Raw genomic sequence first — 259,234 nt, forward strand, 5'->3', positions numbered from 1 at the left:
TGCTGTTTGGCACCAGCCACAATTTAAAGGTAGGTTGTCTAATTGCCCCCTTTCCACACCACATTGCTCTTGTATTTAATTATTAATTGCTCCCAAATTTGTGTCATCCACCAAAAGGCATCTTTTCTCCTCAAGCTGGGAGGATTTTACTGCTTCCCCCTTGCTTCCCACTGCAGTGAGATAGAGTTTTTGTGGGCTGCATCTGATTTCCTTGAAACACTCCAGGCACCCATGGTGCACCCAGCACCTATTCCTCTTTTTCTGGGAAACCGAAGTGTGTGGTTTGTTGTGTGGACAGAGCCAGGTTTTCCATGCTCTTTGGGCTGATGTAGGTTCCCCTGGGGAAGGAGGTCCCTGTTTCCTGCACTGAGACAGTGCTGTGTGCTTGTTATGTGACATGCTGCCGTGCTCAGGCTCCCCTCTCAGCTCCCAGCTGCAGTGGGCAGACTTAAATTATTAGAGCAGCAGAAGAGTAGTTACAGATGCCTTAGCATGAATGCAATAGCACAGCCAAGGGAATTCTGGGGACAAAGAATTAGCCTCTCACCTTCAGCTCTATTGCCCGTACACCATTGCACTCTTCTTTCTTTCTACCTTTGAGCTCCATTGTTTCACACACTGCTGAGCATACTCCTATACTACCTGGAGACTCTTTTTTTAAAAATAAAACTAGTCTGGAGAAGGAAAAAAGCTACAATGCTGATGTTTGTGAATAGCTTCAGCCCAAAGTGTTCTGAAAAGTATCTAATTTGTAGTAAGCAAAGTGTATGATGAATCAAAGCTCCTAAGGAGTCTCAAGCTGGCTCTTTCTACGATTGGTTTACCCCCTTGTGTTCAACAAATGCTTGAGGCCAACAGAAATGACTGTGTTACCAAATATAATAAATAAAACAACCCACTGACAGTAAGCTTTTGAACAAGAATAAAATATCCCCTGGAATGTGTACAAGACAAGTACTCTAGCCGTGGGCTAGGGCAAACATGTAATGAAAATGGCTGGCAATGAGAACAAGATTTCAGTGCTCTAGGTACTCTCACAAGAAGGTGTGTTTGTGTGTATGAAACTGATAATTAAATTGGAAGTGCCCTGTATTGACACAATATATGACAATGTTCAGAGTCTAGAGGCCTCTACAAAGCTGTTGTTAGTTGTTGCATGTGATTATTTTTGTCTACACTTGGAAAGTTTTAGTAGCATAACTGTGTTTTATGTATTTTTTCAATTTGCTATATTAGCATCAAGATGTTTCACACTTGAATAGCTAGCACTGAATCAGAAAAAAACCATTAGCATGCTTAGGACTTTTATGCCGGTGTAAATGCATCTAGCCAAAGGGATTTTACTATTTTGTGCTTGTGTTATGAACAGCAGTGAAACCTTCCAAAGGGCAGACACCACCAATTCCCTCATCAAAAATTGCTCACAGGCAAGAAACAAGTGATGATTGGTTTTGGTGTCCAAGCTTGAAAGAAGTACAGAAAAGGGAAACTGATTATTAATGTGCTTTTGTCTAAACCTTGTGAACACCCTTGACATGGAAAAGATCATGTTCTCTGTGTATATTGAACCCAATTGCTACTGCAATACAAGAAGGAAGGAAAGATGCCTCTGTCTTGCAGCTTCATCTCTTGTCTGGCAGTGAGAGTATTGTCAGACCTCACCATTTAATTTGGAGTCTTGAGGAAGGTCGACTCCTTTTCCCTAAAGTCTAGCTTGTTAATGAGGGGAGCATGGGGTGCTGGGGCTGAGTTGTACATTGTTCTCCTGGGGCAGAGCACAAGGATGGGAAGGAACCAGCCAGGCAGGAAGATGGACTTGGGACTGGGGCCACTGTGGCTTTTGGCCCACACTACATCTGCCCTTTCCCTGCAGCTGCCAGTCCTTGTACTGGGTCTCCTTCCCATTCACCCATGTGCTGAGAGTGTGGGATGTGTTCTCCAAATCTTAACTGGGCAGGAAATTCCTTCTTGAGCTGCAGAGGATGTAACAGGAAGAGAAAAAACCTCTTAGTCAGCATCAGCTTAGTTTTTGATGGATGCATCAATTTCCTGAGTCATGAGAAAACTCTCCACCCAAAGAATTCCACAAGTGTGGAAAGCTGTTGTGTCTCTGGATCCCCTGGGTGTACAACTGCATCCTATGTTTCTTGTCTTCTCTGTCAACTTGGAGCTAATGGGATGCATCTTCAGAGCAGAGGGTACTTCAGTACTGCAGAGAAGTCAGGCACGAACTCACAAGGAGCTGCTCGAACCAAGGAGGGTAGGTGAGGGGGGTGGGTGAGGTCTGTTTGTACTACAATTCCTATGTTAGGCTCCTGGAAAGCAAGAGAGATACATTTAGTGGTGACTCCTAAAACTACTGTGTTATTTGGACCATTGTGTTTCTCCCTTATGCTCCAGTTACTACTGTGCAATCCCAGATCTTCCATAAAATGACTGTTACATGCTCTGCAGTTGCAAAGGCCTGTCAAATGTGAGTCTTGTTTCAAAAAACTCCCCAGGAACCAAAATATGCAATAGCAGGACAGATCCCTGAGCAGGTGCAGCTCTGCATAGGTGAGCTCTCTCAGCTGGGAGAGGTGCTCCTCTGCTGTTTGGCTTTAGGCATGTACCACATGCAAATAACTTCATCTCCTTCTGCCACAGCTTGTCTGGGAGAACAGGATTTTTGCAAGTAGTTTCAGAGCCCGTCTTCTTTAATTTGTGCAGCCCCCAAAGCACAGGATTTCTCATGCATGTAAAAGGTCTCTCCACCTGGCGTGAAGTATTCATGGTGACGAAAAACACATTCCAGAATCGTCATCGTGGTTTTTCACACTGAAGCACACAATGAAATAACTATCAACCTTTCATCATACTTACATATTAGACCTTGTTTTCCATCCCATTCCCTGACCCCTTAGTTAAAGGTTGGATCTGGGCAGATTGCTTGATTACCTCCTGGTTTGTTCTATACACCTGCGGCATGGCACAAAAGGACCCTGTGCAATGCAATCACCTTCTTGACTTAAATATGTTTTCTTTCACTCTGGTACAAAAAGCAAGTTTTGGGATGTAGCATGCAGAGGGACACTGGATATCTGTGTGAAAGTGTGGGGAAAGGGGTGGATTTAATGTTGTGTTACAGGGGTTCTCCCCAGCAGCTGAGAAAGGGCAGGGAAGATATGTTCTGCATCATCAGGGTTGGCTTGGCCCTGTGCCTCATGGGTGACTGTACAGGGTTTTTTTCAGGTTCTAGCAACCTTTGCCCAATCAGCCATGCCAGCAGTGCAGTATTAATGTCATTTAAGTGAGAACTTACAACATCTTCTGCATGAGGGTGTCAGTGCCAGCCTGGGGGTATCGTGGGGCTGTTGCCTTCCTGAGCCCAGTGCCAGGCAGGGTGTTGGTGGGCATGGCTCAGGGGAGCCCATGCTGCCTCAGCCAGCAGCCCCTTACTGGAAGGACAGGTCAAAGGAAAAAAAAAAAAAAGAGGTGTGGAGAGGAATTGAATGATATTTGCATTCCATGTAGATGGAAGTTTCCAGATGACTCCAGCTTCCTGTGAAATAGTTCTCTCACTAACTTGGCAGTGGCCTGCATGTGTACAGCTTGTCCAGGTGAAGGTTTGGGGTCACATAAGAGGAAATTGTTTCACTGCAGTGCACTTATGGTGCAAAAAATAGCTTCTTGGGATAGTGAGCAGCTCTCGACTCTCTTAGAGGTAATGAGTTAAATCTTGCAAATCTTGTGTCTTGCTCCAAACACTTGTCATAGTCTAAATACATTTCAGTCTTTGCTCTTCCTTTACTTAATCAACATTTATTGACACTTAATACTCAAAATAAGCAAACCCTGCCACCACCTCTTCGTCTTTTCTGCCTCTCTTAAGGATGGTGCTCCCCCAAGCAATTCCCCAAACACAGAGCAGGAGAAAAAGTTGCCACTTAGGTCAGCACCAGTTCTGCTTGTTGGTGTGTCCATCAGCCTTTTAAGAGCAGAGAAGGCTCAAATGCCTGGTGTGTTTGGATCCCGGAGCAGGTATGTGGTGCACACTCCACCCTGCTGTGAAAGGAGCCCTGGTGAACCACATGGGAAGCAGCTGCCCAGAACTCTGCCCTGGGAAGTCAGGGCTAGTGGCTTGCCAGGCACATTACTTCCTCTGGTGTACAATGGAAGCACCTTTGTGCTCACTGAGTTGGGTTGAAGGTCTGACTTCAAAAGATGTTAAAACAAATACTTAAACTCAGTCACTGCTCTTTAGAGCCAGGACAGTTCCTCTTGCTTTCCTGTGGACCCCCTGCCCTCAGGGTCCACACTTTTCTCAGCCAAGGGACAAGCTGGCACACTTCATCAACACCTTCCAAATGCAGGCTGAGCTGCATTGTACTGTGCTGTGTTGGCTGCTTTCTGGGTTATGGCACAACTCAAACCCTCTGTTTTCCTTCTGTGATGATTCTGGCTGAATGGTGGCAATGCAGGCACAGAGGGGTTCCCCATCAGCAGTTCCTCACCCCATGTGTGCACCCCTCTCCACCAGTGGTTTTAGGTCAGATGCCTGAGACAGTGTGCATCAGGTCTCAGCCAAGAAAGGATGGTGCCTGGGATGGGATGGGATGGACAGCAGAGCAGTGGTGAGCACTTTGTGGTCCTGGGGCCATACACTGGTGAGGCAGTAAAGTGTGAGTGGAGGAAGAGAGAGGAGTGATGTTGGAGAGCTGGTGAGTAGAAGGAAAAGTAGTAGAAGTGCTTGAGGACCGGTGGCAACAAGGAAGGAAGGAAGCAAGCTGAGCTGGGTGTGTGGTGAAGTGCCTTACTCTTCTGCTGGGACCTCGGTGTCCTGGAGGTGCCAGGGGGACTGCTTCTGTGGCCCTAACAAAGGAAAAGTCATGATCAGGGGCACTCTGGAAGGGCAGGATACTTTAACGTTCTGCTTTCTCACGAGGAGACTTGTAAAACTAAATCCAGGGAGCATGACAAAAAAGATAGAAGATATGAGGAAAGGGTCAAGGAGTTTTCCACCATGAAATTGTGTGAAAAGGTGATGAGGAGGAACTCAAAAGAGTGGTGGTGTTGATCTGGGCCTCACTTTTCATTCTCTGAGGTATTAGCAGGCCTGAAAAACTCCAGCCAGGCCTGAGCTTGACCTGATTTTCTATCCCCATCATGACTGCCCAATGCAGAAAAATGGGTACTCCCTACCCTTGCTTGATCTGTTGCTGGGAAGAAGCCAGGCTGGGCAGGGTCTGCCAGGCATGTGCCAGCACTGTATCCTGGCCCAGATATGGGGTGTGAGAGTATCCAGAGCATCCCTCAGCCTCTTTGCTTTTAATGCCTGGAGAATCCCAGCAGCTGTGAAAAGGCTGCATAAACCTTGCAATGAACAGGGCTGAGGGTTTGGCAATCCCTGCTTCGTTTACCTTGTTGCAAACTCTGCATCTTTGTAAATGCTGCAGTTACTTTACTTTGGAAATACTCACTGTGATTTTAGGACAATCCATTTCAGTGGAGTAGAACAGAAGAGTTAGATGTGACTTGCTAGAACATCACCAGAGTTTAAGAAGTACAAATAGCACTTAATGAGATCCTGGACAATTTGCATTACTTTCACCCTGAATATATGTGCACTCACCAGTAGACTAGATCTTTTTCCTGTATAACAATTTAATTAGAACTGATTAAAGTAAACATGTCCTGAATGTTTGAATATGGTAGTAATACTGCATTATAAATGTTATTTTGATTAAATAATGGCTTCTTTGCTTGAACAGGATAACTATCCACCTGAAACACAGGAGTGAAACTTTAGTTAATAACAAAACTCCCACCAACTTCAATAGAGCTATATTTCACCTTAATTGCGCTCATAATTGCACCTCCACAGTTTGAATACAGAATTTATTGTTTCCTGCTTGGAGGGGGTATACATTGTTGTACACCTAAAAAATGTGGGAACAGAGGATTGTTGACATGCAGCATGGATTTTCCCCATTCAGTGAAATGATAGTGCTCACTTGTCCCAGGATTCAACAGAAGCACTAAGACTTGCCGCATGGGATCTCACTAAAAAAAGATACTGTAAGCTTGGCCTTGAGCAGTGGTTGTCAGTTCCTGTGGATATCGCTGCTCCCGTGCTGGGGAGGAATACCTGAGGAAAGCAGGCTGACTGTTAGCAAATTTAAATAATACCACATGAGACCTGACCTCCACTGGTAAAGTATAGAGGGGCTTCCCAGGCTGAAAAATGTTGAAAACAACTGTCCTTGATGAGCAGATAGGTTCAGTAGCCAAGGACCTGTCTGGGTGACCTCAGGATATACTTTACAAATAGCATGTGTTTCTGAAAACCTGTTTAAAAAATCTCTTGCTGAAGCCAAATCAATGCTCTTTCATTTGTGTACAACTCTGATATCCAGTTCTTGGGTGTGTATTTCCTCTGGACATCCCGGAGGATATCTGTGGCTCCACTGTTTGTGAACTGAGGTTGGTAACATGACTGGATCTTACATCACAGTCTGTGTATGACTGTGCAGCACCAGGTGACTGCTGCTGCGTGTCCTCACCATCTGGCACCTTTTAATGTGACAGAATGGCACAGGAGCTCAGATATGGCACCAGCACTGAGGTGCTCTCCCTCCTCAGCACATTGGTTCAGTGTTCTTTGCTTTTCATCTCCCTAGCTGGGAAAAGGGGATAAAAACCCGTTTGCCTTTTGTAAAGCTGCCTGAACATTAAAGTTGTGAGTCTGTATTAAACTGTTTCAATGAGCAGTAAGTGACCATGGCTTCCCAGAGTAACTAAAGCAAGTTTGTAATGAAGAGACATTTCTTCTCTTAAAACCAACCTTAAAGCAGGGCTCTTCTAGGTCCAGATGGGAAATGCCAGTGATATATTGATATTCCCTCTGTTCAGATCTGATCTAAGCTTGCTGTAAAAAATTAAATATTACCGGGGACTTCCAGAGGTTGGGACTTTTGTGACTTTTATCTTAGCAGTGCTATTTGTGCTTTTATCTAGAAAATTCTACTTCTGTTTGTATGCTTGTTTAGTGTGGGATGGCTGGAGACAGTCTGCTGTTTTACTGCAGACTTCCCTACACTTACTAATTTAAGACTGCTGCTCAGACTGAAATTTCCAGGTTGGCTCACGATGAATCCGTAGTCTATATACAGCACTTGGGAGATATTTCCGTATCCTGAAATAACAGGAGGTTTGTGACAGATCATTTCATGACTTTGTGGTGTTCTGCACTCATGGGATGGAGGACAGATGTCACCAGACTGTTGTACACCAGAACAGTCACTGCACAACTATTCTTTTTGAAAGCCAATACAATTGAACTGACACCCAAGTTTCCGTGCCAAGTAAAAATAATGGGCATATGTATTTTTTGTGGTTTTGTATAAAGAGAGCTTTCATTGGTACCTTCCCCAGAGTTCTTGGTAGTGCTCTTAAAAAACAAAACAAAAAAACCCCTGACCTCCAGATGACCCAGCTTTGAGACTTGATGAATCAAAGTCTGGTAGCACAATTTGCTTGCTCCCAAGATAGTTTCAATGTAAAGCAACATGCAAAGACACAACAAAGTATTGTCCCAAGTTTGCAAACTGAATCAATCAAGTTCCAGTCTGTCAAAATCCGCAGGGGCCAGCCTTACCTTTGCCCTGATAACCTGTGTTGTGCAGGCTGAGGAGGCAGCAGGAAATCGGGGAAGGGCTCATAAGAGCTGCAGAGCAGCTTTCAGGTGCGCTTGGCTGCCAGGGAGACACCAACTTAGAGTCAGACTTTCCAGCAAAGGCTCCACATCTAACTCTTTCAGGGATATTTAAAGTAATATTTTCAAAGCACACCATTAGAAAGAGCCCACTTGGAAGAGCTGGCTTGTCATTTTAGTGCCCAAAAATGCAGGCTAAGCTGTTCTGAAGACCTAGCTCTGTTTGTGGCTGCTGAACTGTTTTAAAAGCCAAACCCTTTTTCATATAAACACCAAACTGCCTGATGTCAAGTCAGGTTTGCAAGATAAGATAAGAGTGCTTCAGCGAGGAATAAGTGGAGGAGATTTTATGGAAACTGAGTTATTGTAAATAGATAGCATCAAGGAGAAGGGGGGTTTGTGTGGTGCTGTCGAGAGCAGAGGTGGATAGGGAATGAATACATATCTTTTAGAGCTGTGGCAGAAGACAGTGAGTGGGAGGTGAGGGTCCCCCCACCCCTCTCACTGCAGTGGCCAGGAACCCCATGGCACAGGTCTGAGCAAGGGGATCTGGAAGCTGGTGGACAGCAGCACAGGCTCAGTGTTTCAGAGGGTGATGAGAGGAATGGAGGGAATGTGATAAGGCTGGGGGAGGATTCGGTAAGGGAATGAGCAGGGAAAAGGAGGGGGTGTGGGAAGCCAGGAGTGCCCCTTTGCGCTGTCTCCCTGTTTGCCCGTGCTGAAGGCAGGTTTGGGACCTTCAGCTGAAACAACAGGGAACTGATGTACTGAGGGATGTCCCTGTTACTCTTATGGATGAAGCAGATACCCTGACTAGTATCCTTTCCCTATCCCTGATGGCAGGAAAGGGGGACAGTGTGCTGCCAGCAGCTACTCCTCCTGGCCACCACTTGGTTCATTCTGGACCCTCAGAAATAGCAAGGCTTTGTTGTCATCGTCCTTGTATTTGTGGATGACTTGGCCCAAGCAAAGATGAAAGTCTGTGGAAATCCCAAAGCTGCTGTGGATATTCCTGTGGAGACAGAGCAGATCTGCAGGATCATGCCGTGGTGGATTTTTTTTTTTTAACAGAGAACTCTCGCTTTCTGAAAAGGTAGAACAGTGCAATTCCACAATACAGAAAAAAGCTCAGTGGTTATGCTGGGAAGCTGCTGAGCTGTGCTGGGTGGCCAGGGTGTCCTGAGTGCTGAGGGCAGAGCAGCCACAGCAGTGCACCCTCACTCTGCATCAGATTTGGTGTAACGTTCCCGGCTCCAGCACTAACCCGAGTGTCTGCACATTCTTATCAACAAGACTTGCAGGTAGCATTACTTGTTTGTCTACTTGGAATAGAAATATTCCTTAACTCTGAACATCCCTGGCCCTTCTCTTCATACACTAATCTCTATTGGTGGACAATAGATTGATATATTTAACCTTTCTGGCTATATAAATTCCCACCTTGCAATGACTCATAACCATCAGAATTCAGAAAAAGACAATTAGAGAAAATCATGGCACATGTAGGCGGAGTTTGTAACTCACCTGCTATACTAACACGTGAGAGCTAATGACCTGGCAATTTTGATATATGAACGTAACCCAAGTCCTATGCCTGAACATTTTCAGAGATTTAATACAGATTTGGATTGTGTAGCTCATTAACATTTTGAGAAAGCTCTAGGAGAAAGAGAGATAATTTTTAAAGCCATGGGTGGAGAAAGAGGGATGTTAGACAGGCAAAGCTAGACAAGGTAGACAAGCTGACCGTGGGGTTTTTTAGGATATTCTTTGTCATAGATATAAACTTTTATGTTTAATAGGTCAGTTTTAACTTCTGGTTTCTTGCAAGCCATCAGACTTGTAGCTGAAAGCTCTGGAAGGATGATGCTGACCTCCCAGAGCAGATCAGACTTCTCTGCTGGCACAGAAAATATTATGTGGAAAGAATTGTGGTCAGCAAAAGATTTTGCAATGTCAGTAGTACCCAGAGGGAGGAGGAGGTGGAGCTCTCCATGAGTAATATGAGGTTTTGTACCAGCAGATTCAAGTATCTCAGATAAAATTTGTGATTTCATCCTGGTATTTTGGTAAAGACTTGGAAACCCTGTTTTTTTCTCACAAAAAGAAAGGAATGGTATTCCTTGCTCTGTTATCAAGATGCTGGCCTCCTGCAAGGGAGAGCTTTACATCCCTGTTCTTGGTCCATCCCACAAGCCACCCAGCAGACCAGCCTCCTGATTCTTACAGTGGTGCTTCCCAGACATCCCTTCCTGTGTTGAGGAGACACATCTTGGCCCACCTCTACCTTTTCAAAACCACCCTTTTCCTCAGAACAGATGCTGACTTCCCACCACTTAAAAATTAGCCATTCTCTCTGACACAAAACACACTAAAAGGCATTTGAGTCAATGTCAGGTGGGTCCTGAAATGTCACACCTGTCTGAGAAGCTGAATTCTGTTTGTGCTGCAGCAAAGGGCCATGCAGATGGATCTCAGTGGCATATTTTGATTCAGTCAGATGATGTGCTACTGAAAAATATATATGGTTGGTGTGCTGTTGGTTTTGAGTTGGAGAAAAAAATGGCAAGGAGCCTGAATTAATTAGTATTAAACCACACTTGGCAGACACTAACTCCTCCACAAAGTATCTGTTGCTAGAGGGTATGAAAATATACCTGTTGAGTTGGATGGGTGAGATGCAGAGATAGTGCCAGGAAGCAAGACTTAGACAGTGCAGAAAGTGGCATAATGTTCTTGGGTGAAAAATTATTTAAAAACAGGTAGTGATGTCCATGACTTACAGGCCCCTTTTCACCTGGGCACTGAAGTCAGGCAGTATTGAAGAGAGAATAGTTGGCCTGTTCTAGACAGCAAAATACAGCTGTGATGCTGTATGTCTGACAGCTCTGGGAACAAATATCCCAGTACATGGAAGCGACAATATTTTTCTACTGCTGTTTCACCAGTAGATCTCAATGTGTTTTGAAGCAGTTTTTAAGAAGTCTCCAACGTTATTTCCACTTTTCTGTGGGGAATACAAAGCTCAGGTACCTGAGGCACAGGGAAGGGAGGATAGTCAGGCATTGCAGTAAAACTGCATAAACTGTTACCTTCTTTGGGAACATGATAATTAAAGCAAACATACAGAGAGCCTTTGCTGGCATGGGATCTCGATAAACTACAACCAAGGTACCTGCAATTTATTGCCTTGATTATGAGACAGTCATTTGAGTGTGAGTCTTGTACAAGAATGGATATTTTTTTTCCTGTTTACCTCTTTCCACCATGTGAATACTAGTTGCTTCTAATTTAAGAAAAAAGAAAAGAAAAAAAAAAAGTACTAGCATATCTGGCAATGGCAATAATTCCCTGGGCTTTCAGGTTAATCTTCATCTTTTTGGAACCTCTTCCCTACTTAACCGTGTGGGTGTAATCAGTGTTCATATTCACATTCTCATGAGTTTCAGGGGAAATGAAGCATCACTTCAGCTTTTTTCCCCACAAACCTTTGGTTTTCCCACCACTACCCTAACAAACACTGAAATTTGAACATTAAACTTAAATTGATGTGTTCAGTATTACTGCAATACAAGTAAACAAAATTTCAACACAGCATTAAAAATATGTCACTGACATGACTTCTTATTTTGTTTGCCCATGGAAGGGAACTGTCATTTTCTTTGTTAAAGTATTTTTTCATTGGATGGAAATAATTACAAGTGGAACAAAACAAAATGTTTGGATTAAATACAGGGCTGGTCTTGTTTTTTCCAGTAAATGGTTCATGTTTTCAATTATTTTCCCCTTCTCCCAGGGATAATGTAATGGATAGTCAGAGATCACCTTCCATCTCAGAAGATTCTAGATTCCAGAAGGATCCCTTCCTTTGCCACTGGAATTTTGGTACCCATGAAGCAAACACCAGTAAGTAATTTACTCCCATGGGGTACCACAGTGAAGGTGAGTCATCTGCTGCAGAGCAAGGGAATTTTCAGGAGACAAGACTCCAGTTCATAATTCATGCCAAAACCAAGGGTTAACACTGAAGTGTCAGATCTGGCTAGCCCATGGATCAGGAATGAGAACCAGCAGCTGTCTGAATTCCAGGGATGGTGCTGGGAATAGCTGCGATGAAACAAAGTCCCACCAACTTTGATCTTGGATCTCCTGCACAGGATTAAAGGAATAACTGAGTTTGGGCCTGAGGCACAGACATTTGGGGAAGCAGCAGGGGGAATTTGCTACATTTTCATGGGAGTTTACCAAGCATATGAGGGTAAAGCAAAGATAATTCTCTTTTATCATCACAATCCATTTCTTTAAACTGTGAGTGCGCTTCGAAGCCCCAGTGAGATCACAGCAAGGATATCAGCAGACTTGCAGCACTCTCTGCATGGTGCTGCTTTGTTTGGGTTGAAGAGGTGATGTTTTGTCCTAGATCAACCTTGTAAATAAGGAATGGAGCAAAGCAAGATTTGTTTGTGCAAATCCAAGTATTTTCCTCATTCCCCACTTTTTCCAAAGTTTGATGAGATCAGTTCATATAGCTGCCATTTCTCTGGGATATGAGCAGCTGCCAGAAACCCCTCTGGCTGCTGTCAGTCTGGCTTAGCACATCTTTGCAGGAGTGGCTCCAAGACAAGAGAGGGCAGTCCATCCAGATACAGCATTCGATCTCCACTATTGTCAGAGCAAGGAATCACATTTCCCTCACCCCTGCCCTCTAGGTAAAAAAGGCAAATATTTCATAAAGGTACCATAATAAGTCTGTTAGAGTTGTCTTCACAGCCTCTTTCTCCTCCCCAAACTGGAATGTGCCTAAGCTCCTTCTGGTCTGTTTATTCCTTTTTTGTAGCAGCCCTTGGGGAAGGTATCTAATACCTTTTTGTAAACATTATTTATGGACTCAGAACGCCAGAAACATGTCTCTACAAATAGTCTGCACAACATGTCCTGAACCTTCCTACTGGCATCTCCTTATGTCAGTCCCCAGTGCTCAGATTTCTTTGTCTCTTTGCTTCAAGACAGATTTACTGATGTGGGGCTGTTTCCACATGAGCACTACTGTAGTGACTGAGAAGCTGCACTCATATGGCTTCCCCAGAAGTGTCCCAGTTGTTCGTGGTTCCTGGTTATTCCTGCTGAGGTCCTAGGGCCAATGTGTAGTGTTTCTGGAAGAAAGAAAGTGCTAGTCCTGCAGTGCCTGTGTTGTATTGCACAGCTCCCTTGATCTATAGTGGACCACCTCTTACCCAGCACCACTCCCTTCTGCAATGTCTATATTAATTATCTGTACGTGGGTGTTCTCCACATGTACCCAGCACTAAGGTTAAAGAACAGCTTTGTACCAGAGAATCAGCTGTATGTACACTTTTCATCAAAACCACTTAAAAACTTTCCTTTGGAGGAAAATCATTGGCTTTGTTAGTATTTCTGCCCATTCAGGATCAAAACTACAGCATAAAATCTTCTGAAAGAAGCTTAGTGGGTCCTCTTCTCTTACCAAAAGAAAGAGAAAAAGGCTGCTCTTTCATACTTTTATAGTGTTTCCTATTCCCTGTGAATCTGGAATTCTTTATAAATGACATAGATCTTGGTCTTGATATAGCAGTATTAAAGGAAGTACCTCACTTCCAGTCAAGAGTTTAAGACAAAATGGAAAACAGTATGTTCAACTGAAACCATAGGACAGGAACTGATCTGAGCAAGATTTTGCCTGGGTGCAAATATTAACTACTCTACTATTCAGTGATAACTCTTTTTGACTGTAGTTGCATAAAAACTTCAGTTTTACATTTAAGTCCCAGTGCAGTATCTCACCAGCACAGGTCTTGTAGTTTGTCCTGTGTTGTTTCCATATGTGGTCTGTACTGTAATACTTTCTGTGACTTGGGGGTTAAAAAAGCACAGCATCACTAGGCCACCACTTACCATGGCTTCTGCTCATCCCTTACGTGCAGTCATTCATTCTTGCACTGTACAGCCTGAGTGGATCACAGCAGAAGATTTCATCAACAGGAGACTCTAGAGGTGCAAAAAATACCTGGTGAAATCCTGAGAATGTTGACAGAAATTTGGTGAGGAGAAAATACTCTGATGGAGCAAAATACTCAGTGGGTTCATTGAGGCTGGGATTCCATTCACTTACCCTTAACAGACCATCTCAGTCCCTTTCCAAGGCTTCACCTACAGCTAGACCTGAAACACTCTACTTCTTGGTTTGTCTTTGAGGTAGGTCCTGTTTTCTAGTTCTAGTGTTTTCTGAATGCTGGCAGAAAGGATCTGACTTGCTGACTTCAGACAAGATGCCAAAGCATGCAGAGGGGACTCTACTGTAAACAAGCTCTTAGAATTCATTTTAAAAGGAGAAAGAGATATGGGGAGGAAAAACAAAATACCTAGAGATGCTGACTTGCCATCTACAGTCATCCTCCCTTGCTGGTGATTAATCATCTCCCCCTTTGAGCCCAATGGACCAGATACACACATTCCTCATTTTCTCTGTTGATGGAAAAATTTGATTTTTGGCATGCCTTTTGTAGGATTCAAAATACCTTTGTGCTATGGTGAGTGTGAGGGAAGGGAGTTTCACTTCTCAGCAGATATGCTAAAAGCATGTATTAAGGGCTGGGCTCTCTACCCCACCAAGGTTGCAGGGAGGCATTTGTGGCTGACTGATCCCACATCTCTGACACATGCTAGATTTACCAGGCTGGAGACTCTGTGTCTGTGTATGCTGTTGCCTGTTGCTGAAGATCAACAAACTCTTGCATAGTGGAAGTTGCTTATGAGTCAGCAAAAACTAAGCATGGAGGAATAGGATTTAAAGTGAGATAGTAACTTTACTGTCTGTATGCTGTGAACTAAGTGAATTTTGGGTCCTATATTGCAAAACACAAATAAATTACATAAGTTAATACAATTGCAGACAACTCTTGTACCAAGTAGATTCCCCTAGAGACAATCTAAGCTTACTGATGGTGTTGACTATCCCTGGGAAAAAAATAATCTTAATGCTACTGACAGATCCCTCATCACCATGGCTGTGGTTCTAGAAACCTTTGAGAAGACAATGTGAATGTGAAAATTGGCCCTGCTGTTTGCTGGGGTTAAACCATGGGTTTCTTGCTTGTACAGCATTTCCTGATATTTGTAATGACGATGAAATGAGCAAAAAACTTTAGCTGGTGATAAATACTGTAGCTAGCCCAGTCCTGAAGGAGTTACTAAAGACAAGGCTGATTGTCTCATGCAAATCATCTGTCATCAGATCCAGCTGAATCCCTGCAATCAAAACCCACAAAGCTGATTTATTACCCATGGACAGTTTAGTGAACATTGTGGTGCTCTGATCACTCTGGTGTCATCAGTGCTGTATTTGCCTCTGCATATATGTCTCCCCATTCTGTGCTCTCAACCTGTAGTAAGATTTCAACATGCATGTTTGGTATACGCTGAGCTCACAGATGTTTGTGCTCTTCCTTTGCCTGCCAGCAAAAATTTCACAAGGGGTGTTTTTTTCCAGTATGACTTAGAGTTTCTTGTCTCATGTGACATTCAAAAATGCAATCATTCCTGGTTAGAGCTGACTCTGGCTGTGGGGAGAAGCAGGGAGTTGGCATGTTCAAACTGAGGTGAGGACTCCCTGAGCTCACACCTCTGTGGGTTGCTCTGCAGCACATGCAAAGCTGCATCCTCTGATCAGCTTTTCCAGATCCCTTAGTCTGTGAATTCCCAACATCCAGTGGGTCACAGGCTGCAGTTGGTGAGATGTTAGGATCTACAGGCTGCACTGGCAAATTGGCAAGAGTGATTGGCAGGTAGCAAATTAAAGCACAGAAGAATTTCTGTGCTCTTCCTCTCTGCCTGAGCTGTAACATTTTAATTTTTTGCAGTCACAAGCACGTACCAGGCAGGAGCTTTGTGCAAGATGGTTAGAACCAGCCTTCCAGTGTTTGGTTCTACCTTGCTTTCCTGGATGTCTTGAAATGAAGTTGTAAGCTCTGATCCTAGTATGCATACATGTCAAGGGAGAGCAGAATTTAATTTTGAATTAATTTAACTGTGCATGAATTTGGTGCCTGCATGGCTGCATAGCCACAAACAGTAGCAAAGAGCCAAATAATTATGGGCAGAGAAACTAGAAGGGGATTTTGTGACAGTTAACCAAATGTAAGCCAGGGAACACATTGCTGACAGAAATTATGCTTAAAAGATTTGGACTAGGTGATGACCTGGATAAAACTGTCATTTCTTAGCAGATGTTGTATTGTCAGTTAGAAGCAGGGATACTGAAACATCCAGACCTGGTCATGGGGAGAAAACACAAGCAATCTTTCACATTATATATGAACAAAAGTTGTGTATTCAAACACCAGTAAGAGCTCACTGAAACTGTCAGACTTACATGGTAATTATTTTGTCACTTTCACAGCACTTTTTAAGTAAGGATCCTGCCCCTAAAGAGAACTGATTATCTGCTGAAGCATAACATCCCTCCATCAAACCTTTTCCCTGACAACTCTAATCCTGCTCTGTCTGGTCCAGGCTGCATGCTGCAGCAGGAGCTAGAAAGCTGAGAGCTGTATGCTGGAAATCTTTGGGATGTTGATGAACAGAATGGTGGGTGGTATTATTTAGATGTCCTTGTAAACAAACAAATATTGCTGATTAAAGCTGGATGGCCACAGAGGCTTCTGCCTCTCTCTGAGTATTCCACCCTTGCCTGGCAGTTATGGGGATATCAGGTTTCTCAAAAGGCCAGGCTGGAAATTAGTGTCCCAGGAGATGCTTCACATGTGATTTAGTCCTGGTGACAGGGACATAGCAAACCTGGAGGAAGGCTGCCCCACCACATTGTGATATTCATGTCATTTAGAGGGATGCTTAAGTCCAGCTGTCAGCAAATGCCCATCCTGCAGCTCTGCCTGCCAGCTCAGAGAACTGGATTGCCTACCGACACAAAGGGGCTGGCACACAAACACACTCCACCGATCCACACATCTCACCGTGCGTATCTCAGGTGCACAAGCTGCAGAATCAAACTTGCAGGCAACAGCAGTTTCTTGGAGACTGTGCAGTCTTCTAGTGTTATTGTATATACAGCATGCTGGTTACTTGCTGGGACCCCAGACACTTCCCTACTTTTTTCCTACACGTCTCCCAGCTTGATGTATAACTCTTAGTTACAGGAGTTTTAGTTAAACTTACCAGTCCACTGGACTTGGTGTCTGAAATTTCTTACCACCTTAAGATTGTGCTTGTGGATGATGAATAAATCCTGCTATAGTATTTCTTTTACTCATAACAATGTTTGTTACTATGAAGAAGAGCAACCAGTCTCTCACCTTCTACTACTATGTTTTAACAGTCTTTAATTCTTAAGGAAACCAACAACAACAACAACAACAGAAAAAGAAAAGAGAGAAAAAAACCCCTAACATCTGAATTTGAATATCAGTGAGCAAATGTCAGGGATCTACTGCTATCTGCTGGAGTACTTTAGAGACTTTCTCATTTTACCAGGAGTAGGAAAGCTTTGTACGTATATTGTTAGGGAGTAAGACAAGGACAAAATAGCCTGAATTTGTATGTCTCACTTTTCTCATCTAAAGAAAACCATCTTGTTTCCAAGTGCCTGTTTCCTCTTTGCTCATCCAGCAGACAAGGCAATTAGTACAAGGAACTACTTTTATAGTTTGTAGTAAATTAATTAGGTAACTTGTGCAAGCAAGGAGCATGATGAAATGACACACATTCTTGTATTGCATACCAGAATGACAAGTAAAACTCAAAGGTGACAACCCAGGGTTACTATGACTTAGCAGCAGCCACTTGGCCAGCCTGAGAACAGAAACGTCTTTGTTTACAATCTGCATTTTTCTAACTATTATCTGTTCTCTTGCACTGTAATTTCCCCCAGCCCCCTCTGTGCCACAAGGTTCATCTTTCTCTGCACCTTGCATTAGACCCTAGAAGTGTCCAGGTGTGTTATGAGGGACTTCCATTTTTTGAAACAAAAGCTGCTGGACCAGTAACTGCACTGCAGTAAGAAGTCACTGAATAATGAGGTAAATAAATTGTTTCTGCATAGAAGTTACATGTTGCAACTTCTTTGCTTGGTCTAAGCCATGAATGAAGAGTTATGCCATGGGGACATATAAATTTTTGGATCCTTCTACACTTGTGGAAGGTGCTCTCAGCTCTGTCCTTTTAATATATTTTGCTGGAGAAATAGCCCTATTCCAAATTTCTAAGAATCTATTCCACAAACAATTTCCATAAGGACTACCTTATTCCCCTTGGTACCTCAGGCTTTTCGTATTAAATACTGATGTCTCAGTCTTGAGAGCAGTTGGAGAGGAGCAGTGACAAGCAGCACATACTCATTCCACAGTAGTGGAATCTGGTGGATCTGGAGGAGGATGTTTGTTGACACCACCTTACTCACGTGTGCTAAGCCAGGCTAATTGCCCTTGTCTGCATGACTGGACATGAATCTTCTGCACACTCCCCTTCTGTCTGTGGGATGTTAAAAGCAGAGAATGGTATGTGTCCAACAGGTTTCAACCACAACTGATTGATCTGGTAGCATTTATTTGAAATTTTTTTTAAAAGGCATGTTTAACAAAGCTTTCTCTGCATCATGTTTTGCAGGCGTTGGATATAAGAATGTCACCAAAGAGATGGCTAATTACCTTTCAATCATTTTTTTTCTGATGACTTTTACCAATAAACAGGGAAAATAATATTCAAGACCTAAATTACAACTAGTTGAACGCAGAAACACACTGCACACAGGGGCAAATAAGAGCTCACAGAGCCCCTCTCCTGCTGCAGTGGAGGCTCCATGGAACCTGGTTGTGGATGCAGCCACAGCAGCTGTGATGGGAGGGAGGATGAGAGTACCTGCACAGTAGCACAGCCTCTCGCTGCAAAATTGAATGGCAATTGAGATGCTGAGCCACCCACAGGGAGCCACAATGCCACCACCCACAGGCAAATCCCTTCCCATCCCAAATTGCTTGCAGACAATGTGTTGGGCAGAGCAGGAAATGGCTGAAACAAAGCCATCGTATTTAAGTGATAATCTGAGGTAAGGTGGAGTATGTGTGTCTCACAATTCTAAAAATTGTTTAAATGATGTTACAAGATAACAAGTATGGACACAGGAGTGAGATGAAACATTTGTATTCTATTACGTATTTTACTTAGAGGTTTATTCTCTTCTGATAAGACCAATTTCTGGGAACGAAATGGTGGTTTTTCGTTAAAGTAGTAAAGGTGTTATCGTTCATATCTCAGACAAAATCTTTGCAATTTTCCAAAGTGCTCCTTAAGTTCTAGTGGCATCTTCATCCCTGCTTCCTGCCTGCAACGGCGTTGAGAACCACTGCAGCCACCACCATATTCCAGCTTGGATGCCTTTCAGTGGTCATTTAGTTGATTTTTCTACTTCAGTGTTATAGTTTTGAAAGACTTAGGTTTTACAGAATGAAAGGTGCCATAAAAAATAAAGGTTTGTTGCTTTTTTTCTTAAATTCCCTGTGTCTTGAGAATATTTGCAAGTGAAACAGAGGCTTGAAAAAGGTGCATTTAATTGCCATCATGCCCGTAAAATAACTTTATTTGAGATTAATAACATTACTCCTTGCTAACATTCCCTCAAAGAGATGCAGAACCATCTCCTGTTAACCTCTGAACTACGCTTTGGAGAACAGAATCACTTTTCCATAAACCACATTTTCCAGAATCGGCCTGTCAGGCTTTGGGAATGAGAAGAATGCCATCCACCTCAGTTATTACTAGACTTGTTTGCCTTTCTTTGCTTCTTTTTTCCTCCCCCTTTCCAGGTCTCTTGGCGCAGGTCGCCATGTGAGTGGAGCAAGTTTAAAATAATGGTTCGTTTGACAAATAGGCGTAGACAATTACCAGCACAGCATCTGAAGCGATAAGCCCTGTTATTTTGACAGCTTGTGTGTCACATACGTGGAGTTAAAGTGTTTGTGCTCTGAACACTGGAAATATTTACTTTAGCGCGGTGCCTGGTTTTGGGAGGGCTGGGGTACGTGCGCTGCCGGGCGGGTTTCCAGCGCTCCGCTGCCCTCTGGTGGCACAGGCAGCCGTGCCCAGGACAGCCCGTGCTGGAGCCGAGCTCCGTGTCCAGGGCAGCCCGTGCTGGAGCCGAGCTCCCTGTCCCGCTGCCCAGCCCGTGCTGGAGCCGAGCTCCCTGTCCCGCTGCCCGGCCCGTGCTGGAGCCGAGCTCCGTGTCCCGCTGCCCAGGGGCCGACGCAGCGCCGGGCACGGGCGGAGGGAGCGGGACAGAGCCACGGAGCCCATCAGGCTGGAGGAGTCCTCTGGGGTCATCGAGCCCCACCGGTGACCGAACACCATCCTGTTAGCTAGAGCATGGACCAAGTGCTACACCCAGTCTTTCCACGCACACCTGCAGGGACAGTTACTCCGCCAGCTCCCTTGGTAGCCCGTTCCAACGCGCCCGGGGCGCCTCCTCCGGCCATGCCCCGCCTGTGCCCGGAGTTTGCCAGGAGCCAAGATGGCCGCGCGCGGGCCCGGGCGGAGCGGGCGGTCTCGCGAGAACGGGCCCACGTCTCGCGCGGCTTGGGGAACGCGCGGTTTTTGTTCTCGCGAGGCGGGCGGTGAGGCGGCGCGCGCGGGAGCGGTGCAATGCCCGCCTGCATCTCGGGTCAGCGGCTGCGGTGAGGGGCGGCCGCGAGTGACCGAGGGTGACCGTGCGCTCGTTGCAGAACCGCTGGGAGCCGACATGGAGGAGCAGGCAGAGGCGGCGGTGATCACGCCGGCCATGCTGGAGGAAGAGGAGCAGCTGGAGGCGGCGGGGCTGGAGCAGGAGCGGCAGATGCTGGAGAAGGTGAGGGGCGGCCCACAGCGGGGTTTGTCAGAGTGCCTGGGGGCCGGGGCCGTGCGGCTCCTTGGGCTTCAAAACAAACAAACGTGGTAAAGGCCGTGCTGTGGTGTATAAGCACCTTTTGATCATCCACCGGGGGCCTTCACTTTTCTTTCTGTTTTTAAAGGCTAGCGGTAAACTCTTGCCCTTAGGGAGAAGCCTGCTGCATTTTATACGCATTGAAATTTGCGGTGAGAACATTACATCCTTGCTTTTGTCGTTCGGAGCCTAATAATGTGAGGTATAATGCCTATAAAGTGAGCTGATTTCAAAAAGGGTAGTAAGTTCACATCCTTTTGAATTTCTGGTTTTGTTTCTCAAAGTGTACATAACACTTCTTTCCCTCCTTGGTTAAAAATCTCACCAGCCACATGGCCTGGGTAGAGTTCTGCAGATCCTTTCCAGAAGTAAGCCTGGTTATGTGTGTCTTTCAGCAGCAGGTGTCGTTTGTGCAGAACTGATGGAGCAGTCTAGCCGAGAAAGCCCAGCTAGCCAGGCTCGGGTTAATGCCAGTCACTGCCTTGGTCTGCACTGCTGCTCTTCCCCGCACGCAGGTGTGCGGGAGCTGCCCTGCCCTGGCACTGCTGCCGGGAGAAGCGCACATGTGGTCGAACTGGGGGGCGATGTTTGGTTTGCCTGTGCCACAGGAAATGAAGACTACTTCGGGGAAATGGTACCTCCCCACCAAGTGATGTAATCCTTACTATGCTTCAGTTCCCTCTTGCTGTGAATGTTTTCAGACGCTGATGTGGAGCCCTGGTTCATACTAACCAGTCTGATAGGGAGTGATAACATGACTCATGACAGCATAAGAGCATGATGCTTCTAGACCTAACATGAAAATTTGTGTTGTGTTTCAGACATGAGGGAATACAAGCTTGAAAGAACTGTTCCCTTAAATGCTTTTTGGGGAATTGTATTCTAAGGAATAACAGAATGGTTTGGGTTGGAAGGGACCTTAAAGATCTCATTCAAGGAACTAATGCTATTGCTCAGTATAATAGAAAAATTAGGTGAGGGGTTTTTTTCCCGCTTAGCTTAAGAATTGACACATTATTCTAAGGGCCTGAAAAATACCAACCTCCAAGGCCTGGAACTAATTTTGATTATTCTTTTTTCTTTTTCTAAGACAAGTTAGGGTTTATAAAGGTATGTTTTGATGATGCATTATTTTGTGATACTGTAGTTAGAAAGGAATATTGATTCTCCCAGAAGTCTCATAATATTCTTTGTTGCAAACAGTAATGATGTAGCCTGTTGGAACTTCGGGCATTCCTTGATTAGACTAGGAACTAAAAATTTGGAGGTAATACTTCTGGAAGGTAAGGAGGAAACCCTTGTAGAGCAAATTTTCTCATTGCACAGGAACTATTGAGAAAAAGACTTAATTTCTTCCACAATGACCACTTTTGTAACAACGCTGCAATGTGGGTTTTTTTGTATTCTCAATTTCTTGAGAATCCACAGGACTTAGCTCTAGCAAGGATATAGCTCCATTGTCCTGTGTGCTTTATCACCTTTTCCCTGTGCAGTCGGGGCCCAGTCAGGCCAAGGGGATTTACTCCTGTAGTTACCACAGACCTACTGGGGGGCACCTTCTGTGTTTCTTGTGCTTGTCGCTTCGGCAAACCCCTGCCAGGTGATTTGTACAACAGTTCAGCAAAGGAGTTGCCAGTTCTTTTTGAGGACTAACGGTGAAATACCACTGTGCAAATATGTGTGAATGTAGAATGGTGACAAAAAGTGGCAAGTTTTTGACCTTTTCAGTCAAAAAGAGAAAAGAACCCACTGTCATTGTGCTTGAAGACTTGAGTCAAAAGGTGTAGTGAGATGTCATTAGAGTGCTGTTCATATTTGAGTGATCTTTTTTCTGCTTGAAATTTTTGAAGTTGGTCAAGGAAATAGTCCCTCAGTTTGACCAAATAAAAGTGCTATGTTCACTCCAATAAAAAGCGAACAATAGCAGTTTGCTGAAAAAGTAGGTTAGTTTTAATTGTGTTTTCTCTTGGTATGGCCATCAAGAATTGATCTTTCTGAGCTCAGGTACTTGTCATCTGAAGGTAAAAACTTGTATTGGGGAGAGCAGAAGCAAAGAAAATCACGACAATGTAATCTCCTCCCCTAGGGGACAGATCTACTTCTCTTAAAAGAGCAAGGCAATTGCTGCCTGATTGGAATTACTTGGAGAAAATCAAGTGGACATTGTCCACCTTTTCAGAGTCTCACAGTTTGTCCCATGATTCAGGAAATATCCCATTTCCCTGCCTATTAGTGTGTTTAGTTTCAGAAGAGTCCCTTGTTTTTCTGTGTCTTGTCCTGCCCTGCCCTCCTGTGTTTCTTGGAAGGCAATGACATAGATAAGCATCTTGTAAAGCTCTGCAGCTTGTCTTTCTGAGTTTCTCTTGGAGATGCTAATTTAAAACTTTTCACTCTCTACAGCTGCTATAGACAGGTGGTGGGGGGTCAGTCTCTTCTTCCATGTAGAGCAATGAGACAGAGGAAATGTCCTCAGGTTGAGCCAGGGGCAGTTTAGATGGGACATTCTTGGAAAATTGCCTTCGATGAAGGGGTGATCAAGCACTGATGCACTCTGCTTGGGGAAGCAGCAGAAGCAGCACTGGTGGCAGCAGCACTCAAAAAGCACATACCTGTCCCACTTCCGAGGCAATCTTAGTTTAGTGGTTTAGTGGTAATTTGGCAGTGCTGGTTAATGCTTGGACTCGATGATCTTGGGTCTTTTCTAAAGGAAATGATTCTGTGTCTTGTTTGGTATCTCGGTTTTGCAGGCAATGTTAGATGAATGCAGAAGGGTGAAAGGTTTTTACTTTTTGGGAGTATCTTGACCGAATTTTAAAGAGTAATTTCCAAACTTCTAAATGCACAACCCTGACTAATTCAACAGCAGTTGCTTTGAAAAGCATGCGTGGATTTTGTAAGCAAAGTGAGCAGAGGTTACTGTTTTCATATCGGGGATCGACTTGAGCTCTCTGTAACCGTGATAGTTTTGTAGCTATCTGTGTATCTGGTTCTTCATGAGAAACTAACTTGGTGTAAATGTACATGAAGGGATGTAAAAATACTAAGGAAACTGTGCTGAAATTTGCCAGGTAGGGTTTTTTCCCGTCACAGATTTTGCAGAATACAAAAAACTGAGATGTCATTTTACTCTAGATCTATGAATTGGAGTTGAGGCATCTTTGAGCGCTTGAATGCCATGTGCTGCTGTACTGGGGGTGTGCAGGGTGCATATGTGAGTGAATGCAACCCTCAGTTACTTTGATCTTACAGCACTTCATAGCTATGTGTGGGTCCGTACAGTCACAAATCATAGCTGTACGATGGCTGGAAGGAAGAGGATCTGTGTCTGAGACACTTCAGAGTTAATGCTTTTAACACAAGGAATGATTTTTCAGTATATTGACAATTGTATTTGTTAATGCTTGACATCTCTCTTTGTTGGCCAGGCTCGCACTTCTTGGGACAGGGAATCAACCGAAATGCGCTATAAGAGGCTTCAACATTTGCTTGAAAAAAGCAACATCTATTCCAAATTCTTGCTAACCAAAATGGAACAACAGCAGCTAGAGGTAGGTGTGTTCTTGTCTGCAGTGGGATTCTTAAGGGGCTGTCTGTCTGTGTTTTTTCTTCCATCCAGCTGTTTGAAGTAAAAATGTTCTAAAGATTGCATTAGTAACATTAACATCTACTGGAATCTACTGCACAGGAATGATATGATGCTTTACATATTGTTCAAAATTTGTTCTGTAAATTAAAAGATGACTCAAACATGGAAGAACATGAATTATAATTGAAAGTCAGTGTAAAGGTGGCACTGATGGCTTTACAGTTCTTTTGGTCTGAGTGCAAAGAAAGAGTATTTCAAATAAGAACTGAAGTTTTTTTTAATCCATGGGTTGCTGAGTTCTTGCCTAGCTTTGTCTTGACTTTCTTAACTGTACCTTTATGGGCCAACTTGCAAGACTTTATGCTTGAGAGAGAGGGAAAAGATTAAGAAAAACAACATTTTCCAGAAAGGGACACTGATAGACTGCAGGAACCTCCTCTCCAGAATACTTGTCTGGTTGAACTGTCAGCTCGAATTCATGGTTATTGTATTGCTAGAAAGTGTATTTCAGTACTAAATCTTGCTCCATCTGATAAATACCAAGGACTTTTACTCTTTCTTCAGGATCCTTTTGCTTCCAGAAAGTAAAAGTAATAGATGGAATGAAAATCTTAAGTTTTTCAAGACATGAAAGAACTTCTTTGTTAAAGGCATTCTAGGCTACTTACCTTGCTGTCTATTCTGCAATAAATATGTAATATGTAGGAGTTGAATAAATTGAAAACTTACTGCAGTGGATGTAAACTTCAGGAGTTTGCAATTGGCAATATTTTTGTTCAGATCTTTCTAAATTACTGTATTTAAGTGTTTAAAGTATTTACTGACAAGCAATTAAGAGCAGTGTCACTTTCTTGTCCAAATTTTGCTTTATTGTTTTAAACTACTTCAGAACAAATTTAGTGGGGCTGCAAAAGCAAAGTCTATAGAGGACATGGAACTCGGTATTAGCACTGTAATCTATCACTTCTGGATAGATTTCTTGTGGGTGTTATGGAAAGATAAGAATTGCATGTGTGGTTTTTATTTTGTTTAGGAACAGAGGAAGAAAGAGAAGTTAGAAAGAAAGAGAGAGATGATGTTAAAATCTGCCAAGGTAAGATTAAGTAGCTACCTTATGCTGCTGTCTGAATAGAAGTCTAAGAAATTACAATGTTAGTTTTGATAAAGATTGTCCAGTATTTGACTTGAAGGATCTATCTAATATACCATATTTATTTTAACTGTAGTAAGACTGTTTGAAAGTGCTTAAAAATTGTATACCATGACAGTGATTTTAGGGGATGTTTTTGACAGATTATTAGAGAAAATGGTTTCCATTTGTCTTGAGGAGCTTTTTGTTTTAGCAGTGGTTGCTTTGTTCAGCCAAAATAGTGAATAAGAAAAAATAAGCAAAAATTTTTTTTTGCTGTGCTTTTGAAAACTGTTTAATAGTAGAAATGTTTCAAGAAGCTTTCAAAGGTAGTGGTTGGAGTCTGATTACATCTTTATATCCCGTGTCATGATAGTTAGAGATGCATAAGATGATGAACCTCTTCCTATGGTTTTTTCCTAGGGTCAAAACTCAGTTGATGGCAAAGAAGAGAAATCAGGTAATGTATTAGGTATTGCCCTTTTTCAGTACTGGTGGATTTGATTTCCTTAATGTTTGATGCATTGTATAAACTCAAATATTATCTTATAGGTGCAAAAAAGAAGAGAGGAAGAGAAGATGGGACATACAACATATCAGAAATTATGTCCAAAGAGGTATGACTTAACTCTAAATAGGTTGTCTGGATTTTTGTAGCACAGCTTTTAATGGATGAACCAATTTCTGTGATATCTATTTCAGAGCACGCCATTTGTCACAGCTGTAGAGGCTGGATACTTTGTTTTTTCAAGTCTTTAGGGGGCAAGCTGTGAAGAGTCTAAGTTGCCAATTGAATTTTCAGCTACCCTTTGTAATTGAGATGTGTTACCTGGTGTGTGGTCTTATTTTAGAGTCTCGTGCATAATTAATGATGTATGGAATGCTTTTTGAAGTATATCCAGATTGAAAGATGAATGAAGAGATTACATGAAATACAAATTGCAGTACCATTTAAGGTTGAAAAGTACATAAGCATGTTTTTTTTTCCCTGTTTGTTTCCAGGAAATATTATCAGTGGCAAAAAAAAGTAAAGTGGAAAATCAGGTATGTTGACACATATTCTTGCAGTTTAAGAGTGCTAAGCCCAAAAGGAGGGGAGGGCTTTTTATACTTTGTAGTGTATCTCTAAACTTTACCTGTAAATAAACATCTTTGCTAGTTATTGAAGTCCTGAATTAAAGTTTAGAAAGGTGATATAAATGAATGCACTTAAATGCTTATTTCAGAAATCTAAGGTGAAAACTTCCAATTTATTTCTTTAAAAACTGAGTTTGAAGGTATTTACACTTCGGATTGCTAGTAGCTGCAGAAATAAGGGAAAGAGGAATTTATTGGAAGATATTTGTGTTGATGTTTAAGACCTTAAGACAGTAATTTTTAAGCAGTCCAGTGTGGAGATAGCAGGTGAGGTCTCTTTTTTGCTTCTGTAGTTCAAGAACTGCATGCACAGTGTGAATTGCTTCCTTACATTAGAACAGCTTACAGAAAGGAAAGCCCTTCTGCTTAGAGAAGGGAAATAGCTGCATTCAATGCCAGCCTCTGTGAGGAAGGCTTTAAGTCTGTTTACTTTTATGGGTAGAAATTTATAAGCCAAATAGCTTCAGTTGCTGTCACTGCCTTTGAATTCAAAAGGAGAAAAGAATCAATAAAGTCTACCCTTGAGTTGACAGTTAACTCAGAAGTCTTTGTGTCAGAGACTGAATTACTTCACTACACATTAAGGCTGGTGTAAATTGGGAAGAAGTATGTCTTAGCAGGCTTTGATGTACATTCCACTTGTCACATGTTCCTTCACCTTCCTTCTACAGGAGGAAAGCTCTGCTGACAACCTGCATCCAGAAGACCTGCAGAAAAATGGAGACTCAAATAGTGTCATTAAGGACAGATTGTGTCAAGCTGTACGACACAGTGCCAAGCAATTTCTTGATCCTGTGCGAAAATTTAATGGACAACCAGTGCCTTTTCAGCAGCCAAAGATTTTTACCGGTGGTGTAATGAGATGGTACCAAGTGGAAGGCATGGAGTGGCTAAGGGTATGGATGCAATTGAATTTGATCAGAATTGCTGCTGATTGGAAACAGGTGTGGAGGGGAAGAGATATTAGAAATCCCTGATCATAACTGGTACAGGGAAGGTGAAGAGGAGAGAGTTATTTATGATCTTTCACGGTACAAGAATCTGATGTTATGAAAACGTTGTCAAACAGCAAATAAAATGTTTCAGTGTGGGAAGGATATTGGTGTTTCTAAGCCTTTAGACTTCCTGGCTGGTGTTCTCCATCTTCCCATTTTCCTTCTATTTTGTTGTTCAACTCAACCTCTCCTTACAAGGAGTTTCTGAAAGCAGAAGGACTGTACATGCTACTGAGGGACAGTATTTTTCTCTCAAGGGCTTCAATGCCTGGCCCAAAGGTATTCAAAGACCTGTTACCTTTTCAGGCTTCACAGATAAGTTTTCATGCTCTGTATCTTGGAGTCTTAACTAGTACTATTTAACACAGTGCATTAAAAATGTTATGTCTTTAGCCTCTGAAATAAAAAACTATAGGAGCTTGCCATCCAAGTTGCCGTGTACATTTTTAACTTTTACCTGTTTGGCATGCTAGCCAAATTAAAAAATTAGTAACAATCAGTTTTAATTCTGCTACTGATCTCATATTTCTCTTAGATTTTTTCTTTGTTTGTCCTCTCTACAAGCATACACATTCTGTTTCAACATGCTTGGTTAGACTCACCCCTTAAATGAGCGCCACTGACCTTGCTCACTGACTTCTGTTACTGGAAAGTGAAGACAGGCCTCTGGAGGGAAAACCAGCTGCCTTAGTTGGGCCCTCATTATAATAACCTTTTCGTGTATCTTTGTTGAATAGTAGAGAGGGGCCAAAGACCACTTCTGTGTCTTTCTGTTCTTTAGTGAGAGGTTACTTTGTTATTTGTCAGAGTGGGCTGGACCAAAGAACCTTGGCTGGAGTAGGTAGCTTTGGTGGCCAGGAAGTGCACCTTTTTCTTGTGGTGAGGTAGCTACGGGAGCTCCAAGCCTACAGAAGCTCCTTGAATAGATATCACTGAAATGTCAGCACAGTCATTTGGTCTTTTGGAGAGCAGAGCTAAGTGAAGTTTTGGAGCTGGGATGAGTAAAACCTTGGGTAATGCAAGCAGAACTTGCAGTTAAGAGTGCCTTCTGATACAACACTAAAGTTACTAAAGTAACATACTTTCCTTTGATACTGTTCTTTGTGCCCTAGTGAGGCACTTAGTTGGCTAGGAGTGCGTGCATCTACATGAGAATATCTGGCATTTACAAGATGCTTGTCTTTTTATAATCGAGAGAATCATCTTCATAATATAAAATGGACCTAGTAGAGAGTGTTCACAAGTATTACATTCCTAAAGATCTTTGTTTTTCCAAATGTGTGTTGATTATTTTGCATTTACTTTTTTTTTTCTTTTTTATTTGCAGATGCTTTGGGAAAATGGCATTAATGGCATATTAGCTGATGAAATGGGGCTGGGGAAGACAATCCAGTGTATTGCAACAATAGCACTGATGGTGGAGCGAGGGGTCCCTGGTCCATTTTTAGTATGTGGTCCTTTGTCTACTCTTCCAAACTGGATGTCTGAATTCAAGAGATTTACTCCAGAGGTAAGAGGAATTAAGACTTTTCTTCTTCTTCTTCCTTAGGTTTAAAAGCACAAATTGTTTAATTTCTATTCTAATTCTTTGCCTTGAAACTTTCTCTATGTAGAACATAATTTTAATTGTAGTTGTTTATGTGGTTATTGCAAACTGTGACTTGCTATGTATTTACAGCCTTCTTGTAAGAGATATCAGTATTTCTACTGTCTTCCCATTAGCTTAAAATGAGTATTGTAGTCCTGACTTGTAACCTCTTTTTCACAGATTCCACTAATGCTCTATCACGGAGCTCAGCAGGAGCGTCGTAAACTGGTTCGTAAAATTCACACAAGACAAGGATCACTGCAAATCTATCCTGTGGTCATTACATCCTTTGAAATAGCAATGCGAGACAGAAATGCCCTGCAGGTATCCAAGTTCTCTTAGCCCTAGGATTGACTTGTGCCTCAGTACTGTTAGCAGTGCTTTTGAGCACAGTAAAAAATCCCACATGCTGTCTGTACAATAAGTTTCATATTGTAGCATGTATATTGGCATTCACTTCTGTTTCCTTGTAGTAGTAGTAGTAGTAACTCTCAATTTATTGTTTAAGTTCTTCAAACAGAACATTATTCTAAAAGCAGATAGTTACAGCATAGCTGCTCTTTTTACCTTTCTGTAGCTGATGGCTAAGGATGTTTAGAGTAAAAACTATACTTAGCATATAAATATTGTGGTTATCGTCACAGTGGTTGTTTCAGCTAGATGAGCTTCTTGTGGAAGTTCTGTTTTAACCACCTAAGTTTTCTAAAAGGCAGTCACCATGAAGCAGATGTGTGGCATTAACTGTTTGGGCTCAGCTCTGTTAGTCTGGCAAAGTGAAAAACACTGAATAGAACCTTTATAGAACACTTATTAGTGCTTCTTAATTAATTTGACACCTGTTCTGATGGAATAAAACTGAAATTTACTGGAATACCCTTTATTTTCACAGAGCTGCTACTGGAAATACCTGATAGTAGATGAAGGTCACAGGATTAAAAATATGAACTGCCGCCTTATCAGAGAATTAAAACGATTTAATGCAGACAATAAACTCCTGTTGACTGGCACACCCCTGCAAAACAACTTGGCAGAGCTTTGGTCATTGCTTAACTTCCTGTTGCCAGATGTGTTTGATGATTTGAAAAGGTAGGTTGCAATCTGATGGTGGAAACTATTTCTTTTGGTTCTGTTTGAGCATTATTATGACTCTTTAATAATTAAACTTATCAGTATGTGAAGAGCAGTTTTATGGCATGGTTGTAATTCAGTATGATTATTTGGTGACAAAGGCTTTGAAATGTGTCTTGCCCCACACTTAGTTTCAGAAGGAAATTCATTGTGGTCTCCCTGGATTAGGGAAGCTCAGCTGTGAGCTAAGACATGAACATTCGTGGTGAGAGATGTTCGTTTTATCACAAATGCCTGGTGCTGCTTTGAGATTGTCAAAGGTGCTGGATGAAGCTGTGTGAGGCTGGCAGGCACAGGACCCACAGATCCTTTTCTGCAGCAGTAAGGGGTCTGGTGGAAGAGCATTACCTAAATAGTATTTAGACTAATTTTTGGAAAAAGCTATAACCTACATGGAATATAATAGATGATAATGAATATTCCAATTAGTACAAGTGTTTTTGCAAGTCACCTAAAACATCAAACTTCTGAATTGACAGGTATATTTGAGAAATTCCTCTTGTACACCTTTTATGATGGATGTGAGTGCTTTATTTTTTTAAAATCACTGGGTAAGAGAAGAATAGATAGTAAAATTATGAAGAACAATAGCTATGAAGTAAGCTATTTTTTTCCTTGCTTTGTTTTATAGCTTTGAATCCTGGTTTGATATTACCAGCATTACAGAAACTGCAGAAGATATTATTGCTAAAGAAAGGGAACAAAACATCTTGCATATGCTTCATCAGGTTTTCATTTATCCTTCATTTTGTAATTTTTATGATATAATTGTAACATTGACCAGTCATGTCATGAAGTGTCAAAAGTGTCAAAATCTTGTTTATGATGCTGAGTTCTACTCTAAGGTTTTTATTTTGTCACTTCTGGGACTTCCTTAGACTCGTGGGGATGTATTTTTCAATCTTTACAGCACTTAAAAATGCTAAAAGAACAATATATCTCTTTGATAGCCACTCATTTTTAGTCTTGAAACTGAATTGAATTTAGGCAAACTTAATTGCAGTTACAGACTTCCATTCACCAAGAGATTTAATCAGTGTATGTATTTTTTTAAAAGATAACTTTGAGAGAACTTATGTAACTTTTAGGTGTTGAGCAGAATATCTTTTGAAAACTACTTACACAGTATGGCTGTCTTCAAATATACACTTAAAGCTCTTTTTTTTAAGAGAGTGTGTGTAAGTAAATGCTTACAGACCTATCATTTTTCCACTACAAGCTTACTGGTGAGGGATCTAAACTGTATCTTCTGTGTATAATTGTTGATGACAATTTATTTATTTTGGTTAAAATTTTGGGGCATTTTCAGAAAAACTTGATTTAAGAAATATAACAAAATCAGCAGTTTTATAATAAGATTACATTCAGTTACTGGAATTTGTAAAAAAGGTCTGTAATGTAGTTACTACTGCACCCCTACTAAGCACTTCAGAATTTTTACAATGTCCATGGGTGTATTGTTGCAACACATGTTAGTACCAGCATGTGCATGAAAATGTTGAGTAGGCGTGCATATTAAAAAACTAAATATTTGCAAATTAATTTTTACTTTAAATTGGCAAAATAGCGTTACATCAGTAGGCATTCTTCTGTGTTGCTGTCTTGTTTTCTTTTTTTCAAACTGGCTGTTTTGACAGCTTTGAGTAACTGTAGCATCTGCTCACCTTTCAGATTCTGACACCTTTCTTACTGAGAAGGCTGAAATCGGATGTGGCTCTGGAGGTTCCTCCTAAACGAGAAGTTGTGGTGTATGCACCGCTGGCAAAGAAGCAGGAGACCTTCTATACTGCCATTGTCAATCGCACCATTAGGAAACTGCTTGGGAATAATGAGGTATCTGCTGATAAGGATGTTAAAAGTGGACTTGCTTTTAATAGTTTGTATGCAAAACCGTATTGCTACTCCTTCATTACTGTTGTAACTAAACCTGCATTTTTCTTAAATTTTTAGTCTGATCTGTTATCTATTTCAGTGGCAGTTACTGTGATAGGCCTGTGGCACAGAATTAAGACAATATAAGTGTAAATATGTTCTTGATTACTTGCAGCTTGGGAGGGAATATTGTTTTTATAGAGCTGACAGTTTCAGCTTAGAATTGGTAGGGTATGAATGTAGCTTTTTAGAATCAAACAGAAACTTTCAAAATCTACATTTGCAGACTCTTACAATTTGGCTGCATATTCGGCATAGCCAAAATTTAAGCTGCTGAGTCTAAATAAGTGTTGCATGATGCACATTACTGGGCTTCTTTTCAGTTTTGAGACTTCTTGGATCAGCACAGGCCTTTGATTCTGAAGCTGGCTGCTGTTGATGGCAATGTTCTCATTTCCCACAGGAGGAAGTAGTTGAGTTGAGCTCTACAGGCCGACCAAAACGCCGTAGTCGGAAAGTGGTTGATTATTGTGAAGAACATAATGGTTCACCTGATGACTTGGAAAAATTAATCAGCAAAATGCAAGATGAAGTAGAAAAAGAGAGGTGCCTGTCTTGAAAGATTTTTTTGTTGTTGTGCTGTCTATCTCCCTCTTGGTTTGCTTCCAGAGCTTTGCTGACTGGTATTTATCAGGAAGAATGGCATTTAGTTATTCACCATAGTTGTAGTTTTATGGTTTGTTTCTTTGATTTTACTGGTATTCACTGAGTCATGATAGCAATGATTATTGTCCCATCACTCACTGGCTTATTAGAGTTGGAGTGAACTTAGTAAACTGTTGTGGTTTAACCCCAGGCAGCAGCCAAGCACCACACAGTTTGTTCATAACTCCATCCATGGGGTTGGGAAGAGAATCAGAAAGGTAAAAGCTGGAAAACCTGTGGTTTGAGATAAAGACAGTTCAATAGGAAAGGCAAAAGCTGCACATGCAAGCAAGGGAAAACAAAGAATTAATTCATTGCTTCCCATGGTCAGGCAGGTGTTCAGCCATCCATAGGAGAGAAAGGCCCCATCATGCTTAACAGTTACTTGGAAAGACAAACACCAGCACTCCAAACCTCCTCCACTTCTTTCTTCTGTTGGTGGCTCTAAACTGGTTTGAAGTCCCTTGGGTATAAGGAAAATCTTCGGATTGAGAAGTGCTTATTTTGCTAGATTTTTATTCTAGTCCAGTGTAGCCTGTGAGAACAGATAATTTATGGTATGCATGGGTCCCTTTGGTTGGAGGCAGTACTCACATGTAGAAGAGCTAAATAGCTGTATTCATTGTGATTCCTGCAATGTGGCCAAATTGGGATAGGCAGAGAGCTGGACATCTTAGGTATGGGCTCCCCAGGAAATCTGACCATGTGGTCTGGTGACGGCTTGATTCTGTTCCCTTTGCACAAGTCAAATTCTGCTTCTAATTACTACTGACTGCTCTTTTATATTTTTAATCAATAATATCAAACAGTTATGCCTTTGTTGCCAAGTGTGGCACTCAAGTTTTGTCTGGTAATAGCTTTACAAAATATAAGGGACTTGGAGGACGTTGTAGCATGTGACTGCATTGCTTGATTTTGTTGTAGGGTTTTTTTTTCTCTCAAGTATTTGTAGCATAATAAAGGGACACTTTCAGTGCTAATAAGATACTGTATCTTTTCAAGGCCAGTAGTAGAAGTCGGCATGCCCATGGATTCTGAGGTGAACCTTAAACTGCAGAACATTATGATGTTATTGAGAAAGTGTTGTAATCACCCCTATCTCATTGAGTATCCTTTGGATCCTGCGACACAACAGTTCAAGGTATGCATTTTAAAAGCATCAGAGAAAATTTATTCCAGGCATTAAAAAGCAATAGATTGAGAAATCATGGCAGTAAAGAATGACCTTCTCAATGTATTTGGTATGTGCCTCCTATTGAATTCCACCAGTATGCTGAATCATTATTTGAAGCTTCCTGCAGCAGCAGTTGCAGGGACTTGTTCAGCTGCTGTGCCCATTAAGGCTTTGCACAGTGATGCTGTGGTGTTATTCATTTTGACAATGCTCTTCTGCTGGTTGAGAGTTACTCATTCAGAGTCACTGGCATCCATTGACTCCAGGTGCTTTAGGGGCTGCCTCCAGGTCTCCTCACCAGGGTTATTTTTCAAAACAAATGCAAACCTTGGCAAACCGTTCATGAAGTAAATTGTACACACTGCAGGAGGTACAGTGGTAGCATTGACTTGTTTAAGAACTGAACCAAGTACAACAGTTATCTGCTCAGAGAATACAGCATCCTTCCTTAAAAGGGAAAAAATCCAAGTTCCTTCACAAAGACCAGCTGACACTTTAATCTACACAAAGCAGATGGAAATATAGGAAACTATGAAATAATTTGAATTGAAAGAATCTTGAAGAACTGGGAATTGCTTTTACATTCTAAGTGTAGATGTAGGTTTGTAGGTATGGGTAGTCATGTTTCTTGTTTGGTGAGTGATAAAAGTATGCTGTTGAAGTGTATCAATGTAACGTCAGTGCATAAAAAACAGATTCCTCAGTCAGGGAGGTGAGGGAAAATTAGTGTGTAGAAAATGGAGACTGTTTGATAGCTGACACCACCCACAGGAGTTAGTACTTACTCAGGAAAATGTGTTTATATTTACCATGGTGGCTGCTGTATGTATGTTTCAGACCTTAGAAGTTTCTATATCCCTGCCCTTAGCTCGAAGAGGGGCTTAAGGCAGCAGTGTGAAAACTTGCTGTGAACTTTTACTGCTTGGCTGATGTGATAATTAATAACTTGTTCAGTGGTGCCTCTCTGTGTCCAGTAGGTGGAAGCCTTGTGCCTTAATTACAAACTGGGAAAGAAACAGCAGCACTATTTCCATGAGGAAAAATTAACAACATGAGGGTTTCTCCTTCCAGAAATGGGGTGAAAACTAATTAGTTTTAAGAAATAATTATTTGGGCATATGAAATGATGGAGTTGGATTTAGTTTCATTATGATTTAAGTGGTTCAATGTTGTTTGCTAAAATTAACATTGCTTCAAATATTATGGCTTTTAGTTAAAAAAATGGTGCACACTTGTTTCAGTGAGATTTCAGACAGCTTTTGTTGATGCTTCTGAGTTGGGAAAGCCATTGGTCTCCTTCCTTCCTAACATATGATCCCCTCTTTCCTCTTCCAAGGTTGATGAAGATCTAGTAAAGAATTCAGGCAAGTTTCTACTCTTGGACCGAATGCTTCCAGAACTTAAAAAGAGAGGACATAAGGTAAAGCTGAAGATTATTGGAGGGATGAGATACAGTCATCTCCCTATGAACAAAAAATGTCATTAAGGAGTGTTTCTGGTTTTGTAGGTTTTGTTGTTCTCACAAATGACAATGATGCTTGACATTTTGATGGATTACTGTTACCTGAGAGACTACAAATTCAGTCGATTGGATGGCTCTATGTCCTACTCAGAGAGAGAAGAAAATGTGAGTAGATGAACATGCCCTGTGAGCACATTAGCAAATTCTGCTTTTGCTGTGACACTGGGATATGATTTTGCACAGCACTTTGCCTTTAATAGGCAAAACAACTCCATGCTGAAAATTGTCTTCTGCCTTAGTATCTGCAGCTCAGAAATACTGACGCAGTAAAGTGGGCTGCTAACCATTACCTTGAGATATGCCTAAAATGCAGTGCTTCTTAAAACCCCTTACAGCTTCTGTTGTATTTTCTGTGTTCATCTTTTTAAACAGGTCTCTCAAAATAAAGCATTAACCATGTTATGTTTGGTCCATCTACTTTTTTTAATAGATTAAATCTCTTCCAGATTAACCAATTTAATACTGACCCTGAAGTCTTCCTGTTCTTAGTGAGCACAAGAGCTGGAGGCCTGGGCATTAACTTAACTACAGCAGACACAGTTATCATCTATGACAGTGACTGGGTACGTTGACAGATTGTTTACCTAGTGATATGTGTCAAAAATGCTTTCTCTTGCTGCTTTTGATAATCATTTACAAACCCATTATGGTATAGACCATTTCTATAACTTTAGTCAAGTGTTACATGAAGGTAGTAGTAGCATGTGCAGCCATTTTGTTTTGTGAAATAATACAGCCTCATTTGAAAAGTCCTGGGTTACCAAATACAACATTAGAGTTGGTTTCTGAGTTTGCCCTGAGTTACTGAAAGCAGAAGGTATTTTTGTGTTGTCAATACATTTCCTTCTTTTTATTACTTAAATTTGAGTGTAGGTGATCTTTAACGGGTTCCCTGTTTACAACAGCTGCTGCGTTAGTCCCAGCTCCCTGAATTTCCTCTGTGACTTGCCGCGTGTTTTAGCTAGCTATGATTCTGCTACTCCTGTAAGTCTGGAAGCTGGGAAGGAGAGGTAGGAAGGAAATGACTGAGGACCTCTGCATCTTCACTGTATTTTAGTAGACAGTGCTGCTGTTTTCAGCTTTAGAAATGGCTGAAAACTTTTAGAATACTTTTTCTTATCTTTCAACAAAGAAACTCAACACAAACCTACAACTAAAATTATCATCTAAATCTGTCATATTAACCATGTCCATCTGTAGAAAACTGCAGCACATGGTGCAGAAATAGTGGTTGAGTTTCTCTGCCTGTGCAGCTATAGCAGCAGAGCTTGTTATGGGTAAACTTAAGAATCAAGAGAGGTAGAGTTCTGCTATACCATGTCTCTTCTGCTTCTGCACTAACTCTGAACTCCCCAGTAAAATACTGCATGTGGTATGTCCTTTAAAAAAAGGATAATGGCCTAACTAAATTGTTACTGCTTTATTTCTTTATCTGCTCAGAACCCGCAGTCAGACTTGCAGGCCCAAGACAGGTGTCACAGAATTGGTCAGACAAAGCCAGTAGTTGTTTATCGTCTTGTGACAGCAAATACTATTGACCAGAAGATTGTGGAGAGAGCTGCTGCCAAGAGGAAGCTGGAGAAGCTGATTATCCATAAAAGTTAGTGTCTTTCTCTTAGGACTTCATGTCAACATGTGTTGCTTCTTTAAATCTCAAGCTGTAACAAATTTCAGTATCCTGTTTACCTCTGTCCAGTGTGTTATAACCACAGAAATCCAGTCCTGTTTGAACAACTGGCCAGTGCTAAATAGAACAATCCGTGGATTTATGTACAGAACAACAGTGATTCTTGTGGTATTCTTGATTATATGGCTTGTCATGCTTAAAGGTCTTTAGAATGTGATTGCTCTGAAGTGTCCCTTTTGGGGGATGAGTTTTTATTGTACAGATCCTATAGGAATCCTGCTTTGCTTCTGTAGGTTATTCTGTTTGTGACATTTGGACTGAAGCTCTTTATATATAGCAATTTCCAAACATTAAGCTCACTTGAATTGCAATTCTCATAACTTGGCTTCTGAACAATAACTAGTTTGATATAAAACTTCAGCGAAGGTTAAAAACTTCTCATCATTCTTGTATTCTCATATTGAGGGGGAAAAAGGCCTTTTCATGGGGGCATAAAGGTGCAAAAAGGCCATACCTCTGTCTACTGCACAGTCAAGCCTAAGCTGTGGTTTGCCTCTGGTTCTGGATGATGTTAGCTATTCTTTGATAATTACTTTATCCTAGCATTAGCCTTTTTCATTGTAAACTTTTTGTACTTCTGTCTTGGTGTGACTGCCTGACTGCCTCTTTATAGGCATGTTATTGACCAGTATACTTTCTGGGTTTGGTTTTTTTAATGATCTGATAATGGCTCAAACTGAAGTTAAAATCCAAGCAGCAAGATGAGCACAGAATGGGCTCTAATAGATGACTGCCGTGTACTAAGGCAGCGACTGGGACTACTTGTACTGGAAGGAAACTAAGTGTCAGTGCCTTCAGTTTTGCAGTAAATTCAGTATTTATCTTGGCATCTATTGGTGTATCACATGTAAGCCTTGCTGCTTAGGTGGGGTCACTTCAGGACCTTTGGATTCATTGTGTAAATGTAAAGCTAATGTTATGGATCCTGTTACTGTGAATATGTAAAAAGTGTTTAAACTTTGGAGAAGTAAATGAGGAAGGAATATCACAAAACTAACCATGTAGAGTATATACAGTACAAATACTGGAGCTTAAGAACTGGAATTTGTTACAGTGATTTTTTTCTTTTTGGACTATCTATCTTGTGTTTCTGTTACATTGAAGAAAGTTGCTTAGGAAATCTTATTTTTCTCATATCACTATTATGGCAACTTGAGACCACTGATTTAATATCATATGGTTTGTGAAACTCTGAAACCTAAAAGGGAGAGACAGCATCACTAATAAATACATCAAAGGACCTGGAGCATGTGTGTCACTGCTGTAGATGTTAATGTCATACAGCTCAGACTGCTCTGGAACTTGAATCTGATTTGCACTTCACAAGTAAACTCAGAATTCTTGAAGGGAGATGGGAAAAGATGTAGGGAGGATTTCTGAAACCAAGATACAGGAAGGAAGATCAGTGTGATGAAAGGAATCAGTGAAGACATGAATAAAATGGGTACATATGTTGATAAAAACAGAGGAAACTTGGCACAGAACAGCAAGTCTTGCCAGTCTCCTTGTAATGTGTAAAACTGAGCTTGACTTCATCCATGCTGAGCTTTGGTTAGGTAATAATCTTGTGTAATGTTTTTTACAGTTGGACTGACACCCAGATTTGCTGTAAATAGGTGCTAGCATAGTCTCAGAAAAGCAGCCTGGGTCAGGGGTATTACTTTGTCATGTCTGTTTCATTAAACTGAGGCTGCTCTCTCTGCAAACCACATCTTTCACATATTTCCTGTCTCGTGGTTAATACTGCTTACTTTATTTTAACCAGCTTACAATACAAAGGGAACAAACTTCAGCATCCACCATCTAACTTTATATACAATGTTTTTCCTGTAAGTAGAACTAAAGGCTTTTCTGCTCTGTTGTGTGCATGTGGGCATGTTAAATGGGTGCTTCAATCAGTTCTACATACTACATATATATCTACATACATGCACATTATAGAAAGGCCTGCATGCAAACCTACTGTGTACCTCTGAGTTTGTCTCTATTAGTGTAAGATGTGTTTATCTGAGGGCTAAAGCAATGAAACTAGCATTAGTTTTGATATTCAACAGTAATTTGTTCCAGTCTCTGTGTGCTTTCTTAAATTTTATTCTTTCTACAGATCAGTTTAAAGGTGGCAAATCTGGTCTAGCACAGTCAAAAAGCTGCCTGGACCCTCAGGAATTAATAGAATTACTGAAATCCAGAGACTATGAGAGGTATGCAGATTTTGTATTTTCTTGGACCATGACTTTGTAACTTTCAAGAAGCTTTCAAGAGCTCTTTTGTCTCATGAAGTGGTATGTGGATATTCATAGAGGAAAGAATGTCCTAGGGATTCTGCTACATGTGAAAACTGACTTCTATGCAATACTAACATGCTTTTATCTGTATTGAAAAATTATTTCTTCTTTAACAGGGAGGTTAAAGGATCTAAAGAAAAAGTAATCAGTGATAAAGATCTAGAATTACTTTTGGATAGAAGTGATCTTATTGGTAAGTCTGAGTTTTTGTGAGGTTTTTTTTCTGTTCAACAATAAATTCATATTTTGTAAGAGTCTTTGTATGTAAAAGCTGCCATAGCTTCATTTCTGTACAGCTGTGTTGTCCATTTGACCCTTTGATGCTTTTGTTGACATTTTCAAAATAGTTTGCTGGAGAAAAAATAATAGAATTTAGACAAAAGTATTCCAGAAAACTGCATTCCGGCATGCTGTGAATGACAAGCATAGATTAGGAGGTGTTCTGCAAAGCAGCTTTCAAGGAGAGCTGCTGTAAGTGATCAAAATAGAAATTATTCTCAGAAAATATTTATTCCAGCAAACTTATGAAAGTATCAAAGTATGTTTTTAATTCAAAGTACAATTATCTAACATTGTCTAACATTTTTGGGGAAAGAAGTCAAGTCTGACATTTGGAGGAAAGAAATCAAGCTTTCAGAGTTCCCATGGCTTGTCTCAGTGGATCAGCTATTTAGCAAAAAAACCCAACCAAACCACAACTCTTTTTTGAGGTTGTCTGCAAATTCTAGTGCTTGATCAGGCCAAGATATTATTGAAAAAAACCCTTAACTTTGCTGAGCGGTAGAATTCTTATCCAGTTCATAGATCTAGAATGCTTTTGTATGATGAGTAGATTTAGTATGCCTTGTTTCCCTCAGCATCTTTGGCAGAATAACACTCCAAGCATAGGTACAGGAAAGAAAAAAAACCTCAGTCATTACAGAATTTAGAACTAAAAATTTTTGCCTTGAATAATATTTTGTGTGTAGTTTGTGTAAAATGAATTTACCTTAGGAAAGTTTTGCTATAATTTAGATAATTTAGGAAAATAACCCAAGGCATTGTGTAAAACTGCTTAACTGACTGATAATATAGAAAATTATTCTTGATGAATGGATAATAAGGTCTGTATCTTTACAAGTTCAGACTGTGAAACAATCAGATTTCTCTTTCCAAGTTGAAGAAGGTGCTGTTTATCTTGTGTTGTTAGTGTGCAACATATTTATCGTGGTTGCTTGTTTTTCTTCTTTGCTATGCTAATCACAATTAATATAATAAAGTTATCAAAAATGTTAATACAAAGATATTAGTCTGGTATCATATACTGAATATATGCTACAGCTAACTGCAGTTAGTGCTTTAGATAGCTAAATGCCAGCTCCCACCCTGGTAAGCTATAATTATTGAATTTATTATATAAATGTAATACTTTTTCATTAACTCAATACACTGGAAGGGCAATAAAGTGATTGCAGTGCCAGGAAAATAAGTTTTCAGGTCTTTGAATTTTTTGAAAGAATATTACTTAGCAGAGCTGTAACTATGTTCCTCCTGGTAATTTCACTAAATAGGTTTTCTTGGTATTTTTTTAGGAAAATGAGACTGGTTCAGGCAACTTTTAGAATGGCTTTTCTCCATTCACATTTAGCCATAGATATTGGATTTTTTTTCTAAAAGTATGCAGCTGAAAAATATTTTCAGACACAAACTTCTAGTAGCCAGCTGTTGATGAAGGAGCAAAATGGTTTTGTCAACTTATTCTCCAATGCTGCAAAATGGTTTTGTCAACTTGTTTTCAAATCTGTTTTCTACTACACCTGTTATTGTTGACCTTTGATTTGTTTTAATCTTAGATCAAATGAAGACCTCTGAAAAAATGAAAAAGGAAAAAATGGGTGTCTTCAAAGTCCTAGAAGAGTCATCAGAGTCCAATGCAGAGTGCGTGTTTTAATAGGCAAATATTAAAAATTTCAGATCTTCCAGACATGTCACTGGTCCTTGATGCTGACTTTTCTTAAGGCCTTGTTCAAATCCCTTGTGTTCTTCCAGTGAATTTTAACATGTTCTAGAGTGTAACGCAGGTGCTAGTTGTAGCTTTAGTAGGCTTTCGTGAAAAGTAAGAAAATGAGCATGTTTCACATTTGCAGCTAGTTCTTGTGCTCAGTGGTATAAACTGCCAAATTTGTTTTAAAAAAATCTTCCTGTGGAAGTCCTAAACCCCTGTTTTTGGTTGGTTGTTTAAAATGTGTCAATTGTAGTTTTCTTTGGAAGGGAGAGAACGCGCGCCTTTGTTAAAGCCATTTGTGTAGCTTCTGTTTTTAACTTGTGCAAATTATTTTGGTTAAATAAATACCTGGTTTGTTCTAAAGTCTGTGAATTTTGGCTTCTTAAACAAGTGAAGCTGATCTTGTGTCTGTTAATTCTCACTTTTCTACTGATTTAGCACATTAGCCAATGTGCTAATCATACATTTAAAGAAAAACAAACTAACCCCACACAACAGCAGAAAAACACTCTCAAACAAAAAAACCCAGAAATTAAAAAGCAATGAGCCTGAATTAGCCTAAATCTTTCCGGTGCAGACATCACTTCTGTATTGACTGCTGCTCAGCCTGTGCAGCTGAGTTGCCCATTTGAAGCAGGTGGAGGGAGCTACAAAGCTGTTGAAGAGGCTGGAGCAGAAGTCTTAGGAGTGGCTGAGGGGGCTGAGGGTGTTCAGCCTGGAGAAGGGAGACCTTATCACTCTACTACTATATGAAAGGAGGTTGTATCCAGGTTTTGGTCCCTTCCCCTGGTTACAAGCAATAGGACAAGAGGAAATAACCTCAGGTTGCACTGGGAAAGGTTGAGATTGTATATTAGGAAGTTTCTTCACCAAAAAAGTCAAGCACTGGAACTGCTTGCCTAGGGAAGCAGTGAAGTTGCCATCCCTGAAGTATTTAAAAGATGTGGATGTGGCACCTGGGGACATGATTTAGTGGTGGATCCAGCAGTGCCATGCTAATGGTTGGACTCTGTTTCAAAAGTTTTTCCCAATGAAATAATTTTATGGTTTTAAGTTGAAAACCCTTGCTGACAGCTAACTCCTATAAATTAAATATACATTCAGTATCCTTCACCTCTTGACTGCCCTTCTCTTTCTCCTTGGCATTCACACACTCACCTGGACATGATGCAGTTTCCCCTTCCATAACACACTTGGTTACCTTACCTCTCTGGACACACTCCAGCACCTCTGTCCCTGTAGCAAGGGGCCCAGAACTGGACACAGCACTGGATGAATCAGGCAACTTTTAAACTTTCAGCTCTGGTTTGTGAAAATGTCTTTTAGGTGTCATTTAAAAGCTGCAGTCATGGAATTGCTGCTGGAGCTGCCACAGTTGCAGTTGTGCTCATTAACATGGCATAGATAACACAGACAAAAAAAACCCCTCTACCAACTCAGACTTCAGAAACCTGTTCTCATTTACTTTATGATCGTTATTACTCTTTTGTCCTGATAGAGAAAAGAGAATCTTCTGGTAGCAAGAGATGTTTATACTTACCTCTAAGGGAACAGATAAATCTGTTAATGAGTAAGCTGGCTTTGACCTTTGCCTGGTGAAAGCCCCAATTTCTTGGTAATTGCTGAAGACAAAAGTTTCTAGTTTTTCTGTTCAGTTACTTATTAGTCTGAGTAATATAAAGGCCAGCATGTGCTGTCTCCACATGCTATATTCACACACTGTGCTAGTCTCCTTCATCCTTTAATTCTACTGAATAGCTACTGCAAGATTTAAAATAAATGATTGTGCAGGTTTCAGCTGGGGTAGAGTTAGTTTTCTTCACAGCGGCTGGTAAGGGGCTGTGTTTTGGCTTTGTGCTGAGCACAGGGTTGATAATGCAGAGGTTTTGTTGTTATTGCTGAGCAGGGCTCACAGAGAGCCAAGGGTGTTTTGTTTCTCATACTTCCATGCCAGAGCAGAGTCTGGGAGTACATGGGAGGCTGGGAGGAGACACAGCCAGGACAGATGACCTGAACTGGCCAAAGGGATATTCCAGACCAGACAACATCATGGTCACTGTGTGAAGGGGGGAAGGAAGGAGGAAGGGGAGATGTTTGGAGTGCCACTGTTTGTCTTCCCAAGTAACCATTATGCATAATGGGGCTCTGCCCTCCTGGAGATGGCTGAACACCTGTCTGCCCATGGGAAGGAGTGAATTAATTCCTTGTTTTGCTTTGCTTTGTGTGTGGCTTTTGCTTTCCCTATTAAACTGTCTATCTCAACCTAATCTTGTTAAAGACTTAATAAGTGACAGCTGCTCACACACAGCATACTCAACTTTGGAAGACCAATCTATCCTGCTTAACCTCCAATCTGGTGCAAAATCAAAGCAATTGGTGTTGAGAATGACAGATTGTGCTTTGTGCTGCCCACCTTTGTGAGACAGTCCCTGTGGCAGGATGCTCACCCACTCAAACTGCCCAACACACTTCACATAGGAACCTTTTATGTGTTCTTACATTATTAATAACTTCTAAAGCAGGCAGCTCAGTGTGGCTGCAAGGCATTTCTGACCCTATTTAATTTATTTTGTTATTGTTGACAGACTGCAGATGCCAACTGTTTAACTTCTGAGGAATCTGCAAAGTCAGACTACAGTGAACACTGCAGTTGTCAAATATTTTGCCCTGCATCATAAAAGATAAATACGTAACTTTTCTCTGCCAGCCACAGCAGCGAGTGATCAAAGTCCTCAGGTAACAGATGTGAACTTCCTCATCTAACCCATTCCCACATAATAAATTGGATCAACTCTGGTATCCACATTAGAAACCTACACTTTCAGACTACTCCACAAATCTTTTGTAGCCCCCAACTCCTGCGTCAAGCCCCCTGCAGTCAGTTTTCCCAGCTGTGCTGCCAGCCTGGCTGCAGGAGCTTGGGCCCTGCACAAAGCAGGGCTTGTCACTGCAGCACAGCACTGGTGGGAGGGCAGGGAAATGCCAGGCATGGGCCAGACTCTAATGCCCTTGCCCCCAAAATGAGGTTTTCTGGAATGAGCGGTTTTGCTGACAAACATTTGTGTACAATGTAGTGACTTTGTAGGACCTGGGGGACTCAGCCCAACGCTCCAGATGGCCTCAGCAGGCAGCATTTTCCTGGGGGAGCCCTGAGCCCCCAGCCTGCTGAGAAGGCAGGTGGTGTGAGCAGCCACAGTCCCACTGGGGGCAGGAGACTTGGTCCACGATACAGCCAGAGCAGTTTGTGCCTACAGAGTCACTCCTTCACCCCTGCAGCTCTGTGCTTCCCACAACTGCACTGGTTTATTGTGCAGTCCCTGCTGCCAACACTGCAGCACAGAGAGCCCTTCCCTATGGAAGTGTGCTGTGGAGAGAATTAACCCCCATAAGCAGTAGTGAAGGGAAGGATCATCCCAGCAGGAAAAAAATCTCTCCACTCCACTCTCACCTCAAAAAAGAGCTGCTTGTGTTACTATATGGAGTGTACCAGGGGCCCACAGAAGCCAGGTTTTTTCCAGGGATGATCCAAACAGTGTTTGCTGGTTGAGCTATGGCAGCCTTGTTCACTTGCCTCATTGAAAGAGCCTGAGAGGATGAACTAAATTTAGCTGGGCTGGTGAATTAGTCCCCTGCCCAACCTGCTCAAAAGCTGCACAGTTTATCTGAACAGTGGGAGCCTTGGTGTCAGTCAGCTTTACCTCAGATGAAGATTGGGTTTGGGGTTGTGGTTTGAGCTTGATTGTTTTGGTTTAGTTATTTTGTTGGGTGGGGATTATTTTTGGTGGTTTTTTTTCTCCCCACAATGCAGCTGTGCTGTGGTGTGATTCATTGTGAAGGAGAGGAAACACAGGGTGCAGCAGTACAGCATTGCTGAACACAGACAGGACTTTCCAGGACAGGGACATGACCTTATGTGTAGCTGTTGCCGATGCAGCCATTAACTTCAGGGGCCCTGTGCTGGTCACAGAGGGCCTGTGTACAGCTACAAACCCACCCTGCTGATTTCAACCACCAGCAATTAGTTTCAAAGGAAAGATGACACATCTTAGAAACCATTTATTTTTACATGATTAAGAACAGCCAGAATCTCATTTAAAGGTGAGAGAAATAACCACTGCAGGGTTCCTCTGTACTCTACAGAGGTGTAAGTTCTGCTTCTCAGGCACCATCAGCCCTTTGCCCAGGGCACAATGGGCATGTGCACAGCAGCAGCACTAGGAATGTAGGAATGGGGTGATGCCTTGGGCAGCCACATGTGGTTGCCCCCAGGGGGAGCCAGAACAGGGACTGTGGCTACTCAAACCTTCCCCTCTTCTCTCTCAGATTCCCTGGTTTCCAGCAAGCATCACATGGTCATTTTTCTCATAGAGCTCAGTCTGTGACTGTGGGAACAAAGGGGCATGTGTGGTGATGCAGCAGCAGGAAACACAGATGTGCCCAGTCCCATCATCATGAAGCACTGCTGGCCACAGAGGAGGCAGCTCTTAGCTCCTTGCACTGGGCACAGGCCACCAGTCTGCTCTGAGGCTTGGCTGTGCCCCCCTGCCCCTTGCTGGGTGCCAGCAGGCAGCTGCTCACAGCTCAGCTGGCAGCTAAACCAGTATGACTCAACTTGTAAATCCCTCCCACTATTCTCCAGGATAAACACAGCCATGCACTGGACACCTCTTCTGCTGCCCAAGGAACCACAATCCAGCACACAAGGAAAACAGCAGAAAGCAGACACTTCTGCCTTGTGGATTCACCCCCTTTATTGAAGGCAAACAGATGGCAAATAACTAAAACACAGAAAAGTTGTAATCTGACTTTGGCCTCTGATTTTCCTGTGTGATTGACAGTACAATGAAGGGGAAAAAAAAATCTGTGTATTTAAGAAAAAAACAGTGGAAGAGAGGATGAAAAGAATATTGAACAATTAGTGACATCTCATGTGAACAGATGGAGGATTAATAACGACAAGGAAATTCAAAGCCATGCCTAGCATTCCTTATTGCAAAGAAGATTCTGCAGGGGGTAGGGATAATGCTCTCCAAGGAAAGTCAGCAGAGGATAAATCATCCACACTGGCTTTGTGAGCAGCACTGTTTACTTTGGGAAAACGGTGACCACCTCGTAGCCCTCAGGGGGAATCACTCGTTCCCGCGCGTGCTTCTCGCAGTAGATTTGGTCTTCCACAAAGAAGTGTCCCTTCTGCTTGAGATTGGTGCCACAGTCGCTGCACACGTAGCACTCAGGGTGACGCTGCTTGTCCCGGATCTTCACAAACATCCCTCTGGGGAGGAACCAGCACCCCTCAGTGCCCAGCACTGTCTCCTTCCTCCCCAGCCACCTCCCACCCAGCCCAGACCCAAACCACTCCCAAAGGTGAACAGTTTTCTTCTGCTCCTGACAAGTCAAAGTATAGGCCCTACCTCTGGTCAGGCAGATATTAACAGCACTTTTAGAAGCCCAGCATGTGCTGGCATGGCAACTCTCCTCCAGAAAGTGTTTCCCAGCATTGACCTGTGTATGTTACACAGGGACAGTCCTATCACCTGTGGTGGCAAGAATTACTGTGGTGGCACCTTTAGCTGGGGGCTGCAGACAGCCCAACAGCATTCAAATGTCCAAGATCAAATGGCAGGCAGTAGCTTGAACATCTGGGGAAGCAAAATCCAGGTACAAGCCAACTGGATGGCAAAACAAATGCAGAAATGCAGGGATGAAGGCTGCACAGCCTGTACTGCCCTTTTGCTAGTGACTGACATGTGGAAGAAGCACAGAGACCAGACACTGGTTTTCACCTCAGACACTGCTTGGGAGCTGCAGTGAACAGATCCAGCCAAATGTAGGCCAGCTCTTACTGGAAGACTTTGCAGCTTAACCTAACAGATGACAAGAAAAACTACAAAAACTACACAGCAATTTGTTAATTACCATCAGCCCCAACACAACAATTTTCCAGTATTATTTTGTTCCAGTAGCCATCTCTTTTCTGCAATTAATTTCTTTGAGTGCCTTGTGCTTTCTCTTCAGACCTACCCAGCTAGTTGAATAATTACAGGGTTTGTCTCTGATTCATATTTTACAAGGTATGGATTGCCTCTGTAATGAATCTGCTGGTCCAGATGCTCCAGACATGCCAGGACCATGCAATCACAGTGTAGTAGGTCTCAGCAACAATCTCATAGGCTGTGGCAGGCTGCATCTGAAAAATCAGAGTTCTTCCATGACAATGCAGGTTTGGCTACCAGTACTTGACTGCTGTGTAGTCAACTGCTAAGTTAGGGAGCTGCAGGGAAGAATCTGAGGTTGAAAAACTGCGCAACTTGAAGACATGGGTTTTCAATGCTGGATCCCCCCTGTGGTCACACTTAGGATACAGCAGCTCTGTATCAAACCCAAACCCCAGGTCTGCTGGAGCTGGATTTTACCCACATAAAGACAAAAAAAAATGTCTGCATATAAACAGTGGAGGTGTGAGGTCCTACAGGAGAGTGGGGAGCAGAACACAGCTCTGCAGTCCCCACTGCCTCTGACCACCAAGAGAAGTCTCCATGCCATGCCTGGGAGCACTGAGACAGTAAATACACTAAATACACAGGCCCTGAATGGAAATGCCACTTTGTTTCCAAATGCTGTAAACAGATTTCAGGTAAGCAAAACACTGCAGCAACAACTGCCTCAATGTTTGACTTGCTCTGGTTTCCACTGATACGGATCTGTAGATGGAAACCCAACTCCTGCCTCCCTGCAGGGAACTGCAAAGTTAGTGTTATTAAAGCTGGCGAGAATAATTGTGCCTTGAATTTCCTGGATGCACTGGATGTGGGTTAGTGAAGTTGTTTGGGTGTAGTACCTCAGCCCCTGGCACAGGCATGGGCTGCTCACCTGCAACCCCAGGGAGAGGCTTACTTACACAATGCCAGTTCCACACTTGTCGCACATGGGCAGCTTCTGGGCATTCCCAATCGATGAGGCCACCTTTGTGGTAGGGGCTTTGACGCTCCTAAATCCAGACGGTTTGGTAGGGTCTCCTGGGGGTGGAAGGAGAGTGCTTCAGAGCATGTGAGATGCGTGGCTTGAGGCTGTTCCTCCCAAGCAGGTGCTCTGCTGGGGGCCATGATATTCTTTAACCCCAGTTCTGAGGCAGGGATTCATGCACGGAAAGTGGGCAGGGATTTAGGGATGTGTGGGGAAGGAGAGGAGGGACACAGCTGAACCTCGCCCTGGAAATGTGAGGGCTTGAGATGGTGGGCAATCAGATGAGTATTTTCTCATCTTAAAAGCCCATCAGACTTCAGCTGATGTGTCTCACATGCACAGATGCACAAAGCAAAGCAAAGCCCCAGCCTTGGAAGCACTGGAGTCTGCCTGGTGTGTCCTGATCACACACTCAGGGTCAAGCTGATTCCCAGATTTGAGCTCAGAAAGAGGTGGGTGTTCTGCCAGAATTGGGAGGACTGTCAAAGCCCTTTTCCAATCTGCTGTCTGCTTTACAGTGAAGCTGGTTGCCCCAAGACTCCTGGAAGATTTGGTTAACAAACTCCTTCTTCCAGAGCCCTGGGACACTGTGGACATCCTTGCACTCCCCTGCTGTTGCATAGCATGCTCCAGGTATCTCCCTATTGCAACTTCTCTGGGGCAGGTAATTCCTGCAGGGCCTTTGCAGGAGACAGGTGCTGACCTGGATGCCTAAACCAGCAGTGGATCCTAGATGCGGGATACGAGGCAAGCCTTTAAATATCTGCAGGGAAAAAGGAGCCTTTTATAAAATGACACCAATGATGGGACTAATCTTACCTATATGACGTTTCCAAGGGGTTCTACACCAGTTAACAAGGGAAGGAGGCTGCTGAGACTCCCATGGTATTTCACCAGAAACACCTTGGACTGTGAGGGACACTGATGAAACCCTTCTGATCAATGTCAAACCAAGAGCACACTTACAATGGGCATTCCCAGTGCAAAGGGGCAGAAAAACCTTCCAAAGACACACCCTGGTGACCAGCAATGCCAGGGACTCATCACAGCCCAGGGCAGCATCACTGATGGAAGAGCTGAAGGAAAAAAGGGGGGAACTGCCTACCCTGTGGGGCAGGTGATGATGCCCTGGATTGCTTTCAGCTTGGAGGTCTGCACCCAGCTCTGTGCACATGCTGGTCCAGAGGTACAAGTTCTCTAACCCTCCAAACACAGCAAGAGCCACCTGCCCTCCAAGAGTTGCTGCAAGTAACCCTCAGTGGGAAGCAAGTAGCAGCAATCACATTTTCAGACTCTTCCCTATCACTTCTGTTCACTCCCTTTGCCTCAACCAGCACTTTGCTCTTATCAGCAACATTGACAACACGTTTTCAAATCTCTCCTAATCAAACACCCACAGGAAATGCAGCATGTTTCACCCAGTGGAACACTCTCCATTTCTGAGTACAGGGTCAGGCCTTAGAAGATGAGCCCTGGTGCTTCCAAACACCCACACTCGGGCACTGTGCCTGGCCCAGGCTCCCAGCTGGTGTAAGTCAGCGATGCTGTCGGCCCACACAGTCAGCCATGCCCCAAGGGCCCTGTCCCAGCTGGGGCGATGGCTCAAGCTGCCACTCACAAGCCACTGCCTGAGCCAGGCTGGGAGACTGGCCATCCAGTGTGCCATTTATCACACGGACCCATCTGACTCGCAGCACTGTGTGTTTGATGCTGGAGCTGCACGGCAGGCTGGGCCATGGGGCATTATCAGCTCACCGTGGAATAATGCCAGAGCCTATCCCGGCCCCCTATCGGGGCAGGCAAACCTTGTGCCAGAGAATCCCAACAATGCTGCAAATCTTCAAAGAAAGATAAAACAGAGAGGCTTTTGCTTCTTATCTTCTTCACCACTACTAAGCCCAGGGGAGGACCCTGGCTTCGTGAGAAGTCCAGGCTACTCCTTCCATGCAGGAGCTGAACCCTGAGGGCGAACACTCAATATTTAAAAGACTCTTTCAGGTAGGTATTTCAACAGCATATTAAAGACTCTGTTTCTTTCTTCCTATTGCTTCTTTATTTCATTCATTTTGCCGTTTCCCTACAGATTCCTCAGACCCACCAGCACTTAGCTGATCTGTTTCTCTTTGTGGTGAATATCTCAGCACCAGGCTTTTTTTGGCTTAAACTGAATGTACCACTGCCAAGCTAATAACACAAAGGACTGGCCTAAGGACAAAAAAAAGGTCATTCTTGGAATTCTTTTCCCATTCATTTGTTTATTTTATTTTATTTAAGGGGAGAAGAGAGCAGGGTTTAGCCCCCAAATAAGTTAACTGGCTTTTTTATCTTAAACTCCATAGCTCTGAATTGTGCAAGTCCAGATGTCAGATCAAGAATGCCAAGAACGACTTTTCAGAGGTTAAAAGCTATGAACTGCTCACTGTAACCCAGCCTCTATATTTTTACATTCAGCTGCAGAAGGCAATCCTTTTTCTTGTGTAGGGGGATGGAGAAGCACTAGGACTCACTGAAGAGCACTATCTTGTGATGCCATCCAAAATCTTGAATCTAAGATGGTATTTAATCAGTGAATACTATCTCAAAGGGGGCAAAACTTTAGAAACTGTAGGAGGCTTTGTAACCTTAAAAATTCCTTCTTGATAACTAAGTGTTACAAGAGTTTATTTCTGGAGCAGTCACTCAATGATTAAGCAATGATATGGGTCCACAGACACTGAAACTAATCAGTGAGAGAATATGAAGGAATCAAATTAGTGACAGGGTCTGTGTGCAGTAAGTACTCACCTTTCTCCTCTGACTCCAAGATCTCTTGCAACACAAGAAACGAAGCAGACTGCCTGGGTGGCTCATTCGACTCCTGATTCTCCTGCAGCATCTTGTAAACCTCAGATTGTCTGTCTATGGCAATGTTGCCTGGGGTCTGGTTATGCTGCTCTAAACTGAGGAAGGAACAGAGAATCCTCTTGTTAAACAGATGAAAACTAAAGCAAATCCCTCTAGCAAAACTTTCCCGATGCATCATGACTGAAGAATGAACGTGCAGAGCACAGGCACGACAGGAGGCCGCGACACGGAGGTGCTGGATGTGCTCTGGGTGGGACTGGCACGCTGGGCTGTCAGCAGCTGCTCACCATTGCCCCCGGCCAGGGCTCTCCCTGCTCCACAACTACCATACACTTCAACTAAAACTTTCTGCCCACAAAATCACAGCTCTGGTAATAGGAAAATAAAGAATTCATGTGCTGAGATGGGAATCCCACGTGGTAGCTATGCCATCCACACACGTTCCTTGCATGCATAAACTACCTCACACTGCTACTTTACACCACTGTGAATCTCAAACTAAGTACAAGAAATCTTTGCAGTACCCTATGAATTGCTTGGAAATGCCACCTTCACAAAGTAACAGCGGTAGAATCTAACTAGAAGATTCTCTGATTGGCAGTAATTTAGTCTGTTTTTCAAGTGAGTGTTACTATTTCCATTTTCTAGGTGGAGGCTCTGAGCCACAGCTCACTTACAGTATTTTACTAAGGTGAATGAGCAGGTCAAGGGCAGATATTTCTGCTGGCGAAGGCTAAGCCCTCAGTGCAGCTGCCCTGAGGTGCTGCTGCCACCCCTCACACCACGAGGGACTTGCATCCTCAACTTAGAGCCCAAGGTGCTTCAGGGGCAGCTTTTCACAGCGTGGGGTCTCAGAAAAGGTGGTCATTGTGCCACTAGAAGGGTCTGGGGATAAAAAAAGAGTCTGGAGGAAGTACATAGGCTTAAATTGCAGGAAGATATTTAGAATATCCCTTGGGAAAAGTTTTCTAATATGTCTATTGGCACTGAGATTGTTGTGGACAGGTGAGGAACCACCAAACTAAAGGATTTGAAAATAGTTTGGACAAATATACAGTGGGAATTGTTTAAAACAGTAGTTTAAATTGCCAAATGCTGAACTAAAGGACACAGGAAGTTCCTGCCTGCTTTGTGTTCTGTAGCTGCAGTAAAATGTATAATAAAATGAAATAGCTGACAAATCTCCTCTGATAGCTCAATTCTGTAATGCAGTCTTATAAATATAAATGGTCTATTTGGTTTCACCATTCTTGCACTCCATGATTGCATGAAAAGTACATAAACATCCTGAGGTTCCAACTAAACAGCAGAGGGAAATCTTTTTCTTGAGGAGGCAACTGCATACTTTCCATGCCAATGACCGATGGAGACATTTGGGAGTTACTCTACATAATAAACTCTTCAAGCATCAGAAGTAAAATCATCACATGAGTTATAAAATGCTATTTCCATAAAAAGAATTTCATAAAATGTTTCCATCTTTAGCAATTTGCAGTGGAGCAAGAACCGTATTAGACATGCAAACAGTTGAACCTTTAAAGCCTGAATCTCAGTTACTGAAGCTTCTTACCCAAAGTAATTATGTGCTCTCTATTAGACAGATGTCCCAGGCTCCACATTACATTCATCTCACGTAAACTCGTACACTCCCACTGCTCTATCCACCCATAAAAACATTATGCAAGAAGCCTTTCATTGCAGTTTGCATACTAAGAATGTTTCAATAACATGCATCCAAAAAGCAGAGGCTGAATCATCTTAAAAAGCATTAGAGTCAAACAAAGCCATCACATTTCAACCATGCATTGTGGCAGTGTGAAACATACAGATCAGCTCTCCCAGGTATGCACTACTTGCATATACAAGACATCCAAAAGGCTATAAAAAACACCAAACCCAGATCTGTACCAACAGAGTAAAATACCTCAAACTGTTAGGGTAGAAGGCTATGCTGCTTAAATTTAAAAAAATCTCCAAAAAGCATGAGTATCACTGAAAGGGCAAGGCCACAGGCATAGAAATTGTACCTGCAAGCTACTGAATCTCTGTATGCCAGCTGATTTTTGGCACCTCCTGTTACACAGGTACTTTACCTGCAGCAATCACCAGCAACTGCTGTCCTTTTCCATGCACACAAATTCCTTCATGCAGAAACTTTGTAGGGAACAACCCCAATAACATTTATCAGGCCTTAGACTTACACAACCATTACTGGATCTCATTGCTGCTACCATGGGCAACTTGCAACACTGACTGACTAATACTGATCACTTAAATATCGGCAAGAAGACAAGTAAAAACGATAATGATGCAGCCATGCACAGAATCTTCCAAGAGCACAGTTTATTTTTTACTAATGATATTTTACTATTTTATGCCAGCCTATTTTGCAAAGCTTATAAGGCTACAGGAAGACCCAATGCTTGGAGCACTTCCTTTTGCCATTAAACAACTGCTTGTGAGCACTGTCAGCTCTCCAGGCCAGCACAGAAAGCTGGCATGTGACCACTTCTGGTGTGCACACTACTGACTACAAGCAGAGCACTGACTTACAGCAACTAACCACACTGAGTAACAAGGCAGGAGTAAATCCTCAGCCTCTCACTACCTCGTGGCTCCTGGCACATGGCAAAGCTTGGCTGTGTACATCCAGGGGTGAGGACACCAGCTTTTCTGCTTTGAAGTACATGGTCCCCAGAAGGGAACTGTGAGCAGTCCAGGAGCCATGAGATCTGGCTGTGCCCTTTTCTGCCCCATGGAAGCCCTGGGATTGACCACTGTCCTGGGCCACATGTTACACAGCTGCAAACTGCTTGGTCACATGGTAGAACGTTCACAATTCATCCTTGACTTGCTCTTGCAAGACAGATAAATGTGCTTTCTGTTTCACCTGTCCTGACACTAAAGTCCTCCCTGTAAAACCCAGATGCTGTCAATTAGAGGCACAGGCCAGGCTGCTCCCAAGTACCACAAAAAGACATCAAACAGCACCCAGGCCTTGTGATGTTGAGGCTCACCACAAGTCCTGCAGACCTCCAAGCATGCTGAGCATCCTCCATTCCTTGGGCAGAGATAGCCTGTGCTGCATCAACCTCTGCAGACAAGTAGGCAGGGGTGGGAATACAGACTGTCCTGTCCTGTGTGCCTGGTGCCTGCCAGGCTGCTCCAAACTCCTGAGTCTTGTCAGCCAGAGATGGAAAGCATGGCTACCTGCTTCAGCCTGAAATAAAACATGCTCAGCACACACCCACAGCCAATGAAACAAAAGAACAAAGACTGCCAGCACCTGTCAGTCACAAACAACAAAAGTCACTTCAAGTGCAGGAAAAATACCAGTTTTCAGGATAAACCACTCTCCTACCCTCAGCAAACCCATCTGCTGCAGGTGGCTCCTCCAGAAAAACCAAGAGCTCTGTCAGGTCCTGCTGTGTGGGTGTGCAGGGGGCAATGGATATACTGACACAGTAAAGACATGTTTTGGTGTTTCCTATGGTCTTGGGTACAGCCACAAGGCAGAGAAAGCTCCTGTGAAGAGTCATGCACTAACATTGGAAGGGTGAAATGTAAATGCTCTTTTCTTGTGACCAGACAATGCCATGAGCCACAGACGAGGACGAGGGACTCATGGACACCAAAATGCAGATGAGCTGAGCTGGCTGCAGGTTACCTGGGGAAATCAGGGCTAACAGAAGAGATCTGCCCCTGCAGGGTGTCCATGATGTTGCTCTGCGAATAGAGCTGCAGGGGAGAATTGAACTGCACGTGCAGCACTTTGAGTCCCGGCACCTCCACTTCCACAGGGCTGTTGGGGCAGACCTGGGCTGCGTGCTTCAGCTGCTCGGGCCCCACTCGGAGCTGGCTGGGGCTGGAGGAGGTGCTGTGCCCACGCCGCAGCTCGGAGCTCTGCAGAGGGTCATACACGGAGGCCAGGGGAGCCTGCATCGCACCCACCGGCCACGGGCTGCCAGCCCGCGCGTCCACACGGGCAGTGGCAGGTGGGGGTGTTTGAGGTTCGTTTGGGGTTTGCATTGCCAAATTGAGGGGAAAATGCAGAGGAGGAAGAAAGGAAAGAAGAAAGAAATTAATGAAGGACAAAGCTAAATACTTCAAGCCATCAAGCAGCTGCAGAAGGTGTCTGAAGGACACACCACTGAATACACAGCTTTACGGGCTTCTGGCTAATGCTGGGCCTCTAGTCTCACACTCCAGCTGTGTCCACACAAAAACTAAAAAGCACTCCACTAAGCAAATGCATGGGTTGTAAAAGCAATGAAGAAGTGGCAGCAGGGGTTTCACTATACACTAACTCCCTGTACACACACCTGTGGTCCCACTGTCCAGACAAGGAATGCCATCTTCACTGCTGCTCTTCTCAAAGCTAGCCTTGGCATCCTACTGAGCAGTAATCTCACCTCCCATCCCAAACCAGATGCGCTCAGCAGTGGGACTTCTCTGTCTCCATCTGCTTTGTGACATCAGATCCAGTGGAAATATTTGCTTTTATTTCTATAAGTACTACAGCCCTGCCTTCATACCACACACCCTCTAGGGGTGAAGCAGATACTAGGTCTCCAGTCATGTCACCATGTGCAGTGACAGGATCAAGTGCTGGGTTCAGACAGGCTGTGTATCTGCAGGGTGCAGGATGGGAATGCAGATAAATGCCAGGTAAACCCAGAGCAAGGTTAGGCATGTACCAAATAACTCAGCAAAACACATGGGCAGGAATTTAAAGGCAGCTGGAAGGGTTTATGAAGGGAGGACCTAGACATCCTGTGCTTGTGCACTGGGGAAACTACAGTGGGTTTTTAACAGCAGGCTGAGGTCCCTGGCTCTCACTCAAACCCAGCAGTAATTAATTTGCTTCTGATGACTCTAAACAAAAGCCTATTAGCATCAAAGCCTTATCCACAGTTTTCCCAGCATTCCTTTGCAACTTGGTGTGTTTCAGCAAGGAAAAGATGAAAGAGATGCCATGTATCCAATACGGAACAGGGCTGGCAGTGGATGTTCCTGCTAGGAGGATCAGAGCAAGCTACAGCCCTAGCAGGAACCCACCTCTTTGCTGGTCTCTGCAAGAGGAAGAGATCAGCTACAATTTTCCAGCCAAATCTACCTGGCTTCTAGGGAACACTCTCACATGGAGGGGACACCAGACTAGACCAGGGATGGTATCTCACTGCCAGGTGGTCCCATCAGGTTAATGCAAAGTTCAGATTTTCCCTGTCCTTGATCTGCTTTTGCCCAGCCAGTGAACGAGGCTGCTGAATCTACCAGAAGCAAATGAAGAACAATCTGTCACTTTTATCTGCCAGCTGCAGCACTGTAACTGCCTGGAAGGAACCATGCTGCAGACTGGGCTGCCAATACAAGGAGCTGGTTTCACTCACGGGCAAGTTGCCAGGCTTGTGTTAAACCATAGTCAGGTCTTGTACCCTGCAACAGCAGAGGCTGAAGTTACTTTTGCCTCCCCAGAAACGTAGTCAAGTATTACCAAAAGCACTGGTCTTCCAGCTTTTATTATAAAAATAGCCAAAGCATGCTAGGCAGTTTGAGACTTAGGGCAGTTAAGCAACCTGATCATCACAGCCAGAAAACTTCCAGATAGCTCCTGGTTTATTACCTCCAATGAAAAAAAGTGGAACTTTGAAAATCTAGGATAAAATAATGCTTTGGTGAGGCTCAGATGCAAACAAAATATGAACAGGCCCTTTTAAGGTTGGGACCCTTTCCAATCTCAGACATAAAACCCCTCGCATAGGAATAAATGTTTCAGCTAACTTTTAAAACTCCGGTGAAAAGCAAAGTTTGATAATACAACACGGAAATACTCAAACTGAGGCAGAGCCTGTCTATGAGTCCTAGGCTAGCTGGGAACAGGGATGGGTGTGCTTCCTGCACTAGCTGGTGCCTTTCCTGCCCAGCATCACAGTGAAGCCAGCACAAAACACTAACTTTAGGAAGTGCTTGTAACAAGCTATCAGGCACCTGTTCAGACCAGCAGGCTGGTATGTCATGCTGAACGCACAGGGAAACTGCGTCGGTCTCTGCTAAACAAAGAAACACAACAGCATTAATTTCATGTCTGCATCTCATGAAACATTCCCCACTCCTCTGAGCCCTGTCCCAGGGAACAACATCCATGCTTGTGACTCTTCTACTTCCGTTGTCCTGAAAGAAAGCTTTTCTTGGTTTAACAGCCTGGTACCTCTGCAGCGAACTTGTGTCTCCTGAACTTTTCCCTGGAGGCCTGGGCAGGGAGGGGAGGGGGGGTGAGGGAGGTACTTACGGCTTGGTGGGCTCCAGAGCCCCAGGTGATGTTTTTGTCTCCACTGCACTGTTGAAGGTCTGGATGTTCTCTGATGAGTAGAGGCCTGCTGGGCTGTTGTACTGAGCAGTGATCACCCTGGGGGCAGAAGCTGTGGCAGCAGTGAAGGGCACTGCACTCCGATTGTGTGCACTTCCTATGTGCCTTATTTCCTGCATGCAAAGGAGCAGAGGTAACAATCAGAGGTGCTCAGGCATGCAGGTGAATGTGACAGGGCAACCCCACAGCCACTGCAGTGGCCTTCTTGTGTGGTCTCAGCTGTGGAGCAGGTGACCACCACCACCAAAGCAAGTGATCCTCCACAAGGCATGAGAGCCCATCCTGGACGGCTTCAGGATGACCTTCAGAACATTTCAGTGTTCACATACCGGTAACTTAAGAGCTCAGGAACACTGCCAGAGCTATTAGCTCAAGGTGCCACACACCTGGGAGCTCCTGAAAGCCTACAGTAAGCTACAGGACCAACTTTCTCATGCAAGACTATAGATTTTAAACATTCCTTACAATTCCTGAGAGCAGGTTTGATTTCTATGGAGAAGTGAAGATGAAGGGCAGAAAGAAGAGCCCCTCAATGACACCTGAAAGTTTGACTTCCTTTAGATAAGACAACTGAAAAAGAAGGGATTTGTCCTTACTACAAGTGCTCTGGGAAGCACCTCTGTTCCTTCATCTAAAGCCATGGTTCACAGCTGTTTTAATGAACAACCTTGAAATTTCCGGACAAGAAAATCCACAACAAAGTGTGAAGATGACCGCTGTTAATACAAAAGATTGTCTACAGGCAGTGACAGCTAACTTTCAACAATTTCTTCAGTGTCAGAAGTACCATCCAGAAATATCCCCCAGATGTTCTGGGTTTGCTGCAAACTGGAGGATTCCAGTAGTAGTGTATACTTAGAAACAGAGGTGACAATCCAATAAGAAAAGAGGCAAATCCAAGTTAAATAAGACTCAAGCTAAGACTCTTCTTAATCACAGGCAGTGCTAACAAAAACAAGGACATTTCTAAGCCCTATCACCAGTTCAGCAGGCTGGGAATTAGCAGCCTTGTGGAAGAGATAACAACAACCAGGGTTTATTTCTCCCCAGAAAAGATGCTTGACCACAGCAAGAAGAAAGTATAATGGGGCCTCACTAGAGCAGGCATAAGAAAGGACTAACAGCCACAGAGGTGGCTGAGATCTCAAGGGCTAAGAGATGGCACCAAAACATGAATTTTGAAATGTTTCAGCCAGCCATAGAGACTAGGCAAGGCTGCAATGCAGGGCTAACAGCCAATGGCACAGGATGAAAGGGGGCACTTCTCAGCATGTTGGGCCCATGGGTCCCAGCTCTAATTAACACAACTAGTTCCCACTCCCACTCTAAACAGGCACTGACTTCTACCGCAATGACGTGAGTTTTTACCGCCCTACGAACATCTCACAGCATTTGTTTGATGGAGATACAGTTACAAGATAAACACTCATTAGAAAAAAAGTATGACTTAAATCCCCCTACAGATTTTTCTTTAAATCGCATTTTTGTCTCCAGACTTCCTTAGGCAGCTGGCTGGCCTTCCCAGACTGACAGATGGGAGCCATCTCACTTCATGGCATTTGAATGCTATTTATGGCATCAAACAGAGCAGAGAATCCCTTGGAGAAGAGCAGCGTGGATCCAAACGCCCTCGTGAGTTACAAGTCATTTGAAATCAGTGGGGTAGCTCAAGATGTTCAGGTGTGGAGTGATGAGGCTGCTCTCCCACAGTTTTCTGGCCAATATGTATGGATGTTAGCCATGAAGCTTTCCCACACACCAAAGGAAAAACGACCCTGGAGTAATTAGCTAATCTCTCTTTGCTGCAATCACACTCAAACCACATAACAGGACTTGTGAAAATAGTCTTTCCCATGGCAAAAAATGTGGATTTTAGCAAAAAAATTTACTTTAGCCTGTATATCAAACCATGGGGAACAGTTATATCAGCACTAAATACATGTGGTAGCCTACCATTCAGAGGCCATGAATGGGAGAGGGTTACACATAAATAGTTGGTTTCATGAAAGACTGAGGCAGAAGGTTTAGGCTAAGGGAGTTGTATTCTTAGGTTAAACAGGCTCCAAGTTGACATCATGTCACAACGTGCACTGAGGAACCATTTAAGCATTAACCAAGAATTAAAGAAAGGGAAGTATTTTAGAGTTTGGTTGGATTTTTTTAAACTCTGGTTTCTAAGAAAGTAATGTGTCTCAATTACATGCCCAACATGCACATGGGCATGTCAAATCTTTGAATGTGTCAACCAAGCCAAATTCAGTTTGACAGTGATGGAGGCCTTAAGGATCCTTATCTTCCAGTAAGCATTGAGAAAACAGGGCAGCTACATGGAGAAGAGAGACCGACATCCCATTAGTGCCTTGGCTCCGACAACTGCAACACACTCCAGCACAGAATCCACATGGGAGCTTCTGTCCTACTTTTGGCCACCAGGTAGGTTTTCTGCTGTGTAACACCAAGATCTTAAGTCAAACTTTCAAAAGTGTTGGGATATCTCCAGGAACTCTCATGTATACTCAGGTATATAAAGGTCACTGATTATTATAAGGGAGTTATAACAGTTAAACAGAGAAATTGCTGCAGAACCTGGTGACTGAAGATTAGAAAAATCCCATCTGGAGAACAGCACAGAAGGTGAATAACCCAAGAGTCTACAGACAAGTATTACAAGAGCAGTAGCATTATAAATGGCATTTGGATAATCTAAATTCTCCAGCACTTCCTGTTACACCATGCTGTTCTTTCTGCTCGAACTATGGAAGGAATTTGCAAAGAACAAGTGCATTCATGATCCCAAGATCAAAAGATAATGTGCTCTCACTGTCAAATATATTTATCTAGGGATTTTCCAGAACTGCCAACCTAGGTCCTGTGCTGTGCAGCAGTTTTGTTAAAGCCCCAGCTCTCGGAATCATGTTTATATGACAGTCTCTCACTTAACACTGGAAAAAAAAATCAGATAAGTAACACTGCCAAAAACCTGTCCACCAGCAGGCAAGTGGAAAATGTTAGTGCAAAAACCCAGCTACACCGTGCATATGTGTGGGGACAGCATGTGAGTTGTGTATTCAAGAAGCCTAGGGTTTACAGTATCTCTGAGGCTGTGGCAATCCCACAACCAACACAAGGAAAAGGGAGAAAGTAGCTTTAAACAGAGCTAGAGCTAGAGCACAGACTGCAAGAGCAGTAAGCAATGGTCTGTTTGCAGAGGAAGAACTGGCAGCCAGCTAAAAGGACATGATCTTATCCAGTCAGGACATGACCTGCTCTTTCTTTGAGAGTAGTACAGAGGAATGCGATTAATGTTAGATCTCCTCAGAGACACCTTCTGTTGGCACCTGCAGGCAGAACTGGAAGCATTTGCCTCACTCTCCCTGCAAGCTGTGGTACTACCTCAGTCCCCTTAAACCAGCCCTGTCAGCAGTGAGCAGGGATACCAGTAGTGGTTATTTTAGTCTGAAGCCGGGGTATGGAAGCTCCCAAGCTACCAGGTAGGATATTCAAGAGCATAATTTACCAATATGAACTGATACCATGGTAGTCAAATTGCTTTATCTGCATGGACATTGATGTCTGCCTTGCTCCCCTCCTTCCTTTGCAGGGGTTTTGCTTCCAGAGGGCCCAGCAGAGTGACTAGACCAAGCTAAACTAGATTAGCAGACTTCTCTGCCAGCTGTTTCTGAACTCTCACTTCACTTCGAAATTGAAGCAATTCCTTCAACAGCCCCTACTCTATCTGAAATTACCCCCTTTTAAGAACAAGCTTCAAGTGGCTTTGGAGCACAACCCCACATGCTCCCACTGCAAATGTCCCCATCTCACAGAAAAAAGCTGTTTTTCCATCCCAAAGACAAACAGCCCTAGCTTGAGGTCAGACATGCACATCTCTGCTAGGTGAGTTTTCTGGGTGCTGGCTGTTTGTGGCAGTAGCCCTCTCCAGGGGCAGATGGGACACAGCCATGTGCTGCAGGCACTGCAGTACAGCCATTCTTAGCTGGGTGCTAAGGGCATCCCACTGCCACCACTACAGCCCGCCCAGCATGGAGCTGCCAGTAAAGGTGCCAGGCTGTGAGGAGGGGGAAAACATCCCTGTGCCAGGGCAGGAAGCAAATCAGCATTTCCTAGTGCACCAGCTGCAGGCTGCGTCATGGGGAGTTATCTGGGAAAACAATGGCCCCTTCCTCCCTCTCAAATGAGGCCATCCTCAGCAACACTGACGTCCAGGCTGTGAAATCTCCACAGCTACATCAGCTGTCACTTCTGTGCCTGAGGGCAGCCAGTGACATGGGAGTCTGCTTCCTCCTCACCAACACTTCCACCACTGGGCCTGTTTGTCTGGGAACAGGGGCATACAGCTCCAGGGAAGTTCCCAGCTGTCAGTGAAGCAGAGACAGGCAGCTCAGGGTGAGCCACCTCTATCAGCTGAGCTGGGACTCATCCTACGCACCAGTGGCACAAAGCCATCTGGACACCTCCACGGCCTCGTGCCCTTGAGCAGGTTGGGAGCAGACCGGGGTGAGGGTGGGCTCTTGGGTCCCTTCCACCCTGCAGTGACGTGGCCAAGGCCATCCTGTGCAAGGTCCGTACTGACCTCACCACCACCAGAAACAGGAAAAGTCTGGAGGCTTTTTGTACTCACTAAATAAACTAAACCAAGATGTGAGCAGTCAAACAGCCTCTCCCTTAAGTGGGGTTTTCCTCTCCCCACGACATGGCCTGAAGGCATTCAGCTGGGCTAGGCCATCATAGGTGCTGGCTAATGCCTTGCTGCCACGGCACCTACAGCACCCTCACTCCCCTGCCTGCCCCTGCCCCTTCCCAGGCTACCTCTCTGCAGTCACCGGAGGAAAGAGAGGTCAGACTTGGAGCAAGGGAATGCTTCAAGCCAAAAACTAATTTCAGGTGTGCAGTAGTGATTTACAGACTGGCCAGCTCTTGGAGTCAGGGCATTCACTCTGACCTCATGTCACAAACGAGAAAGAGAAAAAAAACCAAAAAATAAAAATCAGCACCCAGACACTGCAGTTGCAGGGAAAAGCAAAAGCCCTCACAGGCGCCTGGAGCAGCCAAGTAGCCAAGTGAGGCAGCAAAACTTGCTGCCTCACAGGGCCTCAGAAACGTGGGATGTTTTTGCATCCCAAGGCAGAGCCCAAAGGCTCAGGGCAGGCGATGCTGGATTGCACACCTCCAGAGCCACGCCAAAAGGAAACAAGATGAAACATTTCTGAGTACAAATGTTTACTCAGCTCTAAGAAAATGGGCCCCTGACCAAACCTCAGAGAGTGAGCGCACTCTGGTCCTGCGGGCAGTGAAGGAGAGCAGAGACCAGCAGGCAAGCCCCCCAGCTCCATCCTTGCCCTTGCAAAGCCACCCAAGGAGCAAAGGCCAGCTGGTGTGTCTGGGGGAAGGCTGCTGGTGCCAAACACGCAGCAGCAGCTCAAGAGAGGACATCTTCGTGGCAAACTCTACCCCATGCTACGTTTCTTCAGCTGTGATCACAAGGATAAGAAATGCCTTTACTTTCACCTCTCCCTCTGTTATTGTTTGGGGTTTTTCAGCTATGGAAAAATCTTTTGCAATGCTTTGAAATCTGATTAAAAATTAGAAAGGGTTTGGGATTTTGTTTTTGTAAGGGGGTAAAACAACAGGACTAGCTTCCCACATCCTCTCCCTCCACATCCCTGACACATTCCACACCCATGCAGTAACGCCTTTTAACCAAAACCAGCAGGTCGCGATACGCCAGCACAGTTCCCAGTCTCAGGGTTGTTACTTTCTATACCTATTGCTTCATGCATTGCCCACACATGCACAGCCTTATCAAAGGCCAAGGCAGCCACACACCCAGTTTCTATAGCCCCCGCCTGCTTCGTATCCAAGGAAATAAAATACACAAGACGGAAACAATGACATCACTCTGCAAGAATAAGGATGAGCACAGGACAGACACTTTTAAGAAGATTTGGGAAGACAGAAGTGGCTGTCTGTTTCTCTCATCCTTAAAGTACCCTGAGTCACCCTCAGAGCTCCTCCAGCTGCTAACCTCTGTCTGAAGGTTATTTCTATTAAATAAAAAATCCCTTATGTTTGAAAGCCTTTACTTTCTGTGATTAAGAAGAGCTGAACTATCCATCTTGAACCAAGAGTTTTCACTGACATTCGCAAGGTCTGATGTTAATACTTGTGCCTTATTGCAAAATGGGTATATAGCCTTCAGGAAGCTGGACAAGTTTTTGGAGACAGTCTGGGTATTGAGTGTCCTTGAAGCTGGACTCTCTCAGCTCTTTCTCTACATTAGCTCACTCAGCAAAAAAGAGAGACCTGGACCCCACTGGCATCCGTGTCTTACAAAAAAACCCCAAAACAAAAATACCCAAACAAACAAAAAACCAAAACAGACCCCAGGTCTGACAAGACCTGACACAGTCAGAGGATATTGAGTTTTACTGTTTATTTTACCAAGAGGCAATACAGCCCCTTGGGTACAGATCTTACTGCATGGCCCAAGATCACCAGAGGGGCACAGCTGACTGGAAGTTATGCTGATCTCTGGTCAGTATCATAAGCATTAAAATTACCTTAGTCACCAAGTAACTTGTTCTCTCTTGCTGTGACCACTTTTCTCAAGAGATGTTAAGCAGAAGGGAAAGGCAGACATGTTATTTTAGTCTTTCCCACTGTTGTGAGGAAAAGATCTTGATGGGAAAATGCCACTGAGCAATCAGCCCTAGGATCTGGGTTATAAGTGCAAGTGAACTAACTGAGTAAATATGCTAAGAAGACTGTCATTTCCTTCCTCTAATGTTGCCATGGGCACCAAAACAAAGCTAGCTGCTGAGCCATCAACACCAACAAGCTCCTGCACCTTTTGATGAAATGCAATTTTGTCATCACTCTTGCCTCAGTTTAAATTAATTTAGAAGGATAAGGATAATGGCAATGAAATAATAAAAAGACTGTAGCTCTTTCATGGGCAAAGATCAGCTTAGACAATGAAGTCAGTCTTTGGACTCAGGACTTTGGGGAATGCATGGGAGGTTGTAGAATGCCTTTTTATTTTCCAAAGGCAAATAAAAGTATCTTGAATGTACATTCCAAGTAAGGGAGAACACTTCCACAGGCATGACACAGCATGTCACCAAATAATCAGCCTCCAAAAGGATTACAGCAGTAAACAAACAGACCATTTCAAATGGGGTAAAAAATGTGTAAGCAGGGATCTTAAAATATGTAGCTAGTCTTAAACAAGCTCTTAAGCACTGGCTCCTGAGGCAAACTGCAAATTAAGTTATTTTGCAAGATTTTTTGCAAAAATCTAGCAGGTACATTAGTAAAATAGGAAGACAAAAAGAAGGTGGACAAGCATGAAAAATTTCTAAGACACCAAAGGCAGGAGAGGCAACATCTAACAAACTAATTCTAAGAAAGATGGTAATATATCTGAGTAAGACAATTTCTATAGGAAGGGTTTTAAAGACTTTTTTTTTTGAGCCTGAAGTAAGGCTATTCACAGGTTGATTTTATGTCTGCATTCAAAGGACTATGTGCAAAGCCAATGAGAACATTGTCAGAGGACCCTGGACCAGGACTTAAACAAACCACTTGGACTCAGCACGTCCTATTTTCTTTGGTAAATGAATTAATAAGTATTCTGCTCTAGACTGCTGCCAAGAAAAGCAAACACACTGTTTTCACTGGCCAGCAAGTTAAAAAACCTGAACAGCTCAGCTCTGCCTTCGAAGATTCAGCTCTACTCACAGCTTCAGCCAGTTCTGCTAGAAAAATGGTATCAGCATCTTTGTGGTAAAATTCATAGTAGTTTGCCATGTTGGTATACATACACATAGCATTTTCTGCACTCTGCAGCAGGCCTGGCCAAAACCCCTGATGGCTGCAAAGACACAACCCCAGAGTGACTTGGCCAACATTTGCCACATGCTCTGCCAGGAATCAGTATGCTCTTCTGATTTCATGACCCAAGTAGGAATACCTCACACAAAACTTACTTGGTGTAGTCAGCTACTGAAAAAAGAAATGGAAAAAAAATGCCCAACAATCCACCAAACAAAAAACCCCACAACCTTACAAACTTGATGGTATTCCTGACACTTTGGCACAGAAGCTTAGGATGTTCAGGGACTGCTATGCCTTAAGAGTAAACAGGAGCTTGTGGTTTGGAGACACGATGCATCTCCCCTCACTGCTGAATTCCTGTCTGAGTATGCAGCAAGCGAAGCCCTTTAAAATTAAGCCCAGTGCTCCGAACAGCAGCAAGCCCCACTCACACACATAACTGAAAATTATTTCATCTGCTTTAATTTAAAGGAAGGGAATAAGAAAAGCCAAGACTTCTATGAATTTAAATGTTTCTTTCACACCAGGAAATAACTCTTTTAGCATCAGCCATCAAAGGGGTTAAAGCCTAATTTTCAGACGTGCTGATTCTTAGTACAAGATTAAGACAATGGTCACTGCTCAGAGACAAGCTCTGTAACAAGAATTTCTCCATGCTCAGTTGTGCATCAAATTCTCCTGCTCAAGTCAGTTACAGGTTGCTACCAGTAAACTCAGTTGTACTGTACTTACAAACTAGAAGTATCAGGATATCTATCCAGTGGCCAGAGCTAGAACCAGGACAAAGACTGAGGTTAGGGTTTAGGAGGGAATGTTTCCCACCACCAGCAATACTGCTAAATCATGACCATCTATCCAGGCTGTACTGGGGGCAAAAATGTGGTGGGGCGGTGAGTGACGGGGGGGCTGCAGCAGCAGGTTTCTTGCTGCAATTAACAAAAATTAGTGAGCTACTTAAAAATCCTGCTTAGGGCACGTATTGTGCCATATGTTTAATTTTATGGCATTTAGCTAAATTCTTGCAAATGGCTGCATTGGGAAAATGATCTCTAGGATTGAGTCTTCTGCTGAATTAAATGACAGCTCTCTGCATCCTTGCAGCAAAGCCTCAGAGCAGAATGCCCCACTCCTTTGGTAAGAGATAGACCCAAGTCTCAAGGTTGAAGCAGAGCCTTTCCAAAATCTGGGCAGCAGAAGACATAGACCAGACCTCAGCTCAACAGTGTCACAGACAGGTGTCACCACATGGCTCCAGCTCAAACTAAGTCCAAACGGCTCAGTCTCACACTTTGCCTTGGCAGAGTTATGAAATACTTGGAGAATGCTGCATGGAATTCTTGGGCCAAGCAACACAGAGAAGCTTGAAAGAGAAACATGGACAGATCCCAGGCCAAGGTCTGGGCAGGGTGTTGCTTCACATGCGCTGCTTTAGTCTTAGGTCCTTTCCAACTGAAATAGCCATGTTAGTGCTTAATTAATTGCAGAGTCAAACTAGTTTTATAATCTACTTATTTTGCTAGAAAGACTCATATGGGATGTGTGCTTGTGCCAGAATCCACCGGGCCCACGTCAATGCCTCAGTGAAAATTCAGAGGAATGCCACTAATTTTAGTGTAGTTATTATATATTTTTTGCAGTGTAATCCTCTAAATCTAGCCCAGGCAATGCCTTTCCACAGACTGCTGTTATTACCACGTTTACTTGACAGAGACAGCAGACCAATGAAGAAAGGCTGTCAACAGGTTAAAAAAACAACTTCCTAGACAGAGGCTGCATGATCTGCTACACAGATAGAAATATAAGATGCTGGTGTATTTCTCTTCCACTTTCTACACAGCTAGACTGCTAAGAGCTTACTGAGTAAGAGAAAAAAAATCCAAACCACACCAACAGAAAACACTGAGTGAATAATATTCCTCACCCCTCAAATCTTTTCTACCCATGAAAACCAACTGGCTCAGCACAGCAGCAATTGTTTACTGAGCCACATCCCTACAGTGCCTTCTGTGCTCTGTGGTAGGTGTGAGCATGCAGATAGCAGGAGATACCTCTGACCCAAGCAGGTTACCTTTGGCATGGCTCCCAATTAGCTCTCCACAGCAGCAGGCCTCTCACCATGAGGGAGGGAGTCTGTCTCTCAAGGCCTCCAAGGACCACACGATCTCCTGACAGTATGGGACATGATGCTACCCCTCAACATGATTAACAGAGTGGCATATGCTCAGCTCCTTGGAGGATCAGGCCTGGAACTTCTCACAGGAGTAAGAGGGAACAAGAGCAGACAATTATTCCAGGACTTACCTGTGGCTCAGAGGCCAGATTCATCTTATAAGGATGTGTCTTTCCCTCCTCGCTTACAAGTGGCGACCAGACTTTTGCCTCCGTTCTGCAACACAGAAATTTTGAATAATTAATATGTTTTCATCAGTGAGTACCACTATTGTTATTAAAAGACTCAAAGTTCATCAATTTCTCAAACATTTCTGCAGTCTCTCACATATAGCACAATGCACATCAGGGGGAATCTAGACAGCCTCATTTCAGGTACACAACGTAGGTGGCTTAGATATGTGAGGTCCTTGGAGCAAGACAAGATCTCAGGAGTGACTGAGCTTATCCTGTGTGACTCCAGAAGCAACACATCAGGCATGGGCTCCCACCCAGGCTGTCAAGCAGGGGGGTACTCAAAAACAGAAGTTGGAGATATCCCTTAGATGCAGATCCCTTAATTACATGGGACAACTGAGATTGCTTTGTGTTTCAGCTTTTCTGGGTAGCCAGGAAAAGGAGTGATTCTTGCCTGTACTGACTATACAGAGAACATTTTGTTCTTGAAGTTGTACTGCCTTGGAGATAAACTAGAAATATTTTTTCATTTGGGTCTCCCAGATTTTCTTCTTATTTATAGTGGTATCCATGTTGAACAAACAAAGTTTTTTGGAATGATGAAAAATAAATAAAATCCCCGCCTGCAATGGGACTAAGAACTGAGACGACCTCATGCGACAGAGAAAGTCTGTGTAACCTTTACTGGTCTGTGGTCTGACCCAATTACACACAGCAGTCTGAAACACATGTCAAGATCTGCAACTAAAACCAATTGCTTTCACCATCATCATTGTGGAATTTTGCCATGTCCCAAAGAATGACAAACCAGTGGTGAGGAAGAAGTGGAGTGCTTGGATTTGCTTGAAATATGTTGTGGGAAACATACGGTACCTACATTTCTCAGAAGTAAAGACAGTAGTTAGCATCTCAGGATTGAACAGTGCTACTTTTCCCAAACTTTTAATAGTAGGGAATGAGTGACTGCAGTATTGTTGAATGAAAACTGCTGTTCAATGCTAAACATTGCATCATGCAGCAACCAGATGGTTGATAAACTCTTAGGATGAGGTCTGAAAACCATGTCCTGTCCTGTTGACAGGAGCCCTTTCTGGAATCTGGAACTGCAAATAGATGTACTTCCTAGGTATTTGTGGGTCAAGGACTAGCTATAATTTAAGTACTTTGTTAGCAAAACAGGAATGCTTCCACTGAGAATTAACTAGATAACTGGAAAGAGATTTTCCAGTTAAAGATGGAGGAAGAGACTAGAAAAAGAAAAGGCTTCTAAAACTGACAAGGATGGATAAACAGGGTATAGAGCTACCCACAAAATATTCAGTCTGGTGTACACTATTCCTCTAAAAGCCCTCCATATGTGTATATGCACATATACATCCCAGACATTTGCTCCACAAATAGTATTTTAATATTTGCATCCAGAGGGCAGTGGGAAGAGATGGGAGGCAGCATTCTCAGTCAGGAAAGAGGAAGGGCTTCATTGACCTGCTGTTCCCTTTATTGCACTGTGGACTTTAAACAGGAGAAACCTGAATGAAGTCTGCTGTGCTGCACCTTCTTTCACAGGAAAAGTACAAACACCCAGGTCACACCTGATATCCTTTATGGGTAATTCAGGTACAGCAAACCTTTGATTCTTGGTTATTGATTGCATCCAAGCCCAGCTGATACCTGACAACCCATTCCACTCAAATACTGCAGTCTGGCAAGCCGGGGCACACAGACAAGTATGACTGTAACAGCGGCAGGGTATCAGACCCACCCCAATCTGGTTATCATCTTATCACAAAGGCTGCTGTTACTGGATGTCCAACATGCCTCAGGTGAATACAAAACCATTCCTTCCTTGTTTCTGGCAATCCATGCTTTAAGGTGACTGAGGAAACAGCAATTTCACCCCGATTATGGCTATCAAGGCTCACAGAGTCACACCCATTTCCAGGATGGCTGTATTTTCCACACCTGAGCACTGTTTGCACATAGGGGAGCAGCCTGCTGACCAATACCTGACCAAAGCCTTAATCCATTAATGTATTTGGAGATCCTGTATGACCAAGTCTCATCTCCTCCAGAAAAACAGGGGACACAGCAAAGTATATGAAAATGGAACACCCAACCAGCCAGCCTATAAGCAAAGGGACACTAGCTGGAGATGAAAGAGCAGCTCAGAGAACATTCAACACTTCAGGTGATTTCTAGCATGAGGCATCCATGAGGCATCCCTTTGTCAGTTCTCGCAGCAGTGATCTAAGAACTTCTGAGGTAGCATTTTCTTTTACAGCAGTTTATTATAAGCTTTAAGAAGCACGAGAAGGCTTTATTCACATTGAAAAATTTAAGCCTAGAGCAGGCCAGTATGAATACAGAACAGAAACCTCCCCTCAGGCACTTGTTTTCATCCCACTGCCCCTCAATGCTCTGAGGTGCTGGTAACACAGCACCAGAGGAGGGGAGGCAATTCTGGCCAACTACTGCAGCCCACAAGGGGGTTGATCAGATTTTTATCCTTTACTTATAAGCAAGGCAAATAGCTCAAGTTTGTTCCCCAGACTGCTGCCATTCTGCTCTGTCACTGGATATAAATGGAAGCAGCAAGGTCGCTCCAAGCTTTACTTTCAATCCAGTCTAGAAGTTATCCAAACAGAAATATTAAATAGGCCATGCATCTGTCCCTCTAAGGCAGGGAAGATAAAGCTTCCCATTGTCTTCACAACAGCTGCAGAAGAGTCCCTCAGCCACGCCCAGCAGCCCATTTATGGCCCCAGTGAAGCAGCAAAAAGGACAGAGCTCTGCTCTCCCTGGCTTTACTCAGCAGACCTTTCAAGGCATGTGCCCCATTGCACTGCACCGCCTGTGGAGCCCACGGTCTCTGGGTCTTAGGTAGGACCACCATGTTCTCAGCTCTTGGGAAAGGTTTCCTGGCTCTACTTCTTGTGTCAATGCCTGTAATTCTACTGAAGTGTGGCAGAAGAAAGAAAAATACCACCTGAAAGTTCACATTATGTCCCACTACTGGCCCAGGGCTTGCTTTCTGCAGTGTTGGGAAGTGTGAGCACCAGGCACAGACAGCAGGGCGATTAGACTCACCATGTTTGTATCTTATCCTTATGTTTTCATACCTTAGTTATATGAAGGAGGAAACAGGTGTCAGAGTAGACAGCTAAACTCAGCCTTTAGTTCACACCAGGCTGCTGCTGGTAATGGTTTTCTGGAGGATTTGTTCCCCAAATTTGAGGGAAAAGGCCCCCAGCCAAAAAAAACCACCTCCATGCTCCCCTCAGCAAGGCTGCACCCCTGCCACTGAGCATGGCCATGCTAGCAGGGCTGCCAGACCTGCCTCTCCACTGGAGGGGCTGGATGTCCAACAGCCTGCTGGGGAATCCCAACCTGTCTGGTGAAAGACAGAGACTTTAGCATCCTTATCAGATCTCAGAAACTCCTGATAAGCTGGTGAATATTTATTTTGTAACACAATTTCTAATGCATATTCTTTCAAATGAGACTCCAAGAGAGAGCAATACTCAAACGGTGCAGGAGACAAAAACCATGACACAAACAAGCTTGAGAATCAGGGTCAGGCAAATCAACTGCAGGCTCATGTATATACAAACTTTGTCATTTTTGCAGTTTACATTTCCATGTTGTTTCCTTACTACAGGATAGAGAGTAAGACAGGGCCAGGGAATGCGCCATGCATCTCCTGCTTCATCCAGGCAGAAACCAAAACCCAAGATCAGAAAGAAATTTCTCTGATGCTAGTTTGGATGCAGAGGTACTGGTAGGAAAAGAAGGAAGGAAACCACATGCAAGTCAAGGCAGGAATATGGAGAGGTGTTTACGAAACAACACTTTTCAAGCAGCTTGGCTTGAACATGATGTAATATAAACATTACAAGAGCCCAGATTTTGCTATCAGTGCTTTGCATGCAAAGCTGGGCCATAGCTTCAAGGAAAATTCAGAGCTGGAAAATAAGGGTCTAATTCTTTGTGCAAGGAACTGTGTAATTTCCATAAAGAGGAAAGGCACATCTACATTCAGTCACATCTCATTTCAAACACTGAGATGGACACAACTAATATACCAATAAACCCCAAAGGACTGAAAAGTCTTGTGCAGCACAAAGTTTTTTAGCTGAAAAATGAGGAAAGACCTAAAGAATTTATCTTTCACAATCCTCTCACCAGAGTTTTTGACAGGCATTTTTATAATGTTTAGAAACTAACTACAAGAGCTCTCAGGCTACCAGGAAGGTACCTTTCAATCAGCCTTTTAGCTACAGCAGCTGTCAAATACAGGCCCTTGGCTTTAAACATGAATTGTCACTTTCAACAACCATGCATTAATGCACATATTCAGTTTGACAAGCAAAACTCAGGCTGCATACAGCCTCCTGTCAATTCAGACAGCAATGACAGTCACAACTTCCTAGAGACAGGAGGCCCCAAATGCATTTCTCCATGCATGGCCCTCTTGCATTTCAGGCGTCTCTTTATACAACCACTAAAACCAAAAACGCAACTCCAGTTAAGTTTCTGTTGCTTCTTCTGTGTATCAGGTTCATGACAGCTACAAAGACTAAGACACACCAGACTGCTCAGACTCACATTGTTCTTGCATTAGCCAGCTGCAGAGTTAACTGTTACTGCCTCCTCAAAGAGGTGTAAAATCACAACAAATGCCAATTTGCCAAAATTACTTTGAAAGCGTCTGTCATTAGTAAAAGCTGTTGGCATGCATCCACGAGGGCTGGAAGCACCACACCAGCCATGGAGAGGTTGGGAGCAGCCACAGAGGGCCAGGCAACCTGCATGGCCTTATATAGCTGTAGACTGAGCAGCTGGCTTCTCCCAGGGCCAAAGGAATTATTAGTAAATGACAGAACTGGAAAACTCTTCTTGGCAGGAAAGCAAAAAAGCAAACCTAAATGAGTCAACGGATTCCACCAACTTCCTAGAAAAGAAATCCAAGCCTATTGTGGCTTTGTGCAACTATTCCCCACAGCTCAGACCTGGTAACACATGGAGCAAGCAAGAATGCAACCAAACCTATCACACAAAATGTAGAGGACATCACACATGCGCTCTCTTCTTCATAAGCATCTACACATGATCCTTTCTGACAATCCATTTAACAGGTCCTGGTAGCAGATCTGACCTCCCTGATCCTAGCCCTTTTCAAAGAACAAATACATAGCTTAACTCCTTGGCAGCCCTTTCAACAAATTAAATTACTATTTTGCAAACAAAAAAGGTCCATTAATGTATTATAAGCTGGCAGCAGAGTGGCTTGAAATCTGAGGAAAATGACAGCAGGAACAGAACAAGACATTACATATTTGCAACTCTTTGTAACAAATATTCCCCTCTATCATCCCCAAACGGCCTCCAGACATAAAGGGAAGGACAAAAATCACTACAGGAACACTTTCTTTGTTGAAAAAAAATCCTGTATAAATATACACTTTACCTCTGAGCTCTCAGGGCTGCACAGTTCCACCACCCATCTGGTGACTATAGCCATTTGTTTTAGAAATAATTTTCACCTGTGCTGCAATGAACATTTGTCTGCTTTTGTACATCTGCAGCTACAACAGAGCTATGTGTCAAATTCATCATGAGCACTTCCACTGACAGGAGTGATGCCTGGATTGTTTGACTATCACGTGAATTTTGTGGTAGGAGTATTTGTGGTAGGAGTATTTTCTTTGAATGTTCTTTGTCAGGGGAAGCATCTTACTCAAAATACACTAAATTTTCAAAGAAAGTCGATAGTTGTCTCCAATTTGTTGGACATATTTGCTGCTTACGTCCGTTCATGGAGAGCAGCCCCAGGCGAGGCTTTGCTCAACCCTAACCTGTCAGTGCAGTGATATTCACACCCAAATTTGAAAAAAAAAACAAACAAAAAAGCCATGAAAAAGAAGTGTAGCTCTTCTCAAAGATTCAAAACTTCATTTTTCTTGTGGAGAGACTCAAAAATCTCCCTGTGAATTTCTCAGTTCAGCAACCAGGTAGGCTTGAATTGACTGAAGCACTGTCTTGAGTTTGATTTATACTGCTGAAGACAATAATGGAACCTTTACTTTGGTGTCTTGGTAACTACATTTCTCTTGAAACAAAAAGCAAAATGAATGAACAAAGAGAGGCTCAGAAAAGAGCAGGAGCTTCTGGACACAGCGAGTCCAGTGGGAATTTGTTATCTATTGGCAACACTGTTGAACACCCACTTTCCAGGCAGATAGACCTTTCCAACTCTGTTCACAAGCCGAACAGCAAAGCACCTGGCAGTGCCACTCAGTATTCAGAGAAAGCAATTTGCAGCTCAGTTTTAAATCCTAGGAAATTAAGAGATTTGCCCCTTTGGGTGAAAAAGCAGACCAGGCATGTTTTCTTCAGCTAGAAAGTTGATACGTTTTTAATGGTGACTTGTGTTAGACATGATTTCCTGCCTACAATCTGATCTGAAATATTTTTGGACTGTTACCATCACTAAGAAAAATAGCGAAACAGGAAACATTGGAATGCTGTTGATATACACAATCAAGCATACAGTGCAAACAGCATTTCCTTTACCAGAAGCGTTTTTCAATTCTCTATATTTATACTTCTCTTAAATAATCATTAGTAAGTCAGACATGAAGACATCCTAACTGCTTGGCTATCATTAAAAGAGAAGAGAGTTGCCTATTTGAAGAATATACATGTATAAAGATTGTTTTGGTTCACAGAAGACCACATGAAAAAGACAACCATAATACTTCCATGAAACACTCTCCCAGCTTCCAGCTAATTGCAGCTTAAAGGCTTTCTGCAGCAGAGATATCTCCATTGTATATATTTTCCTTTAAAGATTCGTCTTGCACTAATTTGCCCACTAGGCTCTTCAAGCAACATGCACTCATCACATTTACAGCACAATCACAAATGAAGTCACCACTGTCACAATGGTGCTGATCCTTTGGTGAAACTGAAACACCTGGTGTGAGCTCAGACCTGTGTCTGAAATCCACCCGGCACAACCTTGTTGCCACACTGAATGCAGGTCAGAGAATATTTAGTATGGGTAATCATTTAAACAAAAAATCATTAAAAATTCATCACCTAGCAATTTAAGAATCCCTAAGGATTTATGGTTTCACAAGACATCTCTCCAATGGTGAGTAGAAAATAAGGACTGGAAGACTTCTCACCTCTAGAAAACCAGCACAGCTGGGCACATCCTCATACCAGCTGTGTGATGCTCCAACCCACAGAGGTGCTGCTCTGTCAGAGAACGATCTGTGCCAGCACAGCTCCTTGGCACAACTGATTCAGCAAATGAGATACAACTGCACAGAGTGGAGACCAGACCCTAGAGTTGGTGATGTTGCAGTGCAAATGATATACATTACTTTTCATACTCAGCCAACTACTTATAAAGTTACTTTGACAGAGAAAAAACTTCCAGCTCTGACTTGATTGTATTGTGAGCCTTCCTTGCTAACTGTATGATAAGCCTTAGTGACAGAGCTGTGCCCACCAAAGCTCAGGAAGCCTAAGCCATACCACTTGACCACATGGCACTCATTTTCCCCAAGAGCCTTCCAACCTCTCCACCTCTGTGGCAATGCCCTTCCCTTCTTCACAGAGGAGGGCTCACCACCACACCAGAGTCTGGTTTCCTCACCCACTTCCCCTACCTTAAATTGAGCAAGGAGATGAAGCATGGCTCCAGGTTTTTTAAAATGCTTTCTGTCACCCTTTTAGGCATCCTCTCAAGACCTTTTATTTTAAGGCTTTAGACTGCAAAGTAAAGAAGTGCTCCTGCCTCAGCAATAAAGACTATGTTGCACTTCTGACCACTGAATGAAACTGCATTTAGACCAACGCAATTATGGGGGCCTAGAAGGAGACACTGGACCTTAGGGGTAAAATATTCCCAACAGAATACTATCAGGAAAGACAACGTGATGCACACAGATTTTCCATAGAGCAATGGGTAGTAATATCAAACTCTAAAGTGGTGAGAAGTCAGATCACTGCTTTCACATCCTACAGTTTTGACACTCTTCTTGGCCTTTCGTCAGCAGAACTCAGTGATCAGCACAGTAGCAGAAGCATCCAACACACACTCATGCTACCTCATTGAAAGGGAGTCTTGAAAGAGTTGAGTTGTGTAAACTGAAAGCCACTACACGATTTTACACAGTTACAGATCCAGCTAGAAATCCCTGCCCAGGCAGCTTCCACGCCCAAGGCCAATGAAATGTGCATAGGGTAGCTATAAACTTAACGGCTTTGTAATTAACATTAGCAAACACATTTTACAGACCCAATGATCTGTAAGAGTGAACTTGCCTGCAGGATGAAAGAACCCTTGCCTCCCTTCCCCTTTCCCAGCCAGAACCACATGGCACTGGTTTGCCAAGTCAAGCAGCTGGATTTTGGAGAGGAAAGGGAACACTCCTTTGCAGGAAGATTACATGCTGCCAAGTTCAAGGCCACTATGAGAAACTCTGGGGTTAACAGGCTGCTGCAATGCTCACTACCCATTCACACTGCCTGCACTGTGCTCCGTTCTTCCATCTGTGAATTCCCTTAATGAACCGTCAGGCATTTTTTTTGGCCAAGACCCATCACTTTTTCCTGAACTGGGAAATGCCTGCTGAACTCCTGGCATTGTTTGAGCCACGGTAAAGACTTCTGTTTATCACAGAAAAGCCCTGAACAACTGAACTACTGTGTCATTCAAGGCATGCTTTTGCACTCCTTTTGAAAGCACTTCCCCTGCATCTGCCATGAAACTGATGGATGATCACTTTGAGGGAAGGCAGGCACAGGAAAAACTTGCTCCAGAGCAACTAGAAATGCCACACTGGATCTACCATCTGACTTTGAAAAGCACCAGTACCTGCAGCTGCAATTCACACCACAAGGAAGGATAAATCCCCAGTACCCTCAAAAAAGCCAGGCTCTAGTTTTTTAAGTAGCAACAGATCAGTGCAAAGCAGAGCCCTGCTTTCCCGTTCCCATTTCCTCTCTGTACAAAGACGGCCCAAGAACAAAGCATGGCTGGGGAAAGGAATGAAGTTGCCCATTGCTCCTCAGTTCAAGAAGGTGGGAAGGCTGAAGCCAGCCTGTGCTCTACACTAGTGACAGAAATTGTGGCTCTCAGGTGTCACCTGCCTTTAGCTTTTCAGGTCTCAAAGAGACTGATGGACTCGGAGAGAAAGGAGCTCTGTTACACCATGGGTCATGACTCTTTAAGACTGACAGTGCTGTTCGATCAAGAGGTTTCAAAATGTATAACATTTCTGAGTCTGCGCTTGGCAGAAACCAGGCAATTAATTGGTTGGAACAACACACAAACATATATTTTAACTGCTAAATGAGTGCAACAGGAAGGAAGGTCATCTCTGGTTGCACCTCTGCTGTGAGTGAAGTTTTCATGAGACCATCTTTGGTTTCTTGCTTTCAGGAGCCACAGAGTAAGTTGACAGACCCTGCCATAAATTATCAGCCAGTTCCTCACTTGGAAAGTTGTTTTCATAAGGTCAAACTGCAGCAAAATCAAGCAGCATTAGGATTAAAGGATGAAATGCAGTTCCCTCTTGCTAGCCAGCACCTGCCAGACAAAGTACTAAGAGGTCAAATTAAACCAGCTAGAGAAGTCTACTGTCAAACCAAAACACAGCTACTGCCCACCCAGAACCCTCCCTCTCTCCAGCCCCAGTCTTGCTCAGCTGTGTACCTGCTGACTGTCAGAGTCAGTTCATCTGTGCAGCCCTTGATTTTGTTCTGTGCCTCAAGGTGCGTCATGTTGTCTGTGTTCACTCCATCAATGGCTATGATCTGGTCTCCTATACACAAGTTGGCTATTGCAGCTTTGCTGCCTGGAGTCACCTAAGAGAAAACAAAAAGAGTGAATGGACTTTCCAGGGAGGAGATTTCAATAGTAACCTTTGAAAAAGAGTTGGAGTGTTTTTTCCCACTGGTACCTGGAAGCAAAGAAGTTAAAATTAATGAAAGTAAATTCTCAGCAGAAATCTATCTAGGTCATTCATATAGGGGATTTTGTTTTGGCACCCACAGATAGAAATCTGGAGAGAGGACAACAGGTAAATAACAAAAAATAGTATTTTCACTCATGACAATTCTCATCCTAGAGAGCAAAATCATATAGAAAGCAATTACTTTCTTTCCTGGACAGCTAAGTGCTCTCTGAAACAGAAGGTGCTGAAGACAGACAGAAGTCTAAGTCTCTAAGAACAGAGGTGACAGAAGACAGTATCAGAGTCATTGCAATACCAATGCCAATCACAAACAGCTTTGCCTGCACTACAATCTCACTTGTTTTCTTCCTTGAAAGAAAGGTTTGGGCTCATTTTGGATCGCTTCTCTAGTTGTAATAATATAATTTTTCCCAGGAACAGGTGCAACACACAAGGCAACACAAACTTCATCTTTAAACCACAAGCTGTCAGTAGTGTCTGAAAAAGCAGAAGCATTGACCTCCCTGCCTGACCACAGCACACCTTGATACCTTCTGCCATGCTGCATCTCCCTTTCGCTCCATGTGGTCCCAGACAGAAGACATTATGCAGCAATGCCATCAGTATGACTCTCCTCATGACAAAGGTTCCAGTTAAAACTTGTATTTTCAAGCAAATCAACTAAATGGATTCTTCATTTTACTCTACTTCTTTTAAGGAGGTGTCCTCTTAACAACTGAGACCTCTTTGGGCCAAAATTATTGCTTGTCCAGGGGGTGAATAACATCATGTTTGTGGCTTTGCAAACACTCCAGAAGATTTTGTGCAGTTTTAATGAGTTTGTGAAAGAAGTCTAATGATTTCTATGGGCTTTCATCCATTATTTAATAGGCAGAGGAAATGAGAAGGGTGGACTGCTCCCAGACATGAGTACAGATTAAAACATGCCTTGCAGCTGAGACATACCTCATTTATGAGTCCATAACTGGTATTCATTCTACACATTCATGCTAGGTTTCAGCATGCTGGAAAGCAGCTGAGCAAACTCAGCAGAGCTTTCAGACATAAATACCATTCACAAGATTTAGAGATCCCTCCTAACTAGGGTTTGGTTGGCAAATCATTACCCTCAGGGCAACACTCCCCTTCTAGAGGTGTCACACATTAGCAGCAATCACTGTTTTCCCTGGGTCAAATCTGAAGCTGTTCAGCATATCTCCTCACAGCTGTAGTGGGCTATTTTCCCCACCAGAAGAAACACCACAGGATATTTTTCTTTTTTCACCTCTCTACTAGGAAAGTGTTTCATGAAAAAAGGAAGGACACAGATGTGGCTCACAGACATCCAAGCTGACCAAGGTGCTCAATGTTAATCCAAAGAGCTTCCGATGGGTCAACCAACAGTGAATGTCTACCTGCACACCACTTTGAATGCTGCAAGCAGTCTCTGAACTGACAGAGGAAGTGCTGATGAAAATACCAGACAAAGCACCAAATGGATACAGAAAATCTCATTTAAATGTGAAGATCATCACTTGTCAAGCTGCAGCCCTGAGCTGCCCAGTGATCTGTCAAGGCCATTGAGTGCAATCTGCAGACACTCCACTGGATTCAGTGCCTTGAGAGTAAGTTTACCTCCTGTAAACCTTGTGGCAGGGTATCCTGGTTCATCACCAGCCAGCAGCCAAGCCTCACTCAGCTGCTCACTCATTCCCCCACCAGCAGGACCTGGGAGAGTAGAAGTGGAAAATCTTCTGGGTTGAGATACGGACAGTTTAATAGGGAAAGCAAAAGACACATATGCAAGCAAAGCAAGATGAGGAGTTAATTAATTCATTCCCATGGGCAAGCAGGTGTTCAGCCATCTCCAGGAGAAGAGGGCTCCATCAGGCATAATGGTTACTTGGGAAGACAAACAACTCCAAACATCTCTCCTTTCTCCCCCTCTTTATATAGAGGGCATGATGTTTTCTGGTCTGTAATATCCCTTGGGTCAGTTGGAGTCAGCTGTCCCAGCTGTGTCTCCTCTCAGCCTCCCATGCATCCCCAGACTCCTCACCAGCATAGCAGCGCAAAAAGCATAAAAGGTTTTGGCTCTGTGTAAGCCCTGCTCAGCAGTAACAAAAACATCTCTGTATTATCCACCCTGTGCTCAGCACAAATCCAAAACACAGCCCTTACCAGCCACTGTGAAGAAAACTAACTCTACCCCAGCCAAAACCTGCACATAGGGACAGTTCGCAGCACTGAAGAAGTCCTAAGCACTGATAGCTGCCTGCAGTCCCACCAGATTTGGGAGCTGTCATTATAAAAACCATAAGACATACCCCTAAGGATATCATTAAAACAAAAGGAGCCTGCAGAAAACACAGTGTGGGTCCTTGCCTGTTCTCTGGACCTTAACTGAGTCACTAGGTTTCCTTATTTCCTCTGCTACCAAAGGAAGGAGAGAGGCACATTTCTCACCCTGTAAGGAACACCAAGCTCAGTACACAGTTACCATGATTAATTTTCAATCAGACAAGCTGCCAAAGGGTCAAGAACAACAGTGGATTAATGCCAGCACTGGAACCCTGTTGGAGACTCAGCCACACAGCTTGCATTTCAAGATTGATAATTATACAATATGTGATAGGCTGGTAGAAGTGATTGTGTATCACCAGGAACAGCTAAGCCACAGCAGCCAGGGACACTGAAATACTGAAGCCTGCTGAAGCCCCATGAGCTACCAGGAAGAGCATCTGGCATTCACAATGACATCTCAGTGCAGTGCCAGTGCTTCTGGTATCAGTTTCCTTCAGAGGAATTTGAAATGTGAGTGCTCTTCTCCATCAGATAAGAGCCACTGGTAGCACAAGGGCTATTCCATCCATTCAGCTATCCACATAATCCTCTCCCCTAAGGACAAGCTACAAGGCTGCACAAAAAAAAAAAAAAAAAAAGAGAAGTGTATCTGCCAAAAGGAAACATGTTTTAAAATCTAGCTTCTTCAGGTCTGGAAATAACTTGCCCTGAAATGCAACCTTCCACAAACTGCTGCCTACAACATCCAGCTCATACTGTCTGCCAGGACTGTTCACAGCAAACATGTCTGCACAAGGGCAGGGTATGGAGGGAACCCATCCCCCATCCTTTTAGGATGATTTACAGCTACTAATAATGTTCCCTTCCCCCCTCACAGTAAGGTCTGGGCTTATCTCAGTGCTGCCAAGCAAAAGGCGTTTCTGGTATTAAATGAGGAGCACAGAGCTGCCACTGTGACATGTTCCTGCTTTTATTTTTGTCACATCTCTGCCTGGTCCATGGGAAGCAGTAGGAGCAGACATGTGTCTGGGAGGAAAGCAGGCAGAGGTGCTCAGAGCACTGGCAGCTATCAACCAGCTTACATAAAAAGGACTCCAAAACCAACAAAAGCTTTAGGCTACCAGGGATCCAGTAAATTTTGCACCTGACACTGCTTTGCTCCTGCTCTCAGACAATCTAAAGCTTTGCCCCAGGCTCTCTTACTCTTCCCTCTTGACTGAGCACGGAGCAGAGAACAGCAGGAGCCAAGGGAACAGCAGGCAGTGCCCTGCACACCTTGTACAGGTGGGTGATGCAGTATTGAGCAGACAGATCTGCACTTCTGCATGGATAGGTGAGAAGGGCTGAACGACACTGCAAGGAACAAAACTGGCAAACACAACCATGCACAAGTCACAGCTTGTGCAAAGGCACAGTCTCTTGTGTCCTTCAGAAGAGCTCACTGACTTGGTTTGGGCTTCCTCCACTGGGGTTGAGCGGATGGGAACATGAGCAGACTCACTAGGGACCGGGAACCTCCCGGCTCCAGAGACACCACGCTTGGATGAATAAAGCCCAGCACGCCTTACGACATCATGCCCAAGGGCTTCCTTCGGACAGGAGCCACGCCCTACCTTGAGGTGATTGCTCCCAGGCAATTGGGTAACACTGCCATTAGATCATTTTGCTGTTGAACAGACAATGCCGAGACAGGCAGAGCAGCACTGATTCATACTGTGTCCAAAATAGGTCCCAAGTGTGCTTATGGTGATGCTTTGTTTGGGTGATGTTCTGTCCAAGGAATCTGGGCTACTATAGAAATAATCTAGATACTTACACCCAGACACATCAAACTATGTCCTTGATACCAGCTCAGACACATGCATCAGCATATGGAAGAAACAATCACCACAACCTGTGGGTTTGATTGTGCACTCTTTATTAATGCAAAACTCAAAGTAGTAGATAACAGTTTAGGCCAGCTATAGGCTTGGATCCCTTTTTTAAAAAGAGGTCCCACAGATTCAGGATTGGCTTGGTTTGAAGAAAAAATTATATTACTTTCTTATACTACAAAATGAAGCTTTGTGCACATGTGCCCCCTCGCACACACTTTGGGCTCCACCTTGCCAACACCACCAGGACTTTGCAAAGCTTAGATGACCATCTCCCCGACAGTTTGCCTGCTACTACCTCCTTGCACTGGTGGCCAAGCAGCAAAGAAAGCACTATGAAATATCAACTCTTCAGAAAGTCTTTGGGCAAGTGCATTTGCAATAGAAAACACTTGGATTTAGCGGCAGGAGAAACATTTGTATGCTTATGCAGCTCCCAGAACCTCTTCATAAAACTTCTGTCTGTCCCAGAGCTTGCCAAACAAGTACATTTATTTTGTATTTGATGTAATTCCCTCCGTACATGCTACCTAACAAGCTTTGCAGTCCCTGGACAGGGACATATGGTGCCTTTTTTCCTCCTGCAGGCAAGGATCCAAGAGGTAGCAGTGGGTATACTGAGGGAAGCTGCTGCCCACAGCAAATGAGAGGAAGGGTGGGAAACATTTTTATGAAAAGCAGCATAACTCAGCTCCATGTGAGTCAAGATAGATGGGTGGGTCTAAAATTCATTAAATTTTTTTCTGGCCTTCTCCCCTCATCCATTCTGGCACCCTACATGCTCACTCTGTCAGCTCTTCACAGTTTCTCACAGACCCTGCAGCCCCCGGCATCACTCATCACTCCACACCTAAACACACTGCAAGAAGTGATGAAGAGATAAGAAAATTAACATAAGCCAAGAAAAAGATCTGGAGAAACTGCACCTAGGTGTGTTTGAGAGAAAAACCCAGCTGGGTCGTTGCTGGAAAGAACAGACATGAAGTAACATACTTCCAAGGCCACCAGTGACAACCAGACATCTCTGACATTCAGTTTAATCCTCCCCACCCACACACACTGCTCTTATACCATGAGTAATGTCCTCAGCACTGGAGTATTATGCTAAGCAGTTGAAGTTTCTCCCAGCAAAAGCATGCAGCTGGGTCAGCAGAGATCAGAGGCTATGAGAAAATTCAGACAAGCACATTCCCCACCTCTTCTCTTTAGGGGAGAGGGAATGAAATGCCTTACAACTGGCTCCGGGAGAGTTCCCTTCAATGGTGCTCCTGTTCTCTGCACCATTACAGCCCAGCAAGGCTGCAGCCCAAACCTCACTGGCTGCTCTGTGCTGGCCCAGATCACACCATCACCAGGAGACAAGGAGGAGAAGGGGGTCATCCCTCTGGCCAGTGAAACCCCTGAGCATCTGCCCACCCCAGTGGGGTCTGGGCTTCCACAGGACAAGCTCCTCTGGTAGCCCAGCCCTCCCCTCCTGCCTGCCTTCCTCCCCTACACTGACAGCCAGAGGAGCTTTGTTAACACAGAAAGGGGAAGGCATCAGACACTGCAGAGAGGGCTGACCTCAGTAAGATGGTATAAAAAGAAATGGGTGAGAGGATTTGTTCAGACAGATGCTCAAATGGTGGTCAAGGAGTTTCTCAGCCTCACAGCTTCTTTTGCAACATGTCCCACATTAAAACAAACAAATGAGACTTTTTACAAGGCCTCAAAAACAGCTGAGTCTTTCCTGATGGTTTATTTCATCCTCTAAATAAATCAACACGTCTCGTAATCAGCAACCATCTAAGATACTGTAGTCCAGAACAATATCAATTACTTTTGCAGTTTAGGGGTCCAATAATTTCCCTGTTCATATCGAAAAAAAAAAAATCTCCTGTTATTTTGATGCTACATCCTTCAAATCCAATTCATTTTACATACCACCATATACACTTCTTGATGGACAAAGTGATTTTTGAGGGTGAAAGGTACCAAGGAGCCTGCAGCCATACTTAACTTGACACCTGGAAAACAAAAGAACTTTCTTCCTCCCAAGAAGCCCAGCATTTGCTTTTGTCACCTAAAGTTCTAGGGCTTAAAGCTCTCACATAATGTTGAGGCTGGTACATTCACTCCAAATGTAAAGTTCTCTTTTTAGGCTCTTTGGGGAACTTGCCCAGAAGGTGGGTCAGACGTCATCAAAAAAGATTATACCGGTTGCAAAGAAGAGGTACAGAGAAAAGGGAACTCCAAAGTTTGGGTGACATCGTGCTGCTGCACAATGACACATTAGTCTGAATATGCCCTGGCTCCTAGGAAAGACAAGAGTGCTGCTTCTGCATGTAGCTCTGGTAGAAGGCATTTGATTAGTATCCTAGAAATTGTAAAAGTTTTTTTCAAAGTAAAAGTACCCTCCCCAAACTCAGGAAACCAGACTGGAAATGATCAAACCTGTCCTGTGCCCCAAAGCGCTTTGCCTTTAGCCCAAGAAAATTTGCTGCTTTGCCCTTGCAACAATTAAGGAAGATCTCTTTTCATCCAAACCCTGGCAATCAGGGAGATCAGAAAAGTCTTTTCCTCTTCTTAGCAGCCATTAGAACCTTTGAAGCGCAGGATTTTCCAGCAGCTGCTCGGGAAACTGCCAGGATTGATGTTGTTTTCAAAGTCTGTAGGGGCACAACCTCTGCTCTTCACACCCCGTGCACTCTGACAGAGCAGACAGGACTCCCTCCAAGGAAACAAGGAATCCTGCTGTCCTCCAAATACCAGCCAGCCACTTCTGCAGGGCCGGGAGTTCTTGGCAGGTGACATTAATGACCAGTATTCCACAGGCCCTTATCAGCTGTGCAGTTCTGTAGCAGGGCTGCTGCTGCCACATCCCCCACCCTACCCGCAGCCAGGTAAACATCCGTGCAGGAAACATAAAGCCACTTTCACCTTCCTTTTTCCTATAAAGCCCAGTAGCCCTCCCAACTGCCTCCCTCTGCTCAGCCAGCCTCAGAACAAGACCCCAGCACAATGCTAAGATTTGCAGTCACAGGCACAAGGGCTGGACCGTTTGGCAGAGGAACTGCAGTCATAGGTGTGCACAGTGGGGACCAACCAAGGCTTTCCGGGCTGAGGAGGAAAGCCAGCCCAACCCTAAATCCTATCACATCCACCATACCCCATGTTTCCTTTGGTAGAGGGAAGGCCAAAGGGTTCCACTCTGGGAGCAGAGAGCTGCCTGGAAAGCCCCAGCTCTCCTCAGGTCTCAGAAAAATAACAAAACAACCTGCAGCCAGAGACTCTTTCCACCTGGGGAAGAGGCTGGAGCCCAGCTCCCAGGGTAGACACTGGTGCTGCTCAGCTGGGCCCTGGCATGCACCAGAAGGAAGACAGTCTCCACCCATCCCATCAAGGGATGCCCATTAGCAGGGTGTCCTGGACCAGCAGGGCTCTCCCTTACTACTGGCTCCAGGATGCCTTCGCTCAGCTGCTTCCTACAAGGGTGACTGGCTGACAGGGTGAAGACATCAGCTGGCACCAAAGCTAAACATGGTATCTTCTCACACCACAGGATTCAGTCCCATGCTTGATTTCGGACAATCAAGTCCAGTTTTACCACTAAATCAAGGATTAAGTTTATAAAGCTGGTTCAGAGTGCCACACTTAAAAAGATAACCAACACAAACACCCAATTATGATCCAATTCTGTATTTTATATAAATTCAGAGTTTTTAAAATACCACAAATAGATAAAATATCAGACTAAGCCGGGATGAATTCACATTACAGTGGTGGAAATAAGCAACAAGGTCATTGGGATTTAATATTTTTAATGTATTTGCATAACTGGTTTGTCTTGAAGCCATTTTTTCATTGGAAAACTGGTTTTATAAGAAAATGTCCAGTTTTACAGACTCTGAGACACCCATCCTTAATGGGGCTGGGAGGTTTTTGACATGACAAAACAGCAGACATCTGCTCTGCCCATATTTTGGGTCAGACGTTCAAGATTGCTACCACAAACCATAAAAATAATCTCAATAACAAGGTTTATCAGACAATTCCATGTACTCAGCTGGAAACAAAAAGCCTCAATGTTTATCAAAATCAAATGCAACCAAACAGGCAACAGCTCATATTACCTGAGGAATGGAGGGGGATGGGGTCTGTCAACTGCACTGCTTTTCAGACAGCTCCACTTCATCAGCGTCTGCTTATACAACGTGCTGCTTGCTTCCTCCATCAGCTCCCAGCCTGAATGGGATTTAACTGGGAACTACCCTGTGCATAGGTCAGCTCTACAGAAACTATTAATCCTGTATGTATTGTGTCCATTCACATCTCAGAAAGAACTGTTCCCAAATTCTACCCCACTGACTCACTGCAGAGTATCACACACAGAGCAGTAAAGACAAGGGCCTTTCCTACTCCTGTGGGGCAATCCAGCAGGCTTTGACTCGGGTTCATTACACTCATCAACACACGTCTGGAGTTTTTTCTGAACAAATATTGTAATAAAGTGTCCACCAGAACCCAACAGTTTCAAAAAGAAATGTAAGCCAGAAACATCTGTGAAGCATCCGTCCTAAAGAGATGGGAAACTCCACAAGAAAGTCTCATGAGTAGCAGTTATGAAATCCCCATACTCTAAAATTCTCAGTTTCCAGATTCCAACAAGCTCTCACCAGGAAGATCAGTCCAATACAACCAAGAAACCAGAAGTGTTCTTACAACAAGATGCTTGTGATGTATTTGAGCCTGAAGCAGTTTTGAACACATATTTCAAGTGGAAAGTGAGGTAGGGCAGTGACATAAGACAAGGTAAAAGCAGTTGTGGAAATGCCACAATCTCTCATCTGCTGCTCCTGTAAGGCACAACCAGACATTGGTACCATGCAGCCACTGCCAGCCAGAAGTCCTTGGCCAGGCTGCTCTGGTGGCTCCCATGCTCATGGCACCAGTGCTCCTCATCCTGCTTGGACCCAGGACTGCAACACCAAGCTTCAGTGACTTCCTTCAGAGAACAACTCAAACAGTGCTGCCTCCCACCAACACGACTACATTCAAGTACAGCTGCTCCCTAGCTGACTGGGGAGTTTGAGAAGCCAAATGCCACTAGCAAGAAGCTGAGGCACAATGGTGATGGGGGCCATAAATACCAAGATAAGCTCTAAAGCTTAGCAGCACAAGGATGATGATGCCAGAAGCCAAACATGAGCTCCTGGCAGGCAACGCAGGCTGAATTTAGGCACCTGCTTCAGAGCTGCAAGACACCCAGTTCAGGTCTATGGATGTCTCTCCTGGCATCCCACCATGCCAGCACATGGAGCAGCACAGTGATCCCATCAGTGCATCACTGGGACAGGCTCCACTGGCTACATGGGGTGGCACTGACCCCCTACACAGCATACCCAAATTGCAGTGCTCTCAGTGTCAGGATGCTGCTGCTCCCCCACGCCCAGGGCAGGCAGCCCAGCCCTGGGCACCCCTGCTAGCAGTGCTCCTCATGAGCACATCTGTGCACCTACACACCTCCCACCCCCCTGCAGGACAAAGTAAACACATCAGTGCTGAGGAGGGAGAGCTGCAGCTTCCCATGCTCCCAGGGTAATGCTCTTATCACAGGTTACAGCCTCCCCACCCTCTCACTGGCCTCAGGTAGCCCCCTCATCTCATACCACAGTGGGACCAAGGCCCTCACAACCCCTGGCAGATGTCAGTCCTACAGTCAGAGCTCATCCCATCCTGTGAGGGAAGGAGGGCTCCATGCACGGAAAAGTCTCCGGTGAAAACACAGGTACCAAATAAAATAAGGAAGAATATCGAAGTTATAGCCCTATAAAGTCATCACAAATGGAGGAACAGACTTTTTCAGGTCAAAACTGGATCGGATCTTTTTTTACATAGTAAAGGGAAGACTTGCCAAGAATTTCACTCCTGAGCCCAGGAGAGAAATCCAGGAGCGTTATGAGCAAACCACAGGAAAGATTAATGACTTGAAGTCTGGGAGGGGAAATTAAAAGTATCAGAGGGGTCACAAGAGAAAGCCCTGATAAGAGCTGCTAATTGTCAGCATTTACGTCACCATCAGAGGGCTATTTTATTCCATTTTAGTCTCCAGGGTCACAGTTTCTCATGAGGTGGTTATTTTTGCTGTTTTGCTGATCTATGTCCCTTGGTATGTGCCTATAAGCATTGACAAAGGCAACCAAGAAGAGGTGAGAGCAGGTAGGGCTTTAGACACCCTTCTGCCTGAGAGTCTTTTGCTGGAAGGAAATGGCAATAATTACCATAACAATGAAGTAAATATCACTTCCCTTACAGTAAAGCTGCTTTCATGTCCCAAAAATGCTTTAGAAAAATGAGCCATTATTACCATTATTGAGAGAGATTACACATAAAACTAATAACTCACCCCCCACCCCTGTGAGCACAATAGTACTTGTGAGCTCTGCCCTTCCTGCAGCTGGCAGCTTCCCCCGTAGCACTTGGGCTGCTTCAGGCAGTGAGACCCTATAGCAGGAGATCCCGTGGCAGAAGGCATTTTATAAAAATTCGTAAGTCTGATTATCCTCGTCTTCTTTAAGGACAGTTCATGGAAGTTCAAGTTCTGGCATATTCCAGTTTCTGCAGCCCTTCCTCACCTGGGGCATGCAAGCACTTCAGAATTGTGCAATGGTGGCAAACGCCAGAGCCCAAGGCTAACAGCAGTCGCTGGATGCCTCTGTTTAGCCGAAGGATTGCTGGAACGAGGAGCAATTCCTTCATTCCTTTTCCCATAGGGGAGGCCTGCAGCTAGCCCCACCAGGAGTCTGTGCAGTGCTCCCCATGCAAACAGGAACAGGAGTTTGGGGTTTAGGGCCCCACACACGAGCCCGGGGCTCTGGGGGCCCGTGCCCGAGCAGGAGTTTGGGGTTCAGGGCCCCACACACACGAGCCCGGGGCTCTGGGGGGCCGTGCAGGAGCAGGAGTTTGGGGTTCAGGGCCCCACACACACGAGCCCGGGGCTCTGGGGGCCCGTGCCCGAGCAGGAGTTTGGGGTTCAGGGCCCCACACACGAGCCCGGGGCTCTGGGGGCCCGTGCCCGAGCAGGAGTTTGGGGTTCAGGGCCCCACACACACGAGCCCGGGGCTCGGGCGGCCCGCAGGGCGCGGCGGGGCAGGGCCCAGCACCCGGCCGGGCCGGGTACCTGTGGGTGCAGGTGGGGACAGGGCAGGACAGAGAGGCAGCGAGCACCGGCGTTTTACAGGTAAACGCTGGGGAGGAGGAGGGAAAAGCCATGTACAACGCTAAAACCGTTTGGATGCAAAATTTTTCTGTTTCCTAACTTCCTAATTTCTCTTGGGGGGGGGGGGGGGGGGCAAGAAGGACTTCGAACAGAGACGGGCAGAGGCACTAAATACACCTTAACATGGCTTCTGTAAACAAAGGCTCTTAACTATACATGGCAAGCAAAGACAGGCGAGCATTCAGCCCCCCTCGGTGAGACGGGTTCCCCACAGGATGGACTGCCAAACTCGAACCAGGGGCTGAGGAGATTCCTGCTGCCTGCAGAGCTCCTATGGACAGGCTGAGGAGGGAGGATCGGTGGAAAGCAGAGACCCCGGTCTGCCACAGGTGAAGGGGCTGCGTGTGCCACCACTGATGTCCCCGTAAACATAAAAAACCCAAACAAACTAAAAAACGAGGGGGAGAAAAAGACAGCCGCACCCCCCGCCCCGGCTTTGCCGCTGTGCCACCTGCCAGCGCGAGCCCACCCCGGCCGTCCCCAGCACCGCCCGCCGCCGCCCACCCTACCCGGGAGATGGCGAGGGGCTGCTCGAAGTCGCGGCCGCCCACCAGGCGGAAGCCCCAGGGCCCGGGGCCCGAGAGCACGATGCGGTGCGTCCCCATGTGCGCGCTGCACCTCGCGGGTGGCTCCGACAGCCCCGCCGCTCGCACCGGCCCGGCCGGGCCCGGCCCGCCCCCGGCCCGCCCCGGCCGCCGGCCCCGCCCAGCCCCGGGGCAGCAGCGCTCGCTCCCCGCCGCTCCACCGCGCTCCCGGGGCACGCGGCTGCTGCGATCGGCAACCGCGGCTCCCCTCACCCGCTCTCTGCTGGCAGGCAGGACAAGCCTCCGGCAGGCAGCCGCACGCAGGAGTGCCCTGGTGCGGCATCTCCCAAGCAAATACTCTCCAGCCTGGAGCAATGTTAACTCTGAAACCTAACGGGGGCGATGGAAATTAGCGGCCCTGCCTGCAGTTTCCCCGCCAGCATCAGAGGAGTGAGGGCGGAGCCTGGGAAGGGTATTACCTCTCTGCTAATTTATCCCAGGTTCACTGATTTAGACGGCGTTTTGTTTATCTCTAGCCCCTTAAGCACGATACCACCAACAAAAGGAACTCTTCTATACAAGTTTTTTCAGCCAACCTTCTTATCTGTGATTCAGGGAGAATAGTTGTTCAGTTGCATGTCAAGCCTTCAGTAATCTGATAGTAGACAAGGGAGAGAGGTTGGTAACAGCAACGGGCACTGGCATTTACGACTGGAGTGCAAACATCGCTGCTCATTTAGCTATGCAGCTCACCCATAAGCAGAATATCTGCGAGCTGCAGCTGGGATTCAGCCACAGCTGGGGAGCATGGAGCAGTCAGCAAGCAGGGATGATGCAGGTCACCCAGGTACTGGTCCTACAAGACACAGCCATAAATGATCCCATAGCAAGGCACACCCTTGCTTCTACATTCCCCTTTTGTGGCTGTGGCCTTTTTCCTGTGTTAACTTGTCTTTCTGTTATTTCTTTCCAGGGTCCTCTCTAGCAGAGAGTAGTAGTTCTTCCAATAATTGATGTGGCACTCGTGGCAGTGAATAAAGTGACACTGAGAGCTCCTTTGCCCCAGCAGTGTGTAGGATTTCTGAAGTGCTGTTGCACACTGCTGGGTCACCTTCCCCTCTCTGCTTGCCCAGCTTCTGCAGTCACTAGCACCTCTAGCTTCCTTACCTTAGATAAGGTTAGAGAGTGACATCAGTAAATACCAATGCTCAGCCGACACGGATGAGTTTCTGCACTCCCTGTTGAGCCTGCTGTAATGCAAAGGCAAGCAGTGCTTGTCATTGCAGCAAAGCCACAGTCAGGCTGCCCTTTGGCTTTTATATAAAGTGACCTGTGAAACAGAAAAGGACTTGTGTCTGTGTGCTTTCTAAAACATGTAAAGTAGCCTGAGGCTTTTGCTGTCCCGGTAGTTTGGCTTTAGGATCAGCTTGTTTACAGTTTGACTTCCTAAAATCATTGTGAGTGTAGCCATGACGTTTATCTGTCTGCCTGGCCATCTAGTCAAATCATCACAGAGTTTGAATCTATTGTCTAATTTTGGCTTAGTCTGAGATGGAGGTCTCTAAGAAGTTTAAACTCCTCGTGAAATGCCAGTCTTCAGGGCAAGCAAAGTCCTGCGCAGGCACCACGCAGGAGCCAAACATGTGGAGGTGCAGGATGCATTTTTTGGGTACTCATGTGTTACTGGGCCCCAGTGACACCACCCAGGCAGCTCAGCTATTGCCTTCCCTCATTCTCCCCCTTCAGGGAGACAAGGCACACCCAAGAAATCCCAGCTAGGTGGGAGCAGCTACCATACGGCAGTCTTAAAGCTTTTGACTGAAGTCAGGGTTAAAAATGCAAATGTAAGCCCAACATCAACTGACATCCCTTCCCCCACAGGTAGGCATTTTGAGCTTCTCGTCTGACTTAACCTAGGTGGTCTTTTCATCTGAGGTCACAAAAGCCTTTTGTAAACCACTGGACAGAGGTATACTCCTGACCTCCCAGGTCTGTGTGCATGCCACAGCGACTGTACCCTGACACCATGTTACTGATCTGTGTTTAAAAGTTTTTCCTCTGCTTTCACACCTTGGATTCTTTAAGCAAAAGCCACAACCAGCCCACAGCTCAGGACAGACTGGTGAACTCAAGTCAAATCACAAGCAGGATCCTCAGGTGCAGGACAGTGGAGAAACCCATGGCAGACACCTACACATCAATATGGATACAAAGCCACAGCAGGGCACCAGTACAAAAGTGCTTTCCTACAGGAACATCCAGAGTTGATTTTATTTAATAATTTGTACAAGGAACACAATAGTAATTCAATAATTCCATTTATTAATTGCCAAATAGTTATCCACTGCAATAAGAAACAAAAAATCAACACAAAAATAAGTTGCGGTTTGTGTGGATATGTGTGTTGTGTGTGTGTTTGTGTTTAACTTAAACTGGCAAGAGCAAGAACAGAAAATTAACTTTTAAATGAGTATGTTATATACAATCAATATCAACATGTTACTTTGCTGGATAGAATTATTTGGTTTTATCCAATCTTAACAACAGGCCTAAACATTGTTGCAAATAACTGGAGGGCAAACCCAAAGCAGAACAACAAACCCATAAATAAGATGCAGGATTCAAGATACCTCCTGCAGAAAATAAACAGTGGTGCTTTGTGTCATATCTGAAACCCTTTCATAATGAATATTTTGTGCTAAAACTCTTTATGTGAACATACGTAGAATTCCATCGCTTAAATTAAAGTGGAAAAAAATCCCAACCTTTCACAACTGCCTTTTTTTCCCTCCCTTCACTCAATGTGTTTAAATTATTTCTCTATACAAGGTAAGTACATTGTCTGTACAAAGTTAAATATACATATTTACAGTCAAACTTCTGAGACACAGAGTCTTCTCTTCCGCTGACCAGGACGGAAGACAAGCCTGCTTGATTTCAAACCCAGGAGCATGGCTAGTTTATCAAAACTTTGCAAGTCGTGCTAACAGTTAGTTGTAGTTTACTCTTAATAAATCTGTATAAAAGCATCAGCATAAAAATAGGCATTTTATATTATTAAATACGGCTTATGACAAAATAGCAATCTAACCCTTTGCTATTTGTACGGCAATTGTAGGAAGCAGAGTCTGATAGAACTGGTTTTGTTTATGCTTTTTCTTAATAACAAAAAGTCTATCAAAAGAGTATTCATAGTGGATTTACAGGCAAACATACAGCCAAGCCATGGTTTGTTTGTTTTTTTTCCTCAAGGAAATACAAATCTATGTAATTGATAATAACTGCTGAGAACAGCTTTCCAAATTGATTAGACTTCTTTTTGTATGACTAAGAGGCAGCCAAAATGCATGTATTTATTGGACCTACCATCAACACTGTAACTGAAATGAAAAAAAAGGCACCCTCAGTGATACATTGCTCAGATTTATCAGAACCTCTAAGGTTTAATGCTGGGAAAGAAATAAAGCCTTCATCCCAAAGCCTATACTGGAAAAGGTGTGTGATCCTTTAGGGCCAGTGACACAGGGCAAGAGGAGCAGAGAAAGTGAACGGCCATAGGACTTACAAACAGGATTTGTCCTCATGGATGTTCTGTTTATTGGTTCTATTCTTTGTGCAGATAAATGTCAAAGCTAGCCTGATTTCTCTTTAAAAAACCAGGAATTCTGTTCATTTTGCACACAATACACTCACACACACCCTCCCTGCACAAAAGATAAAACCCTGCAGAGATGGGTAATATGTTATTAAAGGGTTTGGGATTTTTGAGCATTTGCATTATGCTTTGGCTGACCTCTCTGGATTAAACCACTGGTCCCAAACTCCTTTTCCACACATAGCTCTGCAATTTAATTGTATTAGCTGTCCTCTGCCTCTGCTGGGTCTTAAGATGCATGACATGAAGGAAGGGCTTTCTATGGAAATGGAAGGCAGAGAAAAATGTCTTCAGCAAGGCAGAAACTGGGCAGCAAGCCTGGCCTCCCAAACTGTGCCAACGAACGTGAGCAGCTGCAGGGCTGAGTACTGCCCCAAAGCACTACCCTATCTCAACACACAAACAAAACCTATACCATGTGTTTCCCTGAAGCCTTCTCAGAGGTAAATACTCCGTACAAATTAAGATTATCATCAAAACTCTTACTAGGGAAGGGAGAGGAATACACAAAGGCAGCACTGTAAACTAGAAACTGTCTCTTCTTCAGCAAACAAATCACACCCTTACTCCATGGAAGCAGGGCTACACATTCAACTCAATAGTGTACCACATAACCACATCCTCCTAACACTTCTCATCTCTTGTCTATTACATTCATAAATTGTCTGTTTCTTCACTGTTTAAAAACACCATCTGGAAAGGAATCTCATCCTTGTCACGGTGGGATCATTGTTATTTTACAGATACAGAAGCTTCACGTAGTTGCCTGGGAAGGTGCCAAATTGCCTTGTTCTCCTGGATGTACCTGTTGCAAAATAAAACACAAGGAAGACAGAATAAGATGGAGACATGCAAGGAAGGCTCCAGGGTTAAAAAAGGTACAGGTGGCAACCTCTTCTGCCTGCAGGAATTGGTTCCTAACACTAAATAGGAGCCCTAGTCAAAGAGTCTTTTGGTACAAACCAGATCACAACTAGTTCTGCTACTAATCATCTTTGGTCATCCCTTTAACAATTAATAAAGTGCTAGTGAAAGCTTCTGGGCTGATAGGTTAGAAATCCAACTCCTCTCAGTGTAAATGGGCTTATCTCCCCTAAGAAGAGATGGCAAGCCTAGATATGAAATGTTGAGATGGAGAACACTGCCCAGACTTGTACTCCATGAAGGTAAAGGATTTTGCTAAACATGCACTTGAGGCTGGAATTTCAGGGACTGCAACTCCTATGCAAGTGGTGCCTTCACCCACTACTTGCCACTTTCTGTAACCAGTCATGGCTCCCTGAGCTTTGGAAATGCTACAGAAATCCAGTTTTTCTTGGTTCCACTCTGTTGCTCTGCCATCTGTGTAAACAAGAAGGATCAGGATGAAGTGAGGAATGGAGATGCTAAGACAAAAAAGGAAGTACTGGAGACCTAGCAAGGAAAACAAAGCTCCACCACCTTGCAGCCTAATATTAATATTCTTGGTGGGAAAAGATGGAAAATTGTGGAAATTTTTTTTTTTCACTATTTTGACCCCACAAATGAATGCAACTTCCAGACACTCTGCAAAACTGCTCATCCTAAAGAGCTCTGCTGACAGACAAGTGTCATACTCACCCACAAACCAGCCATCATCGCATTTCTCCATGACATCGACAATGTCACCATCCCTCAGTTCCAGCTCATCATCATTCTGAGGAGTGTAGCTGTAGAGGGCTTGGTAGCTAACTCTAAAAAACAGAAAGATACTACATGTTAGCCATTGGATTTCTTTGACATCCCTTCAGGAGGAGATGGTCCCCTCCCCCAAATTCCTATTACATACTGTGTTTGCCTTTTGAGAGGTAGAAGCCAACTGCATTGAACTCACTATTGTCAAAAGGTCAGGGTAGTAAAAGGTGTCATTCCTACACTGTGTGAGATATGTGGAGAGCTTCTGCTCTCTTTCTGCCATGTAGCTGTCTGCACAGACAAACAGCCAGAGTCTTCCTAACATGTAGCACCTAGACAGTGTTCAGTTGCAGACACCCTGGTGAGTGCAAGCCAAAACCACTCATTCCTGGGCTATGTGAGACAGCTGTTCCCTTGCCCAGGCACATAGGCAGAGCCATAATTGACCAAACGGCAGAGCAAAGGACTTTAGAAAAAGATATTGCCTACTCTATTGCACTAAGGTTGCTGGATAAATCATGGCTGAGGAGGTATGGTGGAAATAAAACCCAAGGCTGAATCCTGCCCTAAGATGTCACTTGTACCACTGGCACTCTGTATTCATTAGAAAGTATTCGTATGGAGTGGAAATGATCTTTGGGCAAATTTGGGGAGGCTTAGGTCCCCTGCCTATGGAGCATGAAAATAGAGCTGATGTGAGATGTTCCTGCTCTGCATAAAGCAAAGGATCCTTTCACCAGACAACTGCTGTGAGCATCAGCACACAGTGCAGGCTGCTATTCTCAAAGCCATCAGTGTAAAGCCCCACCAAGCTTAGAGGCAGCTCCACTGAACAGCTTGAAAATCTCAGCCTTGGTCTCAGCTACCAATTCATCTGTGAAACTGGTCAGCAATGCACTGAGTGGCTTTGGTGTTAGGATTCTCACTGTACTGTGAGAAGCTAAGAACAGGGTTGAACACATTGATCCACATCATATGACCAGGTATAGCCAGTGCATTTAACTTGTTGCCAGCCTCTGTAATGGAGGCCCAGTCCAGGATCATGAGGTCATTGTTTCAGGTGCTATACAGAAAGAAAGGGCACAGTCTGAGACTCATTATAAGGAGATGTGGCTACTTTTGTTCTTTAATGCAAAGCTGACATATTCATATAATTCCAGTTAACCTTCTGGAACACAGAGAGCTCTCATACCTCCCTATCTTCACCACCAGTCAGAAATATAGGCCCTGGAAGAGATGCGAACCAAAAGAACTTACATGTCTCGTGGTGTTTGACTTCGCTCAGGGCTGGCTCCTTGCTGCTGTGCTTGAGGTTGCTGAGAAATGATGAGAGATGATTTATGGTCATTAGAGGTCACCTTGTGGCGAGAGTCAAGAGGCTGAGAAATAGTACTGCAGTAATGAACAGATTTTTCTGCAATGTTTATGATTTCATTGCAAACAGCTTCCTGTGTGGTAGGCACCATTGACATCCAAGAACACCCAAAGGATAGTCAACAGGGGGAAGGGAGGGGAAAATATAGATAAGAAGAGATGGGGCATTCCAGTTGCAGCATATAAGTCCAGTAAAAAAAAAAAAAACCAAAAAAAGAGTTGTAGATCCAGGTAAATATCCAGGTAGTGGAGTGCAGAAGGGATCCAGATGTAAGCATGGAAAAACAGGCAAGACACAGAAGAATTTGGCATTTAGTTTGAAGATTTGTAACATACATTTACACATTTTTAAAAGCAGCAGCATAAGAGGTTGCAATTAGTTATGCAGTGGCACCATTCCAAACGCTATGAAGTCAGTTCAAGAATGCAAGGTGAGGCTGAGCTGCTCCATTCATGCAGTTGGCTTCATTTAACTTATACCCAGGGTCTGGCAGCACAATTAGCCCAACTTCTGATTGGCTGTCATAGTTTTTATAATTGTTAAATTCCCTTTCTTCTGTTGCAAACAAGCAATATACGCAAAGAGATAAATATGTACCTACTTTGCAACTAAAAATAGTGCTGGCATTTTATCTCTTACTGAGTTGTTACTGTCTGGGTGAAGAGTGTCTAGGACTACACATCTGAGTTAAACAGGGGCCTTACCACATAGCTCTTTTCAGACTCTGTGAGATCTGGTCCAGCTCTCAATGAATGGTGGGAAGGCTGTGTGATCACCAAGCAAATGATAAGGAAGACATTTTAGCAGATGTTATATTGGTCAGAATTTAAAAAAATGTAAATGGAGTGCAGACAACAAAAGAAAATGAACAACAGCTGCCCTCCCCACCCCAACACAATACTTTCTGGATGGCAAGATCCTTCATTTACACAAGAGACATTGAGGCTACAGTAACACAACAGCACTGCAGCACACAGAATGCTGCAAGGGAAAGGTGAGAGGAGAAGAGAAGGTAAGGCAGGGAATCGGAGTGGAAGGTTATGGACATTGCTACAGCCAGAAATGGTACAACAGTATCATACTGCATTCCTATAGGGGAAAAAGAACATGGACAGGAACACAGGAATACTTGGGAGCATCAACATTGAAAGGCCAAAAACATGCTGGAAGGGACCTGTTGCTGTTTGTAGAAAAACCGTCGATGACTTTGACACAGATGAGAACAGCAATTCGCTTTCTTCTTTTTAAAAGTAACAACAGCTCAGGTCCTCAGAAGGCACAATGCTGTGTAGCCCCAACAAAATCACTCTACCCTGTACCAAGCAAGCATCTGAAATGTTCTATTAATTCCCACAACAAGGCAGAGCTTCAGGTCAGAGAAGGCCCGGACTGAAAAACCCAGCTCCAAACACCAGCACCAGTGAAGCTGCTGGTCTCTGCTGTGCCTCACTCCCCAGTCACAACTCTTCACAGGGACCATGTGTCCCAGGACACATAAAGGGAAATCAGTGTTTGAGGCTGGAGGCTTTATGGGGAAGGGGAAGATCACTGAAAAAGCCATACAGGTATCCACAGCCTGGTTTTGCACATTTTTACATATTCAAACACCCACTGAAAGCAAGGTGCATGCTGTGAGCAAACGGAATATCTGAGCTAGTGTAATGCCTTCAGGGTTGCATGGCAAAGTGGATTGAGATGGTCATGCTCTGTGATTATTCAATACAATTTTCAAATTAAATTTCACAGGCCTCAATTTTAAGCTTTATGGCTTCCTCTTTTTTCACCTCTGCAGTGCCCTCCAGTAAAAAACTCGCTTTTTCATGGCACACTGAGTCAGAGAAGAAGCAGAGTAGAGAGGTCTGTGACACCTTCATGCTCAAAGACTTTGGAGAAGTGCAGGGTGATGAGCTCATTCCTCTCAAAGCTCCACTCAACCACATCTCGGATGTTTGGAGCTGTGCCCATCACTGTATTAAAGCAAACCATCTCTTTTCTCCAGGACTGTGACCCATTCCACAACCCAGCCCCACAGCAACTCCTTTGTAGTCAGCTCTACTGTCTGGTGCTGGAATCTGGGATCACTGCCCTATGAAACAATGCTCTGTTACCATGTATATTTCTAGAGAAAGGAACTTAAATATAAGTTCAATGTACTAATTGCAGTGGAATTTGCATTCAAAGCATTTACTGTGGAGCTTGAAATCCTCACAGGACTTCTGGAAGTCCCTCTTGCCTATCATCAGCCCTGAAAGGCAAATGAAAAAATAACAGATTTAAAGTTAATATTGTGCAGACCAACTGGATATAGTGCATCAAATCTGATGAGACCAGAGCTAGCTCAGGTGATTAAGTAGCTGAAAAAACCAATTTCCAGGCTGAGGCAGCTGTAAGAATGTTTTTGGGTGGGTTTTTTTTAATTCAAGAAAGTGCTTCTCTGTTCCATATCAATAAATTCACTGCTGAAATTGCTCCATGAGCTCCTAAGACCACAAGGTCCATTTCCAATTGATTATTTGTGACTTCCCTGTGCAGCTTTTCCTCCTAAAAGCATTAATATCTTGAATTAAATTAGTTACTGGAAAGCTAAAAAATCGACACTGCCTCTGAATGCTCCACAGTGCAGGTTTGGATGTGTATTACCAGGAGGTGCAGCATCAGAACCCTGGACACATTCCCCTTCCTGGCAGGATCCTCATGGGACTTCCATCCAGTTCCTGACAAGACACATGACTAAGGGTATCCCCTCTGGCTTCTGCTCCAGAGATCAGTGCAGCTCCTACCAAAGCACTAACTCCAAGGGCTATAGCAGAGGAGGTGAAACACCCCACAGTCAGCAACTATGCTAGTATTAGCTAATCAAGATGGAAAACTGACCAAATCAGATCCCATAATTTTGGCCTGTAAATGTACCACACCACTAATGTAAACAAGTGACCCTGATAGAATGATCTATGTTGCTTTTTAAATTTTTTTTAATCAACTAACCAAATCCTACATTATTCTTTCAGAGGAGATTAAAGGGGGAAAAAAAGTGTTATAGGTCAAAATGCTCTTCAAACATGGGTTTAGACAGTCCATGTACTACTTACAGTGGTGGTCCCTTGTGCCAGAGGTGGCTGAGGAATTGGGAAGTGTAAGCTCCAAAGTATAAAAGACATCCCCCAAAACACTGAGCCAGCCCTGTAACTGCTGAGGGTAAGGCTCTAAAAGTGACCAAGTATTCTCAGCCTGTGAGGACATCTCAATTTCTACCCACTCAGCCACACTACGTGCTTTGTTAAGACTAAGTGAATAAACTTAAGCAAGTGATTAAGTCTCTGTCTCCATGTCTACAGGCTGTGTATACAAATATGCAGTACAGTCAATCCCAAAGCACAGCTTTAGGCCAGTGTTTCCACCTCATATGGAGTTTGGGAATGGATATAAAGAGCACCACAAGTTTGTAAAATTTCCAGAAAAGAGTTCAACATTAAGAGCCTAGAAAAGCCCTAAGGCAGGTTTTAAATGTTAGGAAGAAGGATGCTGCAACTGCTCAACAGTGCTCTCCCTGCTCCTAGCGCAGTTCAGTGTCACCAGTCTGTCTATCCAATGCAGATCTTGTTTATGTGTCTTCCATCCATTTCAGGTGGGAGTTAAAGAACTAAGCAAAGATAAAGCTAAACAGAACAGACTAACAGACACACAAGACAGACAGACAAACTGGTGTTCCCTCAGAGGAGGGCACTCATCAGCAGTGATGCTCCCACACGTGAGTGAAGAACCAAGAGCAGGGAGGACTCCCCAGCACAGGAGAAACAAAAGGAAAAACCCTGCACACACCAAGCCCAGCTCCGGTGAAAGCGAGTGGAAACCTGGCTGAAGAGCTCTCACAAAGGACACTGAAAAGGCTGCAGAGTGGCGCAGCCTGACCTGAAGGCTGTCATAACCAGTGCAAAGACACCCCAGACCCTGGATCAGAAGCTGAAGGCTGTGTCTACAGCAGAAAAAGGCATTTTCCTTGTAAAACAGGTACCAGTGCCTGCTGCAGGCTGGGCAGCTCTGCCTTGGACAAGCCCTCGGCAGAAACTTGTTGTGCTGAATCTGTGGAGCAACAGAAAACCACTGGAGGAGGTAAAAATCTACCTTTTACACAATGCAGAGCAAGGAACATGCTAAGGGTAGTTGGTCTGTGCTGGAGAACATGGGGTCTGAACATCCACCTCATATGCTTTCCTCTCTACCAGCCAAAAGCAGGTGAAATTACCACTCTGACAGAGTGGTTCTATACAAGTGCAAAGGAGCAGATGGGTCCCACCAACATCCCTCATGTTGCTGATACAGGGACAGCAACCCTGTCCTTGTCCAGCCAATCCTGCCTTCCTCCCCCACAGCTGCAGTCCAACCCCAGGGCCAACGCCACCACACTGCTCATACACTTGCTGACACCACTGCTGATTGTCACACTGTGATAACAGGATCTCTGAGTAGAACAGGAATTAGAATGGAAAATTCCTGCAGGTTCTCTGAAATAAATTAATTTGAAAGATTATGTTACTCCTTAATAACATATTTTACTAGAATATTGAAACAAGTTATCTATAAGTTATACTTGAAATACCTTCACACGCTGTGAGGTAATTCTTTTTTCTTTTTAGTTTGGACAGCGAAAGCAAACAAAAGGGAATTTCAGAACAGTTTAAATAGCCAAAGCAATTTATATTTTTACTTAACAGGTAAGAACACAGCTCTTACACCAGTCCTATGCCAAAGGGTCTTGAACCTGCAAACAACCCTGGCTCAGAATTTTATAACCGGAGAGGTTATCCATAATGAGAAAGAAAACTAAAACTCAAAATTATAAAGTACCTCAAACACCAGGGATGGACACTAATGGAAGGAAAACCCAAATGTAATGTCTCATTTCCATGTCTGCTAAGTGCTTTTCTCATTTGATTAAAATCAGCTGAGAAGTACAGATTTTTGAAGCACCTCCAGGGCATACCTGAAACCATCAGCCTCTGTATGGATCACCCAGATAATGAGAAGCCTTTTGCAGATATAAATACCACTCCTGCTCCCTAAATAACTGTAGGCCTAGAGCTGAAAAGGAGGTCAAGACTACTGCTAATGTCACACACAGTTTTAACTTGATACTGACAATGCTCTGATTGTCAAGGCATATAAAATATAAATATTGACTTGACTTTGACTCCAAAGAAAGGCCATGGGGTTTTATTACAACCAGGTGGAACACCCAAAATAGAACTGTGTGCTAATCATCACTGCAGAGAAACGTCTTTGTCTAAATGTGTCTCTTTGCTCCTGCTCTTCTAGATCACATATACCCACAATGCAAGCACCAGCAGGACCAAGCAGATCAGAGCTCAGGAGAAAGGTCACCACAGGAAACTTCTGTGAATTTTTAACATGAAGCAGAATATGTATTCTATTGGACTCAGGCATTGAAAGGGAAGCAGGAGGTGGTTGTTCAGTAAAAAGCTGTGCAATCTTCAAGTGGAAAAAAAATGAGTAAGGGTAATAGGAAAATTTCAGGGTTTAAGTCTCTCTCTCTCTTAACCTAATAATGAAAATAAGTAACATTGGCAAGTACTTCCCACATTCATCCTGCATGAGCAACTTGCCTGGTTCACTGATCAAGCCAAAGGCTGCTTCCCCAATACCCATCACTACCAACTCAGTTAAGTTTTTGCTAATTGTAAACTTTCTGTTTCAAATATTGCCATCTTGTGGAAGCTGCCTCGAAGGACTGATGAGGCACTAGCAGATGTAAGCATCGCTCACTCCCACACTCTGGGCACCCCAGACACAGTGCTGAGGCTGGGCTTTGCTGCACAGACCCTACTGCATCCCTCTGTAAAAACATTTGCAACCCTCAGCAACAGAGCTTAGAACTTCTGCATCCTACCTGAGAAGACCAGAGCAGGCCCCTGGCATTGTGGATACCAAGTTGTGAATGCCTTATTCCCAGCACTGAGATGCTTAAACCTGGTATCAGGTGGTTAAATAATACCTGAATCAAATTTTCTTGTACTACACCATTCCTGCTAAGAAGGGTACCAACACTGCCTTATAGTGCAATCAAGCTGTAGGAGCTCAAGGTCAGAACTAAGCAAACTCTGAATTAACCTTCTGGAGGAACCAATAAACAGATCCTCAGCTGGTACAAACAAACAGAAACCTAGGCTTGATACACGTAGATTTGCAGTACCTGAAGATTTTGCCCATGCCTGCCCTTCTGCACAGCCTAGAAGTAGTTTTTATTTTTTTAAATAAAAATTCTGAATTAGAGGAAAATTATCTCACCTGTGTAATCAATGAGTGGCTAAATAAGCATACGAAAAAACAATGGCATGGCATGGAAACAACTCTAAGTAATGGAAGAGTAATCAGCAAAGATGATTACCTGTGGCTTATTGACTCTGCGTGTAAGTCTGGGAGGTGGCTGTGTTGTGACAGTAGAGGAAGAGAGGGTAGAGGAAGAGAGAGGAGCAGATGAAGAGAATACTTTTGAGTCTGCAGTCTTTTGAAGAAAAGAAAAATTGGTCAGCTTGGCACATACTCTCTTATCCCAACCACTGCTAGTGATAAGAGCATCTACTACCCAGTAAATGTGAAGCACACACAGCAACAGTAACTCCATGCAAGGACAAGTGCAGTTTCCAGTTGGTTTGTCTGAGCTGACTACCTCACTCTGTTTTAAACATGCAGGTTAAGTCTAAAAAATGCTATTAAAATATATCTTGATGGTAAACAGTAGTCTTGACACAGCTCCTGGTAGACTTCTGGTTATGATGCAATCAGAAATCAGATTATTTTTCATAAGTTTTCCCAGTGTGAAACATCTTGGAAACCCTGTTTTCTCATTATTTAATGTTGGCTAGATGGAGTATGTCATGGAAGCTATTGCAGTGCATCCAAGACAGTATGTAGAATTCTGTGATTTCAGATTCTCCAAACTTACACTCATTGTGGTATTGTAATGTAATTGGGCTGGCTGTATCCCACAATGGGCGCCAAGGCAATGAAGAGCTGCAAAGCAAACCATATATCCTATACAAGGACTGAGGGCTGGAGATATGTTGTAGAAGCTGCTGGAGAGTTCCCTCTGTGCTTCCTCTAATTGTAACATAACTAAAAGCTCTTGTGGGAAAGCATCACTAGGTCTAGTTCTCATTTGTGGTTAGAGCCATTCATATAATTTTAGAAATGCAAAGGTAATAACCTCCTCTCACTACATAGATAATCATCAAGACTCCCTTAGTCATGCACATCCCAGACTAAGGTTCACTAAACCACAGGCTCCAGGATCAACAGGGGACACCTTTCGTGATTCTAGGAGCCAGGCTTATGTTTAAAATTATTTTCGGTCCTTGGCTTTAGGAAAAACAAACAAATTCTGTAACAAAAAAATTATTCACTGCACACTGTAAAATCTTTGATTAGCAAGAAATTGCCTGTGAGGGCCTGTGTGATGCTTTCATGTGATACATCTGGTAATAGCCACTGTCTGGGAAAATCACCTCATTAGATGTGACTGATTGTGTCAGTCCTGGGTCATCTATTCTAAAATAATTTTCTCTACACTGCTCTTGAGCCCTCTTCCAAAACTTTTTGATCTGCTATCAAGTGAATGCCACTAGTGACCCCTGAAAAAACGTCTTAGGATCATCAAAATGACATGTGGCAACCACTGGCTCTGCTTTGCCAGCAGAGCAGCACAAACCTTGACCCACCAGTTAAACAAAATCAGCAATTCAGAGCAGCACACACACATGCAGAAGTACCTTCTTTTCCCCGCTTTGAAACCTTCCCGTATCACCTTTCCTCATGTCTCTTTTCTCTGTTTTACCTCCCTGAACAATAGCCATTAGCTCCTGACACAACTGGTTGTCCTCAGAGGAACCCACAGGTCTCCTTTCTGGGCTCGCACGCATGTCTAGCTGGGATGGTTTCAGGCAGCGCTCAACAGAGATCTTGGGGACAGCATGAGCACTCTGCTCAGCGTGGCTGCTGCCCTCTCCTGTCTTTTGGAGCCAGGCTTGGCTGGCAGTGGTGTCACGCTGCTCTGCGAGGATGCTTTCAGGGCTCTCCACTGCCCAGTGAGAGGAGTTAGAGTAAGTCACGCTGGGAGAAGGGGATTCAACAAACTTTTCTTCATTTTGTGGAGTGGCCTGGTAGAAACTGCGGGCAGAGGACTGAGGTCTGGATGAGGAAGAGGGCAAAGGGGATTTAATGGACCTGGGAGTCGAGGAGCCAGAGAGATGAGAATGGTGGAGGCTGACTGTGGGGGAAGGGCTGGCTGCAGCAGAAGGCGAGAGATAGTCAGTGTGAGAGAGGGAGGCTTCAGGCGGAGGAGGCAATGGAGGAGTTATGGCAGGAGTGGTGCTGGGAGACACCCCCACGGTCAGAGCAATCCACTCGGATGTGACCGCCTGCACCTCTGGAGACAAAGCGCGGCGCGCAAAAGGCAAAGGCGGAGGAGTTGGAGTATGAAGCAGCTCAGAGCTGGGAGACTTGAAGGAGACAAAAGTAGGAGAGAAAAAGAAAGAAATGAACAAAAAAATAATAAAGGAAATACAAAACCAAGCAAAAGTAAAAGGAGAGAGAGCAAGTGTGGAAAGAAGCAGATCTGTGACCACGTGCATAAGCTTTCTATGGATGCTGTGCTGGAGAATATGCTGTCCACAGCTACTCCAACCACAGAGTCCAGCCTGTATCTATGCTGCTAATACCTTCCTCCAGCCTTTGCCAGGATTCCAGACACAAAACACCTTGTGGCTTCTGACTTCTTACCATAAGCCCTAAGTCCCTCAGGGAGCAGTTGAAGCCACCATCATGATGGCAGAATGCATCATTTGACTGGCCTGGAAGCAAAAGCTGGGGTCCCAGCAACTCACACTGTGGATCCAGCCAGAATTCACTGCTGCAATGAACTTTGACTTTACCCAACTCTAGCATGAGCAATGCCTGCTCCTCAGGAAACAGGCATTGCAGAAGCTGCACAGGAGAAAGGGATCAAAAAAGCCAGTTGTGGCTATGTGCTCTTCAGGTCATTAAAACAGTCCTGTGTTTATAAGGGCAGAACACACTACCAAGTCCTGCCTTTAGCTTTTACCACCAGCATCATCAGTGATAACAGCTACATTAGCACTGGTCAGACTGTTTCTCAGTCCTCAGCCAAGTCAGGCAAAAAACTAGAGGGGAGTACTGACTTTGTAGGGGAGGAATCAAAAGAATTGCAAAGGAAACTAAAAAACAGTGGATATGATCCCTTCCATCAAAGGGAGAAGCTTGCAGGGAGCTTGTGGAAGATAGGCCATAGCTATGGAGAGGCTGCCAAGCTCACAGAAAAGCTCAGCTAATGTCCACTTTGAGAATCCCAAATAAGCAAGGAGTTTTTCCTCTTTACACAGTGGCTAAGACTAAGACCACTCCTTTTAGGAAAGATCCAGACAGACATGAGTCATGGCATTTTTTTTCCTATTCTTTCTGTACCATATATCCCTTCCTCCCAAGCCCAATTCTTCACTTATGCTCTTTGCAGTCTTGACCTTGTTTTAGTCCCCTGGTTGAGAGGGAGATGCACCAGAACCTTGTGGCTATGACCCAGACATGTATGCTGACCTTCCTGTGGCATGAGTATTTGCAGGATGGGAGCAAAATGAAGGGATTTAGAGACTCACTATTTCCCTGATAAGTTTGCCATGGCAAACATTCTGGTATTCCCAGATAATTACCTGCTGCCATTTTGATTTCTGCTTTGAACTGCAGTATGGTTTATAGTGAATCTAATATTCATGGAAGATCCCAGACTGACCTGCTCTCAAAATATGAATTCATTTAGCAGCAGTTTCAAATAATACAGGCTGTTCTCTTGACCCTGTCTCCAAAAACATTGAAAATGAGTCAGATCCTACAGGAGCAGCTATACAGCTTAATTCAAGCTGACTGGGATCAATATAATGACTTACAAACTACAGCACTTCTTAAAACCTTACAGATGATGACACTTCTAATATAAAATTCCCCTCATCAATGTAAAGGTGTGTGAAGTGTAAACACATAATCAGGAGAAGCTGGATCACTAATTCATTCAATCTCTGGCAGTGAAATTTAATCACATGGCTGTGAACTGCAGCCCTTTCAACCTGGCCTGGGTTCAAGCTACGTATCAGAGATAAAAAGCTGAGTCTCCAAATCCCCAAATGATCCGTTCATTAACCTTTCCGGTAAATGAAACATCACCTTTTCCTTCAGTTGCAGCTTACTGCAGGGAGGAGGCTTTATGGCAACAAATTCTAGACTTAAATACAGCTTGCTTTCAGCTATTGCTTCTTGCACAAGAATGGCAATATCCCACTGTTTTGCAAGGTGTTGAACCTGGCTGCACCTAGTGGCAGTACCTGTGGTGAAGCGGTCATGCTGCGGCTGGGGGAGAGGGACACTGGTGGGTCAGGATAGTCAATGGCGTTCTTGACCACCGGCCGTTTGAGAACCTCCACGTAAGTGACGGGGAAGATGCCTTGGCGACTGGTGCCAGAGATCCTTCCTTCATACCAGTTCTCATCCACGCGCCGAATCAACGTGATCCTTTCACCCTGTGGGAAGGAACAGCAATGTAGCTCTGATTTTAGCATGTTTCATCATTCCAAAGCAGATTACATTTTTAATCTTGGTGCAGCTGACCTAAAATAATTGGTGGTTCTCAGCCTACTTCTAATTATCCTAACCCTAAACTCTGGGTGGGAATTATGTTTTTCAGTTCAGAGAAAGAAAAAATTGCAGATCTTCTAGTGCTTACTTGGTCTGTCTGCAGACTCAGTTATGCTCACATTTTCAAGAGTCTACTTGCTAAAGCCAGCTAAAAATGGAAACCAGCAGTTTCAGGCTGACCATGAGATTCTCAGGTGTATGAGGTGTACAGAAAATATGCACAGGTCTGTAGTTTAACCTAGGTCTCTCTATGGTGTCTCCAGCTTTGCTGACAAACTGACTTCCAGATCCTTAATACACACTGCAAGCCTCACCTTCACATACAATTAAAAGAGAAGACAGAGAAGATCTAATCTGAGCATCAAAACAGAAAGCTGGTTGAAATGGAGAAATTCTGCTACTTCATCTAAATATGGCTGACTTTGCTCTGAACAGCCATTACACAACCCGTTCCCACACCTTCACTCTGCAGTCAGGTCTAGCCAGTCACTTCAATACCACAAAACCTGGCTTGCTCAAGGATTTGGCTTGCATTATGGGGAAGGTGAATCCATTTTCCTTCTTTTCTAAATTGCCACTATCACGTAACTGTGTGTGCCACTGAATCTAATCAACCTGGAGAGACCTGTCACCAAGTATCTAATTTGCCTTGCAGAGCCAGGTTTCCAGCACTTGTGTTTAAAGTAACTTCTCAGCTCAACAACCTAAAGAAACAATTGGCAGTTCTTATTTAGCCTACCTGCAACAAAAATTGCTATGCACTACACAAGACTGTGGATTAAAAACACGGGTGAAGAGGAGGAACCCTTCCTGAATACAGAGTTCATTTTATTGGAACTTTCATCTGGAAATTTCAAGTTACTAGTGCTACAAATCATCATCATGTCTGGATTCAATTCATCAACACAACGGAAGTCCTACCTTCCTGAAGGACATTTCCACTTGGGTATCCCCATTGAAGTTGAACTTAGCAATAGCATCTCCGTATTCCAATACTTGCAATGGTAATGGTTTTTTGGGTTGAGCCTTCTCAGCTGGTGGAAGGAGCTAGAATGAACAAACAATCAGCAAAGTCTCATACACAAAGCCCATAAACTGGTGTCTGGCAGGAAGGGAGTGGACAAAGAGAACACCTGCAAGGAAAGCAGCTACCTCTATGTATGATCGTGGGAAGATGCCAACTCTGCCATGGTGTTCACCTTCGAGCCAGTTCTGGTCAATCTGCTTGTAAATGTAAACAATATCTCCTTTTTGCAGAGGAAGTTCCCTGTTAACAACACAAGCACTCTATCAGAACTTCACTGGAGAAGAACAGACGTGTTCTTTTTCTGTCCAGCAATCCCTAGGCACTAAGGTGTGCATCAGCATGTTGATACACATCATCCTCCACCCAAAGCACAAGCTAAATGTTGAGGATTACTCTGTTCACATTGTGATGTGAAAGACCTCTTGTTCTTTGGGCATTCTGTCAAAAAAAATTGGCCTGTGAGGGCCCTAATAACCACAAACTCTCCAGAAGCAATGGGGTCAAGCTCAAGCCAAATATGACACTGGCTACTTTCCACGTTGGATATGATGAGCAGCCCTCAATTCCTGTTTTGAAACAGTCATGTCACAAGCGCCTTCCAAAGAGACACATGATTTTAATCGGAGCTAGTTTGCTGATTAGATTAACATACTCACATGGCAAAGTTGATCCCATAATGATTACACTGACCGTCAGCCTGTGATTGTGCAATCACTGACCTCAACTGGGCTAAAAATTGGAATTTCAATCCACAGCAGTGCTAAAATTATGAATGTCTGCAGCTTGAAGAACTGTGGCCAGCTTGTACTAGGCTCATAAACTTACTACTTGGGTCCCCAGAGGAAAATAAACAACACAGCCTTTTCTAAGACGATTTTTACAAGCTCTGCTTTACTTTTCTCTGGCACCCTGGTACAGCAATGTTAAAATGAAAGCTTATCCAGGCTCATGTTGAGAGAGAGGCTTTCGAGGCCTTCTCTTCACAGCAGTCTTCCCAAAAAAGAACAAGTAGTGCCATGGAATTCACCCAAAGCACCACAAAAGGGCTTGAGGGTACAACAGTGGTATCTGAAACATCTGCTGTATCTATAGATGCCAGGAGAGCAGTGACCACTCTGTACACATCTATGCCCTGAATCAGGAAAATGACGAATCAGGGGCCCACATGCTTAAAGTTAGGCATCTGTTTAACTTCTGCCCATGGGCTATCCTTTGCACAGTGAAAAGGATATCCCTTTTGTTCCTCTCCTGTGGCTTCACCTACCCACAAGGCAGAGCACTCACTTGTTGCAGTAAAGAACGTAGGTTTGTCCTAAAAATCTTGTGGGATAGAGATGCACTGAGAAAGATGACATTTTCCTAAAGATCCTTTAGATGCTGTGACCTGCAAGGCTCATATTACTTTTCCCTGCCTTCCTATGGATAACTTTGCTCTGAGAACTGGAAAGACAACCTAAAACGTGAATCCAATTACATGACACTAAAAAAATGCTGCATCCTAGGGGAAAAAGCAGAGGAGAAACACTCCAGGTAGGAACAGCAGGCTGTACTCACTTTAGTGTCTGTGCTTTAAAGTCAAACTTGGCTCTAGCAGGTCTCATCTGGAGAGTTAAATAAAAAAAAAAAAAAAAAGGAAAATCAATATATTAAAATAATACTTAGGTTTTCAACCCTCTTCTGAGGAAAACTACCCAAACTCTTCTACAGCTAAGATTAGCATGGGGAGGACATTGAATGCAGGTATTCCGCTACAAGCTTGCGTGCAACTGGTATCACAGTCCAAATATGCTGGGTGGGCATCTCCATCAGGACACAAAGTGCCAACTTCTGGCACAGCAGTAATTACGAGCTCTACAGGAAATGGATTTAACAGCAGTCAACTTTTAATGTGACTAACTCTGATGAATGAAAGCTGCTCCAGTAACTACAGTTACTGGGGCTCCAGGACCAAATTTCTCTTGACATTTGAATGGAAAAGCAAAATATACTAGCTCGGAAAAACAGTAGGATATTATTTGATGAGGCTCTTAGTATTACCTGGCCCTGCTGAATACTGCAATGTGACCTATTGTACTCTGTATCAATTGGTAGGAAAGAGACAAAGGTAAAGAGGAAATATGAATAAATTAGGCACATATTTTTAAAAAACGTCTTCAGTTGCTAATAGAACCAAAATGCATGTTGACAGCAGGCCTGGGCCCTAAAAGTTTACTTGACTGATTTTCTAATGGCCACAAAATATTCAGACAATTTTAAAGTTATTTTGGTAACAGAGCATAAAATACAAAGCAGTCACATTGATGAGGCTGCAGAGCATTTGAAACTAAAGGGCAGACAGGTGTACTCCATCCACACAGTGAGCACCTCACCCACCCTGCAGTGCAGCCCCTCTGAGGAAACAGAGCTGCTGTCAAGAGCCCAGCAGCAATCCATGGGAGGCAGGAAAGGCATCTGGCCATAACACCCTGCCGTCCAGAAAAGTGCCTTGGGCTCATGGAAAAATATGTACCTCCTCCTTTGTCTCTTCCAGAAAGTCCAACCAGGTTGTATGCAGTAAAACATGCAGAGATTTTTTTCTGATTGTTTCTAAAGGACATTAAGCATATTTCAAGAGAAGAAATAATATATTTCCAAAAAAAACCTTATGTGACAGCCGCATGGCCAGGATCAACAAGACATGAAGTTTCTAAGCATAAGGCACAGACAAGAAGACAATGTAGCAATATGATGCAGAAGATGTAGAACGCCTTTGATTGACCAAAGTAGCTGATATTTAAAGGCATGCATCACAGGTGTGCACCAGCAATTCTCAGCAGGCATGCTTTAATATATGCAGCTTGGTATAGAGATATCAATTAATTTACCAGGCATAAAAGTCAAAGCAGATCTAAATGAAGCCAGAATGGGAAAGGGGAAGGTGGGAAAAAAAAAACCAAAAAAAACAACAAACGACATTCTCTGAAGAGCTAATGTCGGCCTAAAGCACAACATTGTGAGAGGCAATTATTGCTTTGGGTCAAGCAGCAGACTGAGGTAACTAAAACAGACCTCTGACCCAGATTTCCTCTTTGCTGTATCGTCTACATTTAGGAGGTCCCCAAATCGTTCATTAGTGATAAACTGATGGTGCGTTGGAATAACCCCTGTGTGCCTTCTAGCGGCAATATCAGCTTCTTCTTGCTCACGTTTAAGCCGTCTCTGGTCCTCTAAAAGTTTCTGCCATAAAATTGCATAAAATGGGCAGTAAATCATTTAGTTAGAGGCATTCAAAAGCTGCCATAAATGTGACTTAAGATTCCTGAGGTCCCTGCAAATAGCTGGAGCTTTACAGTTCAGTATCAAATATTGTTTCTACTAACTAAATAATACCCTTTTGTTTTACAAACACAGAAGGTACATCATCATTATGGCATAACTGAAATCTAGCTCATACAGAGGATCTGATCCAAAGCTGATGGAAGTCAATGACGAGTTTTTCTAAGTTTTTTCTAAGTTTTTTCTAAGTTTTGGGCAGGTCTTAGGAACTTCTGAGAAGATTGTTGATAATGCAGAGACCTGATCCAAACCCCCTTCAACCAAAAAGACATATCTCTCATTGACTTCCAAGAGACCTCAATCAGCCTCTGAGGCACCAACTTCTCCTAAGCCTTGCAAGGAGCTTGGGAGAGAGCCTAACCACATTCAGATTCTCCCATACTTCTTTTGGGCTCATGTAACACATCTGGTAATATAAATAAACACCTAAGAATTATTCTGGATTTCTAAAGTCTCTGGCATATTAAATGGAAACATGCATTCTTGTGTATATGCACAGAAGGATTCTTCCACCTTCTGGGGCTGACTGTAGGCTGAAGAGTTCAGCTGTGTCCTAGCTAATTTGAAACCAGAAAGTCTTTCTGAATTCAGGTTTTTTCACGCTAAATTTTGGAAGTGGGGGAATTACTAACTTCCACAGGACAAGACAGCAAAAAACTATTTTTCACACAGGGACTAAGAGCAGGTTTTACCTATTTAAAAGCATAGATAAACATTACCTGAACCCAGAAAGTTAACACTAAAAGCAAAACTTTTTTTCCCCCAGTCAGAGGAAATTAATTCCATCTTCCAGGAAAGCAAGCACTTTATAACTTCTTTAAATCAGCTTGAATACACTTAGTGCTGAAAAGTGTATGTGGCTTTCCTATTATTTCAGCTTGTCCCACTATTACCCAGCCATTTCAAAAACGACTGCTACATTCTGTTGACAACAATTTCAGACACCATAAAGAATTCTAGTTTGCACTGGGAGAAAGGTTACCACTTTCTGATAGCTTAAAACATCTTACACTTGCTATTCAAAACTTGAGGACTCCCACAGGAAAAATAGGGTTTTTACCAGCTTGATTAATACTGACTCAAGTGGCTTGCATGAAGAACAATTACAGATTACCAATCTTTTTCTGCAAGTAGTATGGTGTTGTACCACTTCTCACATATACTTCCAACCTTTTTATATTACTTTGAACCCCTATATGTAATTTTGCAATTGATAAGAACTAGCAGGTTTATTAGAAACAAGCTGAACTGGACTATACACATTATACACCAAATCAGTGGCAGAGAGTATTGAAAGTAAAACATACTAGTTACTGTTACTCTAACTTCCAGGACACATAGCCATGGACATACAAGCTGTCCTTATGTAAGGCTGAATGCTCTATTTCCTGAATGTGGAGCTGCTACCACTGTTATAAGGCCATAAAGGAGGGCATTACCTCTTTATCATCATGCCGCCTGCGGAGAATTTCTTCTGGAGTTTCCATGTAATCAACTGGTGCAAAATGCCTTGGTGATTCTGAATCTACTTCAAAACAACATAAGGAAGTTAAAATACACATGGATTTATGTAGCATAACCAGAAAGGAAAAAAATAGATATTTTTTAAACAATTTGTTTCCATTATGACAGTAAGGATTCTCAATTGCCATTGACCAAATTGCCAATCAGATGTTGAAAATTAATCCATTTTCATTTTTTTCCCTTTTGGGCTGTACATGTCAACAAAGATCCAAGAACAGGGAGAAAATAATGATACAGGAAAGAGTAAAGACATAGAAGGACTTTGTGAAGAAAAAGATTCACTGCCATCAAAGTATGATTTGGCATTTTACTGTTGAGAAAAGTTTAATACACACACACACACACACGCACACACACAACTAGACCTTGAGAAACTACTCCTTAAAGCAAATCATCTGGGTTTGGTTTATAATTCCCATGTGTGTAAATGATACAGGACTAGAAATATCTCATGTTGAGATTCTTGCATCCCCAGAGCTGCTTGAGCAATAAACTGAACCTGATGTGATTAGAAATGCAGCGGAAATCGTTTCTCAGAAGTGCAGCTGTTAACAAGCCCTGAACAAAACTGCTCAGCAAGACACGCAAAAGGACATTAGACACATTAGGGGGAAAAAACCAGAGAGGCGGTGTGAAGGTGGGATGTAAAAATGCAGGGGTTGTGGAAGAAAAGAGGAGGAGAATGGAAGAAAGAAGACAGATAAAGGGACACCGGTAAAGAACACAAAAACCACCTCCTAGGTACGTCCCAAGTTCACTTTGCGGGTTGTTGTTTGTGTCCAGGCTGTGGTAGAGGGCATATGAAACAGGGTTCCCATTGTTTAAGGAGTCAGGAGTGTCAGCCCGGCCCACGAAGCTATCCCGGTTAGATCCCATGGTGGGGAAGTAGCTAAGCCTCTCCACAATGTCAAAGGAGGACAGGCGCCTGGGAGCAAGCGGCCCGCTTCTGGAGCAAGCTGGGTGCTGGGAGTGGTGGCTCTTGTTTCCTACACTCCCCTGCAGCTGTATGGGGTCATCTGGGTTCTCAGGGCTGGGCACTGCCAGGCTGGCCAGGCAGTCTGGGGGCGGAGTTCTGCAGGATTTGTGTTGGAAGGGCTTTTTCAATCGGAATGGGAGTGGGCTCATTAGGTACACATTTCTGGGTAGCATGTGCCTGTCCCCATAGAAATCCCCTTTGGAATCAGGATTCCTGGAGGCCTGCTGCTGTTCATGCCTTCGGATGGTAGTGAACCTGGTGTAGGAAGCTGGGCATGTGCCTTTGCATCTGTTGATTTTATGCTTCTGAGGCCCATTCAGGTTGCTGCTGCTGCTGCCACTGTCATTGGAGGCATTTGAGAGAAGATCTATCTCATCAGTGCAAGCTGAAAGTGCGTCCATAGGGATGACATCACTGACATCCGAAGCTGTGTCCTCCACGTTGCTGCAGGAGTGGGAGGATTTATCTGCAAAGCTGGGAACATCCTTCTCTTCTTGGTGTGCTTTTGACAAATCCAGAAGAATCTCTGCAGAGTATGCAGCACTCAGGCAAATTTTAGACTGAAGAGAAGTGGTGGGTTTGGTTTGCCCAATGGAAAAGTCAAGTGAGGGCATTGATCGGGATCTCTGGATCAGTTGCTCAAAGGCACTGATACGGGAGGAAACGGTGTCTTTGGGGATCTGCTCTGAATCCTCTCGACTAAGGCTGTGCTCCATCCTATCCTTGGCTTCACTCTCAAACTGAGATGCAATATCCTTCACGCTGCAGGAGGAGACTGTGTCCAAATGGATCCTGGACCTGTTGATCTGATGCATGTCTTTATAGAGTGTTGTGAACTCCACCCCACTCTTCCTGGAGGCAGTGAACAGGTAGCCTTTCCTAGAGTTGGTGCCATACTCCTGCAGGCTCATGGTACTGCCAGATTTGATGGCATACTCTTGCTTAGACTTCATCAAGACGTTTTCTATGCTTTCCCCTATGTCTACCATGAAAGCCTTTTTATTATCAAACAAGGCAGTGGAGCTACGAAGGTTTTCGCAGCTTTGAGCTTTCTCATGAGACAGCAAGATACCCGTCTTGTCCTGCACAAGAACAGCTGGAGCTGCTAGTTTGGGTTTGAATTTGGAAGGGAGGATTTCAGTAATGCAGGCTTTGGCAGCTGACAAGGGCTTCTTATGTTTACATGCGTGACCTAACATACCGGTATGACTAGTGCTAAAGGTTCGGCTATTAACTGAAGAGGGTGCAGTCATATGAGCATTCCCACCTTTACGATCCACTGGTAAGCATGCAGAATAAAATAAATACAACCTGTTAGCTTAAGTGCTAGAAAGCTATTGAGAAAGGAGAAAGAACATGCTTGGATTTCATAAAATGCACCTTAAAGAAACAAAATTCCAAAACAAAGAAAAGCAGGAAGAAACTGCAAAACAAGCCACGCTTACAGGAATAGGTGAGTGCTGCTAATGTTTCTAAAATGAGAGGCTTGGCAAGAAGCAAATCTGGAGCACTTTTAAGATACCCTCCTAAAAAGTGCTAAGCATCGTGAGCTTCCAGGGAAGCTGTGGCACCATGGAAAAAGCTAGGTGGACTCTGGGCAGGATCAGGGTGTCAGCAAGAATGCAGAGACACTAACATTGCAAAAATGGCTTAATACCAAGCCTGCAATCACACCTACTATGGTCTCACCACAGTGCCTGCCAAACAGTTTATTCCTGGGAGGGAGAAAACAGTCAGAGGCTGACTGTGCTAGCACAAGTGCACCACATCAGCTGACCTTGCCCAAGAGATGCCTGCTTAGAGATTTCCCATACTAGGAATAAGCTGAGTGTCCTTCAGACAATGTGGTTGGCCAGAGGTGCTTTAAAATTCAAGAGGTTAGATCAGGACTTATTTTTTTTTTATAGGATTCAGTTTGGTTTCAGCTTAGACTGCAGTTTTTAGGTCTATTTCTGATTTAAGTTCAAATTCAAATGTCAAAATAACCATTCAGGTCCAATTGCAGTTTGGGGAACTGTTTGAACAGATTTTTTTGTTCAGATCCAATTTGATTCCCTGCCCTACAGGCCTGAAATGCTGAAAAACAGCTGGAAGATGGAGACAGAGAGACCTTTTTGGTATGATGTACTATTTTTAGGGAGAGCAGTTCAGAAACCCAGTACATTCCTTCTCCAGTCCTCTCCTCATCTCAAGCCATTTTTAGGTTGAAATTGGCTCTGAGATACATTCCCCAGTACAATTCCCTGATGGGAATCATGCTCTTCCTTGTCTCTTTTTGAGAGTCTGCAAAAAGGGGAGGGAAGAGGAGGACACTGATCTCTTCTGGCTCACATTCCTGGAGCCTGCAGGGCTAGTTCAGCCAGCAATTGCTGGTTCAGTGTTAGCAAGTTCAGTGTCAGTGCATTCTCTGCACACTTCTGGCAGGCAGGAGGCTGTGGAGCACAGGGCACCAGCTACACCAGGGTAGCCAGGCCAGCAGACTGGTGTGGCCTGCTGAGATACTGCTGTGGGAAGAACAGAAAAGGCAGGGAAGGGCTCTAAAATGGCAAGAAGTGGGAGCAGATGGATAGCAAGGCCAGCCTAAGCAGCCTTGAAGAAGAACATGAGGGTGTGGGCTGTGGCTGAGGTGCTGAATGGAGGGAGCTGGTCTCTCTAGAGAAGAGGAACCTGTATCAGTTAAAGGTATCATTAAAAATATTGGCCATTGTGGTCTGAGAGAAAAAAGGAGGGAACACTGGGGATGGCAAAGAGGAAGGACAGCATAAATCTCAAGTGGCTTGAGTAGGACTCTAAACCTTGCAGCAGTTTGCCCATATCACCTGGCTTTTGACAGAGAACAGAGAAGAGAACGGTGTTCTAACCACCCACCTTTTGTGGAAGCAGAGCTCGAAGGTCGCTTGAGACCACTCAGCCCCTGGAATGGGATATCTCCACCTTCCAGCACACTCTTGTAAATCTGCCTTTCATTCTCCAAGGCAGCAGGGTCCCCCAGAGGTAGCTCTGACTCCCTCTTCACTGCATGGTAGTTGGGTGAATAAGTGGAGCTGGAATACACAAAAAAAGGGAGAGGGACACCAGGAGGTCACACCTGTTTGCTGAGAGCTTCAGTAAAGTAAGAGAAAGCCACACTTGTGAACGCAGAATAGACTGTGTATGAAGAACTGATGCTGATGAAGGGGTTATGCAATAGTGTTCTGCACTGCTGTAGTGCACAACAGTGTCGGCACTACCAAAGTATCCTCCACTTGAGGGAACTCTCCAGTCTTAATCCCCCCGGAAACGAGCAGCAGGAAAGCACTGCTCTATTTTACAGATGAGATAACAGTCCCAGAGCTGACGTAAGATTTCTTTGCAGACACAATGAAATTCATTGGCTAGCTGGAAGTACACCAAACCTTCCAGCTCTCTCTCCTTAAACACTAGCCATGCCTGTCCCATGCTTACAAAGCACAGCTGCTCAGGAGTTCATCTCACCCAGTTCAGCCTCCCAGTCCACACTATTGCTCAAGATTCCCTGAGCAACTTCTGAAGCCCATTGGTGAGGGACTGTGCAGAGAAACAATAGTAAAGGGCTATAGATTCTATACTGTTTTAATTGCCAGAGAAATTCCCAAATGCACACACAGAAGCCAGAGGCTTCTACTACAGGGAATAAAAAATCCTGCACTCTAGATCTACCATGCATATATATAAACAGAATGCTAAAATTAGTACAGTTTTAATTTCTTAGGTTTTTAAAGACTGGAAATTTATTGCAAATCCCTTTTCTAGTCATGAACCTAAGCACAAGTATGCTCAGACATCTGATTTCTAGATTTCCCTGTTTTATCTCTAAAAGAAAAACTGACAATGCCATGATATAAATGGCCTTTCCATTTATTACTAAGCAATTAGGCAGACTGTTTTCTTAAAAGGTAAGCTAATCTGATACCGGTTCTCATGCTTAACCAGGTTCTTCAGAATAAGATGGAGTCTTACACAAAGCTATTCTGGGGCCAAAGCACGACTGCTTCAAAATTTGAAAAAAATGAAAATACACAGATTTTCCAATTAATAGAAATACTTGACATTCTGAGGTACAAGAGTGATTCAAATTTATGAGAATTTGGAAATGTTTTTTGTTAAATCTGTTTGCTGTGGATAAATTTGTACATGTATCTGTTTATTTTGGATAGTACTGTAGGCTGTACTTCTAGGGTAAAGAGAAAGCTTTAAACATATCAGAGGACTGGCTATGGAGGTGGAATTACACAATGTCTGGATCACAAAGATGACTTTAGTTTCCGGACAAGGAAAGCCAAGTCATATGCAGTCCCACAGATTACTTTCTGGAGAAAAAGCTCATGAAAAGTACCACAAAAGAGAAAAGGAATACCGTCAGTTTTTCAACCTAGACAATGTTCACACAGACCCATAGCTACAAAGCTATTGTTTATCAAGGTTATCTCTTGGATAAAGAGTGCATCTCTTTGTCAGCTACCTGAGGAAACCCAGCCAGTTGCTGCAGGGAATAAATGACTGCCCTGAGATTAGTTGCTACACTAGTTGTTAAAAACCAAAGGGTTAAAACAATCCTCATTTGAGACTAAACCTGGGGGAGATAGAGGAGGCATTTGGCAGAATCTCTTTACTAGCTGCTCCATTATTCAGGCCAGCAAGCAGTACTATATTAGAGCCAAAGCAGCCTGCAACATCAGGTGAATGAAGGGAGAGCAACACTGCCAAAAAAACCCTCAAAACAATAAACTCCAGCTATCTCTTCTCTCTGCTCTCTAATGGCAGGGCAAGGAAGAATGTGCAACTCCACTGGACCTCACTCATGTCCCATTCCCAGCATACTCAGCTTGTTTCCTCTCCAATGGCATTCCTGAATGCTTTGTGTGGTACAGATAGTGCTGCCATGAGCAGAAACCTTACAAGTTGCTTGCAAATATAAGATATTTATGCTAATCTGAGATTTCAATTTATTTTATTGCTCTCTTCCCACCAAAACAAAACAGTTGCAGCAGTTGTGTGGATTTCCCAGCAGAATGAACACAGACAGAAGGAGACTCTGTTGAGAGAAGTACAGGAGACCTCTAAGGCACCCAGAGGGGCAGTGAACACACATGGTATTAATGGACATCTGGAGGAGAACCTGCCTTTTTAAACAAACCATCCTCATAAAGGGGATCACTGTGCCTACGGACATCAGGTATTCAGTACAATTATAAGGAGCAGCAGGCTCACAGTAGGGGCTGGCTCTGTGGCTCAAATAATTCAGGATGGCTCAAGTAACTCAACATAGCTCAGCATCTTGCTCTGGATTTTGTGTGTGTGTGTTCTCTTCTAAAACAAATCAAGTCCATGTACAACTCATTTACACAGAATATACTGTTCGTTACATATTCCACTGAAAAAGTAGTGCCCAACAGATCTTTGAGAAATATTGTTACCCCTAGCACTGTTCCCTTCCTGTAGGATGGAAAATTACTGCCTTTCATCAACTGCATCCATCTGATCTGGGGCATGTTACATGGAATACCTAGCAGCAGCTAATCTATCACACGTGTAACAAACAATTTTTGTGTATTCCAACAGTAACGTTACTTGCATGAAGATACAGTAGATTTGCAAAATTCATCAGATGAAGTTAAAGGTCTGTTGTTTTTTTAAAGCCACTGCCAAGCACAATCAGCAAATCTTATTTAGACTCATGGAATCACTTCAAAACTCATACTGGATCAAAAAGCAGACAATGTACCAGGACTCACCTGAAGCACACATTAATTCTTATGATACATGTATTTGTCTATATCCATACCCCCAAAAAGCCAAAGCATTTCCAATGCCCAACACCCTATCTGACATGACCTCAGATTGTAAAAGAGACATTAACAAGCAAATGAAAAACTTACTAGGAAGAATGGTCTGTGGAAGTTTCCAGAGGAGCAGCACCTCCTGTATTCTGCAAAAGTCCAAACAATAGAGTCATTGATATGCACTTACACGTGAGGAGAAAGAAAAGGCTTGCTTAAGTAATTTTCCATCTATTGCTTCAATATTAGCCTATAGGAGACATTGAGGTTTAAATCTAAATGCAATTTAAGCTGTCAATGTCTTTGCAGAAAAGCAACAATTTTCGTGAGTTCCTTCAGGGCAGTGACAGGTTTTTAGCACAGCCGATGCCTTTTCGCAGTGCCTATTCTTTTGTCTGCAAATGAGTCATTGTGAATAAAGCCAAAAGCAAGAAGAGATAACCAGCTGGGCCATGACCAGGAGACACATGCTCATAATTATTTCCCCAAGCTTTCCCCCAACCGGTCACTGCCCGCCTTTGCTTTAAAGGTGTATTACATTTCTGCAGCACAATACATTCCTCAGCGTTCAAAAAATATCAAAGCTCTAAAAAGAAAAGCGACGTTTCAGTTCGGTTTCCTTACTTAAGAGAAGCAATGCCAGCTGCACAGGTTCAATAGCAAAAGCCAGTTCTTAGCCGCTTGCTTTAAATCCATCTAACACTTCTTAGACACGTTATTTAAAAATTGAAGGCAATTTTAGAAGCAATTCTCTATTTCATATCCCCCCCATCTATGTGAGGATTTCTATCTAGGAAGAAAAATCAAATATTGGGTTTGAAAAATGCAGCTTTTCCAAGTCCTGGTGAAATGCCGCAGCTTCAAAAAAAATCAGCAACAGAGAAAAAAAAGCAAAAATGGCGTGTTACCAATTAATGTATCATTTCATGGTTCAAGTCCTGCATACCCTCGAAGCAGCAGCAGCAGCTGACCTGCCCTAGAAGGCCAAGGCAAGGTGCAGCATAAGGAAAATTGTGTAAAATCTCTCCGGAATATCCAAAATCTTGGGTAGGCGTGAGCTCCAAGCAGAGAGCGGGGTTTGTATGAAGGGAGAGTAGATGGCAACACGCTTGAAAGGCACGAGATGATGACGTGACACGCCAACCAAGAATTTTAAGCTGATTGCTGCTGCTGCCTATTCATGTGAAAAATAGAGAGGGTTTTTTTTGCAGACACTGAACTCTAAACCTGAAACGGGGACTGGGATGGGGGTGGGGGCAGCTGAATGCGAACGTGGTGGTGGGGTGAGACAGGAAATCACTGTATCTGAAATGGATTTCAAGCTGGATTCTCAGCATCACATTCTATTATTTCTGACAGCGACACAGCAAGCCATGCAGTCAGAACGCTCAGAACCATTATTTATCCCAACCTCATTTAATAATCATCCAGCAGTGAATAGATTAGAGCAGAGTTTGGAAACGGGGATTGGCAGCATGAAAAGAATAGGAAATACCTTCTGTGGCTTTTTATGTGGTGCTTTATAAAGCTTCTCCATTTTTTCTAAATCTGCCTCTAACTCAGTCTGGTAGAGGTAGAGATCTTTTTCTAGATCACTCTGGTTAAAGAAGGAGAAGAAGAATGGGAAAACAATGCTTAGGGTTAGGGGAAACCAAAGGAATGTTAATTTTGAAAAAAAAAAAGAGAGCCTTTTTAATCGAAAAAAGAGGAAGGTGGCTTGGAATACACAGAAAATCACTAGCAATTAATCATGTTTCAATCATCATAGAGGAAATAGTTTAAGGCAATTAACATTAAAATCAAGAGATGCACAGGCCTGCTAGAATCTATTTCTACAAACCATAAAGTTATAAAACCCACCTGTAAAGGAAAACAAAAAGATACTGTAATAATATGCAATATGCTGTTAGTATAATTATCATTGCAAGTCAAGATAGCAAAACAACCACTCTAAATTATGGCTGATTATGATTTAAGAATTGTTTATTAAATCAATTTACTAGCTACTTAATTGTTAGGCTAATGAGTTCAAGCCCAATTAAAAAAAAATCACTCACAAGCACACAAAACCCAAGCAATGCTACAAGGAAAAAAAAAAAAGAAAACCACATACACACATATATATACGCGCTAGATGCTGTAGTGCAACGTACGTGAGACACAATTACCTTTCTATCCTCTCTAGTAAGGATAGAGCAATCTCCAGGAGTATAATCCCAAATCTTTTTTGGAGGCTGATGGAAAGCAGAGGAAGGAAATGAGGAAATGAAGATAAGGAAAGACATCACAGAGAATATGGAAATTGGATTAGAACAGAGGGGTAATACAATAGGGAATTTGCATCAACACTGAAAAGAAATTATAAAATAACAACAAACCACAACAGAGAAAGAGAGAGAGAAAGAGGGATAAATCTGCTATAGCATAAATATCAAGAAATCATAGGGGGCAAAAGGGAACATACATGCAGTGTGCAAGGGGCTGTTTCCAGTAATGTTTTTGGAAATTTTTTTGCAAGGTGCTCTAAGGGATTTTGGACTCTCTAGAGGGTGCCCACAGCTGTTGGTTAAAGCATTCTTAACAAAAAAACAAAACAAAATGGGAGGGAAAACCACACAGTCATAAAAAGCATTTGTTTTGCTCATTCTTCTTTTACAAAAAAAAAAGGGTAAACCAAGGGCCTTTGATAAAGAAAAAGGGAAAATCTTTCTCACTTCCACCAGCGTATGAATACATACCATGTGAACAAATGGCTGATTTTCCCGGGGTGGCATTGTGGGGCAATGAGAATGCAGAGTTATTTTTTATTTCACTGGTTTGGCGGTTTGTTTGTGGGGATTTTTGGTGGACAGAGTGGGACACAAGAAAATTTGGGAACTAGTTATTTAAAATTCATCCTCCAGCTGAAAGTGCCAATTTCAAAATGGACTTTTTTCCTGTTTGGATGAACGTGTACGTATCAGGCAGGATTATTCAGAGTAATAGACTCCCACGACTGGAGTGAGCAAAGCTACAAAAACCATGTTCTTTGGGCCATGGCAATGAAGCTCAGAAAAGGCTTTGCCAGCTATAAATTCAGAGATGGCATTTTGAATTCAGGTGCCTGACACTGACATCCTATATATGGAGTTGCACATTCAGGTGCTGGCACAGCTCTTGGGGAGCATGGCTGCATGGTCTTGTAACTGAAGCAAGTTCCAGGCAAGCCTTATAAGAGAGTAGCACTTAACAAAAGTGCCCTGAGCAAGGTGGGGAACTTGTCACCAGAACAGATGGTCTGCTGAACACGAGACAGATTGCCCTGAGATACCCTCTTCTGGAATAAGGCTGCATGATTAAAAGCACAAAGCCACACTTCCAAAGAACAGGTATACCCCTACATGTAGAAAGGAAAAAGGGCATAAATGCTCTTCTTTCTTTAACACATTTTCCATTAACTCACACTAACTCAAAGGACCACAGAGATGACAAACCTTCACTCATTGCAAAAGCAGATGGCTATTAATTACATGGCAGCAAAGACAAACAGGTTTCTTCTCACCGTAGAAACCTTAAACCATGACAAGTTGTGAGGAGTTAAATCCTTATATTGACAACACTTACAAGCCTCGGTGAGGTGAGATTTATTACTTTTACTGCCTAAACATTAGAAGGTCTCATCTCAAACACTGCTGAAACTTCTTGAGCATAGGATGGAAGAGCCATAGCTATAAAACACAGTTTTCTACGAAATACTGGACTACTCAACTATTGTACATCCTTGCTTTTCGGCAAAACTTACGCTATTTTTATGATGTGATCAGACTGAGGACACAACTCCAGGGTAAGTGCATTCTGTGCAAAGAAACTTTGCCACTTCTGCCAGAACAAAGACTAGATGTAAAGGAAACATGCTCTCTAGTGTCCATCTGCAGTTGCCTTTGAAGACAGTACTGAACCTTAAAACATACTTCTGTTATACACACATGGAATCTCAACAGCACTCAAAAACTGTGTGCATGGGCATCTGACTACTGACCTCAAGGAGAAAGTAGAAATGACAAACTACCGCTATGTCTGAATACATGTGAGAGGCTGATACTGACCCTCTGGTGTAGTAAAAGCAGCTTATTAAATAGTATTTAATAACTTAGTTAGTAGTTTAATCAGCAAGAACCAGGCCATAAAATGCTTTAAAGTCACATTTTTTCCCAGTAGCCACGTGTTCCCTCCATCTAAATGTTCTTTGTTCTCTTGAATAATTAAGCTTTAGTTCATTTTTTACCAGAGGGGAAATCAGGGCTTTTTTTTTTTTTTTTTTTCTCTCCACACATAGCAACACAGCTCCATTTGAAAAAAAAGAACACTGTTCTCAGACTCCTTTGGTCTTAGGGAAGGGCAAGGGCTATTCAACACAGGCTAATGTCTTCCATTTTATGCAATGGACAGCTACATGCATAAGGAAATAAGCAGGAAACAAGGTCATGATCTGTTTGTGGAGAGCTGGAAATTACTGACCTACAGTTTACAAGCCAGGGACAGGAATAAATAATTCTCCTTGACTTAAAGCCACCTATCAGACATCCTAGATCTTGTTAGGCAGAAGAAGAATAAGGGCTTTGAATAAGGACTTTTAAGAATGAGAGCTGCAGTTTGAACTATGGTGTGTAAAACATATTACCTTGTTGATACATAGTGCTGGAAGGTGGGGAATGTTTGTAAAGGGCTTCAAAACATTAAAAGTGGCCACAGAACAGCTGCTTTATGTTAGTACCAGGATGACATTATGTACAATCACATCTTTAAATGAGTAAGGCAGCTGTTTCAGATTTAGGGCCTAGGAAAGAGATGTGACAATCATAAAAAAAAAAAAAATTAAAAAAAAGGCAGGTTGACTTCATTCGTCATTGCAACTATCAAACTTACCGGTTTCCCAAACTCCAATTCCGAAAAGAATTTATACCAAGGTTCATTCTTTAAATCTATCTCTTCTGGGCTTATATCCCGAGTCTAAAGGAATTGGTGATAGGGGAATGGAAGAAAGAGAAGGATAACATTATGCAAAGAATACACAGAAAGGGACTGTTAGAGATGCAGATCCCATGGCTTCCATTCGAAAATGATACTTAGCCTTATAATTTGGAATTTCTATAGCATGTTTCTCATAAAGGCCATGTTTGCTTTTCAAACATCAGTTAAGCCAAATAGCATCGCTGTGAGCAACATGAATATCAATGAATTGCATTTTACAAAGTGTGGAGACCCACACAGAGAGGGACAGGTTTTGCAGCTTGCTCAGAGTCACAGGGAGACTCAATGGAAGAGCTGAGAGTCAAGCAGTCCCACAGTACTCCTGTCAGACTTTTATCAATTCCAAAGCTGCATGTACTTTATATTCCTTTTTAATCTTCATTTGGTTAAAAAAAAGACTCAGCAAGGCCTGAATCAAATACTGCATCTTTAACAGCACATGAACATGTGAGAAACCCTGTTCTACACACTGCAAACAGAGTGGAAGGTGGTTTTCTAAATCATACGAAACACATGTCAGAGAGAGTGCATCTTCAAAGATCTCTGAAAGAATGGACAGAGTGACAATATTACATGTTTCTTCACAAATAAATGTTAGAGTATCAGACAAAACTACAATGAAGGAAAATCAGACAGGACAGAAAACAGTACAGCTGAAAAGTAAATTCCCTTTCATTCAGACCATCTGCCTTAATGAAATGAAAAAATTGAAATAGTTGTAGCTGTTTGAAAACACTGTTGGTGAGGTAAGAGCATAAAAGGGCCATTGTTAAAGCTTCTGAGGTACTACTCCACAAAAGATATCTCCCTAATTCTTGCATTTCAGTATACCCAGTTTTAGATAGAGTGGATCTCACTGCATTAAAAATATGAACACATTATGTCTGCTGTGCCAGTATGATCCCAAGTGCTCCATCAAAGGAAGAAGGAGCCACACAGATGCACAGTAGCCTCATGGAAATCATTTTATGATGGGGTTACTAAGGCAGTTGACAACAGTGCTGGACTTGGATGTCCCCGATTCTGCCATAGCCATTAGCATTCCAAAAAAAAAAAAAGCTCTACCAAAAGACCTCAGGATTAATGCTGAATGAGAGGCAATGCAAGATAAACAGTTATATCATGTTCAAGGCCTGATGGCCTGGAAAATGATTTGGCTATTTCTTAAAGGCACAAAGGAATCAATACATGTATTTTTTATTTACTGCACTCCAACTAAAAGCACTCATCTCATATAACTGCATTTACATTAAAACAAAGCCCTCTGATGTCAACAGGAGGCTATTTATTGCTCTGAAATGGTTTTGGGTTGGGATTCTGATAGTCACAGCTGTGAGTGTGATTACCAAGAGATATTCACAAATCTCCTGCACCTCCCAGAAAGATCCAGTCACTAACCACTATAGCACTGTTATAATTAACGAGACTGATGGAGATGGTGAAGCTACTATCCCAAGGCCTTCCTTCTTCTCTGGTCTATAGCTTCAAATTAAAGCTCGTAAAAAAACATTGGAAGCAACACAGCTATCAGTTTCATCTTGGTTTTGATGAGCTCTGTATGTACATTTTTTTTCAATTTTGATGGTGGTTCTGCTTGTGGATTTTAGACTCTGATTCCACAGTTCAGTTCAGTACCTGATGAAGTTTGAACATGTAAACAGTGCCACTGGTGATGACAGACCTTTTGCAAATGCTTAAGTATACAGATGAAGCTGGCCTTTTGCCACAAGTTTTAATCTTGTCTGTTTACCGTGAGACAAAATTGATGTTAGGTCAGCAGAAATCTGGCTCCAGGACGGACTGCAGGAATGGAGGTGTCATACCACGTTCAAACCACTCCTCACTGGCACTTCTCTAATGGGCTGAGCCAACACCCAGTGGTATCAAGAGGGAGTCATCCACTGCCCATTGCAATAGGCACTAGGATCACACTCCCATCAGGAACAACTTTGTTGAAGACAATGAAGGGACACGGGTGTGAAAAGAAGTTGGTTGCAGAATCTTCAAAAAGTGGTGGACCTTGATTACACTTGAAGGAAAAAAGAAAACCCACCGAAATACTAAGGAGAGGCATCAGGTCCCACATCAGACTTGATCCTTACATTTCTATTGATTTAAATTGCTATCCACTCTTGTGTAAAATTCTTGGCAGGTTTTTCAGGAGCATTCCCTTATCTACTCCATGCATGGATCAATGTCTGAACTGTTAAGGTACAAAGACCAGTTTACATTTGGAAATGCATGCAATTAGCACTTCAAATTGAATCCTTGAAATTAATGCCTTTATAGAACAATTATATCTTTATGTGCTATCTTTTTACACTACTAACATCATCCAGTACTTCCTAGCAGTTACAGTGTCACACTTGCACTATGGAAGGACATCTTCAGTGGTGATTTATACAAGACTGGCTGACGAGGTTAGCATCATCTCTCTGCCTGTCCCTTGTCAAGGCTGAAGAAAGAGACTTTTGTTTGTACCTACCTGTCATAATTTACAGCACTGCTTACTAATTCAGACTGAAATTGATAACAGCTCACTTAATATGCCAGGTTACATTCTACCACAGTTGGAGAGCTCACATTAAGTCCTGTCACCGCCACAGAAGTGGTGAGATCCAGCAGAGGAAAAAAGCACCCCAGGGAAGATGGCCATATCCTAATGCACCTCAGAAGCATCCATTGAGGCACGCTAGAGGCACTCTAAAAACTATTTAAGTGTTTAAAGCATCAGAGGAACGTAGAAACTGAATCTGCCTTCTCTGTTGCATAATGCCCTCAACCCTCCTGCATCAGCTAATGCTGTGCCCTAGAAAAAGTACAGCTGGCAAAACAGCTGCTGTACAGGTCACAGTGTCAAACATGGATTAAAAACTAGGGTTAGTGATCCATACTTAACATGGAAAACAACACGTCCAAAAGGAAAGAGGCCTCTCAATCCACCTGGATCTTGCTTTAGAGAGAACAAAAATGTTAGGAAGTTATGCAGAACAGTTTTCAAAAAACATCACACGAGCACTGCAATATAGGCATAAGGAATCCCATCCAAGTAGAACCACACAAGCATTAAGAGAGTATTTCATAATTGCAGGATAAAGCCACAAACTAGGATAAATCAAACATTACCATCTTTTCGTTGTTCAGAACAGAGGACTTCCCTGGCTGATAGTCATAAATGCTCCTGGGTTCTGCACGGTATTTTCTGGTGTCCACCTTCTTGTCTGGAGGCTCCCAGTCAGTCCTGGGGAAAGAAAGATCAATTAACTCAAAATACTGTGGTTTCTGTGGAGGTAATCACTCCATTTTGACAGATGCTTTATTCCATTAATTATGATTTAATCAGGGTACTTTTTTAACCTAGGAAAGAAGACTACTACAAGTGGAACTGGTCAGATAGGGCTCCCGACATGCATTTGTTTATCTATTCCAGGCAGAGTTGGATACAGCTCAGCTACAGAAACAATGGGAGCAGAGGGGGGTTACTCCAAGAACTTTCAGTAAACTTCCAGACTTTTAAATCTTTCCCCATTGGAAACAGCTTAATGGGCTTGATGGGTTTCAACTAAGTGCACAAATATAAACATGTCCAAGCTTTGAGCAGAACTCAGATTAAATTCCCTTTGCTGAACTTTTGCCTTTTAGTCACATCACTGATTACCTGACTACCACTGCTTTGGATTCTGAGAGCACTCTGGATTCCAAGAAGTTTTTTCTAGAGACTTTAATTAATTATCTCAGGGTGCTCTGCATTTTAATATGGCTAAGAACAGTCCACTGACTATCCAAACCACGATAACCTTGTGCAGTGCCTATACCAACACAGTTCAAACAACAACAGTCACAAGCATTCAGGGTCCATATCCTGCAAGGTCCTGCTGGTCTGAAAATTTATATAATCAAACACCTAATGTAGAATGACAAATGCTCTTTAAAAAGCTGAGAAGTCAGTCCTTTTAATACGATAAACTAATTCTGATTTTGCTCTTGGAACGTTGTCTTTGATGGGCAATATGTATGTGGATTAATCTCACCCAGAATTCACCAAATAAAAGTGAGGCATCTAGCCAAAACTGCTGCTCCAGGTTTTCTCCCCCTTACCCTTCTGATCTGATTAGGACAGAAACAAGCCACTGAGCTGCCTAAAAGCTCTCCACTGGCTGAGGAGAGACAGAGACAACCAATACAATTTTTTTCTTTCTAAAGTAAGGCAAGATGACAGCCAAAATGATTGGCATACCAACAATGTACAAATTCCAACAAGGATGATATTTCCTGTCCAGACTAACTTGCTTAAGACTCCAACCACAGAGAAAATTCTGGTGAAGCACTGGTTCACCACTAGATAATAGGAAGCATTAATTATGGTAATCCTTTCACTTGCAAGAGTTTTCTCAGAGGGAAAATACGCTATGCCTTCAATTCCTGCATAAGGAAGACACTTTCTATCAGTAACCTTCATCTCCTGATCCAGTGACCTGAGATACTCACTAAAGCAGCAATGTCAAATTACAGCTTTGCTCATTTGAGGCAACAAGTGAAAAAACACTAACAGCATGTAGAAGGTAGTAAAGGAGGGAGGAACAGTTCAAGAGTTGGGAATATTCAGCACGACGTAAAATATTCTTCACTCATTCTGCTTTCCCTTAATTTGATAAATGAAGTGCTACAAAGAGGTTTAAAACATATGGTAATAAACAAAGCAAAAAACCAGAAGGGAAGTCATCCTAAAGACCAGAAATGACACTGTTGACTTGCAAGAAAGTTCATATGGGTAAGACTGCTCAGAAATGGAAAATATAAGCTTTTACCAAGACTCAACATAAATCCAGATTTTGTTTCTTCACAATTATCACTACTTGCTTGTATTCTGAGGTGCCTTTACAGTGTCACACTGAGCCAAGAGTTTGCACTGTGCCTATGTGGTAGGCACTATACAAGCATGACACCCAACTCTTCACCCAGGCAGGAGACTCTGTGTGATGCCTGATAAAAAAAGACAGAATGGGGGACTGGGCTGTGACAATGGAGTCCATTGCTGCCTAGTAAAATACTCAGGGTAAAAACTACATACCCAACTTCCAAAAGTGTTTAACTGGACTTATGAACCTAAGGTTTCCACTTTTATCCCCTTTCCACTGACAGCTATCAGATATTCTTCCAGAACTGATCTATACAGAACTTAGTTGTGGTCACCTCTCTGGGCTTGATTTCAGCGATGAGGTACGGTTTGGCAGTGGCAGAGTGGCAGACCTCTTCACAACCTTCTCAGAATCAATATTGTCCATCTCACTCTTGGAGCGGGGAACTTGGGTTCTGCCTGTAGGATAAATCACATATAGGAATACTGGTGGACCTGGATAGGAGGCAAATAAATACATGCTTTACATGCCCTTTCTGTTTGACAGATTAAACAAGAAATGTGAATTACTTACTGTCTTCAGAATAGGAATAACGAGGAGAGCATGAATCAGAATCTTCATCTGAAAGACAAAAGCATTTTGCAAGTGAGTTGAAAAGCCACAGAGAAGAAGAACCAGAGACCCTTTAACTTCTACTAATGCATTCACCATAATTTGAGTGATATGCCCATCACTTACCACAGGGACAGGATCCTAAAAAATAAAATTCCAATGAGGTTCAAATTGCATTTGAAAATAATTCCTAGATTAGATATAAATATTAATATAGTACTTACACTAATACCTTTTTCCTGGCTCTCAAAGTACTTTAAAGAAAAATCCCTTTTTATCATAAAGCTCCTCTACAGCAAGGGTTATAGATCTACTTTATGAAAAGCTGAGAGATAAACAGAGGATCCAAAAGACATAATACATGGTTAAAATAATTCATTAGGTGCTGGACACAATATTACAGCTGAGGAGTCCTGCTGACAATCACATACAATTTTTGTATTTAGTTATTAGAGAGCATTCAAAGGAGGGCAATGAAGATGCTGAAGAGCCTTGAGGTGAAGCCAAATGAGGAGTGGCTGAGATCACTGGGTGTGTTCAGCCTGGAGCAGAGGAGACTGAGGGCAGACCTCACTGCAGGTACAGCTTCCTGAGAGGGGGAGAGGAGGGGCAGGCACTGATCTCTGCTCTGGGGTGACAGGGACAGGACTGAGGGAGTGGCCTGAAATTGTCAGGACAGATTTAGGTTGGATATAAGAAAAGATATTCTTCACCCACAGGGTGTTTGGGCACTGGAACAGCTCCCCAGGGCAGTGGTCACAGCACCAGCCTGATAGAGCACAAAAAGTGTTTGGACAATGCTCTCAGGCACAGGGTGTGACTCTTAGGGGTGTCCTGTCCAGGACCAGGAGTTGGACTTTGACGATCCCTGTGGGTTCCTTTCAATTTAGGATATTCTGTGATACTGTGACTGCAAGAGAATTGTGAGCTGAAGTACTACTAATACCTCTGCAAAGAAACCACTAAATGTCGCAGAGAAAAAGACATAAAAACAAAGAAGATGAAGTTAGAATAAACTAGATTAAAAAAACATTTTAAAAATAGTGTTATGTGAATTTAGTGATGACAGTCAACATATTGAAACAATTATCAAATTTTCTGTCAAGAAGGACATTGATCAGATGCTACAGCCAATCTCATCTGCTGGAAAAAACCAATATGGCTAACACAGCTGACCTGAAGTTGCACTCAAGCCTTCATTAAGCCTTTCAGGAAGGCTCAGGGTAATCTAAACTTTTAGCCTATCTGCTTTAGTTCTCTTGGTGAATGAATTAGAAGGTTAAAGTTCCAAAAAGATGGTTATTGAGTCTTAGTATGCTTATCATAACCTTCAGGTTAAGAAAGCCAATTCCCAAGTTTTAAACCTTAATGAAGAAAATGAAATATTTATATTACACTGAACTGTTGACAAAAATTACTTGTATTCTTAAACACAAATTTGGTTTACTCAGAAAAATACTTGGTAAATCACAAAACTCTCAGGAGTCCCTACAAATACAGATAAGCAAATGTCTAAAACTACCTTCACAGCTATTCACCTCTAATAATATGTTTTAGTGCTGGTAATCAATTAAATATAATTTTATTTACTTGAAAGAAAACCCCAACCTATCAATATTCATTATAGTTCATAATTCAAACAAGAAAACCATACAATAAAAAAGTACTTCAGATAATAGCTATTTTCCAATTTCTTAAATTCTAGTATCTACAATAATGAGGAGAAAGGTATGTTTTGTCTCTGAGTATCTTAGAAAGAAGAGGGTGTACATTTCTTTCCTTTTTACACAAGAAACACTGAAATAGAAACCTGGAGTGATTTGACAATGTTGAAGAACTAATTAGAATGGAGTATTAAAACATCTGTTTCTCAAAACTGCCTTCTATCCATGCAACTCTTCTTCACAAAGCAAGTTATCACAAGTTTGTAACTTCAAAATCTGATTCCTTTAAAGAAGAGAGGCTGTTTCCCTCTAGATGGTAGGGAATCTGCAAGGTTGGATTCCATTTCACGGATTGGACATACTTGGTATGCTTTTAGAAATGCTGAATATATTTTTGAAGGGAGCCCAGATCTTGATGTTTCTAAGATATCTTACGCATCAATCCATTCTGACATTAATTGTATGAAAGTGAGGCTCCAACCCATCTCTGTATAAACACTGCCACTGATTATGGATCTTCGAAGTGTTTTCTAAACATGAAACATGTACTCCAACCCCTGCAACTCATCTACATAACCAAATATTTTGTATTTCTTATCAAGAAAGAATCCAAGCAAATATTAGAGAAATATTTCCCAATATATTGAGAATAAAAACTAGTGTTTAGACCAATAAAATTTTGACTATATAAACCAGCAAATCACTTTATATGCACATTTCTAAATGCATAGGAGACATTTATGGGAGAACACACTCTTTAATATATTTTCATCATAGGATTTGCAAACTATTTTAGTCTAGATGAGTAAAATGGATTTTCAAACCTCATTATGAAAAAGGAAATATTCCTTGTAAAACTCTTTTACCCATTAATTACTGAAATTGTTTCTCTCTCACCCACACCCACATACCATTCTGCCAAGAGAAAATAACTTACCCTGCACTATGACTGGCAAGACAGGGTTCTTCACCTAATATATTTCACTAAGAAATTATCAAGTATCTTAGATACCTATATGACACTTCATCCACATTCCTTTTAACAATTAAATGCTCCTTATATTTCGTTGCCTTTGAGCATCTCAGATCATATTGCATGCTTTCTTCTTACACAAAATCCACCAGATTTTTAATAGAAACATTGAATAAAATGGTTAATTAATAGTCTCACCAGGGTTGGTTTGAGGCACAGGCTAAGTAGGCAAGTTCCTAGATTGCAGGATCTAAAGTGTCACCAAAGCACCAAGTCAACAAGGCTGTCACCAAGAACTTCCCAATCAGGAAATGTCTGTACACCCAATGTGTGCAGCAGATTCCAGTGTTTCTCATATACAAATATTTTGCACAGTCACACAATTATCACTGCATCAGACGCTGTTTCACCATCTCCAAAATATGACTGCAAAGTATTCTGATTGGAATATGAAGTCTAAAGGAATCTGCTGAGCACATGAAGAGATAAGGTAAAGACAGTGTTATTTCAAGTTGCAAGGTGTGCTGATGAGACCAAACTCTGCCCTTGCCTAGATATGCCAAGTGCACCTAAGACCAGCCCTGAACGTATGTTACCAAGTTATTTTTATTTTAAAAGACTATAAAAGGGACTGATCCAAAACCCACTGAAGCAAGCAGCCTTTTTACTAATATGCTTCAGTGACATTCTGGATCCGGCCCTAATACTATGTTAATGTTAAAAAACAGAAGGAAACAATTAAGGAAATGTATTCATTTGAAAGGGGAGGGGAAGAAATCTCAGTTAAACCCACCTTTACACGTAAAGTCAGCAATCTAGACATGTTAAATAATCACTGCACACACAACTGATAAGTGCATAGAACCAAGCAAACCCCAAGTTTGCAGCATTAGTCAAATACTAGTTACAAAGCCAGAGGAGCACTGCAAAGCCAAAAAGGCATCATACAGTCAAGGCAATGCTTAGAGTGCAGCAAATCATTATGAGGCAGCATAAAGCTCAGCAACTAGAAACAATTCCAGGAAGAAAATAAATTGATAAGGCAGCATTTGTGCAGAAAAAATAGATATGGACCTTTATTATTACCTTCAGAGATAGGACTAGGAGTAGACGCAGGAAACTGGTATGTAGGAGAATAAGGATTGTCTTCTGCAGCAGAGAAAAGCAGTGGATTTTGAGACTATCCACAATGAAGTGGAGGTTGTGCTTCATCCCCCAACTTCTATCACCATATGATTTTATTCCCTACTTTAATAACACTAGGGTAAATGGTATCATACTTTAAAAAAAGATTATTGGATTAGAAAAGATTTAGTTATTTTATGCATCACACAAGAAGGTATGCTGGGCATAACTGAATTTCCAGGCAGTGTAACAGAAAACTAGAACCTGAATCTAGTTAATATTAGGGCACTATAGTACAGTTAACTCAAAGCACAAGACAACAGATACTCTGACTAAACTTCTGGTACCTTCAGTTTTTTGCTGGATTTCAGGAAGTTCAGGAAATGTGTAGGTAGGGCAATAAGGGTTTTCTTCAGGATTGTCTAAGGAGAGGAACATGATTTGTAAAAAAGAACAGAAAGGACAGATTTTAAGGGGAAGAAGGGCGAGCCAAGAATCCATTCAAGCTGACTACAGTCCCTCTCACACTGATGTTTTAGCATGTCACATTCTAGAATGCCTCTTTGTTCACTGCTGCCTTGTATGTCTGGGCCTTGTGAGAGATCCTGGAAGCCAAGGGGACAGAACTCATTCTCCTCCATCTGAGCATGGGCTTTAGCTGAGCTGAAGAACCTCTGTTAGGAGCAGTAGGATTAGGAAATAGTTCAACTCCTCCTCATTCCATCCACTACAGCAGAGCATTTATTTATGCGTAAAGCTCATGAGGACAGCACCTGCAGCAGCAAATACAGCTCCAGTTTTGCATGCTCTACATTTTGTTACAGAAGCACAGATCTGAGCTGCGCTTGCCTGTGTGTCAGGCTGCTCAGAGGGTTGCAAGTGCTACTGCAGCCATTTCCCACACAGAAGAAAAATGTGAATGTATCAGCAGTCAGGCATAGAAGTGCCCCAAGGTGGGAATCCCCTGACAGTTCACCACTATGATGTTTGTAAGTGCTCATCACAAATCTAGGTTTTCAAAGCAGAAGTATTAGGGTTTTGAAAAAGCAGAGATCAGGTTCTGAACTCACCAAAAATTAATGGAAACCTTTCCACTGGTTTCAGTGAACTTCAAATCATGTTTTGTTGCACAGGTACTAAAGCTTAACAGTATAAAAAGTTTTCTCTTATGCGCAGAGGAGTTTCAGAGATAACCTACTGTATTATAAAAGTGTGTGGATTGGGATAGCTGGTAACACTGGAGTTCAGGGATCTATTTTCTGTTCGTATGGAATTATTATCAGCTTTTCTTGTCTCAAATAATATAGTTGATTTCATGAGGGCACTGCAGTTCACCTTTCAGAACAACTCTGACATTTCTTTGGACTTCACTGTTCTCCTACCTTTGATTCCAAAGATTTCAAATACATTGGTTGAGTTCTGTGGTGCAGAGTAAACACTAATTAACAAAAAATGCTTTTATTTAACATCCAGTGCAATTCTTTATATGAGTGAAACAAAATGTCATCAAGGTGGTCTTTTAAAGTAAATAAAAACCCTCTGTGCTACAGTACCTCTATTTAGCTTGTGGATCTGTTTGAACATCGTCTTGTACCAGTCCTTCGATCTGTCTGTATTCTATTGGAAAAATAAATATACATAGAAATAATTAACAGTGACTTTTCCAGCCTTTCAAAGTTATTACAAACCTTCCAGCAATGAAAAAAACTTATACTGTGTGAAAGCTGTACGATATTAATATTCTGAAATATGAATTATTTCACTCAGATACATCATCTCAAATGATGTTTCACTCAAGGAAGTAATAATGTAAAAGCTTTGCAGTAGCAGGTTGTAACCTCTCTAGAAGTACAGATTGTATGAAACGTTTTGTATATTAATCAGGTTTGACATCTAAAATTAAACAGTTTGCCTGTTTTAGTCAAACATATCAATTTCCTAAGTATTCAGTGGACAGTTAGAAACACTGAGTGCTTAAGTCATTCCAGAAACTAGTTGTAAGAACAGATTAACAATTCTTGTCATAATTTCCCGCGAACACCGAATGCATACAATCACATTTAAAAGAGGTATCTGCCTCTAAGATGAGACAAAACTTTACTTTAGTTGTTAGATAGGAAGGAAACAGAGGAGCAGAAAACATTATTTTCAGATATTATGAGAAGAAATGCTAATTTTTAATTTTCTTCCCCCTGAAGCAGCTGAAACAGGTCATAGAGAGCAAATTGAATAGTTTATCATAAAATATATTAGACATAGAATTCAATCTCCCCTTAAATCTCTGCAGCTTTAGTGAGTTTCCTCACTTCTAAGGTACACAGAATCTAGCCCAGGTTCTGTGCATCAAGCACATGCTCAGCATTGTCTTACCCTCAGTGGAATTCCAATATCATCGACAGAAGTATCAGCCATGTGGTGAGGGCTCCTGACAGTGCTCCTCTTCTCTTCCACTGCCCTCTTCTCGCTTGGCACAGCCTCCTGAACCGCCTTGTCCCGTACAAGTGCTGAATCAACTTTATCAGAAACTAATCTGTCTGGCACTGAATCTGGAAATGACAATTGGGTATTTTTACCTCATCCCAGCATTTCACAACATCACCATATTCTGCTCTTTTAAGGTAAAAATTCTAGCAAGTAGTTGATGAGACAGACTGTGTCAGTGTTGGCTGTATGAGCAGCTAGACTGAAGGAAATCTCCCAAGAAAATGCCTGATGCCAGCACAAGCAGGTGAGCATCTCTCAGGTAGTTACCATCACACATCTCATTACAGTCTCAGTTGACATATGACAGCAATTTTGGTTTCAAGAATTGTTTCTTTTGACTAATTAGTAACTCTATAATGTCAGCCTTCATCAAAAAGCACTAGTAACAGAGTCTCCTGCACATCTTTTTCTGCAGATTTCCACCTAAAGGAGCATGGTATGAGGTAGTGGTGCACTACTTTTTAACAGATTGCATTCACCTGTCTGACAATCCCATTTGCTGCAGACAGTGTACAATGTTTCCAATCCATTTCCATGCCCTAATCAGAGTATGCAAACAACAAATGTTGTTTAAGCATACATATGATATGATTGCACAGGAGTCTGCATAAAGATGGAGGGAAATAACTTCAGACTGCCTTGCTTCCAAATTAGAATTCCTTGATGCTGCCCAACTGACACCCAGAGATAGCAGCAGGCATCACCAAAGGACTTCAGGTCTCAACTTCTGCTCTGCAGAACTGCAGCACAGTGACCCTTAAACTCAGTGAAGGATTTTTTCTATGTGGATTTCCTGCAGAGAAAACATCTGCAATTTTAGTCTGCCTCATCAAGACTTTTGCAAATCCTATAATTTTTATATCACTGCATGCAATGAAGAGAGAAAGGTAAGTTTATTCACATGCACATCACCATCCTGCCCAAAGCCATTAAATGTGTAGAAATCTGATAGGGACAGACAGTGGAGGAAAGGCTCGTGCACAGCAATGCATTGATCTGTTGGTACCATGAGCAAACACAGTTCTGCCCTGCAAAAGTCAGAACTAAAGGACTTGTGCTTAAAAGGTTAGTAACTTTTATGATTTAGGACAAACAGATGAGTAATTTAGGTGTTTGGTATATTTCTTTGCAGTTTCTGGGCAGTGTGTTTGCTAAAGGCACCCCACAAGCTATCAAAGCACCAGCTTTGCTCCAGCAGAGGCAGCAGCTGGGGGGTAGCAGACCTTTCACATCATACCTGCCAGGCTACTAAGCCTTTTTTGCTGTTCTGTGGTAAAGGAAGAAACAAAACAAAGAAATACAGAACAAACGTGTGAGACATAAACAGCAAGTGCTCTGGTGCTGCATTTCTGACAGGCAAGAAATACACTGTAGAATGATAGCAGCTGCTGGAGAGAGTCTGTTTTCAAATACTCTGCCAAAGTGACAGCCCACAGTCCCTTCTTCACAAAGCAGCCTTGTGGGATAACAAATCTCATGATGCAGTGACCAACACATTTGCAAAAAGCATTGTTATTTAAATTTTGGGTTTTTTCATAACATCAGAGAATAAAACACTGGACAGGAGACAACTTCAAAACCAGAAAAAATTCACAGAGCCACACAACTTGATAACTAACTTCGTTACCATTATCATGAAGTACATTTTGAAATAATACTGCTGTAGCATTTCAAAAGGATATAGGAAAGGATAAAGTCATTGTTGGTGCTTGCTGAGTCTCATCACATATTGCTGAGCCACAGATTCAGTGATTTGTGCACAGACACAGCTTGAAGGCTTTGATTCTCAAAACAGCCCCCTTGGTTAGAGGCTTTTCATTAACGAGTTCCCAGACTGGAGTATTTGTAGTATCTCTCAGCAGGTTTGACCACCCTAAAGTTTCTGCTTTCTAAAAGGATGTCCAAATGACTTACCAAATCACAGCTGGGAATAAACCAAGAATGCTTACCACTCTGTTCTCTGGGGTTTTTTTATTCCCTAGCAATTAACTCTTTTCTTTAAAGCATGAAAGCCATTTGAAAAGAATAAAATATTTTACTGACATAAAAAGCACAAACACTTTTGAAAGCTTATATTGTTAGAGCAAAGATTAAAAAACTTGAATATATTAAACACACCTGTTATATATTTACAATAAACCATGCCATGCAATGCCTGCACAGGAAGTAACTGCATTTTGGGGTGGCACTTGCCAAGCAAGTCTGCCTCCAGGTGCATGCTGCTTTCTAGAGGAACCCACCTTCACCAGGTATTTGTGCTAAGTGGATCATCTCAGCAAGGAACACTGGTATTTCTCCTCGGTGTAGCTCTCCCATCAATACCTCTGAACTTTGATCTTTAACCCCAGCCCTCTGCTCTGCTGACCACTGATGGCAAGCTGCTCCTGTACATAATGTACGTGATAGCTGCCAACAAAGGGAAAAACCCCTACAGGCACTGGGTAAAAGGAAGGGTCAGCACTCTGAGCCTGGGAATCACCGGCTGCAGGATTCACTGGGGTAAGCAGGACACCAGGAATAGCTTGCTGTATTATAAGAAACTGCAAATGAGATATGCAACAATGCTCATCTCCGGAACTTGGGAGGAAAAAATGTAAATGACAACGGTGTCACCAAGAAGAACCCTGTTGAATCACTGAGCTCTTCTGACAAGAACATGTAGTTTAAGGAGTCAACGTTTGAGAGTTGTTTTCCTATCTCTTTTCCACAGAGAGAGAATACTATGAATTAATACTTTTCATTAAAAAAAACTCAAATGTACATTTTACATGAAGGGGAGATTTCCTTTTCCCTTGTATCTCTGTGTAGGAAAGAGAGCAGCTGATGGACAGAAGCAGGAGGAGGAGGTGTCTGCTATTTCACTCTCCTGCCTGACCAGAGCTGGACTGTATCCCCAGACACACACCAGCTAACTGAGCCCTTCACTCCTGATCTTGTGTTCTTGGACTGTAAGCAAAGGCTGAAAACTTGCAGGCTTCTCAGACAAAGGGTCAAGCACTGCTGGCAACAGTGAAGGAATGATTATAGATGCTCTCAGAGGTCCCCCAAAGGAGGCAGAACTGGAGGAAACTAAGACTTGAAATCAGTAAAAAAAAGGGGAAGAGGAAACAAGTGTTTGAGAACGTTTGGTGTAAAATAAAGGTGTTGAAAAGAAAATTTGCCAGAAATAAACAAGAGTATCTGAAATTACTTGTTTGTAAGTATGAATTTAATTCAACTGATATTACTGAAACCCAGGAGAAAAATTTCTGAGATCTTTCATCCCAACTACTGAGATCAAGCAGACAAGAAAGGTTATAGAGTACTTCCTGTGTTTCAAATGCCATTACTTGTTTCTAAGCCTCTGATGGCTCCAAATCAAAGGGTCTGAAATGCAGATTAATGAAATAGCAAAAAAATACAAAATAGTAAGAAGTAATAGTAAGAAATAGGTGATGTCTGGTACAACAGTCACCTCAGAGAATAAAAGAGCTAACTCCTTAAAAAGCAATCAATAATCCACTGAGAAGAAAGGAAGCCACATTATCCATCTGGAGGACTAAACTACTGGACTCCGACTTTTACTGCATTAAAATGACCTTGAAATTTCTAATTTACAGGATATTTCAGAGCACACAAAACGAATTCTTACTAAACATCATCTTGATATGAAGGAATTGATTTCATCACAAAACATAATTACCCATTCAGGGGAAGGTGGAACTTAACTTAGTAATGATTTGATACCTGCCATGAGAGCAATCTAGTTTTGAACAGAAGGTTCATAAAGATGACACCAAATATGAATCATGTCAGAGAGGACAGAAATTCAATAGATAACTAAGATTTGAGGACCATTTAAAAATACTAAATTAGCAGAAAGAAATCTTAATGCTATGCTGGGATAAACCCTAGATAGGAACGGAAGCATAAGGAACTGCAGGAAACCCTCAAACACAAAACAAGATGAGAAATGTGCGCCTACAAGAAGGCAACATATCCTGGGAAATGAAAGAAAATTACAGTAATTTCACAATTACAAGCTGCACCGTTTTGACTAAAATTTTGCTCCCACCCCGGAAATGCGGCTTACACTCAGGAGCGGCTAATATGTGAATAATTTTCTGACATTTCCAACCCCGGAAGTGCAAACTGAGGCGCCAAGTCGAGCATCTGCCAGTAAAACCCGGCTTTACACTATTGTTACAAATTGGTTACTCTGTTGCGCCACGGGTGGAGCTGGGCTCCATGCCCGCAGCACAGGGGCCGGGGAGGCAGGGGAGCTCCCTCCTTCAGGCAGCGCAGCCTGGGGGTTGCGGGGGCTTCCTCCTGCTGGCCCCGCGGCCTGAGGGGAGGAGGGGGGCTCTCTCCTGCTGGCCCCGGGGCCTGGGGGGGAGGAGGGGGGTTCCCATCCCCTCCTGCCGCTGCCGCCGTGCGCGCCAGTGGGTTCCATCCCCGCCTCCCACCACCGCCATGGGTGCCAGTGGGCTCCGTGACCCCCTGCCACTGTGGCACAGCGAGCCCAGCGGCAGCGGCGGCCGGCCCCGAGCGGCCCCGCTGAGCGGCAGCGCCGAGCTGGGCCACCTGGCCCCGTCGGCAGCCCCGAGCCCTCACAGCCCGAGCTGAGCCAGTAAACCCCGCCATGCCACGGTTCTGTTACTATTTGGCAACTTTGTTGCACGCAGGTCCTCGCTGCGAATGATAGAGCAGCTTATAATTGGGTGCGGTTTATTTATGGACAAAGAACGAAATGTTTGTCAACACCTGGAGACGCAGCTTATACTCAGTGTGGCTTGTAATCGTGAAATTACTGTACAGTGGAATAAAACATGAGCAGAATGTTTCAGACTCAAAAACAGGTTTGAGGCACAAGAAGAACAGACAGAAATTAGCAATGATGTCAATGATATTGTTCTTTCACAAAATAGGCACAATGGTAATAAAAGGGCAGGAAAGATGACACATCTGATTAGTATTTCCATTCTGCATTTGAAAAAAAAAGCAGGAAAGAAAGTATGATGTCTTACTTTGCCTGATGGAGAAATACTTTCCACTACAACAGTGACTAAGGACTACGCTGAAGGACAACAACTGAGGTCAGATGAAAAAGAGTATGTTCCTACAAACCATAATAAGAGCTTTAGAGCAAGGGTATTTCTAGTTTTCTGCTCTAAAGGGAGATTCTGGAGATTGGACCATTCATCCTTGGTATGTCTTGGAACACAAAGAAAACTCCACAGATCAAGGAGGAAAGCAAATGTTGTGAAAACTTTTGAAAAAGATTAGTCTCATAGTTGGGACATCTATATCTGTCTGTCAAGTCAGCAATAATGCCATAAAAATGACTTATACGGGATCTTCTAATAAATACATAGTCTGACACATACAATGTCAATCAATACATATTTGTGACTATGACATCTTGTCAAACCAACATGATACATACAAATTACAAGTTTGACTAATATCTACTGAAAAACAGGGATTATAATTATATACTTCACAGACATGATCAAAAGGCATATCTGGCCATGATCTGTATCACAGAAAAAAACATGATGAGAGAAGGTTCTTCAATCTATCAGGGTAAAGTAGCATGTGTGCTAATGGTCAGAAGCAATATTCAGATAGGACAAACTGTTTACCATGAAGGCAATTAGTAAACAGAATAATTTCACATCAGTTCTCTCAGAACCAGTGTGAATGTATCATCACATGATACAACTTGGTCTCTCAAGCTCTTAAAGTCTACAGAGGGAAAATATCCTTGTTAAAATACTCCAAATTTTATGGAAAAAAAGAGATCAAAAGCATATCCCACCTCAAGAAAGTCAACAAAAAGCTTTGAGATTTAAAAAGGTTGCCTCAAATCAGAATTTCTCCTCTTGAAGCAGCTGAGGAATCCAGACATCCTCATACAGAAGCACATAAGCAAAGCTGTTTCAGATGCTAGCAAAAAGGAGGAGATAATCCACTCACTGCCCCTTTAATCTGTCGGGCTACAGCGAGAACACTATATTCAAGTTCAAAGACTGAAGTCTGTTTTTAAAAGGCACTGATAAAAATCTCATGAGGTACTGCAAAGGAGCACATCAATGCTGTAATTAAAATGGTTGCAGTATGAGAATGCAGGTCTTGACCCTATCTTCTGATTTTTTTTTCCCTTTTGAAAAGGTAAGCCACACCAATAGTGGCTAGATGCCTGGAGTCTCCCAAGTCCACTAGAAATCAAGGCAAACTGTACTGCATCTCTCTGGTCTGTTACAAGCTACAGTCTTTAGTGATGTGCAATGAATTGGGAAGCTGTGGTAATGCCAGCCATCAGGAGAATTAAAAAGAAGCAAAGTTTCCCTCCAAATCCAGAGGCAAAGAGATAGAACTATCCATTCAACTTGTGTGAGAAAGGTTTTGACTCCTGTGAGTTCTCAAACAAAGTTGTTTTGCTCATTTGTAAATTCAGAGTTCAAGGATTACTGCAATATGAGTAATTGGTGATAGAGGAAAAAATTGCCAAGATCAAAATTGTGGGCAAGTAGATTATTTTCTATTGGGAAAATTCTGCTACAAATTCAGAGGTCAAATCTCTCTCACAGTAATGGAAAACACAGCTACTTTCACACTGCAGTAGCTAAGAAGCAGCAAATTGCCCTTTCAAGCTACCTCAAGCCACCTTGCTCCTACAGACAGCTATATGGGAGCATACAACTTTTTCCACCATGACAAGACACCTGACAGCTGTTACCTTGCAATAGCCTATTAATATGTCTACAACCCAGTTAAAAACCTCTCCCCAGTCTCAAAGAGCTTCTGATCCACAGGTTTTAATTAGAAAAAACTTATCACCCTCACTTGCCTGTTGCATGTTCCAGTCACTAAGACCTTTTTGAGGCAACTTTGTTAGTAGTCTGGACCTAATTATTAACAGCACACACATTCTTCAGTTCCAAAATGAGTTTGCTCATTTTGAGACAAAATTATCAATATGCCAGTCTCCTTACCTCGATTGTGCTGCAAGAGGACAATAGTGGGATTGACGATTGTAGTAGAAGGATAGGCAGAGGCAGACTTGCTGATGGAAGTGATGGAGGTTGAATAGTCAGTGCCAGGCTGGGGCACTTCATTTAGCACAGGACCTGGGTCCTGAAAAGAAGAGCAACACATCATCAGCAGCATGCAGATGGGTGCTACACTGGGAAAATCTGGAAAAAACCCAACATTTTAGGCTGAATAAGAAGCATAATCACAGAAAATTTTAGTAAAAAAGGCATAAGCACAAGTATTACCCTGCTCCTTGTACATACCTTGCTCATTGTTAATGAAATTAGTTTGCTAAGGCAATACTACAGTTATTTGGTGCTGGGTTTCACAACCCCAACTCCAAAAGAGGGCACTAAGTTCATCTAGCAGACACTTTGGAGCAAACACAAGGTGTCAGAAATGAGAAAATCTGGTTGGGGGGAGAGGGGAAAGATGCAGACATCTTTCCCCTGATACATCCACACACAAACATTTGTTCCAAGAGTATTCCTTTCATAGCAAGTCAGACATGCAAAACTCATGCAATTCTGGAGTGAAACAGTATTACTGCAGCTGGTTTGGTAGGAAAAGTCTAAGGAATTAAGTTAGCACTGTCACTCAGGAGACAATGTGATACCTACCTGATTAAAGTAATGACATAAAAAGGCCCCAAAACTGACAGAGGGTAACAAGTAGGACTCTAGTAAGGAAGGTGGCTTTGCTGCTGGAGCACAGATAGCAAGCTGCCTGCTCCTGCCCTCCTAAAGCATCCAGCTCCATTATTTGCTTATTTCAAACCCACCTCTGTTATTACCACAGCTCTGCCTGCTCTGTAGAAACACAGACTGTGTCAGCAGGGAGACTTTGAAACCTAGCTCACCTTTGAAAAGCCTCAGTCCATGGATATTGGACTTCTGGTGGTGGTAAGGTGGCTAAAGATAAAGAAGGGATGATGACTAAAGACTGTGCGTGCATCAGTTTAGACTGAGATTTTTTCAAAGCTTCTGAAGGAATTTGGACACACAATTACCCTTTATGGAGACTGAGCATCCAAACAAAGAGAATATGGGACAGCAAACCAAATTCCTGCACTCCTGCTGCTCCACTGTCAGACTCAAGTGCTGCAAGCTACTGATCCGTAAAATCAGCTGAGCATTCAAGGGTATTTTCATGCTTATTAAAAAAAACCCCCTGAATATGCCCAGAATACTGCTTCAGAAAAATTCCTACTTCCAGCTTTTCTGGCTAAGTGCAACTGCAACTCAGTGTCCTTCATACACACCAGCATCAGATGAAAGGACTTACAGCACCAGGCAGGGGACTGAACAGGGGCCAAAGTGAGGCCTGGCACCAGAGCTCAGAGATAAATCATAGTGACAATTGGCCATAATCAGAACAAGCACCTACAGCCTCTCCAACCTGGAGGGGAAATGGGGAAGAACAACCTTGTTCTGTTGGATAAAGGTGATCTTGCTTCAAGCAGCAGCTGGTCAGGTCATAGACATTTCATGGGGACAGAAGAGAATCAATGGTCTTCAGGAACAGATGTCCCTCAGAGAGAGACCAGCCCCATTTTGCTGACTGCAATAATATTCCAAACAATGCAATTAGTAAAAAGGAGAAAGAGTCAGGGAAAAGTGCGAGAAGTGGCTTTGAGCTTCACTTTGATAACTAAAATACAAATAAGAATCTCTCAAAGAAGGATGCTGGATCACGATAGGCTCAGCAGCCCCAGTGAAGTCACCAAAGAGGGTGAACAAAGACCATCTAAATCATTGTGGAAAACATCTTGGTGACTACATGCCTGAAGTGAGCATGTCCAAACATGTTTCAACTCTCATCTCAAGAAAGTCAGGTGCAGCAAAATTTCCACTGCTCCCCTATGATTTGGCTGCCTCCTGATTTTTTATTTTTTTCTGGAATAGACTCCATTAAAAAAACCCCAAAACAACACAAAAAACCCCTCAGAAACAGAAACAAACAAAGAACACAAAACAAACAAAAAAACAAAGTAAAACCAAAACACCAAATCCAAACTTTCATTCATTGCTCTCTGCAATAAAAAACCTACCAATTTTAATAAAAGTAGAAAGGCCAATTCTGAGAACTTTTGAAAGCGTCATCCTTGGTTGTTTTTTTCTTTCCCCTAGCCCACATGCCTGTTTGCTAGATCCCTAGAGAGTCAAAGGGCAGAGCAAGCATCATCAAAAGGGAATGCAGTTTCTGCTGAACTTCTTCCTTGTCCTCAGAAGCAAGCATAAAAAAAAAAGGTGGCCCTAAGACTTTCAGCACAAAGAAGGCAGGGTACTTTTTGCTTCCTCTGCAACTTTAACTGAGAGCTACTTTTCCTCCTTGTCCTCGAGGACTTTTTAAAATAGGTGATGAGCTTAAAGAGAAACAAAACCTAATTCAAGAACAACACAATAAATTCCAAGTTCAAAATCTTGCAGACTGAATTATTCAAAATTTTCAAAGACAAGCAATTCCAAATTGAAGAGAGGCTCTCTGCCTAATCTATGACATAGCACCTCCATGCTTGGAGGACTCTTAGTACAGTAACTGATAACTTGTAGGTCATTGGATACTGGCAGCAATCTTACACTGATTTTATCAGGGATTTGTGTGGAGACCATATGGTCTTGTGGCTCCAAGTGGAACAGAAAGCCAGCCCTAACCTTTAACTGGCCTGCTGTTGCTGCTTTAAATGTTATTCAAACACAATTAAGGATGCTATAAAAAGAGCCTGAAAAGATCAGTTAGTTGCAGCCATTCACTTTATGCAGGATTCATATAATTCTGAGCAAATCCTGCAAAGACTCTGAAGGTGTACATTACCCAGCAGAATATGGGCACAAAGGGAGAAGTCAAATGTTGTGAGAAGTCAAAAGAAAGTTCAAAGCTGCACAAGGCAGGCAAACTGCATGCACTAGCACAGGACGCAAACAAGGTTTCAGTTGTCATGCTGCTGGCAGGGAGTGAGTCATCACTCCTCCCTCAAGTTTAGTATTGCAAGGAGAAAGTAATTTTAATCCAGGAATACAAATTTAGGAAAAGGGCGAGGAGGGTACTTGGCAAGCTTACTTTATGTGAGATGACTCCAGTGATTTCAGGCTTCAAGCCCCTGTGCAAAGCCCCCGTGACTGGAGGGACAAGTGAAGGTGGTGATGAGAAGAATGGCAGTTTCGGGTAAACAGAGGGTAATGTGCCAGATGTGGAGGGTGCTTGGTTATGGTGGGAGCCCCTCTGGAGATGTGGGGGAATGAAATCGTCTAGAGTTGGAAAAGTCAAGGGTGAGCCAGGAGAAACAATCTCAGGGAATACGGAGCCTTGCCCGAAAGGAACCAGAGGCGGTGGTGGAGTGCTGGAGCTGCCTTCTTGTTGTCTGTCTGGATTAACCTGGAGGAGGGGGACTACTATAACTCCAGGCTGAGCTGAGGTGGTGGCAGTGGCATCCTGTAGGAAACAAGGTGTTGTTATGCTTTGGGGGAGATTGTTACTTTAGTCTAATGCAGCCATACCGTGTCATGCAAGGAATGTACCCAAAATGATACAAAGCCCCAGTAGATCTTCTTTCTTTCAGGCTTGCAGCCCTGGCCTCTATGAACACAATGTTTTTTCACAAAAATCCTTATTCCCCCTTACCACCCCTCTTCTCCAGTTCTGTGTAGTGAGGCTAAATCAAACCAAAGAACAGCTCAGCATTCACTATCACTTAAGAAGCTCTAACCACTACACATTACAGAGTTTGCTTCTTTCACATCTCCCTAAAATAGAAAGGGCCTCACCAGTCCAACCCAACTCCCTACAAACACCACACACACACACAAACACACAGATCAACGTTGAGGGGACACATATGGGGTGTTAAATATTATCAAGTAAAAGACCAAAAGACTCAGGGTGGCACAACAAGTGCTGAGAAATTAAGGTAGGAGGGGAATAAAGCATTAAGGGAAAACATTGTCATGAACTAAAGAACTGTTTGCTCGGCTGAAAGAAAATAAGGTTATGGAGAAAACATGTACCATGCTGCGTCCCATTGCCTTGTATGGTGGCTGCCGCTGCTGGGTAAGGTAAGGCTCTTTTTTCATCCTGTCCTCTGTGGCAGTTGTGCTCTGGGGCTCTAGCACTCTGTCCCTCACAGCTTGCGGAGGTGATGGCTGAGTCCGGGAGGGCTGGCCTGCACCATAACTAACTGCGTCTTTGCTGAGGACAATGTAAAAGTACGGCCTGGGAGGAACAGGAGGAGGAGGAGCAGCAGGAAGAGACTTTTCAGTGTCTGTTACAGAGGAAACAATGTTGGTGGCTGGTGCCTGAGTGAGCTCAGCGCCCAAAGTGGTGCTGGCTGCTGCTGGGTCATGTGTGGTGCCAGTGGAATTTTGAGATGCGCCTGAGCAAGTGCTGTTAGATAAACAAGCTACATATAGTTTGCTGACCTTTTTATCCGCCTTCGTCTCATGACTGGAATTCATTCCAGCCTTACTACTGGGATCTGCCCTGTCAGGTTTGTGTTGTACGGATGCTGCACCCGACAAGGAGTGACTTTCCAAGAGTGGCTGCCCAGCATGCACCTCATCTTTGGGGCCTGAAGAGGGAGAACGCCCTGCTGGCAAGCCTTGCTTCCCACTGGGGATGGCCCCATAGGGGGTGGGTGATGACAAATAACAGCGTGCACTGGTGCTTGGTGATGCACGCTGTGTATAAGGCTTGGGTGCATTCAGGTACACACAGTCCATGATGGGCACTGGCAACAGGTTGGTCGCTTTAGTGTCAGTGCGAGGACGCCATGCAAAGCTTTCCTCTTTGGGAAGAGGAGGACGGGGAGGAGCAAGGGCCTGATCAGGCAGAGTCAAGAAGGTAGAAAGGAGAGAGGAAGCAGCATCAAATGAAAGGAAAAAGGAAGGAAAAAAAATTACATTCTCAGAATGAATTTGATCATTAGACTTGGGTTAAGCAGGTTTTAATACAGCAAGAATAAAAAGCAAATACAGTATCTGGAAGGCTGGTGCAGAACTCACTCACATCCATCATCTCCCACATTCTTCCTTAGCACAGCTCACTGCAGCACACAAACTTAACCCAGCCCTCAAGTCCCTGCCTACATGTTTCTCTCTGTGCTCAATAATTCTCACTACTGTATTATTTCAAGAGGCCTGCACAGCAATACCCACCACGCCCCTAGGAAAGCCTCAGTCAAGATTTAACATCATGGCTAACTAAATTCTGTCTCATGCTTGCGTAACTAAACACTTCCAAGCACTGGGGACATTTGAACTGCAAAGCCAAATTCAGAGTTCTAGGCTATCTCTGCATGCTAAGTACACCGATGAAAAATGAACATTGCCAAGTTTCACCAATGCTAATGAAAGCACACACCATGAGAGTACTGTAGCCTAAAGTAAAAAGTCAGCACTTCTTCATTCTACAGGACACTCTTCAATTCTTTCTAGGATTTTTCCATCCTGAAAATGCTTTCAGGAAGACCAGAAAAAGTAAAGTTTCTTGAGATCATCAGAATTTGCCTCCAGAATCAAGAACACCAAGAGAGAAATCCTGCATCTAGTAAATAATAAGAAAAGCTTTACTGGTTTTGGTACTTGGCAGCATATAGCTTGCTAACTCCAAATCACCCACCTACTGCAACTTCAATTACAGTGATTTTTTTCAGAAAGCCAAACTGTTTTGAGATAAAATAACAATACAGAGGTTTCATTTTATTTATTGTTTTGCCAGTAGCTGAAAACTATGATCTACTGGAAAGAAAAAGAATACCCACCTGGTGAGCAGCAGCTCCCTGGATTTTTGCAAATTAACCCTTTGGAGACTTTTAAAGTAGGTTTTACAAACACCCTGTTGTCATGTCTTTATGGATAAAGGCTGCCTAAACCACTATAAAAATGTCAAAACCAGAGAATAAAGGTGTCTTAACAGCTTGCAACATTCAAATCTGGAAAGAGACGTCCTTTAAAAGTCATCCACATATGACAAGTTGTGGCAAGCACCTATTCTTGTTACATGGATATAGATGTAGAAAATTTCATAAAATTACAGTTGCTGTTCCAAAATCTGCTGTCCTCATGCTGCCCCTCTGGGCCTTAAAGGGACTTTCTTCCACACAAGAATTCCACATTCCACTTCTAATGAAGAGTTTCCTTACCAGGCAGACTGATCATCCCAAAAAAAAAAAAAAAAAAAAACAAAAAAAGATGACATTGAACTTCACTTCTCTTAGGAGGCTGACTTCAACAATTTACCTTCAGGTACAATCTTTCCCTTGTTGACTTCTATCAGTTACAGGGTTAAAACTGAAAGGCATTTCCCCAGTATTTTAATTTTAACGTAGGGTGAAACTCCGATTTCAGCCTGCAGCAATTTCTAGGAAATAAACCATCATAAAATACAAAATAATTACAGATGATCACTTCACCTTTTTTCTTGCAAATAGCGTTGTCCTCCTCCTTCATTCACGCAGGAAACACTCTGGTGTGCCTGAATACATGAGCTCCACAACACCACTGACATTGGTGTTGCACTCATTTTAAAGGTAGAAAAAGCTGAGGCACAGCAACTTACCCATCTGCAGCCAAGTTTGGAGTTCAACCCAGGGCTCCTGATCATGAATCCAGTGCTTGAACCCAGATGATCACCCTCAGGGTCACAGAAGAAAGGCTTACCTGTGGCTTGGTGTCTGAAGAAAGGTTCGGACGCACACTCCTATAACCCTTGGCAGCCAGAGAAGATGGCTGGGCATCCCCATTGGCATCAGTGTTAGACGACGACCTCCAATCATCTGCGAGGGGAAAGAAAACTCAGATCACAGATTCCCTCCAGTTGCAGGATAAGTGAAAGGAGGGGAATCTTTGCTTCCTTTTCCCCCCTTTCTTTTTTCCCCCCCCGGCAACAAGAAATAATTCAAATAAAGCAACCAAAGTAACAACAGAAGCAGCCAGTGTTTATACCTGTTTCTGAGTTTTCTGGCTCCAGACCTAAGTGTTTCACAGGAAGGAGGGACAGAGGAGGTGGGGGTGGAGGACAGGCATAGAGGAAAAGAAAGGGGAAAAAAATAAACCATTACATTTCCAGAAAACATGTACCAATTGAAGTTAAGAGTCAAGCTACTTCATTTGACACATAAAATGCTTTCTGACAGGGCTGTGTAATTACCATAGAGACCAGCCCTAAACATGATGTTCTCCTTGTTTCTGACCTTTGTAAACACAAGGCAATTCATTCAGGGCAATGAAGAAACAATTGTTCATTGACATTCTTATTTCAGAGGCAAAAAGGCTGCCCAGCTAGCTACTTTCTAAAGCTGCAGCTTGACATCCAGACACCACAAATTACTGGCAATGTAAGGACCCTACATTCAGATGAAGGCATATCTATCCTTAACAATATCACTATATGTGATTGAGATAAAAGATTACCAACAAATAGATCAAGTTTTGCAGACTAAGTGCATGAAGGGAGTTCTATCGCTTTACAATCCAGTCCCCGCAGCTACATGCAGTGGTCTCACCACATATTTACCCACTTCACACTGGGCTCCTCCCCATTCTGTACCCATTTTGCTGTTTAAGTTACATGCATGAAGCTCTCCCAGCTCCAAAGTACATTTCATAAAGCAATTGAGAGAGTAAGCAAAACAAGTATTAATGAACTGATTTCCATAGTAATGGGCCCACTGCCATTCAAGCTGCTGGAAATTTATGAAGCCATCAACAGAAAGGAGAGAGGCAACAGCAGGGGGTAAGAGTGAAGAAACAGGGAAAGGCAAGCATAAAAAAAGGGTAGGTCATGGGTGGAGCAGAACGGGAGAAGACAGAGCAGAAAGTGACACATTAGGGCTAGAATTAATGGAATTGCCCTTTCTCCAACAATACAGTCAGAAACGATGGATGCTTTGCTTTCAAGAGCACATTTTACCTCCTCCCCCTTAACGGCATCTTGCCTTTGGGAGTTCATTCTCTTTGCCAGACCCACGACACTGGCCAGGTTTGTTATGCTTTGCCTGTCTCCTACAATTAAGTAATTACAAGTCTGCTATTGAAAGACGGCAGAGCTCTGTGGCTACACTGTCTGTCTGGGGGGACGCTCTCCCTGCTTCCCTGACAACCCAGCTGAACGCTGCAGTGGCAGCAGCACCACTCAGCTTTTCTGTTCCACCTCATGCCTGGCATAAAAGGAGGTGACACAGGCTGCCCTGGGGGCTGTGGGGGTGGGAGGGGAAGAAAGAAAAGAACCGAGAATTTCTGGTACTCCTGACAAACTTTAGTCAATGACTGAGTGGTCATGAAACCTGCACAAGGAGTCACTCTCTCTACTGGTCTGGTCCTTGCAAGAGTTTTCCAACTATGCTATGGAATTCTGGGTTTTAAATCATAATCATGAAGTAATCCCAAGACCCTGGACTGACCAGTCTTGAGGTTACTGTGAGAAACAGATTCCAGTTAACCTTCCACCACTTACTTTCAGGTTGCTCAGAATCCTGAGGACATGGTGAAGTGATATTCCGGTTCCCTTCATAGGATGGAGTTGCCCGGAGGGTTACAGTTCCTTTTCCACTGCAGACTTTTGTGGGATCCATTTCTACAGGAAATGCACATGCACAGAAGAAACACAAAGAAAGGGATGATGCAAAGCTTTCAGGATCCATTAGAGCTCTTGAGTAATTTTAGCATGGCTGCCTCCAGGTGAATCAATCTAGTAATGTTTGTGCAGATGAAGATTAGCTCTGTAAAGCATTGAGAAATCAAAGCAGTTTTATATTCATGTAATTGATGAATGTAGCAGTTAAGTTCTGAGTTGGTGCAACAGAGCTAAGAAAGGAGGGGGAAAAAAGAGTTTTTGAGTCAAAGGTCACAGGTCCATTTGCTTTATTTGTTCTACTTTGTACAGAGATACCATGCTAGCAAGGACGATTTACATTTCACCTGTGGTTCTTCTATAGGGATGTCCCAGGGACACAATGCACACACTTTGTTTGCCAAAGCTTAAAAATACCTTTTATGAAGGACTGAAAGAGGAAAAAAAAAAAACTTTTGACCGCTGGAAGATAAAATCTTGTAACAATGCTGAGTACAATCTAAAGGCAAGGCACTGCAGCCACCTCCCTACCTTCTCTCCATTTCATTGCAGTGGTTCACCTTCTGACACAGGAACCCAACACCCAGAAAGTAGGAGGAAATTTAACACATGCCTGTTCAGATCAATCTGTGAGCCAGATACCAGATCATGCCAGTGTCCTTGCTGAGGCACAGTCCAGCACAGCGTCTGTGCAGGCTTACCTCTGTGTACTTCAGTCCATGATCTGAGTTTTCTCCTCCTGATATCCTATTAAGTAATAACAAACCAGTACTTCAAAGCTACATGTCTTTCTCCCCATCTTTCTGAAGAGTTGTTGCCTTTAAGATACCTCTGGAAATAATAAGCCTGAAAAGTATCTTGTTTCTCTAGGCTGCTTCCATGGACCTCCTCTTCATGCATTGTTGGTGACCCTGCAGCTGCCATCAGACTCCACTTACTCCCACAGAGGCACCAGCCCTACCATGACTGCACAGGGAGCGTGAAGAGGTACTGAGTGCAAGCTGCATTACACAAGTGACAACACAATTTTTATTTTTATGAGTTGAGGATCACACTATCTCTGCATGGGGAAGGATGCAGCACTTCTCCAGGAAATGTTGTTATAACAAAAATGATGCCCTCAGATTGGACAGAGGGGCAAAGGTTGTTGTTTATTGTCCAGACAACAGTCCATATTTGTGCAGATCAGTACTCCTTGTCTGATTTCAGCAAGGTAATGCCCCACCAAATTCACACCAGTACAGTGCCTACAGACCACAGTAACACTTTGGCTAAGGTTGCAAACCATGCAAACCACAGCCAGTGTGGCCACAATATGGGGAAACATCAATATGCCAGACAGACAGCAGCAGTAAGAGGAGAAACTCAATGAATGCCAAATTCCTGGCTCCCATTAAAAGCCCTCTGTGCTGGAATCTCCCTGTTGAAGCCCTTACATGGATGTCCAAGGCTTAAGCGATTTCACAAAAAGCATGGTTTCAGATCCATACTTAGAACTATAAAAAGGATGAAGTAAGAAAGAAATCAGAGGATACTTTCCTATAGTTCAGCCTTTAGTTAACTGAGGCAGCATTGAGGCAGCCTCTGTGAGGGGAAAGACTATCCACCCAGACATATCAAAGGCTGTTTCATCCTTAAATATACCACAGCTGATCACAACTTAAGGTCACCCACACTCCTAGTAAAACAGAAGTTGACTTCCCTGACTGATTGATTCAGGTAGGGTCAGAATTCCTTTTTCCCAAGAGTGCAGTCCTGGCTATCATTCCCATCCCCAAAGCACAACACAGAGCCCAAGGACTCTATGGATTCACAGGACAAAGGTTTAAGCTCCGAGACTCCAGTTTTAAGAGTGTTGTAACTGTAAAGCATGATGTTGGGAATCACTGGGGCTGATATAAATGCCCAACCAAAGAGTGCAGGATAGCTGTCCTCCTACACTTGAGACACAGACATTGGAGAGAAATGGAAACAAAGCTCAACATATCTGACATGTCAAAACAATATCTTCATCATATTGGAGTAAAATCAAATTTGGGAATCAATGCCTTCTGATTTTTTTTTCCCCTCCATACAACAGATTAAACCTGTATATTGAACCAAAAAAAAAAAAAAAAGTCAGAAAAGAAATGCTCTGCACTAAAAAAAAAAACTAAATGCTTTCAAAATATTTGAAAATAAATTCTTGTCAGATTATCTCACCTTGGGAGATGAAAACAAATGTCTAGAATGATGAATTCCCTCATAAATGACAGAAAACAAGGATCTGAATCTCTCAGTACAGAAATCCAGCAGCTAGCAATAAACAGGACATTAGCACTGTACTAGTCCAACAAAGCACACGTGGGACAGATTAGGAGAGACAAGCAGTATCAGCTACACTAGTCTGACTGTCCAAATCCAGCAAAGTACAAGCATAATCTTGTACTTCTAGTGGGGAAGCATGCACTGGGGGAGAGGGTGACAGACAGCCTCACATCCTTACTTATTCACATGTGGATTAAATTCAATGCACGTACAGAAAAACAAAACCATACTACCAATGTTCAACTATGTTTGAACCATTTGTTTTCATAAAGACCAAAGATATGTAGGAAACATTCTTTGGTTCTTCAAGAGTTTGGTTCAAAATTATTTCATAATAATAATAATAATAAAAACAACAACAATATTTTTAATAATTGAGCATTAGTAGAAGAGCTTACAATGATCCCAGATTCAAGCAGACACAATTATGTCTGCAGAAGAGCACTATAATTGAGAACTGTGTATTGTGCCATCAAGAGCTAACTGCGTCACCTACTGATGAAATCTGCAGCTCTGGGAGGAGGGAGAGCAGCATGAAGCTGAGAATCAGCCAAAGCATGTGGGTGAAGCAGAGAGACAATGACAGAGAGAGACAAGAGAGACAATGATGGCTAACTAAGGCATGGCAGGGGAGGAAAGAAGAAGATACCTGTAGGCAGCACTAGGTGAGGAGAACTTTTCACTTTCTTCACAGGGATTATTTTAACGGCAGAAATAGAACGTGTACATAAAGGGACGTCAACAGCTGCAAACACAAAAGTGTAAATGGCACATCCAAAAAGGAAAGAACAGAGTTCGGGAAGCATGCCACAAAATTTTCTAACGTACTTGGAGACACAATAGCAGGAAATTTCAAATACAAAAGCAGTCTAGAGAGCAATGATGCAACTCTTAAAAATATCCCTTCATTTGCCCTAATTCAGGATGTGTCTGTTTTATGCAGCATACAGAACTGCTTACTGAATGGACTAATGCTGACTGCCATTATGCTGCAGGCAAAAAGAATCTGGAAGCATTAGTTTTTAGAAGCCATCAAAAAAATTTAGTGTAATCATTTAACTGATGTACACTACATGCAAAGATAAAAATGTTAAGTACAACATTAATATGGTTCAGTAAAAACAAAGTGAAAAGAAACCAAGTACTGAAAGGTTGAGAGAAGAACATTAAACTAGTCACATTTTTTAAATTCTGAATTTCATAGCTCATTTCTCCTAAGTTCAACTACAGAAGGAAGTGAAATAATCTTGAAAAAGGTCCCATGCTAAAGGGTAGGATCCATATAGCTATTTCAGAAAAAAAAAATCCATCCATATAAACAGTAAATTTAAGAGATTTCTACCTCACTTCATCAGCTAGCACACTAACTATACTATATGTGGTAAAACCATATGTAGCACTAAACAAAACTCTAGCAATTGTTACAAGACTGTTCAAATCAACAGGTACAAAAAAGGGTTGTTGTGAAAAAGGGAGAACTATTTAGAAGTGAAGCTCAACAGGAGCTGCCAAGACAAATATCTTGTATATCATGACTCCACCAGCATAACTTGAATAGTGTTCTTGATTTCTGCAGAGCCAGGATTTTCTTCTACAAAACCTGTTTCCTGTATGTGTTAGCTGGAAAATGATAGATGTCTTGCCACATTCCATGCCTGTAAAATCAGGAGTAAGAGGAACTGCATTTCTGACACTTTACAGACTAACACTGAGCACTGGGCCAGCTTGAAGGAGACACTGACATCAGGGTGGTGTGTACACCCCCTCTTGTGGCAGATCTTTCTGATATCCGGCAAAACTGGAAAGCAAGGATTTCACAACCTAGGCGTCCCAAGCAGCAAAAGCCTAGCCAAAGAGCCTGACAGAATTTTTTCAGAACTCATAAAATAATTAGTTTTTAATTTGATAGGATTGTTTAAATTTTTTTTTTTTATAAAATAGGAACCCAAATCAAATCCTGTTTTCCATACTTCTTCCTGAGCAGAGACCCTGTGAATACAACAGATCCCAAATCAAACAGCCTGTGGCTTACAAAACAATCCTGATTCTGTTCTGCTTTGAAACAGACTGAATTCATCTATCCACAATGCAGTCAAAATACTAACCACTAGAAAAAGGCATCAAAGGAAAAGAAAGGAAATTAAACCAACAGAAAAATCAACCCATACCCACGTAATTCCAGCCTGCCAAAACAGACACGGTTACTCTACAACACTGAGTGCTTTAAAGCACACTGCAAACCTGTTGATGTTAACATGAAAACTGGTTTGTTTCGACTTTTTTCCATCACTTAAATGGTTGGTTCCTGCCCTTTAATCCCAGACTCAAACCTTCACCTCTCCCTGAAGTTAACAAAGTTCACACACAGGCACCACAAACCCATGCTGTCTCAACTCACTAAGATACCGATTCACAGGTGCTCACGAGTACAACAAGTAGTGTACAGCTTTCCTCAACATAGCACTACAAATACACAAAGAGGCAAGTCCAGCCTGCCACTTTAAAGAGACAAAGAACACTTGTTGAGCTAAGAAATGCTGCTGCTACTACCATGGTGCAGTACAAGGCTTTTCTTGTGTCAGTCGCCAAGTGAACTAAATTTGGAAGCCCCCATTGTAGTGAATTTCTGGGAAAATCAAGCACATCACCAGCTGACATGCAGGAGGAGCTGTGGAGGTGTCTCTGGAGATTTTAACCCACCTTTTTCTTGTCCATTGCTGCTCAGCCCATTGACTACAGTTTTTGCAACATCAATTTCTTCATGTTCTGAAAGACAAATGAAGAAACGCTTTACAATAAAGATTTTTGCAAGTCTGCAAGGTCTTCAGCGACATGAATAAAACTGGCTCTTGTACACTCAGGGAAACACAGGACACAGTGCAAGAAGGAAGCTCCAAAGGTCATCTAAAGTCCTATTTCTGAACCATGAATGAAACCAATCTACCTCTGTCACTCCCGACAAATGTTTGCCTAATGAGTTCTTACAAACTTCCAGCACCACCCTAATGCAACCTGTTCCAGCACTTCCCAGCTTGTAAACTTATCAGTGCTTACACTGAATTCCCAGGTCACATTTTTCTGGACTCTCTTCAAATAGTTCACATTTTTTTCAAAATGTTGTGCCAAAACCAGGACATGATACCCCAGCTGAGACTTGCTAAGATGCTAAAATTAAGTGGGAATATCATTCTACAGACCTTACATATGGCACTTCAAGTCTGGCATCTGTTTTATTTTTCACTCTGATTTAGCCTGTTACCCAGACAAGCCCAGAAGTTTTCCTCTTCCCAACCAGCTCCCACTTCCTGGTCCCTTGATTTTTCTTTGAACAGCTGATTTTTCTTATCCAAATGTCAAACTACGTTTTCATCTCTACTAAAAGATAAGAAATTCAGACAATTTTTTCAGGTTATCAGTAATTTTGAATTCTTATATTCCACATGAAATAAGCTAAGAGGACCTACATCCAGTTCAAGATGCTTCTAGCTACTTTTTTGGCCAAAAGTCAAGCAATAAACATGAATAATTGCATCAGAAACAGACAGGAATATTAGCAGTAATAAAAAGGAAAGCCAATGAGTGCAAGTAGAAAGCAACACGGACTTACCAGAGCTCATTGTGGCAGAGGGACTTGCCTTTTTCACTTCTGGATTTTGTTTATGTCTGTTTAAAGTGAAAGGCAGAATAATTACATTATGTTTCATGTCTGCCCAGACAGCACTGGACACAATGCTGAACATTCACCACAAGAGTCAAGGTAACAGTCATAGTTTCTTAGCAAAAAATTACTTTCAAATGCCAAGTAGATTAATTTTAAGCACCAGATAAATTTTTTTTCTGATAATTATCAGAAATTAAAGATTATTTCTACCCAATACAAGCACTGCTTACAGACTTTAAGTCTAATCTTCATATGAAATTGAAAGATAGTCATTTGAGTCTAAGAGCCTATAAAGGGCAAAGTGCAAGTCTGACTGGTTTTTAATACATAAAATGTGCATCGTCTTTTAAGAGAATTTTCAAAAATCAAAGTGACACTAAAAGCTTTAAACTAAAACCCTCAAATTAGAGCTTTCCCATATTTCAAGGCAATCTGCTGCTCATATCAAAGCCAGTCTCTCCTTTGAAAGATGTAACAATAAGGAAGAGATGCACTTGCTAAAATGCTTATTATAACTTCTGCAGCAATCATTTCCAGCTGTGCAATGCTGCTGGTATTTTCAGGATCAGACTCCAGTAAGTGAAACATGAAAGCTGGAAGTTTTATTTTCCTGGTACCAAAGGCAGTGAAATTGCCAGCCCAAGAAAAAAAACACCAGACAGGGATCAGAAGAAAAAGTCAGTTTTCATGCTGATGCCAGTCTGTGGGGGACAACTGTGAGGCCTATCTGTCCTCACTCCTGTGGGCACTTGATACCTGCAGCAAACAGGTTTCAATGCCACAGATGGTGGTTTGAATAGTCAAAGAGCATTTCTACAAAAAAAAAAAGGTATGTTTGACAAGATCTCTCAACTCTCTAAAGTTCCTAGGTTAAACTAAAAGTCCTTTACTTTTGTGTTCCAATCTCCACCTCTCCCCCCGCCAAAAAGCTAGCCCCAAAGAAAATGAGATCAAGTGTAGCTCCAGATGATTAATGGTTTTCATGACACAAATAGAAATATTCATCTGAAATCACAAAATCATGCAAACCAAGAACCCCAATCTGAGGAGTATAGGAAAAATTGCTTGGGGAAACAAGGAACTAAACAATAGAGTAGTAAATACTTTTTCTTTTACATAAACTGGAGGTAGCAGTGGAACATTGAAAGAAGTGAAAACTCCCTTCAGGGAACTGAATTTGTTCTCTTGCCTCAAGCATCCCTTTTCTTAATCAGCATTTGCTTCATGCCAGCCAGAATATAATGAGCATGTTCAAAAGACACTCAAAAGGAAAGAAAACCCAACAAGCAAGTCTATAAAATGAGACAATATCTGGGCTCCCCAGCAAGCCACCCTAGGAAGAGCTGCCAACACTTAATTGTTTAAATATTTCCTTCGCTAAAATACCCACATAAGATATATATTGTGGGTTTGTGAAGGATCAGCAGGATTCAGCCTAGCACCAAGCTGATCCCAGTAAAATACAATGTAAAATGGGGGGTGCAGTATAAAACCAGTCAACAACAAAAACTGAGTCCAATTTGATAGGTTGACTGCCTGATTTTGCCTGCCCAGTATCTGCACTTTCTTTCTACCATTTCATATTAGAAGTGAGTCCTGAAATAGTGATGGTTTACACAGCCTGAAAATGTAGACAAACTCAGTAATAATGGTCATTCTGATCTCCATACATTTCCATTCCAGAAAGATGCCTTACTTCAAGCAAATCAAAGAGTCTAAAATTACCTTATCCAGCTTAAGGAGATTTATAGCAGTATCATGCTCTTCTACACACAGAAAAATGTTATATATTAAACTCACTGGGATAAATACCAGTCGTTCCACAGGGTCAGGAGAAAACCACAAGAAGGGGCAATACTGCAGTAAATCTCAACTCAGCTTTAGGACAAAGCTCACTCTGAAGCTGAGGAGGTTGCTGATATCCAGATGTTTTGACTCAGCACTGGCCCTCCCCATGGGCTTCATGCAGGTCAACACAAAAATTCTTCCACTCCAACCATCCCCAAGAGGATGCAGTGCTTTCCTCTGGTATACAAGACTAAAAAGGAGAGGGGGAAAAAATAATTCAGTATATTACCTTTTCAGGAGAGGAAAGAGGATTAACTCCATTTAATAATGGTTGTAATGTCTGGGCGAAGGCAGGGTCCACTGCCACTGCAATGCCAGAGCAACACTTCCCCTCCCACAATGGCAGTATCTGATGTGACCACATGCTTCACCCTTTTAAAATCTCATTTTTTTGGAAACAGTGACATCACAACTGCCATAAAACTCTGATTTCAGTGATGTCTTTTTTAATTCAAGCTTTGACATTGCTTACAGTGTGAAGCACTGACCTTCACTGCATTAAGAAAAGCATTTAGGAAAGAATTCACACCAAAAAGAAGCCTAATTATTTCGCATTAATAGATTAAATTACTTTTTACAAATGAGTGATTTGACAATAAAAATAAAGTGATAATTAAAGAAGATTGCTAAAATTAAATGGAAGATGTATACAAACTCATTAGATCTAGATTGGATGTGGAAAAATTACTTTTCCACACATCCCCACACTTACTAGCAATTATGGAGTTCAATTAAATTAACAAGCATCCAGTGTTCACTTACTGTGAAACTAATCAGCTTCCTTCAAGCACTGAAACACGTGCTTAGTGCAAGTTCCCATATACAGAATGGATTCAGTGTGCTCAGGGTGAGAGTAACCAATCCTGAGTCCCCACGTTGGTCTAACTCCAGAAACTCCATTAACTCCATTTAAAAGTTGATTTTGACCAGCTGAGAATCTGCACACAGATCTGCTGCACACAAGTAGAAATAACTCCTGCTTAGACTGCCAAAATTATGGTGCATGTTTGGAGTTGAGAACATGCTTTGGCACCCTATTGCATCAGGGCTACGGAGTCATTCTACCTGTCTTCCACATCCTTGACCCAAACCACATACTGAAGTCCTATTAGGCCTGTCTCAGCCTAAGGTTGCTCTTGGGATCAGATGGACAGTACAGCCAGATAACATCTGGCTCCACAGCACCAGTGCAGGCAAGCATTAGCTGGTAACAGCTGGGAAGGCAAATGCTGTAAGCCAGTGTGCTATGGACGTTTGGATGGTGCATCCTTAGGCAGATTAGTCCCTGCCAGCTTGGGCAGACAGGCTGTCCCTGGAAACAGGTGGGTCTGGAATCATTTGCTGCTCCCAGTTCCCCTCAAGAACTTTCTGTAGACATGGCCAAGCCATTCCTGTAGACACACACAGTATGCACAGCAGCACTTCAGAAGGGAGCATTTCAAAGAGAACCAAGAAAGAGGTCCCTTGTGTCAGTGTTAAAAACAGTGAACTCCCTACTGCCAGATCAGGCAAACAAAAGAAGAAAAATATGAGAAAAAAATACTCCAAAGCAAAATACCCACATATCTCCTTCCAGCTCCCTGCTCCAGCCAGCTAACCAGTGTGTCCTTGCCAGACTGGAATTAGTGCCTTTCCTGAAATGTGACAGATGTAGCAACAAAGGCTTCAAAGCTGCACACATGCAAAACACAATAAAAAGTAATGAATTCCTCAGGGCATAAGCCAGTAGTTGTAATCCTGAACAAGCCAATGTCCATATGTAACATCCACCAACTCCTTGTCAGTTCAGTCCTACCTCTAGACAGATGTTTAACTTTCCCTTCCTCCCCTTCCCCCCCCAGCACATTTCTCCAAGGTTGCAGTCCCTTCCCTACTTGGTGTGGAAAAGAGAGCAGTGTGTTCAGAAGCCTATTTAGGAGGAATGCAGATAAGTGGCAACCACTTCTGTACAGCCTGTCTGGATTATCTCACACGCTCTAAAGGTTTGAATACTCCCCCTACAAAGGCAGGGGGTAACAAGCAGCTCATTAATAGTTCTAAGCAAGGACACATGCTCTTAAGTCACTGGTATCTCAGCTAAGAGTCACAGGCAGTGGTTATTTTTGGTGGTCCTAACGTGAGTATGGGGAAAAGTAACTTCCTTTCTTCCCTTGTTAGCACTGAGAGCTCCAGTGACTCACATAAGATTTTAAAACAATTGCTAGACATGAGATGAACATTCAAAACTTATTGTGCTGGTCCCTTATATTCCTGAGATGTACACTCCCTTATTTTTCTCAATTTCAAGTTTTTCACATTTTCCAAGTTTTCTTTCTAAATACAAGAGCTTCAAATGTTTTGTGGCTGAATTTAAATGAAAAATCAAATACTTATTTATATTAGTATAAAGTAGGAGTTGAGGCTATCAGAAAAATTGTAAGCTTTCAGACTGAAGGGATGATTAGCAATCACAAAACTTACTTTTCACCTGGTCAGGTCTTACACATCACTGACAGCACTCATTTGTTTCACCCCAGCTCAGACCTTTTCTCACAACGCCATCAGTGTCCCTGACCCAAATGCTCCTCTTCAATGAGCCATGTCAGCAATATGGAGTCCCAAATCTGGAAAGTGGACAAAGAGCTGCACTGCAGTCAGTGGCTCCCACCAGCAGCTTCCTCTGCTTAAAGGACTTGCTGGAAAACACTCCTGTGCACTTCTCACCTCACATCACATAAAATATGACAAGAAAAAAAATAACTTCGAACAGAGCAGGCAGCTCAGGTTAACCCAGACAATCAGCTCTCTCTTCAACTCTCATTATTCTTTTATTCTGGAATACTGAAATATATTGTCTGTCATTTTTATTTTAAGGGTTAAAGAACATCCTGTCATCCCTTCAGAAGACATTATGCTCCTAAGAACAAAAGTCATGAAAAGACTATGAGTAAGCAAGCAATGCACATAGAATAATCTCACCAATTCTGTACAAGACAACAGCTTCCACACACTCTTCAGCAAGTGTTAAGACAGCAGAGAGAGAGCATTGAAAGCTCACTAAATGAAACAAATGGTATCATTACCCACCAGCTTGGATAAGGTGTTCTTATAAATAATGGAACTTACAGCTGTTACAATAAACAAACACAGCACATTTCAAATGCAGTATTGCTTCCTTTTTTTTTTCTTTAAATAGTGTGTCTGTTGCATTCGAAACTAGCAAAATTCAGTTATTGGGGGCACAGGTGCCAATTTTTGTGCAATATATGAGGAATGTGCCTCTCTTAATAATAAAAGGTTAAATAGGAAATGTAAACTAGGAGATACAGCTTTAAGAATTCAGAGATACTTTTGAACTAAGTCATCCTACAGTCATCAACTTCAGAGTAAACAAAGTTTACTGCAACCTGAGTTAACTCAGTTCAAGGTCACCACTTGTGGAGCAGGGAGCAGAAAAGAATCTCCTGGGTCATCCAGCCTACTCCCATGCTATTGCAGGCAACTGTGTCATACAACCCTGTGCAAGAACACTTCACATTCCAGCTTAAAACTGCTAAAGTTTCCCGCCTCCACTGCTCTTCCTGGAAGCCTGCTCCAGAACTCATTCCTCATATGGCATGAGTGCTGTTTCTCATCTGTGACCTAAATTAAATTCATGAGCAGCTACAGCTAAATTGTTTTGCACCAACACAATTTTTCTGTTTAAGCAGGTCTTCCTCCTTGCACTCACCCCTATCCAAGCATTTCTGAAAGCTATTGTACCTCTGAGTCTTCCTTTTGCAAGCCTGTAAACAAGCATTCCCAAAGAAATTGGCTGGCATGCTGTCACCCATCTCATTACAATCTGGCAAATAGTGAGACTTTAAAAAGTCAGCAGGCCAAAGTCTAAACTCCACCTAACTTCCCAAAGCCAGCGAGCAAAGCCTACAGCTGAACAGCAAGGCTGAAAAGGTAAATAATCTCTTTTTGTCTGTTCTAACTCTGACCTGTATAGTAAAATGAATTCCATGATTAGTGCTAGTTCAGATAGCGATTCGATGTCTACAGGAACCCCCCTGCAAAGAAACAGACCGCAATAATTTCATACTAGCCACTAAACCTTCATTAAACAACACTAACTTATACCTGGAACATTGCGTGGATGAAAGGTGGCTCCTGCTTGAGCCATCAACCTCCTGCTCTGCTGCAGGCTCAAGGCTTGACAAACGGCTGCACAGAAGGTTGTTTGGCTCACAGCACACTCGACATGTGGTTTTACCACCGGTTCCCTCTGGATGAATAACTGCTGACATCCCTGCCTTACAGTGAAAAACATTTCTTCTCCTGACAATAGACTCTAAATACATTCTAACCAGGTTTTGGTTTCCTCCTGAGTCTGTCATGACTGATCTCTGCTATTTGATGGCTGCGATACGGTGACAGTAGCCCTGGCCCATGTATCATGGGTGTCAGCTGAAGAAACAAATGCCTTTCTGCCACACCCACACGCCCAAGCAACTCACATGAACATTTTGAAACTTCAGAAAGAAAATCAAAATTTTCCAGGATATTTTAAATAAAATCTTATCTCCATCTTAGCAGAAGACACAAAGTACAGCACTTGACAGCAGCAGAAGTTGAGATTTCTGTTCAGATTTATCTGCAATATGTATGATCACATCTCATAGATGGAAGCACTTTACAAACAAGCCGATGTACATCCTATAAAAGGAAGCTCACTGGGCACAGTTCTCAGGCTGCCAGCTCCAGGAAGGTTGTAAACAACTTAACAGCATACTACAACCTGGGACTCTTCAGGACACTTAACTGAGATTCACACAGGAACTGGCATAAGGAGCACACAACTATTGAAATTGGAATTTATTTACGTGTAAGGGTAATTCGTTCCGTAACACCCGATTTACCTTTGCTGCAAAAGGAAAATCTTTCAATCTGCAATGACCGCACCTAGCCAAGAGGATGCTGGTTTTATACTTCAGCTGGAAGAAATGAAGGATTCATGGAGTTCAAGTTGTTGTGAGACTACTTGTAAGAGCTGTGCAGCTGGGCTGCTCTGGGTACTGCACCTAACTCTCTGTAGATCTCTGATATGGGGCCACTTGTGCTTCAGCAGAACAATTGCTGTAAATAAACAGACCCAAATTCCAGAAGCCCTAATTATGTATAACAATGAATCCATTCAGCTGACTGCAGGATTGAGGGACACAAACACCGCATTGCATTTACTACAGTGAATGGCATTCTATAAATACAAATCAATTAGATCATCTAAACAACATCCAGCAGCTTCTCTTGCATGATTTTGTGTAAAAAAGACTACAAAGGCTGTCTTCACCTCTATCACACACTCTCAAACACTAAAGTAGTAAATAAGAGGAAGTTGCATTAGGCAGAAACACTAATTAGAGAATGACTAGTGTCTCAAAGTTCAAATGCAGTTTACAAACATTTCACAAAGATTAGGGTAGAGAGAAGACTCTGATGCACCTTTGACATATAAACCAGGTACTTTAGTGCTACAGACCATCTTACACTATTCCACACACATCCTGAGATTCCCAGTTATATAAGGCAGAGGAATTGTGCCTGATTGAGTGCTCATTGTGGCAACCACACCAAATTTTAATTACAACCTCTTCTAGCATTAGCTGTTCTGAAGCTCTGTACAAACACTCACTAAGCAATAGCTAATACTTGTCAAGACATATAGGTGATAGTCTTATTTTATACCAAGATGGAAGATTTGGGCCTCTATCCTATGCAACATCCAATACTAGCTGATCCTGCATAGTGTAACAAGGCCTTACAGGTATAAGTCTTACAGGTTGCTTTTTATAGTTTCAAAATAAGAAAAATCAGTTTGAGAGCTGGTCTCATTTACACACAACTGCAACAACCTCCAGAGAACCATACAGAGCTAAGTCTAACCTAAGCACATGGGAAGCCAGGCGTACAATACATGCCACTACAAGACATACAATACAATATATGCCAACACATCTCTGACAAGCCTAGCAGGAAGCAAGCTGAAATGAGACAGGGTCATTTTCTTTAGCCTTTTCCAACCTGGAAGCACTGCTATGCTAGCAAAACTGTCAGGGGACTAATTCATCTGCCTGGATATCAGACACAAAATGGTCTCAGCAAAACTCAGAAGGCTGGCCACTGTCACACATCTAGGGCCAGGCAACAAACTTGTGCCTGCCAGGGAATTTAGACTGGAGCACTGGCTTGCAGGTCCTGATGGACTGTGCTGTCTCTAGAGTCTAGAAGGAAGGACACAGTGACTCGTCCTCTACTCACTACCAAAAACACTCGCAGAAAACCAAACTGATGGGTGAAGCAACAGTCTGACATTCCATGTGTCTCCAGAAATATCAGTTACATGCCAGAAGTCAGTCCTCATCTTTACTTCCCTCTGACTCCTCCAGCCTCAGGTGACAAATTCATATATTGCTGAGAACTCTCCATTCTCTTCACTTTCCTCTAAGTAGCTGCCTCAGAATCTGCATTCAGGAACTGCTTTCAATCTCTCCTTCCCACAAAAATAATTAGGAGAAAGATCCAGTCACTAGGGTAAGGAGGCAAGGACATGCCCATTTCCCTTAATGAGAACACAGACCCATGTAATGATTACCCTGACATTGCCTCTTTTCAATCAGCAACTGGAAATACCTATCCAAATGAAAGCAGCATTCTGAAAAATCAGTGTGCACTGCCCACTCAGTGAATATTAGCATATGCCATATAAAGTCTTGGGAGTTCAGCTCACAGCAGATCTAGCAGATGTGACTGTGACTAAAAACCATACTGGTGTCCTTACCTCGATTCAGGCTTTTCAGTCAATGGAGCCATTTTCTTAGTCTCTTGATTTTACTCCGTAAGAGGTACGAAAGAGTTAAGAAAACCTTTCACTGTGATACTTGGCTGCTAAAGTGAAATTAGTGGAGGCATCTCTTGCTCTCTCTAGCACCCTTAAATACTTTGCTCCTCCTACTGCTGTGCTTTAATTAGCCAGCTGGTTCTTAGTCACCCCATCCTGTCACTAGGCTTGCTCACCAACAGCCACCCCCACCCAGCCTGCTTGTCACTCCCCTGCCACTGTCATCACTAAGGACACTGTCTCTTCCTGCAGCTCTTGAGCTGGGGAAGGTAAAAAGGTAGGAGGTGACACTCCAGAGTAGAATTGGTATGGCATGCATTTGAGAGGTGACAGAAAGACCTTGAAGGGATGTTAAATTACAGGGAAAGTACTTGAAAAAGCACTTTTGCATTTTTTTAAATCAGGCAGCATCCACTTGCCAAGGAACGAAGATTTTCATTAGCACTGGACATTGCAGATCCTATTTCAATGGCTAGGAGCTGAAGGAGCAGCTAAAGTTTCTGCTCTTGGCAGCTGAGATTTGTAGCATAAATACCTGAATGACACAAGGGCAAACTAACTGCTTGTATTGCTATTACATATCATATGCCCACTCCATGAGCATTGTAACAGGCATCCAAGAAGCTTCTGAGCCATCAGCTGTACTAGGGTGTCCCCACAGTGGAATGTCCCCACCACAGTGTGACTTGGCAGCCTAAAACTTGCCCTGGAGTAGAGGTGATGCCAGCTTTTAGGAGAGCAGGGGTGCACTCACACATCCCCAGGCCTGGGCAGCCCACTGGTGAGGAAGGCAAACTGCAGCACAAAAATCACCCTTCCTTCCACAGCCAATGTCTACAACACAAACAACTGGGACAAAGACTTCTTCAACTCAGACCTTGGAGGCTGCCTCATGCAAGATCAAATTATAATTTAATAGTGGAAATCATCTGAAGGAGGCCCCTAAGCCTCTTGGCACTATTCTTTGTTGCCAGCACTGGCTTTCATGACTGACACTCCTGTGTGTCTCTATTTGCAGCTTGTCTCTGGATTTTGATTCCTCAAATACACGCGTATGGGCATTGATCGGCTGCCAAACTTACAGACTGATAAAATGTACTGAAAATTATCGCAAGACGAGCATCTCAGCATTCAAATGAGACCTAAAAAGCAACACAGATGGCAAGAGTTGCTGATTGCAGAAGGGCATAGTGTAAGGTTTGCTGTGGAGCCTGGACCACATGAGAGCAGGTCAGTTGGAAGCCCTATTTGCTGTGTAGCAGAGGTTTATAAACAAGCCCCTGATAGTTTGTCTTCAGGTAACAAAAATGACTGTGATTAAAAAAACCATACTGCAAGAATAACAGCTAGAGAATGAAAGCATGGCACATAAGGAGAAGCAAAGGAAGGAAGGAGCCAGAAGTTGGATCAAGTCTAAAGTCAGGATGGTCAGGTCAACATGGGGTTTGAAACATTCCTGGTCTTTGCAGCAACCAGCTTAGAGGATCTTCAAACAGCTTGGCAAGGAGGGAGGAGTTTCTGTTACAGACCATCACTTGATTGGAAAACAGAATTTTCACAGAATTCCACTTGGGTGAAGAGCAGCAAGCTTTGACCAGCTGCAGGGCCACAAAGCTTGGTTGCTTCTAAAGTCAACCTTGAGTGCAGGGTAAAAAGCTTTATGAAGTGTTGATGTTTTACCATCAACTACTGTACCAATATACTGTGCACTGCAATTTTCCTGGCATCTGCTGCTACACAATCTCTGCTGTGTTTTTCAACATAATACTATGTCTTTGTGAAAGATAACTTCACCATGGTGGCTAAAGGATATAGCAAAAAGGAACAAAATAATTTTCTCAAAGGAAGCCTTTGCATAACAGAAGTAGACACTGGTTCTAGGAGAATCTGGGTGCCCACTGTAGTAGCCACTGGACAGAGTAATTTTACTAGTTATAAGCTATCCTGGAAAGTTTTGTTGCACAATCCATATATTTTTTATAAATTTTGATAAATATCACACGGCTACACCAGTTCTTTTATGCCAGCCCAATATGCTATGGGACTAGGCTTTCCAGCTACCAGAAGAAGGCAGAAGTGCTGTGACATGCAGTTTAGAAAAGGAGGTACTTTTGAAAGCTCTGGGAAATGCTAAACAAAAGTGACTGAAGTTACTTCATTCGGCAGATGGAGGAGGAAGGCAAGCAAACTTACATCACGCTAGTGCTTTTAGTTCAGTTCCAGGGTTTGAATTGCAAAATAAAACTCAGCCAAAATAACACATTGCTGCTAGAGTTCCACCCAGTACTGTCAATGAACACGAACTCATTCACCCAACATCCTCGCCCTGCTTTGTTGCAAAACAGCCATCCAGCTTCTGATTAGGAGAGAATTACAGCACCCTCCCTGCTATAAAAGATGAGCCCTACCTTGCCCCAAAGCTCTCAACACATGGATCCCCTTGACCTGAGCCTGAATTCTGCAGCTCAGTCCTACCCAGCCGAAATCCAAGAGAAGCAGCACCACTGCAGAAAGAAATATTGTCACCAGCAGTCCCTACACTCTGCCAGGCTGCTCCTTCCAACTGCACAAGGACTTGGGAAGCACTTCCAGCTGAGTCTGCATGGCATGGTGGGTTCACTGTCACCAGAGACTGAACAAAATTCCTTGGAAAGTTGTACACAGGTCTTTTAAAATCTCTAGATAGGACTTTATCTGTCAGTAGGAGCAAGTCTTCAGGACAGAAGTTAAGGACCACCTAGAGGTCCTTGTAACAACAAGGTATGTATTAATCCAGTGAGAGCACATAACCTGCTAAGCATAGAGAGAGAAGAGCAGAGAACACAGGACAAAGTGCTCAAGAATCTTCTCAAATGGCTGAGAAAAAGCAAATGCAGAATATATCTTCCTTGCTGAAGACTGAAGAACTGTCCTAGTGTCCCTTTTGGCTGTTGAAAATAAGAGCTGTACTGGAGACTGGTGATCCCTTATTTAAAACAGAATGGAATACCACCTGGTAGGATCACAGTTTATCTGCTCTCAGGATCTACAGCACCTTAAAGCAGACTTCAGTGAAAGGCATAGCACCTGCTGCTGCATTCTTCTGACTGCACAACTCCACGGGAGCTGGACAGACTCACACCAGCACAAGCTGGGAGTGATCAGCTGTTCAGCAGGCACCTGAGCAGCACAGTTTTCCTTGCTCCTACTGATCTGCTGACGTATTTTAACTCCCATGCATAAAAGAAAGTACAGCCTTGCTCCTCTGCCTAGAATAATTGCTGACCCTGGTCCAAGCAATTTTGTGGAATTCAGGACCTGCTAACTAACACTATAGGGAAAAAACTTGGGGCTCAGCTACTGAATGGCAGTTCCAGAATGCAATTGATAAAGCATGCATCTTCACCTACATAAAAGCATCTCCAGTCCTTTGTACCCTGTGCTGCCACGTACACTCAGTAAAATGGAAGCAAAACTTCACATGCTGGGATTTGCGGCATATGTGCCAAACTGGGGTGTGAGACACAAGGATTATACTCAATGATCACTAGATTGCTTGTGGCAGGAGAACCCAGGCTTCTGTTCCTTTATGACAAAAGGACAGAGGCACTTCATAAGTTTAGTTTATGCCAGAGCCGTGCTTACTGACCATGAAGGTAACAGAATCCACCCCAATCAATATTAAAAGCTTCTGTAAAGGCACCAGCTGTTTACTGCTCTTAAACTTTGTGCTGTAGAGCTTAAATTAATCTTAAGGTACTGTCAGGAGAAAAAGCACCTCCTATATGACATAGAAGGAAGCTGATTTTTGCAAAATCCTCCCATTTTTCTTTAGACCCAAAATACTCAGATATGAGCATAATCTCTGTGCCAGCACCTGAGTTTACTGCCTCTTCCAATAACAGTGATTTGCTAAGTTGCTGAGAGTTGAAAAAGAGATACAGGAGTGCAGTAAAGAAGGGAACTTGCAGAAGCAGAAAAGAAAATTCAAACTGCGCTCCCTCTCTCCATCTCAGCATTTTCTTGCAATGCTTTTTCCAGCACCCTAAGTGCTAAAGATAAATGAATATCAAATCAGGCTACCCACAGCTAATCTTCTGTTCTCCAGGAACACAGAACCTACAGAGCCAAAAGAAGCAACATGTCTTCCAGTAGACAAGCCTGAGCATTCACAGAAACGAAGTCCCAGCAGTTCTGTCCAATGTATTTGCTCTGTGTGTCACTAATAAGCAAAAATCCAGCCCAAAACACCAGGCTGAGGATTCTAACTTGGCCAGCTGGCTGGAATTATTAACCAGTTACATTTGTAACTATGAAAGCTAATGAGAGAGTAATCATATTTCACAGTTCACAGCCGAAAGTCATTTCCTTTAGGAGTTAATGATGGTTTAAATTTCCCCTTCTTTTTGATTTCTCTCCAATAAACTGTGGCTGTCACAGAATTTTGAAGGCCTTTAAGTCTTCAAAGGGCAATACTTTGGTACAGGTGTATTAAGAGGAAAAGTGCTTGAACCCCTCCAAGGGGAAGAAGAGAAAAGCTGATCTTCCCTCATCCCCCTGCTCCCAAACACACAAACATTTCTTGTCATGGCAAAGAAACAGCAACTGGATGACTAAGTAATGATAATGACTTCTGCTCAGTGCACTGCTGGGTTCTGATTAGATTCTTCTTGGCCTCTAACCAGATTTTTAAAAAAAACCTGAAAAACAAAATGCCAAAGAAAACACATTGGCCATTTAGAAGAGGCAGGACTGATCCTAATAGGACCAGTACAGTGCTCAGTTAAGATGTTCCAGGGTCATTGTCTCTGTCCAGAAAGACCAGATCCTTCACTTCAGTGACTTGGAATGAAGTAAACAAAGACATTGCCCATCAGGCCATGAGCAGCTCCCACGGCCCTTTGCATCAAAAGTTCCATAGCCCAAAAAACACAGCTAAACAGGCCTTGGGGAACATCCACCTCTGGAAAGTCCGGGGGTGTTGAAATTTTCACATCCTAAACTAACTGCCCTGTGCCAAACAGACAGGAGCTATGAATGTATGAGCAGCTTGGGAAGACATTAAGGAAAACGTTTGAAATGCAGACCCTTCCAGAATCTCTGCCTCATCGATGCTCCATCTGTTCCCAAAAATTCAATGGAAAAAATGAAAACTCCATTTTCCTGATTTCTTTAAACTCACTGTTACTGTTCTGGTTTCTGGCACAGTGCTGCATCATTAAACCTCTATTACAGTCTCTGATGGGCAGAGCCAGTGTGGAGGTGGCGTGACCGACCACCTGGAACCAAAATTATATTCTGGGCAACACCTTCTAGAAGATATTCTGCTCTGACCCAAGGGAAAGTTGTGAAAGAAAACTCGTTACACCTTATAGCAGCTTGTCTGAATAACATTCAGCATTCACCAGAAGCAACAAACTGCAGAACTAAATAAGGCAGCAGCTATTGACCAGCGGATTCTGGGAAATCTGACCATTAGTAAAAATATCTTTATAGCAACTCTCCAACACACTCTCTTTGTGTCTGCTAAGGACACTTTTTCTCAGTTATTGAGCCATGGACCTACCGAAGCATTTTCCACACTTTGACTCCCTCACCTCTGACAACAAATGATTCAGTCAATATTTATCTACTGTGCTTTCACAGATTAACTTTGTTTCTTGGTGCACTGGCTAGATATTTTCCTTTCCCTTCTGTGCCTTTGGTCCACCTTGACAGGCCTGGAACTATTTTGCATTGCAGATCAATGCATACTGCATTGATGTAGTATGCATTTTTCTCTCATATAAAAAGGTAACGTAAAAAGGGCCATTCAGGGCTCCATCTAAGATGAAATAGGGGCTAAAGAGTAAGTTGTTCTCCTTCAAACTCCCATATGGGCTACTCAGGCCCTGGTACTCAATGCTGTAAACTCCCTGAAGAACAGATGTACTATGCCTTGATGTCACACGACAGCCAGCAGGACTGAGCAAGAATCATGAATAAGGGAAGAAAGAAATGCAGATGTCATCACTTGACTGATGACACAGGTCAGTCATAGCACAAGCATGAAGCACAGTGACTCCCAGGCATGTCTCTGAGAATTAAGGCTTCTTGGAGATGTTCTTTCTCCAGGTCAATGCCTGATTGCGTATTTCTGCCTGGAAGAGAGCCAAGTATCGCATTCTCTTCCTTCTAAAGCAGTCAAACTGAGGGGAGAGAGCTTCCATCTTTTTTGCAGTCAAAGTACAGGCTCATATTCAGGCTGGGCGTAAAACAGCCCATTGTGCCAGTTCGACAGTGGGGTCAGCGTGATTTTGCTCATAAGGCAGCAGTAGCAGGATGACATAAAATTTGGCTTGATACATCCCAAAAGTTTCTCCAGCTTCCTCTCCAACAGCTTGAATTTTAATTCCTCAGAGAGAAGCAATTCACAAAAGACAGCACCATCAGCTAACAACAGCCTCTGCACATTCAGCATGCAAGAGGCTGATACAACCTCTCTGGAACAATTGTGTATCCCCAAAGGAGATAAACATAAGCACCCCTTGAGAATCATAATGTCAGTATGGATTGACTTTGGCATAGAGACAAACACCAGGTAAAGAAAGAAGCATCCAAAAAGAATTCTATGTGCCATTTCTGTAAAGCCAGAAATTCAGTCTTTGGTAACAGCTGTTTTGACCTTTGCCTTCCTAATCATAAACAGGCTCCCTAAAACAGTCATCCTAAGGGGAAATTCCAAAATCCCACTACCTCCATCTGCTTGTGACCTGGAATAAGGTGCTGAATATTTACTAGCATCAAAATAAACAGAAAAGGATGTCACAAATGCAGATAATAAACAAGGAGGATGTAACAAATGCACATAGTAAACATTACATCATGAACACAGATAGGAACACATCTGATGGTGGCTAAGGTGAATTTAATTCTTTCGGGGATTACTATGCTTTATCTAATGCATCCATGAATCACCAAAAAAGCAGCATTTGGAGGCTGTCTTTCAAGAACTGGAGCTTTTGATTGGTTCACACCAAACAAAGGCTCTGCAATACAGTGGTACTCTTGCCATCATAAAGCTTTCTGCTGCACAACCCAGGTGGGCTGCTGCTAGGATGAAAACTCCTTCACTACAAGTGATAGAGACAGAAGTGATTTTGGTGCCTCAAGTCAGGATAAGGTCTCCCAGTGTGATTTACGTGCCTCAAGTCAGGATAAGGTCTCCCAGTAATGTGCTCCTTCCCCTCACTTTCAGGCTACTCACATCAGTCAGCTGGATGAACTTTCAGGCCCAGCTTAGGACAGTATCTTCTGACGACGACTTGTACTCTGTCTTCTCTTCACATGCAACTGCTACATAACAGTTCATACCTACAAAAGTCAAAGGGAAAGAAAATGCTTATTAGTGCCATTAGTCCTGCTGTCGAACACATCTACAGAGAGGGCTGTACCAAAGCAATAAGTCATTCATAGAAATAATGCTACTTTTAGATGAAACAATGCTTACCATGCAGGAAGCATAGCATAGCAAGTATAAACATCAGTCTGCCCAGATCCACATCCTAGCATCCTCTGTGTGAGAACCAATATTTATGGTTGTCTCCAGGGAAGGCTGAAACCACATCCGTTTTCCTGCCTTTCTGTTAGAGATTCCCCCTCAAGCATTAAGGAAAGCTGAATAGCACAAACATTCACTCCTCCTTCCAACCTGCAGTCTGTTTACCAATGTAAATTGCTGTTTATTTCAGCTTCATTTAGTATACTAGTTTGCAAAACACAAAAAGAAGAAGTAAACACACATCTATGCAGCTATCTAGGATGTGTGAATATGTTCATCTGATACAGAGCATGGGCTGGGAACAAGGGGTATGAACAACCATGAAATGTAACTCCCCAGTGCCAGGAATAAAGAAGGAAGGGTAGTAAATGTGTATTAAGAAACATACACATCAGGTTGTCTTCAAACAAATTCCTTAGTTGGGAGACACAGCTAGACACAGAGGCAGAATTCACACTAAAAAATTTAATGGTTTTTTTTGCATGCACTGATGGTTACTAAATGAAGTTTTTTAACTCCAGTCCCTTGTAAAGTCTAAATGGTAAGACCTGACATAGATTTTGTAGATGGCTGTGCACCTTTATTTTTTCACTCAATAACATTAACAGCAGTCTGCTGTAGCAAGATGCCTTTGCAGTTTGACTTATAAGGTAAGTATTGACACCCCTCATCCTTAATGATGTCATTTATCAGGCTGACCTAGTCAGCCAGTCACCCTGCATTCCTGCTGTACTGAGCGGAGAGAGGGGTTCTTCCAGGGGGCAATGCAACTTTTCTCTACATTACCTTCTTTGTACTCCTCTGTAGTCAAGAACTTTAAGAAGATGAGGACACCAGCTACTAAAGTTTGATACCTGTGGTGGGTGACTGAACAAATCCTTATGTGTGTTTTTTTCAAGCTCTGAAGGGAGTGAAGTCACATTTCTTTCAACAAGCAGTGCAGGACCAGGACCTCTAAGGGCCTTGTACAAGCAGCCTGTCAGCCAGTAAGCCTCAACAGTCAGATAGTCTCATTGCAGTGCACATGGGGAAAAAACACAACCTAGAGAAAGCAGAAGGTGATTCTCAGAGCTAAAAGCACTCATAAGGAGTATCAAGGACCTTGCATAGGTGCCATCTCAGACCATGCTTACAGAGCTCCAATAATATGCTGTTTTTACAAGCCTCAAGACTTTTTTCAAGAACCATGAAGACCCCAAGCAATGAGCCTAGAAGAACTGGGATAGTTTTTCAATAAAACTAGAATAGTCCTAGGAAAACATAAGCTGAAACAAATTAGAGTTTTCTGTCGAAGATGGTCTAATAGCTTCTCTATCTCCAACTAGTAGAAAGGGATCAGTGAAAAGACACGTTTGAAAGGCTTATTGCTAGTACTGGAAAGAAAATTTCCTATAAATATGTCCAGAGTATCCACCAAGAGAGTTAATATTCCAGTGGCAAGGTCAAGCCCTGGTTTTCCTGCAACACAAGAAGCTGCCCTGCTGGCATTAACTGCAGTTTGTTTGCTTTCCCAACCTGCCTTGTCCTTGTGAGTTGGCAAAAGACTGAAGCTGGTCAGAGTCCCAACTACCAAAAGCTGCCCAAAGCAGTGAACTGTTATCACATGGACTAAGAGCAAGACTGAGAGGGGGAGGAGAGAGTAAACGGCACTAAACCTAACCCACAGAAACCTCTCTGGTGCTGAGAATTGTTACAAGTAGGGCTCTATCCTGGCATAAGGCCAGAGAGCTCAGCAAGAGAATACAGAAGGTTATGACTGGTCTGTGCCCCAGTCTAGAAGTAGCACAGGAACATTTAAACTTTCCCCTTGGAAATATGCCCCACTTTAGCTCCTGGAGGACCATCAAAAGTTGTTATTGCTGAAAAATCTACGCAGGACTCATAGAAAGATTCAGTTTAGACAAACTTTATACCCACTGCTGTTGGAGTACTTCACTTTCTGTCAATGGCAGCAAAATCAGGGAGCTGAGTGTCAGAGAAAGGACATCATACCAAAAAGTTTTCAACATGTTTTAATTTTAATTCTGTTAGTAGTTAGCTGTGTTCTGGCTTTACCTGTTTTTAAGAGTTTGATTTCCACCATAAGAAAAAGTCTGATGAAAGAGCTTCTAATAATAAAAAAGGTACTTGGATACTGCCTGCACAAGAAGCCAGCAACCAGCACCAATGGTAACTGAGTGGCTCAGTGAGCTACAAAAAGCAACTTCCACACAGAAACTTTGAATGAATGCAGCAGGCGAGCAAATCAAACAAATAGAGAGTAAACAAAAAACCCACCACAAAACCAAACCAAAATTTCACCACACTGCTAATAAAGAAGTTTCCCTGTAGAGTTTAAGAGTTTTTTTCCTTTTTTTCCCCCCCCTTTAATTTTTATAACTAAGGGTTTCCCTAACTCTAGACACATCTTGAGTTTAAAGACAAATAAATCACTGTGCTTAGAGCAAACTGCAGATGGTGTAGTTCTGATGCACTCAGCCTCAGTCTGTCCTGGTACCCAAACCTGGTTAAGAGACTTTTCAGAATGACACGGGAAGGGAATAGCAGGAACACCACGGGCATGAGACTATAGTACAAAAGTAACAAGGTCACAGTTTTACAGATGTTTCTGGGGGCTGTTTTACTCCCTACTAAGGACTGATACACTGGCTGATAATACTATGGCAGTGCAGAATCAAGCTCTCTTGCTCCTTCTCCCTTTTCAGATCAACAGCCAGGCACATCTTAAAAGAACTGGACACAGGCTACACTCAAATCACATCCCTATGGAGGAAGGAATGCTGCAAAAAGCAGAAAGGAGAGGTGAGAAACACAAGAAAATTTCTTGTTGCAGACAATAGGCAGGCATGATCCAGCAGGACAAATCTATGAATACACTTATGAGCCCTGATAAGGACGCCTAGTCCCAACTAACACACTGTAGACACGAACATCAGCTCAGTATGCTGCTATTCTTGCAGTAATTTTCCACAGTTCACAGTCTGAGCTCACACACAACCAAGCAGACAGCACAGCTTCCAGTACCCCCTTAGGCAGCAGTGGAAAACACTCTCCAAGTGATCTTGCACCTGAACACAACAGGAGGGCAGCGCACACACACACAGCCTCCAGCTCAAGAACTGGAGGTGCCAAGCAAAAGAAACTTAGGAGTCTCACATTGTTTTCAAGCTAAAAGGAGAAAAGGCCTGACCCTGCTTGACTTCATCATGTTGTTTGTACAGCACCCTGTGCTTTGGGCACTGAGCTGCAAAATCAAAGCAAGTACAATGGTAATGAAAATACAATCAAACACATCAGCGTGGGACCAGCTTTGCAATGGAAAAGTAAGGAGCTGGAAACTAAGATCAACAAACAATACTCAGATCTAAAGGCCATTTAAAAAACAACAAATCCAAGCAGCTCTGTAAAACTAGTAGGATAAAAATATTATATTTTGCCATTGTCCACATAAGAACAGGCAGCCCCTTTTCAAGGAATTTAAATGGACAAGACACACGAAGGGGAAAAAGATGCATGGATGAGGAGTGATTTGACCTGATCCACCAGAATCAGTGCCAGGAACAAACTGTGACTCCAGCTTTCCTAGCACAATGCTCTTTTCATGGTCTATATTGCCTCTAAGGCTGAAAATTGACACCCACCTTTTGAAAGCATTTTCACAGAAAACTGCTTGTCACCATCCCACCTGCTGGAGCTTACAACTCCCTGCAGTGCTCGTAGCAGAGGTGTCCAAGTGAGCACTTCATAATCCACAGAAGGTTGAATCCACCAAGTTAAACTGAACAATCAGTGACAGTAAATTAAGCTGATCTGTTTTCTCAGTGTTGATCACACAGTGCTCACATGCACCCTTCAGCTGGCAAAGCTGCAAGTGAGGCCAATCATTAGTACTGGTAAAGCAACAAGAAGCAGTGTGGAAAGAAAGACAAGAGTCCCTGTGTTCAACCTGAGCAACTCTTTGCTAAGTTGATGCTTGTCCTTGGTCTCAGATATAGTTATGGCCTTCCACTCTGGACGTCCTAAGACTTGTCATTCAGCTCAGAAGAGATATCAACAGATATTTAGAAAACGTCTTACCTGAGCCACTCCACCACAAGGTTTCTAGCTCAATAAGTATCAAATACAACAAAAATGCCATCCTCAGCTAATGCTGAGATCAAATTCTGATAATATTTTTGCCAACTAAAATTAATAATAATAATAATAGTAGCAGCAGCAGTAATAATAATCATCAAACTTACCGATAAGCCATCTCTAATATCCTTGTGTTTTGGATAGTTTATTAGGTTTTACAAAACAAACTGCCTATATGCTATGAATATGGACTGCTTAGGGACAGATGGTCGGAGCTCAGCCTGGCCCTATGGACTAGAACGACTCAAAGAACATTGCTTTGAGCTAACAGAAATACTAAAGAGAGCAGTGATGCTGTTAACAATCTACATGCAAGGCCAAATCCTGCTAAAGCACGTCATTTTCAGTGAAGTCAACAAAAGAGGCACAAGTTCATTTCAGGGTAGATTCCTTATTCTCAAGATTGGCTTAGATTTCCCCAATATAAAAATGAACTCTTCTGCCTGGTAGACCTTCCATTTTAGTGAGCTTATGTCAACCAGTGGCTTTCTTCACCCATTGCTCGACAAACATGACCTATATAGTATGTAGCTCCAAATGCAAATTCCTTACATGGACTACTTGGGTTCAACTCTTTTGAGAAAAACTGCCAGCACATAACAGATTGGCTTGAGCTGCCACTTCACAAGAGGTTGCTGCCAAAATTCTTCTTTCAGGTTTGTTAGGTCCATGCCTGAAAGACTGCTTTCACCTGTCCAAATGAGTCAGCAAAATCCATTTCAGCTCATCTCCAACATAGTGCAGGCAGTGTGCACCTTCATGGCACAGGCAGCAGGACCAGCCTGGTAGCCTGGTGCAAAGCACTTTGCTCAGGTGTGCCTCTTTCTGCTTGGGCATAACAGCAGGCAGCATTCCAGCAGCACTTTACAGAAGAAAAACTGCCCAGAAGCAGCTAATACATACAAACCATTAGTACAGGCTTCCCCCAAAAAATACCCATTAAGGCATCCAGGAAGCTGGAGAGAATGGTAAACTGGCAGCTCTCAGTCTAACAGTATTTAAGAGCACATCTGCACACAAAGGGAGAAGTGGGTATCTGCAGAGCAGGCATCCCTGTTTCTTCTACATCCCCATCTCAAACTGCGGTCAGGAATAAATAGAAAACAAACATACAAAGGAACAAGGTCATGGTATATCTCAACAATCACAGAGAACCAAGCTTGTACGTCAACGCTGATCCACTCAGATCCTTAAGATGTAATTTCAGCAATACACATTTGATTACCTCTACAATTCACTTGATACCTCTTGAAAGGAAAAAAAAAACAAAGGTGTCACCAACATGTAGATGGTGATCAGAAAGAACAACACTGCAGTGATGCCAGAGCTCAGGGCACATTCTCACTTTGTCGCCATTTTCCATTAGCTAATACTGTCAGCTCCAGAGAGGTGAGATATGACTTTGCCCAGAGTAATACCACGCAGATACAGAGGTTACTCTCAACTGACCCCAACCTAAGTGAGATTAGAGTCAACCCCTCCCCTTCCCACCTCTTTCACCACCTCTATATTTAACTGCAGATTAACTCATTTCCTCTATCCACATGTAAGATTAAAGTGCACCAAGTGCTGTCAGCTCAAGCAGAGCCTCAATGCATCCTCACGTAAATCACCACTCAGTGCATGTTTTAAAGTATGTCAAGGAGGAGAATGAGTCACACCTTCATACTCACAAAATCACACACTTGCTGCTTCTCAAGAAGTAAAACTGGCTGGCAGCCCAGGTGCCCAGAATAGTAAGAGATATCTCCAATTCTAATCTTTCCCTATCTGTTACATAAATCTCAGAGACATAAGAAGTACCACTATTTACCAATGTGTTTGAATGAAATGTGGGTCAGTGACCAAAGCAAAAGGGTCAAACACAGTGACCTGGTCTTCAGGTACTGCATTGATTACACTTCTCTAGGAGGAAACAATAGCCCTTCATTCCAGAGAGAGGGAAACATAACGCAACAAAATCTCACCGAGATCTCAAGCTCACTAGGTTTGGTTCAAAGAAGCTGAGAACTACAAATCTGACTACAAAAATGAAACATCAACGGGGAAGAGAGAGAGAAATAGAAAGCAGTGAAAGATTTCTCAGCCTGCAATGCCACTCACGAAGGACTTAGTACAAGGATAAAAATGCTTCCCTCAGATTGAAGCTCCCCACCAGTGTGAGGCAGGCTCACAGGAAGGAGAGAGGTGCTCTACACTGCGAGGGGCAGCAGCCATAGCCCCAGGGCTGCAGGGATCCCACCCTTGTCTGGTCACAGCACTGCTGTGCTCTGACCCTTCAGGGCTACAGCCAGCACCTGACACTCCCACAGAAAGCAGGTGCCTTCTGCATTTGTATCCTCCCTCTGCACCTCAAAACACTACAACAGAAGACAGCATTTTATTTCTATCTGACCCCTCTGCAAATCACTTGGAACCCCTTTATCACAGCTTGAAGCAAACATTAGGAAGTTATAAATAAATCTGTGACTTTAAATCCAGTCACATGAGTTAAGTCCATAGTGAATATAATTTTTCACAGCTAATAACTATGGTAATTAATTTTACCTCAATGAACACAGAAATGGTGAAGCATGCAAAATTGAGAACAGGAGTAAGTTTCTTGCCTTAGATTTTATATCAGTAATCCTTTAAAGTAAAACCACTTGTTTTCCTCATCTCCCTAATCTCTCTTGGTCTAACACTTCAAGCAGTGAGGTTGCCCTTAAATTCCAGTGGCTAAAAAAAGAAGCCTCCCTATTTTTGCCAAGAATAATAGAAAATCGATGTGGAGAGCAAGCAGGGAAATATGCAGAAGAGCCACTGGCACTTGCTTCAGCTGAACAGCTGGAACAAGTTGTCAATTCCCCTTACTGTATCCTCCAACTGCACTGCCTGGCAAAGGGGGCTACAAAAAAAGAAAAAAAGAAAACGCTTATGACACATCTCAAAAGCAATCACTGCATCTCCATTATTCAAGAAACTCTGAAATGACGAACAGATGGAAATGAGAAAAGAAACAGTGGAATGACAAAGAGGATTCAGCCATAGATTGCAGGAGCAATGGGGCATGTCAGGCAGATGTACCATTACCAGGGGAGAATCTGTCTGATCTAACACAGGGAATGCATTGCCTGTGAACGAAATCAAAACGTGCTGGGCAAAGACAGACACAACTGTTAATATCTGGTGCTGCCACGCATATACCAAAACACAGATGAACATACACCAAAATACAGAGAACAAGGAATGAAGTGGCTGAAACCTCCCATGAAAGGGAGGTTTCCAGGGATCAAAAACTACCAAGCTGCTGGTGATTCTTTTTCAGCTCAGGCATTCTCAGAGGGCTATAAATAGATTGTCATGATTTTCCATTTATTTAAGAATGCATTTTGGGGTGAACATGTGTCAGTTTTGTTTTCTGGCAGTATGAGATCACTATACAAAATTTATGGCAAACTTAGGACACATCTAAAAAATCAATAGCAGGCTTCTAGTAAGATGAGAAGCTGAAACACTGAACAGATGGAAAAGAGAAAAAGAACAATGCACTGCATGGGGTCACTATCAGTTCACAGAAAAGCTACAAGACACAGTCCATGAGCTGTGTAATAGATGTGAAAGGCCTCTCTGCTTTCTCTGTACATTGGCTCCACGTTAGAGTGAAACTGCAAGAGTGTCTCACGGAAGCAAGTTACATTTCTTGCTTCTATCCCTGTCTGCTAATGTGCTTATGCACCATTGCCCCGTGTTTGCACACATGCTTATTTTTCTGCTGAGACTTTAAAACTTAAGTTCTTTTGTTGCTCTTTTAATTCAGAATTTAGACTCAGACCCTGAAAACATGGTCTATTCTTGGCAAATCAAAGAGCAAAAGACTCTTGATCAGGCCTACAGGAAAAGAATACTTCTAAAGAACAAATTAATGTTTCATATTTCTTTAAGCCTTATGTTGTTGTGATGTCTTTATATATAACAGAAGAAATTAAAATTTATTGTAATCACTATGAGATAAATGCCCATCAGATTTCCTTCCAATTCTGTGTTTTGTTCCTGAACAGTGCAAGTGATCAAGTAGCTGGCAAAGTTACATCAGGTATGATTATGGGTTAGGTGGTGGGTGAAAAAAGTGACAAAGAAACGTCTTCTGCTCAGACAGCCTTTCTAAAGTCTAAACCTCAATCAATCACCAGCTCTCAGAGGGTCAGTGTTTGAGCCAGAGCATGGCAAGTTATAGCCACTTCACACTGCAGGGTACTGCTACAGGATACTGAATGGAGAACACAGGAGACAATCTCAAGGCTATTTCTGCTGGAAAATGCATCACCCTGCCTAGGGTGGCAGGGTCTTTCAAACATGATTTAAGATAATTCCTCCTTGTGTTAAGCATAGGAAGGGAATACTGGAAGGAGCAGCCTGAACCAGGTATGTAGAAGCTGTGGAAGTCCAGGGACCACACCACACCTGTGCTGGGATTCATAATAATCCAGGCAAAAGCCACAGTAAGAATCAGGCAGACTCTTGAAGCAGCAGCCCAGAAAACCTGACTCGTTAATCAATGTATAATTAAATAATACCAAGGAACCTTGTAAGATTAGACAACTGAATCAAATCAATATTTAAGCGAAAAGGTGACAAATGCACATTGAGGTTACAAAGAAGGATTAAAGGAATATTTAGCTGAAAAAGATGGAAGCGTAGAAGAAAAGCTGTTTAATTTCAGGCTGCAAGTCAAGTAACGAATGAATAACTGTGAAGCACTGATTTATCCTGCTCCATGTCAGAATAAGGCACTAGGTGTAACAGATTATTTTATAAAAATAAATTGTAGAAGGTGGCATGAAAATCAGCCTGAAGAATTTATTACCACAGGGCAAGAAGGGAACACTGTAGGGAAATATCTTCACTGGCTTTCCAAAAATGATTAGACAATTATATTAACATAAATAATAGCTACAACTGGCAGAGCTACACGAAGAGTTACAAGACTAATCAGCCCAAAGGCACCTCTCTCTTCCATTTGCAACCCTATACTTGTGTCTTCAGGCAAGGTCTGCTCTTTCTGAGTCATTGCTGAAATTAAACAGGCTATAAGATTCCTACTCGGCCCTTACATGGTTTTGTGTGTGATGGATGTTCAAACTATGGGTTCAGATTCTCAATAGTTTTGGGATGTGCCAATGCCAGTGAGCAAGGCTGAAGCTTTGTCTGGTAGAAGGACTGGTAATTCTACTCCTTTAGTGAGCTGGGAAGCTAATGAGCAGCAAGTTGCTTACTTTAGCTCAAGCATCGTCCTGCTAAAGTCTGCCCTAGCTGTGACTCAGTCTGCTCTTGTGAATAAAGATGAACATCAAAAAAAACCATCTTTGGTCTTCATACTCAGACCTCCCTGAAGTCCACAAGACTTGATGGATTTATTTCTCATATAATGGCCTTAAAAGCCATCCTGTCTGCAACAAAGCCCCCATGCTAAAACATAGCCCAGATTTTTAAAATCCACTCTTATAACAACTGAAATAATTCCAAAATGTCACTGCAAATATGTGTGAAGAATTCAATATACCTCTGGTTGAGTAACAACATTCAGTCTTTAACCAAAAATCTCCTGGGGAGTTCTTGAAACTTGAACCCAGTCAGAATTGCCCTCAACAGTTTCTCTAAACCATATACAATCTTCCAGTTTGTTAAGGACGGACACAGCACAAAGTACCACCTCCCAGTCTGATAACACCCTTGGGCACTGCACATCTAGTATGGTGTTGTTAGTTCCTACAATGTGTGATGTTTTCATGCAGCCACACCTGATGGAAATGAGAGATTGCGTGACTCTCAGCTTCCATGCAAGATAAATAAAAAAACAACCCCCAAAATAAAAATCCCACGGTGAAGAAAAAGAACTTGGAGAACCAAGAAAGATCAAAACAAGAAGGCAAAGAAATGTAATTCTAATATATATTCTTCCATAACAAACAAAGATAGCTTAATTTGGGATGGGGGGACTCAAATTCTGATTCAAGAACATCTGAAATGGCAATACCATGAACATAGAACTTCACATGGTCCTACAGACATTCACTCTTAGGAAATACAGATCCTGCTTTAGACACAGGCCTACAATACAAAGGACAAAGGAGGGGAAAGTCAAAAAGAAGCTGAAATGTTAAAAAGCTAAATACCTGGGGATGTTTCTCAGGAGCCACTGCCAAAGGAGATGTTCGTTTGACCATCACGTGAGTGCTCTGGGTGCTGTGACAAGGTGATGTACTCAGCTGAGGACTCCTCAGCAGAGCTCAGTCACATCTGTCTGTGCTGTGCACACTGGGAGCAAGAGCATCAAACAGATCAGACTTCTGCTACATACTACTAGGTGTTTGGCATAGCTGGAAAAACCCAATCTGAACAAAATCAGAGGTTTTCTTCAGCCTCTTAGCACTGAACCTGTGTAATTTCAACAGCTCAAGAGGAGGAAGGATTGAATCCTAACAGGGGACACTTGCTTTCCCATTTGTCTTTCATGAACTTATTGATCAGAAATATTGTCCTCCCCTGATGCAGGAGGATGTGCCTTGGTCAGCCAGAGAAACATAAGAATGGGATGTTGAGCTCAGCAAAAAGAGGCACAAGCGTCAAAGTAGCAGCTCTCCTTGGTCCAGCTCCTTTCACAGTTTACTCTGCGGCAGGCATGAATCAGAATTCAATCCTGCTTCGCAGGAGGGTTTCCTTCCCTGTGAGGTCAGGGGATGCTAACCCATAGCAGGTCAAATGTGGACTGAATGGAGAAAGTGCAGCCATGCCAACTCTTGTGCCTTGACTGTGATTCCCATAGTAGCTGGGTTTTTCTGCAAAATATGCATCTCATGCAGTAACCAGGAATATTAGGTTTCAACTAAACAAAAACCCAAGGTCCTGGGAATGCCTACTGTGTACAATGTGGGGTTATACAAAGACTCATGAGCAAGCTCTGAGCTAGCTGCTAACTGGCTATGGCAGCACCATGCTCCTGGGCACGAGAAAGGCTGCTGCCAGTCCCAGCTGAGATCAGCTAAGTGTTTCATGTGGGTATTTCCAGTGTAAATCTACACCTGGCCTGGGCAGTTTCTGGCTTTCAGGCTGACTTCCCCTTAAAGACCCTTTTTATTGCTTCTGAAGGCCCAGGCTGGGCATCATTCTTCACCTCAATTTTCTGCAAAAGTGAGCACTGTGCTTCCACTGCAGAAGAGCTGCAATGGCTCCATCCCCTTACAGAGTAGGTACAGCCATCCTCCATAAAGGAGGATTTATTTTTCTTTTTAATTAGTGGACCATATAAATATTTAAGAACCTCAGGCTTCTTTGTGACTACAGAAAATAAGTTTGAAAAATATTATCAAAAACTCAGAAGAAATAAAATGGCACAGAAAGATTCTGGTACTATTTAAAAATCCACATACCTAGTAACAGATTACATACAACAACCTTGCTATTGCATTGAAAGCCCTTCTATTCATTGGGATTCTATCAAAATGCAGAGAAACATACACTTCATACCTAAATATCTCACAAAATGTGAGCTACAATGGCAACACAGTTAAGAATGGAGCACATCTGCTTAGGTTGTACAGAACATCCCTTAGAATTTCTCTGTCATATGAGCATCAATGCTTCCTTGTCCTGCACTGGCACATTGGCCCCTTTACATTTTAGACGCTCAAAGAGTACAACAACAGCATGACCTACTTTCTAGGTATCTTTGTTCCTACTCCAAGAGTTACTTGCCAAAATAGATGCTATCCTTGAATCTGAATAAGTGGCCTTTTCTTGTCTTTCCCGTGAAATAATATAAAAGTTCATATCTGTGAACAAGCTAAGATTTGATTACTCTCTTCTTGTTTACAGCTTTGCATAAAATGCAAGGCCATCAAGTCAAGTTGTTTTTCAAATTCTGTAATCATACTACATTTTCAGAGTTAATCCTATAAACTAGATTCTCTGGGCTTTCAGAGGTTCCCTAATATGGTCATTAAATATCTAAGAGATGAGGACACCTCACAAAAACCCAAATGAACTGTAAACTCCTTAGACTTCTCATTAAAAAAAAAAAGTTAGAGACAGAAGATGGCAGATTACAAACTGGCGCCAAGACACAACTAAGGAATGTGCCTGATGAGAGCAGCAAAGATGTCCAGGATAGCACAGAGCTGTCAAATATGGCTGCAGAATTTTGAAATGGAAAAGGGATGCTATTTGGAAGACTGACTAAGACAAGATTATCCAATACTCTGGTGATTTCTAAAATGGTCCTAAGGTGACATTACTCCATTTTTTTTCACATTTAAAAATCAGAAAAGTATAAAACCTGAGAGAAGTACATGAGTAACTTTTGGCATTAAATATCCTGCTCAAACTCTGCTTGTTTCTTATTTAGTTATGCATAAGATTCTAGCTACTCTTACTGATGTCTCTACAAATATTTGTACAGTTAATACAAGTCAAAACTTCAGCCTCAGATAGTGTTGCCATTTATAAGACCACATCTTGGTTAGATGAATTTTCTATTAACCCTGTGATGGATTTTACAAAGAGCCTCTTCTCCTTAAGACCCAGGAACTGAAATTTAACCTGGGCTTCATGGAACTTCATTGGATAGACCAAAACAGTGCTGTGGAGAATCAGGTGTCCTTTCACCCATCTGTCATCTATCACACCTGCTCTTTTTTAACACTGGCTGAGAATTTAGCAGACACTCTACATGTAAGCAGCTCACTTGCCCTTGCAAAGGGGCTGCTTAGCAGAGCTTGGCCATGCATTCAGAAGCAGAGGATGCTTTGGCTCAAGCAGAAAATTTCCTCTGGATGTTAAGGGCTGAAAAGACCTTTGGAAACTGACTTCATAATAAAAGTGACCCATGTTTCAGAAGACCAGTAACTCATCTGTTTTGTACTTGACTATAACATAAGAAATATACTTTTCTATCCACCCATTCAGATAACACAGTGCTTGGCTTGATTAGAGCACAGCTCAGCTAGCTATAATGATGCTAGGCCAAAATATTTTCAACAAGTTGTTTAAACGTTATTAGTTTTGTCCTGAAAAGAGCAAGGTACTCACTTGCCTTGGGGATTACTCACTGAACAGATGTTCAAACACTAACAGAGACATGCAGCGTCCAATTGCTAAGCCAGGATCATGGGAACTTCCATTGTACTGTACTCCTGTTCTCAGCAAGCATAAGCCAGCACTTTCATCACATTTCCCTACAACTAGAGTAAACAGAACTGCTCCCATCATCACAGGAGTGGAATGAATTAGGAAGATATCCCAATTCCAAAGATCAGTATCTAGAGGCACAAAGTACTACAGGCTCAATTGTTTGTTTCTTGACAGCTAAAATCTGTGAGGCCTGTATGCAGTGAAGGTGACTGTGATGAACTGTTATGCTGTCATTTCTAATGTGTGCTCATGGCAAGATACTTTTGAAACAAGTTCAAACTTTACAAGAAAAATTATTTCCTTCTAAATTTCCCATAGCTCATACATGTTACAGAGTTCCAGCTGTATTACATGCCAAAAGAAGCTGAATAAATTCTCACAGTAATTTAAAAAATTATCTTAATTTCCCACCTTTTACTGAACCAGTCATCTCTTGTGTTTTTTGAAGTGGAGGTCACACAGAATAGTCTTAGGAGGCTCTGTAACAGTTAGAAGTTGCCTAGACCATCCATGTACATGCATGCCAACTGCACAAACAGTCCCTGCCTGTTGAGCCTTAGCTACATCCCCAAGTCACCTCCACACTGGAAGAATTTTTTAACCAGGACCCCAGATTTCCACAGCCCTGTGAGCCAGCAGTTACCACACCTCTTTGTCTTGTTGATGATGACCATAAACCTTTTGTGTGCAGGAGATGAACACGGCCATGCTCTATAGCAAAACATCCACTGATTTCAAGGTATTTTTATGTAAGCGAATTCTTGAGTCCCATTTCAAAAGTAATAAAGCAGCAGCTCTTTGTTTAACAGGCATAAGATCAAGGCCCTTGAAAAAGGAAGGAGATGGTGAAATGAAAGTTGATCTGCTGAGGAACTAGTACGAAATATGATCCATTACTAACTTTACCAAAGTCAGTGCAGTTATAGCCATGCTCTGGGATCCTGCTGTTTCTTTTTAGAGACTGAGGAAGGTGGAGTGATCTGTGTCCAGAAGGTGCAGTTTTTCCATAACTTACATTCACAGCATGCACACATTTCTGTCACAGCATACCAATTAAATGTTCTCATGGACCTGACATTGTACAAATTAATCCTCTCTTGCTTTGCTATCACGAAACCATATTGCAAGAAGGAAAGAGGAATGCTGCATGTACTTTGTGAAGAGGAGGGGGACTTAACACATTTTAATGCACTTTAGATTACATATCTCAGAGTGAGTTATCTCAGTTGTATAGAATGAGATCTTCCATAGCAGACTGACTGATTCACTGAGGTCTCTGGTACATGCATTTCCTAGAAGGAGACAAAATTCTACAATGCAAATAATTTCCACTCTAGTAACTTCTGTGAACCAAATTTGGATGTATTCTGGTCTGTTTTATTCTCCTCGTCATTGGCATAATTCACAGGAAAGCATTCAGGAAGCCTAACCCCAGACAAGCAAAGGACAAATTCTAATTTAGAGCTTTCAGAAGTCTGAAGTCCATACAACAGATTCAACAGCTTTGATACTGGTAACTAAAATAGTATCTGCAGTTAATTAGCAGTTGGAAGTTCCCACAGCACTCCATGTTCCACAAAACACTGCAGGAGCTCTTCTGAAACAGAAGCCTAAGCTCACTTTCATCATCTACCAAATCTTATTATCCCACTGTGTCACATAGAGAACTGTCACACAGAGAACTGTCCTAGGGGTCCGATCCAGAGGTACGTCTGGCAATAGGCACCTCCTTGGGAGTTCACAGCTTTCCCACTCTCCATTTGCCATTCAGAACTCTGTGCTTTCCTAGCCTCAGGGTTCCTCCTTAGCTCAGACTGAGTAGGACATATTTCACATCTTTGCTGAAGTAAATCACACAAATGCTTTGCATATTTGGCAAGCAATGTCCTTCCCCAACGTTTTCTATATCTAGATGCCAAGTCATGCTGTTTTACTAACTCAGCTGCTGAAAATTAGAACAGCACTTTCCATAAAGCCCACATCACTTAGTTTGAGGGGCTGGACATTTTATTCTGAGAGGGTGACTTAAAGTTAATTGCCTCACTGTGAAGCCCTTTTGGTAGCATCAGCAGCCTTGAAGCAGTATTTTGCCACACACTCCAAGTGCAAACCATTGCTCACTCTTGGCTCCTGCGCACAGAAAAGTAGCCATGTTGCAGCAACTTGCCTTCCACCAGCATTCTTCAGGCTGCAGAAGGCAAAAGTCAGTACAATGCTATGGTTTACCAATGACCATTCATTATACTACATCTTGGAACACACATGGTAATTGCCCAGAGCTGCAGAGAGGCAGTGCTTGATTAGGAATTGCTCCTGACAGGTGAAAACACCGTTGGTAATTAGTGGGGATTGCCATGCAAATTGCCAGTGGCAGGCAGCCTATTACCAGATATAGGCCTGGGAGGAGAAGGACTGTGAAAACAGACTGAGTGCACTGTCACCTTCAGGGCTGGCTGCCAGTTCCAAATGTCAGGACTGTGCTACTGCAGGTCTCAGAATCCTGTCCACTGTAGGAGCCACTTGACATCTTAATAGGCTTGCCAAAACAAGAAGCATTAGCTATTCAAACCCCTGTCTCTCTCTCGCACCAACAAGTCTTTTGTATTTTAAACACTGCTAACAGCACTTACTGATGATGCAGAAGGGTGATCAGCACTCAGGAAAGCAGCCTTGCTTCTGTCAATGCCAGCATGATAAGTAAGGTGAAGAGGAAACAAAATGAAAATATTTAAGCCTTATTTAGTCTCAGCAAAACCTCTGGTAGTTCAGCCTGATCTACTGCCAACCCGCTACATCTGGACTTGGTTTCTGATGAAAGCATCTACAGAAACAAATAAAGTGATATATTCCAGTCCTAACTAATGAGCAAAGCTTAGAAATAGTCTGTCATAACAAATGGAAACTATTCTGTTACAAACAGCAAGAACTTCCACAGAGATAGGGTAAGAGAACTGCTGTAAGTGCTGAAGTCCTGGAACTCTCCTCTCAAAGACAGTTACAAGGGGAAGGGCAATGCTGCATTTCAGTCAGAACAAAATTATACACTTCTCTAACATATGTCATCTCAACAACTTCATAGCAACTCTCAGTTGAAAAGTCCTTCTTGCTGTGACTAAGCAACAGTTGCCCTTGCTCTGTCAAAGGAGAAATTGGAAGCACCAGCAGGATGCTTTGTCTCAAGTCCCAGAGGAAAGCACAAGTGGCCCGATGAACTGAGTCTACAGTGCACTCAATTGTCAGTAGACTCCTGGAATGACAAAGAGCATCCTTAATACAGTAAACCCTCTGCAGGCTCTGCTTCTCTAAATAAGCAAGTGATTTGGGGTTTCATGTCTACAATAAAGATAATAGGAGTTAATTAATATGCTTATACAGCCAAGTGTTGACTCCCTACAACAGACACACTCCACAAGTGTGCCTAGAGGAGCACGTAAACAATGTAATGAAGAAATTAGACAACTCTGAAGAGAATTGCTCTCTACACAATAACTGCTCTATGACAACAGGATCTTGAAGCCAGTCCAGGAGTGAGCAGAAGTCACCTCTACATCACAGCTTTATTGGACTGTGTGAAACAAGTTATCTGCCCAGCGTCTTGTGAAGAGGAACTCATCATACGCACATGGAAGCACCTTCCATCCAAACAATCCCTACCAGGAAACAACCCAGGTCACATCAGTGAAGTAATTCAGCAGACAACAGAGTGAAATCCACCACTGCTACTAGACAAGGACACAGGATCTTACTACAACTCCTTCTTCCCACCTCGCAATAAGATAATAAAAACAGAACACCAGCCCTCCTGATAGATTGATACATTAGGTCTCCTGACATTCTCTATGTTAAGGAAAACACAGTATGGCTTGGATACCAGCAGGTACAGGTTTCAAAAAGCTGCAAAACAAGAATTTATCCCTGCAACTATTTATCTCTGTGTCCATGATCTCTTCCACTGAACAGAATTAAGTAGTACTGTAACTTTAAGGATGCAAACAGCTACAATGATGGGCTTCTGAAGAAGGATACCCTGTATGCAAATGCCATTTGACTTACTAAATAGGCTTAACTTTACCCCAGCTTGCTCTGGATACTCATTATTTTTGAAAATTCATAATAAGTTTTCACAATAATTATGTGATGTGCTCAGAGCAGAACTGTCCGTTCCTAATTAACAACTTTACATGTGCTAAAAGGCAAAATCCTACTCAGGTCTAAGCAACCACAGAAGATATCATGCACTCAAAGCATTTGTAACACAAAAAAAACTAATGTTTTAGAATTTCTGAGAAACTTCTGGTTTTGCAGAAAGTTGTAGTTTTTATTATCTCTTCATGGCCCAGTACTTTCTATTTCCCAACGTGACCACCTAGTCATTGCTTTCCCACTGTGAGAATCCTCAAAAAACCCCATGTTGTCAAAGTGTGTCTTGCAAATACATGTACAGGACACTCATAAATCCTCATTCAAGATGCTATTGATTCTAAACATGGAAATTTCACATGAACAAACATGAGAGACAAAGAGTAATGGTAAGATCCACTTCACCTAACTGGAATTAGTAAAATGTCAGGCATGTAGACAGTTGCTTCTGTAGTAAATGGTAAGCAACAAGGACTTTGAAGGGAGAAATAATGCTGTCCTACAACGAAGAGAAAAGCTGGAACAAATCACCACATGGCAGTGCTTTTCTTTCTCTACTGATGATGGAAAGAGCCTGGACACCTAGGGGTTTTTAACAGAGGTGAGAGTTTCCCCTAGGAATCACAGCAATAAAGTCTCTGTCACGGCCTCAGGTGGCAGTCACCAAGATCATGCTATCCAGCTAGATGTGGATCACAGCACACAGGCAGCAACCCACATTTGCAGGGCTGTTCTCATTCCCTGCTACATGGAGACACTTAATTCTTTACAGAAAGAAAGGGAACAACTGGCACTGAACAGCCACACAGATTTCCTCTCCCATCAGAACAATGCAGAACTGGGTAGCATTGGCTTGTAATAGACTTAAATGTGTGGTTTTTAACATTGTGGTTTGTGCTGGCAGTGGTATCATTTGAAGCCAACCATATTTGGGGGAAATACCAAACAGCTAAAGGGTCAATTCCAGACTGGAAATACGGTTGTAGTTAAAATATAGATCAGGTTATATTGGAATATTCAGGATCCTGTGGCATTAAGATAACTAACCAAACGACAAACAGCACAGTTCCTTCAAAGTCAAAGTGGAAGGTCTGGAGTGGTAAAACAGCAGTTTTATAACAGGGTTACCCTTTTACCTTCCCAGAGGTCCCATGTGGGCTGTGTGGCTGTACATTCAAGTTAACTAAAATCCTGGCACTCCTCTTTGCTCTGACAGAGATGAGGTCAGGGCCCATCTCACAAAAGCTGCATTAGGGTCTATGATCCTCAGAGGAAAAAATCCACACTCTGGCTTTGACATCCATAGTCCTAAGGATGGTCACTAACTGGTGGTGTCTGGCTACATCTTTGGAGTACTGGGAGATCTGAACAGCTGTACAAAAACTGTAATAGTGTAGCCAAGAAAGTGTAATGCATTTAAACATAAGCTGCTTAATATATGCTGCACTGGACACCAGAGCCACAGTTGCCAGAAAAGTGCAGATTTACTAATTTCCAACCTGCTTTACTGCTCTTGTGCCAACAAACCCAAGGTAGCCTTCACTAATTGTGAAATCGGGTTGCATTCCAGGAACAGTCAATATTTAATTGTCTGTTCTGGTGAATCCTGCTGACAGATTCTGATGTCGACAGATACAAAAAAATACCAAAAGAAATCTAGATTATGTCCATGAAAGTTTTATATACATTATTGATCATGTAAATCCAGAAACAACATTGCAGAATGGAAGTGGAATGAGCTGCTTTCTGAGGTAACATTTTAGACCATGACCTTTTTTGCATCATACTCATCTATTTAAAGAGATGGCAAAAGCCCTGTGTCACAAGGCAGCCCCACATTTGTACAGAGTAACGGTGTTGCATTCTTTATTTAGGATTTGATTTTGCAATTTTGTACACATACAGCGTTTTCCAAGCAAGTCATTGACTGCAAGGCAATCACTCATGTAGGCAGAGATTTCTCTTTCAGACAAGGGTTTTTAGGCATCTATTATTAAATGTTTGTACGTTCCAATTCAATTGAACGCTTACTATTGTAGTCTCTGAACTTATGTAACAACTATTTCAGCTCATGTAGCAATAACATTTAATTTTTATTTTTATTTCTGTTAATAGTTTTAGTATAAATTGAGTGATGTGATCCTAAGCTACAGAGTGGTATTAATTTGAGCTCTAGAATGTCAACAGGAGAAGAAAAGGCAGTTCATTGTGGTAACAAAATGCTTCATTATCAGTCTGCAAAATACACATGACATTTAGAAGACTGTGATCCTTACATCCTTTTGAACTTTTGCAAGGATCTGTTACAAAATGCCATTAGCAACTGATAGATTCTTGTAGTGTTGGGACAGAAACAAATTGGCTCATGCTGAGAGTCCCGTGACCTGCAGGATGGTTAACAGGGACCCAACACCCTCCTGCAATGACACAGTCCTGCACAGCACAAGTCCTCATCACATGTGAGGCTCTTCCATTCATGAACACCACATCATCTTACTAAACTGGATTACTTGGACCTGGGGATATTTCTCATTGAGATACAATACAAAATTTTCACTGATGAGAAAGTTAGTTCAAGTTAATGATGCAAGTGGACACTCAGGCAGTCCAGTACATCTTCAGAGATCTGGACAAACATTAAATTAGCTTTGCTGCATTTGTAGGTACATGATACTAGGCTTATTTTTATATTAGGAAAATGCAGAAGCCGAGGCTGAAAATATTAAAAGGCAGTTCTGTTTGTTTAATCTTGCTTCCACTGAAGTAAATGGAAAAATTGTCAGTCATAGATTTGCATTTCCATGGAATCCCTTTATATTCCTGTGGTAGGGCAAAAAGCCTAGTTTTAAGTACCTTGACTGTGCCAGGCAGTGTAATGGAACCTTAGTGGAAATAAGAATTAGGCCTCCATCAGCTTGAATAGGAATATATTTACATAACTGTTGTGTGCTTTCAAAAATTCTACCCAAAACAAGCAGATTATTTGACCAATGATACAGCAGGCTTGTGACAACAGAACAACTGAGTTCATCTGACATTAGTGAGCACTGGACCAAATCAGTTCCTCAACATGTTTCTAGCTTGGAAGAGGGCTCAGTTACACAGAAATGTTTAAATTCTTTTAAAGGACATTTTAAAAATAGAAATTATATACATTATATACATTACCAAGTAGCTCAAAAGTAAGTGCTGTCCATGACAAGCTGCTTTAAGGGGAGAACAAGATAGATATGCAAAGGGCTCCCAGCATTAAAAGATGATAATATCAACCAAGTTATTTAAATAATGTGTGTAAAAGATGGACAAAGACAAAAAGGTTGAATGAATCTTGTAGAAATAGGATTCCAGAAAGGATCCTGGCTAAGAAGATGGGCCTGAATGAAGGGAGCATTGAGGCTATCTACCCTTGCTAGATCCCAGCCCATTGCACGCACTCTATATGGATACTTCATTCCTCTAGCTTCCCACATGATTAAGACTGAGAAATGCTCTGCATGTGAATTTATATGTATGACTTGGGGCTGACATGCTGTCTCAAGAAAACCACCCAAGTTTGTTTAAAATTCGATCAGCTCAGTAGGTTGTTCCCCCCACCCTCCCATGAGTGGTTACACTTTAACCATGTATGGAAGAGTTTCCAGAGGTCTGAGCCATTAAACCTACAGAGAATAGAAGAACTTGGCAAATATGAAATAAAAGCATTTTAAATGGCTCTGAGACAGTCTGCTTCCCCTTGCTACTGAAAATGTGATAGATGTGCTGCCATTTCTGTGTAGGAGGTCATGATCTGAGGTTTTGGACAAGTCTGTAAACTTAACTACACACAATGTGCCCCCAAAAGTGTTCGAATACAGATTAGCACATCAAAACCTGCAGGGAATCTTTTGATCTTATTTAAAACAACAAAACAAACTAACAGCTACACAAACACAAAAAACCCTACACCCCAACAAAGTAGTAGTGCTATGTGTTATCCACAGACAAGCTTTCTGCCAAGTACTCTCGTACATGCCAAAAACTATGATTATTCTTGGACAATTTCTTATTTACAACCCATTAGAGTGCATGAAACAGTGATGTTCTGCCATTTTTAAGAGCTGCTGATCACAAGAAAACCTCTAATACATCTCCTCTCACAGCACATGATTTATGGGGAGAATATTACAGCTATCTTCCTCTTCCCTATAAGAAACAGACATTTAAGGAAAGAAAAAAAAATCCAACACAACACTAAGAAAAGATCCAGGATACAGGAAACATTGTATAGAACCTCACAAATTATAAGACATTACCCAGAAGCATGTGGAATTTACCATGGACAACATCCTGACCCTGGTAGTACTGTAAGGTGCAAAGAGAATTAATGGATATGTTTCCCCCTTTCCTCCATATTTTAGAAGACTACCAGATCTGCCTTTAGAAAAACAGATTTTCTGATGATGCTTCCTTACAAACCTTTCGGGATGTTCTGATTCAGAGTTGCTAAGTAATCACAATTCAGTGTGAAGATAATTCAGGGGACTCAGATTCTCACAGAGCTCATTAAGGAACTGGAATTCAGGAAATCTAAATTTTATCCCTAGCCTTCTGCAATCACTGCACTAGAAAGCAGCATCTCATTTTCTCATTCAAAAACAGAACTAAAACTGCCAGTCTTCTTTTCAAACACTTAAAAACTTGATCAATACCCTATAAACAGCTTTGCATTTCTATCACTGTGTTAAGTACTCAGTCTCTCCACCTGAAACCAACCAGATTTTGACATTTATTTTTCATGCTCTACTGGAATATTCCAGACAACATATATATTAATTCCACCACAGAATCATGATTCAAGAGCAGAGACTTAGTGCTGGATCAACCCAGAATAGTTGATTTCAAATGCTGTTATTCCAGGTATCAGTTCCACAGCTGTAAATCCAAGTCACAGCCCTCATAATGGAATCTGATCTGTGCCACTACTTGCAACCACACAGATCCCAAACAGAAAGTGTGCCTTTTTCTGTCCAATCACTAAATTATTTAGCAAGTGTAACACAAAAATAAAGGTCCTAAGTGATTCCCACTGCTATTTGACTTCTGACAGCATCATTAATGATTCCTTTACCTCTAAGAATCCCAGCTTCTCTTCTACCCCAGCCATCCTGATTTTGTGACATGAATAATTTGGGAAGAATAACAATACTGTGTACATTGAAAGAAAAATGCACCTATACCTTTTTATTACTTCATGAATGACAGCCTTTCTATGCATTCCATTCTTCAACAAAATAATTAATTTGATGAAATCTCTAATGTATCACTTCTACACCAAGAAGAAAATTGCATTGAAGTAATACACTCTATAAATCTTTTACTATTTTTCCCCCCTGTCCATTACTCATTAATGAGGACACAAACTTGTTTACCCATTTTTCTTCAATTTTCTACCTCAACATCAGAATCAGCAAAGTTGAGAATTATTTTGTCACACAGAACATATTAGGGCACTGAGTGGGGATGAAAATGCTGAAGAGGTGGCTGAGAGCAAGCTGCAAAACAGCTTAGTGAAGACTTGGGTGCCAAAAGCTTCTCATAACCTGGCAAAATTACAAGATAGAGACAAAAAAACCTCCAGACTTCAGAGTTTATTCTCTGTGAAAATTAAGTGGGTCCTAGAAGTCTTGGTTGCTCAGAATATACAACTGTAGGAATTCAAAAACTAATCAAGTGAGGGGCTGGATGGGATTTTTTATACAACAGGACAGCCCTGAGTCATGTGCTCTTGGTCCTGGGGAACCTACCACATACAGGGCCAACAAATTTTAATGAAATCTAAAAATAATTTTAAAAGTTATACTAACACATGATCATGTGCTAAACATTACTGCAGTGTGCATAATAAGGACATCAATATATAAATCTATGCTTCCCTCCCTTCAGATATTACCACAAATTACAATCAAAAATAAGAGACCAATCTCTCATTTCTGTGTATTGATTGAAGAGAAGAAAAACAGACATGCTCTGTGTGACAGATATGACTCTTCTGTAATGCAGCTTTCAGAGTTCTTTAATTCAGCATATGCCTTTCATATGGATAAATACAGACAAAGCAGTTACCTGAAAGGTTTTCACACTGCAGTATTTTTTATCACAGCATTACCTAAAGGTCCAGTCAAATCCTATCCCTAATGTGCTAGGTGTGTGTAAGACTGGGCACCTAATCAGACTATACAGACAAATTAAGCATCATTGCTACCTATCATTCATAGGTAGGGAAATTTAATGAAGACAGAGGAAATAAAATGCCAGAGATCACATGGAGTTAGATATTAAACTTGCTGCTTTTAGTGAGCCAAAGCTCATTTTCAGCTGCCACAGGGGAGGCTGGACAAGGCTGCTGTGCCTGCATGCAGTTATTTCTCTCGTTTGTTGGCCACAGAGTATAGGTGTGCCAGACAGCAAATCAACATATGATGGCCATATAGAAAGGATATTTTACATAAGGGGAGACCATTCAGTCACCTCAAAGGAGTCTCAATGGCAATCTCTCCTGCAGAGCAGGCAGTAAGCTCTCTACAAGGTGCTTTAAAAGCTATTAGCCACACTCTGGGTTCTGGCTCTTCCTCTAAATGACTGCCTCTGTTGAACTGTATGCCTTAGTAAGTTGCAGAATAACAAACTTTATCATTTAAATGTCAAGAAAATATTCTGGAAACACTTAACAGAAAACTGAGTCATGATGTTCAGGGCTGTTCAGCCTCCTGAGCTCAGACCATTAGCAGCCATCTCAAGTCACTGATGGGAGAACTGGGAAAGCAGTTATGGATGCTGCAGAGTGGGACTCCGCTTGGGAGCAGCAGCAGGCAGCCCTTTATGTGCAACAGCACATAATGTAGCTCCAGCCTTTCAGAATGACCATAAATTACTAACCAACATGAATACCTAAAGGATACATTAAAGTTGAAGTCAATTATGAGAAAGAGACAGGGTTACTGCCTTCAGCTATCACCCCAAATATACCTAAATCACAGTGGTTTTTAAATGATCCTGGATTTACTATAACCTCTCTCTTCTTAATTTAATCTTGGTTTTCCCAACTAGAACAGAGGGGCTGTTCACAGCCTGCAGCTATGCCAGAATGAAATCCAGATTAGCTGCAGTTTTAATTTCTTAAACCAGAGCATGGAAGAACTCCAGTACCCAAGAGCAGTTGCTGAGCTTTCTCCACAACACAGGCTACTTGTGGCCATGCCAGTCTCAGGTGAGGTGAATATTGCAAGGACAGATGCAGGTGATTACTGGAATAGAATAAAATTAGAAAAGCAGGGTGAAAAACCCGCCCTGATACCAACCACAATACCTGTCTTAAAGTCCAAGCATCTGCATGCTCACAGACACTCAAATTTTTGAAATTAAAGAAATTCTCCCATATTTGTGGCAGAATAACTAAGAAAGACCTAACCCTAGGTCTCATTCAAAATGTTTGAAATGTGCTACTAATTATTGAGTCAAATCATCAAGTTTGAGTCTGGCCCTAAATTGTTCCAGCTGCAACTGAGAAATTTAGAATCAAATCCAAACTTTAAGTTTCAAAGGCTTAAGGTCAGCCTTAACTTCCTGTTAAATTAAGACAATAATTTAAGCCACAAATTAATTAAATCATTAAACAGGCCTGAAAATGAGCCCATTTTACTTCCAGTCTTACTTAAAAAAAAATCTCAACTTGAATTTGCAGTTTATGCATGGCATCTCTTACTTTTATTTCAGGATATTCATTTGGGGAAATTTAACAGGCAAGAGATGCCTATCCGAGAATGGAATTGATCAGGAATGCAGTTACAACAGAAAGAATTTCAGCAGACCATAAAAGAGAAAGAGAAGAAAAAAGGAAAAGCCTACTACAAGAATAGTCCAGCAAAATGCAACTGTAGTGAGTTTGGGCTGTTTCCCAGTACTCCAGGGGGAATTCTGCTATTTGCTGAGTTTAGTGAACAAAATCTAGTGCAGAAGGGAAAAAAAAGTGCCACTGCTTTCACCATTTTCTCAGTTCAGCTTCATACGAGAAATCATATAAAAGACAGAAAAATTGTTGTATTACTATGAAAGCACACAGAAGCTTGCAAAGCAGATGTTCTCAGCACACATAAGAGGGACTGATTGGACTCTGAATAAAACTACACAACCAGAATGAAAAAAATAAAGTCACTCCGAAGGCAGAGATGAATCAAGAAGTAGGGGACTCAAAAAATAGTGTGGAAATAACTTCTGTACTGGTAAGTCAGTCTCATTTTATTAAACAGTAAAAGGGAATCAATACTTTCCACTATACTTCATAGACAGCACTATTTAAGCTACTTTCCTCCAAAAATCTCAGTATGCAACTTCAAGGAAATTAAGAATCATTCAGAACATACACAAACAGTTAACAGGAAATATAAAATGAAGTAATTGAAACAGAATCTACCTCCAAAACCAGCAGATATTCCACAAGTTATTTCTAGCAGAAAATTTATAAGAGATTGGAAAGGTCTTAAACCTTCTGAAGTTTTAAATACTTACTTCTTGAAGCCAAAATCACATCAGTGGAACATCCAAGAAAATTTTTAAAATATTACATTAAGGAGCTTGATTAGCTGAGAACATGATGTAGCCTTTCCTTTGGACAGTCTAGCTATAGGCATTTACTCATTCAACAGAAGTACAGAGTGTGATACTGTAGCACAGCCTTTTACATAAGGACACCGGACAGGGGGGAGGGAGGGGAAAGCCCTTCCCCAAAGACTTTAGTTCAGCCCACTCATTAAAATACAGAGTGGAAACAGCTGCTGTATAAAGGAAGAGGAGGTCCAAGCAAGTTTTTGTTAACTTTCTTAGGTGTAAACTCATTTCATTCTGGAGTATCAGCAAGAAAAATATTTTTTCTTTTGAACTTCACTCTTCCTCTGGCATTGCTCTTTAAGAAAGTGACTCTAGCTCCACTTAATAATAAAAATAACAGTGGAAAGTCAGCTCTCCGTTTTCAAAATCATTCCATCTCACTAGGGGAAAACAGATCCCTAACAGATCTCCCTCTCCACAGTGCAAGCTCTAGTACAAGTACACGTGTACACTTGTATTCACACAATGTAATATTAATCTCAAATGACTTCCCACCAAGAAGTCCCAAGCAAATAACAAATACGAGCTCACTGATAGCAACATTTAAAATTGATAGCATATCTCTTACAGATTAGCACCTCAAAGTTAAAACTAGATAAAGAACAGAGGAAGGGGGTAAGAACAATGAAAGCTCCTCAAGGGTTTGACTGAGAAACCCTGGATAAACAAGGATTCTTCAGTATGAGAAAGAGCTGGCAGAGGGGAGATGAGCATGTTCTATTAAATCATGAAATGCACCAAAAATGCTAATCTGGGAAAGGCAGCCCACTCCTTCTGGTAACAAGAACTAAGGGGCACTGAACTCAATATTTAGGCAGAAGTTTTAAAACAAACAAAAGGAAGCTATTTTTCACATCATTCATAGGATTGCAGAGCTTGTTGCCCATGATCTTGTGGAAGTCCATTCTGTGAGCAAACTCAAAAAATTAAATTCAAATGAATGAAAGAACAGTTCTAATCCTAGAACTTTTGGCTTGGGAAGCTATCAACCACAAGTTACTGGAAGGTGTGGATATCTCAGGTGTGGTAACAATTTGAATTTGCCTTCTACATTAATCCTTCCCCTACATCAGTGACACTGACCACTGGCCAGAGCAGCAGTCTACATTAGAAGGATCTTTGAGCCACAAATGTGCCCATTCTCATACTCCCATTTATATAGTTTTCACAATGCTCCTTAATGATAAATTGTCTGTATTATTAGGTCCATTACACAGATAGGGAATTAACTATGTACATGAAGGCCCAGGGTAGCACAACTTTTTGGAAATTTTGACTGGCAACCATAATTCAGAAGTCATCCTGAAGTGACTTTGCACTTCTAAAGAGCAGCACCCTTTCAAACCTCTGCACTTGTGATTGCTCCATGTTAACTCCAGTATACCTACTCCAGTATCAACTTTCACGGGCAGTTATTCCCACAATGATTTCAGCAGCTATTACTCCTATTTTCTGCTGTATCTTTTCCTACAGTTGCAAAAACCAATGCATCCTGACAGTGAAATCTTACTGCGGCAAACCTATTTTAAATACATATGTGCCTTTTCTATATCATCAAATAGCATTTTTTGGTGTAAGCTGGCTGTTCTTAGAACAGCAACTAGCAAATCAATAGTGCAATCAAGGTTGTTGTTTCATTGTTTGCTTTTTTAAAAAAAACCTCATATTTAAAAAATACTCTCAGGGTGACCATTGTGTGGTAAAGGGGTAACTGCCCACTGGTTTTGCTAGTACAACAGCTTGTCTAAATTAATACTGAGAAATAAGACACTTTTATGCAAAATAAGTAAATTGACTTGAGATTCTTTTCATATCAGGTCTGAGAAAAGCAGACAAAAACCCTGTTTCCCTTCTCTGCTCCTAATTTTAAACAGGGGCTTCATAGCTCTTTGTCTGTCTCAATGTGTTTAATGTTTCCTGGAGGCCTGCAAAGGCATGCAAAATATTTTAGTTCAAGGCCTCTATATGGTTGTAATAGGAAATAGATGTCTCCCTTAAAGAAAGGGGTTAGTATAGAAACAGATTATCTGAATGACAGCAGAGTCTTAAGTGTTTATTTCAAAGGGAAGGAAAGGACAGATAAATATTTACTGCTTTCTGTCCACATTGTAAAATACAGACACTGCCCATTTTCAGTTACTTCTTGTCTAAGTAATCCAGGTTAATGTCTGATCCTGTTCGCTTGGTCAGGATTTGTCTTCATGTTAAAAAAAGTTCTGCTCACTGATACATCCTTTAAGCTGCAGAAGAGTTTCACAAAGAGAAAGCTGTTTTCCAAAACCTGGACTGGTCAAGACCTTTATGCTTGTACAAGATGTGTGGTCACCAGAAACTAATTACAAACTTTTTGGTCTACCTGGGAAAATGCACATTTCCTGTGTAAGGCTTCACACTATGTTGAAACATCCTTTTGGAAAAAATCTGAGTGTTCCAGTGCTAACAGGCTGAAAAATGGTAGAGACACAAATGTAAAGAAGGGTTCACTTCTTACTCCTATCCCCTCTCACTTCACCCAACCTGAAGGGTAAGTGCCATCCCCTCCCTGGCAGGGTAGAGGATGATAGAACAACAGATGTTCTCTTTCCTCCTGCACAGACCTTAATCAATAATCTTCAAGTCCTGATCTTTGATCCATTTGTGGAAGCAAGCTTTGAGTCTGAATCTCCTGTTCCTGACAGGTCCATCCTTTCTCCTTTTCACTCCCTTATGTACCTACTGCTAGAGAACCAACAGAATTAGAAGTAACTTTGGGACAATTATAATTTCTTAGATGCAGTCTTACCCACCCTATTTCACAACTTGACAGAAACTGATGAGATCTCTCTTCCTCACTCCTTCTTCCCCTCTTTTAATTAAAAGTTGCATGGAAATCAAGAGGAATCCAGAGGGGCTTAGAGCAAATCTTATTATCTTCCTTTAGCTGCAACTACACTCTTATATAAGAAGACATTAAGGAAATGACTGATGGAGTTAAGTGCAGTAGGTGCAACTCAGTGGAATGCTGGTTATCAGAACAACAGCCAAGAGGCAATCATACATTCTGTTCAGTAGATGAATGAGAGATCAATACCAATGGGACATATTCTGGGATGCTTCTGTATTCACAGGCATTCCTCTCCATAAAGCGACTTTATTAAAATCCCCTAAAATAAGCAGACTTCTGACAATCCAATAGTTGGATAGGAAGTCCCTAAGGTGTTAGAGAAGAAAATGGTCATTCAATAAATGCCATTTTCCTCTGAACAAGCACCTTAGCACAAAGCCTTCAAACACAAGTGTTTTTACAGATCAGGAAAGTTGCTGTCATGTTCGAAGGTGCAAATGGATAACCTTCCAGCAGGCCAGTTGATGAGAGTTACACCTGTGTTAGGAGCTGAAACAGCATAACAAATTTTTGCAGGAATTGCAATCCAACAAGATTTTCTGTGCAGCTCCTCAGTGTTTTCATCTTGTCTCATTTAAAAAATATGTATTTTTAAAAGTAATAAATCAAGTTTGGGATACTAGTGAATTTCTCCCAATTCTGTTTTCTCTTTACCCTGTTTTCCATTGGGTAGAGCAAAGAGATGAAAAGGAAAGGAGAATAAAGGTATTTAGATCAAGGAGGAGGAAACAGAAGGAGAACAATTTTGCAAGGAAAGGAAGGGATTTCAAAGCTGAGAAGTAAAAACTTTCTGTCTCATTATGGAAACATATTGCAGTTATTCCTGACATTAAAACAGAAGATCTTCTTTTGCCACATTTTGTTGCACAGTTTACATCACCAATTGTTTCCTTCTGGAAACATTCACAATTATTCAAACAGAGAGGGAGAGGGCAGTTGCACTACAAATGGACTAGATGGCCAAATGCCCTAAAACAACAACCTTAGACTTTTGGTTCTGGAATGGTATGCACTGTACTACTAGTGATGCTGTTGTCTCTGGAAAATTCACAATGGTTTTATTAATACCAGTAATTATTAACTTAAAATACATAACATTTATTAACTTTGGCTTTAGACCAATGTTTCTATGACACAATCAAGGTGTTTATGGGATCTTCCCAAAATTCTGCCACATTTCACTTTTCCAAGCCATTTCTACAGTCTGCCTTGAAAAACAGCTTTCCACAGAGAAAAAGATCACTGAAAACTGTGGGTGAACAACATCTGTCCTGACTTGTTTCTCACTATACATCCCTAAAAAGTGGTGAAGGACTACTGCCCTAGCATCTGCAGGCTAGCCAATGGTCCTCAGAAATCAGACACAACCCTAGATCCTAAGTGCAATACATTTGTACAATCTCTCAATTCTCACTTTCAGCCTAACAGGTACTAACACGTTCCTCTGCAGTGCTCTCTTTTAAAGAAATAAGCACTTTCTCAACAGAGAGCAGCAAGTTGTCTGTGCCCACATTCTACATGACCATGGAAGATAAGGTTCATTTTGACTGAGGTCTCCACAAACTGCAAGGCTTAATGTGAAGTTCCATGGGATATTTAATACCTTCCCTGAGCAAAGAAGGTTCACAATTCTCAGATTCCATTAAAAAAACTGCACACGCTTTATGGAACCAAACTGAGATTGACCTAACTTGGAAAACTGGTTGGCTGAGGCAATGTGATCAAGCATCTTAGATGCTGAGCAGAAGCTCAACAGCCTCAATCTGTTCACTGGATTGTGAAGCCTCTCCCTTCCCACTCCCTTCCCCACCCACCCCTGAAAGCACTCTGCTTTGGGAGTGGCTTTTCTCACCAGGGAAGCAAAACTTTCTTTTAATGTGGTTCACGGAAAGTTTAGCTGGTTTTCTTTCTCCAGCCCACCTAGGCTGGAAAAAGACATTAGTCCAACCAAAATCCGGTATAATAACTCTGCCCATCTGTGGACAGTTCTTTTCAACTTGCAAGGAAGCAATCCCACAATTGCAATTTCTTGTGTCTCATTATGATAATGGCGGTGTAGCATAACCATGGAATGAGCTGTCCTGGAATTGAGTATAGTTATTGTACAAGCACTTTCAGATGCTTTAATCCAAAAAAAGGAAAACAGGGATTAGATCAATTCTAGGAGTCCTCTAAGTATAGGAAGAACTACCAATAAATTCAAGGGTAATAGAGGCAATGGGCTGCATAGGATGAATTTTATTTTAACTTGTCTTTAATGATACACCATGGGATATAGAAACTGAGCTGTGGAGTATAAACAGTACAACCTTGAGGCATAATGAATGGATTTATTTCTGATCCAAAGTCTGCTATCAGTAACATGTATCATATTACTGCTTTCAATGAGCTTTGGGTTGTCTCCCATGAGTACCATGTAAAGGATATGAAGTCAGACAACAAGAGAAACAAGGACAGTGTAATTTCAGCAATGTATGTGGGGGAAAAATGTACTTTCCAGAAAAATAGGACCTGGGAGATGTCACATATTATCAGATCACTGATTTGCATAATGCAAAAGGTTTTATCAGTACCAGAAGCCTCAGGGTCACATACAAAAAACCAATCAGCAATTCTGGGAAAGCTGCAGCTGGGTATTCCTCCTGTTTGACAAACGCACACAGTAGCTCCTCCATGTCTGCGAGGCACCATTTTTTCTTTGCTGGGTAAGTTTTCATCTGATTCATTCTCACTTGATCATGTCACATCAACACTAGAGCTAACACAAAGTAAGGGTGAAGTTGGGAGAGGGCCATATTCTTTCAGTAGCAGCCAGGACTTGGATCAGTTTACACCAGTCTGAAACCACAGATCGACAGAACAACTTAAAAGATCTTTTACAGTTCAGTGCAACAAAGTAAAAGGCAAGAGAACAACTCAGGTTCAAGAAACCAGGTATTTGGGAACAAGTAAGCTTGTTTTTCCAGAGCAATGCATCTGGCCCTTCTAAAGAACAGCAAATAAAGATCTGAATTGACTCCCAAGGAAGAGAGGAAGGTCTGGAAGCCCTAAGCTAGCACCATTCCTCTATGGCTGGTTTAATGTTCTCCAGGCAGGTGATTTTCCTCCTAATTACAGGGTGATATCTCCCCTTCCACGAAGGACACACCATTTCTGATAAAAGGTTCTGTATGTTTACCACCTACCCTGCTTTCAGCACAAATCCAAAGAAAGCACCCTGTTCCTTTCCCTGGGATGAGTCAAACTCAAGGGCAGGGCAGTACCTACAGACACTCCAAATTTACACTTTCAGTCTAGACCTCTTAGTCACAAAGTTGCAGTCTGGGTCCTCCCTCTGTCTATGTCTTTGATTTAGCGGAAGCCTCATCCTAGCTCTGCCTCCTTTTCTCTCCTGTTTATCGCTGCAGCCCTGGTGGTCCCTGCACACTGCACAGCTGCTCCTCCTTCCCTCCTGCCTAAGCTAACTCCAAAGTGCCTCCTCGGACCAGATGTTTTCCACGTGTTTCACCCTCTATTTTTTTCCCCACCCCCATCTCTTCCAAGGCAAGTAACAATCTATCTCCTTGATCCTTCAGATCCAATCCTAAAGTATCCCTTAATCAACTTGTCCAGCTTGATTCTGGGACAGGCAAAAAACAAGTCTGCTTTTTCCTCCAAGATAATACATGGGCAGGAGAGCAGGAGACAAATATAAGCCTTAACCTTGGCACTGCCTTTAGTTTCCATTTCACCTTCAGACGATCAGCTTTGGCTGATGTTTTTAGCTTTCTTTCTGGATTAAATTTTATTTCTTGGAAATATTTTGTTAAGCACGATTAATATCTGTATCACTTGGCACTTTTCCTTCTAGTCATCCTGTTTATTAGCTGCCACTGAAGGCTTATTTACAGGTACAGATCTTAAGTTTATAGGTACTTCACAGGTCCCATCCCCCTTCTCTGTGACATTTCCCACTCTCCATCTGTCTTTCCTTGGCACCAGTGCCTGCAGAGGCAGTAGACATTTATACAAATTACCACCACTCTGCTTCATCTCTCAAAAATTGGTTTTGATATCAGCCCAATTCAAGCCTGTTTCACAAACTCAAGTTAACTATAGATCAGACCTAAACCCATAAACTTCAGCTGGACCAGTACTGTAACATCCATTTTAAGGTAGTGCAACTTCCAGTCACTCATATGTAGAGATGGTTTTGCAGGGAAGGGATGGGTGCAGCGTTTCCATCCCCTCCTGTGCATTGTTATGTTATATGTTATGTTATGTTTCTCTGAGCCTACTGACTTTAGGCCAAGTCCTGAACACAGTCATCAGCGTACCAAAGGATACATCCATAGCTGGTGGGCCAGCCCTGCCACAAGGAGCGGGTGAGCGTCCAAGCGCACAGTGCCAAAGCCGCCAAGAGAGAGATTAGCAGATCCCAAGCACCTACAGACCTGAAACTAGAAACTGCAGATCTTGCCTAAACCACAGACAGTCCACAAAATACTTGTCCATAGGGTTTCATTCTTTAAAGTCCTGGCTCTGGTCTCAGTCACGAGCAGGGAGTAGCCGGTGGCTGTGCTGTTTCTGCGTGCCCTGCAGCCCAGGCACGTGTCTGTCTCTAATGGCCTTGAGCTGGTGAGAGGGGACAGGGCAGACAGTGTGACCAGCCACTCCCTTCACTGGCAGCCTTGTCAGAGAACAAAATCTGGTGGCAGGACATTCCTTTTCTGACAGCATTACTCCTGAATTTGCTGTCTCTGTGGAAGCAGTTCTCCAGCATGTGATTTCCCACATACCACAAGGGCTCCAATAAAAGCTCTGTTGCATTCAGCCAAATGTTTAGTACTCCTCTGATATCTGTATATTAAAAATTACTGTGGGGGTGAGGGAGAGCAAAAAGAAGTGTAATAGTCTGAGAATATTAAGTATAGCACTGGGTGAAGAAAAATTTTGCTTTCCAAATGCCACATGCAAATTTATTGCAGGAACAAAATGGGTGCGTAGGCACTGAAAAGCCCTAGGCAAAGTCCTGCATTTCATTTTCTGAACGACTCCAGGACTTGAGCTGTGTCACTTCACTTTCTGATATTTCATAAAAAAGCAAAAGTTTACATTAATGCTACATATTTTTAAGGTTGTATACTCAGAGTCTTTCATTATGCCCAGATCTCAGATGAAACTTCAAGGTATCATCAACTAAAATTGGCAGAAACCTGCCTAATTTTGTAGCACTGACATGAAATTTTTCTATGAACTGCTAAGAACTTGGACTAAATCGTTTTAATGGGTGAAAAGCTTCCCAGCAAGGTGGTCAAGATTGTATGCATTTTAATGATGAACCTGTCTGTGTCAAAATTGCTGGGGAGTCCTGCTGCTCCCAATACTGCCAATAGACTGCAAGGAGGAAAGCTGCAAGTGATGGCAGTTCTTTCTCAGCACCAACTATCTCATGGCTTCATGTACACTTCCACCTGGACAGTTTTGGTTTTAAAGAGCAAAAAGAACATCAAGGATTTTGAGGGTGTATTTTTGTTACTTGTCAGGTTTTTGGGGCTTCTTGGGATTTTTTTGGTTTTGGTTTGGGGCTATTTTTGGGCTATCTAGTGTCCTAGACAACTCTACTCCGTGCCTGCTCATGTTATAACATCACTATTTCTCTCTTCCTATACAGATCACTAGACTTAGGGATTTATTGAGACTCCATTTGGCTAGAAGCTCATGATGCACTGTTTCCTGCAGCTTCCATACAGAACACATTGCAAGCACCAGATAAAAAAATCTGTATCCCTCTTTGATTTTCAATTCCTTCATACTGCTGTTAAAAATAAAAAGAAAAGTCTGTGAAAATTCTCAGTAATTCAATATTAACCTAAGGAAAAGAAAATCAGTTCTGGAAGCACCAAACAATAAAAGAAGCTTCCCAGGTGGAGCACAGAGAAGGAAAAAAAAGCAGAGAGCTCCAAAGACCAAAAGGTAATAAAGAACAATTGCATTTGGATCAGGACAGACCAAAGAAACTATATGTACTGCTTTTAAAGACAAAGATTTTATTCCATTCTGTCCCATCCTCAATACCTGCAAGACACTATCAGATCTGTATACTGAACACATCACTTGAATGTTAGAAAGAGGCAAGAGAAAATTCTCCTATCCATTCCTGGCCATTTCATATTCAGGCTTATCTCATATTTAACAACTTCTTTTCCATTCTTTACTACCTCCTAAACTCATTATCTCGCTTCATTTCCCATTTTCACTCTTTTTACACCTTCTGATTTGTTAGTTCCTAGATCTGCAAATCCCCTTCTCCAGTCACCACCTTCTCAGAAATCACTTTTCCTTCAAACATTTCTCACCCTTCCTTCTTTAAGCAGCTGTTCTCTATGTTATTATCTAGGCAGGACTGAGACTGGTGACTCTACAGTGCAAAGAACAGGTCTTATTTATGTTTGTGTATCCTTGTCTAACTTTATGTTGCTGTGTAAATGTTTAATAGGTACTAATGCATTTGCTGGAACAAGCTGTGTGCTAATACACAGTGGACTGTTTGGATAGAATCCTTGCTGACTGTCAGAAGCTTCTGGAATAAAACAAAATGTAGTTTTTTGGTGACACTGCATTTTCAAAGCTAAAGGATCCAACAGCTGAAGTAGTCTAATGAACCATCCTAGTACCGGAAATGGCCTTAGCCACCCTTTCCAGGTTTGAAACAGGATAAAGTTTGAAAGCTTAGCACTATGGATGTGAGGTTGCATTCAGCTACAGCCACTGTACCTTATCTCCTCTAAGTTATCTATCTCCAGACTCCCAAGGTCACAACATTTTAAACAAATCTTCCACATCTTCCATATCTTCACTTTCTCCCTAAGGTTGGCTGAAGAGTATAGAATGATCTTGTCCTTTTTTCACGCTGCTTATGGCATGATTTTCCTGTGGGCTTGACTGTATCATGTCCTGTGTGGAACTATTTGTGAAACAGAAACCCCAGTGGCAGATCAGATGCATAGTTTTTATTTCAGGCACCAAACAGGAGCTGAGTGATTCATCAGCACAAGCACACAACACAAGCAGCAACTGCTCAAGCAAGCAGGGAATGAATGATGTCTTGGCCTCAGGGCCAATGAGCAGTAATGCTAATGGAGAAAATGCAACAAGGACAGCAGGAGGGTCAGGCCTACCTGTCATTGAGTCTCATGCTAGAACTCAGGGAGACAAACAAACCACATCAAATTTCCACAATTTGTGTGAAAGGAAAACTTTGGGGTTAGTTGTTTCTGTATCAGGTTGTTCCTAATGGTGAGACTGGTGATGACAAGTCTTATCCCATAATTTTAACAATTCATGTCCTGTTGCCATAAAATCCAAGGATATAAAGAATCACTGTTGTGGTATGTTTGTAGGGGCTCTGAAATGAGGAGTGCTAGGTGGTGCCCATCCAGCCATCCACTTCCAACACTGCATCCTAGGATCAGGTTCTCTTTCCTGTTAATTTTAACATAGCTTCAATAATAGTAATCTTTGTGTCTTAGCCTTGAAAGAGAATTTGACCAGGAGAGGAATTGAGAAGGTTCTCCCAAGTGGCAGTGTGCATTAGGAAAGAAAAACAGCTAAATTTGGTAGGAGCAAGTTCAAGCAAAAGACAACTCTATTAGGAAAAACTCCTGTAGCAGTGAAATCTGTTGGACTTCATACAGTTTCTTCTGTGGCATAAAACATATGCCACCACTTCAGTCTTTAAAAGGAGACTGGACTAAGCAGTACAAAAATACATTGCAGGGCCACAGCTACATCAGCAAGGCTGTAGAACAGATGAGCTAATAACTACTTTTTCTTTCATGCTCAAGAGTATGCATGGCAAAATTTCAGTACTAGCCAACATCTATTTACCTGTAACCAACACAATTTTCAGAGCTCAGATTTGGTGTAAATTACAATCTGCCTGGGAGGAAAGGTATGAAAGATTCATCAAGTGGAAATTGTTACAGATCTAAAGGAAGGGGCAGGGAGGAGAAGGGCTGCTTGTTGTAAATGAGTTAGGGACAGAGACTTTCAGAAAGATCAGAACAGAAACACTTTAGAAAATCTGCCCCTATATGACTGAAAGCTGAACTCTTTACAGAAATTCCCACCCAACTGCAAATGTTCAACACTTCCACCAAAACCTGTCCCCAGCTCTCTACCTGCTGTAACTGGTATCACGAACATTTCTCCTCAAGGTGTATTAGTTTTCATGAACTTTCCAGCTCATCAAATATCAGAGCTCACATGTGAGAGGATTTTCACAGGACAGTTTAAATCTTTTGGTGAAGCCCTCATTGTTTGAGGAACATTATTTTCAAATTATATTAACTGTTGCATCATGAGCTGGGGAAGTGCTACAATGCCTTTGTGCTTGATGCAAACTAATTGGAAACAAATAGGAGAAAATGGAGATCTGTTTGTTGTTTTATATTGCCTCTAAAGAACACAGTTTCAAGTACCCAAATAATCAAAAGAATAGGAAACTGAGCAATTAACCTTACATGATCAATTCAGAGCTTGTAGGAACTCTGAACCTGTTGCTGAAAGTGTGCCCTCCACCCATGAATTAGTTTTGTCAAGGAATCCAGATCTAATTCACAACAATGTGTTTCTGTAGAAACCATAAAACTGCTTTCATAGATGTTTTGCTTTGTCTCTGGTTCCTTTAAAAAGCAACCAATTTGGATTCAGATATGATTTGAGTAATTTGCATTCATTCTGGTATGAATCGAATCATGATGCCTTGTGTATTCACAGAAAAGTCATGTCTTCTAAAGGTTTGTTTCAAGGATGGACTGGTAAGCCTTGGGGACTAAGAAGCCCTTTAAAATTGGGGTCAAGCTAGGCATTCAGATTAAAAAATAATAAATAAATCCATTTGGAGACAAAGGCCTATTGTGTACCAGTCTTCCAGGAAAACCCATGGGTGGCTGAGAATTACTTGGGAAAACTTCGTGGAAATTAATTCCGACTCATTCTCAGTTCTTTCTTCCACACTGAAAAGAGGGGTCTATGGAGGCAGAAAAGCATTGGTGAGTTCACACAGGGTCAGGGAATATCCGGCATTGCAAATGCAGAGCTAGAAAATGTTCACATTTCCTGTAGCACTGAAAGAGAGAACCAGCACCTTCCCTGCCTACGGCTCACAGAGAACCCAGGCCACCACCAGCTCCAGCTACAAGAGGGTGGTGTCTACTTAGAAGATACAGAGAGGAGTAAAAATTGCAGTCAAAGCTTATGTGGTACAATAGTTCAAAGGAACCATTTCCCACCCTCTGTTCAAAAGGAAGAAAAAAACCCAAAAATATGACTAAACCCAAAAAAGAGTCCCACTGTTCCTCATCATACATTGCTTTCTGTTACTAGGCAGGCTCTGTCAAGCTGACATGTAGAGTTCATTAGAAATTAGTATTTTGCATTTAGATATATATATATATAGGCTACATGGTTCTTTACATTTGTTAAAAAAATATTATGCTGTATTATGGGCTTTTACAGTGACATTTATAGAAAAACTATTCTTTACTCTTAACTCTACAGTCATATGTTAATAATTATCACCACAAAAGCTATTTCAATTCTTCCAAGTTATACAACCAAGTAGACAGCAAAGACAGCTTTGAACCGTTGAACATCGGGTTCTTATTTACCATATTATCCTATTTTTAGGAAACTTTACACATTTGCTGAAACCACTTTCTCTATGTCAGTCAGTTCTCCTGGTAAAACTCCTTCAGGTACCAAGCTGCTGAGGAGGAACAGTACAGTCTTGATTCAGTGCCCAACTAGAAACCCAGACATTCTTGCAGAGAGCGAGGAAGACTCCCAGACTTGGCAAGGGAAGGAGACAGTGCCTCCCTTATGCCACGTTTTTTGCTCAGGAGTTAGAGGATTATGTGGGGAATCATTAATTAACAACACTTTGAAAACAGTGTCCACCTGCTATTAAATAGCTCTGTTCCTGTTCTTCAGCCTCTGAAACACCTATCATCTTTTATCAGGGAGCCTAAACTTGAACACCACTTGCAACAGTGTACAAGCAGGATGATCACTGTTGTATGCATTAACCAGAACTCTCAAGCTTAGCTCTGATTCAATGCAACTCTCTGGAGAAGACCTTTGAATTGTGTTTCAAACACTGCATTCAAAAATCAAGGAAGCAGTCATCTGCCAAGGGATTTGAATGTTACTTTTCTGGAAATTTCCATAGTGCAACTTAGATGAACACAGAGGAGAATAACAGTGCGTAACGTATGTTTACATACCTTTGGCTGAGCTCGGAGGAAGAGACGCTGCAGCTCTACAGGTATGTTCTGATATGTTCTGAACTCCTGGAAAAAGGAAAAACACCAGCAAGTGTTATAGAATACAATAATCTAATGCAGCTGTTAGAAAAAAAAGAAAACAATAAAATGCTAAGTTTAAAATAAAAGACACCACCACCCTGAGCTAAGTGAGAAAATTTGCCAATTATTTCTAGTCCATCAGTTCAACTAGCCTCGTTGTCTTTTAAAGCTAAGAGTTACCATTTGTCTATGAATCAGCTTTTATAAGACAAGATCCTCTATGTCTATATGAAACCAAAGGCAACATCATTTGTGTTTATCATTCTGTAAAGAGAAGCAGTGCCAAAGTTCTGCAACACCTACTTTAGCTGCTGAAATCCAGAGAACTGAATGTGCTGCTGTTAGCATTTGGAGACAGGAATATGTTTTGATCTAATACATCTTACACAGACTCACTTGGTGTCAAGAAGGTATTAGATTCCATAACAGGTTAAAATAGAGACAAATATGAAAGCACTCTGCATGCAACTTCTGCAGAGTAACTTCTACTCATTATATTTGAATTTTTTCAAGAGTGTTTTAAACTTTCTAAAAATACCACAGAAATCTGCAAATAGCTAAATTCTCCTAGCTTGCCACAAAAAAGGACAGCTTGACTGATGTATATGTATGTTCTAATATTACTTTTACTATATTGTGTTAAATTCAAAGTTACTTGAGAGGTAGGACTGGTACTAAAGTTCTCATATACAAAGAAATCTGCCTCAGAACTTTGGCCTTTAGTATTTAGGTGGGTGCCCACTTAGGCACTTGCCAAGGACCCAGCCTGTGGATACATGTATGTACAGACACAGTGGGTGTGCCACTGCTCCAGTGGAGGGTCTCCCTGCCCGTGGCGTGGGGCTCAGAACTAGGTGATCTTTAAGGACCCTTCCAACCAAACCATTCTAAGATTCTAGTATTTTCTGACCTACTGGTCCTTTTTTCAGTCACAAGACTTATGCATGTGTTATGCATGTGTTGATGTTTTCTTACTGGTAAGTCAGACAGTGAAGAATTTTTCCCTCCCTGTCACAATGTTGCTACAGGGAGTAAAATGCTCTTCAACTTTCCTCCCTCTCAGAAAGCAACATGCCTCACTGCTTCCTGGCACCCAGAAATAAGGACTGGGGCTAGGAACACCTCATTGCTCTTCACTCTATGTCCTCAGTTTCTGACCCTGGTTTTCCTCGAGTCAATAGATAAACCCCACCACTCTGGATAGTGTAACCACAGCCATGCCACAACAGCACTAGGCATAGAAATCAGCTATCAGATGGTACCACTGACACCCTAAAGCCCCGTTCACCAGCACACATTTTACTTGCATGCCTAGCCCGGCTCTCTGTCTTTCTGTGTCATTCAGTTCTTAATTTCTCACTTACTGTCAGTAAAGTGGGAAGAGTAACCCTGTTCCACCCAAATTGACATGCTGGCCTCCCTGTAAAGAAACTCTAATAAAAAAAGAGAGGCACACTACCCATGGTATTTTCCATTTCTGTCCTATACTTACTCTAGATCAGACCTATCCAATGTCTATCTTATGCTCTGATGCCAGTGCTGATACAGAAAATACAGTTTCATCCCCACCCCATATTAATTTCTGAGCGGCAAACGCTGACTACAGGTTGCCTATAATGTGACAAACAGATTGTTTACCTGCACAAAAGCTTTTAAACTCAAGTCATGCCCTACCCTCAGCCTCACGAATAAATAGCTCTGGAAATAGAAACAAAAAAAAGAGAAAACAAAATTCAGACTTCTTCAAAAAATAAAGTCCTGGGTGGCTTTTGCTAGAATATAGAGTCAAAGGCCAAGAACAGTGAGACACATATACCAAATCCAGCAGGAATTGCTCAAGGAAAATCATGGATCTTTCATGCACCACAAAACAGCCAAAAGCCTAAGTATACTTGAGTAAACATTATTATGAATAGCAGCAATAGTAGGTGTTGCCATTAGATAAGTAACTCTGACACAAACCATTCTTATTTAATGTTAATTCAGAGTGGCAACGGACTGTTCTTTCCATCGGTCTGCAATGAAGGAGAAATTCTTTGAAAGTCCCATTAAGTTCAATCAGTACCACATGCTTCCTACGGATATCCCTGAGGATCAGACACACATTGCAACTACATTCCAAACAGCCAGAAAGGCAGCAACAGCAAAATGAAATTCTGCTTTTAAACTGATTTACAGCTTGAAGAAACACTATCCAGGATGCCACTCGTTCCCTGTAAAAGGATCTGGTGAGGGCAAAATATGCAGAGATTTCCTTTCTGGCAAGTGCAATAGCTTTTTGGTTAGGTGGCAACCATGCAGCTTCCAAGCAGCTTGAGCAAGATGAGAGTACAGTATCCAAATTATCAACTTTTAAATTAAGGAATATGCAAAATGGAGCTCAAGCAAATTTTCTAAACTGCTTAGAAATGTGAAACGTTTGAATATCCAAGTTGAAGTAGCAAAAAATACATATCCTAAATACCATCCCTAAAGATGATACAGTACTGGAAGTTGCTGGAGGTAGGAGGAGATATTCTGGGCAACTTTCCCTCATGAAAAAACCTCATTCATAACTATCAAATCATTCTTTACTGTACCTCCTAATTACTGTTCACTGTGAGCTTTTCACTTCTCCCTTGTGCACTCTTCAACCTCCCAGATTATACTTCTGTTAAGCACAGACAATATCTGTTAAGTATTCAAGCATAAACCAGGTAGAACACCTGGCAAACAGAATGTATCTGACAAAGCTGGATAAGACATGGTGAGAACCCTGGAATAATCACTAGAACTTTATGGACCTGAACTCCAAACATACTGCCACACATGAAACACGTCTAAAAGAAACCAACAAAACCAAATAAACCCCCCAAGCACACAAACACACTATGCAGAATCACACACTAATAAGAAAACGAAGAGCATGCATTTCCATCCTTCTACTCACAAGAGTCTAACACAGGGCCAATTCTTGCCTGCAAAAAGTAGTTTGGCACATCAAAGAATGACTGCTGTACCACTTGAAATAATGTGATAGCTGTCATTTTCCACACACTGCCTGTGAAAGACACATGCCTGGTTCTGCAGTGTACAAGACACATCAGAGTCAGGATCCATGTCTATAAAACCTGAGTGCTGGGGAGAAGGGAGGAAGGAGATGGAACAGAGCAGTGTCACTGCCTCTGCCATTTTGTACCTTTTCATCACAAAGCAGTCCCTGTGCAAGGTACTGAAGGTTCTACTCACAGTATACAATGAGAATAAATAATTTTCCCCAACTTAATCGCTTACTTTCATTGCCTTTTTAAACAAAAGGCTAGAGAAAGCATAAAGGAGCACAGCAGTAGAATTGTTGTTGAGAGGTATTAAAACAAACATGAACATGCCTTTGGAAAAATTACTTATGTAATGCAAAGAACAATAGAAGATCCCTAAAGGAAGCTGAAGATGAAGGGACACATTTTCCTCCCCCTCTAGCCTTGCGAGGACTGTAATCTTAACAACCATAGTTGTTCAAAAGTGGGTGTAGGACGACAAGGGGAAGAAAGGATAGCATTGTTTATAGTACAGCAGGAGCCAAATGAGGAGAATAACTTCTGTGCAAGAACGGAAGAGTGAAAGGAAATGGGTAGGTAAAGACAATTGTAGGATTTGTACAGTACAGAAGAGAATCTCTTCCATGTAGGATGCAATTTCTTCCACGGAAAAGATGTTTCATCCATGGAGCTAGCTGACGTAACTCCTCTGGAATAGCAACCTTCCAATGTTTGTTATCTGTAGTTCTGTTACTAGACAGGTTGCAGTTCTTATAATTAGCACTTTATCAGCTAAAAAGTCAAAACATTCCTTGCATCAATGTATTTAGTCTTTTGTCACCTTAATGAGATGGGTGTCAATTAAGACTGAAAGGAGTGTCTGGTATGAATCATAAATACTTTAAAGGGTTCTCAAAGTATGAATAATCAACACTTTCTGAAAATAAACTTCCTGGAATAAGCTTCAGGGTCACTTCACATCAGTAAGCCTTTCTGATACGCTGGCCATTCCCCCTCTTTCACAGCCAACAAGATGGAGGTGCATAAAGGCACCAGAAGCTTCTTTAAAGGAATTATACTTACAAACATAAAAGGAGGGAGTTGTTTTTTACACAAGTTGTCAAGTACTTCATAGTTCGCTAGGAAAATTACATTCCACCTGCAGAATGCTATACAACAGTTTGAAAACCCATTGAAAGGCATCTAATAAATCCCACAGGATTCGAAAAAATGCCTACAGAAGCCACACTGCATTCATCTAGCACCCACACAAGCTTCTCTACAGACAGGTTAAGCAAAGTGCTTGTTGACCTGCATAAGTATGACATTAAGTACTCAATCCACAATTGTGAAAATACTTTCTTAACTTCATTGTGTCAGGACCAGAAATACATGCAGATCCCATATTTTCTGACTAATAGCACTATTTTACCACAATTACTTCTATGTGGACTCTTTCTCTACAGCACCAGAGGAGTCCCACCAACTCATGCATTTTTTTGTGGACTGCTTCAAGGTGACCATGAAGAAAAGTAAGTGTGTTTTCAATAGATTTAAGTCAGATAGGGAGGGACCTGTGGCTAACAAAAACTCTTAAAGGAGTTCCACACAGAAAAGTGTTAGAAAACAATTATTTTAAATTGTTAATAAATATGTTAATTATTGTCCTGAAAGTAACATCTTTAAGCTTCTTTACACAGTCTAGTCACACTACTATATAATGCTCTCAGAAAAACAGCTAAATCATCTGGAAACGCACGTTGTAGCAAGGCAAAAATACACCAAAACAAAGTGAAAAGGATCCCCAGAATTTGATGGAGCTGTGACAAGCATCCAAAATAAATACATTTTACCATTAAACGTCTTCATGTTATTTCCAACTGATTTTCAACACTAGAACTGGCTTTTAATAGATACAAAAGAGATAAATGTCTCATTACCAAAAATAAATTTGTCTGTTAAGGATGACAGAGAGAGGCAAAAGCATTGCACTGCCTATTATGGTATTGAGCAACAGATTTCACTCCCTCTGCTATATGCCCATTTATTAAAAATGTGGCAAGCTTTACGAAAGAATTCCTGAGCTTCTTTGGTCCTCTTTAACTCCACCATAATTCTTTGTATATATAAACATGTCAGGTCTGGAAAGAAGTGGGGTGTGGACATAATTTACCACAGAGCTCCTTTTCTATTCAAATACTGGTAAGAAAACAATAAAAGACAAAAGGGGAATATAATGCAAAAAATTAAAGCAATGAAACAAAAGTGCCTGCAATTCTCTGTCCAATCACCAGATGAAGCTCCTTAGAACAGCAGCACCAACATGTTTTTCTACCTTTTTGACCACAGAGATCTTCTGTCTCTGTCAGAACTAGATGCATCAGCTCCCAATGAGCTGAATCACGCTGCATCGCTGCCTGTGCTTCATGAACATGCGAGACACTACTTTAATAGGAAATGGGAGCTGGCTTTAGCATTACCAGTGTGTCACACACAGCCACAACGCAGTGAGGCCTTTGTTCTCCTCCCAATGGGTTGCCTTTGTAAAATACCCTCCTAAGGGCAGGCAGAGTAGTAAATTTATTCTCCCAATTGATCTAACACAGACCGACCTCTTGCTCTGTCAAATACATGCATGCACACACGCTCTCATAGATAGCCATACTCACAGATTTTTGCCTTTCTTCCTGTTCTCCTTTGATGAGGTAAAAATCACTCCACAAAGCAAAACTGCACATCTGTTCAATCAGAACAATTTCTATTCAGACCACTGTTACACTTTAAATAAAAAAGCCTGGAAAAAAATTCACTGGAATATTGCTGCTTATGAGGTTCAAAGCTAGCCACACATGTAAAACCAGAAACATAAAAGCCATATCATACAGAAAATGGGATCCTGTGTTTTACTCAGCTATTCATCTGTCCTTTAAAGCAAATCCAGTTGAAGCAATTCCTCACTGGCATGCAGGAGGACTAGATAGCCTAATAGGTCTCTTCCATCTCTAAGCAATTCATGCCTTGCATGGCTTATTTTATTGACTGGCTGTTTGTGGGCAGAAGCATGTGCCTCATGCAAATGCCAAGACCACTCTTGCTTTGGGATGCTATTGCGTAAATGGAAGTGAATCAGACTTAAAACAAAAAGCATGATTTATTTCTAAAGGATTAAGTCAATATCAGCAAGCATAGTTTTTACATATACAGAAAGAAGCTTCAGCAATACCACCCTAGACATTACATTAATCAATCTAGCCCTTTCTGGGCTCTACTGCTCCTGCTTTACCACAGCTGATACCTGAGCTCTCTAAAAAGATTAGAGCTTTAACACCTTGAGAACACTTTGAGCAGGGATTCCCAGTGCCCTGAAGCAGAAGTCTTGATACCTGACACAACCATCAAGACAGAATAAATATGTGTTCTAAACACTTGAAACTCTTAAAAGTGAAAGAATCCTCCTCTTCCTTAAAACTATTTCCTTTGTGCACATTTTTTATCTCGGCAGAGACTGGTGGTGACATTTCAAGTCAGCAGGAGGAAATGCTGCATTTGTGGCCTTAGCTGATTAGGTCCTCAGCTAGTACAAACTGGGGCAGCTACGTGTGTTCATAACCTAAGAGGAACACCAATTCTGAGTATGCTTTCTGCCTTAAGGAGTTACTGTGTCATCAATCTCAAATCACAGCTGCTATTAAAATGGCATTTCTGACCGAAAGAGCAAGAATGGAACTTCTGTTTGCAAGACAAAGTACAGAGGGAAGAAAAAAAAAAAAACTCCGTCTCTTACCTTGAAAAAACTTACTATATATTTCAGCACTAATTCACTGCATGAGATTCTTCCCCTATCACCTGGAAGCAAGAATCAGCCTAGGTGAGAGCACTTAAGAAACAGAGGATTCCAAATTTAAAATTTTTAACTATCTACAATTACCAGGCAAGCTGTAGTTTTAAAAGTTAAGTAGCAAAACTTGACTACAGGAAAGGAAAGTCTGCTTTCACTGCTTGGAAATGTTCCTGATTTTTTCAGTGGGAACATTCAGTAGTGGACGTTAATATTTAACTCTGTGTTTTTCCAGTATTACACCAATCTTTCTCCAGGGATGCAGAGAAGTCAGTGGCATAGCTGAACTGTTATTATCCTTTAAAAGCAAGAAGAGAGACCACCACAGAAAAAACAGTAGCAAAAAATCAAAGAAGAAATTTTCTGAACAGATAGTTTCCATATCACACATCACAGAACATCTCAATGAATCAGCAATTCACATAGACAGTAAGCAATGAAAAAGGGGTAAATAAAAATTACTAACTGTCATATTTGAAGCTGCTCAGAGAGCAACAATACTGCTTCACTTGGTCACTCAGTCTTTCTGAAAGTGCAGTCAGTCTCAACAAAATCTTCAAACATTAGGCAGTGAACACCTGCTCTTATCCATGCCATTGCTGCTCCAGCTGCTAGGGCAAACATAACAAGCACAGTGGAAAATGTCCCAGATGCCCTACTGGCAGAAATTCCTACTGTCTAGTTCTCTCCAATCTTGTTATGAGACACTCCCTTCTGCCTGCCTACTTTTTCCCTGAGTGCTTTCCAAGTCCATTTCCTTGTTTTTGGAGTTAGTTAGAAACAAGACTTCCAAACCAAATGCCAAAAGGATTCTGTCCATGCTCACAATTAAACATAAGCAAGAAACGATTGCATTTCAAAGACAGCAGCACTGAGGTCCTCTGGTGAACACGTCCCACATGCCCTCTTGTGCCAGAGCACAGAATACTTACAGTCCCATTCTTCAAACACACTGGACAAGAGAACACAGTTCTGACATTTGCTATGGAAATTGGTGGTGAGTGATGGAGGACTGACCATCATCTTTGAAAGAAGAGACAAGCTGTTTTGGAGCTTCAAAGACTCTGGATGCAAAATGCCTTTAATGGCAGAAAACACAATGAGCAAACAGAAATTGGCATGTATTTCCAGATGCCCACTTCATTGTAATGAGATGCACAGGGGAAAGCTGATACTCCTACAGACAGTAAAAGCCTCATCATATCAGTGCCTTCTACCTCCACCATTCTATTCAGCATCGTTAAGTGGGAGGTATTCTGCAGCCTTTCACACTTGACCTCTTAATTAAAGCATGATAAAATTAACATCTCAGACGCAATAGATCTTTTAACCACCTACACCAGTAATTAAACTAATTCTCAAGGGAGCAAGAACATTTGTTATGTGTAATGTAACTTAAGATGGGGTATTCCAAAGAAGGAAAAAGAGCTGATGTAATAAATGCAGTCATTTATATTTTAATGGAGCTATTGTAAATTAAAGAAGAACACCTGTGACAGCTTGAGGCAGCCCCAGCCAAATGAAATCTTTTGTGTCATGCAGGGAGAGCACACTGCATATGGTCTCCCCATCTCCAGCTGCAATACTGAATACTGAAGGCCTTATGCCTTCTCTGACTCTCAGATGCACTGTAATCTGCTTTCAAAACCAATGGAACTATACCATATATATACATATATATATTAATTTCATATTCATTCTACATGAAAAGCAAGATAGGCTTAATTAGGTCTAAGGTGTTTCTTTTTGGCAACACACAGTTTTGCACTTATGAAAATCCATGCAGACCTTCAGACAAGTTCAAGACACTATCACAACACAAATAATTGAAAATCTTATGCAAAGAGTTTGTGTAATTAATGATGGAAATGGCACCACATCAGAGTGGCAAAATTGAATATTCTCTTCAGCCTGATGTATAAAAGACTAAGCAATAAGAAAAAAGGTCCAAGAAGGTAACAAAAAATCTACATGGAACAAAGGAAATACAGAGGATACTTGAAGAGCTACAACAGCACAGAACATAAACCCCATGCATTTAGGAAACAAGACTGACTGGTGACATCTCAGATGCATGTTTTAGGGCTTTGGTTTGTGCTTGAGCCCAAAAGCATGACAAACATTATTTCAGTTGTCAAATCTGGTCCTCGTCCAAAGGGTGTATTTACCCAGCTGAGGCATAACTGTTGAGAAACATGGCCTGGCAAAGGTCTGTGCAGTGACTAGGTAACCTTGGTAAGGATTTGTCTTAATTTGAACACAGGCAATCCAGCCTCAGTGAGCTTCAGAGTCCTCCCTCCCAGGCATCTCCCCCATGCAGGGTTTAAATGCATAGTGCTCAGACTGTAAGCAGCCTGCACGCACATGACATGCTGTCTGTCCCCAAAACCCAGTCAAATCCATAGCAGGTAAGATCAGAACTCCCCCAGTCCTTCCCTGCTGTATTACTAAGTATTCAAACAAACTACAACAACAGTCTAAATACTCATCTTCAAGTTTATTTGATCCCATGACTCATTCATTCACAGCTACTCAGTTAAGACTGATTGATTGCCTGACAGAAAAAAACCCAAAAACCAAGCCAAAACAAAACATATCAATATATTATTTCAGAAATAAACCAGCAACCTGGTAATCTCCCTGACATAAAGACCATTGCTTCAGTTGCTTGGAAGTCTATACCTTTGCCTCTGCCTGGGGTTTATCAAATGAGTGGCCACCCCTCCAATCCCAAGGGAAGCATGTGCAATTCTGCCACTGGTATTAAACATCTGTTTACTGCAATCTCGCCAAGAAACAGGCTCAACAAATTTAACCTTGCATATTTAAGAATTGCTCTATTGCTGCTCATCCAAATTTCAGTGACACAAACAAGTCATTCTGGTTGTTCTGCATTCTGCACCAAGTTATCAAAATACTGAGTCCAAGCAAAACACCATGAAGAAAAATCTATTTCAACTGTATTTTTCTTGGCCTACACTGTTCTCTATGATTAATTTTTAAAACATTGCTAAGGAAATGAGACAGCTAAGTGGTCATTGTCTTAAGTACACACTGAACATCTTATAGCACAGCCAGTTTATTCCAGTTCTACGAAGCAAAGCATCAAATACTGAACACATAACAGCTAAAATAATCAGAGGCATTCAGTCATGAATAAACAAGGCCAAAGCAGAACATGAATATAAAAAGAGAGGCTTTAAAACCTTTAATAAACAGATTCTTATCAGTTCATGGAAGGCAATACTCATTGGGGAAGTTCACATCATATCCAGGGTACCATCTGGAAAACCAAGAGAACTTTTTCCAAAGTAATTAAGATAACTTATTATAATATTAACAGCATTAACTGGAGTACATATAGGCTCAAAAGATTGAATTCCCAACAAGTACAGTTAAGAGTACCTTCTTCAGTCAATTGCTTTACACCTGTTTATAGTGTAACACTGAAATAACAATACTAACACAGTTTTACTTCTCCTTTCTGTTTTTACTTGCCAACACAAGAATTTCAATCTTCAAATACATCTCTTAGCTATAGATCCCATACAAGCTTCTAATCCTCATTATAGTGCATCCAGTACCTTCCCTCTAAATAGTATTGCTCTAAACTTACAGTAGTGCAATTACACAAAATCACAGAATCAGCTAGGTTGGAAAAGACCTTTGAGATCATCAAGTCTAACCAAGGTGACCTAGCATCACCTTGCTAACTAGACCAGAGCACTGAATGCCACATCCAGTCTTTCTAAAGACCTCCAGGGATGGTGACTTTACCACCTGGGTAGCCCATTCCAATGCCAATCACTTTTTCTGTGAAGAAATTCTTCCTAATGTCTAGCCTAACCCTGCCCTGGCACAGCTTAAGGTCCTCTTGTCCTGTCACTGGTTGCCTGGGAGAAGAGACCAACCTCCATCTGCCTACAGCCTCCTTTCAGGAAGTCATAGAGAGTGATGAGGTCTCCCCTGAGCCCCCTTTTCTCCAGGCTAAACAACCCCAGCTCCCTCAGCCACTCCTCACAGGATTTGTGTTCCAGACCCTTCACCAGCCTTGTTGCCTTTCTATGGTTTCACTCCAGCATCACATCATCCTTCCTAAAGTGAGGAGCCCTGAACTGGACACAGCACACAAGGTGGGGGCTCACCAGTGCAAAGTATGGTGTGAGACACATCCTAGTCTTTCTGGTCACACTATCCCTGATACAGGCCTGGATGCCATTGGCCTTCTTGGCCACATGGGCACACTGCTGGCTCCTGCTCAGGTGGCTTTGACCAGAACCCCCAGGTCCCTTTTTCCTTGGCTGCTGTCCAGCCACTCTGTCTCCAGCCTGTAGTGATGCATGGGGTCATGGACAAAGTGCAAGACCTGGCACTTATTCTAGTTAAACCTTGTATCACTGAGTTTAGTCCATCTATCCAGTCTGTCCACATCCCTCTGCATAGTTCTCCTACCCTTCAGACGACCAACACTTCCCCTGAAACTTGGTGTCATCTGCAAATTTGCTAGTGGTGGACTCAATCTGCACATCCAGCTCGTCAATACAGATGTTAAACAGGACCGTGCCCAACACTGATCCCTGAGGAACGCCCATAGTGACTGGTGCCCAGCTGGATGCTGCACCATTCACCTCCACTCTCTGGGCCCAGCCATCCAGCCAGTTCCTGACCCAGCAAAGGGTGTACCTGTCCAAGCCATGGGCTGCCAGCTTTTCCAGGAGACGGTATCAGAGGCCTTGCTGAAATCCAGGTGGACAACATCCACAGCCTTCCCCTCGTCTACCAGGCGGGTCACCTATCCATCAGGTGCATCAACTTAATTTTTAAGACTTATTAAGAATTAGATGCAATATCATTTATTCCGTAAGTGTTGTAATTTCTGTAATTCCCAAAATTGTTTCAGGTAAAACAATTTTCAATACAAATGTACCACAGGAGTACAGCCCACATGATCTAGATTTTACATTTGCAGATTTGACTCTTTACCCCATGCAATGGAAATGCACCAATGCCAAGAGCTGACACCTTCTTTTGTCCACCTCAGTACAGAGTCAATTGTCACTCAAATCCTATGAATTATATGCCAGAATAATGTATATGTAATATGTATTATAGTCACAACACTGAATATTCAACTGAGAAATTTTATATTCATATAAGCAAGAAATTTGTGAAGAAAAAAACTGCAGTAATACAGTAAGGTAAAGAAATACGTCAAATTTTTTTTCACTATAAGAGAATTTTTCACAGTTTCAGATATGAAGTGACATGCAAAACTTGTTCCTAAATCTTTTGACATATAACAATAGCAACTGATTAGGAGACAATTTAATAAATAAAAGAATTTCAGTGGTCTGATTAAGACAGATGAAGATTCATATTAAACCAGAGGATGACCTGCTCTCCATTTATTTACACATAGGAAACTGCTCCAACTTCACAGAGGGAGGGTACCATGGCATGAAGAGCAAAATTCATCTCTCCATTGTGTCTGGAGTGACTAGTTTCCAGCAGATGCTTCTAAGGTCAAGATTTCTGTTAGAAGCATGCCTAAAATATGTCAGAAATTAAGGGGAGAATAATGCTCCAAAACTACATTGGCAAAAATGCTGCTGTCTCCATCCAGAGATACTGGAGTGCATTAGCTTCGAGGTCATTAAATTTCTGCTCTGTTGGAAAAGGAACAGGGCAGGGGACAGTAAATCATTCACTTGAGAAACTCTCCCAAAAAATCTCTTGGGACCAAAAGAACTGAGGCTGTCTGTTATCACTGTATGGAATGCAATCCCCCTGAAAATATGGTGTGAAGGAAATATCCTGAGATGGACCACAGAGAACATTTGAAAAGTAATCGCTCTGTACAAGGCGTAGCTTAAGACCTATAAAGATTCTCTAGACAAATCTGCTTAGGATTTCATACCATCCTCCACTGAAACAAACCTCCACAACTTACATCCTACCTGGCAGCAACTCTCAAGCTGGCTGCTCTGGCTCTACCAGCCTGTAGTCCACACAGCCTATATCCAGAAAGCCCTGACTACCCACTTAGGTCACCAACAACCAGCTCTTCCCCATCTTCCCACACTCTTTTTCGTAAGGAAGCCAAAGGACAGGGCTCTCTTAGGAGACAACTGCAAAATGTGTTATCTGCTATCACAGAGACCATTACAGCTCACGTTCATCTCCCCATCCATGAAGAGAGCTATGAGAACAGCACAGCAGGAACACACACCATGTTCAGGCTGCTGGAGAGGGCTGGGGAGTCCTGCACCAGGGGCTAGAGGATGAAGATTATTTTGCTAGTCTTGGAACACCACAGAAACATAGACTTTTGGTGGTGTTGGATTTGGAGGACAGATGGACTGAACTTTAGTCAGCTGTTTTACAGTAGTGTAAACTTAGCCAGGTCAAGGGTACTATGATCAGTTCAACCCTGTTAGGGAAAGGACAAATTATGTCCCCCACAAAGGGATAGGATTTTCAGAAGAGGCTACAACTCCATCAGTACAACATGCCTGTATATTACATTTCTGACGGTCAAAGAAGAGGGAGCTGTAGGTACATGTCCTCTTCTCACTGATTACTTTGCTAGCACAGCTGCAGACATCAGTGTAGCCACTGACAGCTCAAAAATATCTGGTAGTCCATGCTAAGAATTACAGTGAAAGCTTAAGACATTAGTCCATTCAGGATGCCTAGTACCTGACCTGCTATGTGACCTGGACAGGGTCATAGGAGGGGTCACAGGGGGAAGTCAGAGGAACACACATAGTTTGTTTATTTTCTGACTACTTTTCTGAATATTCTTCATTTTTTCTCAAATAAAAAAGGGGGGGTGGGAAATAAAGTAAGTTTCTTGCCACACATCATCCTTAGAAGGACACAATGATGACACTACACTTGAATATGATTCTATGCTAATATAATTAGATTCCAGCTAACCATCACTTCAAGACAAGCCAAAATTGTCAACCTTTCCTATCAAGAGACAACAGCTTAGGGACATTAAAGTGCAATTTACAGTTTCCTTTTTACTCTGAGGTTGCCAGAAACTGAAAATTATGGTAGCAAAATAGCAGTATTTTTCATTCAAATCCCAGGGCATTAATTACATAAGTATTATTATATACTGCATCTCACAGTTTCTCTCCAGCAATCTTGTTAGACCCTTTTAATAATGCACAAGCACCGTTTTATTCCCATGAAATGGAGGAAACCATGTTCAGCACAACTACAGATGTCACTGTGAGGTGTTCCTGTACAAACATAACAGGCATCAACCTCTACACATACCCAGTGGCAGAAACTGGCCTTTATTACAGTTGCAAGTTCAGTGATATCAGAAAGGATAAAATATTTCATGAGGACAAGGGCAATGGTGCCCCAATCAAGGACTTGTCATCACTTCCGATTAGAAGTTCATGAGCACAAAGCCTGTTTTCATTTTAGAGATGCAGGCAAAATAGCACCAGACTCAGCAATGCAAGTGAGAAACAAAACTAAAATTAAGGGAGAAAAGGAGGAAAAAATACCCAAATTTGAAAAAGAAGGGTCCTTCTTTTTTTTTCTTTTTTCCTGTAGTCACCCTTCTCCAGTGAAAAAGCAAACATTGCTTTGTTTTTCATCTAGAACAGTTCAATAAGATAGAAGAAGGAGTTAAAGAACAGAGAAGTAGAAAGAGGTACATTTTCCCCTCTACAGCCTAATAACTCCTGCCTGGTTTCAATCTTCTGTAACTACTGGGTATCATTACATATTCCCTCAGGAAGTTAAGGACAGCTCTAATTAGTTCATGATAGTGAAAGATACCTTCAACTGCTCTATCCTTTCTATCACATCCTGGAGGTCATCGGAAATTTTAACAAACTGAAGCATGGAGGGATTTGACCCAGACCAGCAATGCCTTCATTCCTATTAACCCTAGTGCCCATAGCCACCAGATGGGACTACCAAAAAATCCAGGCATGGTGACAATGAGAGGACACCAATTAAAATACCCATAGCTATCTATCATCACTGTGAACACTAGAGCAGCTTAGGGAAGGGAAATGCTACTGCAGATTAGGCCAGCTGCTACAATGGATGTTTCCTGGTTTTGCCATGCTATGTTGAAGCTAAATAAGAAGTACAACAATAAAAAAAGAGGTTAAGCTTACAATTTAGTTCAGAAGCTAAGAAAATAAAAGCTTTTTCTACTGCACCCACATGCTCCATTTTATGACTGAATCAAAGCACATAAACAAGTTCCCTATTTTTATAGATGAAGAAACACAGGAACAGAGCTTCTAATTTAGTTACAGTTCATACCACCTCCCAAACCCTTATCATCACACCCACATGGGCACCTGGAGCCAGCCTTCAAATGTAAAGAAGGTGATTCCATTTTAGAACATGATCTATTCAATTATAGCTGAAAAGATCATCAAATAAACAGAGATTGCTGGCAGCAAGACACTGCAAGGTGCAATGCCACAGGCCATTTTTGTCACAAAGTCGGGGGACCCTGTGATGAAAAGCAGAGTTCTGTTTCCTTGGAAGGAAGCTTTCTGAATAACTTGCACAAGTCATTAAAATATATACATAATGAGACACTGAAAAATGCAGTGCAAGACTGATTCTAGAAGAAAAGCCATATTTCAGCTCATCATTTTATCTGTCCTGTGGCTCTGTACACACTTTAACATGTATGCTCATCCATGTTGCAAATGGAACCACCATAACAAGATGAAGAAAGACTTCCAAATCAAGTTGTTTCAGGGGGTTTGGCATTTTTTCCTCCTTTTGTTTGTTCCAAACCCACAATACATCCAGTGTACTGCTGAACTGACACAACATATTACTTTAAGAACGTCTCTACTGTGGATGGTTAACACGCAGATAAACTTAGATCCAGGATGCAGATGTCAAATATAGTGAGAATAAATGAATTGAAAGAGGTCTGAAAAACTGACGTTCAGTAGCAGCCATTGCTACAGTTTGAGAGTACAAGAAACCACTCAGTGTCGTAAGGAAGAATTACACAGCACTGTTTCAGGCTCAGTGAAAATTGTTTTCCACTTCTTCTCAAGCTTACACTTCATTACAGGATCCTTCAATGAGAAAGATAAAAAATACTCTCATTTCATACAAGCACTGATAAAATGTTTCTACACTACAACATTTGTTTGAAATGCAAGTTTTTTGGGGCAATAACTAAATTTACTTTTTTTAAGAGCCTGAAAAATAGAGGCTGTGGTCCTGTGTCCTACCAGCACTACTGTAATACAAACGGTGTAATAAAATAATTGTGTCCTTTCTCCCTAACTACAAGGTGTCACATACATCAAATGCAGCTATATGGAAATAGGAGATACAACACCCTTTCATCCTCACCACCCTTTGTAGACACCCAAGCTGCAGCAAAGGACAGTTTATCATTTCACTTTAAGCAGTCACAGAGCAGTTAAGTTAAATGACCTGGGGAAAACAGGTCTTGAGGAAGTTTGTAAGCTACTAAGAAAATTAGCCTCTTTTCCTTTGACTTTGTCTTTGCAGAGAAGATATAATGGACTTTAAGATAACAAATAAAGTTAAATACCACTTCCTGACTCTGGATCTTGTTCTTGGCACTACACAAAGAATAATATCCACAGATCTTCACAACAATAGGGCTTTTTTATTGGTGGTGGTGTTCTTTTTAGAAGCTGTTTTTCCATGATACACACATTTCCCACAGCTCATACTGAGGTATCTGATCAGGTTTTAGACTCTTATCTTACAGTCCTGTCTCTTGTTAGTGAGTTCATCTCTGGGAATAGTGCTACAAAAAGTGATGAAAAGAGAAAGATGCTGCAAAGGATCTTGTGTGAAAAGCTATTTTGGTTTAAGTGTTTTAAATCTAAAAGGCTTTTCATTCTCATTCCCCAACACATCATTTTAGTTCATGTTTAATGAAAAAATATCCAAGGTAGATTATTATAGATTAATTGCTACTGCCAGTGAATCACTTGAGCTCTCAATAGGAAAACATAATGCCTGTCAAACAAATAAACATAATATTTAGAACACTCAAAGCATGCTATCAAATGGACAGATTGCAATGTATCACCTAACCTAGCAGACATACACAGGAGTTATTCTGTTCTCAAGCTGCAATGTCATTTACCAAAATACTTTCTTTGTCTGAGCATCGAATATCTTATTTGTGAGGACTTTGGACTAATTCAAGATCCCTACCAATAAGCAACCTGATGCCTGATACACAGTGAACTGGACTAGTTACACCACAGCAAAACCTTTTGTTCATACAAAACAGAAACCATCTTGAAGGACACATTCATCTGAGGGCTCAGGCATTAAAGATACACTTCCATATTTCTAATGGTCTGCCCTTCATCCACCTGTACTTGCTTCAGATACACAATTTTAATTTCTGCTCATATTTATTTCTAAGCCTTTAATACTTGGTTCATCTCCTGCCTCCACATGACTCTAGGCAGTAATAAAAGCTGCAATCTATTGTAGCCCATAAAAACACTGTCCTAAAGACTTAGAGCCTAGGAAACAGTCATTACAACCCTTTCCATTATATTCTTTTTCTTCCCCATAAAGCATGCTCAATAATCTACTACCACTTTGCCTTGTAATAGTCACAATAAAATCCCAGTAAACATGGAGCTTCCACATCTAACCATTTCAAGGGCTACTTAAACTAGAAAAAATGCAAAATTTCCAGAAGCAGGTTTACAGTAAATATTCAGACTTTCATTTTTAGTGTGAGAATGAGTCTGAAACTTTTCTTGTACAATGTATTTTCCTATATAACAAGAGTCCCTGCATAAACAGAAATTAAATATTCATTAACTAACTGTACTTGGTATTCAAGTGAGCAGAAAACAAAACTGCCTATTGCAGCAAAAAAGGAGGCAGACATATTCAAGAGCCTGGAATGAAGAACTTCAAAGGGGATATTAATGGACCTCCATTTAATGGCTTACTACAGAGCTTCAGCATTTTCAAGTGACAGCAGCATGCCATTACAACTATGAATACAGTAATATTTTCCCAGTTGTATTTACAGCCTTTGCTAACCACTGTTCAAAAGCAGGTGTTTTGTCCTCTCCATGTGGAACATTCTCAGAAGAGTGTTATTGACTTTTTCTACTCAGGATATTCAGAGAGATCCAAGGTATTTGAGAAGCCAACTGTTATTAAGAATCTCATGCCTTTCAGCACCTGTGAAATTCCCAGTAAAATAAACAAGGGAATTTGTCTTGATATTTCAAACTCAACTTTTGAGACAAAATAGCTCTTTGGAATTTGGGGCTTAAATCTCATGACACAGTGTGCTTCTCTCTACACCAATGTGCCCAACCAATAACACTTAGTTGTGTTTTGCTACTAATTATCCTCCTTTGTCCTAAGAATATCGCAGGAATATCATTTCCAGACAAAACAGTGTAAGTTAGAAATATGAACCTCTGCTGCTTCAGATTAAAAGATTTTGTCCATCAGCTCTAAGAACACAACAAAAACAAAAAGCTCTAGCATGTGATCCAGCACTGGGATATACAGAGCTATACTTTATTACTGAGAGTTACTCTACCATGACACTGTTGTATGTTAGTAGAGGTTTCTCTGACTTCTTTCGACTTTTTTACCTTTACCACTTTTAATGATGTGTTCTTCAGCATCCAGTAAATTCCAGGTGTATTTGACAATGCAGTAATTTCCAAGGATTACAGAGAAAACCAAATATTTGACATTTAGAAGGAAATAAAAATTCCTCTCAAAGTGTTTTTGATAAATCACTTTGCATTAATCCTCAAAAAAAGTCTTAAGAGAGAATGAAAAAATGACCATTGTGATGGTGTAAGATCCAGACAACCCAAAACATTCCCCTTGGAGTCCACTGCTCACTTTAAATAACCTTGTTGAATGGTCAACACATGAATCAGAGATAGATCAGTCTCTCTCAAACTTGTTCAGTAGCCTTGCTCAGACTGCCCCTTATTATGTGCCCAACTCTGATGTTGTGACTACGGTGCATTTTAGCACACAATCACAACAAGCACTTTAGTCTACCTAAAATTCAAGAAAACCCTGGCTCCTTACATCACCAATGGAGAAGAATAAACATAATGTCTGTATTTCATATCTGTCACTGGTATTTCAATAGAGCCCAAGGTGATATCCCAACAGGTCATAAGATTCTCAACCCACATAATCTGTACAAATTTTAATTCTGATATAAGTGGACATAGCACCAAAGTCAGTGGACAGATGAATTTAAAAGTTAGCTGAATTTAGCCATCTGCTTGAAAACAAGCTTCTCCCTTGAGCAAGAACCTTCTTAATTGACTGTTTAGAAATTAGTGCCAATTCTCTGAGATATATAAAATTGATAATCATCATATAGCTACACGTCTCCAAAGATCTAAGTATCACAATGTCTAAAAATCACACTGCTGCACAGCTGAATTGTTGAAGACCTAATGATGGTTTGCAGGACCCAATTCTGCAGCTTCTGAAGTTTTTGCATGTTTTCTCATTTCTCTGCTAGGAGAAAGATGAAGCTAAGTAGTAAGTTTAAAGAATAATTTAAAAATTTTTTCAAGAAACTTCATTGGAAACAAACAGAAGTTTCTAAAGGAATGTCTACTGAATGTGTGCCCAAAAAACAAACTTGCAAGAACTCCAAGCTGAACAAAAGAAATCCAAGGAACGCCAGTGTTTTGAGGAGATACTAAGGTTCAAGCTGATGAGATCTCAACCATGGAGTTCTCTGACAGTTGTTAATGTCTCTTGTAAGTCTTTATTCATATCAATAGAAGAAGTGTGAAATGGTTCCAGACTAAGCCCAGTTGGTGCTGGAAATGGCACAGGCTACGCGTGTATCCTATCAGCCTCCCATCCAGCCCAGCACTGAAACACAGGCTCACAAACTAGTGACTCACAGCACTTTGAAAAACAAACATCAATAACAAATTCAAGGCCTTTCACCTCTTATTCAGTAATTTGAATTGAATTACTAATTTCAAAATCTGCCAAAAACTGCTGTGCTTTGGCTATTGTTTTGCCAAGGCCTTGAGGGATGCTTCCAGGCTAGTTCCCAGTACCCAACAGGCAGCTGTACAAAGGTGTTTAGGCACCTGGAGATACATGAAGTCTCCTAACAAGATCTACAGTGTGAATTAGGATTCTAATTTACTTAGGCAATTCTGAAATCCCATTTAGAGTCTAATGGTTCTTAAGCAAATAAATACCTTGAAAATCTGACTCCAGGTCACTTAAAGTATAAAGATTACAACAATGGATGTCAGCAGTCAGTAGTCTCAACACAAAGGCTGTATGTCTTGTCAGAGGTGCAATTTGCCCTTCAATTCCAGAGACAAATCCCCTGGAAGAAGAATAAAAGACTTTCTAGAATATATATGGAGGAGACTGGGCAGCCTTATTAGCATAACCATTTGCTATATACAGATTCTGCACTTTCAAAGGAGTACTGAATGGCATAAAAGACTACTATTTCTAACTATATCTACTACTAATATATATAAACACCACTTCTATAACATTTCCTCCAAGTCAATAGATCACATCATATCAATTATTACTAGGGAAGATTCTAAACAAATACCGAATGGTGCCTCACATAGAAAAAGACTGAAAATTATTTCTTAAGCATTGAATAGTGCCAAAATACAGATACAGTCAAACACATATCAATGTTTGATTGATACCTTACCACCCTTAGGGGATCCTTCCCATTGGGAAGCTGTCCTGGGAGCAAATACCCAGCTGCCATTCCCAGATAGTATGGTTCTGTCCTCTATCTTTACATCAGATTTTTGCAGATTTGCCACAATATAGTCCAATAGATGAAAACTTCAAAAAAGGTTTTTATTCCACTGTAGAAACAGTGGATCTTCTTCACCTTCCTGTTACTGTGCTCTAACAAGAGAAATTAATGCTTTTCTGAAGACTGAGATGTGAAAGCTGGAACCAGTGCTTGCAATGGTTTAAAAATGGCTTGGTTCTGTTAAAGGCAATGTAGATTATCACCAACTGAGGATACAATTTTTTTAACAGAGTTTCTCCTCAGGCACAGAAGGGTTTCATTCTTCAGTTGCTAAACTGAGAATACAGTGATTTCAAGATGTGGTTTTCAAAAAAGTGTTTAAAAACCCCGTAATCCAGCCTGCACCTAAAAATTCCTGTTTTTTCCCTGGAACAATGCAGAGCAGAATTGCAGAACAGTGTAGATCCCTCATTAAATTGGCCAATGCACGTAAACACAAATGAAATCATTCCTCACTAAAAAATATTTTCTAGCTACTCACTAAAATAGCTTTGAGAGACCAGGTCCATACATGGAATAAAATGGCTTTCTCTGCCTAAGAAAAGAAGTCCTAAGCCAAACTCTCCTCTGGAATGACATTTTAACTATTATAAACAGTTTAGTGGCAAATGTAGAGCAGAGCAGTGCAGTTTTATACAATAACAGCAACAACACTGAGATTTGTTCTGTTCTGAATTCAGCTCTTTATATTGCTTCTACTTAAAAAGGAAAACTATCAAATACAACAATTTCTACAAATTTATCTTTCACAACAAACATTTTCATATTCTATTTGCAATTTCACCAAACAAAAGCAGGCCCAAGTCAAGTGGCAGAATTTTGGCTTTACTCATCTGAAAACACTGTAAGCTTTGCCCTTCTACCACTCAGGCAACTTAAATGGGGGCAGTCCTCCCATTGCTTTTCCAACGAACTTTGTAGCAATAGCCACATAAAACTCTTGGAATACATGGTTTAGATACAAAGAGATGCTTTTCAAAATATCTGCTTGAACTCTTCAAGTTGTATCAGAAATGCAGAATCTTTATACAGAGACAAAAATCCCTTCCAAGCACTCTGTAATGCTCAGAGCATGGTGGGATGAGTCATTAACCTTCACAACTTCCCAGCACACTGTGTACCACCATTTTTATTTTATCTGGGGAACACGGGGGAGAAACAAGAGAAAAAGGCTCACCATCAGCACACAGCATTATGACAAATTGTAAATAAGACTTTCACCTTTTAGTACCAGTTCCCAAGTGGTTCTGAATGTTTGCAAATAAAGCTTAATGTGGATTTACACAGAAACTGAAGGACAAAAATGATCAAATATAAAATGTTACAAAGCCACCTAAAACACAGCCCTTGGCAGGGCTGTTCCCTACACCTGATCCCATTCCCAGGATCCAGACACATCTCTCTCCTCATGGTGTCCTGGTATAAAATCATCATAACATTTATCAAAGCATGTTTCAATCCCCGATACATGTGTGGGGGTGGATTTGGAGTGACAACCACTCCTCCCCATTTCACACTTGAATTAATGAAGGTGGAAAACAGTGGGTGGACAACAACAGGAGCACGGGGTTAGCAAGGGGTGCCAGCCAGGCCAGGCAAGCTGGGGAGGAGCTACTCAGTAACCTGAATCTCAGATGCATCACAATAATTGCTAAGAGAATGAAAAGCCAGACTGAAAAAGAAATCAGAACAATAGTGACAAAAGAGAAAAATAAGCAGATGGCCATATGTTAAACCAGGACAGAAGAGTATTTTGGAAAAACAGAATGCCTAGGTTTAGCAAAACCAGCAAGAAAGAGTTGCTAAGTATTACTTCAAATAAAATTTCAGAATAGCAGCACTGCCAACAAAGAATTACAGAAGCAGGAAATTTTGACTCCTAGCCCATGGATGAGGAAATTCAACTGTAGTAGTTTAAAGGAGAAATTTCATACAGAACATTTGGATACAGAAATTGCAACCACAGGTCCTGACCAGCCTGGGTCTGACACACATTTTTACCATTATCACTGGACAACTTTAATGAATTATTTTTGTGCCTCATAACAGCTACTCAGAGCACTACTTGCTTTTAGTACTTGTGCTATACTTTATGAGAGATACAAGAGTTGCAACAATGAGCTCTGAATTATGGTTTTTGTGGCACAAGTCATTCTGGGTTTCAAACTGCAGAATTTAGCTATCTTAGAATCTTTATGCAATTTATATTTATGCAATAAAAGCTGAGTTTACATGACCACTATGAAACCAGAGCTATGGCTAAATATTCACAAATCAGGGCAGTTGCCTTTCTCAACTCAAAAATTCTGTGTTAATCAGTGTTTTGCTATTTTTTTCCGATAACCTCATATATTTGACATTTTGAATCTTTATTATATTTCATTTTTTCTTGCTTGGTTCAGAACTTTTAGAAATCCCATTGTAATGCTTCCCTCTGAAAATTCCTTTTGTTGTTTCCAGAGAAACAATAAACCTGCAATAGGACAACCTCGGTATTGTAATAAAAATAATTCTCCATTTTTGCTTTTCCAAACATGTTAAGAAGGAGATTGGAAAGGAGAGAAGAGTTTATACTTAATCATCTGAAGTACTTAATAAATAATTTTAAGTGCCTTAAAAGCACCAATAGCTAATTAACTAATTTAAATCTGAGCCTAAGCCATCCAATTTTTATCTCCATTTTAAAACACCAGATATATATCATCTTAAAGGATGCTCAGATTCTGGGTTCAGACCTTACTCATGAAGGAATAGGAAAACAAAAAAGAATTCTGAGAGCACTCACATTACTCAGATACTATTTTGAAGGAGAGGAGGGATCAGTTGTAGAGATATGAAAGTTACAGAATTTTTGTAGATACTTTTGTCTATCATTAAAGAATCTCGTATTGTCACTGACCTCTTTACTCGTTGCCATCACGCTGCTCAGGAGAGGAAATAAAAAGACCAGTGTCTAATGTTCCAGACAGAAACCATGACAATATATTAAAAAATGCTGAATTTAAATTCTAGTCCAGACTGATTAGATTGAAAGACAAGTTAGAGTGAAATGGTGTCAGGTTCAATGAACCAAGCATAAAGGTCTTTATGACTACATTGGCATTTCTGCCTCAGTTGCAGGCACCAGTGACTATATTAGATTAGGTCACCTGAGATTTTAAATAGAATCACAGATTTCTAATGAAAAAAATGGCCCATGTAAGTAATACAGTTCCATATCACCTTAATTACATATTGCAATTACAGTTATAGCAGCACTGCTACTGGAATTAATTACTGCAACTGAGTTTCTCCATGCTTCATGCAGGCATTTTCATGGGGGTTTCATGCAGCATCACCTGAACTTGCATTAGAAAATAAGTGACAAGGATCAGAATGCGAACTGTCCAGGCATAAGGATGGGGCTTTTGCTGCTCTGAGTTGGTTCAGAAATAGAAAGAACAAAATTTTTATATAGAATCGTCAGGTTCCTTGAAGCAGGAGCTAAAAGTAAGCGAAAGCATTTTCCCTCCAAGAAAATGGACAGTCACTGTACTCTATGGAAAATACACTTCAGTGATCATTCCAAATTCATGATGATGATGGTCCTTAAGGTCAAAAACAACCAACTGAACTAAACTCACAGAATTCTTCTGTTCCTGTGCTTCTCAAAAAGAGGGATCTGGAATTCTGGGCTATTTTGAAGTACCTAGAGACACAGCTTTCTAGTCGATTACCAGCCTTAACAGTACCCAAAATCATGGTACCCACCACAGGGTTTCCTTCAGGGCATGCTAGTATGATGAATTACACAGAGAAGGCAGTACAGCCCTTTTACATTAACTGTGCAAGGCTGTTTTTCCTCAATTTAATGTCAGTGTTCACCAGAACCACAGATCTGAAAGATTGTGCTGGAGTAATCAATCGCAGCTCTAGTGACAGCAATTTGCTGAAACCCAGATTGAACTTCTAATCTTGCCTGAACTTAGGCCCAAATAAAGCAAACCAGTACAGGAAGAAAGTGCCACCCCCTCATCCATTTCCTAAAGATAGCAGCAACAATGTGAGGAAGAGCTGAGGCTGTAAAGATTCACATTTCTCCTTTTCTATTCTTGCATTCTCCTCAATGTGTTCTTATGGCTGTTTTCCCTCTCATAAAGCAGCACTTGAGAGACATGTTCCCCATGGTGTTTATACAGTATTTATAAACCACCAGCTTGTGCAAAGGAGCACCTTATTGCACTAAGACTGTGCAAGGCTCTTAACTATGGGAACAATATGTGAATTACCTGTGGCTTCACTGATGGCACAGTACTCACGTCATTCCCAGCTCTTCAGCAAGGACAGCAGGCACACGCTCTTGCTCCAAAAGCACAAATCCCTTAACAAGCAAATATTAATTTTCAATACTCTGCAATAGCTACTCCAAAGGCAGCAGAGGACTTAGGATAATTCTCACAGTTTAAACAGTTATCATTTATCCTACAGAGCACTGAGTACACAGACATACAAATCAATTAAAAACCAGCCCATCACAAAGCACTAGTAGAATACTTTATTATCCCCAGAAACATCTAAGGGAAAATGCTTTCTGTTCTATAAACTAGTTTAGGAAAAAAGATCTAATTTTTATACTGCTCTAAGTTTCTCAGAGAATCAATCAATTGAATTGGCTAGCTATGTTGAGGTAATTGAGAAACAGTTCCCAGAAGACATTACATAGCTACAAACATAGTATGAACCAAACACATAGAGTTAAGCAAGGCAGAAGCAGGAGTCTAGAGTTTGTTTTCTGTCTGGAATTGAAGGACAGGGTGTGACTTTCTGAGTTACCTTATTTCCTAGGAAAGGAGGACAATCCTGGTCTGTACTGCCAGACAGATTCTGCCTAGCAGCATTCTCAGCCCTTCTCTCCACTTCAGCCCTGTGCATCTGCATCATCCCCAGTAACACTCATATAAACACTGATCCTTTATCAAAGTCAGGTTTTACACAGCAAGACAGAGTGGCTTGACTAGGGCCTGATAAAAACTAAATTCCTCTGGCAGAAAGAAATGTTACCATTCCCTAAAGCCAGAGTAATTACTAATCATCAAAAATAGCAAAAACATGTTTTCCAAACTCCTCCATGTTCTGTGGAAGAGAAATTATGAAGATATCCGTACAACTGGTGAGGGGAAAAAAAGATTGCAACTCACAGATTATTTTACTCCCAGCAAACATGCTGCCTGGCCAATTTCATACAGAAATACGTGTTCAACAAATTAGTCAATATTTACAACCATAAATTCTGTCTTGTTTATCAGTCTAACATATATAACACAGACTTTCAAGGTAAAATACATAAAAGATGACCTTTTCAGTTCTGTGCCCTCTTTTTTTTTGTTTTCCAATCCCTAAAGCTTAAAAATTTTAAAATTAGAGGGAGAGGTGTTCAGTTTTTTTTTTTTGGCCACTTGCTCCTTTAATTTAAAATATCCCATTTCTTATTCTGTAATCTCCTTAGATGTCTTAGACATAGACTTAAAGCTCCTTCAGCCATCTATCTGAACAAGTTGTTACACTCTGGCAAACAGCAACTTTTCTCCCAAATATTTATTCAGGTGTTCAAAAGCTTGGAGATTTTATTTGTTTGTTTTAAACTTTTAAGCAATCGAAATAAAAATATTTCTTCCCTGGACAGTTAGTCAGCTTCCATTTTTATAATAACCATGAGATAATTCCACCAGATCATCAATAATGCATGTACTCTGGAAGAAATTATTTTTTAAAAAAAGGAAAATAGAAGGAAACGGACATGCTTTTCTCTAGAAAAAAACCAGAGGTACAAAACAGAGGGACCCTTTTGGCCTTTTTTATATAAAACAGGAAAAACACTCATAATAAATCACAAGCGCTGTTTTTATCTTTCACAGATTACTTAATGATAGCTTGCAGAACTCCCCAGAAGAACATTAAATATTTCATACATTTAGTGCATCCTAAATATCAGGGGATTATAGAAATTAACAGCCCTCTGGTAGTGGACAACCATCTAGCAGGCAGCTAGCTGCTCTGCAAGCATATCATACACACAATTTTTGATCCAAAATTATATTTTCTTATTAAATATTAAAGTGGTAGAAAAGGAAGTTATAGTAAGTTTTGCATAACAAACAGAATTGCTATGGATTAAAACATATAAAATCAAAAAAGGATTTTTAAGATAAAGGTAGAAAAACAGTTACTCATAAGTCTAGCTGAAAGGAGTTAATGTGCTGAATCTCTTCCTCCTTTAGCTAACTGTATTTGTTTTCTGTTTCCTCGTGCTCCTTTGCTTTTGCGCTTCCAGCTTTCCTAATTTGGACATCCAAAACTTAACCAAGGAGAAATCATACAGATGCTTTCTATAGTAAATGAAGTTGGATAACTAATGGTTCAGAGTAATTAGAAAAGATACTACAATGTAATCAGAAGTAACTACAATGAAAAAAGAAGAAAGCTGCACAATTGATCATTCTGCCGTTCCTTGTCCATGCCCTCTTATTCTGGCTGGGTCAGCACAGAGCACAAGAGTCTCTTCATTCATACCTGGGAGCTCAAGGCACAAGAGCCCAACTCCCAGCAGGGAGAGCAGCCACCTTATTTTTATAGTTGCAGTGAACTTTGTGCACAGTCCTTCTTTCAACATAAGCCCACATCTGTGATACGTGCTAGGCCAGCTGTCACAACAAAAACTAGTTCTGCCACATCCAATCCCTGACTGATTTGGAGTCAGCCTTTACAAAAGAGGAAAAAAAAGAGCTAGATGCAAACTGATGGACCCAAATACACTCTGAGCTCTAAGTCACTGGCTGGTCAACCCTAACAATGCTACCAAAAATGGAGCAAACTTACATAAGTATTTTAGAAGGGCTTGAACATCGAAGTAAAACCCAAGGATTTGAATACTGTGGCATACTGAATGAAGACAGCATCATCCAGTCTGAAATTCAAGAAACAGTGGTTCTTCTACAGGAACCATCAGGAACCTTGGGAAACTCCATGGCACTTGTTAACCTTACCTTCACATATAAAGTGAGTGTCTGCGGTATAGAATGGTTGGGGGAAAGTGACAGTCTTATCGTAGTTATTTTAATGCTGAGGTACAGAGTGAATTGAATTGTGTGATTAGTGATTGAATAGCTGCTCCTCTATTACACAGCTTGTTTGACCCAGAGATTCTCTGTGCTACTGCTGTTCTGTGAGCACAAACAACAGTCTTCTACTCTTGATCATACCAGTACACTTTTTGCAAATGCTCTCTGCTACATACAACTAAAACGACACTTTTCTCTCTCACACTCAGACCTGGCATCAGGTTAGGCTCCAAATACTTGAGCTATGCTTTGGGTTCAGGTCTCAGCATCAGCGCTGTATCCAGCTGGGTTGCAATGCAGTTCCTCAAGTCAGTGTGCCTTACAGCACACAGCACACACACACAACAGCTTAACAGAAACAGAAGACCTCAGTGGGAAATTACAACTTTTACAGGAACATATGGTCCACAACCACTCAGTGTCTAGAAAAGTGTTTATCTCAACATTTCATAGAGGGGAAAGCAGAATAGAAAGATAACATACACTGCTTCTGAAAATCTCATCACTAGCAGAGTTGCACAAAGCACTGACCAAACAAAAGAAAATGTAGAAAGTTCCAGCATTTAGAGTGGAAGTTTATGGAAGGGAAGACGATTAAATCAACTCCAGCAATGACTTTTTTTTCCCCACAAAGATAGCATCCCGCAGTGCTATTGTACTTTCCACGCACAATGAATCAAAAGTCACTCCCATAAACCACATGTGGTGAAAGTTCCTGTACTCACTACAGGGAGCACTGATGCTTCTGGGGTAGAATACAACAGATGCTTGGAACTGTGAGTCTATGGCATATCTAAAATTAGTGGATGTTGTCAGAGTTAATGGCTCTCTACATTTACACAATGCCATGTAAAGACAACCAGATCTCTTGCTCACATTATCTCTTACGAGTTCACCAACTACTTGCTGTGGATGATATCACAATCAGCATGCACCTAGCAGGGACTGCCCTGCACTGAGCCATCAGCATTGCTTCCTGCAGAATTTATGTTTTCACATAAGTTCACATATTAGATGTGGGCAGAAAGTCCCTCTCCTGTCCCAAAATCATATTAGTACAAATAAACCAGGATTCCTGCTGTACAGTAGAAGGCTCCCCTGACTGGGCTGGATCCCTCAGGCACATGGGAGACGAGCGAGTGGAAGCATAAAGGAACACTGTGCAATTTACACGTCACCCTGCACTATATCAGTAACAGAGCTGGAAATAGAAACCTCCCCTCTTAGACACCACATCAAGAGGCGTGACAGGTGCTTCAGAGAGCCCTGCTCCAAAGCATGTGTCAGCTAGAACGTGGGCATAACACTGCAGGGCAGCACGGATGGGTGCTGAGACAGGCTCAGTTAAGCTTGCTGTTGAATGCTTTCCCCTGCATCTACCCTGTACTCAGTCACCAGCTTGCAGAAAGTGAATATTTATCACCTGTACCTATGCATGTATGTGATGACAAGAGGAGGTAACATGGCAGGGACTCACTTCTAATAGAGCCTTTAAAATAAAAAGCAGTGATCCCAATGCTCCTTATTGAAGCAAAATGGTCTTCATTTCAGTGGTAGCCTTTCCAAATACAAAATTAATGGCATTCTTAGACTTGGCCTTAGTTTATTAAGTCATTAGAAACAGAATTAATTAATGAAATCTGAATTAATAGAAGGACAGACCATGGCTTGGCAAGATGCCACGTAAAGCAGACTTCTCACAGGATTAAGCTGTCTGAGGAGTTAACTGTCAACCAAAGGCTACTTCAGTATGAAGGAGTCACCCAAGACAAGGAAATCTGTGACATCCAGCAGCTCAAGTAGCAAGGATTTCTTGTCACTCAATGCTACAAGGCAAACAGAGGCTTTGGGGTGTCCTTGTAGTCAGGACTCACAAATGACTTCTGTTGCCAGGTGACTGAATTCTTATCATAGCTGATGTGCCAGAGAAGCAGCAGGATATTTTTGAAGGTCATGAGTCTATACACAATTATTATGGTTGATTTTTTTTTTTAATTCAACAGCAGATTTCACTTCAAAAAGCTTCACCACATTGACTTATATGAGTGTATAATATGGATGGGATCCAATTGCTGAGCACTCAGCTAGTATTCACTAACAGTGATTTTGCTTTAGCTCATGTAGCAGGGAATGTACTAAAGCACATGGGTCTTAAAGCCTGTAATCAGCCTGAAATTCCTACAATAGACTTCTTCCATCTTCATCAGAAAGGTGGGAGACCTTGTGGTCTTTGTGCTGCTACTGTACTGCAAAATACTAGTGAGGGGTAAAACTTATGATTGGCATGAAATCATTGATCATAAAATTTTAGTTTTCCTCTAAAAGAAATGAGACTAGCTATGAAATAACTATATCTTAGCCAAAGGCTTGTATACTTTCATAACAGAACAAGGAGATATCATGAATTAGTCACAGGATTTCACAGGGCTGAACTAGAAGACTTTATGAATACCAGACTAGGTAATTTAGATTATATTGTTTTTAAAAACAAAAAACAAACAACACAACACAGCACTTCAAAAAAGGCAGCAAGACAACGTTTGAGAAAAAGGAGGAGAAATGTCACATTCAATAAAAAGAAAACTTACACAGCTCCAGTGACAACGAGAAGTAAATTCAAACGTTCATTTAAACAAAATATGATTGGGGAAGTTTCGTGTTGGAAGGGAGCGATAGAGATGCCCATATTGTCTTTTCTTACTGGACTGTGAGCTGTAGTATCTGTGGTACTCTCCAGAGCTACTACATCTACTCTCTTTGAGGAATCTATGCAAGCCCTAGAGCCACAGCAGCACTGAACCACCCATGACTGGACCTTCACCTTGGGGGGACCTCTGGAAATTGCAAACATCTTCTATTCAAAGCAGGGAATTTCTGCAGTGGTGGATAGAACCACAGACCAAACAATTGGTGTTCAAGAGGTGTTTTTGTCATCTGCTGTGAAACATGTCAACTGTGGTATGGCAGTAACAGGGCTACACCATGCACTGAGCCTCAAATGTTGCTCAGAAGCAACTACACTCCCATTGCAGTATTTCCACAGTCTCTCACTCTCTATTAATTCCAGACCAATGTACTGAAATTTAAAAATCAACAGGGAGAAATTATTTAACATCCTATCCTGACAAAAATCCTTGTGGATGAATCTAGCTGATTGAAGGCAATGAGATTGTTTCCATCAAGTCCAATAAGTTTGGATCAGATATTAAATCCCTTGCGCTGGTAAAGGCTAGAACACAGCTAACAGTTACAGCTTGATGAAGCATGAGTCACAAAATACCACAGCTCACACAGTGTCTGAGCTCTAGTGAGAGCAGTATCAGCAGCAGAACATTTGTTCAGATCAACACAATGAGCGCATGCCTGACATGATGGTTTTCACTGGGCACAAATAACGCACATCTGAGTGCGCTCATAGCTTGTTTGTTCCAGTAAAAAACAATGCAAGACAGCAAGAAAGAACAAAAGTGAAGGCTGTGAGATGGCAAAGTGTTGTTGTTGTTCTCTCTTTAATGAGGCCTCACAACATAGCAGGTGATTCTCCAGATGCTGTCTCTCAATCTTACAAATGCACGTATTAGGACTCTGTAAAATCCCCTCCCGAAAGGAGAAGCTGAAGGAGCTGAAGTGAGACATTGAGGTGCTTCTACTCCTGCCAGCAAACTGATTGCAAAACAAGAGACTTGGATTCTTTTTAATCAAAATTCCACCTAAAGAAAAACAGCCACACAAAGTATGTACGTTGAGGAAAAAGACCTATTGGCAGGAGTGCCATGGGCAGGAGTCACAGCCAGGCTGTAGGGAGAAGGAACACCTCTGCCTCATTCATTTCCTGCACTGAACAGAGTGATTTTATGTGGAACGTCTGACTGCAAAGTCTATCCCACTTTCCGCCCTCCAGAGCTAAGTAACAGTATTCCCTTCTGTCCCTCCATAGCTGCTAACCCAAGGATCTCCACCTAGTTTACCTGCCTAATAAACCCTCTCTCTTGGAGTTCTTACTGTTTGGTTTTAGCACCAATACAGATACTGACTAGTGTTTTTATAAAAGATCACAAGAATCATGTAAAGATAAAGCACATCTTTCAGCTAATTAGGAAAAAAGACATAAGTAACGTGATTTAAGTCTAAAAATCACTCATTCAATCCCATAAATGCAATGACTGATGGCCAGTCACCCTATTCAAATTCATTTGTTATATAATGGGATGCAGTGACACAGAAATTGTAATAGGAAATGGTCTTTAAGGGCTTTATTTCCTTTTTTTAAGTATAAATAACCTTTAAGAAAACAAGCACAGCCTTGCGATTAAAACAGATATTTTTAGAATAGTGTTCTAGAGACCACATTGCAAACAAAAGCAATAAATGATACATATTTTAAAAACACTTTCATTAAAAGCTTACTGTTAATAACTACACCTGGGCCTGAAGATCTATTCTGTCATAAGTATGTCAAACAACCAATAAGACAGCAATCTCTCTGTGAAGTTGTTGTGAAGTTTCTTTTCTTTCCAAATACTTCCAGGTATTTTTTATGGATAATGTATCTCACAACTGAATAATCAGTGTATTACTTATAAAAGCCCTCACAAAGGAAGTCTCACAAAACCATATGAACTGCTAGGAAAGAGAGATTAGAATGTCTGTGAGGTTTTTTCTTGCTACCTTCTTCTGCTACCTCATACCTCCTTGAGGCAGGAAAGAACTCACTACCAAACATTCAAACTCCACAGTAATGCTAGATCACAGACCAAAGCCAAACTACAAACGAAAGCAAAAGGTGGAGTCCACCAGGCCCCATCTCACTCTTGATGCAAGAGTCCATGTCAACAGCACTAGGCCCCATTCCCTTTTCATCCTTCTCCCAGTCTTCTCAGTCTTCTCACTTGCTTAGTCCAAAAGCATTCTGGGTCAATACTGTCTCTGGTGTATTTGCACAAGCCTCTTCTTATGAGGACTTTGATCTTAGTTGGTGCCAGTGCTCTTTGAATCCAGGCAGTAAAACAGAAAAAAGGTCCAGAACAATAATACATTGGTTTTGTGTACATATGAGCACTGCCATATGTGCAACTAAGCACCACTTTTAGGAGAATCACAACACAATTCGCACAGATCTTTGAAACATCTAGATGTTAGAATACCCAGTGAAGTATTTTCTTGCCTTTCTCAAGATACTAAATTAAAATCCAAGTGTCTTCAGTGTCTGAGAAAATGTCATTTCCAGGTTTGGAGTCTCTGATTCTATGATTTTTTTTGTACACTTGTATAGTTGGCTGTAAAGACTCACAACTCACAGATACCAAAGAGATGGGGCCTAATACTATGACAAGGTAGGGCACAAACCCCGTGTTCTTCACGACGTCTTACAGTACTGTTGCTTGGCACATCCTACGTTCTGGAAAGCAAACTTTCTGCCACATGGATTTGCATTTATTGTACATTCATATATCATCTTACATGAGGGGAACACACATCTGCTGGACGTATAGGTTCCAAAAAAGAAACAGTTGTTTGGTTACTTACCCAACTAAAAGATTCAGAGAGGCACAATAGAGAAAGAGACCAGAAACAGAAGCAAAGATAGAGTGAGGAAACAAACATTTACACAACCTTCACACTTGTTAATATTTTATAGGAAGTGATATAAATTCTTAGCTTACTACATACTGTAGTAAGGTTTTCCTCTGATATTGTAATCTCTTTGAAATATCAATAGATAAGATAAAAAAATTAAAACACGTAAAATATTTAGTGGGTTGTTTTAATAATTAATCAGTCTAAAAGTTTTCAGTCTAGTTGTACTGACAGCATAAACAGACTTTTCAAGACAAGAAATAAAACTAAATATCTAGTCACCTATTAAAATGTGGAATAAGAGTACTATTTCTAGCTCTTCAAATGTGATACTGTATCAAGAAAAACTGCGGTACCTAATGATTTTTTCTGGAAGCTGTAACTCTGTGGCATATATAGCTTTTAATAATCCCCCAATGTGTTTGTGTATGTAATATATTCTTTTCCAATTTTGCAAACTTGTGCCCAGCAGGTTTGTGAGAAGATACCTTCTTGAAACACATTATACCGGCACAGGGCAGTGAGCAGAAATTCATTGCAATTTTTTTGCAACAGAAGACTTGACAGGTAATTCTAAGCTGATACACTGAATACCACATGCCATATCTCTCCCACTACCTGATGGAGCAAACTTCACACAAAGATCTTCTCTAAGGCTTCTGGAGACAGATTGTATCCTCATAACTCTGTGGAGCACTGAATTCACTTATGTCCTGGAAGGAACCTCAGGATGACTCTGCTGGTGTTGCCAGAGAAAAGCTTAGACACAGACAGCACTGTGAGGAGACTCTCCATAGTACAGCCTCTAGTCAAGTACTCTACCCTTGCAGTTACAATTTCAGATGGGAAAAATGAGGTGGAAATCATCTGAAAGAAGTCCACAGTCTCACAATATCTGCTGCAAGGTCTCACAGTGTTTTTAGGCAGCCTTGACTCACTCAGTTCAGAGTTTCTGCTAGGAACAGTCAGAGCCCAGGGGCCAGTGCATTACCCAGCATGCAGGACCTGGGTCATCCTCCAACACCAACAGGTCACATTTAACCTTCCTGGGGTCTCAATTCCCTGCCAGGCACTGGTTCATCTGCCTCCTGTCATGACCATACAAAACTCAATTCAGAGTTAAGCAAAAGACTGCCAACCACACTTTAATATACAACAAGTGTCTGTGGAGCTCAGAGCTGCATGACTGCAATTCTTTCAGTACAGCTTATATTATGTGACTGGCTTGTCCCCAAAACACGAGAATGGCTTTGAATGAGAATTAGAGGTACTTCACATGTAAATAAATTTCAGCCAATTTTTCAGAAAAATAATCATTCATAAAACCAACACTTCATTCCATAAAATTCTACATAGTTGGCCAATAGAAGGAAGTTTTAAGTACCACCACTGCAAAGACATGTCTTACTTGAACAAACAATTTGTCCCAGTGTTTAAAGAGTCCAGTCAGAGCACATCACAACAGAATAGACAGAGTAGGAAACAGACCTAGCTCAATCTTGTATACTTTCTTGCTCAGGTAACACAAATGACAAAAGGATAAATATCTACAAATTCACCTAGACTGTTTTTGTAATTATATTCTTATCTACCACAAATGTTGTACAAATTTCAGATGAATTGATAAGAATATTTTTAAGATAACACCAGCTATAACTCCAGATTATGTCAAACAAGATTCTGTGCTGATGCATTGCTTTTTCTCAACTCTTCTAAACTGTGGGCTTGATCTAAGGGAGGACTAACACTACCTCACGTGTCATTACTGCTATTGATGTAGCTGGCAGAAATCTAAGTACACAGTCCCTAAATCTGGTCTTTCTCTCTTAGGGCCTCACACGACTAACTCACCCTGCCTAACTCGGAAAAACCGTGCCTGTGAATATAACAAGGCATTTGACTGCAAGGTCAATTTGATTTGGCCTTCCTGGCACCACTGGTGTGTCTTTTGTAATGGCAACACTGCAGACACTGGACAGTGGTCACAAACTCACAAAGCTCATAACAATAATTCATCAAGCACTACTTTTGACTCTTAAATTATATGATCAATACAGACACAGGAAAAAAAAAAAGGAAAATTAACTCATATTCTGGTATCAGTCTCCTTTTCCAAACAATCATCTTCCTTCTAATTGTTGATTCTGCTCTAAGAAAAACATGACCTCTGTTCCTTATGTGAACGAGGGTTTATTCAAATAAATAGCTTTTTGGTCTTGGGGCAGATTTCATTCATATTGTTATTATATGCAAATAATTTATTCTTTGAAAGACCATTATAGTTATAAATCAATTCTGTAGACAAACTACATTTTCCTGCATGTTGCATTTCCTTTTTACCCATTTTGATGGAGGCACTGAAAACCCCCAGCTGTTACAGTACCAAATACTCTTCTCTTAGTTCTTAGTGTAAGAGGAAGTAGAATTATTTCAAAGAATAATTTTAGCAACAGTTTGCTTTCTAAGATAAGGTCACTCACTTCAAAGTTTTTATTGTTTATGAAGAGGGCAAACATCAATAAACTGTTACAAGATTGCCTATGGATATAAAAGATAAATTTTTTTAGAAATTGCTTTACCTCTCCATATCTCATTTCCTTCAACTGGAAAGTGATAGCAGAGTTGCCTGCTATGCTGGCATTTGTAGATAAGAAACAGATTTAGTGCTACACCGTAATTCTGTGGCTAGAGAGACTTCACACAGGATATGTAAGAAACTTGCGCAAAAATCAATCCAGATCATCTCCACTTACTCTGAAGAGGTAAGAAACCCAAATACTCAGGGCTTACATTGTACACAGTAGATAGACGTCAAGATGTAAAGGAAGTGAGAGAGAATTAAATACCAATTGACATATGGGCATTCACACCCCCAAATCCCAATACAAAGCATCTGATCAAAGAAGCATAATACAAACCAGTTTTTCTACCTCATTATTTTCATCTAATGCTATTTGTTTTCCTAAACACATTCCAAAGAACAGCATCTATGATGCAAGAATCCAAAGTGACTTCATCATGCTTCATTATATCTTAGTGAGACCATGAAAAAGGATATACATAAGTGCTATTTCTTCCAGTATTTAAATAGTATTTCTCTCTGAGACAGCAGGTAGAGTCTGTTTTAGCAACCCTAATGCGAGTGAGGCATGACTGTATCTAGTTGGCAGAGTTACACAAAGTGTCTGACCACCACTGCCCAAGCAGTTTGGCATGGATCAACTTTCATGCAAAAAGAATTCACAAGTGCTGATGAACCCAAGTACGTATGGCATCAGTGTGACACCTTCTTTGAAAGACACCTACAGTAGCACATTTGCCTTTACTGTCATGCTTGGGTAAGCACTCTCTTGGCTGCGTGTGAGGACATGACAGCATCACTTCCCAAACTCCTCTAATTAATGCAAATACTGAGTCCAAAACCTGCTTATACTGGGACAAGCAGAAGGGTCACAATACAATCTGCAAAGAGCACAGGCTGAAATCATACCGAAGTCTAAGGTCAAGTTCATAAAGCCTGTTTAGATATACAGACTTTTCTGTATAGGAAAGGAAAATTTAAAAAGTGAAAGAAAGCATCTGGGTAACCAGCATTGTTGAAAACCCAAGCTTTTATGTTCCTACTTCTGAGATCCTAAGCAGTAAGTAAAAGCCCTAGCATAGTCTTTTATACAATAAGAGCAAAGACTAAAACAACCTACCCATGACTGAGAACTTCAAAGGCCTGAAGTAAATACAGTTTTCAAAGAACACTGAACTTTATCCATGCTGCCAGTGCATTTCCCAATGCCAAATAAATCCAAATCAAATATCTCACAAAAAAAAAAAAAAAGCTTCTCAGCTGAAAACCTACCTGTTCTGTTCTTAAAGGCACAGCAGTTTCCATAATCCTATATGTAGCCTCTGCTCTGATATAAATTACACTAAGCAATGAAAGTGCTGACCCTGTCTTAACTTGCACCACAAACAACACACACTGTACAACCTAATTCCTTAATGCCCATTCACATATATAGTACCACACCAGATAATGGGATTATGGAAGAGATTGAAGACTTCAAGATCAGACTAAAGAACCTCTATGGCTCATTGCAAAGGACTCAGCAGACAGAGAAAATATCATGATTGTTCATCCATTTTAGGAGATATATATTATAGTTTTTGCTTAAAGCAAACAGATCCAGCAAGGGCACTCTTTTGATCTCCCCATCTGCACTGTACTGTCATAAGACCAAGGGGCAAAGTTATAGTACAAAAAACTGAAAAATAACACCAAAGAAACATTGAGGAACAGAGAATGAACCACTGTAGCTCTCTACTGCAGAATATCATTGAGACAAAGCATTCTGTAGTAGGTTCATCAATTAATTAGCACATTGTATACAGTAACACACCAGTAAATGTAAATGCTGTGAACATCTGCTGCCGTGTCTTCATAGAGACCTGGGTGCATGCACACTTACACTGCACTCACACACACAGAGCACATTCTTCAAAATACAACATGTAATTTTCACAAAGGTTTAACATTCCTGCTTTTCCCCAGTAACTGCAAAAACAGTAAACTTGTAATTCAACATTTGCAGAGTGCTTCAAAGTTTCTCTGAGTTCTCCTTTCCCCCTACTCCAAATATTTTCCCTCCCCTACAAACAGAAAACACAAGAAGAGACCTGTTTATCACATGACCTTCCTTTGGAGGAATCCTTACATTTGTACTCTTTTAATCACTTATGTATCAAAGAAAAAGGAAGCTGTTAATATTCACATGGAGCACATAATTCTTACCTTCCTGACTTTTAGATTAGCCTCCTGGGCATGTGAAATTTATTAGGCACTGTTTCTTTCTTCTTCTAAACAGCTTAGGTGTGAGCTTGTGTGTATGTATGTGTTTCTGTGTTTACAAAATATCTGATGTATTGCAAAAAAGGCACACGTGATGTGTTTTAACTCTAAAAATATCACCGCTTATATCACACAGTATATCATTATGAATCTATACTGGCTTTACAGAACAGCATTACCTTTAAAAATAACTATTCCTATTTAAACATAGTAAGTTTGCCTACTGAACGAGAAAAGAGGAGTGCAAAAGAAAAAGAAATGGGATTCATTAGGGACATTCAAATGTGATACATACATGTTTTTGGTATGTCTATCCATGCAGCAGAACCAATGTGGTCCAGCCTTTAGAAGCCAAGAGATACCAGAGCTACTAACCTGAGCAAGTCAAACCACCCCTTGCCTTCCCGGGCATCTTAGAAAAAAGAAGCATTTGGGACAGATGTCTTTTATGACAAGGTATCAAGACATACAAGAGAGAACAATCTTCAAGTGGCATAACCTATAAAAAATAAATGCTAATATACCAAATATTTATCTGAAGCAGCAGCAGTAATAGCAATACCATGCAGAATATAAAAGCAACTAAAGTAAGGAAACACTGATCTTTGGGCAGAAGAATGAAGAAAAGATTCTACTTAAAACAAATCCCACTATCAACCATCTTGATTCCACTCAGGTGCCCTTGATTTAGGGGCCCCTTTATTGAACCCATACATAAAGGAGTAACAACCATGGCACTGACACGAGCACAGGGCACTCACTGGTTAAAAATCAAACAAGGGTAACAGCAGGAGCCCAGGCAGTTTTGCTGAAATGAGATCTGCACAGCAGGGCAGGCATGGCTTTTCTTCATTACCCTAATAGCTTAATAAATAAATAAGGAATAGTTGTGTCCATGGCAATCACGCTGGTGATTTTTTTCTCCTTCCTTTCCAAGACACCTCAGGAGTGAGGTAGCCATACCCCTCTGCAGAATCTGATCTGTAAATAATAAACTGAGTGCTAAATTAAGCCCTTTCTATGATAGGATTTGACTAAAACTACTGCATATTCTGACATTTAAACCACCTATCATTCATTAGGCACTGGTGATACCTGAAGCTGTTGCCAATTATTTTCACTCCTGAATTCCTTATGTACTGCTTGCAAAAGGTATTTACACCTCTGCAGAGAAGGACACAAAACACAAATCTTCAGAAACAATAGAGTGAGACTAACCAGTAGCCTCCTTTCCACTTAAAGACACAACGGTTTCATACCCTGCCAGTCCCAGCTTCTATTTTATCCAAACTACAGCAAGTGTTGGCTTCCTAAAGTACAGTATTCTCAGCATGTCGCACGCAGGGCAGCATCCATGCGCCGCTGACTTGGTAATTGCATTATCTGCAGCCGCTGATGAATGAACAACCGTAATGCATACATCCTGGCTTTAGCTCTCTCGGGACAAGTAGACACACACTCCCCACCAGATTCACTCAGTTTGCTGAGTCCGAAGCTATACAGAAAATGCCCGTGTGCATTCCCTCTCATTTTAAAAGCAATGTTGTAATCTGCTCCCCCTTCCCCGTGACAGAAATACAGCACTTCTATTTACAAGCACCAGAAGCTCATTCCCGAACCTACTTCTCTGCATCTGCAATCTACTCTACCTGCAAATAATAAGGCTTGAATAAAGGCTCGCAAAAATTGTGGTGTAACACCGACACCGTCTCTGCATACTAGGAAAAACAGAGAGGAGCTGATACCCCACAGCATAATGGCCCTTTAAAGAACGACTAGTCCTTATGGGTATAAATAATCTCAAGAATAAAATGGAGCCAAGGCGATTTCCATTGCAGAAAGAGAGCAATGACCAGCTGCCATAGCTGCGGCAGCCCCGGCCGGCCCGCAAAGTTCCCTGCGCAGAGGAGCTTACCTCGGAGCGGCACGGCAGCCTCCCTCCGTGCCCGCCCGGACGGGACGCCGCAGCCGCGCCGAGCCGAGCAGAGCCGAGCCGCCGCGGCTCCCCGGCAGGCGGCGGCCGCGATGGGCACCGCCCCCCGCCCGCCCGGCGGCAGCGGCGCGGGAACCACCCGCTCGGCGCCGGCACCGAGCGAGCCCCTGCCGGGAACAGCAGCAAAGGGGGCCTGCGCTGCCCGGTCGGGAAAGCGAGCCCGAGGCGAAGCGGAGGAAGGCGGGAGCAGCGCGGCGGCCCCGAGCTGGCAGCCCGGGGACGGGGGCGCGGCGGCCCCTGCCCGACCTGTTGCGCGTATCGGTCGCTGTTGGTTCTGGGTGGTGAAACTGGCTGAGGACTGAGCGCTGGGGAAGCACTCGGGCGGGCGGGGACACGGCTGAGCAAGGGGCTTTCAATGCAGCCAGCGGTGTCTCGATTGTGTGTACACAAGTCATTGAAGAAGGGGGAGGAAGAGACGAAGGAAGGGGAAAACGACTCCGGTAAATCACAGAATGCTCCATCTGGGGAAAAAAGATCAAATAGAGGAGAGGGGAAATCCCTGTCTCGTTCACACTGCTCTTCACTGGATTAATATTACTATTAATATTACTATTGTGGTTTCATTAGTCCTTAGGGCACAACTCCCAGACCAGCTTGGGTACTCCACAGAAGTGCAGGAAGGGCAGTCCAGACTCAGGAGCATAGAGTCAAAACATTTGAAGGTACCAATCCACAGATGGCCTGAGTGTGCTGCCCCGTGTAAGGGAACACACAGGGACTTTCATCCTCCTCAGGCTATAGCATGGGCAATCATGTGGACTTTTTAAAATTCAGAGGTTGTCATTGTGTTTTCTTTCTTTTTCACCTTCAGAGTTCCTGTTGACTTCAATATACTGACAGCCATAAGAATGTGGTTTGTCTTTACTTGAATACTATGCATGAATCAAAAAATCACCAAATAATACAAACTAACTGCCAAAATAAATTACTTAGATCTTAGTCTGTAAATTTGTTTGAGAAAAGATCAAACATGTTTTGTTTTCAATGGCCAGAAGACACAAGGGAAGTTTAACCCCAAACTTTGTTCCCCTCTAAAAGCACACAAACCTCTCAAGGGCAGCTGGAGTAATCTCCTTCATTTCAGAGAGATGAATAAATACAAAAGGCAGGCTGCCTTCCAGATGGGGACAGGAAGTTTGCAGTGATGATCCTGAGCAGCCCTCTGCTTCTTGAAATCCCCAGGAGAGAGGAACGTGACCATCATCTCAGAGCAGAATGGACAGCCGGGAAATCTCAAATCTGAAATCTAGCTAGGGTAGAAAATAGATGTCTGTTTCTCATCTGGTGGAGAGAAGGGTGATAAAATTCGTGGCATCCTGCCAAAGCCATTGAACCCACTTAGGCACAAAACCTCATATTACCCAGGCTTAATAGCATCAAGAAGAAAAAAAAAAAAAACAAAAAAAAACCCAAAAAAAAAAGACATTTTATTCAGTGGTATTCCCACCTCTCAAAAAAAAAAAAACCAAAAAAACACCCAACACAAAACACCCTATCATAAGAATAGCCATCTGTGAGAATAATTGAAAGCAAGGCCTGGGATTGACCTAATAGCTGAAACGCTCATTTTTAATTTAGAAACTTACTGAAGTGCCAAATGTGTGCAAGTGTGTATGTACATCTCCATGCAAAAGAGGCAAAGTCAGGAGCAGTGTAGGTAGACAGATTAAATACTGTAACCGTGTTCTCTCCTGATCTGTTGAGAATCTGCAAGCATTCTTTACCTGTCTCTGCTTCTGAAACAGTGCTTCTAAAAACCAGTTCAAGTACCTTTAATTAGACTGGAGACTTGCTGGTTCATCTCTGGAGCCAGGAATGTCAATCTACCAATCTAGAAGAGCTATCCAGTTCCAGGTTTTTAGGTGGGGAAGGTAGATAACTGCTTAGCAGGATGGGTTCATTCTTCAGGCATATCCACCAGCAGCACAAAGTAAATCTGGTTTTGCCTCTCTAATGTGTTAGTGCAACTTACTGCACTAGACTGCATTTTTTATCTGCACTGTTGAAATACCACTCCTGCTATCCTTAGGTTATACAGTTGCTTATGGACACCGTGGAACAGTAAAAAAGAGTTGACAAGATCGCAAGGAATGCACAAATGTAGGTCTTTTCTGCTGTTAACAGAGGAGTCAGGTCTGTCAAAACCTCAGCACTGGCATGGCAACCACATTAGTCCCACTCACAGCAGCAGGCAATTGCAAGTCAAACATGGAAAAATGATGATTTTAAGTGAAACCACACTTACATACATGACCCAATTTTCAAAATTGTTGAACTTTTCTGAAAATTCAGAATAAATAAAAGCAGATATTTTTCAAAATATGCTCAAACCCCAAGCCTGCCCCATGTAGCAGTTGCAGATAAAAGCCCTTCAACCCTTACTTGGGCTTTCTGTGAGAAACCAGCATTTCCTCTGAAACAGGAGAGAACTTTGTACCTCACTGCTGTCAGCAGGTGACTTTACAGCTGCCCATCTGCTATGCATTTTGCAAATATCAAACATTTGCCTCCTGCAATGCCCCATCTTCCTGCTCCTCTCAAAAGCCAGAAGTCTGCCTTCCTGCTTGTGTCCAGGCTGTATTTAAAAAAAGCATATAATGGACTGTTATCTTACTAGCAGCCAAACTAATAACAGCAGTCAGTCTAAGAGAGGACACGTGAACATGAGAGCTTAAAGTGTGCAGTAGGGCCAATGCTTTCATTAGGAAGTGAACTCAGCACTTCTTGCAAAGAGCTCTGTTACCAGAGGGAGCAAATCTTTCATCACATGCTTTGAATCCAATGCAGAGACATCTCAGGCTGAATGAATGAATATCCCCCACTGCTACCTCATCCTCAGCAAACTGCCCCACAGCAAGGACTGAACCCTATTTTTCTCTTGAACAGTGTCTCTCAGGGACAAGTACCAGGAGGAAACAGTGCTGATAATTCAGTAGAGGCCCATAGGAGCAACTAACAGCCTTCCCAGTAACATCAACTGACAGGCATCTCTCTCTTTGAGGGGTTTGTCCTGTGTTCACATGAAATGCTGCATCACACTTACAACTCTGAGACATGACCCAGGTGCCTTGGAATTTTAATGCTACTCTAAGTACCCTCACTGAAACAAGATAAATGTAATGGCTAAAAAACTGGCATGAGAAAACAGAGATAAACAGATTATGTGACAACACGGACAAAAAGCACTCAAACATATATCAGAATCCTTCTTAGTAGGAAGACTTTGGCTACACTGCCCATTTGCTCTCCACCCCCATCCCCTCCCATGGAAATTCTGAGCTGTGAGGTTGAAAGAGAAGAGACCCTTCATTAGGGAGTATCTGAGTCCACATGCTGGTTCCAGAACCTGTGATACCTCTCATTAAAATTTTCTGTGCTCCCACAGAACCATGTAACTTTTTAGATGACAAATGTTCATAGGTAATAAGTACATGGGCACAAATACTCCTCACTTACTGAAGTTTGTGGGACTTCTGTGATCATCTTTGCTGATAATGAGAATTTATCTCCTTGACCATGAAATTCCTAAATTGTACCCCTAGGCTGTGTTAAAGAAGGCACATATTTAGTGCCAGAATCACAACCCCCTACCTGAGGTGACACAGGAACTGGATGGGACAGCTTCTTAACAGCCTGCTGGCAGTGATGTGAGAAGAAGAAGAAAAATCCCTGCTTGACTCAAACCCAGATAAACTTTCCACAGCACTAAAGCAACACCATCTTTTTATCTGTAAACAGAGAAGTCTTTAAAATAAAATCTGTGACATCACTGAAATCCTGCCATTTCCATAGCCATAGCCTGAACAAAAGTGCACTTCATGGTAGAACTACCCTACTTTGTAAGACAGAAGTTTAAACAAGAAAATCAAGTGTGTCTCAGGTCAGTCTCCCAGTGTCCCCAACTCAATGCAGGTATACCGACTCCAGGCCCCTTCTCTGGACTTCCCACCATTCTTCATCACACCATTCAAACCAGACACAAAGTCATGCTGATTCTGTGAAGGCATCCAGACAGACCAACTGCAACATTTTCCAAAGGCAAAATCATACAGTGTAGTGAAAGGGAAATTGTATTGACCTTTTGCATTGCTAACAAGGGATTTGCAAGCACACAGGCTATGTTTGTTCAACCAGAGTTGAAAAGAAAACCAGAATCATATGAAACATCCCTCTAATCCATGAGCCCAGTGAACAGGATGGCCCTAGCTATTGTGTCAGGGCATACAGCTTGGGGTCCTTAATCCTTCAAATTATTGGCATGGTGCACTTGTTCTGTGACAGCTCTTTCAGATCTTTCCCCATCTCTATTGTTTTGTTTTCTGCTTGAGTAAATAGTAGGGCAAAAGTGAGACACATTTGTTTCTGCTGTCATCTGTCAGAATGAGTGGTCTGGAACTTCACCTCCCTTTTTCTGTCAACATTGTTCTTGACTACTGCAGGTGAGCTACCATCAAGGAAAGAGTCCTCTCCCATTTAGTGTTGCATGAAAAGTGCAGAATGAAAATGATGGCACAAAGTACAAAGTTATCAAGAATGAGGGTCAAAAATAGAGATAAAAAATTAAAAAGCAGAATCCACCCTATTTATATCACAGACCTTCATTCATAACCACAGTGGGCAAACACAAAGTGAACAAATTGTCTCCAGTTTGCAGAAGGAGAAAACTGAGGAGGAGAATGGCAATCTGACTGTGATCACCCCAGAAATCATATTGCATATTAGCAATCTCAGGCTTAATCCTAATTTCATCACCTATCCTCTAGGCAGCACTGCCTTGTTTTTGCATCAGAAATATTACAAATTATTAAACCAGGATTACGGTGATTTATACCAACTTGGCACAGACAAATAAGGGAAGCAGAGAAACTACAGTGTGGAAAGTTCAGCTATGAGGTGACCTTCAACAGCTATGGGATTTTGTGTCATGGTTTTCAGCTTTGGTTGTGGTAAATGCTGCTGACTCCTACCTGGTATGAGAGGGGTCAGGACACCATTGTCTTCTGGCAATTCTTTAGAAAAAAAGATTTTAACTCAGTGACCAATCTTAATTTGTCCTCAAAAGATTCTGTGTTACTTTTAAACTAGACAGTCCCCCTACCTTCATTCTTTATAATTCCAATGGAATCATTGTAAGAAACCATTATTATTGTTGATATTGATAGTAGAAAGGGAAGAAGAGCAGCATTCTGTTTGTGCCTGCACTAGAGCCTCACTGGAGAGACAGGACAAAGGTAACCTTGGCATCTGCTGTTATGTTTCAAATCCCAGGAGGAATGACGACTCTGAATGCTGCCTTAACACTTCTATTGCTGGGAACAATGTAACAGGAACAAGCAGATTCTGCAAACAAAGATAGTGTTTTTCTGAGCAGAGGTAAAGTTTGACTTTTCTTTCTCTGCCTTCTACCACAGCCTATTCCTTCTCTCTGTCTGGCAGACA

General features: G+C 42.0%; 3 protein-coding genes across 37 annotated transcripts; 1 reads left to right on the forward strand and 2 right to left on the reverse strand.

Moving 5' to 3' along the window:
- The first annotated feature begins 20,341 nt into the window (after positions 1-20,341).
- HELLS (helicase, lymphoid specific) lies at positions 20,342-41,791 on the forward strand. Of its 2 annotated transcripts, XM_033066704.1 has the most exons (21): positions 20,342-20,561; positions 24,062-24,184; positions 25,256-25,315; positions 25,775-25,811; positions 25,904-25,968; positions 26,354-26,395; positions 27,160-27,384; positions 28,811-28,993; positions 29,252-29,395; positions 29,961-30,157; positions 30,831-30,927; positions 31,871-32,032; positions 32,535-32,677; positions 33,779-33,917; positions 35,287-35,370; positions 35,458-35,577; positions 35,919-36,035; positions 36,913-37,072; positions 39,264-39,360; positions 39,561-39,637; positions 41,277-41,791. In XM_033066704.1, exons 1-21 carry the CDS (start codon positions 20,457-20,459, stop codon positions 41,372-41,374), a joined length of 2,475 nt encoding a protein of 824 aa, XP_032922595.1. In that variant the 5' UTR covers positions 20,342-20,456; the 3' UTR covers positions 41,375-41,791. The 2 variants fall into 2 exon arrangements, with proteins under 2 accessions (XP_032922595.1, XP_032922593.1); XM_033066702.2 differs by lacking the exons at positions 39,561-39,637; positions 41,277-41,791 and adding an exon at positions 38,925-38,988 and having other exon boundaries at positions 20,375-20,561; positions 39,264-39,348.
- A 4,363-nt stretch (positions 41,792-46,154) lies between these two features.
- On the reverse strand, positions 46,155-89,869 carry PDLIM1 (PDZ and LIM domain 1). 2 transcript variants are annotated; one of them, XM_042779520.1, is made up of 8 exons: positions 89,719-89,869; positions 77,533-77,684; positions 67,758-67,842; positions 57,224-57,285; positions 54,903-55,196; positions 51,176-51,330; positions 48,327-48,444; positions 46,155-46,700 (listed from the first exon to the last, which is right to left on the reverse strand). In XM_042779520.1, exons 1-8 carry the CDS (start codon positions 89,812-89,814, stop codon positions 46,514-46,516), a joined length of 1,149 nt encoding a protein of 382 aa, XP_042635454.1. In that variant the 5' UTR covers positions 89,815-89,869; the 3' UTR covers positions 46,155-46,513. The 2 variants fall into 2 exon arrangements, with proteins under 2 accessions (XP_042635454.1, XP_032922030.1); XM_033066139.1 differs by lacking the exons at positions 54,903-55,196; positions 57,224-57,285 and adding an exon at positions 57,525-57,715.
- A 2,165-nt stretch (positions 89,870-92,034) lies between these two features.
- On the reverse strand, positions 92,035-213,564 carry SORBS1 (sorbin and SH3 domain containing 1). 33 transcript variants are annotated; one of them, XM_042779499.1, is made up of 37 exons: positions 213,513-213,564; positions 173,982-174,088; positions 157,993-158,048; positions 157,086-157,151; positions 155,035-155,130; positions 151,962-152,081; positions 150,452-150,478; positions 150,167-150,282; positions 146,574-146,945; positions 143,474-143,615; positions 137,734-137,763; positions 136,383-136,558; positions 135,566-135,629; positions 134,360-134,434; positions 133,974-134,036; positions 130,212-130,259; positions 129,973-130,096; positions 127,906-128,020; positions 124,675-124,758; positions 122,508-122,522; positions 121,938-122,003; positions 121,265-121,366; positions 119,869-119,918; positions 116,840-117,015; positions 113,730-115,250; positions 112,911-112,996; positions 111,205-111,372; positions 109,711-109,757; positions 108,282-108,396; positions 108,051-108,176; positions 106,820-107,014; positions 104,201-104,929; positions 102,820-102,936; positions 97,121-97,180; positions 96,299-96,489; positions 94,988-95,100; positions 92,035-94,193 (listed from the first exon to the last, which is right to left on the reverse strand). In XM_042779499.1, exons 3-37 carry the CDS (start codon positions 158,000-158,002, stop codon positions 94,126-94,128), a joined length of 5,673 nt encoding a protein of 1,890 aa, XP_042635433.1. In that variant the 5' UTR covers positions 158,003-158,048; positions 173,982-174,088; positions 213,513-213,564; the 3' UTR covers positions 92,035-94,125. The 33 variants fall into 33 exon arrangements, with proteins under 33 accessions (XP_042635433.1, XP_042635428.1, XP_042635434.1 ...); XM_042779494.1 differs by lacking the exons at positions 173,982-174,088; positions 213,513-213,564 and adding an exon at positions 166,697-166,854; XM_042779500.1 differs by lacking the exons at positions 155,035-155,130; positions 173,982-174,088; positions 213,513-213,564 and adding an exon at positions 166,697-166,855.
- Between the last annotated feature and the right edge of the window lie 45,670 nt (positions 213,565-259,234).

This window comes from Catharus ustulatus, chromosome 8, assembly GCF_009819885.2.
Source record: "Catharus ustulatus isolate bCatUst1 chromosome 8, bCatUst1.pri.v2, whole genome shotgun sequence".
NCBI classification, from domain to species: domain Eukaryota; kingdom Metazoa; phylum Chordata; class Aves; order Passeriformes; family Turdidae; genus Catharus; species Catharus ustulatus.

What these genes read in the sequence shown, in the direction of transcription:
- PDLIM1 (XM_042779520.1), bottom strand. Translation starts at nt 89,814, where the DNA reads ATGGGGACGCACCGCATCGTGCTCTCGGGCCCCGGGCCCTGGGGCTTC. An exon ending in AGCCCCTCGCCATCTCCCGG is followed by an intron (nt 77,685 to 89,718) that starts GTAGGGTGGGCG and finishes GTTTTCTCTTAG; the next exon opens with GTGACTCCAGGCAGCAAAGC. An exon ending in AAGTGTGGAACTGGCATTGT is followed by an intron (nt 46,701 to 48,326) that starts GTAAGTAAGCCT and finishes GTTCCTCCCCAG; the next exon opens with AGGGATGTTTGTGAAGATCC.
- HELLS (XM_033066704.1), top strand. Translation starts at nt 20,457, where the DNA reads ATGGAGGAGCAGGCAGAGGCGGCGGTGATCACGCCGGCCATGCTGGAG. An exon ending in TGGAACAACAGCAGCTAGAG is followed by an intron (nt 24,185 to 25,255) that starts GTAGGTGTGTTC and finishes TATTTTGTTTAG; the next exon opens with GAACAGAGGAAGAAAGAGAA. An exon ending in AACTGCTTGGGAATAATGAG is followed by an intron (nt 32,033 to 32,534) that starts GTATCTGCTGAT and finishes CATTTCCCACAG; the next exon opens with GAGGAAGTAGTTGAGTTGAG.
- SORBS1 (XM_042779505.1), bottom strand. Translation starts at nt 148,228, where the DNA reads ATGGACTGTGTGTACCTGAATGCACCCAAGCCTTATACACAGCGTGCA. An exon ending in ATATTGGAATTCCACTGAGG is followed by an intron (nt 135,630 to 136,382) that starts GTAAGACAATGC and finishes TTTTTCCAATAG; the next exon opens with AATACAGACAGATCGAAGGA. An exon ending in TTATTCCTATTCTGAAGACA is followed by an intron (nt 130,097 to 130,211) that starts GTAAGTAATTCA and finishes TTTATCCTACAG; the next exon opens with GCAGAACCCAAGTTCCCCGC.